A 235,183-nucleotide genomic window follows, 5' to 3' on the forward strand; every position below is an offset into this window, starting at 1 on the left:
TCAGAATGAGAAGACTCCCCAGAATATTTCTTTGGGTTTTAGTCTGACATAGCCTAAACCTGAGGCTTTTAACTTTTTTTTTTTGTACTGCAGCTCCCTTTGGTGGCCTGGTGAAGCCTCAGAATAATGTTTTGTATTAAAAAAAAAAAAAAAAAAAAAAAAAGGAAGGGATTGCAGAGGAAACCAATTACATTGACATTTCGTTATCAAAATATTAAAAAATGAAACAGTGATCATGATTTATGCTTCTTCATGAGCACATTAAGGATCTAATGGCAGGTTATTAACTTGTAATTTCTAAGTAGTGTTGAGTATAATCGATAGCTGGTAATATCTTCAACAACTGTGAAGTGATAAAAACTATCTGTGATTTCTATGATAAAGTCCCCAATTTTACTATTTCATAGAACTATGAATTTACAATATCTTATAAAACAGTTCAGACATTTTAGAAGAGGTTTGGGAAAAGAAAGATGTAACTTTTCCCCCACAGACCCCCTAAGGGGTCCTGAGGACCTCAGGCAAGGACCCTTGGCCTAAATCTTACTCAAATCAAATGGTTAAAGTGATGCACACAAATTGGAGATTAACCTCAGGCTTGGATACTTAAGGAGCCGCCCAGGTAAGGGGGGCATCCATCTCTCTCCTTTCCCAGAGGCACATGGCCATGACCCTGACCCAGCACTGTTGGCCATGGCACTTGGAACCTCTGTGTGGCACGTACCACAGGAAGCTTCATCATCCTGGCACGGTGAGGCTCTTAACTGAATCTTTTCTTTTTACCCTTTTCCCTTCAAAGATTTGCTGTAGGGGGAGGTGTGTATCCTCCTCTTAGCTTTCTGGAACCCCTCCCGGGGAGAAGCCCCACATTCCACAGTACACCATGAACCTCTATGACTCCCCAACCAAGAGGGAAGGCCCTAGAGAAACTCTGCTCATCCCCTATGAGGAGGAGGGGAGCTCCCCTGAGCACAAGGACCCCTTTGGTTGTTAGGCAACTAGACATAAGGAAGCAGGGCTTGAAGACCTCCAGAGTAAGAGATACCCAGCCAGTCACATGGGTGCCCTCTCTACCTACCCTCTGGCTAGGAAGGGTTGAAATGCCCTAGGGTTGCTAGGCAACAGGACAGAATCCACTGATGATGGTCTCAAGAAGATTGTTACACCCTTGGTAGTGTGTGGCATGTGGTGTGTGAGAGTGTGTGTGTGTGTGTGTGTGCACGCGCGTGTGTGTGTATGTGGGTAAAGTGATACATTACTTCCCCTAGAGGTCTAGAAGGGGGGCAGAAAAAGTCAGATTTCTAAAATGGCCTAAGGAAGGAAATTAAAAAAAAAAAAATACAGCCTAAAGGAACTTTTGGGGGTTCTTGCCAGGGCAGACTTAGAGATCAGGGCTCACTGCAGAGTATGTTTGAGAAACCCCCTCCGCTGGGGGTACTTCTCCCCTTACCAGCACCAGTCAAAATCTGCTCCCTATTCAGAGCCAATGTGCTAAAGGGGGCTGATAACAAAACTATCCTAAGAACCCACCTGGGAAGACTTTGCAGCTGTTCCTGGCAGTGTGGAGTGTGAGCCCGGACTAACCACTGGGCTGTCTGCATCCACTTTGGGTCAGCCTCTCAGCAGCTGTGTGACAGCTCTCTTGGAGTCTCAGTCTCCATTTCTGTAAAATGGAAGAGTAAAATCGGTCAGAGAGCCACGAGGAGGGTCAAACATGCAGGTCACCCTGAATCTGACCATGAGGAAACCACCAGAAAATCCAGATGGAGAGACATTATACAAACAACTGGTTTGAATGTTTCAAAATGTCAATGGCATGGAAGACCAAAGGGGGGGAAAAGGAGGCTAAGGACTAAGGAGTCACGACAACCAAAGACAGCGCATGATCCTTGATTGGATTTAAAACAGTAAAAGTCTGGGTGCCTGGGTGGCTCAGTCATTAAGCGTCTGCCTTTGGCTCAGGTCATGATCCCAGGGGCCTGGGATGGAGACCTGCATTCGGCTCCCTGCTCAGCAGGAAGCCGTTTTTCCCTTTCCCACCCAACCTGCTTGTGTTCTCTCGCTGTGTCTCTCTCCGTCAAATAAACAAGTAAATAAATAAAAATTAAAATTAAAAGTCATAAGATATCATCTGAATGACTAGAAAATTTGGAGGTGAACCATATCCTACTGTTGTATTAATGTAAAACATCTTTGGTTTGATTATATATGGGGTTATATAGCAGAATGTCGTTTTCTTTGGAAGACACATGATGAAATATTTTGGGGGCAAAGCGTTGAGATGTCGGCAATCTATTCTGGAAGGGAATGGTTTAGTAAAACATACATATACAGAGACATAAAACAAAGGTGGCAAGATGCTAACCGATGAATCTACATTTTTGGGTGTTTAATATGCTATATTCACAACTTTTATGGAGGTTAGAACATTCTCAAAATAAAAAATAGGAGAAAAGGTATATAAACATCTGTCTTTTTTTTTTTAAGATTTTATTTATTTATTTGACAGAGAGAGAGAGTGATCACAAGGAGGCAGAGAGGCAGGCAAGAGAGGAGGGGTGGAGCAGGCTCCCTGCCGAGCAGAGAGCCTGATGAGGGACTCAATCCCAGGACCCTGAGATCATGACCTGAGCCGAAGGCAGCGGCTTAACCCACTGAGCCACCCAGGTGCCCTAAACATCTCTTCATATATGGTTATATGGTCTGGCCCAAAGAGCAGTTCATGAACGATAGTTTCTTATGATTTTTGGACTTTTTAGGGATGGCGCCCTAAAACCGAAAAGTGGCTAGAGAACTCCTGCACAAGATGGTGGCAGGACTCAGGGTGCGGAATCTTGCGGGAGCCTCCCCTACTCTGTCTGGCCCCTCAAGGGCTGATAACCGTGTTCCCGATGCAGAGAGGGAGCTCCTTCTCTCTCACCCTAGGGGAAGAAGGAAGTCTGGACCCATCCAGCCCGGGTCCTCAGCCATGTTCGGTGCCTGGCATGCAGATTTCTCCTCTGTGGAAGATAAGACATTAGAGTTGGAAATGACACTTTTAATCCCAGGCTTGTTGTAGACGGCCTTCCAGGGGCAGGCCTTGAGGAGCACATAGTATTTTTGTGAGAAGGAGAAGGAAGTGCTCATTCCTCAGACCCCGCCTACATCCGGGCCCTGGCTGCCCAATCGTGCACGGAGGCCTGACAAATCCCTTCTATGTTATAGTATTGGCTTCCATTTATTGAGTGCTAGGTGTGTTCTGTGACTAATTCTGAACCCTCACTACAGCTCCTTGGGTGAGATGCTATTTTGGTCATTTCGCTCGTAGAGGAACAGGCTCAGAAAGGCATAGAGACTTGTTCGATGGACCCTGTTAGTTAGGCGTCTCAGCAAGAGAGCAAGTTTCTGAACCTTCTGACTCCTAAGCTCTCACCCCGCTGCTGTTGTCCAGCCCTCTGTATGTGCAGTTTTATGCCATGGAAAGCTCCTTTCCTCGTGATCTGCAAGTCCTCATGGGATGGTGAAGGTGACAGGTGTTGAAACTGAGACTCAGAGAAGGGACTGAGCGAGATCATCAGAGGCTTGTGGCAGAGCCTGGACTGGAATGGAGGAATAGGGTTCTTCATTGTCCTTACCACCCCCAGGGGACTTCCTTCCCAATAACCACCGGTGGCTGAGACCCACTTCCTCTAGGCAGCTCAGATGGGCCAGAAACACATGGGCAGGAACACAGCCTCCTTCTACCTCCATGTTAGCCAAGGCGTTTGATTGTTGGAAGCCTTCCTTTTACGGAATTCCCATGGCCACTTCTTGCCTCCTCACTTCTCCCTTGGTTCCACTTTTCAGGATCTCTCTCTTACCTGGCTACGTTACCACCAGTCCAGGTGACACCCCTTCTCTCCTGCTCTGCCTGGGCCACTTCCTCCACTTCCCAAACCTCTGCTATTCCTTCCTTGGTGGAAGATCTCCTCTTCCTTCCAGTCTTCTCCTTCTGAGAAGCAATATGCTAGCTGCCAGATGCCCATTGTGATTCCTGATTCCTTTTCCTGCAAAAGTTCCATTTCCTTTATTCTCCTTGCTGCCATTTACCCATCTACCACCCATGTACTCACTCATCCACCAATCTACCCATCCGTACGTCAGCCCATTCATCCATCCATCTATCCAACTATGTACCTCCATATATACTCCCATTCACACACCTACACATGCATACTCATGCACACCTATCCCTCCATCCATCCATCGACTACTTCTGTATCTAGCCATCCATCCTTCCATTCACACAGGTGCACACAAAAACACACACTCATTCACACATACACCCATCCATCCATCCATCCAGGTAATCATCCATCCAATCATCAGACTTTTCACTTATTCGACCCTTATTGACCACCTATTATGTACCAAATACAAAGCAAAACAAGGCCTGGCCTTTGCCTTTGGGAAACCCCCAGTCTACAGGGCAGGGACAGACAACACCATGGTTTGAAAACTTTCCTAGAAGTGTACACTGGGGACTTCAGAGGAGGGAGGGGCTAACTGGCCAGTAGCTGAGAAAAGCCTTCAGGAGCGCCAGGTGTCTATGATTCCCCTTCCTTGTGTTCCTCCTCTGTGCCCATCCCTTCCCCAGTCCCCCCTCTATTCATATTTGTTCTCCATGGGCGCTTGGGCTGAGGGTAGTCACAGGGACAAAAATCAAAGACTCCTCCCTAAAAGTTGCCCAGGGGATGGCTCTTCCCTCCTGGCTCTCCTACTTTAGTTAGACCAGCTCTATCTTTCATCTGTCAGAACACTGCTCTTTTTATTACTGGACACTGGTACCCAGGCAGCAGGAGACCCCTCTCACAGGGGACTGGCCTGCCACTGCATCTAGCAGCTTCTGTGGAAGACGCTCATTACAGCTTCTCACTGTGGGGTGGGGAGGCATGCCAGAATTGCCAGGGGTCAGCTGACCCCCATTTGACTTAGCTACTCAACCAGAAAGCCTTACCCCATCTCCCCCACCCCTGCCCAGCCAAATCCACCGTTCTTGAGCCTATGTCAAGTCCTTCCTCCAGGCAGTCTGGGGCCCTTTGTAGACATTTGTTTCAGGGTCCAGCCTGATCTCTAGCTCCCATGGACTCCTCTACCCTGATGGCCCTTTTGGCCACAGCGTTGGGACTCTTGGAACTCTGTTATCCCTGGGGTCAGGATGGAAGCTGTGATTCTCTTTGTCTCCGTGTGGTCGGGTCCAGAACCGGGCAGTAACAAGCCTAAGAGCTCAGGATGAGAATGTTATGGAAGATGTGGTATTGCTGGGCATGTGGGTCCCCAGAAGCTCCCTCGAGGGCAACCTCACCTCCCTCTCAGGCTGCCCCTTGCGTTTAAAGCCAGTTGCATGATCACACTGGGAGGAAGCCTAGACTACATCTGCTGGGAGGCACAGGCACCAGCATCCAGACGCTCCCTGTGGGCAAGTCTGTTCTCAGCCGAAAGGATGTGAGCCTATGCAAGATGGAACCTAGGTGAAGGTGAATGTCAGTATCCACCCCATGAATGACAACCACACAAGGACCAACAACAGTGAGAACCCGCAGCAAGCTGGGTAAACTACAGAGAAAACCACCTGAAAATGAGGGCATGGGCATTTGGGCATGCTGGTGGTACATGTCTTCCAAAGCACCCATGAAAGGCAGGGGGACAGTGGTCCTGCAACAAAGCGGGAAAAGGGCCATGGGCCAGAGTTTCAGCTCAGGATCCCCCAGCCACTGACTAAATTGACTGACAGGCTCTTGCTCAGCTAGCTTCAATTTTCTGGTTCTTGCCAAGGTCATCACAGAATGCAAGGGGGGCAATCCCCACGGGTCAGGGCAGCCATGTTGGGGGGAGTGTGGCAGCCATGGAGGTGGCCTGCTCACATCTCCCTTGGAGAACCTGCTGTGAGAAGTGCAAAGCCGCCAGCTGCCGCACCTTCCCCTTCCACACCTTCCAGGAGTCCCCACTGGCCTTGCTGGGCCTTTCTTAGAGCCTCATGGTAATCTGAGACTCTTCCCACCCAATCTTCCTTCCCTCTCTCCGTTCACAGGTGCCAGGCTCTTCCTCCCTACTCCTGCTCCTCCCACTTTATCCTGCACAGCTGTTTGCTCCTATGCATCTCCTGCATGTCTAATTCTGTCTTGACACCTGCTGCTCACGGGACCTGAGCTCGAAAGCTGATTCTCAGGGTGAGCAAATTCGGAGAATTTTATAATAGCCGGAGGGTCCTGTGGACCGAATCACACGTGGAGTGTCAGGAAAGAAGGCTGGGGGAAGGGTGCAAACATTTGAGAAAACAAACACGATGCTTATCAGCAGATGCAGTGAGCTGGAGAACTTAGGACAGATGCCAGTTGGCCCACTTTGGGAGGGGCAAGCACTACCTGGAGCTGGTTTGTATCCCAACACCGCTATCTCTTAGCGGGAGTTTCTTTATCTATAAAATGGGAATAATTCAACTTACCTTGCTGGGTTGTAAGAATGAAGAAGGTGACAAGGCAAAGGACTTGGCAGTGCCCTGGGAACATGCTCTCGATTCAGAGTAGCTTTGTTAATTACTTGGATTTTCCTTCCGGAAGAGAGAGAAGAACTCCCCCTGTTGCCTGAAAGCAGGCAGGGACTGGTTCAAGGAATAAAAACAAACACTGGCTCCACCCTGGGAAAGGGTCTGCAGGTCTGACCATCCTGGGACTCATGGAAAAGGTGAGGGTTCTGTGCTCACCTGGGGACAGGGGCATGGGGTGGGGAGGGGGCAGGGGTGTGGGGTGGGGAGGGTGGTGGTTAGCTGTTCCGTGGGAACCTTGTTGCTTGCCGTAGTGGGTCTGCCGTTGTGAGACGCTCCTGGAGGGAGGGGCCAGGGGTGACAAAGGAGGGAAGGGAGGGGAGTGGAAGGGAGAGGAGAGAAAAGGACCTCAGAAATTAAGGTGAGGTGGTTTCTGGGCAGCAGCATCAGACAGGATGAAAAATGGACCAGAACTGGAGCCTGGGAGTGGAGTCAGGGCCCAGAGCCCAATGGCCAGCCCGTTTGGGCTCCTCTCCTTTCCTTTGCTCATGGCCCTCAGCCAGGGAGAGAAGTTAAACTGCCAGCCCCCTCCACCATACCCTGGGGAACTAGGCTATACAGGTTGGAGCCAGTTTGAAAGGGGACCCTTGTCCTCAGAGGCGCCAGCCGATGGCTGTAGCTCTGTGTGGGGACGAGGGCCAACCTAACGCAAAGGGGGAATTCCAAGAAGACACAGTCCAGGTGTCCAGTTCTGTGCATACCTTGGCCTTAGCCCTGGTGGCTCCGAGTTGGCCACATACCTCTAGGTCTGACCTGGGGGCCCAGTACAAGGCAGGCCCTACTGGGGCCACACACAGCACTCTGACACCTCCTTTTTTTTTTTTTTTTTTTTTCCAATTTATTTATTTTCAGAAAAACAGTATTCATTATTTTTTCACCACACCCAGTGCTCCATGCAAGCTGTGCCCTCTATAATACCCACCACCTGGTACCCCAACCTCCCACCCCCCCGCCACTTCAAACCCCTCAGATTGTTTTTCAGAGTCCATAGTCTCTCATGGTTCATCTCCCCTTCCAATTTACCCAAAAGCACATACCCTCCCCAATGTCCATAACCCTACCCCCCTTCTCCCAACCCCCCTCCCCCCAGCAACCCACAGTTTGTTTCGTGAGATTAAGAGTCACTTATGGTTTGTCTCCCTCCCTATCCCATCTTGTTTCATGGATTCTTCTCCTACCCACTTAAGCCCCCATGTTGCATCACCACTCCCTCATATCAGGGAGATCATATGATAGTTGTCTTTCTCCGCTTGACTTATTTCGCTAAGCATGATACGCTCTAGTTCCATCCATGTTGTCGCAAATGGCAAGATTTCGTTTCTTTTGATGGCTGCATAGTATTCCATTGTGTATATATACCACATCTTCTTGATCCATTCATCTGTTGATGGACATCTAGGTTCTTTCCATAGTTTGGCTATTGTGGACATTGCTGCTATAAACATTCGGGTGCACGTGCCCCTTTGGATCACTACGTTTGTATCTTTAGGGTAAATTCCCAGTAGTGCAATTGCTGGGTCATAGGGCAGTTCTATTTTCAACATTTTGAGGAACCTCCATGCTGTTTTCCAGAGTGGTTGCACCAGCTTGCATTCCCACCAACAGTGTAGGAGGGTTCCCCTATCTCCGCATCCTCGCCAGCATCTGTCATTTCCTGACTTGTTGATTTTAGCCATTCTGACTGGTGTGAGGTGATATCTCATTGTGGTTTTGATTTGTATTTCCCTGATGCCGAGTGATATGGAGCACTTTTTCATGTGTCTGTTGGCCATCTGGATGTCTTCTTTGCAGAAATGTCTGTTCATGTCCTCTGCCCATTTCTTGATTGGATTATTTGTTCTTTGGGTGTTGAGTTTGTTAAGTTCTTTATAGATTTTGGACACTAGTCCTTTATCTGATATGTCGTTTGCAAATATCTTCTCCCATTCTGTCAGTTGTCTGACACCTCCTTTTAAGAGGCCCTTTTTCCTGAAAAGAAGCGTAGATGACAAATTAAGTCCCCCAGGGCTGACTCTAGGGAAAAAATGGTGGTAGGTGACAATTTGTCTCAGCACAGTCTTTCCCTCTCACCTTCAGCTCTCCTGCCCGAACCATAGGTGTCTGGTTCTGGCTGTCAGAGTGCTCTGTGGCCTGGCTCTCTTTTCTGCCCGGGAGGAGAGGAACCAATAAGCTAACCACATCAAGGACTTCATTGGACCCCTACTTTTCCTGGGGCAGGGACTGGTAAGTGTCAGCGGGATTGAACTGGAATCTCCGTAAACGAAGGAATGAAAGAACTGAGGAGAGGGGTGCCTGGGTGGCTCCGTGGGTTAAAGCTTCTGCCTTCGGCTCAGGTCATGATCCAAGGGTCCTGGGATCGAGCCCCGCAGCAGGGAGCCTGCTTCCCTTCCTCTCTCTCTGCCTGCCTCTCTGCCTACTTGTGATCTCTGTGTCAAATAAATTAAAAAAAAAAAAAAATCTGAAAGGACCGAGGAGAGAGAACGTGTGTCAGTGCCCGCCAATACCACCTGCTCCACCCTTCATCTTCCTTCCCCTTCCTATTCCCTTTTCTTACCACCCCACCACCCCCGATCTCCACCTCCTGGAATCTGGGAGGCACACAGCCCTGGGTTGGACTTTGGGCAAGATACTTACTCTCTGTGCCAGTTTCTGTGTCCGTATAACAACAGGATGCTCTTGGTCTGTGGAGAGATTTAAATGAGGCATGCAGGGCAGGGGGCGGGCATTTTCTGGGTCCCCACTCTGCAGGCCCTAGTGGGGGTGAGTGACTGAGTGGCTGCTGTAGGTCTGGAGCAGCTGTTCCAAGCCCAGGGGGGAAGCAGCTGCGGGGGAGGATAAAAGGGGGGGCTCCTGAGGGCCGTGGAAGCTCAGGGAGGGACTGACCAGGCCTGACCGGTTGGCAGGGGAAATGAACCCACAGGTTGAAGGAGCTCTGCCCAGAGGCAGCTCCAGTCTCCAGCGCTGGAGGGACACAGTGTCCTGGCTTCTAGCCTGTCCCCACAGGCCTCTGAGGGATCAGGTATTCAACTAGCATTCAGCCAGGTGCTAGGAGAGGTCCTTTTACTCATTCGGTCTTCATTCATCCTCCCAGGACTCTGCTATGATTCTGGTGATCCAGTGGAGGTCGGGGAGGCTCAGAAAGGTGGTCAGGCAACTGGGGGAGAGATCCGTTTGGATGACTCCAAGGACAGTGTTCTGTCCTGCAGCAAGAAGTAGACCTTCGTTCTGCCCGGCCATCTGCATGCCTACTGCATGCCAGCCCCCTGGGCTAGGACCTGGGAATGTCAAAGGAACGAGACAGACATGGTCTCAAATTCACACAATTGCATTCTCAGTGGGGGAGATGGAGAAGTCACAGGGCAGTGACAACGGAGCAGCTAAACGTTATCTGAGGTAAGCCCCTGGGATGCCTGGGTGGCTCAGTCTGTTAACCATCTGCCTTCAGCTCATGTCATGATCCCAGGGTCCTGGGATGGAGGCCAGCATCGGGCTCTTTGCTCAGCGGGGAGCCTGCTTCTCCCTCTGGCTGGCAGTCCCCCTGCTTGTGCGCGCGCTCTCTCTCTCTCCCTCTGACAAATAAATAAATAAAATCTTAAAAAAAAAAAGAAAAGAACCAAGGGGGCCCCCCCGAGCCAAGGGGGCCCCAAAGAGGGGCCTCTGAGCCACACAGAGAATCAAGTAAAGGTCTCCTGAGGAGTTGTGGTGGAGAACCATGAGTGCCCACAGAATTGCTCTCCCCTGATTTCTCCTCTAAAGTCAGGCCAATAGCAAGGTATCTGCAAAGAGGCACTTCTCACTTTCCTCCCTCACTCCCTCTGGCGCTTCTCACCACTACCTCAGGTCCCTAAGTACAGCAGTTCCCACTGGAAGTACAGGACATAGGGCTAACAAGGGTTGACTAGCTCTGGCCTTGCTTCTCTCCCACGGGCAGGGCAGGCTCAGCTGCCTTTTCTCCATCCCCTGGTGGTTCTGGGAACTCTGGACAGCATTGGGGGAATAGGCACATGGAGGCCTATTCTCTAATGCTTAGACTGTATTCCTCCCACATCGCCCACAACTTCCTCTGAGCCTAAGTCGGCAAGACCCTGCTCCTTCCTCAACCTCCTTGCCTTCTTTGTAATTCTCGATGCCAGGTTAGGAATAACCTGCAGTGGCTCACAGCACAATCCCCTTTTGCGGGTGTGGCCTTCTCAGTCAAAAAGTATTCCTGCCTAGCAGGAAGAGAAGCCATTGTCTCATACCTACCCTCTTCTTCAGGGAATAATCCCTGTAGGTGTGCTCCAGACATGGGGTCATTTCTAATGGGGCTTGTCCTTGGGTGGCATCCCAGAAGTTGCATTTGTGATTGGGTATGGCCTATGGGAAGCCCCCAGAGGCTCCCTGATATGGAAATGGCCCCCTGGACTGCCCCAAGCAACTTAAACTTGGTCTCACTTTCTCTACCCTCAAGCTCCCTCTCCTGACCTGGGGAGACAGGCATCATGGAGAGACTGCACACACAGGAGCTCCAAAGGACAATTACAGATGCTGGCTTTGTATACAAAACCACGTTTATTACAAATTCAGCAATGTGGAAAACAAAGCCTTCACAAGCATTCTATCAAAAAGTACAAATTTTAAATAAATGTGTCAGAAAAGAGACAGCCAGATACACCAGCCACAGTCACAACCCTGGGGGAAGGGAGAGGGTGCCTAGAGCCCCCTGCCAAGAAAGGCTGGGCACAGGGGATCTTTGGATGTGTGCAGGGCCAGGTCCTGGAGCTACCAGGCAAGGGCCCTGACTCAGTTCTCCTCTCCTTGGAGAAACGGAAAGAATCTGGAAAATGCAGGAAATTCTGAGTCTGAAGCAGAAAGGCACCGAAGTCATTTATAAGGCACGAATGCTGCCTGCAGCCCCGAGGCACAGGGGGTGGATGAATGGCGATCAGAGCCCAGTACCACCACCAACCCCCATCCCCGCCCTGACTGGTGTCACCTTTAGGTTTGGCCACAGGTTAAGGTAGACGAAGTGGACGGCACAGTCCCTGCAGCCAGGAGCCTGGAGCCAATCTTCAGAACAGATGCACTGCTTTGCTGGCAAACTGGTGTCTAGCCTGGGCCAGGGCAGGAAAGGTCACTCGGCCCCTAAGAAATCCCCCCAGCGGGGAACCCCAGGCCTCCTGTCCAACTGACCCTGCGCTCTGAGCCGCTGTGGGTACCCACCCTGGACAAGGAACTTCCAAGGGCAGTCACAGCCACCCAGGCATCTGGAGAAGCCCCAGGTCCCCAGAGCCAGGGTTTCTCTAAATGGCAGGCAGCTGGCATTGTCAACACCCCTCGCTGACAGCTGCTGGCCCCTACCCACGGTCACTGGTGACAGGCCTCCCTGGTGACGTTAGGCAGTGGGTAGGCAAAGAGGGAGAAGTCTAGGATATACTTGGGTAGCACATCCTGCAAGAGGGCCCGCGGGGCGCTGCACAAGTGGTAGTGCAGGCCCTCGGGGCTGGCCGGCCGGTACCAGGCCTGGCGGGCTGGGAACCGGACATGGGGCGGTGCCCGCACCCACTCCAGTACCTGGTTGGCATCAGCCTCCAGCCTCTCATAGGAGCCTATGAAGTCATAGCGCACAGCGCACGGCTGGCACAGGTGGTACACAGGCATCCAGTGCTCATTCATACGCTCAGGGTCCTCATCTACCAGGTATCTCAGGAATTCGGGGAAGGTGACATCGTCCCCTGCAGGGCTGGGTCCGGCGCCAGCCCTGTACCGCCTCACGATCTCCGCCCCATAGCGCTGCTGGTACTCTCGGATTTCGCCAAACTTGTTGCGGTAGGCAGACAGGAGGCGTTCCAGCGGGTCCCGCACAAACAGGAACTTGAAGTAGTGCTGTAAGCGGTAGCGGATCTCCTCGGGCCGCAGGTCGGCCAGGAATACTAGGTCATTGCGGTGGTCCATCTTGAGGCGGACGTCCACGTTGTCCAGGACGCCCGCCAGCACCTTCAGCACCCGCTTCCAGTTGGAGCAGGCCACCTTGGGGACGTAGCAGTACAGAAAGCGGTAGCGGTCACTCACGAGGATGTGGCGTAGTAGGGTGCGCCGCTGTCCCACGGGCAAGTCCCAAGGGTCCCGGGGCATGCCTGGTTGTCCGCACACTGCCCGCAGGGTCCGGTTCCGGACGTCCTGCCTCACCTGCAAGTCCGGGTCCCCGGCCTCCAGGGACAGGCCCCCAGGCCTGGGGAGGGCCTGGCGCCAGGGCGCGCCCTCGCGGTTGGGAGGGTGCAGGGGAAGGGGTTTCATCTCGGCCAGGATGCCCCGCTCGATCATGAGGAGCAGCCCGCTGGAGGCCACGATCACCGCGAACATCAGCATGGACGGCAGCAGCAGGGGCGGCCCCCCAACCCCGGCCCGGGCCCTGCCCAGCGGGGCCCGCCTCAGCGCCCGGCCCAGGGGCTCGGCGCCATTTGGGGCCGCCAGGGGGGTCAGCGGGCGGGGGAACATGGTGCTCCAGAGGTGGGGGCCTGCGCCGGCCCGGCAGGTCGGCGGGCCGCCGGGGAGGCGGGCCCGGGCTGGGGGCGGGAGCCGGGGACTTGGGCCAGCCGCTGGCGGGAGGGCTCGGGGAGGGGTGCGGCGGCGGGAGAACCCGGCGCGCGTGGGGGTGGCCGGCTCCGGGGCTGCGGCGCCGGAGCGGGCGGCGGGCGGCTGGCGGGCGCGGCGAGGGACCGTGGCCGGATGTCCCGCCCGGCAGCTCCCCGCCCCCGGCCCCGCCGTGACACAGGCGCGGGGGCGGGTCCAGGCCGGGGGCGGGGAGAGAGGCGGGCGCCCCCGGCACCGAGCTGGCGAGGAGGGAGCGTGCAGACCCCCACCCGGGAGAGGGCGCCGGAGCCAGGGCAACCCCGGAGCTCCGGGCTTCGCAGACAAAAGCTGACGAGGCCCGAAAGGCAGAAAGAAACCCAGGCCACGGCTCTCTCTCGTGCAGCGCGTGCCCTCGGGGAGCTGGACGAAGAGGACCTGCACCGCACGCCTTGCCGCACACTCTGGCCTGGCTGAGACCATCCTCCCAACAGCGTGTCTGGAGGCAGAGGGCACCCGCAGCGCTGTGCGCTGAGTCCAAACTTTCGGGAAATCCTTCTTTCTCGCTGGAAGCGGAGTCCCCGGTGTGCTCCCCCCCTCACCCTGCCCTAGCCACTCCAGTAAGGAGTAGCGGGACTGCCAAGCGTTGACCAGTGGCTCATCTCCATGGTGACCGTTAGATTTAACAGTACCTGGTGGATGGCCATCCTGGTGGATTCATCCACTGGGTAACGATGAAATAAATGTCTGGAGATGGAGTCTTCTTCACTCCCGTCTTTCCTCCCCGAGGCCTGAAGGGGTGGGATAACTGGGACACTCTGGTGAGGGGCCAATGACAGTTCGGTGCCTGGTGATCACTAGTGTGATCAGCACACATCTGGAAGGGTGAGGAGCTAGGGGGCACAGAGCGGCAGCCTCCCTGCCTGTAAGGAAACATGCTGTGGCACCAGGCTGACCATGTGGGCTACAGGCAGCTACAGGAATGCCTAGGATAGCAGGGGCCAGCCTTTCCCCACCTGAACTGGGCACCTAGCTAAGGGTCCAGACTTCATCCTGTTAGGTACGTGTGGGAAGGCGGTGATGCTCTGATGGGAGGTGGTAGTGTGGTCAGAGTCCACATTTACCAAGGCAGGTGCCTGCTGGGTGTTTGGTGCTCTCTTCCAGTTGTCAGAGTCGCCCTGGGAGACAGGTACTACAGGCCTTCCCACTGCAGGGCTGAGGAAATCGAGAGGCTCAGGGAAGCTGAGAGTCTATATGAGTCAGTCTGATTTTAAAACCTACGTTCCTAATCTCGATCCTTCAGAGATTAATGGACCACAAGCATGGAATTGTTGGGAGGAAGCAGCTAATCCCAGGTTATAGTACTAAAAGGGCTGAATGGAATAGGAGTAGAAAGAAGATGCCAGAAGCATTGAGTTTGGTAGGAGAATGGAGGTACCACTGATCAGATGAATTCAGAAGCCTGAGGAGTCCTAGGGGGTGAGATGAAGCTAGAGGGCTCACAGACAGCCCCTGATCCCTAGTGACATGAGAGCATGCAGGGTGAGTGCAGGGAATGAATAGGAAGCCTGGTGGCTTTCCAGCTTCGCAGTGGGCACCCCACATCTCACTGCCTGATTGCTGGGGTGAATCTCAGGAAGCACCATCTGCTGATTAAGTTTGCCTCAGGGTCAGCCTTCCCTGAACTGTTCCTCACTTCTAGTATCATTGAATGGAGATTTCTGGTGTTGGGATTACTTTCCACCAGAAATCGGTTAAAACAATGTTGTTTATGCTGGAAGAGGGGGAAAAAGAAAAAACCTTTTAAAAATGTTTTGATGATTTGGCCAATATGTGCTTACTCCTCCGAAGAATCTTCTGTGTTAACAGGAGCAACAAAGTTAGGAGTATAGACACAGCTGCTTTGTTTGGGGAAGTCCCTGGGCAAGGCACTTGTCTCCACACCATTCTTGTCTGTAAAACAACAGGACGCCATCCACCTTGTGGGACTCTTGTGGGCAGCACACTGATGGCAGTGCTGTGGTATGTCTGTGGCAGAGTCTGTGCCCCTAATACCCTCTATTAAAATACACCTGCCCAATGTCCTTACCAGCTTGAAGGGGGGCGGGGTAGCTATGCTCTGTCCCCGAGGACCTACCATGACCACAAAGCTTGCTCCACACTGAGTATGATCAACACTGAGGCTGGGCTGAACCAAGGGCCAGGCAGTCATAGAGCCTGGGCCTGTGATGTGACCTTTATTCCTCAATGACATGACCCCTGGTGATGAGGTGCTATTTTCACCCTATACCCACCTGGGGACCTGTTTCGGGGTCACTGGCCAGGGGAAGTCTGGCAACCCAAGCATTTCACACTGTCCAGGCAGGTAGCTCTGGCCACTGTAATCCCAAGAGGTCAACCCCAAGTTTTCATTCCCTCAGTCTCCTCGCCCCCCTACTTTCCTGTCCTTTTTTGTTTATTGGCCTTAGCCCCTGCACGGCAAGGGCTAAGAGGGGCCCCCAAAATAAAGTGACCCCCTCTGCACACACACCCCCACACCCCCACCAAAGATGACAGGACACAGAGGAAAACGATCCTTTTCTAAATCAATACAATTTTTCAAATTTATTTTTTTCTTAAAGAAGTACTTCTAATCTCTGTCAAAAGGGAGGTGAGGAAAGGTCCCCCCTCCCTTGTAAACACTGAAATACAGATCTGAGAAACCAGGGTCGACACACACAAAAAGTGCATTTTACAAAATATCAACTAAAATATATTTTACATGAATTATGCTTCCATTGAAATTCTACCAGCTGCATTTTCAGGTTCGAAAAAATATTTCCACATCTAAGAGATTTCAAAAGCATTTTAAGTTCTGGGCAGTAGACCCTGCCTCCAGGGGAGGAGGGGCCTTGATCTCCTCTCCTGCTGAGTGAGGCTGAGCTCCTTGGCAGCAAGGGCCCAGCACCCTGGGAATGAGCAGGTTCCCAGGCTGGCTCTCCAGAGCCCCCACAGCCACTCTCTGCCAACCTCTTTCACTGCCCCACGCCTTCCTCTGAACAGCTTATTCAATACAAGGGCACCCTAGTCCCTTCCCCAGGGTCTGGGATTGGGTTTTCCATTTGTAAATTCACCTCAGAAGCCTCTAGGCCTCCCCTAAGCCCAGTGACCAATCAGGAGGAGCCTGTCTTCTCAGGGATAGCACAGGGCCTAGGGTTGCTGGGAGGGCCCTCAGGATTTGCTTCCACCTCCCTCTCCAGACCCAGCCTGACTGTCCTCACCCAGTGTCACCTGCTTAGCTGGAGCTGGGTCTGTGCCTGCCCCTTCCTAGGGAAAGAGAAGGAACAGCTGCCCCCCTTGGCTCCTGCCCCCAGGGGTATTCCCTGGGGAAGTGCTAACAGCAGGGCCCAGACCACTCCGTGCTGCTCTCCTCCTCCCCACCATGCTCTTCTTTGGTACAAATAGGATAGAACCAGACTGCTCCAGCCCCCTCACAGAGAGCCCCCCAGGGGAGGTAGGAGGGGCCAGGGCCTAATCCTGGCAAGGACAACAGGGAGTCCAGCCTCCTAACCTACCCTGGGGAACAGCTTGAGGTGAGAACAGGGCCCTTGGGCAACAGGAACAAACTAAAAATGCAGGTCCTTAGCTCCTAGAGTGAGTGGCTGCAGCTCAGCAGGTCTGTGGACTGATACAGTGTTGATTCTCGCAGGGATGTAAATTAGTGCAATCTACAAAAGACTAGGGTAAGGGGTGGCAGGGCAGGGGAGCCACAGCACTCCTTTGGTTTGATTCCAGGTGGGTGTGGCTTAAAGAGTCATGTATGAAGTTCTGCAAGAGGTTTCCTAGAACCTCCAAGTGTAAGGCAAGAGGAAAAGTCTTCAATAAATCAGGTAGCAATTTTCCTTGCCCCCTGCCCCCAACCCCCTCTCAGCTCCCTTCTGCCCTCCCAGACACGACAAACCCCATGTTGACCAGTTAGCTTCTGGGAAGCCAGACCTGCTGGATGACCCTCACCAGGAGGCAGACAGGAAGCTGACACCCACAAGTGTGCCACACCCATGACTGTGCAGCACTGGGTCACTTGTCCCAGCACTGTGGGGTACTCCAGGGGCAAAGGAGGAAGCCAGGGACAGGCCCCGAGTCTACAAAGGGGAAGTCTACGCTCTGGAAGCCAGACTCTGGCTCTCTATGCCTCAAAAGAAGGAGCTTGGAGCTGTGCTAGAATCTGGGAGAGCCTGGTCCCAGGCCAATGGGGAAGCAGCGGGTCACAGTGGGTGAGGTAAAGCTGGCTCCCACCCCCCTCCAAAGGCCCAGGGGAGGCTAAAGCAGAGCCTTATTGGGCCTTATTCCTGAAGGACTCTCCCTTCCCCCTGGGGGAGGCCCCCCTCAGGCCTGGCCCGGCCTCAGGGAAGACTACTTCTTCAAGTCTCCTCCACCCAGGCAACCAGAGAGAGGCACCCAGGGTCAAGCTGACGGCTGTGATGCTTTCCTTCTACCCTGGCCTCCTCTTCCCTCCCAAGGGGCCCAGTACCCACAGGGGTCCCTGCCCTCCCCCCCACCCAAGAGAACCACAGGCCAGCAACCTCCAGCCCCCATGGCCCCTTAACCAAGTGCTGTGCTTCAAGCAGTGCCCCCTTCCCCGAGCCCCCCTGCCCGTGGGCAGCCCCAGTGTGGGCCCAAGCTACTGAGGGTTCTTGAGGATGCGACCGTGGCGGAAGTCATAGACGTGGCGGCAAAGAAAGACCAGCTCGGGGTCCGTGTCCTCGGGCACTGTGCGGTGTGGTGGGGTTGAGTAGTCTGCAGAGGGAGGCACCAGTGCTGTCTTTCGGCTGGGGAGGCCCTCGCCTCGGCGCTTGGCCATGGCACAGAATCTGCAGCGACACACACCATTTGCTGGGTTTAGTGTGGACACCTCTGAAAGAAGATCAACCCCTTCCCCACCCTGCCCAGGGAGCTGCGGCTTCGCCTCCATCCCTGTCCCCAGGCGCTCCGGCCTCTCTGCTGACCATTGCCGGTCCATCTTCTTGGGCACTGGGGGGAGCACATCTGCTGGGACCTCCCTCCCAACACCTGTCAATTCTCGACGCTTCTCTGCAGACAGTTCCGTAACCACCCCCAAATGCTGCCCCAAGCGCTCTGCCTCAGAGAAGGAACAATCTTTCTCTCTTCTATAAACATCAGACGGTAGAAGGCTGTGAGGTAGAACATTCTGGGAGGTCAGGCCCTGTGAAGGAGATCCTCCTGGGACTCTCAGGCAGGCCCCTGAACAGCCCCGAGGAGTCTAAGGGAAAGGCTAGCCCAAGGGCCAGGGCAGCACCCACCTGCAGTACTCGGCAAAGGTCAGCACGTAGCATTTCTCCTCAATGCAGGCCACGCTGTTCTGGTCCTGATGTCTTGATGCAAAGACTTCATTCTGCAAAGGCTCAAGGAGAGAGAGGGGGACGTTGGTACCAGGCTTGGAAGCACATTAACGCCAGAAGCAAGGCCAACATTAACTCTTCTGTTGGGCCTCCTGACCTGAAATAACTCCAGCTGGTGCCCAGAAGGCCAGGGAGCAGCCCCCGGATTTCAGCCTCCCTGCTCCTCACCTAGCGTCTACCAGGTCCCATCAGACTCAGGAACAGCCTGCTCCAGCAAAACCCATCCCCCTACCCCCATGTCATCAGCCTCCTGACCCCCACCCCGGCTCAGGGGAGGAGAAGGTAAGTGGTACTCATCTCCCCCATGAAATGACAAGTCCAGCAAGGGCAATGAAGCACAAAGGAGCCTCAGCTGGGGGCCGAGTGACCATACCCGCCGGCACTGCCTCTCCTCACACGCTGCCCAGTAGAGTGCCCAGGGAGTTCTAAGCCTTTTCTCTCCTCCCTCTCACGCCCCGGACAGCAGCAAAAGGGGCTAGATGTACAGCTCCACCTCCCCTTTCCTGGTGCCACAAGGACACAGCCTCTTGCTCCCATTCTGGCATGCCCTTGGGGGATCTCCCTCCCTGCTGCTCCTCTCAAGGGAAAAGCTACCATTCCTTTGAAAGGTAAAATGGGGCAGTGCTGGGAAAACAGGCTAAAACTCAGGCATGTCTGTGGTGTCCAAGGCGACAATGACTTGACTGTCCTTGACGGCCTCCCCACACCATGTTCTTTGGTGCCACAACTTCTCCCTCTGCCACCTATGCCCTCCCTGCCATACTCGCCAGGCAACTCACCTCGTGCATGCTGGGACTGCGGCCTCCCTGTAAGTGCTCTGGTCTGTAATACCACAAGAGGCTCATCATCAGTTCTCCTAGGGGGACAGAAGAAGTAGTCAGGGCTTGAGCTGATGACCTGAGAATCATTCAGACAAGCAGGCAGGCTGGCAACCTGCCCACGATGATCACCCAGGTTCGACGTCTGGGCCAATCCTACAGGCTCCAGCCACCCAGATCCCCCACCTTGGGCCAAGCCTGGTGGATCAGGGCCCTGGAATGCTGTCAGCCATGGTGGCAGAAAGGGCTCTGGGAGGCACGGACAGGTGAGGTGGGGGGACAGGTGCCCAGGTCCTGGTGGCTGGAAAGGTTAAAGAGCTGATCTGACCCAAGCCACAAGGCCACCTGCAGCCCTCCAAACAGACAGATGCCAGTTGAGTGGAAGGCAGCCTCCGTGCCAAGAACACGAGGAGATGAGTGCCAGGTGAGACTCCAGGCAGGGGGTACCTGATTCAGGGTTCTCCCAGAGGGCAGAGATCTTGGCCACATAAGGTGTGGATGTCTTCCGTGGGCCTGACTTAAGGAGGACAGTGTCCCGGACTCGGATCGTCTCTCCATGCCGCTCCACCGCCTGGTAGCTCTTTCGGATGGCTGGTTCTGGTTCATCCTGAGCAACAACCAAGGACACAAATGGGCTCATGAGGAGTGGAGGAAGGAGAGGGTGAGAGGAAGACATTCTCTGTGTGCTTTCCTCCAAGCAAACCACTGAGGACGGGAAGCGACAAAAGCAGTTTGCATAATGGCCTCTTCTCTCTAAGCCTGGCTTTCAGGGGCAGGATGGGGTGGGAGCTCCCCATGGCTGGAGAAAGGATAAAAAATAGGAACAGGGGTGGGAAAGTGGCCTAAAGCTTCTGGGGCTGCGCTGTGACCACCATACCCCAGCAGCCAATTCTCTCGCTCCAAGCCCCAGCACCGAGAAGGTCCTCAAACTTCCTATTGGGGCAGTTTGGTTTTGACCCTTAAACCACCACTGTGAAGTGGTGTGGCCCTGGGTAAGTGACTTAATCCACCACTACACCTGTTTCCTCGTCTACAAAGTGAGGACACAAACACAGGATACGCACCTCACAGGGTGGCGGTGAGGATGAGAGCGCCTTAGCTCCATCCAGTTTCATCAATACTCTTTCCATCAACCCCCATGCTCCTGGATCACTCCTTTTTCTCTATCTCAACTTTCCCTCTACATACACTTATCCAAAAAGCCCCTGGGAGGGTCCTCCATTTTATAATCCAGGACAGAAGAGGCCACACGCATGATCAAGGATGAGAGGTGAAGACACTTGAGATGGCTTCCCGGAGAGTCAGTGACAGAGACGGAGACCAGCAGCCGATCCTGACTGCACCCCCTCAACTCCCCAAGGCACGTGATCCCAGATCAGCCGGGGCTGGGGGAGCAGGCTGGGCCGGCATGATCAGCGCCCACAGCATAAGTCAGCTAGAGTCCCTTGTCACTTCTCCGGAGAGACCAAAGCCAAGGGTTCCTGAGATCCTCTCCTAGTAGGTCCTATGTCCCCCTGCCACCCTCCTTCTCACTTGGCACTCACCAAGACATAGACAGCCTTCTCACATGCAGCCCCAACAGGCACCCAGCCATTTGTGCGGCGGCGGCGGCGGCGGCGTGGGCGTGGGCGCTGGACCCGTGGCTGCTTGGGGTGGCTGGGCCTGCAGGCGGCCTTGCTTCTCGCCGTGTGCCTACAGCTGGAGCCTGTGCGCAGACCGGACTTGGAACCACTGGGAGGCTTGGCGCTCTGAGGGCATGCGCGGGCTACTGTCTGGGGCTCTGAGGTGGGTGTCTGAAGGTGGGGGACGGGCTCTGCTGCAGGTGGCACGCTGGGCACAGGGCATCCCAGGAGGGGGTGGGCAGGTGAGGCAGGGTGCCCAGCTTCCGGGAGGGGAAATTCCAACTGGCCTAGGGACCTGCAACCTTCTGGGAAAAAAGGAGAGGGAGGTGAAGACAGGGAGGGATGAGTAGTAACCCCACTGGTGCCCCCACTTTCAGAGCCTGCTCCAATCTTCATTCTAGGGGTCGCTGGGGTGGCAAGTGGAGTCAGGGGCCTTGAGGTGGAACATCAGAGTGATTGGCCAAGGGTGTTTCTTGCCCCTGGAGGCTGGCCCATGGCCATCTCCATCTTCCCCACTGGCCTGAAAGAAGGGGGGCAATGGCAACAGTGTCTCTAGCTCTGACTTATTCTTCTTTAAGGCTCCCACAGTGCTTAGAAGCAGGGGAGCTGGGGTCAGCCCAGGATATGAACCCCAGACCTGCCACTCACTGGCTGTGTGACCTCAGGTAAGTCACATTACCTCTCCATGCCCTGCAACAGAAGGAGGGGTGGTAGCTATCATACAGGGATCCTGGGTGTTTCTTTTATCAATGTATTAACTCACTTCATCCTCACATCAATGCTATGAGCTAAGTACCATGACCCATTCTATAAATTAAGGAAACTGAGACACAGAGCAGTTCCTGGCTTGTCCCACAATCACGTGTCTAAGGAAGTAGGGGAGAACATTTCACTCCAGGCAGTCTGGCTCCAGGATCTGTACTCAATTACTTGCCATGTGGTCTCCCATATGTAAAGCGCTCGGAACAATACCCAGCACATGGTGCTTCCTGGGGTTCCAGGGCAAGGGGACAGGATCCTGGGTCCCACGGATTAGGTGTCTAGATGTGGGAGTGTGGTACAAAAAAAGGAAGGCAAAGCACAAGCAGCAGCCTGATCTCATTTCTTAGAGCTCTAACTCACGCCAAAACCTGAAACAACCAGTCTGGCCAGAGTCAACTGGTCTATAAAGTTGTTTTATAGACCCCTACAAGAAGGGGTGTGGGGTGGTGGCAGGGAGAGCCCTGGTAAGACCCAGCCTCTCACTTCATCAGCAGCAGGGAAGACCTGCCAGACAGGATGACTTTGATCACCTCATTTCCACCCAGAAGCCAGGGACAGAGGCTGGAGAGGCATGTGAGGACACCCCTGCCAGTCTGGGGGAAGAGAGCCCCGTGGCGGGTGTCTCAGTGGCTGCACTGCAAGCTCTCAGGTGTCTAGGCCTCACTAGGAAGGTAGACATGAAAGCCAAGGGCCCTGTTAGCATCCTGCCTGGGCCAGGGGACTCCGCCTGTCTGTTCCTGGAGGGTGCCCGCTCTTGTTAGCCCCCGACAAGGTGAGGCTATGTCTGAGTCCCACCTCTCCTTCAAGGCCTGTCTGGCTAGGGCAAAGGAGTCCAACTGCAGCTGGCACGGGATCTGGCACCCACCAACCTTCCCATGAACACTGAGCTAGGCCAGCAGGCAGATGGAATGAGCTCCTGCAAAGCAGAATTCTAGCCCTCCTTGAAGGAGGCAGAAGGATCCAGGAATGACTTGGCAAAAGCCCTGTTTTCAACATCCAACTTGATACTCAAGAGTAGAAGAATGGGTGTCCCAACGGGGAGGGATGGGTGGCTCTCCCTACCCCTTCCCCTGCCATGATGCTACTATCTAAGCGCCACGCTAAAAAAATCTTACAGAACAGAGCTAAGAGCTAAGGGACATGGGCCCCTTTTCTGGGACTACCCCACAGTCTGGGGTGTGAAACTGGGGGAGTCATCCCTTCCCAAAGTCCCCTACTTCCCACGCAGTAGCTAGACCTCAAGGAGCCCCACCCCACTCCGTGGCCCACCCTGTTGGGACTCCACATCTAAGTTCTTGGGACATCCCATAGCCAGGAAGGCTTACCTGCCGGAAAAGGCATTTTGTAGGGGCAGCCACCGCAGGTAGTGCCAATATGGGTAAGAGATGGCGGCAACACTTCACAGATGCTGTAGCCACTCACTCCAGTGTCCTCACTAGAGCAATAGCGAGAGCCCCAGGGAGGGTGCTGGAAAGGGGTGCCGGCGGGCACTGAGCTCGGTGCCAAGAGGAGCCCCTCGTTAGGCGCAGCCACTGGGGACAACTTGCCCTCAGGAAGCATGGGACAGGGGGAGTAGCCTCCACACTGCAGCCCGTCTTGGCTGCAGTACAGGTAGAAGCTGCCTCCTGCGCTGAGCTCGGGCCGGCCGCACAGGCCGCTGTAGTGGGCAGGGTTGCCGGGCAGTGGCAGGGGGGACAGCTGAGGTGCAGGGAAGGAAGGCTGGTGCAGTTCCTGCTTGGGGGCAGGCGACTCCTCGCCTGGGCGCCCAGGCTCCGGCTTCAAGGCTGCCTGCCCACCCATCAGCAGGGGCATGTGGGGGCGTAGCCCCAAGGGGCTCTCTAGAGCCTGGCTCAGGGGCCGGTAAGGTGGCTGGCTGGCTGGCCCACGAGGGGTGGCAGATGGCCACGGCTCCTCAGGGTGCCTCTGCCAGCCGAGTAGGCCTACAGCCTCCCCAGAGCCAGGGCCCTGCCGGGTCTTGGGATAGTTCTTGCTGTTGACTTTATTAGCCCACTTTGGCCTGGGAGCCCTCAACGCTGGTGGCTCTGCGGCACGCCCATCTACTTCTGGATGGGCACGAGGTGGCCTCAAGGGCAGCTCCCGCTCCTGGCTCAGCTTCAGGAAGGCAGCCGCATTCAGGCTGGCCAGTCTCTTGGGCGCTGGGTCACCATCTCGACGGGCACCCTCATCTGGCGCTGGCTCTGGGGACAGGTCCCGACTTCCTCCTTCAAGGTCCCCGAGCCGGGGCCGCTTCTTGGAGGAGGCCCAGCCCCCAGCGGCCCGGTCCCGGTCCCGGCTGCGGTGAGGGTCACCCCCTCGGCTGCGACGGGTACCTGCCAGGCTGCTGGCATCCTCCCGTTCCAGCAGCAGGTTGTTGAGGGCCTCTGCATTGAGGGAGGCCAGGCGCCTCTTGCGGGGCTGGGTGAGGCCGGTGTCCTCACTAGATGGAGCTGGGCTCGGGGGCTTGGGCAGGTCCGGGGGCAGCTCATCGGCCTCATCTGCGCTCCGTGGACCAGCTACATTCTCCAGGCGGGTCAGCAGCACTTTGCAGGCCTTGGGCTTCTCAGCTACCAGCGGGCGCTTGCGCAGTGGGTAGTTCTTGCGGCGCCCCGTGAGGTGCCCTGGGCTCTCAGGCACGCCTGTCTCCACACTCTCTGCCCCCTGCTCCGTGCTGCTGCCTTCCATCTGTAGGGGCTCCCGGCGGCCAGCGGGGCCCGAACTCAGCATGGGAAGGGACTTCCTCCGTGTGTGTGTCATGGAGTACTCCCAATCTGCAGGGCAGAAGGCGGGCAATGAGACAAGCCCATCCTGAGCTGCCTGGCCTGCTTTCTCCTCTACAGCAGCCTGTCCAGTGTCACCCTCCCACCGCCCGCTTTGGTAACTCCAGCCTACCCTCACCCCATCCATCTACAGCCTGGATTTTCCCAAGACCTCTCTTCCAGAGTGCAAAGGTCCAGTGGGGTCAGGCTACCAACAGCTGTGCATGGGCTAGCTGCCCCATTCTTCTTTTAGCCTAGGGTCCTTCTTTGAACTAAGCCCATCAAGGGCCTATGGAAGGATGCAGACCCCGGGGTCAGAAGACAGAAGGCTCTGGGGGCAAAGTGCTTAGTTCTCACTACCTGTCCTTCTCCCGCTAGATACTTATCACAGGTCAGGAAGAGGCTCTGAAGACATCAGGCCAGGATGTGGCTGGGGTGGTGGGAGCCCATCTGTTCCTTTGACAATATTACCAACCCTTCCCCCATCTTGGGGCTTCTGAGATTGGCCACAGGAAGATAACGACAAGGACAGTGAGGAACTAAGGTGAAGAACCTGCCTGATTGGCTGCAGAGGAAAGCAAAGTCCAGCCTGTGGGGACACCCTGCCTGGCACGTACAGCAGGGCAGCCATAAGCTGGGCCTTGCTGGAAAAACCCCTGAAGGGAAAGGCCTGGCTTTGAGGAGTGGACAGGGGAGGTCTCAGCCAGCCCCAGGGGCCAGCCCCACCTTGGTTCAGACGCTGGAGAACGGCAGCCCAAACAGTGCCTGGGCCTAGAGAAGGGACGCCTATAAGGCGAGGGCCAGCATTCCTGGGTAGGAACACATACAAGACCGCCACCAGCCTCTAATAGTTAGGGAAATAAAGCATCAAAGAGAAGAACTAACTGGAGACAAACCGATAAACCAGCCCAGGGCTGCCGCCTTGCTGTCCTGTCCTACTTCTCAGGTCTCCCTCCTGGTAGGCAAGATGCCAGGCAGAGAAGAGGACTATGGTGAGGGCGGGGGGAGGCTGTGGGGGTGCATGGCAGGAAGCCCAAAACCCTGGGCAGAAAATGCCCATGACCAGGCAGCATCCCCTAACTTTGCTCAGCAAATACCCCGCAACATACCTGGGGCAGCCTGGGCCCCGTCCTGAATGAGAGGCCAGAGCTGAGCTGTATCCTGGAAGCTGGCATGGCCAAGGCAATGTAGAACTGGCGGGGGTGTGGGGGGGTGTGGGTGGGTGAAGGGTTGGGGTGAGGGGGGTGGAGGTGTCAGTGTTAGTGGTCACAGCTGAGGGAGTTGTTCATTCCCTACCTACTCCCCAATCCAAAGCAAGGTGCTGCCAAATAAGGTGCCAGACAAGGCTCAGCCCTCCCAGGCACCCAGCAACCCCCTTCCTACCCGGCAGGCCCAGGCTTTCCAGTTCGATTTCCCCACTGCTATTGTTATTCATACTCCCTCTCCCCAAGAGGCTGGGAGCAGTCCCTGCTGGGCCAGGATTTAACCCTGAAAGCCCCAAGCCTGAGGGCTCCCAGGGATTCCTGAGCCCTTCCCGGCTAGCTCCTGTGGCCTTGGGCCAATGGCTGGGGTCACTGGGTACCTTCTCTCCCCACACACACTGTACTAGTTGAGAAAGAGTGCTTGGAAAACCAGGCTAAGAGCATCGTGGGTGTCAGGCTCAGAAATGAGTCGGAAAACTGGAAAAGGGAGGCACTGTGCCAGGCACTGCTCTGGCCACGTGCGGGGCCCTGCCACTGCCCAGAGACCAGGCTGGGGCAAGACAGAGGCAGAGGGGGCAAACCCATTCCTCCCCTGAAGCAGAGACAGAGAGCTCCTAAAAAATCCCAGGTGTCTGCTAGGCTCCCTAAGGGCCCCTCAACTTCCATGCAGGGTGGCCCCCCATCCCTGTTTGCTCAGCAGGCTTATTAGCAATGCCTCCTTTCACTCTGAAAAGCATCCTAGCCGTTTATAATCAACAGGCCCTTTTCGAAAACATGGGGCACCCCTGTGCTGGAGGAGGAGCCCCAACAAGAAGCACATCTGTATTTCCTAGGAAAGCCTAGGCCCAGCCCTTCCCCACCCCCAAAGGGCCTGGGGACAAGAGGATTCAGGAACAGACCGCACAGCTGAGCAAGAGCTGAGCAAGAGCTGCACAGCTGAGCAAGAGCTGAAGCCCCTCAACAGGCCCCAAGTTACCAGAGGAGTCAGACTGGGAATGGCTGGGGGCCAAGGCTGAGGTCACCTGGGCTTGTGGCCTTTAAGGACACCAACACCAAGTACAGAGCAAGGAGGAGCCAGATGGGAAAGACAGTGAGCTCGGGGAGGTGCCTGCAAGCCTGGGAAGCAACAGAGCTCTTAGAGAGGGGACTGGCCTGCCCCACTCCCCCCCACCTCCCCAGTTTGCTAGTGGACCAGCTGCAAGGGAGGACTCTGGATACTGGCCCCACCCCCCCAGCCTCTCCCTCTCAACATGCAAAAGGTCTCAGCAGGGAGAGACTGGGAGAGGAGCCTGTCCCCAGAACTTGGGGATGTGTTCTCCTCAGTGTCTTACTCTCTCACCTCCCATTCAGCTCCCCAGTTCCTCTGGGACATCCACTGTCCCAGGATCCCAGGAAGCCTCTAAACCACAGGGCGCATGTCACCTTTCCAAATCAAGCCTGAAAGCCTGAGAGCCTCCTGCTGGCTTCCCCTGAACCCACCGAATCCCTTGTTACCAGCAAAAGTACTCCTGGCTATCACGTGGTGCCTAAGGCAGCAGCTTCACTCACCGTCCTGAGGAGAGGCTGGGCACTCAGCTGCCAGCATCCCGCACCCCAATCTGAGGAAAGCGAGTGTGAGTCATGCTCTGAAGCCGAGCTTGTGAGAACTTCAGCTGCAGTTTTTCCCTGGGGTGGGGCTGGGCAGAGGGGCTCCCCTCTAACCTGCAGGGGTGGCCCAGCCCCACAAGGGAAGAAAACCCTGGAAAAGCAAGAGGCGTGGTTCCCATTCCAGCTCTGCCAATCCTCCTGCTGCCCTGTCGCCACGGGAGCCCAACCAGGAACTTCCCACCACTGCCAAGAGAGAAGGGGGCGTGGACTCCTCTGGGGAAGCCCTGTCCTCCCAGGCATGGGGAGTCTGAGTCCCCCAGAGAGAAGGTTCCAAAGATGGACTCCCCGGGGCCTATGACTACTCAATTAGACTGTGTCAAGCTAGCCCGCACTGAAGAAAACCAGTCAGACTGTCCCCAGCTCCGATGAGCACAGAGCTAGCTGCCATGAAGAACAGTGACCGGCCAGTGTCCTCAGTGCCGAAGACCCAGCAAACAACAGGCTGAATCCCAAATCACAAGTGTATCCTAAAGATGGCAAACAGGCCATCACAGGCCCAGGCACTGTGGGTCATGCAACTGAGGGGGAGAGCAAGCCTAACATGCCCAGCTGAAGTGTCACTATCCTGCATCCCATGTCTGTCCAGGGTGCCTGATGCTGTTGCAGGGTGCCAGGTGCCTGATGCTGTTGCAGGCTGAGGCTCCTTAGCAGGAGTCCTCCCCATAGGAGCAGAAAGGGAGGGAGGACTTGCCTTTTGCCCTCAGCCTGCAACAGCATCAGGCACCACACCCAAGGGGCTGTGGGCAAGGGAGGGTCAAAGGCCTGCAGGCACCGTTGAAGGGAATACCAGTGGGTCAAGCCGAGATACTCCTGTAAGCAGGGGCTGCCCAGCGGCAGGAAGAGGTTCGCTACTGCTCTCTCTCTACCCCGTATTTACTCAGCTCTAGACTATACCCACCTGCGTTCTTAGTGGTTCAGGACCCAGGGCTCTGCTCCACTACCCTTCCTGAAACCTTGATTACCCACTGCACTTCAAATTCTGCTTTTCCAGCTTTTTGGTTTATTTTTCATAGGAGGAAAGTATGGGGAGGGAGGGAGTCCTAGGCAAAGGCAGACCAGGTGGTCATCTGGGTGAGGGTCAGGAAGGGCCCTGACCCAAGCCACCTCCCTCCAATGATACCCAAAGTCACACAACTGATACTGAGTTAAGCACTGCCTTCCTTTGCACGCTCTCTTGGCATAACTTCCCCCAAAAGGATGAGATTTTCATGAGCACTGGGTTTCTTCAATCACCTATCAGAAGAAACACAGCAAGAGCACAAAGGCAGGCTCCTGTTCATTTAAATGTAGCTAGTGCTACTACATGGAGAAACAGGTGAAGCTGATGAAACGTCTTATGCTAAAGGCAGGTTCAGTCACAGCTGGCCTCTCTTGAATCCCCCATCGCTGATAAACTGGAAAGCAGCAAACCTTTGAGGGAGGCAGCCCCGGGTTCGCATGCCAGCTCTGCCCCTGCTAAACAACTTACTTAGCTTCCCTGAACTTCAGATTCCTCATCTCAAATGGATACATCAGAAGAACCTTCTGGTGGTGAGGATGACACGAGTCTCTGGGTGGTGGGCCAGCATACGCCTCCACCTGGCCTTCCAGACCCACAGACAGAGGAGGGCAATCTACCCTTGGCTTGGCCCCAGGGGTTCCCCACATCAGGGCCCGGAGCTTTGTGGGCTGTGACAAACCCAAAAACCCAGCCTGTACCTGAACTCTGCTCAACTTCTAGTCTACCACACAAGTGTCAACACTGGGGACAGATGGAGACACTGGGGAGACTCGTGGGGGGCTCTGTTTACAACACAAGTGGACAGGGGCAGAAACTGTACCCGACCAACTGCTCCATGCCTCTGGGAAACACTCAACTGGATAGTGAAAGGCCCAGGGGATGGGCTCAGGAGGCGTGAGTTCGCCAGCTCCCGCCATCAGACTGCTGTTTCAGCATGAGCACCCACAGAGAGCAGAAGCACCCGAGCCCCCGGGGGCCTGCCCTCAAAGAGAAAGCAGTGGCCTTGGTCACTGGCCTCGCCTCCCCAGCTGTGGGCACCCAATTCACTCCGCAGTCAGGCTGGGGTCCTACAACACTTGCGCAGGGAGCACCCACCCACCAGAAGGAACTGGCCCAACCCGTCTGGAAACAGCTTGTTTTATAGACTGCCTTCAGGTCATCTGAGGAGTTGGGCCCGCCCTTAGCAGCACCCAGCCTATCCACAGCCCATCAGACCACCTACTCCTCACACTTCACACCAGAGGCTCCCAGGAGCCCAGAAAGGTGGCAGCAGCCCAGCAGCAAAGGTCACCCTCCTCCCCTGCATCTGGTACCTCCGCCAACCCAGCCCAGCCGCCCGCCCCCATCTTGGCTGCTCCTATGTGCTGTGACCATCCCAGCAGAAGGGATCCCCACAGATCCCCCCACAACTGTACCCAAGTACCCAGGACCCCCGCTTGCTTCTGGCTTCAGACACAAAGCCAGACAGCCTGCCTCTTGTTACTGTAAAGGAACACAAATCTCAGTGGGGAGGAAGGGGAGTTCAGAGTCGAACTACAGGGACCCTCCAATTTTATAGAGGATTGCAATTAAGTACAGGAATATAGTTAACAGTAGAGCTGAAGGAATCTCCTCACTAGAAATTGCCAGCGCCCTGGTTGCAGGGTGAGCCCTTCCTTCAGGTAGGGGCTGACAGTGAAAGAGGCAGTGTACCACTAGGACCTGGAAGTCAACAGACACAGGTGGACCACCTAACAGGGACGCTGGGCAGAGAGCACCGTATTTCAGTCACACCTCCGTGCTCTGCTTTAAGAAACCCTGACCTGGCAAATCAGAAGGTCATCACACGCGATGCAAAAGTGTGGTTTTTCTAGAGGGTTTCCTTAAAGGCACAGGTACCCACTCAAGGCGATGTGCCTGCCCCAGCCTCTTCCCGGGCCATGCCCCCCACGCACACAAGGTGGTCCCGAATCTGCAGGTGCCAGTCCAGCTAAGCCAGAGCCCCTACTGCTCGTTCCCTGCCACAGGCATCTCTTGGGACCTTCCTTCCTCACTTAGCCAATGCCGGCCAGCCTCTCACTGGGGCTCCAAAGAACTTATGTGAGACCCGCTGCGGCCAGAAGCCACTCCACTCCGTGCTGCTGCTAACCCTGAGTGGGGCTAGTTAACAGCCTGAGCTTCCCTGAGCCCTGGTATCCTTGTCTACACAACAAAGCCATCAAGAGGATCAAGTTAAATGAGAAGTGTGCCCAGCAGGATGCCTGGGATACACCAGGTGCTCCTACCAGCTTATTCCTTTCCGCTGTATCAAGTATTCGGCTAAATGCAGAAGAAAAACACCAAAGAGATGAAGAAATTGGGGCTTAGACTGGTAGGAAAAAAGAGGACAAGACAATGTAACTGTAACAGGGTGCGTGGGGCTTGGAGTGGGAGCTCCGGCTCACAGCGACTTCACGGAGGGCAAATTGGAGCTGGGCCTGCTTCCTGCTGGGCATAGTGAGGGAACAGGAGCCTGGGAACTTTGCTTCAGAAATGTCCGGATGTAGGAAGCAGCAAAAGACCAAAGCTGAAGTCTCGAGGCAGAAGACAAATGCAACTGTTCCCAGACTCACCTTAAGGAGCTCCCTGTAGGATTCCTCCAGTCTGGGGAAAAGAGAATCCCAGGCTAAGGCTCCCTCACATGTTCCTACGCAGACCCCACAGTGGCCAGGCTCGGCTAGGAGCACAGCTGCTCCTAGAGCAGGACCCCTTTGCTCCGGGCCGTGAACAGTGGGGGAGAAATCAAATAGGAATGGAGACAGGGCCCCCAGAGCTCACCAACAGGAAACGTCATGCTACTCTTCAAAAAATACGCAACTAGAGCTCACCAGCCTGCTCTGGGTACCTGCCCAGGAGGGCAAAGGATATGTGTTGATTCAACCATCAGGACACTCCAGGAACCAACAACTTAGATTGCTAAGATGGTCCGCCAAGCCTGGAAGTGCTGTCTCTTGTCCTGAACAGAAGAAACAGGCTGGCCAGGCAAAGCTGGGGGCTCTGCCCTCAGACTCTCCACTGGGGTGCTCAGCCCCAAAGAACAAGACCCAAAACAGGGCCTTCCTAACACTCCACCAGCACGGTGAGAACCATGACGCCAACCCTACTAGACCCAACACAAATACCTCACAGGTAACTAATTAACTAAGTGATTAGTGACACCCTCATTAGGATGCAAGCTCCATGGGGACAGGTGGGCTCTGCCTGCCTTAGCACTAAATCTCACCCCCAGAGCTTAATAAGAGCTCGACGAATGTACTGAGATCTGGCTGCCCACCTGCTCCACCCCATTCAACACTTCTATTCTAGACTGATGGCATCACTTGGGAACTCTTACCCCCCCCAAAAAAAAAAAAAAAACTCTCCCTCATTCCCTGGAGTCCAGAGCACTGTGCCTCTTCAGTGTGATCAACAGTTCAATAGGGCTACTTCAGGGAAACCTCTATTTACAGAGCACAACCCTCTTCCACTACCATCCTCTTCCTTCTCTCCCCAAGCTTGCCCAGCTCTGTATCAGGAAGATATTCCTCTCGTTCCACTTCTTACTCCAAAGCATTAAGCAGGTGAGGGCAGTACTAGAGGCACACTTGTATCAAGACAAAGAGCGTCACAGACATGCAGGTGAACTCAGCAGCAGAGAACCAGCATTATCAGGCCTCAAATCTCCTAAGTGTGCAGAGTAGGGAATTGATTCACTGCCGAAGCTTCTAGTCTAACAGGATGGCTAATGTTTGTCAAGCGCTCACTACTTGCCCAGCACCACCCTAAACGTGTAACGTTCACTCTCATTTATCCTCACAATTGCCTCACGAGGGGGTTGTTACCATCTCATCCAAACGAGGAGAAAACAGGTACAGAGGAGTAAAAGAACTTGCCCACACTCCCCGGGTGTGCACGGTGGGGGCGGGGCATCTGGTGTCTGTCCCAGAGCCGACACCCCTGCTGCAACCCAGGACAGCTTGCTGGCTCACAGACCAACATTCGAGATAAACCTGCACAGTCAATTTCACATTTTCTGTGTTGTTTTAATTGCTGGTATTAACACCTTAGTCATTTTCCCTGACTTTTCACCACAAAGGAACCAAAGATGTACTCCAATGAAATGGCAGAGGCCGGCCGGCCAGGGAACATCCACATACTTTTACAGATTTGTTTCTACAGCAAAGTCTGCTCAAAGTCCACAGTCATCTCTGGGAAGAAATCCATTTCATATCCTAGGAAGGGGAAAAGGGCTTCGAAAAGATGTAGCCCTCATTTTACAATAAATCCAAAAGAGAGGGCTCCAGACATCCCCCACACATCTCACCACATCTCCTGAACCAGATGCAATCTCCCTCCAGCCCGAACTGCAATGCGGACTGAAGTCTGGTCATCGCACGCGGACCGAACAGCCATCTTAATAGTCAAAGATGTATTAACTGTCCCATGGCTAGCTCTCTTTGGGCTGATAAATCTAAGTCCTTCCAATTTTTTCTGAAGATCATGTCTTATAGTCATTTAATCCACTTTATAATTCCTCTCTGTTCTGTGGAATCTGCGTGAACCCCCCTCCAGGCACGTGGCAGGAGGGCCTGCCAACTCTGATTCTAATAGGAATGGGACTCCATCTTCCCTTCTGGCATCCCTGTCAGGGTATCCTGGCATCAAACAGCACCCTAACACCTTTCCCATGATTTCTACAAAGATCCTCTCAACGCTAATAATTCACCTCTAAACCACCTGGCCAGATGAGAATGTGATTAACAAACTGAATCGCCCTCCCTCCCCCGCCCCATTTTAGACAGGGGGGCTCAAGGTGGGGGGGGGCAAGGGTGGGCCACCCCTCTCCTCTGCAGGCAGGAAACTGAAAGAGCCACATTGAGGGTGGGGGTGGGGGGAGCGTCAAACCAGGGCCAGAGATGGAAAGGAAGGAGCAGCAGCCAACACCACTCCCGGTGAGGTCCTCGGGTCCCAAAAGGCAGAAGCATACCCTATAGTCCTACCTCCTCAACCAAGGGCGGGAGGATCAAAGCACCACCCCAACCCCCACCCCACCCCCCCACCCCCCGCCCCAGAAAAGAAACGGATGTGAGAAAAAAAGATGGAGACACCAAATTCCTGCCTGGCACTGATCCCGTTAACTAAGAGAAGTCACTTACCATTTTCTCCCATTCAGGTAAATTGGTCACCGGGCCTTGGAAAAAAATTCCCATTTCAAATCTCAGGAAGGCTCAGAGACAAACCCATTCATTTATTCCTGGTGGATCAGGCCTTTGGAGGCTCTCAAGGACACTGTTTTTTGTTTTTTTGTAGGACGCTGAGTCAGGTGAATACCCAACCATCCTCTGCAGGTGTCTCCCACCAGGAAAAACGGAATCTGGATGAAAAATCTTTCTTGGGACACAATACAAAGTCCTGGACATGACTTTGCCCTGAGGCGAGCTCAGCAAACCCTTAGTCCTCTGGTCCCGAGCGGCTCCAGCACATCACCTTGGGCAGGGTACCAATTCCACCACTGGAAGCCCAGGGCTGGATGCCACTGGTCAGCTGGGCAAAGCCATGGAGGAGACTGGAGCTCAGTGGAGCTGAGGGGGCCTGTCCGGCCAGCCGTCTGGCCCAGAGCAGGCCTCTGAGGCTGCCGCCGCCAGGGCTCTTCCTCCTCCTCCCTGTTAGCAGGTTTACTGCTCATTAGTGGTAGTACCAGGAGGTGGGCAGGGGAAACATAAAGGAGCTGAAATTCAAGCCGGCCCATTTTATTCCGGTGAGGTGCCTCCCATAAAACCAGGCAGGATTTCATCCACCAAGATCTCCCTGGCCCCCTGACCTGGGGAGGTTGAAGCAGCCCAGAGTGGGAGGCGCTGCAGAATCTCAGGGCCTAGGCCATCAGGAGCCTCAGGTTCTCATCTTCACGGACTCTTGAATACTCTCTGTATTTTCTGTCTTTTCAAAGTTAACAGGCATTCTAGCCATGAGCTGGCCCATCGAATCAAGGCCATGGACCCACAGAGCAGGAGCGCTGGGGCAGCACTCGGTGTGTCGAACCGAGCACTCTCCTTGTCCCTCCGAAGTCCCCCACACAATGGCAAGTTCACAAAGGAAGGGAGTCTTGCCAGACTGAGCTAGCAAATTCCCATAAATACTTGGGCCAGGATAGTACTGCTTATGTAAAATGCTTTCCCATTGAGAGATGCTGCTTTATTTACATTCTTCGCAACCCATTCATAAAAAGGAGGCCCTTTAATGTTGGGGCTGTTCATATAATGCTCCATAAACCCAGCAGCTTCGGCTGGCAGCCTCAGTTCAACACAGGCTACTTCTCAACTCCAGAGACTTTTTCCCTTAAGATTTTTTTTTCCTTTCATGACTCACCTTGCGACAGGGCACTGAGGCCAGATGTTGCCAAAGCAAGGCCAAAAGGAGTAAGGACAGATAAAATGAAAACACAAAAGTCCTCCCGAATGCTGGGATAGAGAGGTGGGAAGAGACGAAAATCAATAAAATGAAATTCCCCATACGACTTCAATATGAAGTATGTATGTTGGGAGGTTGAATTTCTTCCAGGTTTACTGAAACTTCCTTTATGGATGTCAAAACCATCCCCAACTTCTACCTCTACCCAGCAGAGAGAAGGTATGGAAGGAATTTTTTTTAACCCCAAAAGAAAAGAAAGCTGCGGGCTCACTGTGGTCTTTAATTCGCATTTTCTCTGCTTCCTCACAGACGTGTTCCAGGGACTGCTAGATCTAAGAAGGGCATGACTGGCTCAGGGTAATGAAACTCGGGCAGACCCCAGAAAGAGAAGAAGGACTGCGTTCTAGGACGCACAGCCAAACAGCCTGAGCAACTGAGGAGAGAGCCCAGGAGATGCATTCTGAGGTAGTCTGTCTCCTGCCACAGGAGAAGCAAGGAGGAGAGAAGTAGTAGGGATTTTTTTTTAATTGACGGGAGCGGTCTGCATTGCCATGGCAACTGTGAGGGGTGGCCTTCCCGCTTGGAAGGGAAATGCTGGCCCATTAATCATCAAACTGGGGCACAAAAGGGAGGTTTGGGGGAAAGGGGATGGATGCAGAATTTATTTTTTCACTGTCTAGACTCAAACCAGTCACCAGTTCTTGTTCCCATTTCCCCACGGTCCAAGGTTTGATGGTAAACAAGAACGGAAGTTCCAAGAAACCTGGGATCATAGCTTTCCCTTCAATGGGATGGGTCTGATATGAGGCTGATCATGCCTCCGATGTCAGTGATAAACACCTTCTCCCATGCCAGTCCCAAAAGTCCTGTCCAGTGGCTGGACCCAGGAATCTTATTCTTTTCTGTTCTCAAAACTGTATTCTCCCTCATTTACACCCAGGATTGCGAAGAGATAAAACATATGGATTCATTTAGCATGGACAACAAGGAAAATTGCATAAGAGCAGCAAAGCCGGGTGGAGAGAATGGCCTGGTGGGATAGGAGGAAAACAGGATTACAGCTCTTTTCCAATTCATGTCTATATGGTGTCATGTGAGCAATCCACAGGACAGAACTCTCCACCAGCCGGAGTATCAGAAACAACAGCTAAGTTTCAATTGTTCCCCAAGCGAAAGCATCCCAAACATGTCCTATTTATGTGCCTTTGACAGAAAAGGTTGGAAACCACCAAGGACTCCATACTGAGCATTTCTTTGGAAGAACGGAAGGTTTCCCCTGTTCCCAATCAACTAAGTAGCCAACTGCATTATTTCATTCAACATAACAGCATGCAAAGCAGTATATCAGAAATCCCATAATATTCTCTCTCTCTCACACACACACACACCGCTTTAACACTTATACTACCCCTTCTTTAAGAAACTATCAACCTACAAAACCACTCGAAAAGATATCATGTTATAAAACCCAGGGTCACAATCTCAGAGGCAAGCAATGCTGGCCTGGAGGGGCCTGAGTGACAGCAAAACAAAGATGAGTAGGGTTCAGAAGGAGAGAAAGGCAAGAGGCTCCTCACTGGGGACAACTAGAGAAAGCAGCAGAAGCAATGATGCGGGGAGATCACTGTGCCCGGCCAGGAGAGAGCTGAGGGGATCCGTCTAGGGTCAGGCTGCAGGAAAAGAAGAACCACTGGAAGTGTGTAGACAGGGGAATGACATGGGAGAAGGAGTGCTCTGGGAAGAATCGTCTAGCAGCTGTGTACAGACTGATCAGAAGGGCCAGAGGAAGCAGGAGGGAAAAGGTGGCCGGCCAGGTCAGGACAACACAGGCCTGCTGCATGGGGACAGCAGAGCAACAGAAAGGAAGGGAAGGAAAGAGATACAAAAACAGAGAAACTCTTCACTGGAGCAAACTCTCCAGAGCAAACCGTCCTGAACACCTGACCGGACTGACAGGTAAGAGCCTGTCAAACAGGGAAACACTGTTCGGCAATTTCCCTTTATATTCTAGTGGCCAGACCGGGTCACCCCCTTCTGACTACCACCAAAAGAAATCATATACTGTGTAGCCCTAAAGGAGACAAGGCCTTGAAATTCTTCATCGTTCTCCGATGTCTCTTAGACATACAATTAAATCTTCCCAGAACAAACGTGAATCTCCAGCATGAGATAATACCTCCCTTTCCCACAAGCCTCAACTCCACCCAGGCTGGGTTCTAGACCCTTCTGAGGAGGGGTTCAGAGGGTGGCTGTGAATTCATTCCATGTCCACACTAAGCAGGAGTGACATGCAACTCTCCCCAGATGGGATTACAGCTAACCTCAGCTGGGAGAAGCTCCTAACCCAACAGCTACCTGAGGTGGGACCTGAACCCAGAATCTCAGCAAAAGTGGACAATCAGAACAGCTTCAATCTCCCTGTCTTTGTGATCCCAACTCTTCACAGAGGTATATGATCCCATGAGGAGCCCTGAGCTCTGGGTGGGTTTTCACAAGTGGAAAACAGCATCCAGCTTAGAAATGATCACTGGTGGGGATACAGGCACTCAAGAGCTTAAGCCACTGGTTCCCAAGTGTCCTCTAGCCAGCCAAGGACAGTGGTATCCCTCCAGGACAGGATATGTGCTGGGCCCTTTTCTCCTTTTTTCAGAAGACATGGGAGTGGAAAGGGCCCTTTTCTCCTTTTTTTCAGAAGACACAGGAGTGGAGAGGCTGGTGGGATAGTCTCTCAGGTGGCACAAAAGAAAAAGACTGGAAACCTTTTCATTTAATCATTAAATTCCAGCTTCTCATTACCCTTTGCGAGTACCTTCTTGGCTAAAGAAAAGTGCCGAAAACAGTTGTGGATGGGTTGCTGTAGCACATTTGTGGGGTATCTCCTAGTCTCCAATCCAACTGGTCTGTCCTCTTAAGACTGTCGACAATGGGCGACTAGATGTCCCAGATGGGACTAAACCTCTCTCATGGGCAGACTCTGCTTGCTGAAACCCCTTATTCCTAGCAGGCTCTAGAGTGGCTCACCAAACTGTCGCCACCGGCCAGGCCCACTATGTGCACAACCCCACCTCTGGCTCTCGGCTCCAGCCGTGTCGACCCCACTCTTCCCAGAACCGGGAGGTGATCTGCGGCTGGAGCGGTGAGCCACTGTCGCAGCTTCTCCCAGCGGGCACCCTGGCCCCCCGCAATTCCTGGGGCAGAGTCCGGCCCTGCCGCCCGTCCCTCGGGGTGGGTGGCTCGGACCTACTCCCCTCCCCGACGCCACCACCTGCGCCCGCTCAGGCGCCGCCTTTGTCCGGCGCTGCACCGCGGAGCGGGCCCCTCGGGCCCGACCTGACCTAGCCCCCGGCCCCGGAGGAGAGGCGGAGAGGCGGGCTGGGCCAGACCAGGCCGGGCCGCGAGCATGGGGTCCCGCTGTCACTTGGAGGCGGTCTGACAACTTCGATTCCCCCCGCCCCACCTCGGACTCGGCCGCCGCTCCGCACTGTCTCCGCCGGGCCTCCCGCGGCCCACACTCGCTTCTCGAACCGGTTCCCTTCCGTCTTCGGCGCCTCCCTTCCTTCCAGCCCGATAGGGTCGGGTCTACACTAACCCCGGCTCCGGTGTGGCCCCCAGCCCCAGCCCCCCACCCAGCAATAACCGGTCAGCTCCCAGCGCAGGAGGGCGCCCCCCACCCTGAGCGGGCGATCCCGCGGCGCCGCCCCCGGCCGCGGCCCCCTGCCTCCGGGACCGCGATGGGGGGGGAGGGGGCGCGGCGGGGGGGGCGGGGGCCTTGCAGCCCGCGCACTCGGAGGCGAGCCCGCTCCACCGCGGTGAGGAGACGACCGGCGTCCTCCCGCCCTCCGCGGCCCGGGACGCCCGCGCCGCCGCCGCCCGGCCAAGCTGCCACCCTGCGGCCGCCACCCACCCCGCCCCCAGCCTGAGAGGCGGGCGGCCCCCGGGGGCTGTCACCTCGAGGCGCGCTGCGCTCCCCGATGGCGGGACCGCGGCGCCGGACCCGGAGGGAGGGAGGCGGCGCGAGCAAGCGAGCGGCCGCACCTGCTTCGCGTCGTCCGTCCGTCCGTCCCTTCCCGGGCTGGCGGGGGCGGCGGCGCGGCGCGCTCGGTGGGGCGCGCTGACGGGCGGCCGGTTCTCTCCCCTCCACTCGTCTACCTCGCTTGCTCGCTCCCTCTCGCCTGTTCGTGTCTTTACCCCCACCTCCTCGACCCTGGCCCCTAGCTCACCCGGACAGCGGCGCGGACGGCGCGGCTCTGGGCGCCCGCAGGCCCCGGCCGGGCTGGAATCCGGCGGCTGGAACCCCCCGGGGGCGCTCAATTCCCGGGCTCCACGCTGCTGCGTCAGCGCCTCCTCCTGGGGGCCGGGGCCGGGCGGGCGGAGCGGGGGCCGCGGCCGGGCGGGGCCGTCGGGGGGGCGGGAGCGCCTGGCCGGGGCGGGCGGACCGCGGGGGCCGGACGGGCGGGGCAGGCAGCCGGACGGGCGGGCGGCGGGGGCCGGGCTCCGGGATCCGCTACGCCGCTCGCGGTTCCCCCACAAACTCCCCGAGAGCGGAGCCTCCGCCGCCCTCCTTCCTGCTTCCTCGTCCCCAGCCAATCAGCAGCGCGCCCCTCGGCCAGCTCCGCCAATCAGCCGCCCCGCCCTGCGCTGGCCCCGCCAGCCAATCCGGCCCTCGGCTCCCCCTCCCGGTCTCCGACCAATCAGAACCGTGGGTCGGTCGTCCCAACGCAGGGGGCAGCACGAGGCGGCCGGGGGAGGCGGTGCGGGGAGTGGTGGGGCCTGGGGGGAGGGGTACGGTGCCAAGGGTGGTGGCGGGGGGTGGTTTTCTTTGCCGGCTTCTTGGATTTTCTCTTCGGCTGCAGAGCCGGAGCCGGTATCCCATGGTGACCCGACCCTGGAGCCCCAATCCCCCAGCTGCTACCCCACCCCCCGAGAAATCTCTCGCCCCCGCCCTGGCCATCACCCCTCTACATCCCCTTTCCCCCCTTCTCCTCCTTAGCACCCACTGTAGAAAACTGCGGGCCGAGAAACACCCCACCCTCGCCAACGGCTGCTGCCCCCAGGGCAAAGCCTCGGGAAGACCAGCCGAAAAATCAAGCCAGAACAACCCCCCTTTCCTGCAGAAAGGGCCCCAGACTCCAGCGAAAGGGCCCCGACTGCTGAAAAGCCCCTCCCGCCCTTGCCTCATCTTTCCGACTTCCCTGCCTGCCACGTCTCCTTTCCTTTCAAGCAAGGTCGGTCCTAGCTCGGTAACCCCTCACCCGCATCTCTTTTTCCTCTTTCTCCCCTTCACCTACCGCCCCCCACTCCAGCTCCTAATTCACCTTTCTCAGAAGCAGTGTGTGGAACCCTCATCCATTCCCAGCTGACAGCAGAGCCTGGTCTGTGAGTCCTTGACACCCACACACCCTCTTCCACCACCGCGGGCAACATCTGAGCTCTCCAGGGGAGGGGGGAGGGGGCGGGCAGCCTGACAGCCCCGGCTGGACTCCCTCCCCGGCGTCCCCAAGCCAGGATGGGACCAAGCTTACCTGGCTTCCCCCTAGACCCCGAACGCTGTGCTCCGTCTCACACCCACAGACGTGCCTTTCCAAGCCCAAGCACGCTCGCGGGGTCAGCGGGGTGGGTGGGCACAGCAGGCTGAGGTCACACGGAGGTGTGGGAGGTCCCTGGGAGGTGCGGGAAGGGGCTGTGTCTTGGGCAGCTGGTGTCGCCTGAGTCCGCACAGGGCTTCACTTCAGTGAGCGCTGCCTGGGCACATAGTAGGTTCTTGAGAAATGCTGAGTCCACCCCAGAACAAAGCCTCATTCCCAATTCAGGCGGGGGAGGGGACGTTTGAGAGGTAAAAGGAGCAGCAGCAAAGACGGTAGTGTCAAGTCACCAGAGCGCTGGGAGCAGCCCAGGGAGGGGCTGGGCCGAGGACCGCTTCTGGCAGAGAGAAGCACCCCGAGTGCTGGGGCGCCTGGGCTTGCGGAGAAAGCCAGCCTCAGAGTGTGGCTGAGGGGCTCCTCCTGCACCACACATGCTGCCTAGCCTTTCCTAGACCTTGAGACTCCGGCACTCAGAAAGGCAGCCTTTAAGACAATCAGGGCTGTTAGCCTCTATGGTGGGGAAAGAGAACTCTAGAAGATGGTTTCCCCATCTGCCTCCAGAGCTGTCAAGGGGGCCCAGCCAGTCTAAGCTTTGTTGGGAAACACGTTTAAAGGACATGGTCACCCAGCAGGGGAAGTGTGTGAATGAGAGCTGAAAGCTAAGACCATGGCACAGAAACTTCTCAAAGGGCCAGCTTCTCCTAGGACAAGTCTCTCTACTTCTCCTACCTCCCACCCTAAGGGAAAGCTGATTCCCCAAACCTATTCCAAAAAAAAAAAAAAAAAGTAGGGCACTAAAGGATTTCTCCCCTCCCTGAGCCTCCCAGGACAAAGATTCCTAGCAGTTCCCCCCAACCACCACTAGGCCAGCCCTACCCCCCCCCACCTCCCCAAATGCCCCTTCTCCCTGTCCCAGTTCCCCTCTGGGGCTGATGCCCCCCACCCTCCACCAGAGAGGGTAACAGCAGCAGTGGCCGCTGGAGCTGAGCCATGCCATTCTGGCAGCCTAGAGCCAGAGCAGAAGAAGGGACAGGGCTTCTGTCAGCAGCCCAGCCTGTGCTGACCTTGGCTTCGTGCCCACTCATGGGCAGGGATGGAGGCCAAAAGGGTCAGAAGAGAAACATACCTAGTCAGAGGGAAGGAGACCCAAGTGGCAGGAAGCCCATGCTCGGCCTAGGCAGTAGTTGCAGGATGAGGTTGGAGGACTGGACTTTCCCCCCAATATCCAGGAGTGAAGATCCATTGGCTCTGGGAAGGGGTGTGTGTGTCGGGGGTCGGGGAGAGTTGTCTTTATTTGGGGTCCTGGTGGAAGGGAGAGAAGGGAACATTGACTCGGTAGGGGGCTAAGTGGTCATGAGAGCCCATGTGCTCCTGCCCAGCCTGCCCAGCAGCTGGAGGAATTCTACTCAGAGCGTCCCCCTTGTGGGTGGCTGTCTCCTTTGCCCCAGGAGGCTCTGACTGAGTGGGCTACAATCACAGGCTGGCTAAAGGCACTTGGTGTTCCTCCTGTGCCCGCCCACTGATCTACCCCAGTTCCCTGCCTCCTTTGTTAAATCTGGTCAGCAAACCCCTGCAAAGAAGAGGCCAAGGGCTGCACACCCCTGCCTGTCCCCCAAGGGACCTTTTGTCCTCTCCTCTCTCCACCCCACTTTGCCAGGACCTCTTCACTTGGGCCTCCTTCCTTCCCAGTCCAGAGCCCTTCTACACCTGGAAAGGCCTCCACCTCTTCCTCTTCCAAGCTTCCTTCAGCTCCCCTAACCCTTCCTGAGTGAGTGCTGCTCCCACCCCACCCCACCAAGGCGGTGGTGCCAACACCTGGGCCCCATCACCTCTCCTCACTCCGGCACACGCCCAGTAGCCCAGCCATCCTCCATTGCAAAGGACTTGCCGCTTGGTCTGGGGACCGGAATGGATCCATCAGATCTCCTGGACCACCTCTCCGTACTTCCAGACAAGGGGCTCTCCCTCCCTAGATGCCTTCAGACCTATCCCGAAGGGTTAACTGCCTCTGAGCGGGAGAGCAGAGAGGGAGATGCAGAGAGGAAAACAACTAGGGCTGAGAGAAAACACGCTGCACACCCCTCCCCCACCGTGCACGACCAGACTGACAGCCGGGACAGACTGGCTGCTCCGTCATCTCCAGTCCAGCCGCCGGGCACCTCCCCCACCGCTCGCCGCAGTCCCTGCAGACTGCCTGCCCTCGGTTCCAGCTACCTGGCACCGGGCAGGGCACCTCAGCAGGGCAGTTGAGTCCTTGCAGTGATGGTAGTACCCACTCTCCCCTTCCTCCATTCCATGCCCGGGTCCCCTCTCCCCTGGGAGTGGGGCGGCTGCTCCCCTGGCCCCCTGAAGTGCCTGAACTTTAGGTCCCGGGAACAGTTACTGAGCCACCTGGCCCCTCAGCCCCAACAGACTAACTGGAGGGCACAGCTCCTCGGGGGAGGGACACCGGGGCACCAATTAGATGTGGCTGCATCACTTGCCCCCTCCCCCATAATAGGGACCCCCCCAAGGGTGGGGGAATAAAGAAAGCTGGACTTTTATAGTCCTTTTATCTGACCCACTCCCTCTTAAAGGGATCAGAACCCTCTCCTTAAAGGGATCTCCTGAAATTATTTGCCCCCAAGCAAATCCAAGTGCAAGCCTCTGTTTGGTCTTTACCTGCTGGGGCCCCTTTCCCTAGAGATGGAGGAGGCAGAAGTGTTCTCCCTGTGACTCTGAACTGGAGGGACAAGGCCCCCTTCTGCCACCAAGGAGCCAGCTGTTGAGTGCCCAGCAGAGAACAGGACCCCACTCTCTAAAGGCACTCACTGCCACAGCATAAGGCCAGGGTTAAAGTCAAGGTGAGGTGGGGTCCTGTGTGGGCCCAGTCTTTGCTAAGATGGGATAAGGGGGGCTATGTGCACTCAGACTTTGGGGAACACATGTCCATGGTGCTGTGTCCAAAACCCCCATCTGTCCAGTAGGAGCCTCCAGATTGCTGACAGGAGAAGTCTTAGCAGGCTGCCTTTCCCCGAAAAGCTGCATTCTCCTTTCCTCTCTCCCAACTCCTGACTCTTACTCTCTTTGGGGCCCCTGGCTTTCCCCTTGGGGTGCCCTCTCTGCCCCTTATACAAGTTGCCTCTACCGCAGCCCCAACAACTGTTTCAGGCTCTTTCCTGCCCTAGGGCTCATCCCTGGGGTATGCCTCACCCTCTGCGCCCTCCCCCCCTCCCCGCCACCAGCCAAGGGGGTGGGGGATGGGCACACCTCGGCTCTCGGGAGCCCAGCAGAGCTGCATCCTTTCCCTCTAGCTTACACGGCACCGGGTCTCACCCAGCCCTTGGGGTTCAGGGTTCCAGGGAGGGTAGGTGTGAATGGGGTGCAGAAGGGTCCGAGGGCACTCCAGACCGACAGAGGGACAGAGTCGGAAGCAGACACTCACTGAAGCCACCCCTTCTTCCCCTCCTCCCTTCGCCCGTGGAGGGTCGACGCTGCCAAGGGAGGGCTTCCCCAGGCGCTTGGGAACTCGCCAAGTCCCCCACGGCTGCCACTCCCTGAAGGAGAGGCTCCCCCCAAGGACTGGAGCTTGGAGGCCTTCCCCCCCCACCCCCCCTCCGGCAGCTGCTGCAGCCTCCGGCTGAGGTCAGGCTCCACCTCCTTTCTCCGGAGGGAAAGCGCGAGGGTTGTTTGTTGTTGGGGTGTGTGAGGGAGAAGGTTCGAGATCACCTGGCTGGGTGGGCACGGGCTCTGAGGGCGGGAGCGGGGCTGGGTGGGCTGGCTTCGGCAGGAGCCTCCTGCGGTGGGTGAAATGCTAACCTCACCCTACCCACCCCCCCGCGGGTTTTGAAAACCAAGCCCCGTCCTCTGCGCTAGTTCTTCCATCTAGCCGCTCACTGGGCCGTGCCCCCGCCCTGCCATCCGTCCCTGTCCCTTCCGGAGTGGCCAAATGCACCCTCCCCCCCAGCAGAAGGGCAAGCCCTGGGGTTACCGCGAGGAACAAGACTGTTCCTGCTCTCAAGAAGCTTCTAGTCTGGGGGCTGGAATGTGTTGGGGATAGAGGGACCAGTAGACATAAGACAGCGTGATAAACGTAACTTCATGACAGCAGCGGGTAATGGCTGCTGAGGAAGCAAAGGGAAGGGTGCCACGGGCTGCCCCTGCTGTGGGGCTGGGTGGGGTGAGGTGAGAGAACGTTCGATGAATGGCTAAGCTGTGCCAAGGCTTTCTGAAGGCGCAGGCATTCTTCCCGCCAGACCTACCCTTGGTAGGAGGGGAAGTTGAGGAAGCCTCAGGCGGGGTGCTCACGTTAGCGAAGGTAAAAGAGCTGTGAAATAGGGGGTGAGGCTAGATATGAGATTGGAGAGTGGTGGGGGCCACCCAGGCTTCATAAGCCTTGTCAGGGAGCCTCGTTCCAAAGGCACTGGAGGGTCCTGGAGGACTTTAAGGGAAGGAAGGTCCTGGTCAGATCTATGTCTGACAGGGATCTGGGGAGGTGGATTGGGGGGAGCAGAAGAATATGGCTCATGGGGGGAAAATGTTGCACCTCCCTTTCCACCCAGCAGACTGGCGGGCATCCCAAAAGGATGTGTCTCTACCCTCCCTCTCAGGTCCCGAATGGGCGGTAAAGGGTCCATCTTTGGGAAAGAATCCTCTCTCAGCACCGCTCTCACTGCCATGCAGGGTCTCTACCTTCTCTCTCTCCCCCTGGGAAGGGATAGGTGGCCCCAGTATCTGCATCTCTCTCCTTCTAGAGAGTTCTGCCCTTTCAGAGTCATTGCTATTTCCTAGAATAGCGACAGGAAAGAAGTCAGCAAACAGCGGGATCAACTTTTCCCTCCAGGTGCTCTTTCTGCACCTCACTTGGGACTAGAACCCTCAGGTAGTGGACATTAGTGATAAAAACCATATAAAGTCCCAAGCAAATGCCCCTCAATGGGGCCCTTGGGCTGGCATCAGACTGAGCGTTTGACTTCCGGGAGCTGGTGCTGCCCTCACCCCAGTCCCAGAAGGTTGGCATGATTACTGTCACCATTTCACAGATTTGAAAACCGAGGCTTAGAGCAGTTAATGTCTGTCCCAGCTCACACAGGCAGGCATACTTAAACCCCAGCCTGCCTGATTCAGGTCAGGGTCAGATTTCCTGGTCCCACTATACAGCATTGCCTTCTATGAGCCTGAAGAACCCTGCCCTGCTGGCTTACCTGTTTCCCTTTGACCATGACCACATTTGGGATTGCCAGGGGAGTAGGACGGGGTGTGGGTATGTCAGTGAAATCTCATACTTTATTTTTGTTTTTAAAGATTTTATTTATTGGGGTGCCTAGGCGGCTCAGGGGGTTAACCTTTAGCCTTCAGCTCAGGTCACGATCTCAGGGTCCTGGGTTTGAGCCCAACATCAGGCTCTCTGCTCAACGGGGAACCTGCTTCCCCCGCCCCTCCACCCCGCCCGCTTCTCTGCCTACTTGTGCTCTTTCATCACAGTATGAGACTATAGACCCCTGATGGACACCACTACGGTTTTGTCTTCCTCTTTACGGCTTCCTATGTGTCTAGCACCTCCCTGGACCCAAGGAAGGTTGGCATTCTAGATCCCTCAGAACCTAGTCTCAGGACACAAAACCCTCTGCCTCTCCCCTTCCACAGATCAACTCAGGAATCCCAAACTAGCAATCGTCAAACACAATTCAGCAGGCAGACAAGTTCTGTTTGACAAGTTCCTTCTTTTTTTTTAAATTATTCATTATTTTAACTAATCTCTATACCCAATGTGGGGCTCAAACTCATAACCCTGAGATCAAGAGTCTCACACTCCTCTGTCTAAAATAGCTGGGCACCCCGGTTTGACAAGGTCTTATCCACAGGGATTTCAAGAAGATTAAAATTAGGAATCATGCTGAAGTTTCTGGAGATTGAAAATAAAAATTCGGATTCCCAGTTTCTCTTGAAAAAATCAGAAAGTCTGGCTCCCTTTGGTCCACATCTCCACTTACAACAGTACACTGCTGCCAAGTAGCAAACATTGCCTTTACAGGACAGGCATGCTTCGGTTTGCAATGGTTCTGCCTGGCCCTGTTCAGGCACTTGTAAGACCTGCCTGATCCCTGAAGGTTTTCAGTCTTGTGATCCTTGTGCTGTGGCCACAGAAACACAGATGGATGTTACGGTACATGTCTTTGGAGTGTCTGCCTTCCTTGGACCTACTTGGAGTACCTTGTTCTAGTCTCACGGGCCATCTCTAATAGCATTTTTATTATTGCCCCATGTACAGAAGCCACAGACCCAGGCTGAAGATGAAAAGGGATGTTCAGGGTCTTTCGGCTTCTCTGAATGACTACTCCTAAGAGCATGGCTTAATGTCTTGCAAATAGTAGGTGCCTAATAATGTTTGATGAACTGAACAGTAAGTGATCAGTAAGTAGTAACTAAATGAGTACATTGATGGAGAAGGAAAGACCATTCCAAGGAGCACAATGTCTGAGATGTTCTGGGTGTGGGATGTTGCTTGGGACCTCGGCTTCCTCGGGGTTACTGCTCTCATGAGGCTTGTCTGATGATATCAAATGGGATTATTTTAAGGGCGATCCCTCCCTTGAGGAACCCCATGGGCTGTGGACTAGAAGTTTGTGGGGGTGCACCCACTGTTGTTCCTTCAACCCAGACCTGCAGATGCCTGGGATGAGGAGGAAACTCGTATCTGGAATGGCTGGGTCCCCAGAGCCTCCAAAGCCAGGGGTCTTAAACAGAACGCGGGGGCAGCGGCTCAACACCTGTTTCTTTAATCCTCAACAACACTATTAGGAAAATATTCTCAAATTTACAAATGAATGAGGAAACTGAGACCTGGAGCCTCTAAGTAACTTCTCAAGATCACACAGATTTGGAGTGACTCCAAACTTCTGCCTTTTTAAGTACAGCAGTTAGCATAAAGGTTAAACAGAGGTCTAACCCTTGGTAGGTTTAAAACCTTTACTCCTTCTACATTTCACCAAGCCTACTGTTTAAGAATAAAACTCTTTAGCCAGGCTTCCTGAGTAGAAGTCCTCTACAGCCTCCTAAAACATGCAAGGTCCTTGCAACAGCGCCCCAACCATGGCAACTGTCCCCAAAGCATTAGCAATTATGAACCTACTTCATCACGCTTCCGTCGGGCCATTCCTGCCACCTGCCCTGTTACTGTATTCGATTCTGGTCCTGCAACCCCGTTTGCCCCCTGTCTTCCAGACGGAGTCCCTACTACGCTGTGCCCATGCTGTATTCTGTCCACCCAGCTGCAGCATGTCCCATTCTGGCTTCAGCCAGGCTGAATGTCTTCCTTTGCTGGGTCTAAAGGAGGGACCAGCCTCTCTACCCAGGGCTTATCCACTATACCATCCTAATACCAGGACTGTCTCTGTGACCCCAGCCAGCCTCCTCTGCCTTTGGAAAGATCTCCCCTGGCATCCCTAATCCCATTCCCCAAGGTGTGGGTGACTCCATCTCCTCCAGGCTCCCAGCCATAGCCACTGACCTCTCTAGTCTTCTAAAACCAAGAGCAGAGGGAGAGCCAGCTGTGGCCAGGACAACTCCTCCCCGAGCCCCCAGCAGAGACATTCCCTGGAGAGGTCCCCAAACTACAGTCTGGGCCACAAGTACTGTGTACCAACCACAGAGAGCTCTACTCAAGCTCAGCACCATTCAGGCACCAGTGGGACCTAGAAGGTGATGCCAATCACATGGCTTCTGACTTTGGAAAGCTTCCACTCCACTGGGCAGAGGACCCTCTGAAACTGAAGAACCTGGCCAAGAGTCAAGGGTTAGATGATAAATGGCTGGGCAGGTGACACCAAGACTCAGGCACGAGATCTGACAAATATTGCTCCCGATTTGTGAATATTGCTGTATTTTTAAAAAATCTCATAAGGGGATTTATGAAATTCATAACTAGCTGTATGGGCAGCTCTACTCTATTCAGACGCATACAGGGAAGTCAGCAACTGCTCTTTTCATCGGTTTCTCTCTGTTGGAGTGTGTTCTGTGGCCATAGGTAACATTCCCAGAGAGACTTTGTGGGCCAGGTGCTGTGCTAAATTCTTTTTTTTTTTTAAAACACAGTTTTATTACTTTCAACTGGTCTTTTTTTTTTTTTTAAGATTTTATTTATTTATTTGACAGATCACAAGTAGGCAGAGAGGTGGGCAGAGAGAGGGGGAAGCAGGTTCCCCGCTGAGCAGAGAGCCTGATGCGGGGCTCCATCCCAGGACCCTGGGATCACGACTTGAGCCGAAGGCAGAGGTTTTAACCCACTGAGCCACCCAGGCGTCCCTGTGCTGAATTCTTTATATGCTCTCATTTAATCCTCAACCTGTCTTATGAAACAGGTTCTGTTATTGCTCCCATTTTACTGATGAGAAAATGGAGGCACAGAGAAGTTCAATAACTTGTCCAGAATCACACAGTTAATAAGTTGGGAGCCAGGCTTCAGATCCCAGCCTTGTCACTTCTAATTGTTCCTCTATCACTGGTTCCTAAACGAGCTTCCCCAAACAATTCTCTATTATGTTTTCCAAACGTCTGTTGGCAACTCATTTGGATTTTACACATGAAGTTGCTGTGAGTAACGTTCATCTCAGTATTAGATTGGGGGCAAAATGTTGCAGGCGTATTGTCATATTTCTTTATAAAAAGAATATTCCTTTTGCAAAGCTTCATCAAAAGTACCCTTTCCCTGCCCTCTGCACTCATTTTGACACCGAAATAACAATGTGGTCTTTCAGGAACATCAGATATGCTACAACCAACTTCCAGCTACACGCGAACTCAGTGCTCTCCCAGGGCTTTGATTTTGGGGTAAACGCACCACCTCCCCCCCAGTCTCCAAAGTCAGGAATATTCCAATCTTCCTTGGTGCCTCCCTTTCCCTTGCCAGCCACCACCCATAGCTAATCCATCACCACAACCTTTCATTTACCAGCACTTCAATCACCCCCTTCTTCCCCACCCCAGGAACCATAGCCCAGTCATGCACCCCACACCACCCCTCCATGTCTGTTTTCTACACAACAACCAGAGGAGTTTTCCAGAACAGATCTGCATCATATCATTCTACCGGAGCCCTTCTGAGGCTCCTGCTGGCTGTCGGGATAAAGACCCAAACCTGGAACCGGGGATGACCAGAGGATACCCCAGCGGGGAGGCTCCCTGATCCCAACCCCTCCTCCCCCAAATCACACTCCTGGACCAGAGATGCCCCCTCTCTCCCAAGCCTGGCTGAGCAAGTCAGTGGTTCCTTGGTGAGGCTTGTCTCCCTGGCTAGGCGAGGCGGAGGACCACATCTGCTTTGGGTCCCACTGGTTCCCCACAGCCTGGCGGGGTAAGTGCACATGTTGGATTCTCAGTAACAATTACTGAATGGTGAATGAATAAATAACAGGCAGAGGATCAAAGCTTCAACTGCTTTGCCAGGTGACTGCAGCACTGGACTTCTCTATCAACTTAGCAGACTACGTCCTGTAGGCACACTGTGTGCCTGCCTGCTGCCCCAAGACTCACTCCTCCCAGTCCAGTTTGCCTGGTTTCAGGACTAATTATGATGTCACCTTGGCCTGTCTCCACCTATGGGGGAGGTTTGTGATTTGTGTACATTCTTACTATAAAACTTACTGACTTGATTAATTCCGTGACTGGATTATACTAGTTACTGTTCTGATTGGGCAGACTCTGAAACACAGGCATAAAGTCACGGTTCTGGCTTTGGCAGTCCAGATGGCTTCTACAAGAAGTGAGGGTCTGTGGCCCCAGAACCCTGTTCTTTCCGTTGCTACTGAGAAGAATGGGAGAATTTAGTTCAAGGCAAAGCCTTGGGATTTCACCTGCCCCCTTTTCTCCCTCCCCCTGTAAGTCTGCCCTTTAGGTTTCAGTTAAATCTGATCTCATTTAGATAAGCTCAGTGGAGGGCGACAGGAAAAGAGGGGGTCCGCTCCTGCAGCTCCCAGGGCAGGCATTCATTGGATGGGCACCTCTACTTAGCCAGGTTTCATGCTGGGGATAGAGTGCAGAGCCGGGGACAGCGCCAGTGTTTGGGTGAGCAGTGCTCAGTGCTGGGGCTTAAAGAATAGAAAACATTAAAAGTGGCTGGAGTGATGGAAACAATTGGGTTTATGTCTACTTCCTCAACTGAATTGTAAGCTCCTTTGGCTCCACAATTCTTACACCCCTGGCACACAGTGGTCACTCAGTAAAGGCAGGTTATTCTTAACTGGGGATTGGCAGGTGAAGGGGCAGCTCACTCAAGTGGGCTGAGCCTGGGGTGTACTGGCTGGGGGGCAGGCAGGAGGTTGGAGGGCAGAAGGTCCATCTGTTGACTGAGGGCTGTGTGGTGGGCCCCAGGTAACCCACAGACTCTGAGGAGCAGAGAGATGAAGTTTCCAGGAGGCAGCATGGAAATGAATTGGGTGATTGTTCCTGGTGAGAGGAGCAGGCTGGGGGTAGGGTGGGGTAGGGTGAGTGGCAGGAAGGGGCTTATCAGGGGACCTTGTGGGGAAGCCTAAGATGCTTGAGTCCCCAGGAGTGGCCCCTTGGGGCTTCCAGCCTTGGAGCAGAGGGGACATAGAAGTTTGAGGAATATGGGACAGGAAGTGTACCCTTTAGTGAGAAGGGGCTCCAGAGCTAACACTGAGAAGCCAGTGTGTCCCTGTCTGACCCTTCCTCGGGGAGGGCTAACACCCTCACTTACAGATTGTCTTGTTGCCTTACTGACAATGGGCTCCACACTCCAGAGGCTCTTGCCCATCTACCCCCTCCCAGTCCCCCACACACACACCAGGGGTCACTCCAGGGCTCAGGAGTCCTGGACAAGAAGCTCCAGCCCCTTGGTGGTGTGGGTGATCAGGTGAAGACAGCAGAAAAACTGCAGCCCGAAGCTCTCCAACAGGCTCCTAGGGGTCAGGGAATGGGGCACAGGGGTATGTGTGTGGTAGGGTTCCAAGCACCCAGAGGCTCGCATAGAAGGAGAAGACTAAGGAAGGTCTTTCTAGGGAGACTTCACCTTCCTTCACTCTGGAGCCAGGCAGCCTCCCCGGGAGCTGAGATACCCTGAGTACCCCAGGAGATAGAGAATCCAAAGGGCAATCTACTTCCCATCTCCTCCTTCTCAGCTTTGCAGGACTGCATAGTATACTCTGCCCAGGTATACCTGGGAGGGGGGAGCAGGGAGACAGGTGGGGAGTGGGGAGAGGGGCTGGATCTGAGTAGCTGGGGGGGATTCTTTAGTCTGAACAGTCCCTCAGCTCTGGTGGCCTCAGCCTAGGGAGCAGTTCCCCGCTCCCCCAGGCAAATGCGGTTACAGAAAATTCACATACCTTCTGCCTTAATTGGCGATCTTGCAGTGGCCCCAACCTCCCCGGCCCTTCCACTCTGGGCCAACGGTGGGGAATCTGGACAGCAAGGAAGGACTTGGCAGGCTGAAGGAGAAGGACAGCAAGTCTCACCTCCATCCAGCCTGTTCTCCTTTCAGATACTTCCTTCCCCTATTTTATTTCATTTATTTATTTTTCTTTAAGATTTTAATTTTAAAGTAAGCTCTGCACCCAACGTGGGGCTTGAACACACAATCCCGAGATCAAGAGTCGCATGCTCTATGGACTGAGCCAGACAGGTGCCTCTGTTCTAAATCTTGATTCACCCCACAATAAATTTAATTAAACACTTTTACTTCCATGAGTAAAGGGACCTAACGCATAGCCAACCCTGCCCAGCCTGGCAGCATCAGATGGGGCTCAAGTAGGTCTTAAGACTCTGGTAGCCCATTCCCATAAACAGAGCAAGAACCTGGGGCCCCCAGGTGGCCCCCCAGGTGGTCCCGATAGCGGCACTCTATTTGCTGAACCTGCTGTCACGGAGCCCAGGCCCATGTGCCTCCATGTTCCTCTCTTCCAGAACACTCTCACTTGCCTGTCTGGCCCTCACTCTCCCATGTCTTTTGGGGCAAAGTTGTGTCAGATGGCTTGGCAGAGTAAGTGGAAACATAACTGTCTCTGAGGCTGATCTGTGCTAACTCAGTGATGTCTCCCAGGCCCTGGCAGGTGCTCGGCTCAGAGGTTGTCTTTAAAGGTTCATTGACCATGTGCTTTATGGGCCTGGGCAGGAAAGCAGGGATGGACACTTTTTCGCCAACTTCTTCCCCTTGTTGAAAATAAGCTCATACAGTTGGCTGGCCCTGGGGCTGGACATGCCACCTCTGTCCCAGGTCCTCTCTGGTGGCACCAATCTAAAAAATATAGGCACACAATGACTTTGGAAAACAGCTGGAATTACCTAGTCAAGTTGATCACATGCATACCTGACAAGAGAGAAACGCCATTCCTGGGAACACACGTAGAGGGATTCCTGCACACAGAAACCAGAAGTTGCATCCAGAATGCCCCAAACTGGAAACAGCCCAAACGTCCATCCACACTAGCACAGATAATTAACTTGTAGTATTTTCACACAATGGAATACTATACAAGAAAAAAAAAAACTGGACCAATTACAGCTCCACCCCTTAACATGAACGAATCTTTTAAAAACCACACAATAAGCCAAAGAAGCAAGATACAGAGTATATTTAGAATGAATCTAACTGCAGAAAAAAAAAAAAAAAAGAACAGAAAACAGAAAAAAAACAGGCAATCCAAACAATGTTGTTTAGGGATATACACAGAGGTAGGAAACTGTAAAAAAAGGAGGGATATTGGGGAGAAGATGGTCATTAAATCGAGGATGGTGGCTCCTCTGGGAAGAATGGGTCAAGGCCTCGCATGCAGGCTTCTAAGCTACTTGGATTACTGACCTGGGGACTGGGTACACAGGCGTTTATTATTGTTTACACTGCATTTATGCATGTTACATACTTTTCTGTATATATCATACATTTTACAGAAGAAAAAAAAAGGATGGTATGTGCTCAACTCTGCCCTTTTCTCCATCCAATCCCCATTCATGTCCTTTGCTGCCAGAGGCAGGGCCAGGGTCCTCCATCCACAGTTCTCCTCTGTTTTTGAGTGGGTCGGAGGAATATGGGGGTGAGGGCCTCCCCTCTGCAGCTGGGCCCTGGCTACTCCAGGGTGAGGAGGCCTAGGGAAAGCGGGGCCAGGCGAGGCCGGCTGGCTCTGCTCTTTCTGCCAGCTCTGGGGATTAGGCCAAGGCGCTGGCCCACCTGTTGTTTCACTCATTCAGTATGCACAGAGCCACGGAGGGGTTACTATGAGCACTGGGTGTATGGGGAGGGTTCCGATAAGTGAAAAATGGTCTTTAACCTCAAAGATCTTACAATCTACTCAGAGGGAACCATATACACAAATAATACAGTACCAGAAAAATGTGAGCTAAGTGTTACAGGACTACTTACCTACTCTTTCAATAAACATTTGTTGAGCACCTGTTACGTGCCAGGAACTGTGCTGGATGATGAGCATATAAGGGCCATCAAATCACAATCCCAGCCCTTAAGTTCTTAGCCTAATTTGGAGGACACACACATACAAGATAAATACAACAGGAGAGCAAGCCCACTGAGGCAGACAGGCTCAGGGAGAAGGAGAAGGCCACTCCCCTGATCCCTGCCCGCTTAGGATGGGTGAGATGGAGTGGGGAGGGCTGGAGTAGGGAGGTCTTCCTAAACATTCAGACCCTGAATTGCCTTTCGGGATGAGGAAAATAAGAGCTAGGCAAAGGGTCAGAAGGCCATCTTTTGCAGAGGGGCCAGCTGGGCAAAGGTCAGGGATAAGGAAGAGCACCTGAGGACTATTTGCTACCAAAACACAAGTACTCAGCAGGGATGGGGAGAGTAGCAGCTCGAGGGACAGCCGAGGAGGATCAGAGTCATATTTGCCTTGTAAAACCTTGGATTTTATGGGTACTGAGATCTACTGAAAGATTTAGGGGGAGCTGGAGAGTTCACTCCCACTCAGAATAGAGGAAGGGTTGAGGGACACGGATTGGAGGAAGGCAGACAAGTTGACAGGTTGTTGTGGATCCAAAAAATACTTAGATAGGCCAGTTTAGATAGGCTAGATGGGTGGTGGGTGTGGGAGACACCAGCTCCCTGCCCAGCCACCAGGTGGAGCAGGGCTCCAAGCCAGAATAGTGTGGCTCTCAGCTCTGGGTACCAAAGAGCACTAAGTGTGGGCAGGAGGAATGTGAACAGGATTCTGTACCATTTGGTCCCAGGGTTCCCAAAGGCTGGCTTGTGGGGACAGGACCAGGCTGAGGAAGCAAGGAAAATACGGCATGTCATGAGCTGTTTGTACGAGCAGTGTAGGCACAGTGAAGAACTCTCCTTGGAAGTGTTTGCAAGCCAATCAGTAAAGAAGCACGTCACTTAGAGGCATCAAGTACATTACCAGAAGAAATCGCTTAAACATTCAAGGGTGGTTTTGTCCTGGGGAGGAGGGATTGGGGATAGGGGTGACTTTTAAAAAAAAGTTAGCATGTTAAACTATCATATTTTAAAACTCACGACATAAAACATACGAAATTAAAAAGATTTTATTTATACATTTGACAGAGAGAGATCACAAGTAGGCAGAGAGGCAGGCAGAGAGAGGGAGGAAGGGAAGCAGGCTCCCCGCTGAGCAGAAAGCCCTACTCAGGGCTCCATTCCAGGACCCTGAGATCGTATATGTGCTGCCGAAGCGAGCACCCAGGACCCTGAGATCGTGACCTGAGCTGAAGGCAGAGGCTTTAACCCACTGAGCCACCCAGACGCCCCCAAAACATACGAAATTTAAAAAAAATAAAAAAGCACTGGCTTTGTTCCGAGTTTACATCACTTATGCTTTTTTTAATTGCTTAAAGTGACTTTTTTTCCTTTTGGTATTAAACGATACAAGATAGAAGATAGCCAGCGGCTCCCCCGCTCCCCTCACGTTCTCATTAGGCAAAACAAAACAAAACAAACAAGACCTTGAGCCCTGTGCATCCTGAAATCAGAGACTGGGAACCGCTTGTCCGGAGCACCGGGCTTAAAGCCGGAGAGCAGCGACTCTGCGCGTCTGCAACCCCGCGGGCGGCCGGCAGAGGTCAGGCGAGTTCCACACAGGCCCCGCGGAACCGCGCCCGAGTTCGGAGTCCCAGCAGCGCTCCGCGGGGCGCGCCCCCTCGGCGGTTGGGCGGGGTACAGGGAGGACACGCGGCCCGCCGTAACCCAGGGGTCGCGACTAATGGTCATCTGGGATCTGGGTCCCGGCTTTGCCGGGCGGACGTAGGCTAGGCACCAGCAGCGGAATTAAAGAGGATTCTCCCCCACCCAAAACCACGCCGCGCGGACACTAGCTCTGGCTCCACCTCGCGTCTGGGCGTGGCTGGGCGCCTGGTTCCCTGCCGAGTTCCATGGCCCTGGGCCGTTTACCTAATGCTTCTGGAAGGCTGCCCTGCACAATATTGTCTCCCACGGGGTTGTGAAGACCAGGGAGCTACTCTTACCAAATCCAGACTGGCCACATAGGCAAGGCTGTTTGTTTTTTTTTTTTACTAGAATTAGGATTCAAGCTTCTGGGGAGGTGTCCTCTAGGTCCCAGGTCAGTTATTCTAAAAGGCTGCCCTACCTCGGAACTGTTCTTGAAGATATGATTAGGTCTGGGGTTGATCAAGGAATCTGCATTTTACAGACAGCACCTGGAGAACCCGTCTCAGTTTCTGTTGCCATCCCCCAGCGAAAACAATGAATGGGACGCTAGTCAACCGCAGGTCTGGGCTGATAGTGTGACCTGCCTAAAATTGGAGTGGGTGGAATAAGAAGCAGCCCCAGCACGGATTAGCGCTGGGAGCTGGTGCTGTAGTTAACCAAACGCATGGAGACCAAAAACCCCAAAACCACCAAAACGAAGGGTCCCTTGCTCTTCCATTCATGACTCAGGCTACACTCTTTGTTTTCAGCTTTAAAATATTACTTTTCATATGTAGCATCAGGAAAACAGTCACATCCTCCCCAAGTTGGTGGCAGGGTTCCGTAACGTACACAGACTGGAGGTAACACTCCATTCTGTCACATTCTGAATGTCTTCAGGCTACATGTGAGCAAGACCACTGTTTTGGCCACATTCATCTCCAACATAGCAGGGGGGAGACTGGAGGAGAGTAAAGGGACAGTGCCGCAAGCCCTGGGTTTCCCCCTCAGGATAGAACTGGGGTAGGATTGGTAAGGAGCTAACTGCACCTGTCTCAGACATCAGGCTGGAACAGCGCTTGGCCACAGGCCAGGACCTAAAGTCAGAAAGGCACCCCTGGGCCGAGAGCCAAGCAGACCAGTTCTTCGGGAATTTAGATACAGTGGAACAACCCAAACCCATTCCACTGGACTGTGCAGTGGGGCTGCAGGCTAGCATTTTCAGTTCTGTTGATCTGCATCTGACCTTGTTCCAGTTCTGACCTTGGGAAAACCAAATTGTCTTAATCTTTAAAGATTTATTTTTTTTGAGAGTGTGCGTGTGAGAAGGTGGATGAGCAGAGGGGGAGGGAGGAGGTGGGGAAAGATTCCTGAGCATATTCGTGCTGAGCATGGAGCCTTATGTGGGGCTCGATCACATGACCCTAAGATCATGACCTGAGCCAAAACCAAGAATCAGAAGCTTAACCAACTGAACCACCCAGGCAGTGCCCCTGTCTTACTCTTCTAAAACCATGGGGATGGTGTCCAGAAATGTATAAGCTTCCTTCCACCTCTAAGACTCTTACCTTTCTGGACTCCCTTCTTCCTTTAAAAACCATTGGGAGATCTGGGGAAGGGAGGCTGAAACCTCTTCTGTCCTCAAGGCAGATAACATCTCTTTGTCACGCATCACCAAGGAGTAGGTGAGATGGCAGAGTAGGATCTGGACTAGTTATCCTCCAAGGCCACAGGCTAGCGCCGGACAGGAGGCAGTAGCAAGTACATTGCTCCCCACCCCCCTGCCAGAAACACCAGTTTAGAAGCAGATGGGTTTGCTTCCTAACGCTTAATACAAAATGGCAGCAGCCACGGAGCTGTTGTAACAAAACTAGCCATAGGGCATCCAGAGAAATGTACGCAGGCGTCCTTGGCTGGAGTTGTGCTGCCAGCCAGGCCTGCTGCCCGGTCAGCTGTAGGCTGTCATCCGGCCAGGACTGGATGGTGGCGGCGGCCAGGCAGGGCTGAAGGGCTCAGAGATGCTGCCATGGAGGCTGGCGCTGAGCTGATCCCTCACAAGCACACCAATCTCTGCCACGTAGTGTAGTCTGGATGGCCCAGGTGTTCTGAGCTGCCTCTTCCTGGAGCTCCACCCCAACACCACGGGGTTTCAGCCCTAACCAACAAAGCCCTGGGGGGGCCCGGAGGAACTGCTAGCAGTGGCTGAGAGGGTGCCTGCTCACCAGCTATCGGGAGCTGATGCCTCTAGAAATCAGCAGAAACAAAGGCTAGGTTTGGGTTTTTGTTTGTTTGTTTGTTTTCCCTAGAAAGACGAGGCTGCCATGTTCAAATACATGTAGAGGGGCAATGCCTCTAGGGTACTTGGCTCTCTGCAAGAGGCATAGCCCCCCTCCTCCTCCAAAAAAAAGGGTGGCTTCTTGCCTTCCCAGAAGCCCCAGAACAGCCAGTATGCTTCCTGCTGAGTCCATTTTAAGCCACGTTCCAGGAAGGCCCTCCACCCACAACCCTCATTCATGTCCTCCAGCTTCTTCAGACCAGAAGGTCTAATTAGAAATGCTGCTCCCCAACCCCCATGTCTGCCTTCAACTTGTGGCATCCTGGGGGCCGGGCTCTGAGGCCCACAGCACTTGTCAGCCATGGTAGAGACCTCACGCAGAGGCCAAGGGCTGATGTGAGTGCTGCCAAGCAGCAGGAGAGCTGCCATATCTCTCTGTCCAAAGAAAGGCCTCTCGGTGCTGAGAAAGGGGGTGAAGGGTCTTGGGCTTAGTGGAAGTCTGCATTGAAGGCTCTGCCGATGATCAACCGTCTCACCTCACTGGTCCCAGCCCCAATCTCATACAGCTTGGCATCTCGCAGAAAGCGGCCCATGGGAAAGTCGTTGATGTAGCCGTTGGCACCTGTGGCCAGGGTTCGGGCAGAGAGGAGAGGACAACAGGAGGTGAGGGGCAGTGAGGAAAGCAAACAGAGAGCCAAGTATATAGAAAGAGGCCAGAGGAGAGGCTGATTAAAGACAAGCAGCAAATGGAGCTGAGAGGGGAGGCTGTGGGAAACACCTAGCTGTGGGAGTGGGGACAAGGGACTGAAAGGCCACCCAGATTGCTGAGGACACCAGGCAAAGATGGCGACTGCCACTGGTAGACCTGGGAAGGCGGACAGAAAGGTACTGCACAGCGCTCACTGGGGGCCGGACCCAGGGAAGGGTAAGTCTTTTGCACGGGTCATAAAGCCAGCCGGTAGCAGGGTTAGGGTTCAAACCCAGGCCTTCTGGCCCAATTCTGGGCTCTTAAGGCCATCAGCCTCTGAGGCATCCCTCCCTCCCCATTTCCCAGTGTTCACGGACCAGGCAGGGAGTGAGAGAGAGGCATTACTGATGGGATGAGCCACTCGTGGCCTCTGGCAGTTTTCTCATTTGCTTTAACATGTCTTCCTAGTAACTGGGGTTAGAAGGAGCTTAAAGGTGGCAGCTCAGCAGCAGCCGAAGCACAGCGTGAGGAGTGAAGAGGAAACTTTCTGGGGTCAGGAGTGGGAAGTGGGGGCCACTCACCGAAGCACTGAATGCCGTCCAGGGCAACCTGGGTGGCGCACTCAGCTGAGTAAAGAATCACCCCCGCGCAGTCCTGTGGGAGGGGGCTTGGGGTCAGAAGGGCCCTGCCGGGGCCAGACAGGGAGGGAGTCCCGACAGCTCGCCCTTACCTTGGCAGTGCAGTGGCCCTGATCACAGGCCTTGGCGACATTGTAGACATACTGCCTACAGGCCATGAGGCGGGTGTACATGTCGGCCATTTTCCCCTGCATCAGCTGGGCACAAGGAGGGGGTCAACAGGTCAGCACGCCGGAGCCATGTTCCTCTCAGACATTCCCCCTAGTCACCCAAAGCAGGTCAGCAGTGACCATCTGAGAGCCAGGCCCAAGGACGCGAGGGCACAGCTAGGAGGCTGACTTGCCTTAGATGACAGAGTTGCCCAGGGAGCGGCCGCTACACCATGAACCCCGCATGCTGAGAGGTGACTTCACACCAGGACACATGACCAGAAACGCTGCTCTTTTCCCTGGGCCTGCCTACAGCCTGCACGCTTCCCCCATCAGCCCTACAAGGTCTAGTTCATTCATCTCAAGTAGGAAGTGAATGGACACGAGGGCCACTTCCTGACAAGGTCCCAACCCAGGCAGCATGCCAAAGGAGCCTGCGTTCCAAGCCTCCAGGCTCGTTTTGGTGGCAAAAGATATGGAATGCCCTGTTCGCTCATTTGATAAAGACAATCTGGACCCTGTCAAGAAAGTACATTTCAGTAGAAGAATTCCACTCACCTGGAAGTGCCCAATCTTCTGGCCAAAGGCTTCCCTTGTGTGTAGGTAGGGAATGGTGTGGTCGAGGACAGCCTGCATAAGCCTGCCAGGAAAGAGGAAGACACTGGGGAGGCACCTCGCTGTACCCCCACTGCCAGTGTGGGGAGCTTGCGGGGAGGTGGCTTGGCAAGATAAGTAACTGGAGTCCCAGGGAGGAGACAAGGAGCATGAGGGTTCTGATCACCCCCACTCAGTCACTGCACCAACTGCCCAGGACGTGTGCCCCTTTCCCGGACACCAGATGGAGGAGCAGGACCCCTGTGCAGAGAGGTCTTAGTGCCCGAGTGTGTTCTGTTTCATCCTGAATAATTAAGTAGAAGTGCAACTCAGGCCTTAGGTCTGTCATCTGATAATATCTCCCTCCATTGTGAAGAAAAGTACATGGGGGAGGAGGAGGTCTGTTCATTTTGTTTCCAAGAGAAAAAGTGCATCTTCCGGGAGGCAGGTCCCATTGGCCCCCACCAAGGTGAAGGCTGTGATGTCACGACTTGCCAAGGAAGCCGAGAGCCCAGCTCCCCTAAAGCCTCAAACTCACCCAAGGGGCCCACCAGCCAGCACCAGCCGCTCCAGGTCCAGCCCACTCATCAGCACGTAGACGCCCTTACTTAGATGGCCCAGGATGTTGGCAGCTGCCGGGAAAAAGTGCCAGTCAGAGGGAAGAGGGCTGTCCACAGCCTCCTCACTTGTATAAAAGCTGCTAGGTTTGATATTGTGGCTTTCACGCAGGCCCTAAAATGTCACCTGACCTCTGACCGCCAACTAGGGTTCCAAGTGAGAGACAAACATGGAGTTTACAACTTCCAGCTGGATGTAGGGCTTGCTACAGGGCGCCTGGGTGGCTCAGTGGGTTAAGCATCTCCCTTTGGCTTGGGTCATGAACCTGGGGTCCTGAAATTAAGTCCTGCATTCAGCTTCCTGCTTAGCGGGGAGTCTGACTTCTCCCTCTCCCTTTCCGCACCCCGCTCATGCTTTCTCTCTCAAATAAATAAATAAAATCTTTTTTTTTTTTTTTTTTTTTAAAGATTATATTTATTTATTTGACAGAAATCACAAGTAGGCAGAGAGGCAGGCAGAGAGAGAGGGGGAAGCAGGCTCCCTGCGGAGCAGAGAGCCTGATGTGGGGCTCGATCCCAGGACCCTGGGATCATGACCTGAGCTGAAGGCAGAGGCTTTAACCCACTGAGCCACCCAGGTGCCCCAAATAAATAAAATCTTCAAGAAAAAAAGAAAAAGTAGACCTTGCTAGAGGGACTCCCCAACCACCACACTGTGCCATACACACCACACATACCCCACTCATAAGACACAAAGGCCCCATCTTTAGACTTTCCCTTTCTCTTCTTTGACTGCTTTGAATGGCAAAGAAAAGCTAATTTGGTCTAGAAGCCATCCAACCCCTCCCTAGTTCTTTTTACCCATGCCCATAAAGGAAACTGAGAAGTACTCTGTCCCCCAGGTTGAGTCTGCTCCCTGCTCCAGTATCACCAGCCCCCACCCACGACAAAAGTAGTCTCTGGAGGAGTTTTTGTCTAAGAGATGGGTCATTCAGTGTCAGTTATGCAATCTGCTGACTACCTCCCTAGCCTGGAAGCCAGGGCACTGGAAGGCCTTGGGAGGTGTGGGTAGAACACTCAATACAGCGTAGACCACTGTCGTAATGATGGCCGTTGTTTCCTGCTGACCAAAAAGGATCCACACTGATCTGGCCTCCCTAGATGCTCGTTGTAACCAAAGCCTACTGTTCTGGGGTCCTGGGTCATGGGGGAGAGGGAATGGTCTATGGCTGAGGTGCAGAGCAAACTTGGCTGGTCCTCAAAGCAAAAATACTCCAGTTGAATTGTCTTGTCTTCACTGAGCCTGGCTTCCATCAGTTTTATCTGAATGGTGGTGTTTTTTTTCCCCCCACACCATTAATGAATCTCACGTGGGCTATTCAGGGACACTCACAAACAGGGCAGTCTGGAGGACAGGAGAGGGTGAGGCACCTCCTACCTGTCTATTCCGGGTACTGGCATACCACCCCAGGCCCAGTGTATTAGTAACATAAGAAAAAGCAGCCTTCGTGGTGCGCCTGGCAGCCCAAGGCGTACATGTATGGGCCCAAGGGCAAGCACAGTAGACAGAGGCACACCATCTAGACGCGTCGTCGGTAAGCTGATGATGGTGAGCTTCTCTTACCTGAGATGGACTTTCTCAACTTATGAAAGGGTCACACAGGCACTTGCCCATTCTCAGGGACTCACCAGGAACCTCGCAGTCTTCAAAGATTAGCTCACAGGTGTTGGATCCCCTCATGCCCAGCTTGTCCAGCTTCTTGGAGGTGCTGAAGCCAGGCATACCCTTTACAGGGGGAAAAAAAGGTGGCCCCAATTACAGACTAGTCCTCAAGCAGGGCGGCTAGTAAAAGGCAGACCCTTGAGAAATGCCCAACCTCCCATCTGGTCCCGAATTGGCACAACACACTGCCTCCTGCTCCCAGGGCGCCCACTCTGTAGGATTGCCCCACTCCTATAAGCTCCAGCTAATGCACCCTCCTCTGCCTCTAGGTGCATTCTCCTCACTTCTCATGGGAGCAGTACTTTCTCAAGGAAATACCCACACCCTGGGCAGCCCCTGACCTTCGCTGGCTTTGTTTCCTCTTCTCAGGGGATAGCACTTCCGGGACACTCTCTCCAGGTAACTCCATTCCTTTCCCTCTGTACCTCTGCCATCTGTATCTGAGTCTCCCCAAGGATCAAATTCAGCCATCTATGTACTTTGGCCTGAGGCTAACCAGATGAAGTCTGCACTGCCAAATGACTGGCAGAGTATGTGGCCGGGCAGGCTAATGCGGGTTGTACCACATGACCATGAGATTTCCAATCTCTGCCAGGCTCTTTGGGCTACCTTCTTTTCTTTCCTCTGGTCTTAGGTCCCTCTTTCTATAGAGGGTATTGCAAACCTTCAGGACACTTAATTCCCGGAATTCTCTCTCAGCCCCCTAACCTCCACGGTTCCCAGCCCTCACGCTGCACAGTCATGACCCAGGCGGCTTCTCCACCATCACCTGTAATCCAGCCCTACCTTTCCCACGGCTTACTGTTGGCTTTGGCTCACTTGCTCCCACACACCTCAATTTTTCCCTCTCCTATATTCCTTTCTACCAAATAATTTGCTCAGCTTTCTCCCATTCTTTTTTTTTTTTTTTTAAAGATTTTATTTATTTATTCAACAGAGATCACAAGTAGGCAGAGAAGCTGGCAGAGAGAGAGAGGGGAAGGCAGGCTCCCCGCTGAGCAGAGCCCAATGTGGGGCTCGAACCCAGGACCCTGGGATTATGACCTGAGCTGAAGGCAGAGGTTTTAACCCACTGAGCCACCCAGGTGTCCCAGTCTTCTCCCATTCTTGAAAACAAACTCAAATATCCGCCTTTTCATTCCAACTCCTGCTCCATCTCCCCCTTGCTTCGCTGCAGCCTTCATCCACCACCTGGCCACCCCCGAGGCCCCCCCCACCCCGGCCTTGCTGTTCACATGTTCAGAACTTGCTTCTTCTCCGCAGCCACTCTCCCCAAGGTCGTCAGATCGAGTTGCTTCCTTCTAGTCCTCATCTTCCTGGACCTTTCTGTGTGGCTCAACCATGCTCAGATCTGACTCATCTTTCTTGGGCTCCAATGTGGCCCTTCTCCTTGCAGTCAGCTCTTCTATCTCCACCCTCCCTGCCCTCTCCGAAGCCTTGGCCTAGCACACACTGATTGTGTCTATGACCAGCAGGAGAGAGCCTTCTGTGGTACTGACTTCAGGAGATAATAGCCTCCTGGCATGCACTGTCCTCCACTCACCTTTTCCACAATAAAGGCCGTGATGCCCCGAGAGGCTGGCACAGCAGCGGGATCTGTCTTGGCGTAGATAATAAGGATGTCAGCATCAGGGCCATTGGTGATCCAGAACTTGTTCCCATTCAGAATGTAGTGATCACCTAAGGATAAGAAGTTGGCTACTTGCTCAAGCTGTGTTGGCCCATCCCAACCAGTCACTTCATGGACCTACTGCTGGGCAGGAAGGTGCCTCCTTTGGGAAATAGTGCTGGAAAGCCAGCAGAGGCCACCCCCTCCCTCACCCTGAGAAGGGCTGTCCCTCTGTGCATTTCAGCTCCCTTTCCAGAAGCTCCCAAGTCAAGAGAGCCTCACCTTTCTTTTCTGCTTTTAGCTTCATGGAGACAACATCAGAGCCAGCATTGGGCTCACTCATGGCCAAGGCTCCGATGTATTCACCGCTGATCAGCTGCAAGGGAAACCACAAAGGCTGGTTATGACTTCAGATGTCCGTCCCCTACGGGAGCTCACGACACTGCTTCTCACCCGCTCATGTGATACCCCTTCAGACTTCTCTCAGACTTTACCAGACCTGGTAAAGTCCTGGAAGAGAAGTCCACTACCTATATGACTGAAAATCTCTCCCTTTTCCCATTCCCTCTGCAAGGGAAGCAAGTCCCAGTTTTACATTTCTTCAAATGCTCCACAAATGACATCCCGTGAGTGACTCAGGAGTTCTGGTCCTATTTTTAATTCTTCTGAGTGAATTATTTTAAAGCAAGTCCATGACCCTTTGGGGGGCTAGATGCTCCTGCTTGAGGGCAGCATGTTGTAGACAGCAAGTCTGACTGACCCTTGCCAACCCAGGAGGATGCCTCAGGGTTTCTCCCTCCTCATCTCCTCACCTTGGGGAGGTACTTTTCCTTCTGGGCCTCATTTCCGTTGCGCACAATTTGGTTGAGGCACAGGTTGGAGTGGGCCCCATAACTGAGCCCCACTGCTCCAGACGCTCGGGATATCTCCTCCATCACCAGCACTTGTTCCAGGTAGCCCAGGCCAGAGCCGCCATACTGAACTGGGAATTGGGACCGGGCAGTGGAATGGAAAAGGCAGCCCAGATTACATTGGGGCAGTCACAGGAATGTTTACCAGCAGCAAAGAAACACCCTTGTAGCTCCTACTACAAGTTACCCTCTAGCAAGGTCGGTAGGCTGACACCGTGGGCCCTGCTTTACCAGCTTATGGAACTGGCTTTGCCTGCTGCCTCTGGTCAGCTGAGGTGGTTCAGAAAACAGTCGTTGCAAATGCCTGGGTTATTCTGGAAAGACCTCTTACGTAAGACAAGAGAGCCTGAGCACCCACTGTTCAGAAAGCCACAGAAGTGCATGGGCAGATGAATAAATGAAGGGCGATCTGGATTAACCAAGAAACACAAAGAAGGAGGGTCAGAGCACTAAGAATGGACATTAAACAAAGGACGCCATGTGCGAAAGGCCTGAGTAAGGTGAGATTTGCATAGCATAGGTGTTTGGACTAGCATAGCATAGGTGATTTGACTATCAAATCAACATGTTATTTGATACAATAGTATATGTCAATTACATCTTTTAAAAAAAAAAGGCAAGATTAGTAATGAGGGACTGGAGTGCCACAAATGGTGAATTTCAGAACTCCTCGCCAATTTTTCCTTGGCAACAGATCCAAAATCAAAGTACCTGGCTCATCTGGTATTATGACCTCCCACCCCTAGGCTTGCTCTTTGGGCAAATCCTGGTAAGACTCTCCGCACACGGGGTCGTCTAGATGGTTCAGTCAGTAGAACATGCAACTCTTGATCTTGAGGTTAAGAGTTCAAGCCCCATGAAAGGTAAAGAGATCATTTTGAAAAATAATAACAAAGTCTTAAATCAAGGCTCTGAACACGTTTACTCTGACCAAAAAGTCAGGCTCATCTTAGACTCTAGGGAAAAGAGAGCCCAACCTCTGCAACTCTAGGAAGGTAAGCCCACAGGCGGGTGGCACCAGAAAGAGCCACCAGGACAACCCTGGTGGAAACTAGAACTTACCAGAACTTTCTTTCTTTTTTTTTTTTTTTAAAGATTTTTATTTATTTAACAGAGAGAAATCACAAGTAGACGGAGAGGCAGGCAGAGAGAGAGAGAGAGGGAAGCAGGCTCTCCGCTGAGCAGAGAGCCCGATGCGGGACTCGATCCCAGGACCCTGAGATCATGACCTGAGCCGAAGGCAGCGGCTTAACCCACTGAGCCACCAAGGCGCCCCCAAAACTTTCTTTCTTTGAGGGCTCATAAACCCCAAAACACAATCTGGTTTGGGAGTTCCCAGTGGCGTTCCCTCAACCACTTTACTTAAGGTGGTCTACATTTTTAAGTCTTTTCATTTTATGACTCTGGAATCAGCTCGAATCCCTGCAACTGTCTCCAAGTGGTGAGGGAAGATGTAAGAACACTGTGTTCCACCGCGGTTCTAACACTACAGGCTGAGACATTGTGGACTGTCCAGGCTTTGGCAGGTGAGGCCACAGGCTGGTTTCTTTACTGGGCACTGCAAGTCAGCTGTGGGGAGAGGAATAGGCGGTCCCCACAGGAACATACCTGTCCTGAGCAGTCCTGCCTAGAGGCTACTAGTAGGGCAGAGTTTAGGAATTAGGGAGATGGTTTAGACTGATGTGCAGGGCACCTGGGTGGCTCAGTGGGTTAAGCCTCTGCCTTCACCTTAAGTCATGATCCCAGAATTTATAGCAAACACAAACTTGAGCCCCACATCAGGCTCTCTACTCAGCAGGGAGACGGCTTCCCCCACTCTCTCTGCCTGCCTCTCTGCCTACTTGTGATCTCTGTCAAATAAGTAAATAAAATCTTAAAAAAAAAAAGACTGAAGTACAAGACAGTTGCATGATAATGGAACTAAACTCCTCAAATCACCTGGGGGAGCTGGGGGAACTTATTAAACATGCAGAGTTCAAGAGTCTAAGTGATTCTGAGTCAGTGAACCACATAGACCTCATCCCTTTGCCTTCTGGATGTTACTGCTTAAACTGTATACTCCTCCTTGGGCTGACAGTCAATGGATGCATTCTCAGGTCCAAGAGAAAGTGCTGGGTTCTTTGAGCACAAACTTTTCCCTCCTTTCCTGTTTCTTTTGGAAATGGTTTAAAGGGCATGCAAGAAAAGTTCTCATTAGGGAAGGAAGCTATACTCACCAGGGGCGGTAATACCCAAGACCCCCAGGTTTCCCAGCTGCTTCCAAAACTCCTGCCAACAGAAAAAAGTGAAGTGCAGTGAGCTCCGAGAAGAAAGCCAGTCACAGGTATCTGGCACATCTGGAACGAGACTCAGATGCTTCACATGAAGGGGCTGCACTGTTAGGGAGGTTTTATTTACCAGAAGACTGTGAGCTCTTCCAAGAAGCAGGACAATTCCCGACCCAGCCCAGCCCCTAAACTGCCCCCTTGCTGCTTGGCCCCACTCCCAGTCAACTCCCCCCAGCACAGGCATCATGACTCACTCGAAGGTTCTTGAACTCATTGATATGATCAATCTCCTGGGCCTGGGGGGCTAGATGCTCCTGAAGAAACTTAGCCATGGTCTGACGAAGCTAGAGGGAGAGAGGTGGACAGATGCCACTGAGACAGTCCCTTGCTGCCACTAAGAACAGCATCTCCACTACTGAGGACACACTGGGGAAAACAGACCACAAGTAACCCCACCAACCGGCATCAGATCGAAACTTAGAGACCGTAACAGGTTATACTTCCTCAGAGATGATCTTCATCTCTTTTAAGGTCCTCAGCCTAGACAGCTTGAGTATTTTTAAAATGTCACTCCTGTACATAAAATCATTTCATGGCTTTTCATTGTACCTAGAAGGCAAGCTCCTTACTCATGTTTCTAAGGCCCTGCATGAGCTGACCCCTACTGACTCTTCGAGCCTTCTTCAGTATCCTTCTCAGTCCATTCACTGTTCCAGCCATACCCTCTTCAGTTTTTGGCACTTGCCAGGCTTTCTGTTTCCCTAGACTTTGGTTACAAAGTATTACTGAAAGAGATTTGAAACTCTTGGCTGACAAGTTTGAGAGCAAGGGCTGAACCCTTTCTGTGGAAGGGGATTCAAACCTCTCTCTGCTGACTGCAAACGCAAATGGATTTTGTAATCCTGGAGCCTTGGACATTTGCTTAATAGCCAGGAGACAGGTTCCTGGGGAACTCTGCCAACATCTCAAAGGGAAGAGTCATCTTCCAGGAAGGCTCTGGTTCAGGCTCACCTGAAACGCAATTTCGTGTTTTGTTCAACTTTGTGCTTTGGACGCAACTGTGCTGAAGAACTTATAGCAGATTAGACAGTGCACGTCAAAGCCCCCGGAGGTGAGTATTCGAAAAAGATTCCCTGGTGATTCTTTTTTTTTTTGTAATTTTTTTTTTTAAATATTTTATTTATTTGACAGACAGAGATCACAAGTAGGCAGAGAGGCCGGCAGAGAGAGAGAGAGGAGGGAGCAGGCTCCCCGCAGAGCAGAGAGCCCGATGCGGGGCTCGATCCCAGGACGCTGGGATCATGACCTGAGCCGAAGGCAGAGGCTTTAACCCACTGAGCCACCCAGGTGCCCCATCCCTGGTGATTCTTATTAAGCAGGCTTGAGAACCATAGTCTTAAGACAGTGTTCAGGTGTAACTCGACCTCAGAAAGAGGGCTTTTTACTACATGCCAGTGTCCCAGCCAAAACACCATCAAACCTCCACCAGAATACCATCAGCCTTCCAGAAGCCTTCCGGTCTCCGACTCCTTATCTAACTCAGCAGCTAGGCTTTGCTGTTTCCACAGCGGGGAGGCTGCAACCCGCGCCGGTCCCCCGCCCCCCGCGCTCTGACTGCCGCGGCTGAGTGCGCGCCGGGCAGAGGAGCGTCTGGGCGACCTCCGAGCGGGGCGATGCGGCCTGGCCAGCTGGCCTTGGGGCCTGAAAGGGGATGAGGTTCCTTACCTGCTTCTGCTCCTCGCTTAGCCCGTTGATCGCATCGTCCACGGGCAAGAGGGAGTGGGCCCGCTGGGACACGAGGCTAGCGAGCTGCGCCCGCGGCGACCGCAGCCTCCAACTCACCGCACGCCGTCCCAGAAGCCAAGCCGAAGTCGCCATCTCGGCCTTGCACGCGATGGGAAGAGGAAACCAGAGCCCGAGCCGCAGCTGCAGCGCCAGCTCAAGCACCAGCAGCGGCGACCCGCCCCTTGGGCTCCACCAATCCCGGGCTTTGTTGCCCCACCCAATGGGCGAGGGGGTGGGTCTCCAGCAGCCTATCACCCACCGCGGCAGGCTGAAGGCCGCGCTGCCTTTGGTCACCACATCAGCCAATCAGCGGTGAAGAGTTGATCCCGGGTCCCCACCACGGGGCTGGGTTGGCGCTCTTGGAGACTTTGCGGGAGTCATCCCTAGGTGGAGACCTTACTAAGTAGAAGAGCGAGAAAGGTGTCTTGGGAGTCTAGGAGTTGTATCTCCCTTGCTTTGAGGTAGCAGTCCCTAACTACAGAGGTCTATGTCTGCGGGAAAGAAAATGTTAAAACAGCCTGGGAAAACTCTCCAGATGTCCAGTGCTTGGAAATAAATTGTTAAAGCCTATCTGGGATGTCTAAGTTTGGGTAGGGAGCGCTGGCTCTGTTGTGCACAGTTAGAAGCCATTAAAACTTGCTTTATTATGTAATAGGGTTGAGTGATTTTGGAGTTTTATGCGAACGAGTTACTATCTTGCAAATTATTCAACGTACAAGAAGAGTATCAGGGCTTTTTAAAAAACAGGGTTGGGGGAGGGGAATGAAGGTACAGAAAAGTAAGAGTAGCGTGTTACGAGTATTAAAAAGAAAAACACAGAGCCGCAGTGGAACCACTTAAGGCTCTGAATCAGTAAACTGAGACTTAACTACCTTACTGTAGTTTCACTCCCCTACCGCCCCCGCCCCAGGAATGTAACCTCTAACCACTCAACATGGGAGTTGCCGGTCAGCACTGGGAAATTTACTGATGGACACCCCCTCCTTGTGTACCTCTTAGGATGGATCTTGCCTGAAACAATCAATTTTTTCTCATAATTTCCTTTTTCGGTTCCTTTGCTACCTTTAAAAATCCTTCCTTTAGAAAGATTCCAGAGTGGCTCAGTCAGTTAAGCATCTGCTTTTAGCTCAGGTCATGATCCCAGAGTGCTGGGATCGAGTCCCCCCTTCCGGCTCCTTGTTTGGCAGGGAGCCTGCTTCTCTCCGCCTTTGCCTGCTTGTGCACACTCTCTCTCTCTCTGACAGACAAATAACATGTTTAAAAAAATAAAAACCTTTCCTTTTCTGAGCCTCCTTGGAGTTCCTTTCTATTTGCTAAATGGGATGCTGCCAGAGTCATGAGTTGTTTAATAAAGCCAATTAGATCTTTAAAATGGACTCAGTTGAATTTTTGTTACTTAACAGGGGAAGAGAGATGGAATTAAGCCTCTAACCCCCTTCGCTATTTTCCCCCTCTAATGTGGTGGGCTAATGCCCTGAACCGGTCTTTTCAGGTAGTTGAGTGCCCTGAGTCTTGGGATGAAAGGCTGAAATGAAATGAATACCACCCACACAGCAAGGCTGTTAGGAGTGCTAAAAAGGAAGCCTTAGGCCCAAGGTGGAGTCACTTGCCCACAGAGCAGCAAATCAAAACCTATTTGCAGTTTCAATTTCTCCCAGAATAGAATTTTAAACCAGTCAGTTTGGAGTTCTCAGGGTGCCTGGGTGGCTCAGCCAGTTAAGCGACTGTCTTCAGATCAGGTCTCTCCTTAGTTTTACTTTTTAGTAGAGCTGGTGCGGGGGTGGAGGTGGGGGCGCAGATGGGAAGGGAGAGGGATGAGCAGATTGCGCTGAGCACGGAGCAGAAGGAAGGACTTAATTCTACAGCCCTGAGATCATGCCCAGAATTGGCAGCTTAACCTACTGAGCCACCCAGGCGCCCCTCCTTACTTTTAGAGATTCTAAAGAGTTTATTCATTTTGTGTTGACAATTCCATTAGGAAATAATTGTAGTTATTTAGAAATGAACTAAGAACACTTTTTCAAGTACCTACACTAAGTTGTTGGATCTGACTATTCAAAATGGAATCACTGATACTTCTTTGGGTATCATAAATATTAGTAAGACACTACCTAGGAGCATCATGAACTGAGAGAGTTTGGAAACCTCTGGACAAATGATAAAAATGCCAGGCAAAAGCCTGGGATTCAAGGATCTTCAAGACTTCTACTAACACCAAGTACTTCCCACCCCCAATATTCCCTGGTTCAAATCTTTCTCCATTATTTTCTTGGTGTTTGACCCTGGGTAAATTAACCTAACATCTGTGAGTCTCTTTCCCCAGCTGCATAAAGAGGTAATAGTGCTTACCTTGTGATGGTAATGAGGATTACCTGAGAAATACAGCAAGGAATCATGGGTATAGGCCCCATGGATGGCAGAGTACAAATGGTCAGTTAAGTGACAGACATCTCCACTTACCTTGAACCTCTGCATAAGCCCAGTTGCCTAACTCACTTCCCCAAGACTCATCTGGATATCCCTTCAGCTCTTTATTCTTTCCTTCAGCATTTCATGCTTTGATTTTCTCCCTGAAGGTTCCAATGACAGCCCCCTGCTTGGGTTTATAATCGGCTGGCACAGTTTACAGACTCAGAGAAACATTTTATTTACTGCACAGGCTGTAACTCAGGAATAGCCAGGTGGAAGATACGCAGAGGGTGAGGTGAGGGGAAAGGAAGCAGAGCTGCCTGTGACCTGACCTTGCTTCTCTCCCTCAACCTCCACAGGTTCACTGATCTGGAATGTCCTCCACTTTCTAGCTAGCCTCTCCAGATGTTACTCTTCCTTCAGTCTCCGGTCTGCCTCCTCCTCAAGCCCTCCCCAACCAAACTAGCCCATAGTGAACTACTAGAGTACACACCTATGCCACACAACCCAGTTAGTAAAGTGTTGCTGTTTGTTATTTCACTTACATATAACCTGCACATACAAGTTCTCCCAAATAGATGGTAAGCATCTTTGAGGTTAAGAATGCCATTCTCTATTAAAGTTTCCTAGAGCACCCAGCAGATTGGAGAGTATGAGTTACTGTCTGCTGAGTTTCTCCTAACATGAGTCCATCCAGCCTACGGAACAGATGAATCACCCCGAACACCTCCACGAGTACGAGAGGCAGATGGAGCAACAAAGGTAGGAGGAAGCGACAGAAAAGGCAAAGGAGCACAGAGGAGAGCTGGTGAGGCAAAGGCCCTTGGCCGGTCACCCGCGAACAGGGTTTCGGTGGTGGGTTAGAGGAGTCATAGGCATTGAGGAAGTTACATTCCTAGGTGTTAACGGGCGGCCTGACAAGGAGGTGAGGATCCCACAGCTGAGTTCTCCCGCTCTCTTTCCAAGAAGGAAGTTGAATTTGGGGGAGGGAGGTGGGCAGAAATGCCAATTACACATTTATTTGGGTAAATAATCTTTTAAACTATAAACATGCTGAAAATGGATAGAAGAAAATATTCAGCCCTTTTGACTGGTGAGTTATGTAACTACGTACGTCTGATTTTGGGGACATAACCAATTGTGTGAATGTGTGTGTGAAGGCAAAGGAATTTAGCCCTAAAGTCAGGGTGGGGGTGTTCCTTGGCCTGGTTGGGTGGTAGTCTCAATGCTCAAGAGTGGAGGGGGGTGGGGTTAGTGTAGAAATTGGGAGATGCAGAAAAACACGGAAGATAGCCGAAGTCTGCCTAGATCAACTAAGAAATGAAATAGAGCTCTGCCTTTGGTAAACCAGGGGGAAGCCTACCATGGACTTTAGCTAACTAGGGATCCATGGGGCCAGGCCCTGGATTGGCTGTGCAAAGAGCAGAAGAGAACCAGGCTCAGGAATATAGAGAGGGCACAGGCAGCTAGTGACACACAGCTGGAGGATGGAGTCAGGCATCCACTGCCACAAACAGCGGACACCCTCAGAAGACCAGCTCTGCTCCTGGAAGACAGCAGGGCTAGCCACAGAGCACTGAAGTAGAAGAAAAATATTGTGGGTTACACTGGAGTCTTGAACTTGTTCCCTGGATTAGGCCAAGAGTATTCGGTGGACATGGGTCAGTTAAATGGCTTATTTTCATTTCTCAGTGTTGCAGTCTGGATAGTCACAGAAATGTTTATTTTAAAAGTAGCACTTAATAAAAAATAAAAGCAGAAGTGATTTAGATTAAAAGCTCCAAGTTGTATTATTTCAGGTAGGTGTTACTGCTATCTAAACCTTCACCCTCATTTATTAAGCCATTTCCAGTAACTTCATGTTCATTCATTTAACAATGAGGTCTAGAGCCCAACCAGGATTAGACAAAGTGTGTTCCAAGTTAGAAGGGGACAGCACCGCTTCTCAGTGATGTCTCCCATGGAGTCTCTGTATTCCACCGTACAATTAAGGTTTTCTTCCTATGCATCTGAATGTGACCTTTGGGATCGTCTGGCTGTGTCTAGTTTAGTCTCCTGATTCTAATGGCCTGCCGTTCGCTTGTTGGCTAGAGGGTCAATCCAAGCTTCTGGGGACAGAGGGGCTCTCTTGTTGGCCTCGATTCTGTATGTGCAAGGTTCAGGAGGGCCCATCAGTCTGAGGGGGGCGCACGCTTGCCTAAAGGAGGAACCGCCACTCCAGCATAGACTGTCCTTAATCCTACTGCAGAAACTGCTTCCATTCTGGGGATAGTGAGTCTTAGAAGGTCATGGCCGAGAAGCAGATGTCCTAAGTGGCTTCCTCTGTGGGAGCCATCTGGTCACTTGCTTTTTATCACATTTCTAATAGCTGTTCCATTTCCTCAAGGGCTGCTGTAAAGTCATTTACTTGACTGTTACATAACGTCTGCTGTTCTAGGAACCGGGCTCTCTCTTCTTCTTTCATCTTCAACTTTACTTTTAAGGCCTGCATGTAAAGACATTCAGAAAGGAAGGAAGAAACAAACGAACACCCACAGGACTTTGAGTCACACGAAAGGCAATACCATTTAAGGACACTATGCTTCTCTTCCCTTGAGAAGATGATGCGAATATTGACATGAGATTTTTCAGTCTTAGATCTGTATATCTCGGCTGGTTTTAGGAATGGTCCCTCTTTACTACAGACTCCTATATCTAAACTGGAGCCATGAAATCCTCTAGGATTCAGTGTACTGGCCCATGATTCTTCCAAGCAGTCCAAAGCAGTCTAGACTCAATCCGGGTTTCCTATTACAGATTTCCTTGAGATACCAAGTTTCCAAAGCAGAGCTGTCACACAGGTCCACCTCATACACTGAGCAACCTAGTGTTTTGTACGTTGCCTCAAGCCCTGTAGATGTGAACATTTCTGAGTGTTTGGAAGAGAAAATCAGTTGTTGAAAAAAATGGTGAAATCAAGTGAAGTCTTGGAATTTAGTGAATAGTAATGCATCAATGTTGGCTTTTAAATTATGACAAATATACTATGATAATGTATGATGTTAATATTAAGGGCATTGAATTCTCTGTATTTATCTTTGCAACTTTCCTATAAATCTATGATTACAAAGCAGTTTATTAAAAAGAAAGAAATGTATGAATAAGGAAGAATCCTCCAGAGCCCCACCCACCATGGCGGGAAATGGTAATCCTGCCTCAAGGTGATGTCTGCCTCTCACCTGTAACTCCTCCATCTGCTTTTTGGCTGTTTCGTTGAAAAACTTCAGCTCATCTTGCAAAGTTTCTAGCAGCAACTAAGAGAAAAGTACAATGTAGTAACAAATCGTTACGGATACGTGAAAACTTTCTTCATATAAACTAATCTCTTCATATGAAATGAGAGTTGATTAGATGTTTGCTAACAATCCTTCCATTCTTTCAGGCATTTACTGAGCGTCCCCCATGTGCCGGGCTCTTTCTTGGGGCACCCCTGGAGGAACTCAGTCCAAGCGATAGACAGATCACCCTACTTCCCCGTGCTCTATGTTACACAAAACAGAGTAGCCATTGAAGAGATGACTACTGCCCTAGGGGGTGGAGGAAGCCTTCTGTAGCTAGAATTCTATGATTCTAAGATGACAACTGATCTTCCTGGTGAAGAGGGCATAGAATCTCAAACACTTTAGCCCAAACAACCACCTTCCTACTTTGGGGAGGGAACTAAAGAGAAGCCAATTTTACTCCAGGCTGGACCTTTCCATCCTACAGTTCTCAATAAATGGCCCAGGGGAGAAGTTTGGTAAAGTGGAGAAAAAAGAAACCAGAAAGTTCTCTATACATGTCCATGTTAATATGTGAATTAAAGGGGTGCCTGGGTAGATCAGTGGGTTAAGCCTCTGCCTTCAGCTCAGGTCATGATCTCGGGGTCCTGGGATTGAGCCCAACATTGGGCTCTCTGCTCAGCAGGGAGCCGGCTTTCCCCTCTCTTTCTGCTGTCTCTCTGCCTACTTGTGATCTCTCGCTCTGTCAAATAAATAAATAAAATCTTTAAAAAAAAAAAGTGTCTTAAAGTAGCACATTTTCAACTCAGACTCGCTCACATCTGTAAGCACAAAGTTGCCTTCCAAGTGAAATATGCTATTTGGAGTACACATCCACTGCTGTCTTCCACTATCATGGAAAATAAATGCGGCTTCCTGGGGTTTGCTGAGCACGTGGCAGAGCCCTTCTAGGCCCAGCAGAGCCCCAGGGTCACTTGGCCCCCGCCCACTCACACCCATGCCCTCACCATAGAGTCCGTGTGATCGGTGGTGGATCCTTGCTGTGATGCCAGAGCCTCACTGCCTAAGACTGATGCAAACGACAAAGTCAGCCTTGCTTAGGGAACCGCACCTAAAACAAAAACTAAAAACCCCTCCATGGACAAGTACAAAAGTATTCATGAGGGAAACTTCTCGAAGAGTCAAGCAGTTTTCCCCTTGGCAGGGTCACCTACACCTACCATCAGAGCTTTATTTTATCTCCCTCCTCTCTAGCTTTGGATATGGTTAAAAGTTCATTCTGCTTTCCCTTCAGCTTAGCAGAAAATTTGTACAAAGGAAATGTGTCGGTTGAGTTTTTTTTTATATAATAGAAAAACCCATTTTTATTTAAAAATTTTTTCTAAGGGCGCCTGGGTGGCTCAGATGGTTCAGAGTCTGCCTTCGGCTCAGGTCATGATCTCGAGGTCCTGGGATTGAGCCCCACATCAGGCTCCCAGCTCAGCAGGGAGTCTGCTTCTTCCTCTCCCTCTCCCTCTGCTTGTGCTCTCTCTCTGTATATCTTTCAATAAATAAAATATTAAAAAAATTTTTTTTCTAAAGATTTATTTTATAGAGGAGAGAGAGTATACTTGAGTGTGGAGTGAGGTGAGGGGAGGAAGGAGAGAGAGAATCTCAAGCAGGCTCCCTGAGAGCCTGACAGAGGGCCAGATCCCACCGCCCTGAGATCATGACCTGAGCTGAAATCAAAGTCCCACACTTAACCAACTGAGCCACACATGCACCCCACAAAAAACTATTTTTTAAAGGTTTTGGGGCTTGGGGCGCCTGGGTGGCTCAGTTGTTAAATGTCTGCCTTCGGCTCAGGTCACAGTCCCAGGGTCCTGGGATTGAGCCCTGCATCGGGATCCCTCTTCAACGGGAAGCCTGCTTCTCCCTCTCCCACTCACTTGTGTTCCTTCTCTTGCTCTCTGTCAAATAAATAACTAAAATCTTAAAAAAAAAAAAAAAAAGCATTTGGGCTTAAGAATTATTATTTTTGGTAAAAGTAGTACATATGCATTATAAATTAAAATAATATAAAAATGTATGGTAACTATAAAGAATATATCCTAAAATGCACATGTTAATCAGCAGCATTCAAACTCAGTGTTCCTGAATTCAGAGAAGCCTGGGCCCCTTCACTGGGTATTCTCAGGCTCCTCAACTCAGTCTGAAGCTCTTGTACAGTCCTTGGGCAATTCCTGCTTCCACTCCCATTCTTGCTACAGACTCTACTCTCTAGGGACAGGGTCAGAACCGAAATCACATTTAATCATTGCGATTCTGCTGATGAGCCAGGTTTAGGAGCCCTTGATAAAGTATCACTTCTGTCTTTTCCCACCTGGGAAAGTTACTTTGCTATCTACCTTGAAAAAAAGAAAATACTTCTGGTCTATTTGCAAGGTCACACTTGTTGGCACCAAAGGAATGGCATGAATGAAGTGTTCAGATAGGAGATAGTCCTCTGTCCACAACCACAAGGGAACAAAGAAAAGCTCCTCAGGGCATCTGGCTGGCTCAGGCTACAGAGCCTGTAACTCTTGATCTCGGGCTTGTGACTTCAAACCCCACATTGGGTGTAGAGATTACTTAAAAATAAAGAAAATCTTAAAAAAAAAAAAAAAAAAAAAAAAAGATACTCCCAATCTTTCTTGCTTTGCTAAGCACCCTGCACTGAATGGCCCAGCTGATGCTAGGCTGGGACTCTTTTTTTTTTTAAAGATTTTATTTATTTATTTATTTAACAGGCAGAGATGACAAGTAGGTGGAGAGGCAGGCAGAGAGAGGGAGGGGGGAGGAAGCAGGCTCCCCGCTGAGCAGAGAGCCTGATGTGGGGCTCGATTCCAGGACCCTGGGACCAAGACCTAAGCGGAAGGCAGAGGCTTTAACCCACTGAGCCACCCCGGCGCCCCATAGGCTGGGACTCTTGACAGACAGTCCACAACCACTCCCCCACCCCCACCCCACCTCAGGAAGGGGCACATGCACTGACTCCTCCGAAGGCAACCGTTCACTGTCTCTTACCTGGGTTGAGGCCCTTGCTCTCCAAAATTGCCAAACAGTTGTCCTGAAACTTCTCCAGCAGCTCCACCTTTTGGGTCAGGTCCTTCAGTTCTCCCTATGGAGGTGCCATACAGACAGAACAGACCTGTTCCCCTTACAGGGTGGGTGGGGGTTTCTCTCCTGCCCCTGCTCTGATACCTGCACAGCAAAAGCCTGGCCTCTTTCTTCCTCCACTCGGGCCCCCGGGCAAGACAAGCTTCTCCTGTCCTGGGGCCATCCCACCAGAGGCCACTCATTGCCTAGTGTGGTGATGACAGAGGTCCAGTGGGGGTCTCTTACCTGAGTTTCAGTCAACTTCTGATGCAGCTGCTTGTTGACGGCCTCTAAGAGCTGGTTCTTATCCTTGAGCTCTTCCTCTGATTTCTGCTTACTCAGTGGTTTGTAGCTGTAATGATAATTTGTGCTTAGGTGAAGAAGTGGAGGTGTAAGAAAATGGGCTACAGAATCATCCAAACAGGGGTTCAACTCTTGGCTTCATTATATAGTAGCATATGACCCTCAGTAAGTTACATAGCCTCTCTTGAGACTTTGTTTCCTCATTTCTAGAATTAGGATAATACCCACAACTCATAATTCTATTACTGTGAAAAATAAGAGAGAGAATACATGTAGAATTCTTAGCACAGGTAACATAGTAAACAATAGTAAACAATAAATAATAGCTGACACATAGTAAACAATAAATAGCCATCATCATCATGAACTTTTCAGTGCCCTCAGAGTCCTTCTTGAGTAGTATTTTATCTCCAGAACTTAAAAAAAAAATTATTTTTTAAGTCATCTCTACACCCAAAGTGGGTCTTGAACTTACAACCCTGAGATTAAGAGCTGCATGCTTGGGGCATCTGAGTGGCTCAGTCATTTGAGTGCCTGACTCTTGATGTCGGCTCAGGGTCATTAGATCGAGCCCCATGTTAGGGCTCCACGCTCAGTGGGGAGTCAAACATGCTTGAGATTCTCACTCCCTCTCCCAGTGCCCCTAACTTGCTTGCACGTACTCTCTAAAATAAATCTTTAAAAAAATTAAAAAGAAAGAGTTACACGCTCTACCAACTGGGCCGGCCAGGGCCCCTATCTTCAGAACTTTCAAGACATGCACAAATAATAGATTTGGAATTAGAACCTACTTCTATCAATTTTCCAGCTTGTATTATTTCTATCTTCAGAAGCAAAATAGACAAGCTATCCTCAAACAGAGAGATGGATTCTCCCCCAGAATGTCTCCTACCACCATTTTTTTTTTTTAAGATTTTATGTATTTATTTGACAGTGAGAAATCACAAGTAGATGGAGAGACAGGCAGAGAGAGAGAGAGAGAGAGGGAAGCAGGCTCCCTGCTGAGCAGAGAGCCCGATGCGGGACTCGATCCCAGGACGCTGAGATCATGACCTGAGCTGAAGGCAGTGGCTTAACCCACTGAGCCACCCAGGCGCCCCTCTACTACCACCATTTTAAAGTCACTAACCACATGCAATGCCTCATATCCCGCAGGCTCACCCTCCTATCCACCTATCCACGGGCTACAGGTGGCTTTGAAGTCCAATCAGCAGTGAACCTGGCATGAAACCCAGAAAGCTCTTGTCTGGTTCTCAAGATGGGAGCCTCAAAGATCCTAGCCCTGCCAGTGGTTCTCAAACCGGGCTGTGCCTCCCCACTGAAAATTCCACTCAGATTTTTGGCGTGGCACCCAGGCTGTCACACACTAAACAAACTTATGAGTGATTTCTAAGGCACAACCAGGACTGAGAGCCTCCACCTTAAAATGGTGGCCAACTTTTGCTTACCCTGCTGCTCACCTCTTTCTGAGGTTCTTCCTCGTGGCAGGGTCTGCAGCTTTTACCTGCCTAGAGAAGCAAAAACAAAGAAATCATGATGTTCACTCCTCTTACTGTGGTGATCATTTTGCAATATATACAAATAGCTAACCATTATGTTGTGCACCCGAAGCTAATACAATGTTGTGCGTAAGTAGACTTGGGACAATTAAAAAAGTAATGAAGAGGGCATCTGGGTGGCTCAGTCGGTTAAGCCTCAGATCATGATCCCAGGGTCCTGGGATCGAGCCCTGCCTCCGGCTCCCTGCTCAGTGAGGAGTCTATTTCTCCCTCTCCCTCTGCCTGTTGCTCCCCCTGCTTGTGCTATCAAATAAATTTTTAAAAAAGTAATAAAGAAATCAGAGGATGGTAGCACTGCTGTTCTGTGTGTTGTGAACAAGGCAGAACAAAGAGCCTGGATTTCTGAGGAAAAAACCAGAGACCATATACAATGCCAACAGCTTGAGAAGCTCAGAGGGCCCATGTGTTGTCGTTTGAGCCTAGACTATTGGAAAAGGCTTATGGATAGGGAATGGGCTCCTCTCCTGGCCCACCTCAATGGCCCGACTGACCTGCTCCTGCTCAGAGTGGTATGACTACGCCCTGTCAAGCTGACTGACGTGGGAACTGAGTATAGGGAAACTAGCACGCTACCCGGGGCAGGACGACACTCAGACAAGCAACCTGAGTTAACAAGCAGCCCCACACACCCTGACCACCACTAAAGCCTGGTGTTTGGCCAGGTTCCGGCTATTTGCACACTCAGAACAAACCTCTTATCCTAATCCTTGCTGGGCCTCCTCGGAACTGTTCGACACAGACGGTTCTGACACACCGCTGTTCGGGGCCACGGACTCCGATTGCCTGGTGCTCTCAAAACCCCTCTTTTCTAAATCTTGATACCGAGCAACCTCTAGCAAGATGTTCTCATCGGGTACCAATGATTCAACTCTCACCCGTTCTCTCGTCTTGGTTTAGTGACTTTTATAACATCGTTTTCTGAACCTCCTGAATGAAGTCTGGAAACATCTGCTTCCTTGGACTTAACAGGTAGCAGGCTCTTAGAAGTGGCTCGAGTTTGTGTGTCTGCAAAGGAAGACAAGCTGCTGAGACCTCAACGGTCATGACTCAACCGAAGAAACGCTATGTCAGCTCCGTTCCAGGCTGTCAGCACCCTGTATTTTCTGGCCTGTCTCAATTTGCAAGGACTAATTCAGAAGAATACACTTCTAGACTAACTGGGGATGGAAACCAAAATCCTCAGAAGGTGATAGTGCAATGTACTTGAGGATAGCCAAAAGCCTGATGATCTGGCAAACTGAACTGCCAAGGGGACAGGCATGAAAGTGGACATTGATACAAGCGAAGAATGAAAAGAGGGGTCACATGGCTGTCAGCGGGGCTGATGCGCAGCTGGAACCTTCCTCCAGGACCAGTGGAACCGAAACACCTTGCAAAAATTCTCCGCCCTCTGCTCGCTCTTCTGAGGCTACACTCAAGCTGCTGCAAAGTTCTCCTTTAACTGTTGCGTAGTTGTTTTTAATCTTTTTATTCATTTTTTTAAAGTAGGCTCCATGCCCTATGTAGGGCTTGAACTCAAAACCCTGAGCTCAAGAGTCATATGTTTTATCAAGTGAGCCAGCCAGGCACCCCAGGTTTCTGTTTTCAAGTAAAAGGTAGCCTTGGGGGAACATATTTACCTCCTCTTCTGAGTATTAGTAAGTTATGCACAGTAACACATCCTCCCCCAGGTGAAAGGGTGTTAATAAATTGATCAAAATGACCACTCTTTGCTGACTGGAATCAATTCTAATAATCTGTACTTGCTAAAGCCTAAGGACTGCATTGTAGAAAAAAATTAGCAGGACTTAACAAAGACTATCTTCTTGAAATGAGAGATGTGGGGCACCTGGGTGGCTTAATGAGAGAGGTGGGGGACCTGGTGGCTCAGTTGGCTAAGTGCTTGCCTTTGGCTCAGGTCAAGATCCCAGGGTTACCGGACTGAGCCCCGAAGCAGGATCTCCAGCTCAGCAAGGAGTTTGCTTCTCCCTCCCCGCCCTCTCTCAAATAAAATCTTTTTTAAAAAATGAGAGACGCTAAGGAGGGGAATTGGATAGCTGGTCAAGGAAGAAAAAGAGACTTGTTCTTCACGGCATAATATCTTCTAACTTTGGACTCTTTTTTTACATGTGTATATTAGGTAGGCAAAAAACGTAGGAGATAGCCTTAAAATGTTAAACTGTTGAGGTTATATATGATCATAAAACTGGGACAGGGATAGAAAGCTGAGATTAAAAACTTCCAACTTGGCTGGGGAAAGGCAGTCTCCACTCAAGGAGAGGGCACTGCTCTCCAAGGCAAAGGCTGTTGCGGGGGCATGCTCCCCTCTACCTCCCAATAACTCCTAGGTCCTGCTGATGTCAGATTACCATTTAGGTGTTCGGAGGTCAGGTAAAACAAACAAACAAACAAACAAACCTTTAAGCCTTTTGAGGAAACCCTTTTTATTTATAGATCAATCCTCTACTGCTCATCTACCAGCAGCACAGAGTCCCCTGGGAGGAGTCCTAAATAGCTACTTCCAAATCTGCCCCCACAGGTTCTGATGTTTGAAGCTTATTTTGTGCCCTGCTCTTGAGATTAAGGAGCTCAAGAGCCTACATGACTTTCAACCACAAGCCCAGCAACACAAAGCAAGATGGCAAAGCAATCAAAAATTGTTTTTAATCCTATTTCTTTTCCCAAGGTTATGGAAAACTCTGGCTAGGGTTGGCCCCTCTCTCTTACTTCACCCAACAACTGATTGACAATTTACTGTGTAAGTGACACGGTGCAGAAACAAATGTGAACGAGACAAGGTGCGAACCCTGGTGCCTCCAAGAATCACACTTCTCAAAGGACTCTCTTCCCTTCTCCCTGACAACAAATCCAGTCCCTCCAGGTAGCCCAGATCTGGAAATCAAACTGGCAACTGTTTAAAAAGGGATTCCTGGGGCGCGGGGACGGCTCAGTCAGTTAAGCGTCCACCTTGAGCTCAGGTCATAATCCCAGGGTGCTGGGATTGAGCCTTGCATCTGGCTGCCTGCTCAGTGGAAAGCCTTCTTCTCCCTTTCCCCTGGCTTGTACGCGCTCGCTCTCTCTGTCAAATAAATAAATAAAATCTTAAAAAAAGGGGGGGATTCCTAGCTTGAGGAAATAATACTGTGAAACAAGCAGCAACTTAAATCTAATTAGTAAATGCAGCACGATTAGGTTCAGGAAGTGGAATGGGGGAGGGCACGTCTAAATCCTACCACAGGGCCCTTGCCCCAACTCCCATCATAAACCTAGACAGCCCAGTTCTAGCGGAGGAAGCAGGTTGTCAGAGCTGATAAACTGCCCTTTCCCAGCCCGCGCCCCTCTTTTCTGGCCACTGGTCTGTTCCCTCGTACTCCTCCGCCTGACCACCCCGCTAGGCCAGGGCTGTGTGGATACCCACCTGCCGGCAGGCCGCCGCTCTGCACAGCGGGGGGCTGCAGAGTGTATACCGTCTTAACCACGCTGGTCATCGTAACGAGGCGGCGCAGCTGAGGTCTGAAAGGTGCAAGGTGAACGTTACCCTAGGTTGGGTTTGGGGGCCGGAGTAGGTGGAGGGCCCCCGGAGAGCGCGACCTGGTCTATCTCGGCCAGGGGAAGAAGTCGGGAGAAAGAAAATTCTCCATTCCCAGACCACTCCGCCCGCCCCACATCTAGCTCCATCCCTCGCCCCGGGAGAGTCGAACCCAGGCTCCTGCAGCTCCTGCCCGCAGCCCTCGTTGCCCTGGTTCAAAGGATGCTCCTCGGTAACTGCCGCACCAGCGACCGGGTCTGCCGCCGGGCTTTCAAATGGAAACTTCCGGTGATTGGGCGGGAGGGTGCGCGGTTCGCGCTCTGTAGGCGGCCATGTTGTACGGCTAGCCGGGCTGGGGACCACGCCTTTGGAAGCTGCCATGCTGTACGGCAGGTCAGAACTGAGGGAACAGCAGGAGCTTGTAGGTTTTGGGTGTCAAAGGCCCCAGGTCTGGGCTGGGGAGGGGAGTGGTGCACTTTGCCTGCCTGGAAGGAGCTATGAGCCGCCAGCGTCATATTCCGGGCTTGAGACACAAACGCCATCACTGTTAGAGTCTATGTCACAATCCTCTTTATTTGTTGGCAAGAGCAGAGGAGTGTTTGGTTGCGCAGGGTGGAGAGTAGCCAGTGAGGTTTAAAAAGGGTCTGTGGGCGGAAATCGCCACCTCACCTACCCTCAGTCCTAAACTTTAAAGATTATTTATTTGATAGAGAAAGCATGTGATCGGGGAAGAGGGACAGGGAATCTCCAGTGGACTCCTCGCTGGTGGGGAGCCCCAGGCGGTACTTGATGCCACAACCCTGAGATCATGACCTGGGCCAAAACCCAGAGTGGGGGGCTTACGTGACTGAGCCACCCAGGCACCCCAGTCCTAACTTTAATAACACTTACCCAGATTATTATTATTTTTTTTAATGTATGCTCTATGACCAACAAGGAGCTGGGACTCACAACCCGGAGATGAAGAGTCCCAGGCTCTACCGACTGAACCAGCCTCATGTCCCAAAACTTATCCAGATTTTAAGCAGAGATTCAGAGCTACTCCTAGAGAACAGGTCAGGGTTTTCAAGCATTTAAGGCACTCATTCATTTCACTCAGTAAATATTTAATGAGCACCGGCTGTGTGCCAGACCATTCTTCTAAGAGGACAGATGGAGGAGAGGTAACAAATATCCAGACTGACTTTAGCTTTGCCCTCCTTGAGTTTACAATCTAAAAAATGGAAACAAAAAAACACACAAACTGGGGCACCTGGATGGCTCAGTGGGTTAAAGCTTCTGCCTTCAGCTCAGGTCATGATCCCAGGGTTCTGGGATTGAGCCTTGCATCAGGCTCTCTGCTCTGCAGGGAGCCTGCTTCCTCCTCTCTCTCTGCCTGCCTCTCTGCCTACTTGTGATCTCTGTCTGTCAAATAAATAAATAAAATCTTTTAAAACACACACACACACAAACTTATTAGTTACATCTAAGAAAAACCTCAAATAAATGTATATTTACCAACTGTAGTAAAACTATGAAGGAAAAGCACAATGTGCTATGAGAGAGAAAATTGGGGAAACAGTTGAAATTGGATAGTCAGGAAAGACATCTAAGGAGATATTTGATTAATGAAAGATTAATGAGAGTCCGGGGCACCTGAGTGGCTCTGTGGGTTAAGTGTCTGCCTTCGGTTAAGATCATGATCCCAGGGTCCTGGGATAAAGCCCTGCATGGGGCTCCCTGCTCAGTGGGGAGACTGCTTCCCTCTCCCTCTGCTCCTCACCCCTGGTTGTGCCCTCTCGCTCTCTCTCAAATAAATAAAATTCTTAAAACAAAGGGTGACTGGAGTTAATCAGATAAACAGTGGGGGAGGGAGGAAAAATGGGAAGTCACAAAGCAGGAATGACTAGTTGGGAATGAAAGATGGGAGGAAAGCAGTACAGATAAAGCTGGAGAAATAAGAAGCCAAATGGCAAGGTTTGCACACCAAAGGTGAAGAGATTAGATTTTACTTTTTTTTTTTTTTAAGATTTTATTTATTTATTTATTGGACAGAGACAGCGAGAGAGAGAGAGAACACACAAGAAGGGGGAGTGGGAAAGAGAGAAGCAGGCTTCCCGTTGAGCAGGGAGCCCAATGAGGGGCTCGTTCCCAGGACCCTGGGATCATGACCTGAGCTGAAAGCAGACACCCAACGATTGGGCCACCCAGATGCCCCAACATTAGATATTTATCTTAAGAGTAATGGAAAGTCATTGAAATACTAGAGCAGGAGAATGTTATTCAATTTATTTTTTACTTTTTTTTTTTTAAAGACTTTATTTATTTATTTGACAGAGAGAGAGATCACAAGTAGGCAGAGAGTCAGGCAAAGAGAGAGAGAAGCAGGCTCCCCGCTGAGCAAAGAGCTCGACGCAGGGCTCGATCCCAGGACACTGAGATCACGACCGGAGCTGAAGGCAGTGGCTTAATCCACTGAGCCACCCAGGCACCCCTCAATTTATTTTTTTAAAAGCTTACTGTGACTACTTCATGGAGAAAGGTCTGAAGGGTGTAAGAACAAAACCGTAGAGATAGTCGGGAGGCTGCTGCAATCATTCCCATGAGAGATGACGGTGGCTTGGCCATGAGGGTGCTGGTACTAGTGAGAGTGCAGAGGCCGCTTTGAGGCAAACAGGCTGGAGCGATGGGATGCAGGAAGAGCCCACAGCAACACCTGGCTGAATACAGACGGACCCATCAGGCAACCCACCTGAAAACCTCCATAGGTCCTAACTGACCAATGGGCTCCTACAACTAGGCACAGTTACCAAAAAAGGGAAGATTCCATAGTCTCAAACTGTCCTCACCTTCCTTCTTTAAAAACAGCTCCCACCCACTCTCTCCTGGCAGACAACCTCTCCTCTGCTGTCCTCCCCATGGCTCCCTTGTGGCATATTCAATAAATGTCTATCTCTTTTGTTTTGCCTCAGGCGAATCCTTTCACCGCCCATGCCACCGACTTCCACCTGATCATTGCCCTACATTCTGTAGGCCCCGTTCCGATTGGACAGACACCCCATTTAGACACCACAAGGGTGGAAGAGAAGCAGACACATTTAAGACAGCTTTTGGACATAGAATCTCAGGACTCGGTGTTGGACTGCATGTGGGAAGAAGGGAAAGGACTTTTTTCAAAAGATTATTTAAGGTTTATTTATTTATTTGCTTACTTGAAAGAGCATAAGCAAGCATGAGCAAGCACAAGTGAGCACAAGAAAGGCGAGGGGTAGAAGGAGAGGGGGAAGCAGGCTCCCTGCTGAATAGGAAGCCTGATGTGGCACTCTATCCCAGGACCCCAGGAGCTGAAGGCAGACACTTAATTGACCGAGTCACCCAGGTGCCCCTCAAAAATTATTTATTTTAGAGAAAGAGAGAGAGCACAAATGAGGGGAGGGGCAAAGGAAGATATTCTCTGAACAGACTCCCACCGAGCATGGAGCCCAAAGCCAAAGTGGGACTCGATCCCACAACTGGGATCCCTGAGATCATGACCCCAGCCAAAACCCAGAGTTGAACGCTGAGCCCCCCAGGTGCCCTGAGAAGGAAGTCTTAAGGAGAATTCTCAGGCTTGAATAACTGTGTGGAAAGAGTCACTATTTTATGTTGCTGGGAGATTGAGAGCTTAGTTTTGAACTTAACTTGAAATGCCTCTCAGACATTCAAGTGGAGCTGTCAAGTAGATAGTTTGAAATACAGGCTTCAAGCTCAAAGGGGAGTCTGAGTTAGAGATCTACTCTTGAGATCTGGGTGTATGTGGAAAAAAAAAAAAAGCTGTGATATTGGGTGAGATCACCGGGGAAGAAGTGTACAGAGTCTACAGGGAGCCAAGGATAGGGATAGTAACATTTAGGAGTTGCAGTGAAAAGCTGCCAGCCAAAAAAAACTGATAAAGAGGTAAGAAGACAACAAAAAAGGGTGGTGTTTTAGAAGCCAAGGAGCAGGAAGTGGTAAACTGCCAAAGGAGGGAGTGGTAAACTATAGAGAATAACTGGTAAAGAAGTCATTGGCAAATACAGCAAAAAGAATTCTGGTGGAGAGGTGGGTCTGAGTGGAAGCCACATTGGAGTAGGTTAAAGAGTACATGAGAGATGAGGAAGTTGGGATGGCAGATGCAGACATTAGAAACTTTGTGAATGGAGTAGAGCAAGTGAGCAGTCACTGTGGTGCTGGGTTGTGGGGGTCAAGGAAGGGTTTTCCCCAAGATGCAGCTACTGGTGGTTACATGTACTAAGGGGAATGAGCTAGCTGAGAGGAGGAAAAGGATGCTTCAGGGGGAGAGGCGATGATCACAGGAGCAAAGTCATATGCAAATGGAGAAGGAAGATGGAATCTGGAGTAGCATTTTCAAGATCATCTCTTTTTTTGTTCACATACCTTCACATATAATTAAACAAAAACAATATGCCCTCTCACCCATTTTTAGTTGATGCCTGCATTTTTCCCAATTTTAAATATTTAAAAAAAGCCAACTTTCTACCTATTATGTATTATGTACTTCTTTATTCATTTCTAAAATTTTTTCTTTTGGTGTTTTATTTTAGACAATTTCTAGTTTCATGACTTCAAGTTCACTAATCTTTTTTTCTGCAGTGTCTAAACTGTTGTTAATTCCATCATCTCATTGGCTTTTCATCAAGCAATCATCTCATGGCTTTTCATCTCATTCATTTGTTTCCATCTCTGGAAGTTCAACTTGTGTATTTTTGAAAATATCTTCCAAGTCTCTACTTAGCTATATGAACATATGGAATACAGCTATAATAATCTCTTTGCTAATTCTCACATCAGTGTCATTTCTCGTTTGGTGTCAATTGGTTTTCCTCCTCACTATGGTTCACATTTTTCTGCTTATTTGTACAACTACTAATGTTTTATTAGACCTCAGGCACTGTAAATTTTGTGTTTTCGCATGCTGGTTGTTTTTGTATTTTTGTAAACGTTTTTTAAAAGATTTTATTTATTTATTTAACAGATAGAGATCACAAGTAGGCAAAGAGGCAGGCAGAGAGAGAGGAAGGGAAGCAGGCTCCCTGCTGAGCAGAGAGCCCGATGCAGGGCTCAATCCCAGGACCCTGGGATCACGACCAGAGCCTAAGGCAGAGGCTTTAACCCACTGAACCACCCAGGCACCCCTTCTGTAAACATTCTTGAGGTTTGTTCTGAGATGCAGTTACATTACCTAGAAATAGTTTGATCCCTTCAGGTGTTGCTTTTAAAATTTATTAAATGGGATGAACAACTATGGTTAATAAAAAGAAATAAATAAACTGGGGCTAATGTGTCCCCACTGCTAAGGCAAGACCCTTCTAAAAACTCCAACCAATGCTTCATAAAATTATGAGGTTTTCCAATCTGATTGATGGGAACAGTCACTGTTCCAGTCCTTTCTGAATATTGGCTACTGTTCCCTCTAATTATTTCGGATGATTCTTTCCTTAGTCTCAAGTAATTTCCTAACATTTCTATGATAAGTAGTGCTCTGCTGAATACTCGGGGGGGGGGGCCCTTTCCAGAATTCTCTCTCTGTGCACCTTTTTTCTCACCAGCACTCTGTTGTGAGCACAGAGTTTGGATTGCCACAAACTCTGAGCTATGTCCTCAGTTCAGGGAGCCTGCATGGCCCTGTCTGTGTTCTCCCTCCCTGCAATTCATCCTGGAAACTCTTTAAAGCAATAAGCTAAGGCAATCATAGGGCTCATGTCATCTGTTTCTTGTCTTTCAGGGATCACTGTCTTTGTTGTCTGGTGTCCACCATCTTGAAAACTGTTGTTTCATAGTTTTTATGCTTAGTTGATTGTTTCTGGAAGGAGGGCAAATCTGGTCTCTGCTACTCCATCTTGTCTGAAATGGGAAGTTGTAATATGTACTCTAAATGTATTTTTGTTCAAACCATGGAGCTGCAGATTTAAATCATTCAATTTTTGGAAAATGCCCACTGTATATCCTATGTGCAAAGCCAAACCTCTGTGCGCATCAGCCAAATCAGATTGACTATCTTTTTTTTTTTAAAGACTTTATTTATTTGACAGAGAGAGTGAGAGAGAGAGATCACAAGTAGGCAGAGAGGCAGGCGGAGAGAAAGGGGGAAGCAAGCTCCCCACTGAGCAGAGAGCCCGATGTGGGGCTCGATCCCAGGACCCTGAGATCATGACCTGAGATCATTGGAGGCTTAATCCACTGAGCCACCCAGGTGCCCCTTGGCTATATTTTTTTAAAAAGATTTATTTATGGGGCGCCTGGGTGGCTCAGTGGGTTAAAGCCTCTGCCTTTGGCTCAGGTCATGATCCCAGGGTTCTGAGATCAAGCCCCACATTGGGCTCTCTGCTCCTCGGGGAGCCTGCTTCCTCCTCTCTCTGCCTACCTCTCTGCCTACTTGTGATCTCTCTCTGTCAAGTAAATAAATAAAATCTTAAAAAAAAAAAAGATTTATTTTAGAGGGAGATCGGGGGGAGAAGAGGCAGAGGGAGAGGGAGAGAGAATATTTTTTTAAAAAATATTTTATTTTTTATTATTTTTTAAAGATTTTATTTATGTATTTGACAGAGAGAGAGAGAGAGAGAGAGATATCACAAGTAGGCAGAGCAGCAGACAGAGAGAAAGAGCAGAGAGCCTGATGCAGGACTCGATCCCAGGATCCAGGACCCTGAGATCATGACCTGAGCTGAAGGCAGAGGCCTAACCCACTGAGCCACCCAGGTGCCCCAAAGATTTTATTTTTTAATGAAATAACTAAATAAAATAACTTAATAAAATAAGCAGGCTCCCTGCTGAGCATAAAGCCCTATGTGGGGCTTGGTCTCAGCACCCTGAGACCATGACCCAAGCTGAAGGCAGAGGCTTAACCCACTGAGCCACCCAGGTGCCCCTGGGAATCTTTTTTTAAGGATTTTATTTATTTGACAGAGAGAGCAGAAACAAGGAGAGCAACAGAGGCAGAGGGAGAAGCAGTCTTCCTGCTGAGTAGGGAGCCCAAAGTGGGATTTGATTCCAGGGCCCTGGGATTATGACCTGAGCAGAAGGCAGATGTTTAACTGACTAAGCCACCCAGGTGCCTCAAGAGAGATAGAATCTTAAGCAGACTCCCCACAGGCCATGGAGCCCTATGCAGGCTGACCCCGTGACCCCGAGATCACGAGAGTTGGACCCTCAACCAACTGAACCACCCGGATGCACCCAGACTGACTTTCTATCATAAAAGTCTGCTACTGTTTTTCAGTTCAAACAAATGCACTCTGTATCAACCTTTCACTCTTGAATTTGAATTCTTAAATGAAGAAGGCACAGAACTGAATAATCACACAGAAGCCTGATAATGATTACAACTTTATCAAGGTCCTTCCAGGGCTTTTCAGCAGAGTGGCTTTGGACAACCAATCATTTACATAGCACAGAGTGGCTTTCCTTTGTTTTTCATCTTCCCATCGAACTGAGTTACACTCTCTTCTCTTATGCAGAAACACCTCCGGACCTTGAGTTATAGTTGTCCCTGGGATTAAGGGTGTGTGTGGAAAGGGTGAGGAATGCCTGTTTTTTCTATCCCCAAGCAAATGGAGTCCTGATAGATGGGATGGGGTGTCAGAGAGCTGTCACTGCCCATATGTATTATCAAAGGCCACCATGGAAGAAAAGATCAGAAACTCTCCAGATAAATGTGTGAAGGTTGTAAACCAATGCATCTTCTTTCCTGATACCTCTCACCCGCTTCTCTATCCTGTCATGCAATGGGAGAAGAATGGAATGAGTTAGATGGGGCTGAGGAAGTTTGGCTTATAAATCTCTTGCAAGATGTCTCTTTTAGAATCGGGCTTAGGTTGGGATATTGCCTTAGTATCATGGTATCACTTATGCCATGTGCCAATCTAAGAGTCTGCTAGTCAAACCAATCTCCATCATTGTCAACAAAGCACCACAGCCATGGAAGGATGGGTTTTCCCATAGTGACAAAGTAAACCAAGTTACATTTTAAAAACATACAGCACACGTACTCATACTCTGAGTGGAAGTTCAAGGATCTGTGGCACAAATAGGAGAAAGGACCTTAAGTCCCAAATGGGTGTCAACGTAGTTCTATTTTAAAGTGTCTCGGTGTTAAGAAACCATTTCTCGAATTTCACAGAGCAAACATGAATGCTTTAGCTGGCTTTCCCCTGCCTCAGCATGCTTCTGAGCCATATACTCCTTGTAACCACTGATAATGTAATGAAGCAAATAGGTCTGCTGAAACTTACAGGAAATGGACAATACTTTAAATCCTGCTTTTCAGAGTTGGGGCTGGAGAGGCAGGCTAGATTATCCATTAATGTGGGTTGCCTGCCGTTGGTATGGGCCACTCTGGGAGTGAGGTGGTGTTTTAGATTACCGCTGGGGTCTTCCAGTCTTTGGGGCCCAGCAGTATAAAGACCAAATCCAGTCTGTACCTCAGCTATTCTGGTTGATCAGCCTGCCTGCTGGGTTTTGTGGCTGTGGTCTGCAAGAATGGGACCCAGAAATCTCTGCATAGGATCCTCAGCTGTGCCCACATCCCTGATGCCCACCCTACCCACCCCTCTGTATTCTCTCTGACATTTCAGTGGTTGTGTTCTGGCAAAATTTCAAAGCTCCAGTCCCAGATACCATGTCTCCCTTTGCAAGACAAAAAGGATGTGGAAGAGCAGGTCCATTTGGTCCAGGTCCCTGCTGCCCACCCCCACAATACAAGGCAGAAGAGCCTTGGTGAGGTGCTTGGAAAAAACAATTAAGACGCTGGTCTCTTTTTTGAGTCAAGGCCAGACTTCTGCTCATGCTCAGAAGGAAGGGCTCACCTTGTCCTCCCTCTGGCTGATTGTCCCAGATGAGACCAGGGTTCTCAAGGCGTGGGTGTGTGATACAGAAGGACACGGTCCACAATGCAGAGAAACCAAGACCCTGATGAGCAGCCCCAGGCCAGAGACAGGGAATTCCACTTGGACATGAGGACAGAGTGGTCCCACAGACCTCCCAGAGAATAGGTGCAAGTTAGGTCCTCATCCTTGCCTCCTCTTCCTGGTGGTCAGGGGTCAAATGGGTTTGATTTTCTCAGCTTGCAGAAGAGCTGACGTAGGAATGACGTAGCCTGTCATTCCCACCCATGGTCTTCTCGCGCTTCCAGAACGCCTATGTGTCATTTGGATTTCTGCTCCACTTCTCATGGGCTTCTTATGGTGGGAGGTAAGTCTCAAGAATATAGGAAAAAAAACAAAGCAAAACATAACAGAAACACCTCTTGAGTTGCCTCTAGCTGGGTCACAGAGTGTCTGGCCCTAGAAGAATCCCTTCCTCTCTCTGTGTTACTCATCTGTAAAACGACCTGGATTGGTGGTTTTCACACCACATTCTGTTAGAGCTACTGGGAGCTTGTGGGGCTCCCCAGGGCCCCCAAGAAGCCCAGGAGAAAGGGAGGCTGAGCTGACTCTGTACACACCCACCCAGCACCCCCACCCCCAGAAGTCCCTGCTTCTTATCTCTTTTGTAACTGTGTTTCCACACAAGGATTCTTTGAAGAAAGGATCCTGAGGCTACAAAGCTTGAAAACTGCTGGAATAAATGATCATTAAGGTCCCTTCCAGTCTGAGACACTTGGACTTCCAAAGTCCAGCTCAAGTTGTCTCCCTTCAGGGAAGCAATCCTGGTTACTGGTCCTGGGTACCTGACCTCCAGCAATATGAATGGTGACAGGCATGGCCCTCAGCCCACACTGCATGGTGCCACCAGTGACCCATCCATGCCTGAGGGAAGAGCTAGCATGTGAGTCCCTCAAGGGCAGGTGTTCAATTTCCCTTCCAGGCCTCTGTCTCCTCGTGGTTCCACATGAGAGTAGGTGTTTGAGTAAATTTGATTCAAGGGCCAGGAGCTCTCACATGGCATAAAACTTTGCAGAGTGACTCTTTGCTTTGGGGAACGGGGAGTCACCTTTTGGTCTCCTGAGTGCCCCCAGACAGACTTGCCTATAGGAAGCTGGGGTTTCCCTGACCTGGGGTAGAGTTTCAGACTCGCACACTCCCCAAAGGGACCGTCCTGATTCTTGCCTTTGCTGAATTCTGTTCAACCTCTACTACCTCTGCCTCTGCACACACTGCGGCCATGGAAGAAGCATGCCCTGGAACCGGGGAATCAGCTCCGCCAGGATGCCCCAGAGCCTGGAGGTTCTCAGTGGATCTGGAGGGAAGCACGGGGCAGATGTAGAACAAAGCGGGGCTTGCTCAGAGTACAGCGCTGTCTGGAGACAGAGGTCTGAAGAGGGGCGGGATGGGGTATCCTCAGAAACACCTGCAAGGTGAACCATCAAGTTAACTACAGGCCAATGCCCTGGGGCGGGTAATGAGGACAGTGGGGATTCTAGCAGTGGATCAAGGCAGGAAGCCTGCTCCCACACTTATGAGCTCTAAGACTGTGAATCAATCACTTAACCTTACTTATTCTCAGTGACTTTACCTATAAACCGGGGGTGTTGGGGGGGAAGGATCTGGCTAATTGCAGGCTACCCCGTAGTGAAATGGTGAGATTCCAAGGAGACGTGGGTATGCAAGTTAAGCATTGTGTAAAGGAAAAGATACAGGATATAAAGCGTCCTTGTTTGTTTCCAGGGGAGCACACGCTTTCTGCTCCCTACAAGGGACTGTTTCTGCAACTGAACGACACTCTGAGGCTGGCTGGCCTTCCTCCCCCTGCTTCGTTGCCAGCAGCCATCTCCACCCGGCCTTGACAAATTCCTGATCAGCCTAGGGAGTGTGAGGGGGTAAGGCCATTCAGGAAAGAGGTCTCAGCCTAATTCTGGCCCAGAGAAGCTCCCTGAAGAGAAGGGAGTGTCCTGATAAAGAGCCCCTGAAAGATGTGAGGTCCCGGAGGCTGTTGGGATTCCCCAGGGCTCTTCTGGTTGGTGAGGTGCCCTGCAGGGTCCCAGGAACTGGGTCCCTCACACCCGCTTGGCTTGGGGGTCAGGTCGGCCTCCCCCTGATACCTGGATCACGAATCTGGCCTTCCCCCTTCTAGAGGTCCTGGTTGGCATTACGTTGTTGGGGGGGGGGCAGACAAGAGATCAGTAAGTCACAAGACACGAGCCTATGACCTTTCTTTCCCAAGATCCACCCCACTGAATCTTCCAGATGTGGGGAGTAAGCAGCAGTCTGGACCGAGGCTGACCCACATGGGGCAGGGTTTAAACTCCACAGTTGGATGGTGAAACCTCTTCGTGCTGAGGTAGGGAGACACCATTGAGCTTCAGTCCGGGGCCACCTTGTCGCCTCCAACAGTCTCTGCACCCTAGTCTGGGCCTCCCTCAGCTACTGTAGCCTGAAGTGTGGGTGCTGGGCCTGCGGAGCCAAACGTCTGGCAGATCTGGCTGGCTGTTGGGCAGCACCACAGGGCTGCCATCCCCCGGGGCCCCACGGCCCTTCCAGGATGAGCTGCTCTGGTGGGAGGCAGGCACCGAAGGATCGTACACGGCCTCCCTCAGCGCCAGCCACAGGGTGTCCCGCTTTTCGTTCAGCTGGCCTCGCTCGGGTACAGTTGGCTCTGTTTCATCCAGGTCGTCTGGGGAGGCACCAACAGAATCTGGAACTCGGGCACTGGGCTCCGAGGTGCTCAGACAGGTCTCATCAGAGACACTGAGGCCCTCTAGGGTGCTGGCTGAAGAGCAGAGGCAATCAGGAGGCTCCACAGCCTTGGCCTTGGGAGAGTGGGCAGGGACTTTTGGTGAGGCCCTCGCAGGCTCAGCCTTCTGGCCTGGGGAGTCCCGCCTGCCTTGGGTCTTGGGGCTGGGGCCCGCCTGCTTATAGGGGGAGGATGTCTGCAGGGCTGGGCACTGGCTGAAGACAGACTGGTGGTCCAGGAACAGCTCCCTTGGGGAGGCAGGGGCCGGTGGGGGGCGGGAGCAGCAGGGACCATCATGCAGCTGGAGATCCTCAGAGAGCACAGAGGGCCGGTGGGACAGTTTGCTGGTGGCTGTGCTCGTGTCAAAGCTGGGGCTCCGGCGCCGTGCCAGGGGCTGGAGCTCGTACTGTTCCGAGCATGATCCGGGCGCCCCTCCTGTTGGCCCTGCCCGTGGGCGGCCTGCCTTATCACCACTCGACTCTCCGGTTCCAGCGTCCCAAGGCAGGTGGGCACAAGGCCAGAGGATCTGCCCACAGTTCTTCTCTGGCCCAAAGAAGCAGCACAGAGATTGGAAGAAGAAGCTGGCGAAGCCACAGCTGACGCACTTGACCATCATCAGGACAATGCCCAGCTTGCGATAGAGCAGCACGGTTGCGGGTAGCATGAGCACCCCGGCCGCAAACAGGGCCGCGGCCCCCACTGCCGTGGCACAGCTGGTCTGACGCAGGGAGAAGGCCACGCGGCTCAGGCGGTCAGGGTGCGGGCACAGGTGATAGGAGATGCAGTAGTTGACTGTGAAGTCCACCGAGAGGCCCACAGAGGCGGAGAGAAAGAGGGCTTCGGCAGTGTTGAGCTGCCATTCGAGAAGAACCAGTAGCCCCACAGTGAGCAGCACGGTGCCCGCCACAGCTGCCACGGAGAACAGGCTCAGTGGAACGTTCCAGGTGCCCAGAAGCAGCGTGGCAAAGGCCAGTGCCAGCGCGAGGCCCAGCACCACAGCTGGTTCAGTGTTCAGGCTGTGCTGCAGGCTGTAGAGCTCCAGATGGCTGGTAAACCATCCCCTGTGGAGGCCGGGGGGTGCGCTGCCCAGCTCGGCCGCCAGCCAGTGGCTAACCTCAGTGTAGAAGCGGTGGGCCTGGCCGTAGTCTGGACTATACTGGACGTTAGTCTGGAACTGCAGGACCAGGGCAGCCAGGCTGCCATGGGCATTGAAGCGGGGCCCCAGGTCCCGGGTGCCGTTGGGGCCTTGCTCCAGAGCCATCATCTTGAGGCAGTGAAGGAAAAGCTGGGGTGCCCAAGGGAAGGCAGAGTGGCCACAGCAGAGGCCCGGCCCCAAGCGAGCACAAGCGGGGCTCTCCACCCAGCGCTGGAGGGCCTCCACGAAGCAGAGCGTGGGCCAGCCCTCTGGCTGGGCGCCAAAGAAGCTCTGATTCCGAGCTCCGTGGCAGAGGTCCAGCAGCCAGCGCTGGGCTTCGGGGCCGCTGGCCGAGAAGGTGGGGTCACTCACCAGTGAGCTGTTGCTGCGAGGGTCCAGCGGGTCGCCGGTGTCCACGGGCAGGACGCCCCACACCAGCACCACCGGCAAATGGCCGCCCTCGCCCTGAGGAAGACGCTCGAACAGGAACTGCTGGCGGTACTCTGCGTCGAAGCGCTCGAAGGGGTGGCTGGGCCGGAAGACCTGGCCGCGGGGTGGCGGCAGCGTGGGCAGCCGCAGGCGGGGACTGACGCCGGCGATGTAGGCGCCCCCTGCCGCCAGCGCGGCGAACCAGCAGATCCAGATGTAGCGGAACTTGATGACCCCACAGGGCAGGAGGCGCTGGAAGAGCAGGCGCGAGGTGCCGGCCGCCGCCCTCCGGAGACCGCGCAGCCTTCTGTGCAGCGCCAGCGCCAGTCGCCGGGGCGCGCTGCCGGCCCTCGGGCCCTGCACCCGGGACGCACAGGCGCGCGCCAGGTAGCGCTCGTGGAGCACGGCGGAGGCGGGCAGCCAGGCCAGCGTGAGCGCCAGGTGCGCCAGCACAGCCGTGCCCAGGTAGAGGGCAAAGCAGCGCACGGCCGGCAGGCGGCTCAGGTAGCTGGCGTAGAAGGCCGCGGCTGTGGTCAGGCCCGAGACCAGCAGCAGGTAGCCGAAGTGGTGCATTGTGCGGCCCACGCGCTGCGCCAGCCCCCCCGAGGGCAGCTGGCTCTTGCTGAGGCGCCACAGGTCGAAGAAGATGAGTGTGTGGTTGGCGCAGACGCTGCTGAGAAGGACGAAGGCTGCCAGATTGACGAAGGGGAAGTAGGCCATGCGGAAGGCCACCCGGTAGAGAAAGAAGGCGACTAGGAGGGAGCCCAGCACCCCCAGCAGTACCAGGAGCGTGAGGAAGAGGGAACGCAGGTAGAGGGCGATGCTGAGGAAGATGGCAACCAGGGCCAGCAAGGGGTACACCGTGTCCTGGGCCAGGTAGTGTCTCAACAGCTCCTGCTTGAGGCCCAGGTCCATGCCAGTGATGGACGTGTAGTTGTCAGAGAGCCCCCAGGGCACTGCGAGCCGGTCCAGGTAGATTCCCATCATGGAGGCACCCTTGGGAGTGGGCAGGAAGAGCAGGCTGTACTTAAGGGAGGGTACCTGGTAGTCGGCAGTCTGGGGACTCAGAAAGTCTCTGTCCAGCAGGAAATGGAGGAGTTGGTAGACAGCACTGCTCCGGGAGCACTTGGTGGGCACCTGGGTGCAGTGTGCTGGCTTGTCCTGTCCAGGGCCCAAACAAGAGGGCACCAGGGTGCCACGGTGGTAGTAGATGGCACAGGCCCGCAGAAGGGCCAGTGTTCGGGCTGCATCAGCTTGAGTAGTGTCCAGGCAGGAGGAGCGGTTGGAGAGCACAGCCACATAGTTGCCCAGGGACCAGCTGGGGCAGCACTTGTTGGCTTCCGTACGCTGGCACAGAGCCCCAAAGTGGCTATGGGAGCGGATCTGTACAGCACACAGGGCAGGACAGAGCTCAGGGTCAAGGCAGGGGCCCAGGTTCCCCCGCCCCTGTCCAGGGACACCTCACCTAGAGGGCCGAGGCAGAGAGGTATCCTGACAGCCCAGCAGACAAGGCTCATCTTAGAGCTGTGTTCAGTTCCTGGCTACATCTTGACTACCAAAGGGGAGCCTCAGGAATGCTGTCCGAGGCCTCCTTCCGAGAGGTCCTGCCCTAAGGGCCTCTGCAGGTTGCACACCCCAATTCTGCTCTGCCTAAACCAGGAGTGGAAGTGACAGTGTCAGCCACAGATGGGTCAAGGGTCCAGGGATTTGAAAGCAAACAGGGGGAAAAGTAGGAACCAGAACATTCCAGGGTCAGGGTCAGTGCCAAACGTAGCCTCCTACCTCTGTCCACTGGGCTCTTAAACCGTCTTAGTGACAGAGCTATTTCTTTTTCAGACCTCATGCCTCCTTTTCTCTCCCACCTGGTATTAACACGACACATCATGACAGCTGGTATAGCTCTGGAAGGCACTGGCCTGGGGATCCGAGTCCCTGTTTTGCTACCAGCTGGCTATATGGCCTTGGGCCTGAGATCATGGTGACAATAGCAACATTTACTGAGAGATTTCTTTCTTTTTTTTTTTTTTTAAAGAAACTTTAAATTTTATTTATTTACTTGATAGACACAGAGAGATCACAAGTAGGCAGAGAGGCAGGCAGAGAGAGAGGGGGAAGCAGACTCCCTGCTGAGCAGAGAGCCCGATGTGGGGCTTGATCCCAGGACCCTGAGATCATGACCTGAGCCGAAGGCAGAGGCTTAAACCACTGAGCCACACAGGCACCCCTACTGAGAGATTTCTATTGCCAGTCATTATTCTACAATTTGCCAGGCAAATCTGTCTTGTTCAGTTGTCACAACATCCTTATGAGAAAAGTACCATTATTTGTCCCATTTTCTACATCCAAAGTCCGAGGCACTGAGAGGTTTAGAAATGTGCCTGCAATCACACAGCTAGGGGGGTATTAGAATTGGCCTTGGGGCACCTGAGCGGCTCATTTGGCTGAGTGTCCAACTCTTGATTTCACCTCAGGTTGTGATCTTGGGGTCCTGGGATGCAGTTCTATGTGGGGTTTTATGCTCAGGTTTTATGCTCAGCCTGCTTGTCCCTCTCCATCTGCTCCTCCCCCAGCTCTCTCTCTCTCTCAGATAAAAAATAAATAAATTCTTATTTAAAAAAAAAAAAAGAGAGAGAGAGAGAGAGAGAGAGAGAGAACTGGCTTTGAATTCAGGAATCTGACTCCAGGGCACGTGTTCCTAACCAGTGTCTTTTGGTATGTCAGATACACTTGTGTGGATGCCTTGGGCTATTCAATGGTGTTTACACTGTTTGGCAACAAACCTTTCTTCAGATGTTACGGTGGTATCTGGCCCTGGATTAGGGGAACTGGATTGGCACTTCTTGGATTGATCAGGAGGAGGCCTTGGGCTGGAGCCTCCACAACAGCCCCTGAGGCTCCTTTTCAGGACATTTTTTTTTTTTTTAAGATTTTACTTATTTATTGGACAGAGAGAGATCACAAGTAGGCAGAGAGGCAGGCACAGAAAGAGGAGGAAGCAGGCTCCCTGCTGAGCAGAGAGCCCCATGTGGGGCTCAATCCCAGGATCCTGGGATCATGACCTGAGCTGAAGGCAGAGTCTTTAACCCACTAAGCCACCCAGGCGCCCCTTTTCAGGGCCTTTTGAAAATCCCCAGGCTCTGCTAGTCTCTGTGTCTTGGTTTCTCTAAGAACAGCTAACTCTTCTTTCCCCACATGAACCTGGAGCCTTTCAACAGGGACAGGAAGACTTTTCTGAGCAGGGAATACTCTTCCCTAGTCCACCCTAGCAGTCCTGGCTCAGCTGTATTTCCTTGGGATTAGGCCAAGAAGAGTCCCTTCTCTCCCTCTGCCTCACCTCCCACCCACGGCACCTCCCCATCGAGCTCACCTGGTCCTGTTCCATGCGGCACATGGAATGGATGGCATGCAGGTTCCATAGGCTGCCTGCCGAGGTGGACATGAACACCAGCTGTGCATAGCTCTTCTCTGCAACACACCCCCCAATACACCCCAGAGTTCAGCTCTTCGGCATCAGGTCCTGGGCCCGCTGGAGGGAAGACACTTACCCAGGGCCATATGAGGCTCAGATTCTCAGGAGTCTGAAACCTGAGCCTGGCTGCCCAATTCTGTGCCCTGCCACCCCCACCCAGCCTGATTTCATGTGGCTGGAGCAGCTGAGGCCTAGCTCAGCCTCCCGACTGTAAACCAACTTCCATGACTTGAACATGGCCAGCTGGCCTCCTTCCTTTTCTGACTGCCCAGATTTGTTCTCATGGGCCCTCCGGTTCTACTCGGTACAATGGGGGCCAACATTAAAGGCAGGAACTGGCTAGGTTGCTGCTTACCAGGCGGGCCACAGAAGAAGTTCTCCTGCCCTCTGTCCTCTAGGGGCTCCACCATCCTTCGAGGCCGGACTAAGCCCTCCTGGGTACTGCTCCAGGGTGTGGGGCTCAGAGTGGTGTGGGCGTTGGAACTAAGGCAGAGAGAAAAACCTATGCCAGGCACCATCAAGGGGTAGGGACTCAGAGGAGGCCAGACACCCCTTCCCAGTGGACCCCAGCAAGTCTCTCTGACTTGGATTTTGGGAAGTCCTCTCTCATTCCCCCTTTCCCTTTAACAGTGGAAAGATGGAAACCCAGTACCTGTTCTGCTCAAGGTCTGGGGAAAGAGAAAGCAGCTTCCTGGGGCCCGTGAGTGTTTGCAGTGCTCTCCACACTACCAGCTTGCGGCCAATGTCTGTGTCTCGAGGCTCAAAGCCCTGCAGGGAGAGGGACAGAGAAGATCAGGTGGGCAAAAGAAGCAATGCCCCATCTGGCCCTTCTTGGCTCTACCCCTTTGGGTCCCTGGAGCAGGAAGGCCAGCCTGCTTTTCTGGATTATTGGATGAGAGTATCCCCTCTTTACCATCTCCCCCAACTCACTCTGTGGGTCAAGAGTCCAGTGCCATCCCACCCCCAGCTGGGTTGCTCCAACTTTCTGCCCCAGACTGAGCTGAGGTGGCTAGGCCTGGGAGTCCCTGTCCCTCCCTTTAGCCTCTTACCAGCAAGGGCTTGGAGAAGTCGGGTAGCTGGTCCCCCAGCAGTCCAGCCAGGGTGCAGACGAGGATGACAGCCAGACACAGCAGCAGCACAGCCACTGGCCACTCAGCAATCAGCTGGGAATAGCTGGGAAAGAGGAAGAGAAGCCACTGGAACTGGTGTTGGGTGTGTGAGCTTAGGCGTCACCAGGAAGGGGTGGCAGGGCCAGACTCGGTGCCCACCTAGACACCCCGAGGGGGCCAGAGGCCCAGGGGCCTACCTCTTTGGCATCCGGAAGGTCCGTTCCTGCCTGTGGAAGAGAAGAAAAGACACTTGCTTGTCAGAGCCCCCCTGCAGGGTGGGAGGTATGGTGTGGGGACAGAGCAAGATGGTATTAATCCTTTCAGGCTGTTCTACTCTCAAGCTCCAACCCTTCCTTCCTCCTCCATCCAGGCTGCCTCCTCCCTCAGGAACATCCTGGGCTGCCTCTTAATGAAGGAGTCCAGAGCCCAGGGGGCTCAACCTACTTTTAAGCCCTGCCCCATCTTCCAGTGGAAGCTTGCAGGCTACTGGATCCCTCCTTACCTGACGCTGACCACATGGTGTTGCACAGATGGCGGCTTCCAGGCCCCATCTCGCTGTGAGGGGGCTGGTGAAGGGCTGAGGCTGGAGCCGTGGGAGCATAGAGCTGCTCGGTCCCCAAGCCCTGGCAGGGAATTGTCTCCCCGGTATTCCTGCGGTGCCCGGGGGTAGGTGAAGTGTGCAGGGGCTAAGGGACTGGACGGGCCCACAGGCTGGAGGGTGGAAGTTGTTGGTGGGGGTCCTGAAGAACTGGAAGGATCCTCCGGCGGGCCACTGTGGAGGGAGCAGCTCTTCTCTGGGCTTGTCTCCGGGGCCACAGCCTTGCTCTGGGACCTGGGGAGAGAGGAGACAAGGGTGATGAGGGTGGGGGGTGCTGTTGGGCCACCCCATGCCCTGAGACAAGGAGACAGGGCTTGGGGTTGCTCTTATTAGTCCTAGGAGAGAGGGGAGGGGAGCACAGCCTCCATCCATATACCCCCAACCTATCTCTTGAGTCCATTGTCTCATTCACTTACCTGTCCATGCACTCAAAAAACATTATTGGCAGCCTGCTACATGCCAGACACTGTGTTTTTACATGTATGATCTTGTGTACTCACAAAACCCTACAGGGGGGATACTTTCCTTGTTCTATATTTGAAAATAGGTTCAGTGAGACAAGAGCTAGGCCTTAAACCCATTCTGTCTTGCAGTCCTGCTCCAGTCCTTCCTTCCTACCTTCCTTCCTTCCTTTCCTCCCTCTCTTCTTTTTTTCTTTTTTAAGATTTTATTTATTTGACAGATAGATCACAAGCAGGCAGAGAGGCAGGCAGAGAGAGCAGGGGAAGCAGGATCCCTGCTGAGCAGAGAGCCCGATTTGGGGCTTGATCCCAGGACCTCAGGATCATGACCTGAGCCCAAGACAGGTGCTTAACTGACCGAGTTGCCCAGGCACCCCAGTCCTGTACTCTTTCTGCTGCAGCCACCTGTTCATTCTCTTGGCAGGCATTTATTGAGCACCTACTGCAATCTTGTTCTCACCTTAGAGCCTTTGAACTTCCTCCTTCCTCAGCTTGGGGTCTCCTCCACGAGATAACTGGATAGTTCGGAGCCTCCCTTTAGTCTCAGTCCAACCATCACCTTCCTAGAGAAGCCTTCCCCAACCAATTAACCACCTGCCAGCTCTCAATCCCCCCACCTGCTTTATATTTCTTCGCAGCATTTGCCACAACCGGACATTATCCAGTGTCCTGTTTTGAGCCTGCCTCTCGGATGGAATGGGAGCTCTGGGAGAGCAGGGTCTCATGCCTTTGTTCATCTCTTACACTCGGAAGGGGCCCGGGGAATGTTTGTTGAGTGAATACTGAGCCCTAGACGGGCTGCTAATGGTGATGCTGGGATGAATAAAGGCCATCCTTGTCTACCAGGCACTCATAGTGGGTGGGAGATGTTGACCAGAGTCCAAGTCACAGAGCACTGAAAAGGAAGGCCCAACTTAGATGGGGGGGTAGTCACAGAAGATATGGCAGCTGTGAGTGCTGCCCTTCCTCCACCCTTGGGCACAGGACAGAAGGTTTGCTTTGCAAGAGTGTATATGGCTGGGAGAGGGAGTCGGGACCCCCAAAGAACGTGCCAAGGAGGAGTCAGCAATAGATTCTTCTTTCAGAATTACTCACAAGGACAGTATTCAGGGCATGGACGCAGCCCCACTCCCTGGGTGCACGGGGAGGTGAAGTGCCCCCCAGTGGCAGGACTGCCAGACCTGGGACAGGAGTAGATGGCTGCAGAACAGAGTCCCTGAGGGCTATGGGGTGCTCCCAGAGAGGTTCTGGACTAGGAAGCCCTGGCAGAGCCCTGTCTCCTCCCCACATTCACTGGACTCACCAGGTCTGCCAGAAATTGTGTAGCTGTGTGGTTTACGCTGACCCACCTGTGGCTTTCAGACCTGCCTGCTGCACTCCCAAAGGGGCTGGAGGCCAGAGTCCCTGTCCTGGCGGCAAGCAGACATTGCCCAGGGAGGCTGGGTTCTGCCTGGAAACTTAAGTAGAGGAACTGGGAAGAAGAGGCAAGCTCTTCCTGCTCCTCCTGGAAGCATGGCTGGCTGGCATAGCAGTCTGGGAAAGCACAACCTTCATGCCAAGGGAAAATGCAGGAGCACTGGAGGTGGGCTGCTGGCTCTACCATCCTTTAGCTCTGAGGCCTTGGGAAAGACACACAATTCTTGGGGTGCTGGCATCCTTGTCTTGAGCGAGAGTATGATGGTAACACTCCCTCTTGGGGTTGGTACAGGAATTAAGGTATAACATACATGAGCTCCCTGTCGGAGCCTGGCATAGGGAAGACACATTTGTCCCCCCACCCTCATTTGCACTTAGGGCTCTGGGGAGCATGCAGCTTAAGAAGTATATTTATATTCACAATTTGTCCTCTTTAGGCACCTCAGGTAATATAGCTCCGTTTTAGAACTCTTCAGACCTTGAGACACTCACTACATATATAATTACACATACTTGCCTTTTTGTTACTCGAAAGATGCATCAGCATTTGATCTCATGGTTTAAATCACTGATACCTTTTTTTTTTTTTTAACTAACTCATTGTTTAGAAAAAGAGGAGTTTGACAAAGCTGTTCTAAAGCAAGCCCTCAAATGACCCATAAAGTAGATATAGCAACGAAGGTCCTGGCAGATAAAAGACCTTATTGGCTCATCTCTGTGGGCCAAAGGGAAGGTACATAAGTGTGGACATTTTCTTCTTTAAGGTTTTTATTCTGCAGGCCTTTTTTTTTTTTAAGATTTTTTTTTTAAAATTTGACAGACAGAGATCACAAGTGGGCAGAGAGGCAGGCAGAGAGAGAGGAGGAAGCAGGCTCCCTGCTGAGCAGAGAGCCCAATGTGGGGCTCGATCCCAGGACTCCAAGATCATGACCTGAGCCGAAGGCAGAGGCTTTAACCCACTGAGCCACCCAGGTGCCCTGAAATAAATAAAATCTTAAAAAAAAAAAAAAAGACTTGGGCTGAGATCAAGAGTCACACCCTTAAACAACGGAGGCACCCAAGCACCCCAAGGTTTTATTTTTTTAAAGTAAACTTTACTGGGGCACCTGGGTAGCTCAGTTGGTTAAGTGACTGCCTTCAGCTCGGGTTATGATCCCAGGGTCCTGGGATCGAGCCCCACATCAGGCTCCCTGCTGAGCTTGCTTCTCCCTCTCCCTCTGCCTGCCCTTCTGCCTACTGATGCTCTCTTTCTATCCCTCTGTCAAACAAATAAAATCTTAAAAAAAAAAAAAAAGTAATCTTTACACCCAATGTGGGGCTCAAACTCAAAACCCTGAGATCAAGAGTCACATGCTCCACTGACTGAGCCATCCAGGCCCCCCTTGGTCTCCCTCCTTAGAGCAAACCTGCATTCCAAGGGTCAGGAGGGTGGGGCAGCCAGGGTGTCTATTTGAGCTGCCCATGGTCTTAGAGCACTCACTGAGTACATAGAGCCAGGCTTCCCCTGCCCCAGTTGGAGTGTGGGGATTTTTTTTTTATTAAGGTTAGCTAGCACTATGGGGGTGCTGGAGAAGAGAGGGAGCACTCCCTCCTAGCCTGTCTACCAAAGTTCATAAGCCTGCACCCTTCTTTAGCTGCCTTCTGCTCAAGGGGGATTCCAGCTTCTACCATTGGTTTGCTTCTACTGGGGTCTCCCTGACCCCAGCCCCTTCTTCTCAACCCCTCTCACCCCTCTCCAGGGACCTAAGGTCAGCTTCTCCCAAATCCCATCCTTCTTGACAGTGCTCATCATTGTCAATGTGGCAGAATTTAAAACCCTTCACATTCCCCTAGGAACTGTGCCTTTGTCTCAACCCTCCCAAGGAGAAGAGCCAAACTCTTCTGAGAATAAAAGCTTTCTTCTGCCAGCTTCTGCTGCCCTCAGTTTTCAGGAGGTCTAGTAATAACACAAGTTAAACACCCCAGGCCTTGCCTCCCCAGGTGGCTTTCATTATTACCCCCTCAGTTCCATGGCTCTGACAAGAGTGAGCCACCTCCTAGGCAGGACTGTATCCCAAGTGACTAGGGCAGGCAGGCAGGGGGATGGAAAGTGTTGATGCAGGCTTCCTCAAGGCCAAAGTGAAATCAGGCAGTGCCTGGCTGATAGAGCTGCCCCCCACCCAGAGCCACCCACTTGGGAGACTCATAAGAGGTAAATACATGCACATTAAGGACACCCCCAGGCCCACAGACACAGAGCCATATGGACTTCCATGTGATCCCGCAGAGTGGCCAAGATGGATAAGGGAGCAGTCATGCCACTGGGAAAATAAAAAGGTAATTTCAAAAACACAGAGAATGAACTATTTAAAATTGCTCTGTAGTCAATGAATTAGTAAAGAACCATGGGTGTGCTTAAACACACATGCTGTTTTATTCACTCTGTATCTAACTCCAGAGCACTTCTTAGCTCGCAATGAACATATTTTGTTTCTAGAATTGAACTATGTCCCTCTGCCTGATTAGTGACCAGGGTCTCTGGGGAAATTCAGAGAGAGGCCAGAGGTCCCCAGGAGTTGCTGAAGAAGAGCCAGTGGTTCTTGTGCCCAGGAATGACCCCCACATGCAAAGGAAGTGATCAGACCAGACAAGGCTTATCCGTAATGAAATATCCAAGGCAGCAAATGACTCTCTGGCCCCTTCTAGGGAGACTTCTGGCCCCGGGCCCCCGTCCTGCCCTGTCCATCCTTGGCTTTTTGGTCAGGCAATAGTCCCAGGCAGCCCCCTGGTCCAGGGAACACATCCATCCTGTGTCTCACTCCCTTGAAGAAAGCTCTGTGCCTTTCAGAGTGACAGGTGGTTAAATCTATCCAGGCTGAGTGTTGACAATAAAGGGAAGAAAACATTTTTTTCTACTTGTGGGGCCTCCTCTTTGCTCTGAGGTCCAGAACATACATTTTAACTAAGGCAGTATATGTCCATCTCTGCTTTTTGGCCCCAAAGAATGCCTCTTATTTCAGTCCAGGCAGGAGAGAGAGAGGGAGACAGTGTCATATCAGGGGAGGGATTCTGAGGGTGGCAGACCGGGCAGGGCACAGAAATTGCGCCATATTGTTACCTGGCTGGGCTGTTCCCTCACACATACGGTGGGGGAAGGTGGAGGAGAGGCACTGATATCTGGGCCCTCAGTGAGAAGATGCTCCTCCTGTCCTGCCAGCCTGGGACTCCCTCAGGGATGGTACTAACCGCGGCCTGAGCCTGAGCCTGCCCACCCTTGCGCCTCCAGCGAGTGAGTGCTGGTAGCCGCCACACGCGGGGACTCAAGCCGACACGTGTGCAGCCGGCCATGGAGGCAGACTGGGGACTGACGGTGATGGACAAAGACAGTTCCTGGCGTGGCGGCGAGGGTCTGCTCTCCCCAGGACACACACCTGGGGGATCCTCCCGTCTATGTCACACACGCACCTTCGAGCACACTGCCATGCTGGAACCCAGACTAAGGTTTCCCCGGGCTTGGGGCTTACTGAGAAGATGCGGGGGCAGGGCCTGGAGGGAGGGGTTCTTGAGGCTGGAGGGTCGGAGGAGACCCCGGCACTAGAGGTAAGGTAGGAACAGTGGGTGGGGCAGGTATGGGACTGTGAGAGCTTTGGGGACTCGCAGTAGGTGGTATCAGGGAGAGAGAAAATTGACCCGGCTGAATGAGGGCGTGGCCAGGGGGCCGGCTGCTCTGAGGCGCTGGAAGGGGCTCTGGGAGGGGCTGGGGAATGAATGAGGGAGACATATGGCGGCTACGGGGATACCTGGGGCGGGGGTGTTGGGAAGGTCTGCGAGCTGGGTTTGCGGAGCGGTCCGCCCTACCTGTCCGGGGAGCTGCCGTCTGGGGCCAAGGGCTCCCCCTTGGGCCGCTGTTCCCCTTCCGGACCTGGGCCGGGAGCCGGACCGCGGCTGCTGCCGCCGCTACCAGCGTCCATGCCCGTGGGCGGCACCGCTGTCCGGGCGCTGGTGCTGAAGTGGTGGCGGCGGCGGCGGCTGCTGGCTCCCGCGCATGCGTCTGCGCCAGTCGGACAGATCGCTGGGCGGGGCCGACAAGGAGCCCAGCCAATGGGCGCGGCACCGGAGGGGCGGGGACAGAGGCTTGTGGCGGCCCTGCTGCCCAGCGCTGGAGGCTTGATGTCTTCAAGACCTGGGACCTACCCAGGCCAGGTCTGAGAGCTTTTAGGAGTCCGGCCGGCTGGCTGTAGTTCGCACATTGGCCTTTTCCAGGGGGACATCGATCCTCCCCTAAGGGACCAGGAAGCGCGACTCCAGGCACCGTGCGGAGAGCCTGTTTGAAACGCACTCTTCCAGCCAGAAAGAGGAAGAAACTTCCACACCAGCACTTCATAGTGCAGGAAACTGAAAGGTTGAGAGGTTGGGCGACTTAAGTCCCACATTTCTCTCGGCTTTGCCCAGCAACACCCTCCTCCTCAGTGGGACTAAGGCACTGTTGAGGTTGGGTTTGTCTTCACGTTTGTCTGGACCTGGACTTGGGTTTGCAACCCTCGGACCTGGAGCCTGGCTTCTGTTATTCAAGTGCGGAGTATGGGAGTATGGGGTGTGGGAAGAGGGAGAAAAGAGAATTCACAGCTCTTTTTCTTATAATCACCCCACTTCAGACGAGGAGGTACCCAACAGCCACTCACTGTAAGACACTTGCTGCTCCACCATCAGGGAACGCCTATGAGGGAGGGGAGGGAGTAAAGGGCCTGGGATAGGCCTGGGTAGAGTTCTAGAATAGATATGGGTGATGTGAAAAGCCTGGGAGTTGGGGGGCAGAGAGGGTTCCCGATGTGGGATTTGGATGGAAAGGGTTTCACAGCAAGCACGCTGGCTGAATGTGCAGGGAGGTGCCATGGCTGAGGAGTGGAGCTGGGGAGGGAGTCAGAATCTATGAGCATTTAGAATATAGGTATCCCTAAACTGTGCGTAAGTGTCACTCTATGCAAGGCATAGGTCACTAGGTGGGAGAATCTAGAGGCAGGTGTAGGAGTGGTGGGCCTGTCCTGAATAGCTTACAGTTTGGCTGGAGATATAAAAGGCCAGCCCATAAACTAGTGCCGACTGGGTAGGGTGTGGTCAGGCCCTGTGATTGTTGATACGAACTACAGAGAAGGGTGCAGCGTACAAATGGGACCTCTCTCTTCCTCATGGGCTTTAGGGAAGGCTTCATATTGGTGGTGGAGTCTCAATATGGGAAGGAAGCTGGCTGGGAGGGAAGGTATTCTTGACCTGGAGGTGGGGAAGGGGCGGGGGTGGGGGCAAAATAGGCAAAGCTAAGGAGGCTGGAAAGGTCAGTGTCTTTTTTTTTTTTTTTAAAGATTTTTTATTTATTTGTCAGAGAGAGAGAGGGAGAGCGAGCGAGCGAGCACAGGCAGACAGAATGGCAGGCAGAGGCAGAAGCAGGCTCCCCGCCGAGCAAGGAGCCCGATGTGGGACTCGATCCCAGGACGCTGGGATCATGACCTGGGCCGAAGGCAGCTGCTTAACCAACTGAGCCACCCAGGTCAGTGTCTTTTTAGGGAATGGTGAGAAATACAGCTGGACAGTCGGGATTCACTGAAGTCTTTTGATCTGTAGAGCGAGGCATCTAGATGGAACCTCAGGAGGCCCACCAAGTCTGGCTGTATATGATGGGGTTAAAGTGGTGAGGACACAGTTGAGGCTGTTTGATGGAAGAGGGCAGAAGTGAAAAGGAAAGGAGCGGTGACCATACACAACCATGTGCCATGGGCACCACTGAGTCAAGCTTCTGAGAATGCCTGGCTGGGTACTCATTTTTATAATTAGGGAACCTGGAGACCATCAGGGCCCCTGGGTGCGCAGTTGGATAAGAAGGAAGATAGGCTCTTTAAGAATAAAATATGGCCTCTGGGAGGCTGTTTATTGGGAAGAGAAGATTCTGCTTCAGGCTCCATGCCAGGTCAGCAGGGCAACGCGACTCGGGCTCCCCATTGTGTCCTCTTTCTTCTGCTTCCTTAGTGAGGTGGACCAGGTGGGGATCCACAGGGACCTGGGGGGTGGTTCCCCCCAGGACCGTGTCCTGGGCCATGGCCAGGGGGGTGCCCACAGGGCCCTGGGGGGTGGTTCCCCCCAGGACCATGTCCTGGGTCATGGCCAGGGGGGTGCCCACAGGGCCCTGGGGGGTGGTTTCCCCCAGGACAGTGCCCTGGGCCATTGCCACCACCATGGCAGTGCCCCTGTGGAAAGCCAAATGAACAATGTTAGAGTCAGGGGTCAGTGGCAGTCTTGCCTGAGATCAACTTCCCTCTTCCTCCCCCCTCCCCTCCACCTGTCATGGAGGATTCTGGATTCCTGGACACTAGCAGGGGATGGTGGTAGAGGGCTGAGAGACAGGGCCAGCAAGTGATGAAGCCAGAGCACTAAGCAGACAAAAGGGGAAGAACCTAGATTCATTGGTTTCCATTCCTTGAGCCAAGAAATGACTCCTACTCCCTGGACCTTGGTTTATTTCTATAGCTAAGGAGCAGAATGATCTCATCTCCCTTTTCTCACCCAGGAACCCTTACAGAGTCATTGGAGATTTTGCCCAACTGGAAACTGCAGGCTGACTACTCACAAGTGAGGGTGTGCTGGGGGTGGCTCTAAGGGAGCTCCCTGAGGGCCAGGAGCAAGGAGGAGACAAGAGGCAGGGTTAACAGTGATGCAGGAGCCCTGGGGGGGGTGGTGAGGGGGAGGGTAGCTGGAGGGTGGGAGGAGAACAAAAGCAGGAGGTGTTAGGTGAGGATATGCACGTTCTCTATACAGTGTTTTTGTGTGTCTCTCTCTGTGTGTGTAGGTGCAAGGGGATGTGCTCTATTTACATGCAAAGAGTTATGTCTGTGTACCTGTGCACAGGTGGGCTCCACCCCACCCCATGCACAGGTACACAGATTGAGGCACACATACCTGCTGTGCCCCCAGATACACGCATGTAGGCGCATGTGTGTGCATGTGTATATGTGACAGTGGGAGCGTGCGTGAGCCCCTGCCTGTCCCTGAGCAGGTGCTAGACTCAAGAAACCAGGAAGAATAAAAATAGTAAAATCAAGGCTGTATTGCCTCAGCCAGCAGAGGCCGGAAAGAGTGTGGCTTAACCTTCTGTCTTTGCTGGAACAATTCCTGAGGCCCCAATGCCAGAGGAGTTTCTTTGCCTCTTGCCACAGGCCCAGGGAAGAGAACGGAGACACCAGGTACCTTGCTCCCGGTGCTGGGGCACTGGGGGCCTGGAGCCCTGAGGGAGCAGGGGTGGGGCTATGGCCCTAGCCCTGTTGGCTTCTGCCCCCTAACCCCCGTGAGGGCTTGGTGTGGGAAAAGTAGAGGTAGGCTCCAGGGCTGAGGGGTGGGGGGGTGCTTCCCTTGACCATGTCAGAGCAGCCCCTTCCTCATCTAGCCTCAGTGATGCCTGCAAACAACCACTTCCCACCCCGCCCCCCTTTCCTTCTATGAATCTCCTTGGGGTGGGGCCAGTTCCAGGCCTAGGAGCCCCATCTGCTGGTGGGAACCCATGGGGGGAGGTGGGTAGGCAGCCTCCTTTCTCCAGCAGAGGCAGGTCACTGGAGCCCTGCAGTGTGGTTGGGGTTTGGGAGCAAGCCAGCCATCCAGGGAGGCTGTGGGGGTAGCCAGGAAAGCAGAGAAGCATGAAACAGGCGGGGAAGCAGCAGGAAAGAAGCTGAGACAGGGAGGGGATGTGAGGAAGCGGGAGAGACAGATGGGAAAACAGGAGAGGAGCTGAGGAGAAGGCTGCAGCGGGCCGGGGGTGGAGGAGCACTGTGGTGCCCCTGCCTGCCTGCCCATGGGGCTGATGGCCAAGCCTGCTCCCCACTCTTCATTTCAGGAAGGTCATGGCTACTCCCTGAAGGTCAAGGGAGGGGGCTGGAGGTCTGGAGGACATGGCAGTGGGGAGGAGCAAGGGAGATGGCTGGAGAGCTTTCTTACCTTTGGACCTGTGGGAGAGGAAAGGAGAAAAAGAAGTAGCTTTGGTCATTTGGTTCTGCAGTGAGATACTGTGCTGTCCCTGGGGCCAGATTTTGTGGCCACCAAACTCTGCCCCACCCTCATCACCAAGCCCCGCAAAGGCTCCTCAGAACTGGTCATTTGCCTGACCATGATTCCTTCTCTCAACAACAGATACAGATAATTGGAAGTCGGTACGAAGCTCTGTTGTGTATCCCTGTTTGCTGGAAAGCTGATGGAGTCCTCCAGGGTGGGGTGAAGTCAGGGGACATGGGTTCTCATCCCCAGCCTGCCGGCTGTCTGTCCTCTCAACCTTGGCCAAATTCCGTGACATGAAGGGAGGTACTCCACAGTGGCAAATCCTGACTCTTCTGCTTCCACCTCCAGACAGTCCCCACTCTGCCTCCCCAGTCCACCTCCTCCCACAAATCTGACTTTTTCTGACCCAGTCTATGCTTAGACCCTCAGGTCTTCATGTGTTCCTGCTTCTGATCTTCTGGCCCTAGCTCTTAGCCTTTGCTTGTGGCTCCTGCCCCTTGGATAGCTTTTTCGCTCTGTTCTGTGTGCCTTTCTGCAGAAAGTATGCTTCTACTGCGCCATCCTGCTGCTCTGCTTGCCCACGGTGGGTGTGGGGGGGCTCGATCTGCAACAACCAATCTGAGTGGTCCTGAGCCTTCTGAAGTGCTCCATTGGTGGGAATCATCTGCTCGGGGAGACTGCAATTTCTTGAGGACCAGGATAGTCCTTTGTTCCTTTTGAGGGGAGCAAGGGCACAGCTGCCAAGAGCTGAGTTCTGGGCTCCAGACCTTCCATATCCCCACAATCTCATCCTGAGCATGGCCCCTAATTTCCCAAGTGTACAATGGGAGAAGCACCTGTCTGCTTTACTCCTGAGGGCTAGTGAGATGAAGGCTGTATAAGCATGTCTCCTAAACTCTGAAGGGTTCTACAAGATGTAAGAGATTGTTTTCCTCTTAGAACCCTCCACCACCTTCACACACACATACGTTCTCGGCATGCATAGATACGGCTGACTGATGGCCTCTGCTCTTACCTGTCTCCTTCCTTCTTCACCCCACAGCCTCCCAGCCACAGCACTTACCTGGATCCATCTTTATCCGCCAAGTACAGGGAGTGACAAAAGGAACACCTGTGGTTCAACAGGTCAAGTTTAGTTGGCTGTAATCTAAATCTCAGTCTCTCCTCCTTCCCCCACCCCACCCCCGCAAGGATGTATACACACAGCTCCTTCAAGGGATAAAAATGCTCCCTCTGGCTTAGCTTGGTACCCAGTATGGAGCTGGGCACAGAGTAGGCGCCAGGCATGGGTGGTGAATGCACACAGTGGGTTCACCCACATGGAGGGTAGACAGAGACATAAAAGTACCATATACTGTCCCCTGAACAGCACACCCTCACACTTGACCCCAGAGCCACCCCCAGACTCCCAGTCATGTATTAACTCAGTTCCACTTGGTCAATGTCAGTCATGTTCATCATTCACATGTGCCTACCATGTGCTGGGCCATGGTACCCAGTCCCTATAGATTCTTGCCCCCATGTAGACAACTGACATAAAGGTGGGAGAGGGAGGCTTGAAGACAGAGCAGGGAAGAGCAGGCTGGGGTTGTCAGGGCTTCTGCAGGACTCAGCACAAAGGAATGGAAAGCCTTCCAGCGCCCTAGCTGCTTGTTCCTACCTCCTCCCACCAGGACGTTGAACGCTGGTGGGAGGCTTGGGGTCTGAGCCAGTTTGTCGTTCTCCAATGAGTGTACTCTCATTGGAGGGAACTACTGATATGCTCTGGTACCAAGGCTGGCTTTGTCTCGCTTAGAGCTGGAACATCGGTCAAAATGCACAACCCCAGAATGGACCTATGCACACACAATACATTCATTTTTTTCTGACCCCAAGTCAGACTCTAGCATATGATGAAAGGACCAAACACCTGACATCAGGGCACTCTGGTACCCATATGGTTGCTAAACACGCAAGCACACACACAGACAGACACACACACACACACGCACATCCTCACACACGCATATCCCTAAGAGCCCCAACCCCTTGCACCTCTCGAGTCACCCTTTTTTGTTGCCTTCTACTTGTACCACAAATGTTCAGTTGTGTTTAGCCTCTGAGCTATGCTCATGGTCCTTCCTGACCCTTGAACCTTTCCCTAGTGAGTAATGAGTCTGGAAGAGATCCGTGAGGCTGGGTGAGGTAAAGGGGTGATCAAGAGAAGCTTAGGACTAAATTAGGTTGGAAGGAGAAAAAATACAAGCCTGTTAAAAAATGGGAGGCAGATCTGAATAGACATTTTTCCAAAGAAGATGTGCAGATGGCCAATGGGTACATGAAAAGATACTCAATACCAAATCAAATGCAAATCAAAACTACAATGAGCTATCACCTCACACCTGTCAGAATGGCTAGTATCAAAAAGATAAGAAATAACAAGTGTTGGTGAGGATGTGGAGAGAAGGAAACTGTCATGTGTTTTTGGTACAAATGTGACCTGGTGCAGCCACTATGGAAAACAGCATGGAGGTTCCTCTAAAAATTAAAAATAGAACTACCATGGGATCTAGACATGCCAGTTCTGGGTATTTATTCAAAGAAAATGATGATATGGATTGGAAAAGATGTGTGTACCCCGAGGTTCATTGCAGCATTACTTAGAGTAGCCAGACATGGAGGCAACTAAGTGTCCTTCAGTGGATGAACAGAGAAAACATGGTACATGTATACAGTGTTCTATTACTCAGCCATCAAAAAGAAGGAAATTTTGGGGCGCCTGGGTGGCTCAGTGGTTAAGCTGCTGCCTTTGGCTTGGGTCATGATCTCAGGGTCCTGGGATCAAGCCCCGCATCGGGCTCTTTCCTCAGCAGGGAGCCTGCTTCCTCCTCTCTCTCTGCCTGCCTCTCTGCCTGCTTGTGATCTCTCTCTGTCAAATAAATAAAATCTTAAAAAAAAAAAAAAAAAAAAAAGAAGGAAATTTTGCCACTTGCAACAACTTGGGTGGACCTTGAGAGCATTATGCTAAGTGAAATAAGTCAGAGACAAATACCATATGCTCTCACTTATATGTGGAATCTAAAAAAAAAAAACCCAAATCTCCTCAAAAGCGCCCTAGCTAATAGACACAGAAAACTGACTGGTGTTTGGTGGTCAGTGGGTGGAGGTGCAAAATGGGTGTCAAAAGGTAAAAACTGGGATGCCTGGGTGGTTCAGTCAGTTAAGCGTCTGCCTTTGTCTCAGGTCATGATCTCAAGGTCACATGACTGACCTAATCAACCTACGTCATGCTCCCTGCTCAGCGGGGAACCTGCTTCTCTCCTCCCCGCCCCCCCCAATTGTGCTCTCTCTGTCAGATAAATACAATCTTTTTTAAAAAAAGTATAAACTGCTGTGCACCTGAAACAAATATTTTTGTCAATTAAACCTCAATTAGAAAAAACAAGATGAGACTTGGACTTTTCTCTCCCCAGCTCAGGCCAAGGAGCTTGAACGACAGGAGTTGGCAGGCAGGTTCCTCTGAAAAGGATCCGCGCACACTTGACTTCCCTGCAGCCCCCTCAGAGAGACCACTCTGCCTGGCACCGCAGCAGAGGTACCCGGGCTAGTCCTAGGGTGGCCGCCTATGCAGATACACAGACACATCGCCCACAGACCCACACTGTGCTCCTGAGCGACACAGGCCTTCACTCACAGATGTACAAGGCCCACACAAGCAGAAACAGAGGCACGGATACCAATTCAATACACAGCGCACATACTCAGAGAAAGCACGACCAGACAGACCCACAACACACTTGCAAAGAGAGCCCCTCCTGTCCACCGTCCACAGCAAGCAGAGCCTTACCTGAGAGCACAGAGCCAGGAGCTGCAGGAAGTCTGAGGCTCTGTCTGTCCTCAGGTGTATTTGTATACGGTGGGGAGGGGCCCGATGACTCAGGTACACCAGGAGGGTCATGGGCAGAGGGTGTGGAGGAATGAGGGAGGATGGGCTAATTTTTATCGGGCAAAGAGCAGCCAGAAGCTTGATGGGTGAAGGTGTGGGTAGGGAGCAGGTGGGGAGGGGGAGCAGGTTAAGGGGTTGGGGAACAACCCTTTACCCCATCAGTCTGGTAAGGAGGCGCCATAGAAGCCATAGAACCAATCAGGGTCTCAAACCTCAGCAACCCTTGGGCTCCCAGTGCTGGGTGAAACTGAAGCCCGCTAACCCTCTGAATCTTCAGTTAGACAAAAGGGCTCAGTTGGCCCCTTTCAATCCAGGAGAACAAGAACCCCGAGAATTCAGAAGCATGCAAGATAAAGCAGAGAAGTTAAAACCGCCACTGTTGCCAGGCCTCCTGGTAAAGAGCCTGGATGGATTGGCTGCACCTGAGCTGCATTTAATTAGTTTTTAAAAAAGTAACATACCCGATTTAAAAGGAAAAAAAAAAAAGTAACGTACTGGAGAGAAATGAAAACCGGTCCTCAGGAAGAATTCTACTTGAATGTATAGCTGAAATTGGAAACTGAAAATTTCTCAGATGTCTATCAATAGGCCAAGTGGATAAACTTGTGGGGCATGTTTATGGAATGGACCAACACTCGACAATAAGAAGGGATGAGCTGCGGACGTGCGCCAAAACATGCCTGCATATCAAAATCACTGTGCAGAGTGAAGGAAGCAAGAAATGTATAGTTATGTCTAGAAAAGTCTAAAATTTTATAAAATTCTATAATGTGAACTAACGCCAGCAGATCAGTGGTTGCCTATGGACAGTGGGGGTAGGAATTGGGAGGAGGTAGAGGAAGCCCTTAGAGGGGCCTGGGTGGCTCACTCAGTTAAGCGACTTGGTGAGATCTCAAGATCATAAGATGGAGCCCCCCATGGGGGTCTGCCGGTAGCACAGAGTCTGGTTGGGACTTTCTCTCTCTCTGACCCTCCCCACTGAGCAAGCGCTTGCGCATGCGTGCTCTCTCAAATAAATAAATAAATCTTAAAAAAAAAAAAAAGAAGAAGCCATTAGAAGGGACATGAGGACACTCTGGGGTTTGATGGATATGTTCATTATCTTGATTGTGGTGATGGTTTCATGGAATATACACATGGCACGTAACAAATTGCACAATTTGTGCAGTTTATAGTATGTCAATTTGGTCTCTGTTAAGAGCTGTGAAAACAGAAGTAACATAGCCACATCAGAAAATGATTCGTGGGGCGCCTGGGTGGCTCAGTTGGTTACTCCTGATCTCGGCTCAGGTCATTATCTCACAGTCTCGAGAACAAGCCCCAGGGCAGGCTCTGCCCTCAACAAGGAGTCTGAGGATCTCTCCCTCTGCCCCCCCACCACGCATGCGCACTCTTTCTCATCAATACGTAAATCTTAAAAAATTAAAAAAAGAAAATGGTTTGAAAAATAGAGAGAAGGAAAAAAGTGATTCTCATTTATTTCCATAGTGGACAGGAAATTATTCCTGTATCATGTGCTTTTGCACTATCAATGATCTCATACAGGTTCTCGGAGAAAGGTGTTATTATTTCTCCCTTCTTTATAGATAAAAGAAGCCAGGACTCAGAGAAGTTAAGAAATTTGCCTGAGGTCACCCAGCCATTGTGTAGTTAGTCCCAGTCAGGAACCCCGGACCTGGAGCCTCAGCCTCTTTTCCTTAACCTTGCCTTTCCTTTCAGGAATGCTCTTCAGGAAAATTCCAGCCTGCTCTGGTAACTTTGTGGGCAAAGGGCTTTGGGTCATGAGGGCATCAGGGCATCAGGACACAGAGGCAGCCCAAGTCCCAGGAAGCTGACAGAGGTGTGGTGCCTGCAGCTTCCCACCCTCCAGCCCACACCGCGGGAATGGCACCACCGGCATCCACCCATGTCCCTAGCCTCTGCAGCCCTGTAAGCCCCCCTCTTCCGGGAAACCTCCTTTCCCCCCTCGGGGCCCTGGTGGCAAGATTCCCCACCCTCACCCCCAGCCTTTGGCAGGAGGCTGAAGGGAGAAGGTCTGCATCCTCAGGGACCCCCAAAGGGGGCAGTGGGGCTGTGGGGACTGAGGAGTGCCATGGGGTCCCAATGCCCTGGGCTCCAGGTTCCTGTCTCACCATCTCCGGAGTCAGGGTCTGAACTTGGTTCTGGGTCCTACAGCAGGTTGTGGGAGACAAGGAGGCTTTGGGCAGAGCAGGTGGACCTGTGTTGATGGGGTGGACAGAGAAGCTAGGACAGATGTGGTGGCTGTGGCCAGGGAGGGGTGGGATGGGGGCGGTTCCTGCAGCAGGTGATGATGCCCATAGCAGTGGTGCACACTGCAGGGCGAATTTACTAGAGAGTATGATGTGTGTGGATTCTCCCCTGCCCAAACTTAAGATGTGGGTGAGCAGAGCCTCAACCATGGGTGTGCCCCCTCTTTCCTTGGGGACAATGCCTTAGAGATGGTGAAAGCTCACCTGGTGCTTGGACTTACTGTCTGGCTGAGAGAGGTGGTCTTCCCTGCCAGAAGGTCATGAGTGGAGAAGATCAGGGGTCAATCTCTGTGACCCCCAATCCCTGCCAGCAGAGCCCGTTAGCAAGGCGCCGCCCTGCTCCTGGGCTGCACTATGAGTCAGGGAGGGAGGCCGGAGAGCCAGGCATCTTTACACAGTACTGGGTGGATGGGTTTCTCATGGCAACAGGGCAAAGGTGGCTGGTCCTGGGCGTGGGCTGGAGAGAGTCGGCAGGGCTGGACATCAGCCTACGTGAGGCAGCATAGGTGTTATGGGGACCCCCCACCTCACCACAGAGCCTACTGGGCGAGACACTCACACTGACCTCCAAAAAGAAGCTAGCAACACCTGCCCTAGTTAATACACACATTTCAAAGATGGATGAGACCAAATGATATCACAGGTATAAGGCCATTGGCAGGGTTGTATGTAAGTGAATGGTGTTCTTTTTTTTTTTTTTTTAAAGAGAGAGAAAGCACGTTCTCCCCTATCCCCCATCCCCAACATGCATGTATCATGGCTGGGGAGAGGCAGAAGGAGGGGGGAGAGAGAATCTTAAGCAGGCTCCACGCCCAGCTCAGAGCCCAACACGGGGCTCATTCTCATGACCCTGAGATTGTGACCTGAGCTGAAATCAAGAGTTGGACGCTTGGGGCGCCTGGGTGGCTCAGTGGGTTAAGCTGCTGCCTTCGGCTCAGGTCATGATCTCAAGGTCCTGGGATCAAGTCCCGCATTGGGCTCTCTGCTCGACAGGGAGCCTGCTTCCTCCTCTCTCTCTGCCTGCCTCTCTGCCTACTTGTAATTTCTCTCTGTCAAATAAATAAATAAAATCTTTAAAAAAAAAAAAAAAAAGAGTTGGACGCTTAACCGACTGAGCCACCCAGGTGCACCGACACGGTGTTATTATTGTCAGTATTAGCACCGACAACCTACTGACTTCCTGGCCTCATCATTCCTGCCCTGTCTCACACTGGGATCTTCCTGCCAGAAATGTCACCATTTTTGGTTTCTTGGCATCACTGAATATTTTACTAAGAGGCTCTGGAGACATTCCTTCTCTGGTCCAGCCTCTTGTTACACCCACCTTCCCCCTAAGGTGACCAAACATCCGGGTTTGCCTAGGGCTGAGGGTGTTCTGGACATAGGACTTTCAGTGCTCCGATGGGATCAGTTCCAGGCAAGCCAGGACAATTGGTCACCCTACTTCTCTCCCCGCCCTGAGGCTGCTTCCTCTTCCCTGTGGTGACCACGGTGTCCCAGGCACATTCTCTCTTTTCACATGGGTTGTTCTTTCCTGTCTTGAAGCCGCCAGGCTTGGTGATGCCACCTGCAGAGAGGGTATGCTCCCCTCTCGGGAGTGGGGCCCCCCTCAGCCATTCCAAAGGCCCCTCCATCTTCTCAGTGGGATAGGACAGCTCTCTACAATCCCTCTGCCTTCTGTTGGGCTTCTGTCCTTCTTTCTAACACTCAAAACCCTGCCAGGCTTTTCCTCTATGCCTGGAGGGTATGACTCCACCCACCCCTCACCTCCCTGTGGTGAGCAGCTCATGGGGTATAGAGCATGCCTGTCCCATGCCAGCCTTCCAGCCTCTCAGTCTGCTCCAAGGAAAGAGCCCTCTTGCTGCATGCAGGCAAACCGGGGCTACTCCCCACATCCATGAGGACCCCTAGGCCTGAGTCCTCGATGCCTTGGTTCTTCCCCTCTCCACCTTGCCCACCCCCATGAGGCCTCGTGAGGGCCCCCTGCTCACTCTTCTCTGGATCCCCACTGCTCTGCCTGACCCAGAACCCTCCCTCCAGGATCTGAACACACCCTTCCGTGTATGCTATTGCCACTTCCCATGAGGCTTTATGGAACGACCTCTCTCGACCATCTCCTTGCTGAGTCCTGCTCAACCCCTTGAAGCTCAGCTGGGAAATTCCTTGGTTGGGTTGGTTTGAGCCCTGTGGGGCCCTGGCCTCAGGCTAATGCAGACTGGCATTGGCAAGTGCCTCGAAGGTGGAGTCTGGGTCCCTGCCTCTTGGTTCCCTCATCTCCGCCAGGGAAAGCACACAGTAGGTGCCACATTAATGTTGCAGGCAAGCGCTTGACAAGGCAGCCCTCAGCTTCTGGTTGCAGGCAACTCCAGGCCGGGGGTGGGGGCAGGAGTGGGTCCTGGGAAAACACTGGAGTCACCTTTACACTCCCCATGGAGAAGAGGGCCCCAAACAAGGGAGACCCCAGGGGTTCATTTCCATACTAGAGTTCATCTCTAACTGACAGGCAGGAGCTCCAAAGCTCGTGATGTCCCAGCCTTGGGTGTGCCCTGGAAAGCAGACCAGAGGAGTGGGTCCCCAGAGCAGCCTTCCTTCTACCTTCCTGATGCCTCAAAAGGCTTCAGTCCCGCCCTGTTCTGGCATGTGTGGAGAGGCGAGGCCCAGACTGTTCCCGGTGACTGGAGCCTGGCCAGGCCTTATCCCTCCAGCCATACCTCATGTACTTTTTTTTTTTTTTAAAGATTTTTTATTTATTTGTCAGAGAGGGAGAGAGCACAGGCAGACAGAGGCAGAGGGAGAAGCAGGCTCCCTGCTGAGCAAGGAGCCCGATGTGGGACTCGATCCCAGGACGCTGGGATCATGACCTGAGCCGAAGGCAGCTGCCTAACCAACTGAGCCACCCAGGCGTCCCCCTCATGTACTTTTGAGTCCTCATGTACTTTTGAGTCCTCCCCACCCAGGCGTAGGCCTGGCCTGCCCTGAGAGGCTGCACAGACTTCAGGTCAGGAGAAGTCAGGACAGCAATTTCTTGAGCCCAGAAATGACCCTGAGGGGGATTGGGTTTGCAGGAAAGGAAACCTTTAAGCCACCCTCTGGACCTTTTCCATTTGGCGGGTTGCCTGCCTATTTTCTGGGTGCTCACGTGATCCAGCCTGGCCCGTCCTCCTCCTCAACACTCATCCACACACCCAGAGCTGAAGGTGATACCGGTGACCTCTAAGTGCTCGGCCCAGCCAGGAAAATCATTCCTGGGTGCTGGGAGGCGAACCCGGAACTGGGCTCTCCTGTTCTCCTGCTGGAACAGAGGCAGGTGAAGCACAGGAGGTGCTCCAGAAGCACCAGCATTAGCTGGCCAGAGATGGCCGCCGGAGCCTGGGACTTCAGAGGGGACAGGCATGGAGGAGGAGGGCAGTCGGGGTGGGGCAGGAACCTGGCTGTGCAGGCTTTGCGGCCAGGGATCAGCATGAAGGGAGGCTCAGAGAGGCTGACGGGGTGCCTCAGGATCTCCCCACCAGGTTACAAGAGGACCTCATACCTCAGAGGGCTTAGATGTGTGCAGATCCCAGCAGGCTTGCAGGAGGCAGTCTTTGGGGCCCCTCAAAGCATGCTGCAGTGGTAGCATCCAGAAGGTGGCTCTCATGGTTACCTGAGGCAAGAAGAAAACTAGGTTGAACTCCACTCTGGGTTGCATGTTATTCTGGAGATGGATATTACTGTTACTTCATTTCATCTGCCAATGACTTGGAGGAATAGGTACACCTCATTTTCCGGATGAGGACCAGAGAGATAAGGGACCTACACAGCCAGTGAGGGTGAAGTTAACCTGAACTCCCCTAGCCCCCTCTGCCTCATCTTATGAGGAGCTTGAGGGAGGGCAAGGGCCAGAGTGCTTAAATGTTATTACTCAGGCACGGGCAGGGGCAGCCATTCTGGAAGCAGTGAACAAGGCCCATGAGTGGGGCTCTGTCAGGTGTGTGCTCCCAGTCTCTGTGTGTGGTCCCGACAGTCCCTTCCTCCCCTGCAGACCTCTCTCCCCTTTCCTCCTCAGTGAAGATTCCCGGACTTGCTGCCATCTTCCCCTCAGGATGAGCTCTGGGTCTGTATACCACAGACCGCAAATGGCACCCTGATATGGTCCACTCCAAGTGTCGGGGCTGTGGGTGCAGCTGGCAGGCCACCTGAGGGGGTGGGAGACCAGTCAGGGAAAAGATGGGACCCAGACCCATGGCTGAGGCGCTAGGACCATGCCTCGCCTCAGGGCAGAGAGGATGAGGGCGAGGGCGTGGTGAGGGTGTGGAGAGATGTTGCAGTGGAAACAGCAATTTTGGGGGAAGCCTGGGGGTGGGCAGGGGGAGGAGAGTGCTTGGCAGGCCGGCAGGAGCCTTGGATTCTAGTCTCCTGTGTGACCCAAAAGGCTTGTGTGCCCTGGGCAGGTGGTGCTGCCTCTCTGGGTCTCCTTATCAATAATGAGGCTTCTCTAGTGTGGCAGAGCTGGGAGTTCTCTCCTCTGTGGATTGTAGAGACTCAGAGAGGAGCCCAGGAGCAGGAGGGAAGGGGAGGAGCGCCCCCACCGCCCAAGGCTCTGTGACTCTGCTGTCCTCTAGTGGTGGCAGGAGTAACAGACACATGGTCTCTCCCTACCTCCCCCAGACAAGGGTCCTCTACACTTTGTAAGGCCCTTTACAGCCTATGGCCTCTCTCAGGGCTGCGTGCATTCTGGTTAGAGAAAGACATACCCATAGGATACCCACGGGTCTGTACAGGACAGAATGCCTTATTCACGCATATATTTGCTCTACAAGAGCTGAGGGAGGGTATGTGGTTTATTTTCTTTTTATTGATTTATTTAATATTTTATTATCTTTAAATAGCTTATTTATTTGACACAGAGAGAGATGATGAAAGAGGGAACACAATCAGGGGGAGTGGGAGAGGGAGAAGCAGGCTTTTCGCTGAGCAAGGAGCCCAATACAGAGCTCGAACCCTGGACCCTGGGATTATGACTTTAGCCAAAGGCAGACACTTAACCACTGAGCCACCCAAGTGCCCCTATTTTTTTTTTTTTTAAGGATCGTATTTATTTATTTGAGGTAGAGAGAGCACTCAAGCAGGGGTGGGGGCAGAGAGGGGGAGAAGCAGACTCTCCACTGAGCGAAGAGCCCCATGTGGCACTCGTTCTCAGAACCCTGGGATCATGACCTGAGCAGAAGGCAGACGGCTAACCAACTGAGCCACCCAGGCACACCAGAGTCTGGGGTTTAGAAGGGCACTGTGCCACTTGGTATACCATTTTTGCCCTCAGAGGGCTTCTGTCCAGTGGAGGATCAGATAAACACACCCCGGACTCTGGAGAATACAGGACAATGTCAGGGCTGCTCTGAGGTCTGACATACTGTGTGACACTTGGGAAGGGTGGGGCCAGTGACTGCGGGGTCCTGTCTGGTCAATGGTTTGTCCTGGGCACATGGGCCTGCAGCCTGAGGGGCCCAGAGGCCTTCGTCACTAGGTTGGGTGAGTCTCTCCCTTCAGGCCCTCCCAGAAGAGCTGGGTCACCCTCCCTATGGGACGGCTGGATTGCTACCCAGTCCTCCTGTTCCCCTGCTGCTGTCCTACCCCAACTCTGGCTGGGAACAGGAGTGAGAGGCACAGTTGACCTGGCCTCCCCACCCACCTGCCCCTCGTAGCCTCCTCTAGCTATACCCCACTGCCCCAGACCTGGTTTGGGAGCCTGGGTTCCAGAGATGATGAAGAACATTAGGTCTCAGCAGGTGGATCTCCCCATCCCAGGCTGGTGCTGGGCAGGCCTCCCAGTTCCAATACCACAGTGCGGGGGAGGTGACGGGAAGCTGGGCTGCCACCAGCAACACTTGGGAAGGGTGGGGCCAGCGACTGTGAGGCCCAGGAGGGCCCTGCCTCTGGCCTTCTGGGGCTAGGCAGGAACTCAGCAGCCTGTTTGAGGCAATGCCCAGAAGGGATGGGAGAAGGACAGAGAGGCAGAGAGAGACAGCGAGAGAGAACGAGAGAGAGAGAGAGAGAGAGAGAGAGACTGAGATAGGTTTGGGGAGAGGAGCCTGGGTGTGTCACCATTGCTGGGAGTTTGACTCAGTGAGAACATCCGGCAGGAAAGGAAGAGAGAGTGTGGTGGCATTTCCAAGCAGGATAGGAACTCTGGGGCTGTGGAGACTGGCTGTGGGGTCAGGGGTACTATGTGGAGGCCTGGCCAGGAAAGAGGCTAACCGTGGTGGGAATGGGAGGAGGGCAGGAAGACAGGGTTCAAGGGGAATAGAGATTGAAATGCTGGCTGACTGGGCTGGTCTGGGAAGGAGAGAGAGGGCAGTGGGGCTGGAATTAGGGAAACTGAGGCTTGGTCAGGTGGGATGTGGGGGATGCAGAGAATCTCTGACCCTCCCTTTAGGGCTTAGAGGTTGGGGCCCTGTAGCTATTGAAGGAGACCACAGGTACCCCTGATCCAGAGACACCCCTCCCATTACCCCAAGCCCCAGCTCCTGGAGGCTCCACAAGTGGGACTGCCAGGCCAGCTGCTCCCCTGGGCACTGGGGCCAGCCACAGCTGTACTGGGCAGATTTGGGGAGAGATTTTCTTGAGAAAGGCTGCTTCTTTTCTCGGGGTGGGAGAGGCTTAAAAGTCAGCCGTGGGGACCAAGGCCAGGAAGGGCCCAGAGTGAGGAACCTGGGTGGGGAAGGCTGTAGGCAGACCACAAGCTGCAGTGGTATGGGCCCTGCAGGAAGGGCCAGTTCCCCACACACTGAGGGGAGACTCGAACAGCTGAGCCTCTCAGAAGTGGCTGTGATTTAAAACACAGGGAAGCCAGTGTCTACGTCAAAGAATGACTAATGGTGTCATTTTAGGTATGTAGTTGTATTTGGTGGCCTAGGGGAGTTAAGCTTCTTGATCCCTCCAAATGAGTTAAACCAGAGCTGATGAGGACAGTAAAGGGGGGCTCATTTGAGGTGTGGGCCCTCAGACTAGGACAGCTGGTGGGCTCAGCTCCATCCCCCAGGCCTTTCTTTACTGTTGGGAGAGATGGAGGCTTATGTTGGCTGCCTGTGCATTGGCAGGTAGGTCCAGGCTGGGGCTCCGCTGGAGGAACGGCCTCAGAGAAGGCAGGGCCTGGGGCAGCCAGGCCCACTGTGTGGGGTCAACCCGACAGAGAGCTGTTCCTGCCTGTGTCTCTGGGGACGCTGGGCCAGGGCTGGGAGAGGAGCTGGGCAGGGCCGGCGCCCTGGTCCTTGCCCTCGGAGAGTGGATGGGTGGGGGTGGCGGCGCGCATTCCTGGCTGGGAGCCCAGAGGAGTCTTTTGTAATCACAACATGATCTCGTGTGCTGAGCAGTGAAGCCGGCAGGGAGAGGCCGGCAAAGGCCCCGGCTCCTGCTCCCGCGGCTCTGCAGCTCCGGCTTCCCTCCTGCTCTGGCTCCCCTGGGGCTGTTCTGGAATTCTCTCGGTGCCCTCTGTTACCATGCACTCAGCTGTGAGTGGCACCTCACCTTCGGCGGGGGGCTTCTTGGGGCCGGGAGGAGGCTGGGACACCAGGCGGTCACATTCTGGGGACAGCTGGGGACGGCTGGGCCTGGGAGGAAGAGGGCTGTGCCTAGGCCGTTGGTCTGGGCAGGGGCCTTTGGCTGCAATGGAGACCCTGCGACTAGACAGGGAGAGACCTGGGATCTAAGGGGAGAGGCCTGGCTTGCTTGGGTGGCTCCCTGGCCGGGCCTGCCCACAGAACTGGCTCTCTTCTGTCCTGACTACCAGCAGTTCCAGGCCGGGAGAGATTGGGCCCATGAGAGCGGCTCTTTCCCACAGGCAGGGCACAAGCCTAGGGAGTGGAGCCCAGGGCCTGGGAGCCCAGCAGAGAGCAGGGGCCTCTCTTTTTACTGTGGTTCTGGGCCTGGGAGCCAAACAGCGCCCCCCGCCCCCCACCGACCTCCTGGATCCCCTGGCAACTTCCCAGTCCCCGCAGGTTCCGCTGCCAGAGCCATTTATAACTCTCATTCCAGGCTCTGCTCAGCGGTGGAGCTCCCTGGAGAGCCCGGGGGAGGGGCGGCCCACTGCTGGGAGCTGTGGGTGTGGGGGTGGGGGGTGGGGGGTGGGGGGTGGTGGTGGTGGTGGTGGTGGTGGTGGTGGTGGTGGTGGTGGCGAGGGTAGTAAGGCCCTGACCTGAGCCTCTGAGGAGGCAGAGACAGGTGGACAAGCCTAGCAGAGCGTGGACTTGGGGCCTTCCTTGTGCCATCTCCCCCTGGAAGCTTAGCTCTGGAGCTGGGATCCATTTGTAGTAAGAAAGTGCTTCTCAGGTAAATGTGAAAGTTAGGGGCCTGATAAGGGATGGGCACAACAGTCAGGAGCTTGCCACCCCTGCTTTACGCAGGGGCCTCACAGAGCCGAGTCACCCATGAGCAGGCAGGAAGAGAAGGATGCCGAGCTGGACCGGAGGATAGTTGCCCTTCGAAAGAAGAACCAGGCCTTACTACGTAGGTACCAGGTGAGTGGGCTGTGATGGGAGCTGGAAGGACTGACTGGGTTGGCCCTGCCTGTCTGACCCCCTAACCTCCCCCGTGCCCTTGCACTGTGGTCTTTCCCTGCAGGTGCTAAGCCTGGGGTCTGAGTTACAGTGGTGTGGTCCCTCTCAGAAACTCTGTGAGGGTCCCGGGGATGCTGTGATGTGGTGCCTCTGCTCCCTGGTGTCCCACTGGTGTCTCTCTGTGTAGGCCTTTCTGTGTGCATCTGGGGGGCCGTGGCCTGTGCTGACCCAGGGCCCTCCCGCAGGAGATCCAGGAAGACCGGCGGCAGGCAGAGCAGGGGGGCATGGCCGTGACCACAGCAGAATTCCTCCAGCCTGATGGCCTCACTGTCACTATCAGCCAGGTTCCTGGTGTAAGCCCCCCTCCCCCACCCCAGGAAGAGAGGGTGGGGTGGTAAGGAGGTGGAGGCCCAGCCCATGTCCAAGTCCAAAAAGGAAACTGCTCTTGCTCCTCTGTTTCCTCTGCTTCCACTTCTGGGGTTCACCCTTCAGCTCCCAGACTGAGGCAGCCTAGCCCATTGTGGTTCCCCTGACCCCAAAGGACCACAGCTAAAAGGCCACCAAATCAAGTCCTCCTCAAGCCCTTTTCCAGGTGAATGTGAAAGTTAGGGAGGGCCCCCACCCACAGCCCTGCGCCTGTGTTCTAAATCCCAGGCCACTCCTGAGCCCCCAACCCTGGAGGGACAGAGAAGGGGGGCTGAATGCCAGGAACAGAGCGCAAGGGACAAAGCCCCATTGTCTGAGCACTCTGGATTTCCCAGCTCAGAGATGACAGGCTGTTGTGGCATCTTGGGCCCTGGGGTGGCCCCGGTCCCTGGATAACCTCATGGCACTGGCATGTGAATGCCCCAGGGCGTCCGCTCCTCTGTGGGCATCCCAGGAAGGGCCAGGGCTGGAACCCAGCCTGGGGAAGCTTCCAAAGGACTCCGTCCCCAGCTCCTGCTCGGCCCTGGCCATGTGGTCTGAGGGCATGGCATCTCATTCTGCAGGGGAAACGGGTGGTCAGCCGGAACTGGGCAAGACCCCTCAGACCTGGAGCAGCTCACGAATTGCTTGAAGATGAGGGAGGGGATGACCACACTGGTACTTTCTGTCTGGGGGAGCGGGTGGAGCTGGCTGTGACCATGGAAAACAAAGCCGAGGTGAGCAGGTTGGGCAGGGGAAGCCAGGGCATCAGGCCAGCACCCTCTTCTTACCAGACTGTGCCATGCTGCCCGTCCCCGCCTCCCCCCTCTCCCCACCCAGGCCAAGCGGATCGTGAGTGAGAAGCCCAGCAGAGCAAGGAACCAGGTCGCAGAAGAGTCACGTGGAAGGGGCTTGGGCCGGACCCCCTCCATGCAGATGCCCGTCAGCTCGGATTCTGCACAGAAAGTATATCTTTAAGAGGGGATGGGGACATGAAAGTGGTAGTCATCATTTGGGGGAGGCAGAGAAGCTGAGTCACTTGTGTCCCCTATCTCTGGGGACATGGCCCAGGCAGCCCCAGCAAGAATTCCCACCCTTTCCTTCTTTCTCTGGCCAGTTTCCACATTGAGTGGGCCTTACCCTGACAGGGTACGTCAGAGGTCAGCCCCTTATCCTAACTGGATTTCTGATGCAAGCTTGTGGGGGCCTTGGGGGTGGGCTGTGTGCCAGGTGTGACCTCTAGGTGGCAGCAGCCCCTAGTCCTGGCTCTTGCTCACTGCTGCTTTGAGCTTCTCCACTTGGGGCCTGTCCACACACACACACATCTGCAACAACCCAGGAGATAGGTGCTATTATTAGCCCCATTCTATAGATAAGGAAATGATACACAGAGAGGTTAAGTAACTTGCCCAAAAGACACAGCTAACATGTGACTGGAAACAGTGCCTATGGCAAACGAACATGTCAGAGGCGGAATGGATTTTGTTTTTAGATGGGGACGTCAAAACCTTGAGGGGAAGGGGCTGATAATATCCAGATTTCCACTCCAGGTCCAAGGCTTCCTGCTTCTTCCCCATGGTTCTGTCTTCTTCTTCAGAGTACTCGGGAGTCCCAGAGTCCAGGACTGGTCCCAGGCTCAGCTCCTCACCAGCCCATGGGGGGACCCTTGGAGGTGGGCTGGGACTATGCCCAGTGGAAGCAGGAGCGGGAGCAGATCGACTTGGCTCGTGTGGCCAGGCATAGAGACGCACAGGGTGACTGGCGTCGGCCGTGGGACCTGGACAAGACCAAGCCCACGTGGGTGGCAGGGCTAGGGAGCTCGTTGTATTGACATTCTTATGGGACTTGGGGTAGGACTAACTGTGGGTGCTCCTTGGAGGGCTGGTGGGACCCTCTCCAGGGTGGTTAAGGTCTGTCTGGGCTCTCTGGTGGGACCTTGGGCTGAGAGGGTGGGCGCCGGGTCCCCATTTTTAGGGGCTCACCATTATCTTGTTGGTTCTGGGGTTGGAGCTGGGGGAGGCAGGGGTTGTGTGGGTCTCCCTATAGCTTGTGTCCGCCCCACAGAAGCCTGACTTTCTGGCTCCACAGGCTACAGGACTCCAGCAAGCTTCGGGAAGAGGGCCTGGCCAGGGTGGGCGGCACCAGGGGTGAGTCAATGCCCACCCCACCTCAGTCCCTTCTCCTCAAGAAGAGACTTTCATCACAGCACCCCCACCTGTCCCCTCACGCTTCCTCTCCTTTCTCTGTCTCTTGGCATAGCACTTATTTTTGGAGCTGGAAGGAGGCATGGAAGAACATCTTACTTCCTCTCCCTCATTATCAGAGCAGGGCACCTTCCCACCCCCTAAATCCACAGCTCCTACCCTGGGTTCTGACCTCAGAAGGTCTAGGGGAGGAGGCTCACAAGGAAATCTGCCCCGGGATCCTTTCAAGATTGGTCCCTTATGGGCAAAAGCTCCAGTTTCCCTGACCCTGGCCTGTTGTAAGAGCAGAGATTTTAGAATTGCTAGTTCCCTAATTTTACATGTTGTGGAAGCTGGGGCTGGAGAGACTCAGCCAGTTACCTAGCCAGGAACATCAACGGGGGCACAGAGACCCAGCTCTCTTGATCCCCAGACCCAGGATCTTTTTGGGAGTCAGAAAACCCACACCTGGACCAAGAGAAAGACAGACATCTTCCTGGTCCTGGAAGACTTCTGTTACTGCTTTTGATCCTTTATCACCCCACTCTTTCTCCATTTCCTTTGCCTCACTTAGGTCCCAGGAGCCACCGGAAATCACAACCCCCACCACTGTCCCTTGATGGTAAAGGTGAGTTGAGAGAAAAGCAGGTTTGTATGAGCTGGGGATGGAGCTGGGCTGCCATGACCCTCTTCCCTTCTTGATTTGTGGACCATCTCTTGCAGGTGGTACTACTCGGGGTGGGCAACCCAGCAGACCCTCAGTGGTGTCGGCCACACGAAGCAAAGCCCGGGGAACAGAGAGGCTGACCGGCAGGGCCCGCAGGTAACAGATGGCAGGGGGCAGAATTGGGGGAAGCATCTGGGCTCCCTGATTTCTTGGATCTCCCTTGGCCCTGGGAGGTCAGGCTCAGCACTGGTCCAGGTGGCTGCTCCAGCCCTTGGGGCTGCTGCCTTCTGCCTGACGGCTGCCTGGAGGCAGGTTAATGAGGTTCGGGGAGAGGCCAGCCACAAAGGCGGGAGCCATGAGAGCCTGGTGCCCAGGGAGGCCGGCAGTAATTACAGCAGTTGCCTTCCCCCGGGAAGTCGGGCGTGCCTTTCCCAGACGGTGCAGGCAGAGACACGTCCAGAGCCCCCACGGAACTCGAAGTGCTTTGGGCTCGGCCATAAACAGCAGCTGGGGACCTGGGATGGCGCTCAAGTGGGTGGCGTTTGGAGGAAATGGCTGGATGGGGAACAAGGTCAGGCTGAAAGGGGAGCATCCTGGAGCCTTGTTCTGGCTCTCAGGCTCCTCTGAGACCCTTGGCTCTGGCTGCTTCCTGGGAACATGGGCCACTGGCTACAGAGCGACAGAGGGACGTGAGGTGAGGTGGGGAGGAGTAGGGCTTGCCGTGTGCTGTGTTTCTACAGGTGGGAAACAAAGGAAGTCAAGGAGGAGCTGCAGAACCAGGAGGTGGGTGCTTGGAAATAGGATGGGGTGGGCCAGGGGCATGAGCTCTGAATCCGCCAGCCAGCAGGACCAATCTCTTGTTTCAGGGAAGCCGAAGTACCAGAAAGACCTGGAGCGAGGAGGAACATTCACAGAAGCAGAGCCCAACGGAGCTGGGCCGGCCCACAAGTGCCCCAGCAACTAGCCCAGACCCAGGGGGCCCAAAAAGGGAATCAGGAGCCTCCATTGCCAGTCCAAACCCTAGCTCTCCACAAAACACTGACTTAGTTCCCCTTGACCTTTCTCTTGGAGGGGCCAGTAGCCCTGGGTCCGGGGAGAGTACGTGTGCACTCACTCTAAGGCCTGGGGCCCAGGAGAACCCTGTGTCCTTGCCACCACCAGATGGTTCTGAGCAGATCCTGGGGTGGAATGACACCCAGGCTGAGCCAGAAGTACAGCCTAGTTCTGAGCCACAGGGAGAAGCAAGGCCCCTAGAGCCCAGAGAAGACAGGTCTGGCAAGGCTGGGGCCCAGCAGGCCTTGGCACCACGAAGCAGGCCGCCCAGAGGAATGGGCCAAAGGGCAAGGGGCACAAGAGGTATGAGAAGCAGGACAGGAGGGCCTGGCCCTGCAGGAAGATGCTGAGCAAAACTCCTGGGAGCACAGGGGCCGGGCTGGGGAGAGGAAGAGGGAAGAACACAGGCGGGAGTCTGGCATGGGATGGGTGTGTGGATGCAGGTGGCTTGTGGCCGTCTGGCTGCACAGCTGGGCAAACTCTCCAGTGGGGGGACACTGGGAGGGCAAGGAGCTGTCCTTCCTTGCGCCTCATGGGCACATCACTGGGCATGTCCCGTGTATAGGTGTGTTTTTACCTGCAGGTAAAGGTCTTGGTATAGTCCTATGCCACTCCTGGTCTCCGAGACTGGTGAGCCCCGTCCTGGGTCTATTGCCACCCAGGCCACAAACTTCTTCCCTGCCATGGCAAGGTGAGGCTCAGAAGCACTCAGCACCTGGCATTCCAGGCCTTTCTCACCCCGAGGCCTGGCTTCTCTTTCCACCTGTGGCTTTGGTTCCTTGGGTGTAGGCAGCCTCAGGAGCCAGCAGGCCCAGTCCAGGAGGCCTGGGCTCCTTCCCCTGCCTCTGCCTTGCGCCCAGGTGACTCACAGTCCCCACACTCCCAGGATGGTGAAACCAGGGGGATCTCAGCCATCAGCTGTCAGCCTCTGGCCTTTCTGCAAGAGAAGACCCAGGCTCGAAGAAAGGGAGGCCACAGCAGGTAGGGACTGAGCTGGGGACAGAAGAGCAGAGCCTCTGCCAAAGAGAGAGTCCCTGGGAAGGCCTCCTCTCTAAAACAGCCTGGGGTTGGGTGGGGAGAGGACAGCCTCTTCTCCCCACAGAAGGATGGGAGGGTTCATGATCAGGGATACCCTCCCCCATACCCAGGCCAGATATCAAGTGTACCATCAAGACAGCATTGAGGCGGTGCAGAGGGCAGTCCAGGGCATTTCCTGCCGTCTCCTACTTCCTCTTCCCCGCCACTACCGGCACGGCACACCAAAGCAAGGACTCAGACAAGGGACAGAGAAAGGGGCTCAATCTAGCTCAGTACAACTTCGGAACTTGTCTTTCCTACTTGGTCTCCATTCCCGCCCCTCCCCTGAGGCCCACGGCTGGTGAATTATTCAGACTCCACACAAGCTGTGGCTTCCTCTCTATTCAACAAACATTTCCTGAGCACCCACCAGCAGCAGTGCAGCCGGTGGGCGATGGTGACTCTGCCAGCAAGAGGGAGGGAGAAACCCAGGCATCCAGCAGATCTAGGCGGCACAGCAAACAACGTTCTTGGCTCTAAGAGCCTGCTAGGAGCTGGGGATGGTGGTAGGAGCCCAGAGAATCATCTCACCTCTGCTCGAAAAGGCAGGTGCTCCTTCCCCTCTCACCACACGTGGATCTCCCCATGTGGCCCCCCTACTCCCCTCCCCTTTGGCCCTGCCGTGGTTTGTCCTCCCTGCTGGGGGTCCCGGGCCTCCCCAGCCTCTCTGGCTTCTCTAGGGAGTGTCTAGATCATCCCCAAGTGTTCTATCCTGTCAAAGTGAGCGCTGAACTGTGGGGTCACAGCTTCCTATCGGGCTCCTGCTCTGCCCTCCACCCCTTCTACTCAGGAAGCAAGAGTAGGGGGTGTCTTTTCAGCAGATCAGTGTGCTCCCTGCACGTTAAGGTGCAGAGTAATGCAGATTCTAATTCTGTAAGGTCTGTGGTGGGCCTAGAAATGTGCACTTCTAATAGGCTCCTGGAGATACCTATGCTGCTGGTTCTTGGACCACAGGTTGAGTAGGAAGGGTTTGGGCTAGAATATATGGAGGGCCAGGGGCAGACAGACTCTAGACTCTGAGGACTTATTGCTGGCTATATCGGGGACCTGGTGAGGGCTGCTCCTGCCAGGTGGGGGCTTCCTGGCTTCAGAGTTGGGTGGGAAGCTGAGGCACCTGGGAAAAAGACGCTCTAAGAGGCCAGTGAGTGGGTGATGCCAACTTCCTGTAGTGGGGAGTGAGGAAGTTGCTTGGGAATGGGATGAGGTGAAGGGGGTGGAAGAGGTTGGTATGGGGTTGGAGGAATTTTTTTTTTAAAGATTTTATTTATTTATTTGGCAGAGAGAGAGATCACAGGTAGGCAGGGAGGCAGGCAGAGAGATGGGGGGAAGCAGGCTCCCTGCTGAGCAGAGAGCCCCGCGGGGCTGGATCCCAGGACCCTAAGATCATGACCTGAGCCAAAGGCAGAGGCTTAACCCACTGAGTCACGCAGGTGCCTCAGATTGGAGGAATTTTAAAAAGGCTTGGGAATATTCTTATGCACGTGGGAAGAAGACTCCCGTGAGACAGGAATAGGTAAAGGTGAATGACTCCAAGCTCAAGTTTGCTTCTGGCCCACCAGTCATCCATGCCCACCACGAGCATGACCCTGGACTTGACCCATGACTCCCAAAGGATGGAGCTGGGGAAAAGCAGATTCAGGCATTGAATTCAGAGATCTCCAAAAATAATCATGATCAAGAATTTGAATTCTGCTCCCCAACCCCCCAGCGCTACCAAGAGTATAGGCCAATGTATGTTTGACTATGGGATGGGGACATAGATTTGGGGCAGAGCTCTGGTTCAGCCCTCACAACAGGACCTAAGCAGGAGAGAAACCTGGGTTATGAAGGGCTATCGAGAAAAAGAGCTTCTCTCGCGGGATGTCCTGGGAGTCACTAAGGGTTGGAGAGTGCGGAGACTGGCCCAGGACATATTCCCTATAGGAAGACTGTAGTGCCAGGCAAGTATCACTGAACTTTTCTCAAAAAAGGGGGAGCACTTCTTCAGGATAAGAGAACCAGCAGCCCTGGTGGCCACCCTCCTTCCCTTGGATGGAACCAGCTATTGAGCAGGAGAAAAGCATGGACCACTCTCCACAGACCTCAGGATCATGGAAGCCTGCCTGTAGCAACTCCTGGCTCCTTTGTTGAAAGGCCTGGCTGGGAGATTTCCTCTTAGAACCTCCTCTCCAACCAACAAGCCTCTGCTCAAAGGTGGGAAGTTCTTCATGAGACACAGCTCTCAGGAACCCAGGCACAGAGCTGGAGGAAGAGAGAAGGAAGCTGCCCGAAGAGGAGAACGGAGATGATAGCTTTACTTAAAGCCGTATAACCAGGAGGGCGGAAAGGGCAGAAGATAGCGCTGTCCTGAGCCCCTAGCACCTGGGCAGAAGGGAGCAACAGACCAGATTGCAAGGGAGGTATGTTTTTGGAGGACTGGCAGCAAGGTAGAGTGGAACCAACATAGGCCTTGGAGTCCAACAGACTGAATCTTATCCTACATCTGTCAGTGGCTAGCTGGGTGACTTTGATCAAGTTTAACCTCCCCAAGCCTCAGTTTTCTTAGCTGCAAAATGGGGCCAGTAACAACCCTGAAGGGTTATAAAAACAAATTAAAGATAAGAGTATACAAAACATGCCCAGCTCACTAGGTAGGCAATGTAGAAACAGGAGCCTGGCACTCAATCAAATGTGTTGAATAAATGAAGTAGCTGTTTGGTTTGATCTCTGTTTACTTTGTTTTCAATTTTCTCCTTTACCTCCTCTTTTGGCCTCACCTTCACTGAGGTCAGTACACTTCAGGGAAATATGGGATGGTCTGTAAAGTTTACTCAGCCTTCCAGGGAAGTGAACTTCTTAAAGGAAGGTCACCTGGGGGAGTTGACTGGATTTAAAGAGACTCACACAGGGACCCTGCTCTTACTGGGGTTTCTTTGCCCTCAGCATTTCCTTTAACTCCATGCACCAACTTTCATAACTCAAGAGTTTCCTCTTTTCTTCCGTTAATGTCAGTGGTAATTTCATGGACTCCCACCACAGTCTTTGCTTATTATTTTCCCCAGAATTAAAACTCCCTTGTAGGGTTTGCTCTATGCCTCCCAAATTTGTTTGTTTTTTCCCCAAAGGAGCAGCATGACTGTATTTTCTTATGGTCAAGGGACAGTAACTGGGGAGTCCCTAGCTATCTCACAAGGCACACATTTGGAGGGTTTGACCATCAGTCAACTCCAGCCCTGATCCTGGCCTCAGGGACAGGAATAACAGGAAAAGATGGTACTAGCCACTGCCACCCCCTAAAAAAAAAAAAAAGGAAAGAAAAACCCACAAAGGAAATAGCTATAATCCCCATGTGGCTATCTATGTCTTCTTATTTTGGGGACGAGGTTGGGAAGGGGGGGTCAAGGGAATAGGAGAAACTAAAGATACAACTTCACTCTGCCTCTCCAGTCACTTATCAGCACCCACAGACCCCAGCAAGCAGCTCTTCTGAGCGAGGGCTGCCCCCAGGGTGACCACAACTTCACTGAGGGGAGACCCAGAGACTGGGAAGGCAGGGAGTGGAGCAGAGCTGCAGAAAGCACAGACTGAGGCTGCTTTCTCTCAAGTGTGCCGGCCTGCGTCACAGCCTCTCATTAAGCAACCACTTGACGCCGGCAAAGTGAAACAGCACAGACCTGGCACCAGAAAGAATGAATGTGGCACCCACTGCTCCTTTTAAGGACTGACACGAGGAGCGCAGGCCCTGGGGCAGGAGGTGAGGCAGACACAATAGTACCTTTGTGGGAGGGGAGAGCAGATACTTGCAGGCGTGCATCCTTCTTAACCAGCTCCAGGACAAGTTCTCCAGGCACCTTCAAAAATAACCAGTAACACAGGCTTTTTCCCTTTTTCTTAAAAACTCTGGGGATACGGTGTTGTGTTTCCTTTCTCTCCAGCAGGGCAGCTGGCTTCAACCAAGAAAAAAGGTCAAAAGTCACCTTGTAGCCATCTGTCAAAACAAAAATACCTAAACCCGAAGTTCCACAGTCAGAGGGAGAGTCTGAGCTGGTGGTTCTCAGGTTTTAGTGTCAGAATCACCTGGAAGGCTAGTTAAAGGCAAAGTTGGGCCCCACCTTCTGAACCTCTCATTCCGTTGGTCTGGGAGGGGGCCGAGACATGGCATTTCTAACACGTTCCCAGGTGATGCTGACGCCAATGGTCTGGGCACAGGGTATAACATTTCTCTCCAGGTATCATTTTGCCCAAAGGGACGGGCACTTGCTTCAAACTATGTTACCTCCTATGTATACGTCATAATTTTAGTCCCCAGATCTCCAGGCCATCTCACATCGATTCCCTCCAGTGGCTCTCACAAGCTCCCATTGGGTTAGGAGGAAAAAGTGGGGCCAGGGCCTAACCAGTGTCATTATTGAGTCTGCAAGTTTCCTATTTTTCAGTTCAGGGTCCCTTCTGAGAGCACATGGCCTCTCCCTCCCCCCACCACCCCCCAGGTCCTTGTGATGTCCTGAGCTGGCCACGCACACAGACGCTGACTGCCATGTGATGCAATCCTGCCCAGACTACCCACAGGGAGTGGAGATGGCCTCCAGATCACAAGCAGGGCAGAGACTTTAGCTCATGACTCTGAACATGGAGGGAGCAGAGAGAGGTGGATTAAAAAAGGAGTGCCCTCGGGGTGCCTGGGTGACTCAGTGGGTTAAAGCCTCTGCCTTCAGCTCAGGTCCTGATCCCAGGATTCTGGGATCGAGCCCCGCATCGGACTCTCTGCTCAGTGGAAGCCTGCTTCAGTCTTTCTCTCTCTGTCAAATAAATAAATAAAATCTTAAAAAAAAAAAAAAAAAAAAAAAAAAGGAGTGCCTTGGTCATCAATGGAATTGCTTTTCTGGACAAGTCCATTTGGGGGCTTTTGGGCCCACCTGACACACTGTAGGCAGTGAATAAATAGTTCTCAGATTAATAGTAGTGGCTCGTGGAAAATATTCTAAGGGAAGTTAGAATCCTATTGCGTTTAACTGGTAAGCTACTGTAAAACCAGATTCTGGAAGTTAAGAAAACAGGGCAGTAACAAAGGTAGATTCTTGTTGGCATGACTGTATATGGCTTGAGGGAGAGAACAGCGTGGGAATTTTCTGGTCCCTTATAGTCGCTTAACAAATGTTTATAGAATGCATGGAAATTGGTCTGGCCCAGGTGCTCCTTCCTGACCAGGTGGCTTACATACACAGTGCAGGACTTGGAGCCATGGCTTTTTCTGCACTGAGGATGGACAGCCTGATGGAGTCTGGGTGTGTGGTTAAGGGGGAAAAATTGTTTTTGCGTTTTTTAAATTAGCTACTGGAGGGAAAAAAGAGTTTAACACAGGTTTTGTGGCAGCAGAAACCCACAAACTTTGTCAGCAAGTAAAACAGGTGTGACAAAAACCATAGAGAAAGCAGGTATTGGGCCATGGGGCCAGGGCAGAGGGGACAATGGATGAGACACATAATTTATGTTGCCCCTGCTAAGCACCGCAGGGGATAGATCTGGGGACATCCAGTGCCTGGAAAGACCAGGCAGATGGGCCCCAAGTCCTTCACCTTGTGAAGGACTGTGGTCTGCACATGGGTTCTCTTCAGTCATCAACTCCCCTGAACCAGACTGCGGGCTGTGGATGTGGGAACGCAAATGGATTACACCAGCAACACCACACTGATACTGGGGCTACTTCTATCTAACACGACAATCAACCAGACGACCAGCAACCTCTGAGCACCTATGGCTATGTGCCAGGCACCAAGCTCAGTGCTGGTCCCACGAAACGAGCAAAGCTATCGGGGTCTATCCCTCCACTGAGGGAGACTAAAAAAAAAAAAAAAAAAAAGTATACAGCTGTGGCCCTTTTGTTATTGCACTGCAATTCCAGAAATACCTCCATTCTCTGCAGACAGGAAGGGGAGGACAATTATTACCTCTTTTAATAGCTGCGGTAGCCCTAAAGCTCAGAACCTGACCTTTTGGTTCCCCTAAAAGAAACATGTAGAAACAAGTAGATGCTCTCCACTCAGCATTTCAAAACAGGATATAAATACTCAACTGAAGAACACAGTATCTGAGAATTCCCTAGTGAAAACTGAAAAACAAGGTAGACAGAAAAGCTTCCCAAGCTGTGGTCTTATACTGTGCAGAAATCCAGAGCTGTTAGGAAGAAAAGTATTTCTTATGCTTAAAACTTCACAGAAACCCTTCTCTACACCTCAGCATCATGGGGGAAAGAAAGGATTCCAACAAACTCAGTCTAAACAGCTTACCGAACTCCTGATCCTTCACCCTTCGAAACTTTACTTCCAAGAGAGGATGATCTCCTCCTTCAAACGCAGGCCATCAGGGGGTAAATGCACAGAGGAACTTCTCATGGAAGTAAACACCTAGAAATGATCCTGGTCATCCAGGGGAAAAGCAGGTAAAGGAAAGTAACCCCCTCCCTGACTTTGCACAGACCTCTCCTTCCTGATGGACAATTTTGCAGCTCATTTCTAACCCGCGAGAATAAAGCTGTTCCCACTACGGCTCCCCACCAACCCGACCCTGTTCTGGCCAATGGTGCCCTTTTTGGCGGTCAGTGGGCTCTTGCTGTACACACTGCCTGCCTTATGTGTCCAGTGTGTGAAGCCGTGTGCCACTGCAAAAGCCACAGGTCACCATCTACACAAAGGCCAGGGGGAACCAGAAGAACCCTGGAAACTCTTTCACTCCCCTTCAGCTCTGCCTTACCAAGCCCTCTCACAGAAAGCCATTGTGTAGGCTGCAGAGGGAAATAAAAGAAGGGCGGACTTTTTCCAGGCTCCCCTGCAGACTACAAGGTGATGTAAAAAGCACAGAAGCTACCCCCCTACAGCTTTGGAGAAGTGCAGGCCTCAGGGGGCCCCACCGACACTGGCTTCTCACTCTTCTTTGTACTGGGCAGCATTGTCTAATAATGAGCTCAGCTCAACTGTGTGCCCTGTATTTTGCAGCATAACTAATCCCTCATATTTTGCTTTTCACCCACATGTCTTTTATTGTTTGCTCTAGAGGGAGAAAAAGCCTCCCCTCTGAAGCAACCTACACCTTCTCTCAGCCATTTGGCTCTCTCACCTGCTCCCCTGTCAAAGCTCTGACCAACCACGGTGGGGGCAGTAGCACGTTTCTCCTGGTGTTTGCGCTTCAACTATCCACGGGCTGGTGGTTCACTGGTGAGAACAGCGATGCTAGCAGGTGGCTCATCCCCACGCCAGCTCTCAGCCAGCTCAGTGTTCATAAGAATTCTTTTTTTTTTTCCCTCCTGGTAATAATTCTTAGTATCTATACTCACTGGTCCCTTAGCTTTCCCAGCTAGGCATCTGCTGCTCAGAGTCTTTTAAAAGCAGAACCTTTTAGGGGCTCCTGGGTGGCTGAGTCAGTAAAGCATCTGCCTTCAGCTAGGGTCATGATCCCAGGGTCCTAGGATCAGGCTCCCTGCTCAGCAGGGAATCTGCTTCTCCCTCTCCCTGCTTGTGCTCTCTCTCTCTCTAATTAAAAAAAAATTTAAAAATCTTAAAAAAAGCAGAACCTTTTCAAGATTTTTGAAGGCTCGTAAAAGGTGGCTGAGCTAGCTATCATGGTTCATCTGACCCTATGATCGCTTCCCGACTAAGATGCATTCCTGTCACCCTTCACTGATCAATTCCGTCAGGCCATCAGGCACAGAGAACATCAGAGCAATTACTTTTTCCTCCTATACCTATTCATCAACATCCATCCACCACCTTGCAGACTATCTCTTCTTCCAACCTCTACTCCTTCCCCAAGGAGTACGAAAAAGAAATGGTCAACTTACACAGGCTTATGTAGAGTTCTTAGAATGTATTTTTGTTCACCTGAAAAATAAAACTTTTAAAAAATATACAGGACTTTTTGAGGACAGGTATATCTTAAATGGCTGAATTATAAATAATGTCTCTGGTCATGTTCACAGCTAGAGCTGGAGCTAATGTCCCAATTCCAGTGAAGGCTTTAGAGTCAGGAGGCCAGCAGCTGGACCTACGAGTGGTCTCTCTAGACTCTTTGATCCATCTCAAAGTGGATTCAATAGTCCAGAATGCAGGGATGGGGACAGGGGACTAGATTCCCAGATGTCCTCCTGCAAGTTCAAAGGATTCTTAGAATAAGAGATCAATTTACAAATTATTAAAATAGAAGACTAAAAATTCACACAATAAATATAAATTACAGGCTATTATTGGAGTTATAAAGTGGCATTTTATGTTTCTTCCCCACCCCCAGACTCCCACCAAAAATTTAAAAAGGCCTCAAAGGCTTCCTAATGACCAAAGTCACATCAGCTGCTCAGAAATCTCCTTCAGCCAAGACACCCTGCGGGTGCTACCAGCCTGCTCCTAGGCTATATCAGCTCAGCTGCTGTTACCTTGCCCGCAACATGGCTTAAAGCAAGACTTGTGGTTCTGTAAACTTGGATCAGAGCTAACTAGAGTGTAGGCCAGAAAACTGGAGAAAAACTGTTTTAGGACTCAGGTGGATAAGTTTTTGTCTTTTTTTTTTTTAAAGTGCCTAATTTCCCAAAAAGGAAACACTAAGGGGTTTGATATCTTGTCACTACCCACACTCATTGCCTAAAAGCAAGTGGCAGAAGGAAATGAAATCCAAATTGAGGATGTATAATTCTTGCTATCCCAGAACTATACAGATGTCACTTTCCTTGGTGTTTCTCATCTCCGTCAAAGTATAGGCTGCGTGTAAGTAGGGTTTATCAGGAGAGGTAAAGACAAACCAAAGTAATTTTCCCGTGGCTGGTCTATTAACTGGCTATCACAGCACAATCCTGAGCTTGAAGCCCACCTTTAAGCCTTTCTGGTTCTGTGAATACAACGCAGAACCAGAAAATGTGCTCAGAGCTCTGGTTTCACACAGATTTCAGCCTAATTGAAGGGCTATACTGTAACGGGCTCAGGGAAGAAGGCAGGCAAGGGTGATTACTGGAACAAGACAAGATCTTGAGCAGTGGACAATAAAATAAAAACACTTGTGAGCCACTCTACTTACAAAAGCTTGCTCTTCCTAAAAGAACTCTGTGAGAAGGCCAAGGACTGAAGCACAGAGGCATTGCTCTTCCCCCTTCCTTCTTCCCTGGCCCATATCCAGATAGTCAGGGCCGCAACAGGAAGCCTCTTCCGTGGGGGCACTAGGGTGGGAAGAGGAGGGGATTAGTTCATTCTCCACCCTCCCGAAACGGCTTCTAAGGTTTTCCACTGTCCTTTCAAGTCTAAGGATGATTATACTCTTTTGGGTCATAAACCTATCTTTCTGAAGTAAGGGGAATAGAAAGGGTGATGAAAAAAAAACAACAGTGTTTGTGCCCTTCTGGCTAGCTGCACTTTGGGGGCCAGCAAATAGCCCTTGCATGACCCCATCAGTGGGTAGCTACCCAGGGTTGTGGGAGGATACATACAGTTCTGTGTAATTATAGCTTCTAGTGCATATGTCAACAACTATATACAGGGATCGATAAATTAAATGCATCTGTGGCCACTGCAACTAGGTTGACGTACCTGAGCTCCACTACTTTTGGTGCCCTCCTTGAGAGAGCTTCAGCTTATTAAAGAGCCCCTATAGCTCCCTCCTTCCCCTGAGTCTTGGGGGAAAGCCCGAGTCACTCGTGCACATAGGATACACAAGAGCTAGCGGCGAAAAAGGGTTCCGAGCAGGGATCTCCCCACCCCTCCCCCCATTCCCTTTATGGCTCAGGGCCCTGGCGCAGCACGGTCCTGGGAAGACCAAACCCCGAGCCCCCGGTGAATCGTGGTCCCTTGGCTGAAGATCGGGCTGCAGGCCACCCGCTCCCGGGGCGAGCTGGCGATCGTTGCGGGGAAGGGAGGGCGTTCACTCCCGTGGGGGTCACTCCCGCGGGCTCCCCGCCCCGTCCTGCTGCAAAGTCCTGCCTCCGGGCTTGGGGAGGAGAGACTGGTTCCCGGCCGCCCCTGGCGCACAGGGGTTCAACGACTCCCCGGCGCCGCCGCCGCTTCCTCCTCGTCCTCTTCCAGCCCCCGAGGCCGCTCCAGCGGCCCGGCCAGGGGACTGTCGGCAGAGGGCTCCGGAGGCATGGGCCGCGCCGCCTGCAGCGGGGGCGCGTCGCGCGGTGCCTCGCGGCGGGACGACCCCGTGGCATTGGGCCCCGCCGCCGCCCCCGAAGTCCCGGACGGGCCGGTGGCGTTGGAGCCGCCGGGGGGCGGGCCGGCGGCTCCCCCCGAGGTCCCGGCGCCCACCGGCTGCCAGATGAGGCTGTAGTAGACGGCGAGCACGATGGCGGCCAGCGACACGGAGAGCACGTAGGCGAACACGGTGGCGAGCCGGACCCACTTCTTGTTGGTCTTGGCCGCCATCTTCGCCTTCTTGTCCCCGGTGTAGGTGGCCGGCTTGCCCCGCTCGGCCGGGGCCGCGTCGCGCTCCTTCATGGGGGGCCCCCGGCCTTTGCCCCGGTGCTCCACGGCCCCGGCTGGAGGGGGCCTGGCGGCCTGCGAGGACTGGACAAGGGGCGGCCCGGCGCCCTCCGCTCCCGGCAGCTCCGCGCTCCGCCGCCGCTCCTCACGCCGCCCGCCCGCAGCCCTCCACCGCGTCGCTGCAGCCGCCGCCGGGGCCTGGACCAGTCACTGCCGCCAGCGCCGCCGCCGCCGCCGGCCCGTCAGCTGCTTCCCCGCCGCCGCCACAGCCACAGCCGCCACAGCCGCCCGGCTCCGCGTCCCCATCCGCTGCTGCTGCCGCCGCCTGCCCGGCCGCCGGCCGCCCGGTCTCCAGTGGCCGCGCTGACGGCGCGCTCCGCTCCAGCACGGCTCCCCCACCTCGCGCGCCGGCAACAGGGGGCGGGGGGAGCGCTGCTGGGGGCTGCCTCTTAAAAGGGCGACACCGGGGTCCGGAAGTGCCGCGCGGGAGGCGGGCTTCTGTCGGGCGCCGCGAGCCCCGCCGGGACACCCCGTTAGGAGAGAGTTAAAGGAGGCTGGTTCTTAAAAGGGCAATGGCGCCGCAGCCCAGTGCGGGCTGGCGCGACGGGGATGAGAGCCCGGGGCGCTTCTTTAAAAGGGGAACGGCGCAGTTTGGGGCGGAGTGCGGAACTGGAAAGGGAGTGGGGAGGGGCGGTCTGAGCAAGGAGCTGTCAACTCTGGCGCCTCTACCCACCGCTCCAGACTGTCCGAAGTGACAGATGGAACGGCAGCAAGGGCTGCGTTCCTCAAGCCTGCGCCCCACAAAGTGGGGGCGATAACACGCTTATGCTCTCGGCTCATGCCCCGCTCCACGTACCTTAGGAGCGGGTCTCCTGGACCCTTCACTCCTAGTGGGCCTGGCCCACATCCCGCCCAGGCAGCTAAGGAGCCTGGAATACTCACTTCGGTCACAACTGATCGCGCCCTCTCCTCTCCTCCCCCACCGTCTATGGCCGCGGCTGGGGTTTGGGGCTTTTGTGAAATCTTCCCGATTTCCTCCCTCGTTCTCTTAGAGCCCGGGTCACGGTGCGCAGACCTTTTTAAAGTTTCTGGGACAGAACCACGTGCTAAGGTGGGCTCTCCAGACTCGCCTCCCATCTTAATCCCGAAGTTCGCAACAGGTCCCAGATCCCGCTTTTTGGGGACTTCCGACTCCCAGCTTTGGACTCAAGGAGGTGCACTGAAACGGTGGCTCTCAGAAAATTTCCGCTGATTCCCTCTGGGCCTGGGGGTCTGGGCTGTTGTTGACATCCCCTCACCAAGGTGCTGACATCCCCTCACCTAGCTCGGAGTCTCAGTAGCTGCTTTCCCCGTGCCTCCCTGGTCCTTCTGCCCTCCTCTCTCCAGCCTTCTGTTCTCCCCACTCCCTCTGTAGAAGGCTTTCCAGAATTCATGGTTCCCTCCTCCCTGAATTCTACTTCCTGTGTTCCTGGAGCTGGGTGTGCAGGCTGCCTGGGTGTCTTAGTGGGTATGTGAGACTGTGCCTGTGGATGGTGTGTCGGGGAGAGGGCTGTGGTGGTGATGGGATCCTGTGTGTGACACAGGCCCCCTTCATGTGTGAGACTGACTCCTGGCTCCTGACTCTGTGGGACAGGACCCTCTCTGCCCTTCCCATTTTCCTTCCTCCTCCACAAGAATCTTTGCCTTCCAGACACCTGTGCCTTTATAAGGAAGCTCCTCCCCAGCATTCCTGCCCACGACCTCAGCCAAACAGAGGCCAAGGGCTACCAGAGGGGAGGTTCTTGATCAGCCGCTTAAACCATGGGCCTGTAACTCAGCCCCTCTCTCTCATTCCTGAGACCCAGGTGTGAGTCTGCCACTAGCAGTCGTCAATTGCATGCTATTTCCAGGAATAGCCTAACTTGCCTTTGTACTCTCTGAGAAATTTTAAGGACATCGGAAATTTGGAGTGTTAATTTCTTTTTGTGGGCTGTTGGGGGAAAAGACCACCACTCCTTCTCTGTCCTGCTCCTAGGTTGTTCCCAGCTCACCCAGCAGAGTGGCCTGTTAAGTTAAAATCTCTGAATTGTCTCTCGATGTTGTCCTCTCTTCTCTTCCCTGCTTTCTGGTCTTCCTGGCAGAACTGATCAGGTCAACTATACCAAGGTGAATTATTTTGGAAGATTCCAGGTAAGGCCAACCCAAAGCCTCCTTCCATTCTCTTTCTTGAGTGTACTCCATGTTTCTTCTGTTGCAAAGTAAACTTTCCTCTTGCTTGGTTCCCAGTGGGGTAGGAAAACAGCATGTCACTTTTTTCTATGCTAAGGAATAAATATACTCAAAGCCCTTATTCAATTCTTCTCACCCTATTTTTCTCCAAACGAAACAGTGCCAGATTCTTTAACCTGTCATCAATAAGCCCTATTTATTATCTGGATTTACAGAGTGTCTTTTACCCTAGGAACTCAAAATGCTTTCAGATATAATTGAGCCTGATCTCCCTGGTGCCTGAGCCATTAAGAAACCATTAGTGTATTCCTGTTGCAGTCAACTCAATGGCCCCCTAGTGGCCTGAAAGTGAATATGCTTCTCTAAGTGCCTCTCCCCAACCAAGGGTAAACAGTCAGAGAAATCAGAAAATCAAGGCAGCTTGGGGACAGAATGGGTCCCAAAGGTCATCTTTTGTTATACCCCCAAGGGCCCTAGAACCTCCTCCACAACATCTCTATAGCGCCCTCTCCAGAAGCAGCTAAGACAGTATCCCTGATGGTGTACCTTATTGTCTGCTCTATAAGGCAGCCTTTTCAGCTTTACAAAGTTCTGACTGACCCATTGTAACAGTAGCAATATCCTTGCCCTTATTATGTGCTGGCTCCAGATTTAGCCCTTCCTTTCCTCATCTCATTTGTCTCACAACAGTCTAGAAAGCAATTACTCTTTATCTCCATTTTTGAGATGCAGAAACAGCCTCAAAGAAGTTAAGTAAGTTGCTCAAGGTCACATAGCTAGATAGAATTCAAACGTGAGTCCTTCCGACCCTAGGGGGTTCTGATCCCTGCTCTACTCTGCCAGGGATGTTCAGAGGCCTGCTAGGGAAGGAAGAGGGCGATATGGGCAAGCTACAAAAGCAGCTACAAAAGTGGCCAACATGGAGTGGTAGGAGCCAGGAGAGGGTGTGTAGGCTGGATCCGTGGGGAGCTGAACTGGAATATTAAGTTTAAAAAAAAAAAAAGAGTTTATTGATATGGGAGCACTCTCAGGTGAAATAGGATTTCGTACCCTGACAAGGATCCTGGGAGACAGAGAAAGGCAATGGTCAGCCAAGGGAAAAGGAAATGCCAGAACTGCCACAGCAGAGGATGGAAGAAGGCTTCGGAAAGCTCAGAGAAGTGAGCCTGCTATGGTCGGTACTCTGTGTAAGGCCAGAAACCCATGCCAGTCCTGCAGAAAGGCCCATAGGATACTCTGGTTATCAAAGCAAAGAGGAACACACTGGGAGAAGCTGTTTGGCTGTCCTCTGAATGTCAGGTCTGGCAGCAAGAGGCCATTACAGAACTGGCTCTTTGATAGTGATGGGGGGGGGTGATAGGACCATGAACTAATAGCAGCCAGAGGTTGGTACACTACAGTGATGAGCAGCAAGTTGGACGCAGTGGAAGGTCCTGACAGAAGAGCTAGGCAGACAGGGAATAGAACAGAGCATCCCTAGGGCAAACTAGATGGGCAGCCAGGAATGGTTTTGCTCAAACCATGCCAGTGATTCTCAAACCTTTTGATCGCAAGATCGATTTCACTCTTGAAACTGACATCTCCAAAGAGATTTTGTTTATATGGATTATGTCTATTGATACTATCTCATTAGAAATAAGACTGAGAAATTTATAAAATACTTACCAATTGATTAAAAAATAATTGGCCCATTATGTTAACACCAATAGTATATTTTTATGAAAAGTAACTTCAGGGCCACCTGGGTGGCTCAGTCATTAAGCATTTGTCTTCAGCTCAGGTCATGACTCCAGGGTTCTAGGATCGAGCCCCGCATTAGGCTCCCTGCTCAGTGTGAAGCCTGCTTCTCCTTCTCCCACCCTCTGCTTGTGTTCCCCCTCTCACTGAGTCTCCATCAAATAAATAAACAAAATCTTAAAAAAAAAAGAAAGAAAGAAAGAAAGAAATATTACTATATTTATGGAAGGAAAAAAGTTAGTGAAAGAGTGGCTTTTTTCATGTTTTTGCAAATCTCTTAAAAGTGGTTTTATAGAAGACATCTGGATTCTCATATCTGCTTCTATTGGCAATATGTTGTTTTGGTTAAAATATATGAAGAAAATCTGGCCTGACCCAGATATGTGGTTGGGAGAGACAGCAGCATTTTAATAGCCTTTTCACATAATTTGAGACTACACCAAAACTCAACAAGTAGTATTTTCTTAAGTGGTAGTTGTAATGTAGAATATGAAACTATATCAATGAATTCAATCACATTAAAGTGTATTAATCTACCTGCACTATGAATGGCTCTTCTACCCATGCATAGTTTTAAAACCTCCTTCTTTGGTCATTTGGAAAACACTGGCTCATTGGATTATATTGATCTCTCAAATACTGATATAACCCATTATATAATATTAAAAGTTGTATTTGTTAATGTCAGAAAAGTTTATTGGATTCTGTCAAACTCAGGGTAGTGCATATAAGTTTTCTAAAATCCTAATTTTCACTGAAAAGTTCAAATTTTAAAATGAGTCACAAGTACTCTCCGTTGTTTTCCTCAAAGGAACAGGCTTAGTTGGTTTGAATTAGAAAAAAAGTCTGCCAAATAACCAAGTCTTAACAACCACAGTTTATCTGTCAAGTTATTATTTCAAGCGAAAATGGTCTTCCATGAAAAAAATTGTACAGCTCGTAACTCAGTGGTGCATAAGAGTACAGTATGCAGTGCATGCAGTACAGTACTTCCCATTTAATAACAGAGAATATATTTTTTTCAATAATATTTTTGTTTGTTTGTAAGTAGGTTCCATGCCCAGCGTGGAGCCTAAGGTGAGGCTTGAACTCACGACCCTGAGATCAAGAAATGAGCTGAGGTCGGGCACCTGGGTGGCTCAGTGGGTTAAGCTGCTGCCTTCGGCTCAGGTCATGATCTCAGGGTCCTGGGATCGAGTCCCACATCGGGCTCTCTGCTCAGCAGGGAGCCTGCTTCCTCCTCTCTCTCTCTCTCTGCCTGCCTCTTTGCCTACTTGTGATCTCTCTGCCAAATAAATAAATAAATAAAATATTTAAAAAAAAAAAAAAAGAAATGAGCTGAGGTCAAGGGCTGGACACTTAACTGACTGAGCCACCCAGGCACCCCTAACAGATTTTTTTTTTTTAAATTTTAAGTAATCTCTACATCTAATGCGGGGCTCAAACTCACAACCCTGAGATCAAGAGCTGCACACTCTATGGAGACCGGTGGACACCCAGAGAATATTTAAAAGACATGTATTTAAGGGTCATGATTTAATAAATTTTAGCAATTTTCATTGCTTCATTAAGGACAGTTTTAAGTGAAACTGACTCTTCTTTCTTTTTTCCTTCCCTTTCTCCATGCCCCTCCCCCATTCCCTCTTTGTTTCCTTTCTTTCTTCTGTCTGTCTTCACAATGAACAACCAAAACAGCTTGGTGTCACAGCCTTGCTTTGTTAAGGTGCCAGAAGATCTATCCACCATTGCTTTTGCACTGTGAGTGCAAATGTCTAGGCAGAGAAAGAGGCAAATGACATCCTAGTATAATTTTAACCTTGGGAAATGGCCTCCAGTTATCTGCAGGACCTCCAAGAATCTGCAGATCACACACAAAATTGCTGAGCTGTACAATGAAGAGAAATCAAGGATGAAAGGCCAGGAGACTGATGGACGTTGTTCCGGTATAAAGTCAAAACACCTTTCCAGTTTCCAGACCTGATTCAATTTTCAGATCTAGAACCTTTTTTTTTTTTTTTTCTTTCAAAGAGGGAAGCAGGCTCCCTGCTAAGCAGAGAGCCTGACGTGGGGCTTGATCCCAGGACCCCGAGATCATGACCTGAGCTGAAGGCAGAGGCTTTAACCCACTGAGCCACCCAGACGCCCCCAGATCTAGAGCTTATTGCCTGAAGGAGAGGGTAGGGCCCTATGAGGATGGCTTTTTAAAGATTATTTATTTATTTATTTGATAGGCAGAGATCACAAGTAGGCAGAGAGGCAGGCAGAGAGAGAGAAGGGGAAGCAGGCTCCCTGCTGAGCAGAGAGCCCAACACGGGGCTCAATCCCAGGACCTTGAGATCATGACCCGAGCCAAAGGCAGAGGCTTTAACTCACTGAGCCCCCCAGGCACCCCAAAGAAGGCTTTTTAATACCATAGCCATACAGCAATGATTTCACTAGTCCTTCCCCAAAGGGACCCATGGCCATTTACTTGGGTAACTGTACACTAGGGAAAGTGAAATGCCATTTTTTAGATCAAAGATTTTTATTTATTTGAGAGAGAGAGAGCGCATGAGAGGGGGAAGGGTTAGATGGAGAAGCTGACTCCCCACCTAGCAGGGAGCCCAGTATGGGACTCCATCCTGGGACTCCAGGATCATGACCTGAGCCAGAGGCAGATGCTTAACAAACTGAGCCACCCAGACGCCCATAGCCAAACATTTTAAGGTCATGCGGTGTTTGAATTATATTGATATCTGGGGATCTGAATCATCATCAGGGCTCCCTGAAAGAGTGGCCCTGGGTAAACATACGTATAGGCTCATAAGCTATACAAATGTTGGTTAGAGGCTTAGAAAAAGCAATATTGGGGAAATGGGAACACGAAGGTCTCAGAGAAAGGCATGTGGATGTATGAGTGAGCACAAAGCGTGAAGATCTATATATTGCATGTTAATAATAAATGTCCGTCTGAGAGCCTCCGCCAGAGGAGACATTAAATAACCAAGTAAAGGGCGCCTGGGTGGCTCAGTGGGTTAAGCCGCTGCCTTCGGCTCAGGTCATGATCTCAGGGTCCTGGGATCGAGGCCCGCATCGGGCTCTCTGCTCAGCAGGGAGCCTGCTTCCCTCTCTCTCTCTCTGCCTGTCTCTCTGTCTACTTGTGATCTCTCTCTGTCAAATAAATAAATAAAATCTTTAAAAAAAAAAAATAACCAAGTAAATAGAAGGACTTGGCTAGCTGATGTTTGCCAGCCTCTGTCATCAACCATTCATGTTGGCACAATGGGCACATGAATAAAGCGGCCTTGTTGGCACAGAGGAGGCCACACATAGGCATCCTGTCTATGGTGGTAAGGGTGGGTCCAACAGAATGGGCTCCCACTCACCAAGGCTGATCTGCCAATTGTGGCTGCCAGATGTTCAATCTGCCAGCAACTGATGGTCAACCAGCTACTTGGTAACAAGTTGACTACATTGGACCTGCTCGTCTCTGGAAGGCTGGTGATTAATCTTGACTTGAATCAGCACATGTTCCGGATATGGATTTCTCTTTCTTGCCAAAGACCTCAATCAGTACCACTCCCAGAGGGCTTAAAGAGAATTCCATTTACTGACATGGAATCTCACATAACATAGTAACAGAGCAAGAGTGGGCAAAAGATCGTGGAATCTTCTGGGACCCTCATGGACTTTGCCGCCCACTTGAGCTGGCAGAGTAAAAGAACAGCCTTTCAAGGGTGCAGCTGAAGGACCATTTTAGAGATGATGGGACACCCTGTTCCAGGATGAAGTGTGTACCCTATTCAATAACTGTAATATTGCCCAGTGAGTATGATTGAGAGGTCTACGAGACCAGGGGTGGAAGGAGGAATAACCCCACTTAACATCACTCCCAGTGACTCTTTTGGGGAAATTTGTGGTTCCTATTCCTATAGTTCCAGGCTCTCTAGGTTTAGAGAATCTGGTTCCCAGATGTAGAACACTTCCACCAAGGGACAGAACAAGAATCCCATAAACTTTTAGTGTGGCTGCTTTCTGTCCTTCAAACTCCTTGTGCCAAAAGACCAGTAGTTTAAAAAAAAAAAAAAAAAAGAGTCACATTCTCATAGAGGTACTTGACTCTGATCCTTTGGAAGTGATAAATTTGCTGCTACAATGGGGTCAGGAAAAATAGGTTCGGCACCCTGATCATCTGCTAGGATATCTCTTGGTACCCACTTGCCCAATTTTGACAGTAGTAGGGAAATGCAGCAGCCTCGTTTGAGGAGGACATGGTGATTAGAGGCTCATATCCCTTGAATGAGGATCTGAGTCATTTTACCAGGTAAGACAACTAGACCCATAGACACACAAGTTGACAGCAAAGAGAATCTAGAATGGGTAATGGTTGGGGAGTGGGGGAGCGCTGAATATGTTATGTCACCAAGATAAGCTGCAGTAGTGGGGGCCATAGTTCATTCCACTCACCTTCTTGTAAGTCTCCCAGGGAAAGCAATCACCAGAATCCCGGAGGAGTGATTCCAGGTAGAGGGAGCTTAGCACAGAAGCAAGTAGGTCTGAATTGCTCACAGTAGGTCCTGCCATGATCTCTGTGGTTACTACCCAAATCCCACCTTTGGGACAAAGAAGCTTATCCCCATGTTGCCAGAAGTGCTGGCCTGAAGGCTGAGAGATGAGTCTCTCTCTGGGGAATTCCTTAAGCTGCCAAAGGGAGATCTGCCTGACTTCAGGAGCCCTTCCTAGGGATAATCTGGCCAGTGTAGGGGTTCAAAGGACCAGTCCTCTTGCTTCAGTTAGGGCCATCTCAACTTGCCTCTGAATGGTCATCTCAACCCTAAAGCTCCTCGTGGAGGTGTGCTTTGTGGTGACTGTGTCCTTGATTGATTCCTATCCCCCCCCAATCCTGATTCCTTCCCTCCCTCAAGGGTGTTGTGTTGCTTCCAAGAACACCTCCCAATAAACTTCCCACAAGCAAATCTCTGTCTCATAATGTTTCATGAGAAGCCTGACCTAAGACTGTCACCTAAGATTCTAACCTTTAGGACCCCAGAGGACAAGTCTAAGCATCTGAAGGTGGGTCTCGTGGACCACCGCTGTCTTCCATGCTATGGTTTTCTCTAAGTCCTCACAGCATGTGTGGGCTTCCTACATCCTCACTGCCCTTCACCAAATGTTCTCCAGCTTGTGTGTTTCCTCAGGATAAAGCATCCTAAACCGAGGTCCCCCGCGTATCTCGGTTGTGGTCTGACACGCATGCCAAGACTAAGAAGGGGCTGAGTCTTTCTCGGTTCTCGAGCCCTAGCGGCTCGCCGGAGCCAAGGATCAAGCACTTTAGAAATCCGAACTCCTCGCCTTGCTTCCCTCTCCCCAGCCACCCATTCCAGGTCTTGGTTCAGAGGGTCTGGATACGGCCAGTTTCACACTATTCCCAGAGCTTCTCAGGCCATTCTGTTAGATACCAAGATGGAGAATCACTGGGCTCAGTTCTTTAATTCAGCAGCCCGAGAGGCTGTCCGCTTAGCTAGCAGCCTTTTCATTTGACTCATATGGAGCTGGCTGTCGGCGAAAACCCTCAGTTTTATTCACACATGCCTCTGCTAAGCTGCCACTTTCCCACCCTGTCCTTGTACAGTTGGTGCCTTGGAGCCCAGCCCAGATCTCTCCGTTGAGCCCTGTTCCTTCTACCTTGTGAGGTTCAGGCTGCTCTCCATCCAGCGGGTTAGGAAGTTTTGGGATCCCGAGCGTATCTCCCAACACATTTCCCATCCTCACTGGCTTCCTGCTATCCAAAAAGGTGAGGGGCTTGTTCACTGTGCCTTGACCCAGGCCCTGATAGAAAAGGTGGGCCAGCCCAGGAGGAAGGACAAAGTCAGCTGACAAGGTCGGCTCTGAGGGCATCGCTTTTGCGTCACACGCCCGGCCCACCGGGAGAAGGACAGCATCTAACTTCCTCCCATTGCGCTCATAAAGACTGATCCATCTCACAGAGAGATAAACAGAGGCAGAGAATATGAAAACCGCGTCCAAGAGCATCCTACTGGGGTAGGAGTCAAACTTTCCTGCCATCTTTAGCTCTCGTCTCTAGGTTTATCACCTGTCAGAGGAAAGGCAGGGGTAAAGAGTGACGAGGTTGGCCCTTTGATTAGAAAGAGAACGATTTTTAGAGTTGGAAGGAATCTGAGAACGAATCGAAAGCTTAATAGATCAGGGAGCTCAGGTAACTTGCCAGGATCTCAGGGCAAACTTTTGCTCTGGCTGAGATGAAACTCTGGGTTTGGAGGGTGGGCCCAGCGCTCACTCCTTCAGGTAAGTTTGACAGCACTTAAAAGGGAAACACATAGCGGGGCACCTGGGTGGCTCAGTCAGTTAAGCGGTGGACCCTTGATTTTGGCTCAGGTCATGATTTCATGGGTTGTGGGATTGAGCCCCATGACCAGCTCAGGGCAGGGTTGGCTTGGGATTCTTCCCCTCTTCCTTTGCCTCCCCGCCTTGCCCTCCTTCCACCCCCACATATGCTCTCTCTCAAATAAATTTAAAAATTTATAAAATTCTTATAAATCTATAAGAAAAAAAAAGATGCTCTTCCTCTCCTTCTGCCCCTCTCCCTCTCTAAAAAAACAAAAAAGACGACAAAACAAAACAAAACAAAAACAAAAACAAAACAAAGGGAAACACACATGGGAGTTATTTAAGTCCCAGATGGTTCCTTCTATGATTCTAGAAGGGCTTGGCATAGGAGGACAGGCAATGTCTTCCCCCTGGGCTTTTGCAGAAAACTCTTTACAGTCTTTCTTATCCTCCCCAAGGGACCAGAACCCCAGCACCTGCCTCTCAGCTGCCTCCTCCATACCCAGCCCTCAAAGTGCAGAGGGTGGCTAGATCTGGAGCCACTGCTGGACAAACAGCTGGACAGGTGGACGGCTCCTGGTCCTCACTCTCCCACCTGCCTCATCCACTGTGGGATTGTGGTGGTTAAAGGTGGCAGGAGGTTGGCCCTTGTCCGTGATTTGAGTCCTCATGCTCATGACTTCATGAGTTCAGTCTGCCTGCTTCAACAGGGGACAGCCTGCTTCAAGTCCACAACCAGGAGCACCCCTAACTCTGCCTGCCCTGGGAAGATCCATCAGTCCCCAATCCACACAAACTGCTGAGAAAAAGAAAGAAAAAATCACTCCAAAATGCACGTCAGTGAAGACACTTGTGGAAAGAACCGCATATATACTGAGGACAAAGTAATGAGAACTGTATTTCCCTTGCCAGTGTCCGCTAATAAATAATGGTGATAAATAACAATAATGATACTACTAAGCTCAGGGGCAGGCACCATGTTAAGTACTTTCCATACATTATATTGTTGAAAGCTTACAACAGCCATTTGAGGTATTATGATCCCCACTTTATAGGTGAGAAAGAGGCAGCACAGGAAGGTTAAGTATCACAAGATAAAATAGCTGGTCAGTGGCTGGGTTCATGAAGCAGTGAGCCTGACTCCCTGTGACAGTATGGGAAGCGAACCCCTGAGGATTCAACAACCAAGGCATCTTCATTCTGTAAGTAGCTAGCCATCGGCCTGAGAGGTGCCCTCAGCCTCCAGGCTCCCAAAGCCCAGTGCTTTATCAGGTAAGTTATGGTATCAGGAAAGAAACCAGGCCAATCTGACTCTCCTGTTTGGCTATCAGGTGAAGATCAGAGTTCAGTTTCCACTACTGATCTCTGATGAACAGGTTGGGAAACCACAGCATGGGGTCCCCACACAAAACCGCCAAGTGAGCCTGAGAATTCCAGACCTGCTTCTTGGGTTCTAGTCCCCAGGATCTCCTTGGGAGGCATTACACTGAATACAATTTCTTGGCCGCCAAAGCTCACACGTGCCAAACTCTCCAGCAAACTTGCCTCTGTGGATCACACAGGATATAGACCCACCAGTGACTTACCTCCCTGAGAGTCCTCCTTGCCTGGAGGTACGTGCTTTCCAGTGTGCCCACCAGGGGGCACCCTCGTCCTTCTACCTTCTGCCCTGTTGGGGGTGGTGGGGGGCCGTTTGAGATGGGCACTGTGGGGTGCCTGCTACTCAGCTCAGCCCAGGAGCCCCATTTCCCAAAATGGCTATTCCTGTGACCTCCCTGATTTTTCTCCATAGCCACTCCAACATAATTTATGCAACATTTTTGTCATTTCACATTTTAAGAAACCGAAGTGTATTTTTAAAAGAAAAAACAAAGTCCTCTTTGATGAAGGTTTTCCTGGCTTCCCTTGCTGCATGGATTTCTTGCATTCTGAGGGCTGCTAGGTAGGATGTGGGCAGGAGAATACAGGCCCTACTGAAGCTACAATGGGGGGGTTGTCTCAAGAATGGGGTCCAGGCGTGGCCATCACTGGCCAAAGATGGGTGAGGCTCTCTTCTGTGGATTAGAGCCTCAGCCTTCAGAGCCCAAGATCGACAGAATCAGAGTAAGGAGTACTGAAATCTCTGCCTTCCTTGCGGCATCCCCAATCCCATGACAGGAGAGGAGCCTGTCTCTTGTCTTTCCCCAGGCTGAGGGAGAGGAAGGGGATTATCTTTCAAGGCAGACAAGAGGGAGAAGGACTTGGGTGCAGGAGCAGGGACGGCTGCAGGTGACAGGTGTAGGGTCTTTGGGAAAGAGCCAGGATTTCCCTTGCAAAATCCATTCAAACAGACCAAGAGGGAACCTGATCCCTGGGAGGGAACAGGGAACTGCTGGGGCACCAGAGGGGCCTCCAGAGGGGCACAAAGCTGGAGGGAGGCAGGGAGGAGAGATGGGAGCCTGCAGTCTTGGAGGGAGGGGAGAGAGGATGAGTTCTGAGGGCAGAGGGCAGAGGGCAGGAGAGCAGAGAGCAGCTCCAGAGCTTCTGCCATAGCCTGTGAGGTCTTATTACCAGATCCAACCCACTGGTCTCAGAATCTTGGAATCCCTTTCCTGGGTGAGGGTCCCACAGTTGTTCAGGGGTGGCACAAAGGCCCACGGTGGCCCCTAGGGCAGAAAGGCAGGCCCTAAGAGGGGAAGGAAGTCCCAGGCAGAGCTCGCTGCTACCCCAGCTAAGTTAAAAAGGGTGATAAAGAGGAGCAAGTTAGGCAAGAGGAAGTGAGCTGGCTGAGCAAGGCTGGGACTGAGCTCCCTGGGCCAGGTCAGTGTGAGGTTCATGTACCCTGACAAGGAACCCAGAGCCGAGGTCTCTCTAAGCAGCCTCCTAAGCAGCCTCCTGGTCCCAGCATTCTCACCCCAGGCCCTAGGCACAGAACAGAGAAGAGAGCCTGGCAAGAGAGCGCTGTGGAGGCTGGTGGCCAGGTGTTGCTGTGTGTCGGGTCATGTCTGGTCTATGGAGGGTCCAGGCCCTGCCAGGCCCAGGGGGCCAAGAGGACTTAGTTACGCGCGTGGCGGTGGCTGAGAGGTGTGATTGCCTCACTCGTACCTCATTTTCATGGGAGGAAGCATTGAGAAAGAGGAGCTGGGTGTTCAGCAAAGTTTGCTTATTCAAAACATTCAATCCCAGCTGGGCCCTGCCCCACTTTTAGCTCCCACTTCCAGGGGCGTCCCAGCCTCCTCAGCCCCTGGAAGAGACTCCTGTGCTTTAGAGGCCATCTCTGCAGAGGTCCCTTCCCCTGGGAGCTCCTGACACCCTCCCCTCGGGCTAAGCCTGAGCACCAGTACCCCACGTGGTCCCCTTATTGTTCCTTCTCCAGCCCCTCAGCTTCATCTGATCAGAGACTACTCCTGGGACTGAGAACCCCCGCCCACCACCACCAACACCCCACCAACCTGGGCTCCTAGGAGACCAGGCCTCAGGAACCCGCCCCTCAGTCCTGAAGAGCACAGAGAAGGAAGCCCTGAGCAGGAAGTGCTGAGACACAGGCGGAGCGCGGAGGGCGGGGGCTTTGGGGAGGGGAGCCTAACCTCCCTGGGCAGGAGCAGTGACCACAGCTCCCCCACAACGCCCCTACTGAAGGCAGGTGGGAGGAGGCCGATTTAAAAGGCGGACGGGTCTCTGGCCAAAGCATTCAGCTCTGCCACCAGCCGCCAGCCGCTGCTACCCCGGGGGCTCTAAGAGTACCCAGACTTCCGGACCCTCTCAGGACGGATGCCATGTGAGCCCAGCTTGGCGCACCTCCAGCCGGCCTTCCTTCCTTCCCTCCTCCTGCCCGTGTGTGCCTGTCCAGCCTCTCCAGAGAGGGACCCTTAGCACCATGTCTCTCCTCAACCCCGTCCTGCTGCCCCCCAAGGTGAAGGCTTATCTGAGCCAAGGGGAGCGCTTCATCAAATGGGATGATGTGAGTGGGGCACTGGGGTGGTGGCGCCCTGCCGTTAGGGGCTTGGCGGGTGGTGGTGGTGCTGGTTTATGTCTGCCCCGTGTGGCGCCAATGTGGCCTGGCAAGGGTACGTGCCCCTGAACACTCACCCCGGGACAGCGGGGGCTGGGGCTCTGTGTCGGGATGGGATGGGAGGATGTGCCCACTGGGGTGCTCTCACGGGAGGGACTCTCTTTGCATTGGGGTCTGTCGTCCCCCAAACGCCCAAGACAAGCAGGGGGCATCCTGATCTCAGCACGAGTGGGAGCAAAGACCCCAAAGCTGTGGCAGGGCCAGGCCCCTACTCCTAGCACAGATGCCCTGCTCTTGCTCTTCTCCATCTGGCCCTGCCCTGGCCCAGGGAGGCCCCATTCTCCCCCGAGCTGCTGCGGGGCAGCCATAAAGCCTGAGGGGCACCCTAAGGGAGAACCAGAGGCTTCTGCTCCCAGGGGCCTAGGAAGGAACTGATCGACTTCTGCTTCTGCAGGCTGCATTCAGCTGAGCTCCTGCCACCCGCCACCCGCCTGTTGGCAAGGAAAGGGGGAAGCCGCTGCTTTGCCCTGTCCCTCTGTCTCTGCTGTCTTTTCTTTCTCAGACTGGGGCCTGCTTCCCAGACTCTGGGCCTTCTGGCTTCTGAAAATGTTGGGACAGGCCAGGGATTCCCTTGGGCAGGCGAAGAGAACATCGTGGGGTCCTTCATGAGGCTGCTGGGCAGACCCATGAACTAATCACAGTGGGCTGGTCCTGGGAAGGAAGCTGGAAGGCTCTTGGGGGGAGAGGAGGCCCTTAGGACTGGCTCATTCTCCTCACAGGTGTGATGAGGGGATTCTGAGTCTGTGAGTTAAGGCAGCCTGGGGCTCTTGGCCATTCAGGGCTGCACTAGGCTGAGTAATCTGGTTGCCATGACTATGGGTAGGAGGCCCCTGGTGAGACGCTTTCTGCTTCCCTACGAGTGGTGTGGGCGACGTGGCATGGTGGTGACAGGTCCCAGGAGACTCTGGAATGAGGGAAGTGGCTCAGAATGAAAAATGAAGTGGCCTCTCTCAGTTCCTCTGGGAAGTGTGTGTAACCTGACTGGGCAGAGGGTCATTAGGGGTGGGGACACGCTCTATGGCCTTCTCTGCAGGCCAGTACCTGTGTAGCTGGCTGCCCTACTCCCCTCCCTGACGCAGGGCATGGCATGGCCCAAGAATCCTGACTCCAGGAGCAGGAATCTCCTAAGCCTAGTCACAGGGCATGTGTGCCTGTGAGACAGGGCTCTGCTCAAAATGCCTTAGCCCAGTTGGCCAATGACTTGAGTACGTCCTGCCATGTTGAATAAGCCTGAGGCAAAAGATGTAACCAACTCCCAGCTCAGTTTTGCCTGCCGTGGTCCCTTCACAGTGTATCTGGTGGGAGAAGCTCTTCTCCTGCTCGTGGAAGGACACTCAGCCACAAGACACTCAGTCTTGACACTCAGTCACAAGACATTCCATTTGCTTCTGGGTAATAGACAATCCTAGGATCACTTTTCCTCATAAAATGCAGTCTTATTTCAGAAATGAGTTATAATTCTGAACTCAAGTCTTGGATGATGTGTTCTGCCCTCCTCCTTCTAGGAGTGGTTTATGTGGGCTGTAGGTGTTCTAAGATTGGTGGCAGGGGTCGCTGATCTTCCTCCAAGCCCTCCTCACCATGGGGTGCAGGCAGGGAGGTGGAGGGGGTTGCAAAGTTCTTAACTGAACAGGCGCTATCATCAACGGGTTCCTGCTTTCTGAGCCTCGCACATGTTGGGCTTAGTCCTTCTCTGGTGGACACTTTTTGAGGCTTTTCCTCAAAGTGAGGAGACCCTTGCCCACCGAGCTGGTGGTCCCCTACATAAGGATCCTTCTGCCATCCCTGTTTTGGGAGGTCATTCAAAATTACTTCTTCAGGTCCTTGGAATCCAGTTACCACCTTCAGTTTCCTGTAGCTTTGGACTCTGCCCCTCTTTCCCACAGGACCACGCTGAACCCAGCACATACACTCTGTTCACTGCACCAACACACCCTGGGGTTTGGGCTCATTGAGCACAACCAGGGTATCAGTGCCTCTGATACTCCGTTTCCTGGGCAGGAGTCAGATCCCAGTCTACTTTGCCCCACAGCTGCAGGGGGGACCAAAGCTTTTTAAGTATAGTTGAAATCCCTCACTACACTTCAAGTGAGGGGTCAGGGGGCACTTGGATGGCTCAGTCGGTTAAGCCTCTGACCCTTGATTTAGGCTCAGGTCATGATCTCAGGGTGGTGAGATCAAGCCCTGCACTGCGCTCTGTGCTCAGTGGGGAGTCTGCTTCTTGCTCTCTCCGCCTGTCCCTCCCCCTGCTTGTGCACATGCCCACACACTCATGCTCTCTCTGTCTCTCTCTCGAATAAATACATAAATCTTAAAAAAAAAAATAAAGTGAGGGGTCAGTCACTGCCAACCCTCCTGTGGGGAGGGCAGAGAGTGGAGCTCACAACATAGTTCTCTCCAAAATTAGCCTCCTCACAAAGTGTTTTTTTACCCCAGACTCTAACCATCCTTGACCTGAGAACTTTTTTTTTTTTTTCACCATTTCCTTTGTAAATTCTGCACGTGGTCTTGTTTGGTGGGCAGCAACGACCATGCCTTGTTGGAAACTTCAACTTCATTATCTTGTTTTATATGCATACGAAGACCATCAAAATGAAGGCGAGCCTGTGCACTCTGTGAGTGCAATGGGAGTTTAGAAGCTAGTGCGGTGATCATTCCTGGGCTTCTTCAGCAAACAGGGAGCCCTGAGCTCATGGGTCTAGCACAAAGACTTACAGTTTAGCTTAGCTACTGCACAGGCTGGTTTCCCTGGAGTCCACAAGCCCTCGGGGCTTTTTATGGATAGGCTTCTAGATGTGCAAACCACATACACACCATCCTAGGGTGTTTCATGGAAGGCTTTTCAGAAGAGGGGAGACTTGGGGGGCTCTCTGAAGGTATTTCATGCAGGGGAGGGCTGGGTTCTTAGGCTTGGAGGTGGGAATGCGCTTGGGGTCTGTGGGAGACCATAGACATGGACTGGCTGGATTGGCTGGGGATGGGTTCTTTGAGGAGTGGTTTGTGGACACAGGGATGGGGCCTGTGGGAAGCCAGGTAGCAGGTGGAGGGCCTGGAGTGCAAGTGCAGGAGCTGGGCTCTTAGCTCTCACTGTGTTGAGTTCTCCTGAGGGACAGCACTGAGTCTTGCAAAGAGACATTCTACCCCTTTGGCTGAGCTGTGGCCTTTGAAAACAGGGGGAGGTGGGGGCCGAGACATGTTTGGGGTCTATATGGCGTTTAGAGGGGAAACTTCTCTTTCAGAAATGCTACCTCTAATTTTCTCCCCCTCCACACCCCTGATTCAGAGGTTTTAAGGCTTGTGCCTAGCCCAGAGCTCTGGAAAGCAAAGAATATGCCTGCAGAGTCCCTGGTCAGCCACCTCCCAGGGAGATGGTGAGCTCTGAAACCCTGGTCCGGGCCAGGGAAGCTTGGCCTGAGGTCTCAGAGCTGAGAGCTGACCCTTTCTTTTTTCCCTTTTTTTTTTTTTTTTCGTTTCTTTTCCTTTTGACCACTTCTGTCTATAGGAAACCACAATAGCCTCCCCAGTTATCCTCCGTGTGGATCCCAAGGGTTACTACTTATATTGGACATATCAGAGTAAGGTGAGGCAGCCCCCTCCCTGAGCTCCTGCTGATGCACTCAGTCCAAGCGGCCTCTTGATAGTGCAGGGGTGGAGGTGTGAATGCCCAGGGAGTACCCGGTGACCTGGGAGGGTGGCTCTAGGGCAGCCTCTGTTCCTGTGGGCCGGGGCTATTTGCCCTGGGAGAGGGAAAGGAAAAAGCCTGTTTCGCTACCTGTGGTTCTGGGAAACTTGAGGGCTCAGACAGATCCAGAAGGGTTGTAGGGATGTAGGGGAGGGAGGGGGAGCTTGGGGTGAGTCCAGGAGAGTGTGGGCAAAATCGCAGGCCACAGCTCTGAGTCACTTGAGTGGCCAGGGAAGGAAAGGACAGAAGAAGGGAGGAGGCTCACCATGAACGGGGAGAACTTGATTGGTGGGAAGGGAAGGTTGGGGTCCACCAACCTTCCAGAGGCCACCCCGGAAAGTCTTGGCTTCTACAGAAGGCAGTCTGCCAAGATGTGAAGGGGCGTTGGAAGTTCCCTCCTCTCTGTTCTTCATTCTTCACTGACCTTTTTGTCTACATCCCTTCTTTGCTCCTGCTGGGGCACGCTCCAGGAGATGGAGTTTCTGGATATCACCAACATCAGGGATACCCGCTTTGGGAAGTTTGCCAAGATACCCAAGGTAGGCCGGCCCAGTGGCAGCCCAGGCTCAGCATGGCCACAAGCTCTGTGCGGAGAGAGCAGGAATCCCTGTGGAGGTAGCAAGCCTGATCTCTACAGCAAGGGGAAGAGTTCCCAGGTTGGGCAGGAGGGCCTCCTCCCTGAGTTGAGGAAGGGGTGTGGCTGCCCCTGAGCTTGCCAGAGCTTTGGTACCAGGGAACTAGGAAGAGATGTCATGTGGCCAGGTCCTGCCCCCAGAGCAACTCGGACTACCTGGGAGTGTGGCTTATGCCCACCGCCCTCCCCGTCTCGCTTGCCTGTATTTGTCTAAAGCTGGCAGGAAAATTGGAGGAAGGGGCTGGCGGAAAGCAGGCTTCTATGAGACTGGGAGCTAAGAATCCATCTCCAAATGGAAAATGGCAAACACGATACTCAGCACACCCAGGCTGGGCTGCCGGCTTCATCTCTTCATGTGGGCTCTTCGCCCACACTCCAGCACCTGGAGTCAGGGAGGCCAAGATGCTGAGGCCCACCCATGGGGGATGGGATTCCACCCTAGACGGCCACCGTTCTAGCAAGGTGGGGAGGGAGTGGGAGAACTGCAGTGGAGAGGGGACAGGGGCACGCTTCTGATCCTCACTGTGTCTCTGCTTCCTGCAGAGCCAGAAGCTCCGGGACGTCTTCAACATGGACTTCCCCGACAACAACTTCCTCCTCAAGACACTCACTGTGGTGTCTGGCCCTGACATGGTAGACCTCACCTTCCACAACTTCGTCTCCTATAAGGAGAATGTGGGCAAGGTGCGCCGGAGGGTGTGTGGGGAGGTGTGCGGCACAGGCCTGGGGCTGGGTACCTGGGGTAGCTCGGGGTTCCTGCAGGACAGGCCTGGGCTGCAGGGGGTGGGGGCATCCATGTGTGGCCAGGGGGGTCTCACTGCTGTGCTCTGGGGTCCTGCAGAGCTGGGCCGAAGATGTGCTGGCCCTCGTCAAGCACCCACTGACGGCCAATGCCTCCCGTAGCACCTTCTTGGACAAAATGTAAGTGCCTGTGTGCCCGGCCTCTGTGTGCCTGACATCCGCGTGTGGGCTCCATGTGCCAGCCCCAGGGCCTTGATAAGCCACTTTCCGCCCCACTAGCCTGGTGAAGCTCAAGATGCAGCTCAACCCCGAAGGGAAGATTCCTGTGAAAAAGTGAGTCTCCCCAGCTCTCCCTCTCCCCACACTTCCGCCCAGCTCCTCGAAGCCTTCCCTCTCCAGGTCTGACCCTGCTCTTTGGCTCCTGCCTTTCTCTGCTCCTTTAGTTTTTTCCAGATGTTTCCTGCTGACCGCAAGCGGGTGGAAGCTGCCCTCAGCGCTTGCCACCTCCCAAAAGGCAAGGTGAGTGGTTTTCCTGGCCCAGCCCAGGCCCTCCCCTGAGCTGGCCAGGCCCAGTTGGGGGTGGCAGGGCCCAGCCAATAGCCTGAAAAGCCAGTTAACCCGAGAGCACTGGTTTCTGATACAAGGCACAGAGACAGATCCCAGGGAGTGGGGATGGGGTGCCTGGGTCCAGAGCAGCTTGGTCTTTACTGCCTACGCCTGGGTGGCTACAGAGGGCAGTGGTTGGTGGACTGCGTTTAGGGCAAGCACCCAGGGTGGGGAAGGGGTTAGTTCTGCAGAGTGTGGGGGGAGGGGAACAGACCAAGGGTTGAAGCTGCCAAGACCTAGCCTTTAGCTCAACCCAGGAAAACATTATTTTTTTTTTCCCTTCTGATTAAATGATTTTTAATTACAAGATGTAGGCTGGGTCACCCCATGAGGGACCTTCTGTGGATTACAAAAAGGAGCCCTCTGGGCAGATACAGCCCTGAGCCCAGGGTTTGCGCCTGGCTAGGGAAGTGGATCTCAAGACCCCGGGGCCCCCTTGGCCAGAGCCTTTGTATGGGGTACCACCTGCACCCCATGGGGTTTTGCCTCATGATAAGAATTTTTAATTTATAAATAAAACTAAGACCTCATCTGTCACCTGTCCACAAGGGGCCCAGGAAGACTCCTCCCTCTCAAGTCACAGCTCAAGCATTCTGGTGCCCCCTTGATGTTGAAGGTCACAGGGACGCAAGCATGAGGGTGGAGAGAGGGTGGGAACGGGCTCCTGAAGACGGCCCTGCTGCTAGGACCTCTACTACACTTTCACCCTCCTTCTCTCCTGCCTCCTGAGCTCCCGCCTTGGCCATCCTCCTTACGTGTCAGCTCTCCTTGTGTCCCAGTAGAAGTCACTAACCCCTCTTCGCTTGTAGCCAGTGGGTCCAAGATCCAGTCTTAGGGAGATACAGTCTGGCTCTCTTGTTCAGACCCTCTGCTCTAGCTCCAAATTAAGCCGGATGTTACCCTTCCAGATCCTGGACTATGTTTAAGGGGCTTTTCTGGGTTGGAATGCAAAGGCACAGACGCCCCACAGACCACTAATCTCCTTGTAGTTTCTTTCTGTAAAGTTGCCTAAGCTGGACATTATAGACTACGTGACCTTTGACGTCAGGCTTCAATCCTTTAGTATAAGGGTTTCCGGGTTCTTCCACGCTGTAGTCCAGATCGGCATGTCGTGCCTTTTCACCGCTGAGTGATATCACGGGATTTGGAGTTATCACCTTTTGCTTCTGTGTTCATCAGCTGATGATCTTTGGGTTGTGCCACATCTTAATCATTTCGAATAAGGCTGCTATGAACCTTCGAGTGCATGACTTTGTCGGGAAGTGTGTTTTCACTCTGTATACCTAGAGGTAGAGTATTTGGGTCACATGGAGACTCTGTATTTAACATTGTGAGGAACTGCCAAACCATTTTCCAAAGTGACTGACCACTGTACCATCATACCGACAATGTCCGAAGGTTCCCATCTCCTCAACGACACTTGTTATTGCCTGTCTTTTTAGAATTGGACTTGTCCTGTGGGAGTGAAGTGGTATCTTCTTGTGTTTTTGGTTTGCGGTTCCCAAGTGACTAACGAGATGGAGGATCTTTTCATGTGTTCACTGGTCATTTGCATATCTTCTTTGAAGAAATGTCTGTTCAAATCTTCTGCTCGTCTTTCCACTGGGTTTTTTTGGTTTCTTTACTGTTGAGGTGTCCCTTCCTGGATATTTGATTTGCAAATATTTCCCCCTCTTCTGTGGACTGTCTTTTCACTATCCTTCGAAGCACAGAAGTTTTTAATTTGAAAAAAAAAAAAAAACAAAACTTTTTAATTTGGATGAAGTCCAGTTTGTCTTTTCTGTGGCCACTCCTTGTGCTTCCTGGTGCCTCCAGTCACTACTGTTGAATTGTCTATTTGCCCTTCATTGCTGTCAGGCTTTGCTCATGCATTGGGGGGCTCTGCTGTTAGGTGTGTTGTTTCTATTCGAGATGCCTCTTTTGGAACATCTGCCCTCTACTTAAAAAAAAAAGAAAGAAAGAAAGAAAGAAGACTACCCACAGCTCTGGCAGACCTCCTTACTTCTAACCCCTTCTTCTTCCTTCTGTGGTTGTTCCTAGTTCTGATCCTGCCCCAGCCAAGGGACTAGCCAGTGTCCAAGTTCAGGGGCAAGACAGACCAGCTCAGCATGCTCTCTGCTCAACAACCAGCTCCTTGAAAAGTGGGTGCTCAGGAGCCTGCTCCGTGCTGCTCTGCCTGCCCTGAGCCCTCCCTCTGACGGGCTCCCTTGTACAGGTCTGGGCCTCATTTGTGGTTTTTAGAATGGAAAAGGTGGGTGCAGCAATGATCAGGTCACTCTTCCCCCAGAACGATGCCATCAATCCTGAGGACTTCCCAGAATCCGTCTACAAGAGTTTCCTCATGAGCCTCTGTCCTCGGCCAGAAATAGACGAGATCTTCACTTCCTAGTGAGCTTCCGTGGTTGGGCTGGGCCTGGGGAAGGGGCTGGTGGCTAAAATCCCACTTGCCTTGCTGGGAATTAGGTGGCTTTTCTGGAGAAGGCGGTAGTCCGTGCTCTCTAGCCCCGGGGTGGGGGGGCCACAGACCTGTGCCCTCTCTGGCTTGCAGCCACGCCAAGGCCAAACCCTACATGACCAAAGAACACCTGACCAAGTTCATCAACCAGAAACAGAGGGACCCCCGTCTCAACTCTCTGCTGTTTCCACCGGCGCGGCCTGACCAGGTGCGGGGCCTCATCGACAAGTATGAGCCCAGTGGCATCAACGTGCAGAGGGGTGAGGACTCAGGGAGCCCCTCCCCTCTGTGGCCTGACCCGCCCTGCCCAGGGGCTGCAGCCCTGACTGCTCTCCCCTCCCCTGCACCCCCAGGCCAGCTCTCCCCCGAGGGCATGGTGTGGTTTCTCTGCGGGCCTGAGAACAGCGTACTGGCCCAGGACAAGCTGCTTCTCCACCAGGACATGACGCAGCCCCTCAACCATTACTTCATCAACTCCTCACACAACACTTACCTGACAGGTGACCAGGGTGACCTCGGCGTGCTCTTTCCTCTTGGGGTGTGGGTGCAGCTCCTGTTCCCCTGAATCCATCCCTCTGTGGGGCGAGCCAGCGGGCTGCAAAAGGACAGACAGCGTGGGAGTGGGCGGGGGCGAGCTGGACCGGCCTCTCCCCTCTGCTCTGGCTCAGCCGGCCAGTTCTCTGGCCTGTCGTCGGCCGAGATGTACCGCCAGGTGCTGCTGGCCGGCTGTCGCTGTGTGGAGCTGGACTGCTGGAAGGGCAAGCCCCCTGATGAGGAGCCCATTATCACCCATGGCTTCACCATGACCACAGACATCTACTTCAAGGTCAGACTCGGGGCGGGCATGGAAGCTGGTGGCAGTGGCACTAGGGAAGGACCCCAGTGTAGGGATTAGGGGAGCGGGTGAAAACAGAAAAGGATGGCTGAGAGGCCTCAGATCAGTGAGGGGACTAGAGGGGACCCGAGGAGACAGGGCCAACGGGGGCCCTCCAGTTCTCTGCATATTGAAACTGGGGAGTGGAGAAGAGTGCCGCTGGGGGCAGGGGTGGGGTGGGGTGGGTGAGGAGGGACCTGGGCCACTGACCTCCTCCCCTCCCGGCCCTCTTCACCTCCAGGAAGCAATTGAAGCCATTGCAGAAAGTGCCTTTAAGACCTCCCCCTATCCTGTCATCCTGTCATTTGAAAACCACGTGGACTCGTGCGTATCAGACCAGACCTGTTTGGCCTCCTTCTCTCTCCCCTATCCCCATCTCCTGCCTGCAGCTGCTTTCCCGCAGTCCTCCCCCACCTCTAGTCATGCCCTGCAGCTCTCCCACCGCCCAGGGTGTCCATACAAGCTCCTCAGGACCTCAGGCTCTGCTGCCTATGTCCCTACATCCCTGCATCCTCAATGAGATGACCTGGGTCAGGGGTCCAGAAGGATGGACAAGAGGGGGTGGAGCTGCTGAACCCTACGTCAGTTCTGCTCCCTGCAGACCCCGCCAACAGGCCAAGATGGCTGAATACTGCCGGATGACGTTCGGGGAGATGCTGCTCACAGAGCCCTTGGAAAAGTTCCCAGTGAGTAGACTTCACTATGGGACATCTGGGCCTGGGGGCAGGGGGCCTGGGGCAGTGTGGTGGCCAGGTTAAGGAGGCCGATGTCCCCAGAGGATGCTGGGATTTATCTGGGAGGATTGTGGGGCCAGGATCCTATCACTTACCATGTGTCAGGCACTGTGCTGGGCTTTAAGGGGCCTGTTAGTGACAAAGACACAGTCCTAGCTCTCAGGTCACTCACCTTTAGTGGGGCCATAAACAAGGAACCAAGCCATCGCAACCAGTGGCTGCTATGGGAGTACCTGGGCATCAGGGAAGGCTTCCTGGAGGAAAGGATGGCAAGCTGGAATCCAAGGGGTAACTGGATTTATCTTGATGAGAGTGAGGAAATGGTATTCTAGGCAAGTGAGGGAGAAGAGTGTTGTCTGAGGAACTGGGTAAGTTAGGATGGCAGGAGCACCACACAAGATGGGGGAAATTGTGGGAGGCGAAGCAGGGCAGGAGAACAGGCAGGGCAGATGGAACACAGCTTGGGAAGAAGGAGCTTAGGCTGCACCCTGAAGGCATGGAGATGGTGCCGACCATCTCCTCTCTCCCACAGTTGAAACCAGGCATCCCCCTGCCCAGCCCTGAGGATCTTCGAGGCAAGATCCTCATCAAGAACAAAAAGAACCAGTTTTCTGTCCCAGCAACCCCCAGCAAGGAGTCGGTTGGGGGTGCTGAGAACAGCTGCCCACCCAGTGCCTCTGTGGGAGAGGACCCAGGTGAGTCAGCCCGGGTGGCGAGGGGTCGGGTGTGGAAGCGCCTAGAGGGGGAGAGAGGGGCTGGGCCTGGAGGCCACGGGTAGGGACCGTGGTCCCAGTGCTGACAGATGTGCCTGTGGCAGTGTGGGCTGGTGAGGACGGGGCAGAGCCGGAGGAGGAAGAGGTGGAAGAGGAGGAGGAGGAGTCGGGAAACTTGGATGAGGAGGAGCTCAAGAAGATGCAGTCGGATGAGGTGTGTAGGGGGCAGCCCCGAACCCCTCTTGCTGTCCCCAGGGCAGAGTCCTCCAGGAGCTGGCATGGGGCCACCTCCCTGGGTTGCCCTCCCTTTCTCCATCCTCCCCTCTCCTCCCTAGGGCACAGCAGGCCTAGAGGTGACAGCTTATGAGGAGATGTCCAGCCTAGTGAATTATATCCAGCCCACCAAGTTCATCTCCTTTGAGTTCTCTGCCCGTAAGTGAGCATGTGGTGGGAGGAAAATGCTACGCGGGAAGCTAGGCTGGACTCAGGAGAAGGCCCTTGAGAAGTATGTCCTGACAGTAGAGCAGCTGGATGGGTGGGGGGAAGGGGAAAAGGGATCTCCCCTTCCTTGGACATGGGGGCTCTATTTATAGAAAGAGGCAGCAGAGGAGGCAGGCAAAGGGTTTTTTTAAGTGGCAGTGGCTCCTAGCTTCCCTGTGCCGTACTAAGGAACTTGGCACCAACCAGAATGCTCTGGAGTGTGTCGGTGACAGGCAGGCCTCTTAGGACAGGCCATCTGAACCCTACTGGCCTGGGGCTCCTGCAGCCTCCTGCAGGCTCTGTGGCTCCTGGGGAGCCAAATGGTGCCTGGGGCTGGCCCACACCCAGGAGCACTGACCCCGCAGGGTGTCAGAGCTCCAGAGAACAGCCACAGTCAGAGAAACCGGCCAGGGTACATCTGCCCTTCCCTCGCACCCCTCCCTCTCTGTGTGCACACACACTACTTAGCTTCACTGCTCTTCTCAGCGGGGCGTGCCCCTGAAGTGGACACCTCTTTCTACACACACTTGTGCAGTGTAGGCCTCTACTGCACTGACTCCTAGGGTCTGGAACCCGCAGTCCGCAGCCCCCACCTAGGCCCACCCCGGGCATGCCTGCCCCCCCCCCAGTGTACACCTCCCACCCATGGCCCCAGCCCTCACGTTTCAGCCAAAGCTTGAGTGCTCACTCTCTGCACATCCTCCCGTCTTCCTGACCCCCTGGGCTCCCCTTCTCTGTGCCATCCCAGGCTTGCGCCCCTCACCCTCCAGAACTGTGGCTCACACCCCCTCCACGTGCATATCTCCCGCCCATATCCTTCACCCCCAGCCCGCCGTTACCCACCCAGACTGCATAGCAGTTTGGCCTCTTCAACACTTGAGCCTGGGGGGATTGCTAGGTTGAAGGGATATCTGTGCTGGAGGGAGCTACCCCAGAAGGGAGGGCAGGGAGGAAGGCCGGGGTGGGGGGAACCCACTTGACAGCCCCCCCTCCACCTTTCTCTCCCACACAGAGAAAAACAGAAGTTACGTCATCTCGTCCTTCACAGAGCTCAAGGCCTATGACCTGCTCTCCAAGGCTTCAGTGCAGTTCGTGGAGTATCCTTGAGGCCTCCCTAGCCAGGGTCCCCAGGTGGGGCGGTGGGGTGGGGAAGGCCTGGGGACAGGGTGCAGAGAGGGAGCTGCTGGGTCCTCCGGGTGTGGACGGCCTCGGGCTAGCTCCTCAACTCCCAGGTAGCTACAACAAGCGCCAGATGAGCCGCATTTACCCAAAGGGCACACGCATGGACTCCTCCAACTACATGCCCCAGATGTTCTGGAACGCCGGTTGCCAGATGGTGGCCCTCAACTTCCAGACAATGGGTGAGGGTACTCCGAGGCCCCTAAGAACCTGCACCCGCTCTCTGCCTCTCCTACTTTCACCCCATTCCTGGGGGGTTGTCTTTAGAACAGACCTGGCGTCCAGAGGTTGGCTGAGGCTGTGGTAGCACATGTGGGCATGTGAGCGGTTAGGGATATAAATGCCTTGGCTTGCGCCTATATGATGGCACGTGTATGAGTGAGTACACATGTGATGAGGCCAGAGTGCTGGCTCAAGTTCTGGCTGCTGTGCCTGAATGAGCCCACAGAAACTCTGGCTTCACTGGCCTCAGCCTCCACTGTGAGTAACGGCCCGACCGTGGCCTTGCTTCCGCTAACTTCCACCTGTGGAGCCTTCCTGAGTGATGAGACACCCTAGAGGAACAGGCTGGGTCATGAGAAGCCCTCATCATTCTAGTCCACCCAAGCTTCCCGTTCCACAAGACAGGAGAGGCTGAGGGACGTAGGAGACTAGGTGCAGATGTGGGGCAGGGCCTCGCTCACAGAGTGCCCTTGTCTCACGCCCCCCTCCCCAGACCTGCCCATGCAGCAGAACATGGCATTGTTTGAGTTCAACGGGCAGAGTGGCTACCTCCTCAAGCATGAGTTCATGCGGCGGCCAGACAAGCAGTTCAACCCCTTCTCAGTGGACCGCATCGACGTGGTGGTGGCCACCACCCTTTCCATCACGGCAAGCCCCTGAGGCAGACATGTGGCTGGGGGGGCTGGGACACAGGAGCTCTACTCCTCCACTCCCAACCCCCTCCCCTGATATCCTGAAAACTTCAGCCCAAGCCAGTTCTTGCAGTAGAGAGTTGCCTTGGAAACTGCCTCCTCCTCAGCACTGGAGGCTGCCTCTTGGTCCCCATGGAAACCAAGGGGAAGGGCTGAGGCTGGGGTGGGGGAGGGGAGAAGAGTGGGCAGAGTGGGGCTGCAGGAGCCCCAGGACCTTGGGGAGGGAGGGTGCTGTTTTCCTTCTTTGCCTGGGGAGGAAGGTGGGGAGGCCCATGCCTCTTCCCTGAATGCTGGAAGCACCTAGTGGCCCAGAGCTTAGCCAAAGTCCTTGAGCCACATGGCCCCAGCTGGATGGGGTTCTTCACAGTAGCCAAGAACAGGTGCTTCAGCTCCAGGACCTAGAGGCTCTAGGTTAGAGGCAAGAGCTCTGGGTCGGGGGTGGTAGAGAGCTGAGGCTGGCCTCCCGTGGGTCCCCAGGTCATCTCTGGACAGTTCCTGTCGGATCGCAGTGTGCGCACATATGTGGAAGTGGAACTCTTTGGCCTTCCAGGGGACCCCAAGAGGCGCTATCGCACGAAGCTGTCACCCAGCGCCAACTCCATCAATCCTGTCTGGAAGGAGGAGCCTTTTGTCTTTGAGAAGGTGGGGAGCTAGGGCGTGGCAGGGGCTGGGATCTGTCCCCACTTCTTGGCCTCTACTCATAGAAAAGAGGAACTAAATAAAGGTCCTTGATTGTTCTGCTCTCCCTACCCCTCTCCCTGTGCCCTCCTGATTTTTAAGAGTCCAAAATTCACATTTACTGAAATTTACTTACTGAACAATTTTATGTGTGAATCTGTGTGTGTATGTGCACACGCAGGTGCACGTGTGTTCACACACATGTGTGTTCATGTTAGGATGAGAGGCAGAAATGTGAACTCCCAGTCCAGGGTACAGAGTCCCAGTCCAGCAGGGGTCTTTTGTCCTGATTCGATACTCATTGGTAAGGCTGTTCAGGACTGTCTGCACCAGGACCCCCAAGCCCTGGGCTGCCTAGCCAACCCTTCTCCCCTGTGTGGACCAGCCATTGCATGAGCTAAGAGGATGCCTATGTGTGTGGCCTAAGAGTGTGCCCTCTGTCCTCGCCAAATCTGGTAACACCTGCCATGTTCTCACACTGACACTAAGACTTCTGAAGCCAGGGACGTGGGCAGCTTGGCCATCCTCTCCCCTCCCCAGCTTGTCCTGTCCTGAACTTTCCCTAGATCTTGATGCCTGAGCTGGCATCCCTCAGGGTGGCTGTATTGGAGGAAGGCAACAAATTTCTTGGACACCGCATCATCCCCATTAATGCCCTGAATTCTGGTAAGGATGGAGTCCTTCTTTGCTGTTGCTAGTCAGTCTGAGACCAAGGCCAGCATTAGGAGCCTGTCCCGGGGCTGCAGCGGCTTCTGGGGGTGTCCCTGAGACCTTACCTAATCCTCTCACGTAGAAGGACTGGGGCAAGAAGAGGAAACTGACAGCAGTGGGGCCTCTGCCACAGAATGCCTATAATTTTCTGGAACTACTGGGGCAATTTACCAAGGACCTGATACTTATGGGGAACCTAAGATGAGTTATGGGTTTATAACACTTTCTCACTTAATCCTAACCATAACCACATGAGGGAGATCCCATTCACCCCATTTCACAGCTAAGGAAAATCTCAAGAGCTTTAAAGGAAACTGCCCAACGTCACATAAGGAGGAAGGTACAAAACCAGACTCAGACTCTGGTCTCCCTTCCTCTAAACCAGAGGCCTTGAGTACTGGGCTGCTCCTGCAGTGCTGGGTGGCCTTGGGCATGGCTTACCGCCCATCCCGTCCTGCCCAACAGGCTACCACCATCTGTGCCTGCATAGCGAGAGCAACTTGCCCCTTACCATGCCCGCCCTTTTTGTCTTCCTGGAGTTGAAGGACTATGTACCTGACACCTGGGCAGGTAGGTGGTCCACTCCACCTCCTCCTCCTCAAGCCAACCTCCAGAGTTGGGCATGACAGGATAGTCTGGGGGTAGGTGGGATGGGGGTGCCTTCCAGGGACAACTCCACACCAGTCCCATGATGCCCCTATGCACCCAGATCTCACCGTGGCTCTGGCCAATCCCATCAAGTTCTTCAGTGCCCATGACAAGAAGTCTGTGAAGCTCAAGGAAGCCATGGAAGGTCTGCCTGAGGTCTGTGCTGCCTGGTCCAGGAGCTTTGCCCTCGGAGGGAGGATGAGGGAGGGGCCAGGGTCCTAGGCTGAGAGGCAGAGAGAGCTGTTGGAGCCTTGTTCTTAATCTATTCTCCCTACACAGAAACCCTTCCCACTCGGGAGTCCAGTTGTCCGCCCGGTCAACGGGGCGTTGGCCCCAACGAGCAATGGGTCTGCAGGTATGCACCGTAGTATCCTCCCGCAGACTGGAAGGGCCTTGACCTCTCCAGCGGTACCCACAGGAATATCCCCCCAAAACACACTTTCACTTGGGATGCGAACAACTGTTGGGAAAGTGCGCTGCAGGGGGTCCATACTGCCACCCCCCCCACCAGGGGTCGGGGAGAAGCCGGCCAGAACCAACCCCCCACCCCTACCCCGGGACCCCTGTCAGCCCACCCTGTGGCTCTTGCAGCAGCTGGGGCCAGGGCCAAGGAGGAGGCTATGAAAGAAGCTACAGGTAAGGCCTGCTGAGTCCGAGTGATCTTGAGAACGAGCCCGGGGGATGGTCCAGGACCCCGTGGGGGTGGGAATGGGGGGCTCCCGGGCGGCGCGCACCTCACCCCGGCCCCCGCAGAGCCCCAGACCGCCAGCCCGGAGGAGCTGCGGGAGCTGAAGGGCATCCTGAAGCTGCAGCGGCGGCACGAGAAGGAGCTGCGGGACCTGGAGCGGCGCGGCGCGCGGCGCTGGGAGGAGCTGCTGCAGAGGGGCGCGGCGGAGCTGGCCGGGCTGGGGCCGCCCAGCGCGGGGGGCTGCGGGGGCCGCCGGCTCGGCCCCGGCAAGGGCTCTCGAAAGAAGAGGTAAGGGCGGCGGCGGCAGCAGCGGCGGGCTCAGCCCTCCGGCGCCGGCGGGCGGGGGGCGGCCGAGGGCTCAAGGCCGGTCCCCACGTGGCGTCCGCAGGACCCTGCAGTGCGAGGAGGCCGCCGGGCCCGCGCCGGGCGAGGGCCGCGAGGGCCCCGAGGGCGCGGACGCGCGTGCGCGCGAGCTGCAGGACCGGCTAGAGCTGGAGCTGCTGCAGCAGGGTGAGGAGCAGTACGAGTGCATCCTGAAGCGCAAAGAGCAGCACGTGGCTGAGGTGCCTGCGCGGGGGGGAGGGGCGGGAGCCACCACCCACCCAACCTGCCCCTGCTCCAGCCTCCGCACAGCAAAGGGCTTCTCTAACTAAGCCGGTCCCTGCACTGCCCCGCAGCAAATCGCCAAGATGATGGAGCTGGCCAGAGAGAAGCAGGCGGCAGAGCTGAAGACCCTCAAGGAGACCCTGGAGATGTATGATTGCCTCCCACCCATGCCTGGCCCTCACCTCCCACCGGGAGGGCTCAGGTTCCATAGAACATCTCCCTGATGTTTGTCTCTCTGTAGTGACACCAAAGAGATGAAGAAAAAGCTGGAGGCCAAGAGGCTGGAACGGATTCAGGCCATGGTCAAAGTCACTCCTGACAAGATGGCTCAGGAAAGGTGCGCCCTTGACTCGAACTCCAGAGCCAGTGTGAGCAGAGACCACACTAGGTGGGAAGGGGGCCTCTCTGCAAGTGGATCCTGACTCACTTCCCAGAGATGTGCCTGTCCCCTGGCTCTGGGAGGTCACCCCATTTCTGTCGCCTCTGATCAGAGCGTTCTCCATGGGCCACAGAAGCCATCACCCTGAGTAAAGAGAATTTCAGGGAAAACTAATCATAGGAACAGGGTGGTGAAACCAAGTCCTCTCCTCAGACAGCCGCTGGAGCTCCCAAAGGCCCCTTAACCTCCTCCTTAGCTTCCTATGATTACCACCACTGTCCCGCCCCCCCCCCACCCTCAGGCGGTATCTGCTCCTATGGTAGAGTTCTCATTTGGTCTACACCCTGAAGAGACTTGGTCATACCCAGCTCTTCCAAGGGGCCTCTTGCCCTCTCTGAAACTCTGATCATCCCAACAGACTGAAGAGAGAGATTAACAACTCTCACATCCAGGAGGTGGTGCAAGTCATTAAGCAGGTGTGTAAGAGCTGTGTCTTTCACACACACACACACACACACACAGACACTCACACTCTACATAGAAGGGATGGGGTGGTCCCAGGCTTTTAAGTTGTCTTCAGGAAGCACACAGTCCTGAGTGGCCCATGCAGTTGGGGATGGGAGGAGGCAGTGAAGGGAAGATGGAGCTCCTGGGCCACCCCAGGGTTCTGGCCTTTATGTGGAGATTAGGGTACCAGCCTAAAGAGATCTGTCTCTGGCCAGCTGCCCTGGATGGAAATGACAAGGGCTAGCTGGCCAGGGGAGGATGGCATTGGGATGGGTGGGGAGGGAGTGAGGGGGACTTCCTGAGGCTCCAAGGAGTCAGAAGAGGAAGTAAAGCCCTGCTGAAAATGGACTTAAAGGTCTCCTGGGACTATTAACAACAGTAACAGAGCTGGCTGAGCTGGGTTGCTTGGGAGGGGGGCTCTATGGGGTCTGTTTACTGAATCCAGACCTTGTGTGGTATGCTTTAAGCCAGGAACTGTCTCATACAGTCCTGCACAACCCAGCAAGACAATTATCTTCATTTTATACATTTAAAAAGAACTGTTCAAAGGTTAACAAATTCATCCCAAGTCTTATTGCTGGATAAGGGACTAGCTGGATTCCAAGTCAGGTTGCCTGTCTGGGCTGTCCTGATTCCCTGCCTCTCACTCCCACCCAGATGACAGAGAACCTGGAGAAGCACCAGGAGAAGCTGGAGGAGAAGCAGGCAGCCTGCCTGGAACAGATCCGGGAGATGGAAAAGCAGGTGTGACAAGGACTACCACCCTGCCCGCCAGGAGAGTTGGCCTGCACTGGGGAGCTGCCAGTCAGGAGATGGGTGGGGGCAGGAAGGGGTTTCACCCCTCGCTGGTGGCTGCAGGTCCTCATTCCTGTGGGGTCCTGGGGCCCTTTAAGATGAGGCAGCTCTGCAGCACTTTACTTGGTTGGGATCCCCTTCTCTGGCAGGCTCCCTGATGGTCTCCACTACCCCTCACCACCCCAGTCTCCTGGAAGACCTGAACAGACTGGGCATCTCCATGTTTGACTATCCAGGGGAGGGAGAGTGGGCAGGTGGGCCCCTCCTGAGCCAGGCGGTGGTCTTTGCTGTCCCTACAGTTCCAGCAGGAGGTGCTGGCAGAGTACGAAGTCCGGATGAAGGGCCTGGAGGCTGAGGTGAAGGAGTCAGTGAAGGCCTGCCTCAGGAACTGCTTACCCTCTGAGGCCAAGGACAAGCCTGAGAGGCCCTATGAGGCCTTCAGGGAGCTGTGTGACCAGGACCCACTCACAGCAAAGGCAGGCGCCGAGGAGAGCCGCCTCTGATGCCCTCATCCCACTGGGACATTCTGTAAGGACACTCACTCTTCTCTCAGATGGGGTTCCATTCCCCCAGGAGGAAAGGCCCATTCTAAGGCTGTGGGAAGCTGGGGCTCTTTTGGACTCTGGAGTCCCTTCCTCAACAACCAGGCTAGAGGAGGAGGCAGGAAACAGGTACCATCAGGGCAGGGGCCCATCTGAGGTTTCAAGGTCCTTTCCAATCTGACTTCCTACTCCTCATCCTTCTTCTCTGCCTCTGAGTGTCTCACATTTGTTGAGGGCAAAAGGATATGGACTGAGAGGCAGAAAATGGGGTCCTGGCCCCACTCTCCTTTCCCTAGTGTGTCACCAGTGACGCCCCACTCTGGACTCTGTGTCCTCTCCTGGAGGGTTAGGCCTAGCTGTCTGGAGCCTCCACTATAGCCTCTCTAGGTCAAACAGGACCAAACTCCAAACGCTTCTGCTGTAAGCCCCTTCTCAGACCTGTCTTGAGTCGGCCACCTTGTCAGTTCCCTGATACAGAGCCTGTCCGAGCTCTCTGGGAACAGCTGCTTCCGGGATCCTGGGCTGAGGTCCCTTCCCTGGCCTTCTGCCTGTGGGGGATGGGAAGCTGACATGGAAAAGCTGCCTCAGCTGTCTGCTGAGATGACTGGGCCTCTGGCTAGTAGGGAGGGCTAAAAAAGGCCTTTGGGGGACTCTCCTAGGCCTGGTGGGGGGTGGGTACATCCTCAGTATGTACCCCTGCTCAGGCTGCCGAATAAGGTTAGCATCATTTTTCTCACCTATGAGATTTATTTATTTTTCTCCTCCTCACTCCTACTAAAGAGAATCCTCCTCCCAATATTTCCTGCCTACCCTGGCCTTTGTTCTACAGCTGCGAAATGGGGGGTAGGATGGGAGAATGCTCCTGAAATGAAATGGCCTGGGAGAATCCCAGGGTGAGGTCCCTTCCAGAGCCCAGTGAAATCGCCTTGCTTCTGGGCCTGAAGGGGATTCACTTCCCTTTCTGTCAGCTCTGATGCCACAACCACTGGAAAGTGAGGTCTCCCCTCTTCTCCACCCCCCACCTAGACGTGGCCCTTCCTTGTCTCTACCCTCAGGGCTATAGCAGAAGAGCCTAGGGCAATTGTGCCCCCTTCCTCTTGGGGAGTTGTGAACTTCCAGGCCACCTGGACCCCTTTAGGCAGGTGTAACAACGGTCAGATTCTACACCAGGTGGTTGTGGTTGAATCCAACACTTGCTTGAAACGGGTTTGTAGGCAGCCGTTCACTGCACCTGTGGCGTGATCCCAGCTCCCAAATGGGAACAGGCACTGGCTTGGGAGAAGGCAGGTGGGGATTGATTCTGGGAAGAGGTTGTTTTCTCATCAGAGAGTTATTACAAATGCCATTAGCTCTGAGCCCTGTGCCTTCGGAAAATAAACGGAACCACCACCACTACCCTCCATCCCTCTGGGGCCCTGACCTCTGGGATCCTAGTGTTCCCTGGTTACAGGTTGGGACTAGGGGCCCTGCCCATTCACAGTAGTAAGGCCTGTCATTGACACATCTGGTTTGCACACACACTGGCTATGGCCAAGAGTGGGATACTTGTACCCCAGAGCAGTGCCCTGTCTTCAGCTCTCCTGCTGGGCACTCAATTGCCCCATCTCTCTGCCAGCCCAGGGGTATAGCCTTACAGAAATGATGATCCAAGCTAGAGGAATTCACTGACCCAAGCACGTGGGCATAAGCCAGAGCCAACACCAAAGAGAGCCACTGGAGAGTCCCTAGCTTCTGCCAATGACTGCTGAGGGCAAGGAGACCAGACCAGGCAGAGTCCTTGGGCCCCCAGGATGGAGCTGGGAAGCTCAGGAATGGACTAGGAGAGCACAAGAGGCTGGGAGCTTCCCAGGAGGCCCAGATACCCACCTCTCTGCCCTGTACTCTGGAAAAAGGGTGGGAAAATGCTGGAGTCTTTGGGCCCTGGAGATGACTTCATCTCTGGCTGCAGGGGAAGTGCTGGGGAGGAGTTAATGCCCTCCCTCAGGGACCAGGGTAGGTGAATCCCTGTTGTGTACCCGTGGGACGGGGCAAGGTTCCCTGTCCACTCATTGTGCCTCAGTTCCACTTTTTACGTTAAGGGAAGGGCTCCTACCCCCTTCTCAGTCCCATTGCTGACTCAGATACCAGAGTCCCCTGCTGACTCACCCCATCCCCTGCACCCCCCACTCCTCCCCAGCTCTCTGGATCTCCCAGCCATGTGCCACCAGGCCCAGCCCTGCTGAGCTGGTGCAACGTGACAGGCTGAGGGGGCTGGTGATACTTGAGGAGGAAAGAAGGGGGTCTGGGAGGGGGTGGCCAGCGGCAGACAGAGTGACAGACTATAGACAGGAGCCTAGGAGCCTAGCGTAGCACTGCCTCTGGGAAGAAGCCCTTTTGCCAGCCTGGGGCCTGCAAAGGGTGAGGCTCAGCAGGTGGGGGGGAAGTGAGTGGGGAGTGCCGATTGTGCGCCTGCCTGCTCCCTGCCGCAGCTCCTTCTCCTGTCAGCCTTCGGCTCCCTAAGCGACAGCTTCTAATTCCGGCTGTCGGGGCCTCACTGCTCTGCAGCACACGCGCAACGAATTTTTTTTTTTCCCTTTCAGTTTTGCTATTTCTTTTCTGTTCAGAACATACTGAGCCTAAGGAAAAGTCAGAGCAAAGGCTCTGGGGCCTGAGACCTGCCACCATCCCATCCCACCACAGGCCTGGTCGGGCTGGGGGTACCAGTTGGAGCAAATGCACTGGCTGCTCCTTCCGGACAGTGGCCAGCAGGGCACTCTGGGCCAGTCTAGGGCGAGGCCCCAACAGGGCCCTGCTTCCGGTCCTCAGCTTCCCTGCAACTGTCTCCACCCCAGCAGGAGGGATACAAATGAGGCAGAGTTGTCTCAGATAAGCTCACAGAGGAGGAGCCCTGGTTCTTTAGGACCAAGCAGGCACCCATGCCATCTTCCCACTGCTTTTCTCCTCTCCCTGCACTGGGTGACCTCCCGCTTGTCAGGCTGGCCTGCCACACACAGATTCCAGGGTTACCTCCTTCTCCGACTCTGGAAACAGAAGGAAAGGAAGAAAGCAATTTCCCTCATGCTGCAGAAAAGGGCAATCGATTCATGAAGGGAAGAAAGCCTTTCCTCTGCTATCTGAGTAGAAGGAGAGCTTTCCCGCAACCCGCCTGGGGTTGGATAGTCTGTGTCCCGCCCAGGGTGACACTCCAGGTGAGGCCCCCACTTCTGGGGGTGAGACGTGGCTTTCTACACTCTGAATAACCTAACCTTACAGCTCTTTCCCTGACACTCCCTAGCTTGATCTTGCCTAAAACAGGCAGAGATAGTACTGTGGGCTTCGTTTTGCTGAGAAGGCTTTCAAGCTGGGACTTAATTCTGAGGTCAAAGGCCGTGCCCTTTCCGTGGCACCATGAGAGAAAATAGGCAGAGCAGGGGGGATTAGAGAACGCAAAAATGATAAAGGGGGTAGGGGCTTGACAGTATATACAGGCATACATCACATGCACTGCCCCCCCACCCCAGAATAGAGGGAAGTGGGAGACCCTCCTCCATGGCTGTGCCCAGGATGCTAGGTGGGCATCCCTGAAGCCTAGGAGCTAGAGAAAGGCAAGAAGCCTGCAGCGCAGGGCCCTGTGTGCTCTTCACCACTCACCTATCTGGGCCCACTGTCTCCTTCCCAAAGGCGAATCCTCTCCTTGCCCAGAACCTTTTCCCAGACAGCATCTTATCATGGCTCCGCCCAGCCTCACAACAGCTTTATCATTCCCCTCATTGCCTATCTTCCATAGGAAGGTACTTGGTAAAACAGCTCTCAGTACTGTCCCCTAGAGGTGTTTTCCCTGCTTCCACGTCTTTGCTTCAGGAACCCTGTCTGGAATGTCTTCCTTATTTCCTGGGAGCCAGATCCCCCCCACCCCCATCCTTGAAGACCACCTCCAGATTGCCCCGGAGCACCTCACACCCAGCTCTACATTTTCCTCTAGACAGCGGCTTGGTTTTGTTTGGATTTAACAGGTGTAGCCAGCCCTCTGCTGATAGCCTCTACACTTTTATGCTGGTCTTGTCTTCCTGCTTGAGAGGGATGGTCTCTTCTCTCCAGAACTGAGCTTCTGCTTCTGTATTTCCTACAGCTGGGGAACACAATGCCCAGCTCGGGGGAAAAGTCTCAGTAAATTCTGTTATGAGTTGATAACTGATTCACTTCTTTAGACTTCACAAATAATTAATTCTACCCCTATACACCTCCACCACCCCCCGCCAGCCCCCTCTGAGGAGCCCTGACTCCCCTCAACACAGGCCTGAGCACCACTGCCCCCCACCTCAGGAGGGACAGGGGATGCGGTTTTTCCACCCCCCAGTGACGCTGGCTCTCTCCTTCCCTTCCAAAGGGGTCAGCTAGTAGCCAAAATCAGAGCCCGGTGGACTGGGGGTGGTTTTGTGCTTGGGAGGGAGACGAGGACCGTAGGGGAGCCTTGCGTAGGTCTCTCACATTTTTCCGGGGTGGCGGCCGGGCCCCGAAGCGGCGGGGAGGCGGCGCGGGGGAGTCGTGAACGCGGCAGCAGCACTCCCGAATCCCCAGGCGCCCGCCCTGGCCGCCGCGTCTCGGCTCCGCCCGCCTGTCAGCCGCCGGGAACCGGCGCTCGGGCGCGTGGTCGGGGTTGGAGACGTCGGAGATTGGAGGGCGCAGTCTCCCCGCCACCCCCGCTCCGAGCGAGCGTGTGCGGGAGGAACAATTGTGTGCGAGTGCGTGATTCGCTACACTTCGAGTGGCAGTTCTCAGCCAGAATAAGCGCCCCTCACCCCGCGCGCAGCGCAGGTACCCCCACACCCCCGCCAATTACTCGCGGTTCGGCTTTTGCCGCCCAGCCCATTTTGCCACCCAGCTCCATTATGGTCAGTTCTGCCCTAATGGGGTCCCATTTCCTTCCTCCTGGATCTCTGGGAGGCAGTCCTCTGCCTTCCTCGACGGGCGCGAGGTCCTAAGTTTGTAAGGCTCCGAGGGCACCGACTCGGATAGGGGCCGAGAGCGGGGAGACGAGAAGAGACGACTGTGACTTTGGGATTGGCCTGGCCTGGTGCATGTGGCCCCCCAGCTAGCAGCCGCCGCCCGCGCCCCGCAACCGCCGCGGCAGCCCCAGGGGAGCGCGGAGGAGGAGCCGCTCCCCGACTTCGTGGCCCACGGAAGGGTGGGGGTCAGGGGCGGTCTCTCCCGCCGGGTGCGCTCCTGCCCTGACGGCTCAGCCCGCTTCCAGGGCAGCCATTGCCATGGAGACCCCCGAGGCTATAAAGCCAGATAAGCAGGCAGGCGGCGACTTCCGCGCCGCTGAGCCCCCCAAGTAAGGAGCAAGCGCCCCGGTGTGGCCCGGCCCCCGCGAGCTGGGAGGAGGCGGAGGAGCGGCGCCAGCAGCTTGAGGAGCGGCGCGCCCCGCCAGGGCTGGATGCAGGCGCGCACGGCGGGCGCCACCGTCTCATCGGGGGAGCGGGGGCTGTCCCGGGTGAGGGTGAGTGGCGCGGCTCCAAGCCACAAGGGGCGGAGGGGCACCGGGCAAGCGGAAAACAGCGGGACAGACAGAAGGGGGCCGAGCGTTGGCTCTCGTAGTCTCGTGGCGGGCCAGGCGCGGAGCCCAGAGTAGCAAGCAACCTACACCTCCAGGCGGGAAGCCCTGGGAAGGAGCTGCGAGACACCAGGCGTGCGGCCCAGGAGCGGCGGGGAAAAGGGATCCGCTGGGGCACAAGAGTGGAAACGTCGGGACCCTCGGCTGCAGCCGCCCACGCGCTGAGGGAGCCACACCAGAGCACCAGTGGGGCCCAGAGCCCAGCGGGGCGCGGGAACAGGGGCGCCCCCGTGCGGAACTGCCGGCCGCCAAGGAGCGGCGGCCGGGGCCATGCTCAAGCCCAAGGACCTGTGCCCCCGAGCGGGTACGCGCACCTTCCTGGAGGCCATGCAAGCGGGCAAAGTGCACCTGGCCCGCTTTGTACTGGATGCGCTGGACCGCAGCATCATTGACTGCCGCGCGGAGCAGGGCCGCACGCCGCTCATGGTGGCGGTGGGGCTGCCGGACCCCGCGCTGCGTTCGCGCTTCGTGCGGCTACTGCTGGAGCAGGGTGCGGCCGTGAACCTGCGGGACGAGCGCGGCCGCACAGCGCTCAGCCTGGCGTGCGAGCGCGGCCACCTGGACGCGGTGCAGCTGTTGGTGCAGTTCAGCGGCGACCCCGAAGCGACCGACTCGGCGGGCAATAGCCCAGTGATGTGGGCGGCGGCGTGCGGCCACGGGGCGGTGCTCGAGTTCCTGGTGCGCTCTTTCCGCCGCCTAGGCCTGCGCCTCGACCGCACCAACCGAGCGGGTCTCACGGCGCTCCAGCTGGCAGCCGCTCGCGGCCACGGGACCTGCGTGCAAGCCCTCACCGGGCCCTGGGGCCGCGCAGCTGCCGCCGCCGCGGCCCGGGGCTCCAACTCCGACAGCCCCCCCGGCCGTCCGGCTCCCGCGCCCAGCCCGGAGCGCCGACGACCCAGCCCCCGCCGCTTACCTCGGCCTCTCCTGGCGCGCTTTGCGCGAGCTGCCGGCGGCCACGGTCATGGCGGCGAGGCTGGGTCAGGGGGCAAGGGCTCCGGCCGGCACCGCGCACAGGGCAGCGAGAGGCCCGAGCTGGGCCGGAGCATGAGCCTGGCGCTGGGTGCTGTAACCGAGGAGGAAGCGGCTCGGCTGCGGGCGGGAGCACTGATGGCCCGACCACACTCGCCCCAGTCTTCAGGGACCGGGCGGTGGCGTTCGCAGGAGGTGCTGGAGGGAGCGCCTCCGACCTTAGTGCAAGCCCCCATTGGCCTGAGCCCCCACCCGGAGGGCGGCCCCGGCTCTGGCCGTTTGGGTTTGCGCCGACGTTCCACAGCTCCAGACATCCCCAGCCTGGTCGGGGAGGCCTCAGGGCCCGAGAGCGGCGCGGAGTTAGAGGCCAACGCTCTGCCCCACTCGGTGCCTGGGCCTCAGCCTTGGCAGGGGGACACGGAGGCCGTGGTGCTGCACACTCAGCGGTAAACAGCGTTGAGGTTGAGCCCTGCTCACCCTCCTCTTATGTCTCTCCTCTGCTGGGATTTCTTTTTTCCAAGTCCCTCACTTTCCTAGCAGTTTCCCTGGCCTGTGATCCCATAATCTGTCCCCACTGCCCAGACAAGACCCCTAATACTCTCTCTGAAAAGAAGCCCTATTTTATTTATTTATTTATTTATTTGTGCTTGTCGGTATTCCCTGCCTTAGTCTCTCACCTTCCCTACAGCATACCTTTCCTGTCCTAGAGGGGAGGAATAGAAGATGGATTCTGGAGACTAGACAGCCTTTCAGCCAGGAAGATGGACCCCCTACCCTGAGCCCTAAGGCTCGGTTCTGAGCCTTGCCAACTCCTGCTGGGTCACCTCCTCCTTACCCCTTTCCCACACTGGCAGACAGGCAGCAGAAGAGCTTGACTTGTAGAACAAAGACCTAGTCTCCCCCCTTTGCCTAGTGATGTGCCCCGTAATGCCGCAGGCTGCTGAAGTCTCCCTTCCTAGGTGTTGGAGACAGAAAGCAAGGAGACCAGCCTTTGAGCCCTTCTGGACAGGAGGGCTGATTATGAAGGAATCTGGAGGTTAAGGTTTTCTGGGGGAAAAGCTCCTGCCTCCAGAAGATGAGATCATATTTAGGGGTGGGAGAGGCCCTGGTATTGAAGGCTAATTGTCCCCTGAAATAGCTTCTGGGTAATTTCAGCTCCCACCAGCAGACCCAGTTTTCAACTTCATGATGTGGGGTCATTGGACTACAGCAACGCCTGTGGAGCCCAGCTTCCAGCACCTGAGCTCAGCTTCAGCTGGGCAGCATTTGAGTTTTACCTTTGAGGTCTCACCCCTCAGGGTCCAGCCTTATTTCCTCTCACTCTTAGAGCCTGAAATGGAAAGGACTTGGCCCTTCCCCGCTCCCACCACTTCCCAGCTCCCCTGGCAGTGCACGTGGGTTCCCCCCTAGGGTGGAATGGTTGGGAAGGCTTGGTTTAATTGTATTTCTTCCAATCCTCAAAGAACTCGTGTTTTGAGTCTTTGTATATGAAGCTGAAAGCAGTGGGTCTGATCCGAGGCTTAAGAACCTGACAATATCTCTTTAAATAGAAGCTCTGCGAGGGGGATAATTGACTGAAGTGTTTGCCACGTTAACCGGCGGCGCGCGGGAGTCGGGAAGCCCACAGGAGCCGCAGGTCCGGGTTTAAATTACATCAAACTCCTGAGAGAGCTGGAAGAGGGCTGTTAAAGGGCTCCTGCTTCTCGCTGGGCCGTTAATGGAGGGCAGGGCGGATGATGGATGCTGGAGGTCGAGACCAAGGACCCCTGCCTCTGCCGAGGAGGCGCGTGGGACGCTGGCCCGGCCCAGCTTCATTACTGGGCAGATTAGTGAGTCAGAGGCAACCGTGGAGAGGTGGTTAAATGCCCTTTCCCGGCAGGTTCCTTCCTCTTCCCTTCCCTCCCTGCCTTCCCCTTTGTGCAGGCCTGAGAGGCTGGCGGGGGTGGGGAGAGTTTTAGCGGGTCTGGAGAACGCGTGCCCCAAGATCTTGCGGAAGCGCTAGCACAGGTATCTGTGCGTCCAGCCCGCAGGATCGTTGGCGCTTGGGGGCTCTCTTTGTGAACCCTGAAGGTTGAACGTGCAGCGCCTCACCCGTCTGAAGTGGGGTCCTTTCAAGACGTCGATGTATACGCCTTTGCAGAACGGAAGGTTTCTCACGTGAACTCTAAGGAAACTGTCCGGAGCGAGAGTGATCTGTGCTGAGAAACTGGTCCCGGAGGTGAGCGGGCCTGGTGTAGGTGTCAGACTCCTCCCTAATCTTTCCACTTCCCTAAGGTCTGCAAGGCAGCGCCCTCTCCCCGCGCCCTGCGCTGGACGTGATCTCTGGTGCCCCCTGGTGGCAGCGCTCTGCTTTCCTCGCGGCGCCTGGGCTAGGAGTTTGGACTTCTGGTTTTACTAGGGATCGTCGCAATGTACTTCTCCCTCTGTGTGCATTGACCCATGGAACCCTCTTCCTCTAGTAGTATGTTAAATCCGGATACTTGAAGTCATTTCCCAGCAGTGAAGTGAGGGGCAGTAAACACAAAAACTCGGATTTGGAATAGCAGGAGCCCAGACCTGTCTTCACTAAGGACCCCAAGATCTTCCAAGTTAAGGCTCCCAAGTTCAGAGAGCTTCTGCTCTGTTCTGAACAATAGGAGTCTCCAACCCCTTGTTTATAATTTCTGAAGCTTGGGACCTGCACTGTTTTCTTCTGGTGAGATTTGCTTTTATTTTGGGGTGTTTTGCCCTCCCCCTACTCGTTTCTTCCCACACACCTGCCTCTCCTCAGTACCACTGTCTGGGTGGTGGAACAATACAGATGCACTTGAAAAGCCAGAAGGAGAGGATCTGGGGTGGGACGGGGGATAATTGGACATCCCAAGTACAAACTCGGTTTTTTTGTTTGTTTTTTTCCTGATCCTGGCTTGCTCACTTATTCCCTGTCTGTGTTTAATTTTCACAGAGTTTTTTTTTTTTTTTTTTAAGATTTTATTTATCTATTTGACAGACAGAGACCACAAGTAGGCAGAGAGGCAGGCAGAGACAGAGAGACGGGAAAGCAGGCTCCCCGCTGAGCAGACAGCCCAATGCGGGGCTCCATCCCAGGACTCTGGGACCATGACCCAAGCCCAAGGCAGATGCTTTAACCCACTGAGCCACACAGGTGCCACCCTCATGTGCCACCCTCATGGAGTTTTTTAATGGTGTAGGGATATAAGTATTTGGCTTCTTCAGAACACAATAAGGTCTTGGTTGAACATTAGGTAGGAGGTGCTGTCATCTTTCAAATGTCGCTGACCTGTGACTCTGGTTCATTGTCATCCTGGAGCCCTCCTTCCTTATTGAATAAACAACCATGAGGGCTCCTCTCCACTGAATTGCCAAGGGCTTGGTGGTTGAAAGGAATGTTCTTAAAAAAAAAAAAAAACACAGCAGATCTTTCCTGTCTGCACTGAATTGTGTTTGACTGACTTGCTGTTCTTGCAGATTCTTACTGGGCCCAGCTCTGTGCAGAAGTTCCCTGTGTCCCTGCATTTTGCTCTCCTGCTCTTCCTACTCATTGTCAGCCCCAGAGCTTTGACGCTGGGCTGGGGTCCTTTCGAGCTCACTCCACTTTAGAAGAGACTTTTCTAAACCGTTTTCTTTTCCCAACTCTTGTTGCTTTCATCATTGTGCAGAATTGCCCAGGCCACTGGATCTCGGTACCCTAACATCAAGCTCAGAACTAGTCTGTGTGGGAGGCTAAGTGACGTACACATATGCTTTTGGAATGACACTGTGGTGGAAGGACAATTAGAACTCAGAAGAATAGTTAATAAATCTAGTATTATTCAGTTGCAAGAACTGGCCTCTTTTTGCCTTGCCAATGGTTCCTGATTGGGCGCTCCCTTTGGGGTGGCAGAAGGGTGTGCTTGCTTCCTTACAAGCTTCCATCTTCCATCAGCCTCCATCCCTGCCTGTCCCACTAGGCACTGCGGCTGCATCCTGGAGGCAGGACTGAGTTGGTGGACTAGGACCCTCCGACCAGGGCAGCTGTCTGGATGGGACTGCTGTGGAGAGCAGGAAAAGGTTGGCGTGACTCCTAGATGCTGCCTGAGAGGTTTCCCGGAACCCTGGGCTGGGGTGGGAGGAGCGCAGTGGAGGCGGCTGGGGGACGCAGGATGAGCTCTCAGGAAGGCAGTGCTGGAACCAGAGTCAGAGCTAGAAGTTGAAAGAGAATTCCAGTCACCTCCCCTACCTGCAGGACTAGCACCAAGGTCTCTTGATTTTCAGCCACCAAACTGCTCTTTGATAACCCCTCAGTTCTGAGAACCAAAACAGAGACTGCTTTCTCTCTGGAAGCAGCTCCAGGCCACTTCCTAGGGAAAGCCTGGGGAGAGCAGCCTCTGGCTTGCCTTAGAGTGAGAAGCGAAAGGAAGAAGGGAGGCACTGAGGCAGAAAGTGGTTATAGCCCTGGTGGCTATAACCGGAGCCCCTCTGGTACCAGCAAGCACAGCCCATGGCCCTGGGCCTTCCTGGCTGGGTTCTGGTCCCTTGGAAGGAGAGCTCTCTTTCTCAGCTCTTTCAGCCCCGAGGGCCTTTCACTTCCTGTTTCCCTCCTTATCTGCCTTCACGGGCCCACAGGCCACCAGGGAGTTGGGTTTTCTGTGGACTTGGAGTGGCTGCTGGGGAGCTTACATGGTGGGGAAGGGGGCAACCAGACCCCCACTGCAGGTGTCCAGCTTGAAGACAGCCCCTCCATTCTCAGAGACAACAGCCCAGAGGTTTTTGAACACTCAGTTTAATTTAAAACAGGCACAAGTGCAAACAATTCACAAAAGTTTCTAGGGAAGATGCTTTTGTTTTTAAAACTCTGACCTTAAAAAAGTCCTTGCAATTTTTTTTTTTCCGGCCCCAAAGCAGGCCATTGGGGAGCAGAGGAATCTAAAAATATTATCTAGATAGGGTCCTGACACCTGAAGTTCTTCCCTGGATTCCCTGACTCACAATATCCCTGAAGGTGGGGAGGGAAGTGGGAGGAGGGAAGGAGCAAGGGCATATGGTTTGCACAAAGGGGGTACCCATTTTCCTGACAGGATGGGGCCCCAGGAGGTGGTTCACCTCCCCCCAGACCAAGATTTTTGAAAAGAACAGGTCCTTGATGACCTGGTTATTGAGAGGAAGCTCATAGCCGAAACAAAGTGTGTTCCCTCACCATTCCTGTCTCGGCTCTTAGACTCCAGTGTAGAGGAGAAACTTGGAAATTTGCCAAGCCCCTAGGATGTATTAGACTCCACGCAGACCTCTCTGCTGGTCAGGTAGAAGCAAAGGACTTGGGAGGTGGGAAGCCAGGCCAGGAAAGCAGGTCCCTTTGGAGTAGAACTTAGTGGCAGAAAGATTGGAAAAACTTTACGGAAGCTGGCTGTGGGTGACCTGAAGGGAGCCAAGCTGTCAGAGTGACCATCTGTCACTTACACACACACACACACACACACACACACACGTGCACGTGATGTTCTCTCTATACTGTAACATGAGACCACGTTTACCACCAACTCCATTCTTTCTCTTTTACCCAGAGCAACGCTCTACCTCCTTCCCTGGCCTGTGAGCAGGCTGGTCACACTTTGGGGCAGGCTGTGCAGGGAGAGTGGATGTCAGGGCAGGTGAGTTGGGAAGCAGGTGCAGGTTGGACTGTACCTTCAGGAAGTCAGACACGAGGGAGGAAGACAGCTTCAGGCAGTAGAAACCTTCCCCGTGGCCCTCTCAAGACCCCAGGGTTTAGAGTTGGAGCGGAGAACAGCAGCTATCCTGGGGAAGACCAGCAGTCTGCCCTCTTGGGTAGCCTGGGATGCTTGTGTACAACTATCTTTAAAAAACTGCAGCAGCCTTTTCGGCTGGGTTGGCCATAGTGGCCAGGAGTGCTGGTCTCCAAGTTTCTTAGAAATATCCCTGTGCAAATGACAAAGGGTCATCCTGTAGAAGGGGTCTCCGTCATCCCAAAGGCAACTGGGGACTCTCTTGGGAGAGAGAGAGACCGAGGGGCAGGTCCGGCCTGGCCCAGTGGGCGGAAGGGCAGGAGGGTGTGGGTGGGGTTTCACATTCAATCTTTGGAGAGAATACTGAGAGAATGAGGCAGGCGGGCCCTGCCGGTGGGCTGACAACCCAGTGTCCCCTGCCTGGGGGTATTGGTGGCAGGTGCGCTCTGCAGGTGGGCTCAGCAGGTGGAGGTCTGCTTGCGGTAGAGCTGGATCAGGGGGACCAGGCACTCAGGCAGCCCCGTCTGCAGCAGGAAAGGGTGGTCCAGGAGCTCCTGAGCCGTGGCTCTCTCCTGGGGGTCCCGCACCAGCATCCGTTCCAGGAAGTCTCGAAGCACTGGGGAGACCTGTGGAGAGAGGGCAGCACTGAGAGCAAGCTGCCGTATGCAGTCACTTTGGGGTGACTCGTCTGCCCATCCCCACCATCACTGGAAGGTCTTAAATTCTCTTGTTTCTTACTTCCTGGCCGCTCCCAGGCTCAGCAGTTTTCAGATCATCAATTAGGTAAAGAAAGCCAGAAAGATGGCTCCTTCACCTCTGGGGGGTACTGCTGAGCAGAGGAAGGAAAATGCCCTGCTCCTGGGGAGCCTGGCTGCAAATACACAGCCCATTCCCCACCCTGCTGCTGGAGGCTCTCAACCTTCAGGCTCTGTGGCTTTGTGGAAGGGGCATGGCATTGGTATTAGTAATCCAGTCCTGGGTCTATCCCTGATCTTTGACAAGTTGTGATTTTCTCTAGACGTCAGTTCTCTTTATCTGTCTAATGGGCTAATGATAAAATGTGCTTGCCCTGTCTTTAGTGAAGATCAAAAAAGAGGCTAGGGATGAAGTGTCTTGAAAAATAGAAAGAGCAAAGTGAGACCTGACAAGGAAGATTTCTTTAATGCTCTAAGCCTTGGAGTCTAAGTCAAGGGCTTATCTTGGTTCATTTTGAGCTAGTATCTCGGGATGAGGCTAAGTCTTGGGCTGTTGCCCAAGGCTACGTCCTCTGGGCAATTAGCCAACTGGAAATCTCCTGTATGTGTTGGTCCTGGGGCTGGCAGTGCAGGCTCCAAGGACCAGTGGTCTGGGAAGGTGTTTCCTGACTGTCCTCCCATCCAGCTGTGCCGGGGCCACAGGAGTATTTTATCATTTAGGGACATTTCTCACTCTGGCCACCAGATGGCAGTGCCATTTTGCCGCCCTGTACTGACCTGGCCACCAGCAGGGGGGGTCCACAGGTAAGGCCTGTGGGGTTTGGGTGGATTTGGCAGAAAAGGGTTAAATGCACATGTTCACTGGTTTTAAGGGAAAACCTGTGGCTCAGATGTGGCCGGATGTGCACTGGTGGAGGAGGACAAACTGATCTGCTGAACGAGACTAGGAACACTGTGCCATGGGATGGCTCCCCTGACAGAGGCAGTGGAGGGGCTCCTGCTCAGTTAGCTTCTCTAGAATTCCTCCCCAGGATATCAGGGATTCCTGGCAGCCTTGCTATCCCTTCTCTCAGGCTCCTGTCAATTGCCTGCAGGTGGAAACTTGTTCGAGAGGCCACAGGAGTTTGCCACAGGTTTTGTGTGGAGAAGGCAGAGCCTTTTCTGGGAGCCTCTGGCTTCCGTGGAAGGGAGAGGGTGGGCCTAGGAACCCAGGCTCTGGTCCCCTCAGCCTCAAGAAGAATGGGGTCAGCAGGGTCCATTCTGAGCACTGACTGACCTTGTGAGAGTTTTTCAGCCTGGGTGGGGGGCTGTCCCGGAGCCTCTTCATGGCCTGCACTGGGGAGTCACTGAAGTACGGTGGCTCGCCGTCCACCATTTCAATCACCATAATGCCCAGGGACCAGATGTCTACCTGTAGGAAGAGAATGTCCCGGATGGTGCCGGCCAGAGTAGGGCCCCTGGGTAGCAGTGTGTTGCACAGGGACGGGAGCAGCTGGCCTCCTTCCTGGCCACCTGCCCTGTGACTGGTTACTTCCTGCACGAGTGCCCGCTGACTGGAGGGACAGAGCTGTCAGCCATTCTTGGAGACTGGCCATCAGACACGAGGAAGCCTGGTCATACCCCACCTTGCCTATGAGCTGCAGGAGGGAACAGTTTGTGGCAGCAAAGTCACAAGTGAGGGCAGACCCATTCATGAGCTGGTAGGGGGCATTGGGAAGTGGGGTAGGGTATGGACTAAGTGGGAATCCAAAAACCAGGGCTATTTGGGGGAGGGATGTCTCTGCAGGGGCCACAGGAGCTGTTTGTTCCCAACTGGAACTTCTGGGAGGATGGGGGCATGGAGGGACTGCTTACCTCAGTCGCATACAGAGACCTGGAGATCACCTCAGGAGCCATCCAGTAGGGGGTTCCTACCAGGGACTTCCTCTTCGGCACATCTTTGCTGATCTGAGCACAGAAGCCGAAGTCCGAGAGTTTCACCTGTATTTGAGATGGGGCAGGGCGCGGAGGACAGGGAGTGGTGAACTAGGAGCAGGAGCTGAGTAAGCTCCAAGCTCAGACACAGAGGGCGGGGCACGGGCACGCCAGGTTGGGGAGGGCCCTACCCTGCCATCGAGGGTCAGAAGGATGGAGTCACTTTTGATGTCCCGGTGGATCACACCCTGGGCATGCAGGTAAGCCAGAGCCTGCAGCACGGCCTCACACACAGTGGCGATCTGCTCCTCGTTCAGCCTGGACAGGGAAGGCCAGGCCACAGACAGAAGAAGACATGAGCTTTGGCAGAGCTGCAGGGCTGGGCAGATCGGGTGCCCCTGGGCCCAGGCCCCATAGCTCCCGGGCAATACACGCGCAATACACGCGGGGGTCCAGTCAGGCCAGAGCCTTGGTGGAAATGGGTCTGGACCGAGGCTGGAGACCCCCACCCCACTCCCCTGAACCCTCCTGGGTCTGTAAACCCGAACGGACAGAGGGGTGCTCACAGTGATGTGACAGGCACCCTGAATTTTCCTGGCCTGAGGCTGCTCAATTCCCCTGCTGGGACAATGATGGAAGCAGCCAGTGCTCAGAGCCCAGCCCCTGCCCCAGCTGCTCACCTGACTTGGGAGACGATGTCCGTGAGGGCCCCGCCCTGCAGGAACTCCATAAGCACCCACAGCTCCTCACCCACCAGGTAGCTCTTGTACATCTCCACCACGTTGAGGTGCTGGTAGTCTCGCATGATCACCACCTGGGGAGCAGAATGGGGAGGGAGGGTACCTGAGTGTTGGGCCCGGTGCCCATGGCCCCGCTCCCAGACAGTCATCCTCAGCGCCGGACCCTGTCCCGCCATCTCCTCCCACCTCATTAAAGAGCAGCTCCCTGCGCTGCTGCTTCCTGAGGTCCATCATCTTGACAGCCACCTGGCGGCCCGAGTGCTTCTCCCGGGCCAGGCAGACAATGCCCGTGGAGCCCTCGCCGATCTTCACGTAGCTGTCCAGCAGCATCCGGGGGTCACCCTGGTCCACCACCATCCTGAGTGCAGCCTTGAACTGCTCGTGTGTCACAACACCTGTGTCCTCACCAGCCAGGGCGCCCTTGGCCACTGCAGGGTCCTGGGGCAGGTACAGGTTGCTGGTGCTGATCTGGGCTTGCCTGGTGCGTGGGGAGCCCGCGGGGGAAGACCGGCCTGGGGTGGGGCCGGCGGCAGCGGGGGCTGTGCGGAGGGACTTCTGGGGGCTGCTGGTGTCCGAGGTGGTCAGAGGGCTGAAGGTCCCCATGGGTGGGTCCGAGGGCAAGGACTGGGCCTTGGCCACCAGGCTCGGTGGGGGTTCTTTCTGCAGTGGTGGTGGTGGTCGGAAGGAGGAGTTAGGCTGCAGGGAAGGAAAGAGGAACAGAGAAGGGTTTGGCTGTGGGAGCATTTGGAGTGACCTTCCCAGAAGCAGGGGTGACCTCTGGACAGGGGCGTGTCTGGCAGGGCATTGGACCGAATAAGGGAGGTGCCATGGGCAAGGATTTTCAAAGGGAGCCGAAGCCGAAGTTCATGCTCAGGAGCTCAGCCCCCAGCACTCCCAGGTGAGCAGTCCAAACAGTGGCTCTTTATATCTGCTCTGCCTCTCCTGGGAAGCCGAAGAAAGCAGAGTCTCTGGGGTGTCCTCTGCTGGGTATTTCTTCCTGGGTAATTGACAGCCAGACCCCAGGGAGGCCACCAAGAGGCCGTCTTCCCTCTGTACTGCTGGGCTGTGTGGGGAATCTGGGTCAGAAGCATTCTGCATTCCTGGGGCGCTCCCACCCAGGGGCCCATGTGGGCGGAAGAGGCCCTGGGCAGTGGCGGGGTGGCGGGGGGGGGGTCAGTGGGCAGCACTGCAGCTGAGACTGCTCCCCAGCCCAGGGCAGGAAAGCCACAGCAAGGGGTCTGCTAGCCCTACTCGTGCCTGACAGCAGGAGCCTGCGTGTCGTCTGTCCTGAGAGTATGTCCCCAACAGAGGACCAGAGAGCTGTGTTACCCTCTGGGGGGTTCATAGTTATGTCTCCCGGGGTTGGGAACTGGTGCCAGAGAGATCTGGAATTAGGAGGCCAGGGGTAGGGAGATTTCCTAGAGGCCCCCCAGAGCAGCCTCTGTCCCAAACATGACTCCTGGCTGATGACTGTCCCGCCCCCAAGGAAGGGAAGGGGGCACGCCCCCCCCAATCCTTATGGCCTCCGGCAGGGAGGGAGGGAACGAGTGGCAGACTGGGCCTCAGTGAGCCCAAGGCCCAGCCCTGAAGCCTCTGAGGCTCCTCACCTTTCAGGGCCCAAGCCCTCCAGCCAGCCTGGCAGGAAAGGGTTCCCTCCTTGGGTTCTCTCCAAGGAGCTGGCAAGGTGCAACGTGATTCTTCCCAGGGATTATATGATTTCAGAAGGGGCACCTGGAAAGGGCCCTAAGTAACCTAACAAGGGACACTTGAGGGGCTGCAGAGAACTTTCCAGAACATCTCAGAACCCATCATATGGCAGTGGTCTAGTTGCCCACTGGGTCCTGGTCCAGATCCCCAGAACTGCAGCAACATCCAAGAAATCTCTGTAAGTGCTTAGCTTGGGCCGAGGGACCCCAAGTCTGGGCCTTGGATCCCACCAGGCTTAGTAGAGCCTTGTCAACCTCTTCTGACCTTCTCCCCAGGCTTCAGGGTGCCCCCCCTTACCCAGTGCCTGATCTTGCCTAGAGGGGAGCATGTACACAAGTGCCCTTGCCAGCAGCGAGCGAGCTGTGGCAGTCTGCCACCCCCGCCCCACCTGCACACTCCAAAATGTGCACCAGCCTCTGGCAGGCTATGTCTGGCTCGGGCTCGGGCTCAGCCTTCACAGCCAAGGAGCCAGGAGAGCCTCCCAGCACTGCTGCACAACTCCATCCTGCCTGGTGAGCACCTCTGGGGGGTAAAGAGACCCTCCCATGTTTTTGCCAGCACCCGACCCTCACCCACGTTTCCCCACTCCGTGTAGTGGAGCAGTGGGACCTCTGGACTTGGGGTCATGACCTAGACTCCAGTACGGCTCCTGCTCTGACCAGCTGTGACTCTCAGGCAACTCACCTTCTCTGAGCCCACCTTGTCTGTCAGGGCACGGTGATCTGGGGAGCTGGAGAGAATGCAGAATCCTGCTCCAGTAAGTCCTTAGAGCAGTGACTCTGCATTTTAACAAGGCCCCAGGGCTCTGATGCCAGAGGATTGTGGACCACCACAGGAGCAGCTTTGGACAAATGGGCTCTGTGATTCCTCGGCCTCATGGAGGCTGTGGGAGGGCTGGGACTGGGGGTGCGGGGAGCATGGTCACGTCTGAGGCTGGGAGGCCATGTCCTGGGAGCAGAGGTTTCACAGGACAGCACCCTACACAGCTCACTTGGTCACACAGTCACCGAGGCAGCCCCCAAGGCCCAGTAAAAAGGTTGCCTGCTGGCCTGCAAGGTGCGGCTCACAGAAAACATGGTCTCTGAGCATCTGGGTTGGACTGGATAGAATGTGGGATCCCAGAAGCATCTAGAGCTTCTCTTGAGGTTGCTTTCATCACCCTTGATCTGTCTCTACCTGGATGTCGAAGGCAGGCTCTAAAATAATTCCCTTTACCTGCTGGCCTCTTGGCCCCCTAAACAGGCCAGCTCTGTTCTCTGGTTGAGTTGGCTTGGGCCAAGGAGGGGCCAAGGAGGGGATTTGCTCCCCCTCCGCTGTCAAGGCCCCTATGGAGACACTGTTGCAGGCACCTGCTGAACTCAGAGGCCAAGGATGCAGCAGGTGGGTGGCTGGCTGGCTGGAAGCGGCAAAGAGCAGGGATCCAGCCGAGGGCCCATCCCCAATGTGGCCTGGGACATGGGATTCAGGATAGTTGGGCTGGGCTCCGGTCTTCACTTCCCCAAGCTCTGGACCCAAGCATCCCTTTGTTACCCTCTACAAGAAGGGAGCCTTGACTTAATGTCACCACAAGAGAAGTCCAGAGGAAACCTCTTAAGCCATACCAAGAAAGGGAAAGGGGGACAAAAGATGGAGTTAGTTGTTACCAGCTCTGGAGTTCATTTTGTGACTGAGACATCTTCTTGGGTGGGAAGCCAGCAGAAGGGGCGTGCATGCGGTTACAATGATGCCGTCTTTCCTGCCTAGACCATGGCAACAGGGACAGGCTCTCCAGCCATGGGCTTGGGGGGCTATAATCTAAGTGCCTTGGAGGCAAAGGCCATGTCCTTAATATTTTAAAAATAATAAAGCCACTAATTGAGGGTGTCCCACTTCGACAAGGCCCTTAAATGCATTATCTCATTTAATTCTCATAACCTCTGGGTTGTTTTATCTTTGCAAGGGTGCTATTATTACCTGTATCTGCCGATAAGGAAATGGGCTCAGAGAGGTTAAGTAACTTGCCCAGAGGCACTAAATGGTAAGAGCAAGGTTGACTTCAGTCCTGGTTAGCCTGACCCTTCAACCTTCAGTTGTGGTCCTAATGGATGTCCTTGACGTTAACAGAGTACAGGGTACACAGCGGGTGTTTAACCAAGATGTGCTGATTTTGTTGGGGTCTTTTGACTTAGCCTTTTTGCCTAAGAGGAACCACTTCTAAATCTCCCCAGTTCCTGTCTTAATGCTTTGGTCTCCCTGCCCCCAGTCAGGCCTTGAGGTCTTTTGCTTTTAGTCAAAGTGAGTAACTGTGGCCACGCTTCCTGGGGCCGAGTACAAAAGCACTAAAGCCACACACCCTTCTGTAGCCTCTCCTGGCCCGAGGTGGCAATTGGTGGCTTGACCTCCAGGGCACCAGTGTCCAACCAGGTGCTGAGGGTCCTGAAGCAAGCCCTGGGGTGTACAGAGGGGCAGAAGGCTGGCTGCTGGTTTGGTCTGGTGATTCCTGGGGCTGTGGGGGTAGGGTAGGAAGCTGGACGCAGTGGTTCTCAACTGGGGATGATTTTATTCCCTACCAAGGGACATCTGGCAATGTCTGGGGGGGATTTCTGGGTGTCCCAGCTGGGAAGTGCTATCTGCTACTAGTGGGTAGAAGCCAGAGATGCTATTTCATATCCCACAATGCACAGGAAAGCCCCTAGGACAAAGGATTATTTGACCCAAATGTCACTGGGGGCAAGGGGTGAGAAGCGCTGGCCCAGATCAGTGGAGAGGAAGTCTCTCTCCTGGCTTTTAGAGGCCTGGCTTGAAAGTATTTCTCTAGAAATGTATGCCCCAGGTGCCGGGAAGGAAGCCATCGCCCTGGGTTGGGGATGGTGGTGTCTCCAAGCCCTAGATGACGATCCCCTGTTTCCACTGTACACCCTGCTGCAGTGGCCTACGGTAGATCCTTGGTAAAATGCAGGATGGACAGGCCTAGTGAGGCTGGCTGGACAGCCTGTTCCCTGCTGTGGGGTACTGGCAGGAGCTCAGAAACATGCGGGTCACACCCAGCCCAGTGTTGACACCCCCTTTTTCCAGATCCCCAAAGCCCCGCCACAGGATTCCCAAGAGGCCAGCGAGTGATCAAGTTCCAGTTCTCACCTCCTGGGTACTTGTTCGGCCCTCCACCCCCTACTCCACAGGGGAGCCCAGCCCGCGTCCTTCATCCCAGTGATGGCACAAAGCCCAGAACCTTCCCTGGGTGCCTTGGGCTGGCAGTGACTTAGAAAGGTTGAGGGTCCAGGCCACTCCCCAAACTCTCCACCCAAGTCCTGGCTGGAGCACACTCAGATATCACCACCGCTGGGGAGTCGCCAGGCTTGTTCTGAAAGCCCTTGGGGGACAGGAGCTCTGTCATTCGTGTCACTGTCACCTGTTGTTTCTTCAGTCTGACTTCCCAACCTCGTGCTGCAGCATAAGGTCATTTCTGCCTGCCCCTCATGAAGGAGGTGCAGATGCCAAGATCAGAAAGCCTTGGGGAGCAAGAGCCCGGAGGGCCCTCTCAGTGCTGCCTTCCCTGACTCTCTCTCCACCCCTGGGACTTCCCCAACCCTCTCTGAGCCCACCTTCTCATCAGCCAAATGGGAAAGGATGGTGCTGTCACCACAGACAGGACATCACAGGGCGTGGAAGAAACAAGTGCAGTCTCCTCTGCCCGCCAAGAAATGTCCCTTCACTGTTTCCTATTTCACAAGAAAAATCTGTGCATTCCAGGCTGTGGCACGTGCCAAAAGTTGGCTTTCCTGCTGCTCCCGGGCCTAGGCAAACTCAGCCCCCCAGCTTTTCACAGAGCACATGAACCCCAAAACAAATCATTACGGAAACAGTAAATGAAACAACCTCTCCAGAAAAGGGGAGGGGGATGCCTGGGTGGCTCAGCCGGTTAAGCGTCGGACTCTTAGTTTTCCATTCAGGTCCTCATCTCAGCATTGTGGGACTGAGCCCCACATCAGGCTCTGAGCTCGGCAAGGAGTCTGCTCAAATTTCTCTCTCCCTCCACCCCTCCCTGCATTTGTACTCTCTCTCTCAAATAAATAAATAAGTAAATCTTAAAAAAAAAAAAAAAAAGGTGGGGGCAGGGGAGGAAGGGAAGAATCCTCTTCACCAGAGAAGGGCTTCACATGAATATCTGTGACTCCTGAGGGAGAAGCAGTTCAGGGAACCTCTGGTCACCCTCAGGAGGGCACTGGGGCAAGCAAGGGGTGGAGACAGAAAGAAGCTCTGAGGAGACTCTGCCCCCAACCAGTGTTGGAGCAGCCGTCTCTGCCATGGCCTGGCTGGGGGTGTTTGGGCTTATCATTAAAGGTGATTGCCTCCCACTGCGATCCACCCAGACACACAGTAGGGGGCAGGAATGAAAGTCCCTCGGAGGCCCCCCAGAAAGTGAGCGGGCCTGCAACCTCACTTGGACTCACCAGGGCTAAACGTCTGGAAGACCAGAGCTCTCAGCTGGTTCAGGATAAACTCCTCAGCTGAGGCTCTTGATCATTCTGTTCTCTTTCGCTCTCCCTAGCCTGACCCTGTAAATGGGGAAGGCCAGGCTCCCGGGCCTGCTGAGGGCGGCCCACCCCCACATACCTTGTTCTGGGAGGGAGGGCCCGGCTTGCTGCTGCTCGCAGTGGCCATGGCCGTGGCAGGAGTAGACAGGAACATGCTTCTGAACAGCCTGCGCTTCAGGCTGCTCTCCTGGGTCTTAGGGCTGGGGCTGCCCTCCCCGCCTGGCCTGCCTGTGGCCGAGCCCACCAGGCAGGACTGTGGCCGGGCCTCCTCGGAACCATGCCTGGCAGCCTTGGTCCTGCGCCTGCTGGTGGCTGCGGGGGGCGAAGTGCCAGGGGGCGAGCTCTGTAGGCAGGCCCCCAGCTGCAGACAGCGCTGCGTGGCGCCCTGGAACTCTGCAGGGCCTAACGACTGGGCCTTGGTGGCCAGCCCATTGGGGAGGACCCTCGGGCTCTGTGGCTCTGGCCACGGCATCGGCCTGCGGCCTGCTGGTGTGTCCCCGTTGCAGCTGAGGTAGAGGCCATGGGGGTCAGTGCGCTCAGACTCGGGGCTCTGCAGGTACATGTCTGGGTCCGTGGCCCAGTGCTCGTCCCCCAGCAGCCCCAGGGACTGTGCCCGCCGCCGGCTGGTGGGGCTGCGGCCACGAAGGGTGTTGGAGCTGATGACCGACAGCTTCTGGATGTCGTTGAGCAGCCCTGAGATGTAGCCGTCTGTGGGCACCGAGCTGCCCCGAACCACAGTCTGTGGGGGAGGGAGAAGAGCATGAGCCAGCAGCCTGTTCATGGTAGGAAGCCTCCATGGGGTGGGGTGGGGGGGCTTCTTGGGGAAGGACCCCTAAGGACCTCCCTTCCTGTGCCATCCATCTGTTCCATAACTTTTCAGCTACTCATCAGGACCATGGCAGGTCAGACCCTTGAGGGGGTGGCGGGGCGAGGGGTGGGGCAGGAGAGGGGACAGACCCTTGTGGGGCGGTGGGGTGGGGGGGCCGGGAGGGAGTCAGAGAGCCAAGGAGAAAGCCTATTGTCATGGGGCTCGCAGTCCAACAGCACAGACAGGGGGTAAACCCCTGAAATGGAGTGGGCAGCTGAGCTTGGGGAGCTGAGGGGGTGGGGTGGGGGAGTCCCTCCTGCCTCGGGGGGCCTGCTGTCATTCTCTAGCTCTATCTGCGGCTTTATGGGAGATATACGAAGCTCCCAGAGGAGGCAGCAACCAGGGCAGGGCTCTCCTCGGCATACACTGACAAGCTCCTGACTCCAACTCCTCTTGCCCTTCTTGACCCACACACCCAAATCCCCCTGGTCTGGGAGTCCCAGCCCCAGCTGCGGGTCCAAATATTGCACAGGACACACTTAATGCTAAAAGATTATGTGGTGTTACCTGAAATTCAAATTTTGCGGGGCATCCTGTAATTTGACTTGCTAAATCTGGCAACACTCTCAGCCTACAGAGAGGGGCGCCCCAGGCTCCTTCTCCCTGGAAATGGAGTCCTTGCCCCAGGTGAAGCTCATGGGGGGCTGGGGATATGAAAACAGCCCATTGATTGATAGCTGGTGATGAGGTGGTCTCTCCAGGGCCTCTGTGGTCTGGCTAGGCATGGGCTTCTGCAGAGTGGAAAAGGCTAACCTCAGCAGCCCCGACCTCCCGCCCCTGCCCACCTTACCTTCATGGGCTGGAGCTGCACCCGCGTAATGCGAGAAGGGTCCACCACAGGCTTGGGCCGTCGCAGGGTGTCCAGGATGTTCTGCCATTGTGGCGGGAGGCCCACAAACTTGCCTTCTTTGGGGTCGAAGGAGGTGTGGACGCGGTGCTGGAAGTTCTGTGGGGCTGAGATCTCAGGGCGTTTCTTCTTTTTCTTTCGGAACATGGTGCCTGCATGGGGAGGATCGGGCTGAGCTCTAGAAGGGTTTCATGGCTGCCTGGCCCCGGGAGGCATAGGTGGCTGCAGTGGGTGCTGGGGTCCCCCTACCCCCACCCCACTCAGGGCTCCCTCCCGCCAGCCCAGGGCTTCCCCTCACCTCTGGTCCCTACTGCTTCACGGATATGGCTAGCTCCCAGCGAAGCAGTCCCAGAAACAACAAAAGTGCCAGAAATAAGCCAACACAGACTATAAACAAGGAAAAGAGGTGTCTGTCTTCCTGTCTGTGCCAAGTCTCCTGCCGAGCAGGCAGACTCTGGGGGTGTGTTTTTATAAGCTCCAAAGCCCATTACAAATATCATTCTACTGTCGAATAATTTAAAAAGGGGAAAGAGGGAAGCAAGCAGGCAAATTTCTTTTATGAAGCAAGTACGACTTTGATTCTTAAACCAGGTAAGAATAGGGCAAGAAAAAGAAAATTTGAACCAATCCCACGTATGAACAAAAGTGAAGGTCCGAAACAAAATGAATAAACTGAATCCAACAGCATGTTACAGGGTTTTTTTTGTTGTTGTTGTTTAACTCAGATTAGTCCTGTGATGGTCCAATGACAGAAAACCTATTTATGTGATAAACAACATTCATAAAAAGCCAACATGTTATCCAGCCTGGGGCCACGTATCATAGGACCAGGAGCCCCCAAAAGGGCCCTCTTGGTCACCAAGTGCTTGGCCCTGATTCCAGCTGGGTCCTGAGTCAAGGGCACATCTGGTGTGGGTGAGGACAGCTGTCAAGGGGTAAGTCTCCCCAGGGAAGAAAGCGCCTCTCCACTTTGGGCCCTTTTCCCTGGACTCTCAGATCTCCGGGCAAAATATCACTTGCAGCCAAACCTCTGTCCCTTGCTGATCTGGGCTTTGCCTAAGGCTCTCTGAGCAATGTCGACAGGGACGTGGGCATGCAGATGTGAGACGGAGAGACCACAAACCCAGCGTGAAGTGAGGACTCCGGCTTACCTTCCAGGAGTCCCGGGCCAAGACCACATGTGGATGGAAGACTCACTTGAATGCTTCTGTCTCCGAAGGAGCTCAAAGGAGCTCAGTGGGGTTTTTTGTTTTTAATTTTTTTTTTCCTTATCGTGGAAAATACACTCAGTGGGCTCTACTGTCCCTTGGAAAGGTCACTTCTAGGTTTTAAGAAGCAGACATGTTTGTTTCTTGAATTGCATGATTGCCTCATTTATCTGTCCCACAGCTTTGCCATGAGGAATTCAGCACCCGTGAGTCAAAGTGAATCCACATCCTGCGTCTTGGAGTGTCAGCCACCTTGGTGGCCTTGACATTGGGCATCTACCAAATGCTCCCTGTAGGCAAACCCACGTGTGCAGGAGCCCCACGGAGGGAACCCTTAGGAATGAAATACAGCTGCTGAGCTGCAGGTGATTGAGGGGAGTCTTCCACTAATTTGGTGAGGCTCTGAGCAAGCTCCTTAAATGATCTGTGTCTCAGGGCTCTTCACTTATAAAATGGGGTGAGTAAAGGCTGCCTCACAAGGCTTCAGGAGGCTTCAGTGGGCAGACCCCCAGTGAATGGGGCTCATTCTCTTTTTGTTGCCTCTCTGCGCACCTCAGGGCCCTGCAGTTACTGGACGGGAACAGATCCAAATCCAAGAGAGATGCCCAATGCCTTTCCTCACAGATTCGCTGGTCAAAGGACCATGCCTCATTTGGGGGACCCGGGAGCCTCACTGCCTCTTCATTGTGTAGACGCTTTGTGGTTTGGCCTCCTCCCTCTCAGCCTTTGGCTCCCAGAGTCCTCATTCTGCAGTCCTGTGCGGATGGCCTCACAGATAGACCCTCTGACCTAAATTAGCTTCACTGATGGCTTCACTGCCACCTCCCCATCCCCCCACGCCTCTCTGTGAACTCAAACTCTTTTGCAGGTGTGGGGACATACCCGCAAGCTAAAGAAGAGTGGTCTAATACTTTTAGCCCCAAACATCCTTCTTCCCAAATCTCCCAGCCCTACCTGAGTGCCCAGCTTTTTCTGCAGGAATGCATGGAGATAGTATCATTAGCAAATGGTAAATGGCTCTGGGATCCCCCTCCTGAGAACAAGTTTTTCCCAGAGGCAGTAGGACACTGCAGAGTCATAGGACCCAAGGTTGTGGTAGTGAGGGTGCGGAGCTGCTGGAAACAATGACCTGAGCTCAGGTTTTGGAGGAGGGGGGAATAGAGCAAGAAATCAGGGCCAGTTACTTTGCTAACAGAAATCCCCACCTCAAGAGAGGCTGCTAAGACACATCCAGAATGTGGCTAATACTAATACTGCCTGGGACAACACGACTGTGTACCCAGAAAATCGAAAAAGATCTATATACATACTGCTGGAATTAGATAAGTGAATTTAGATGGTCCCTGATTCAAGGTCAATATAAAGAAAAAAATCAGTTTTATTTCTTCATAACAACAGCAAACAAATAGAAAAAATATATATACATATATATTTTTTAAAGATTCTATGGTACAATGGGGAATAGATTCTTAGTCTCAGTTTCCTGTTCCTGGCATACAACTCCTAACATCCTTACAATCCCAGATGGAAAGAATGTTCCAACTTTTGGCCCTGTCCCACCTCTGGGGAAGGAGTGGGGCTGATGATTGGGTTAATTGTCAATGGCCAATGATTTAATCAATTGTGCCTCTGTAATGAAGCCTCCATAGAATAACCCCTCAATGACAGATTCTAGGAGCTTCTGGGTTGGTGCACACATCAAGGCGGTGGGAGGGTGAGGCAGCTGGGCAGGGTGTGGAAGCAGATCTGTGCCTCCTACCCCATCCCTTCCCATATGCATCTCTCCCGTTGGGTTGTGCTTGGCTTGTATCTTTTATGATGAGTGAGTTCTGTGAGCCATTCTAGCAAATTATAGAACCTGAGGAGGGGCTCGTGGGAACCCTCAACTCGTACCCAGCTGGTCAGAAGTACGGGAGTCCTGAGACTTACAACTGATATCTGAGGCGGAGGGTGGCTTGTGAGACTGAGACCTTGGGATCTGTGCTGACTCCAAGTACTGCCAGAATTGAATGGAATTGTTGAATAGCCAGTTGGTGTCCAAAAGTCGAAGAAATGGCCGCAAGAGAGAAAAAACCCTTCTCATTTGCTGTCAAAAGTGTTACTAGGGAGACAACCCCTCAGACACCATTTACCATTTTACATTAAAAATGTCAAATCCTAGGAATAAACCTATTCAAAGATGTACCAGGTCCCTACATTGAGAAGCAGAAAACATTATTAAAGAAACTAAAGAACATTCATAGATTGGAAGACTCAATGATATAAAGATATCAATTATTTCCAAATTAACCTACAGATTTGTTTCAGTCTCAATCAAAATCCCAGCATAGTTCTTTTGGTAGAAATTGACAAACGGGGAGCCTGGGTGGCTCAGTCGGCTAAGCATCTGCCTTTGGCTCAGGTCATGATCCCAGGGTTCTGGGACTGAGCCCCACATTGGGCTGCCTGCTTAGCGGGGAGCCTGCTTCTCCCTCTCCCTCTGTCTTTCTCCCTGCTTGTGTTTTTTCTCTTGCTCCCTCGCTCTCTCTCAAATAAAGAAAATCTTTAAAAAAAACTCTAAAAAAAAGAAGAAATTAACAAGCTGACTCTGCTCCAAAATGTACAGAGAAACATAAAGAATCAGGAATAGTAGACACCATCTTGAAGAACAAGGTTGAAGGATTACACTACTAAGTATCAAGATTTATGGTAACAGTACAATAATTGATATAGTGTGGAACTGGCACAAAGACTGACAAATCGCCCAATGGTACAGAAGAGAGAATCTAGAAATAGATCCAGCCATAGAAGGTTACTTGATTTATGACAAAGGTGACACTGCAATATGGTAGGGAATAGATGATCTTTTCAAAAAATGTAGCTGAAACAATTAGATATCCATATGGAAAAAAAAAAAAGAATCCTGAAAAATGAATTCATGTCATACCCCCAAATTAATCAGATCTAAATGTGAACGGTAAAATAATAAGCTGGAGGCAGTGATGGGGGGATGGGAGAGGAGGAAACCTAGTCTGGCCATCGCCTGCCTCAGGTCCAGTGTGGATGACTATGTGGGGGCCTAAGTTTGGTGGGCCATCCTGTAACCCCTCACATGCTGGGGCCAAAACCTCCACACCCACGGGTCCCAGGGATAAATTAAACTACCAAGGTTTTCTTTGTCCAAAATAAAATTCTTGATGGCAAATGTTAGGAGGAGGGGACTCTTCCTAGGATCTTTCTACCTTCCATTCTTCCTTTCTCCCTCCTTCCCTCCCTCCCTTCCTTCCACATTTTATTTATTTGTTTTGGGGGCAAGGGGCGGGAGAGGAGCAGAGGGAGAGGGACAAGCAGACTCTTTGCTAAGCGCTGAGCCCAATATGGGGCTCCATCTCAGGACCCTGAGATCATGACCTGAGCTGAAAGAGTTGGACGCTTAACCTTGACTGAGATACCCGGGCGCTCCTCTAGAATTTCTTTCTAAAGAAAACAGAACAGGGCGCCTGGGTGGCTCAGTGGGTTAAGCCGCTGCCTTCGGCTCAGGTCATGATCTCAGGGTCCTGGGATCGAGTCCCGCATCGGGCTCTCTGCTCAGCAGGGAGCCTGCTTCCCTCTCTCTCTCTCTGCCTGCCTCTCCGTCTACTTGTGATTTCTCTCTGTCAAATAAATAAATAAAATCTTAAAAAAAAAAAAAAAAAAAAAGAAAACAGAACATTTTAGAATAAAGAGTGATTGTGAGGTCTGGGTTTCTAGGGGACACACTCACCCACTCAGGGATCCAACGCTGCCAAGTCATTGAGTGTGAAACCCCTGAGACGCAGACATCCTACATCTCACCATCAACAGGCCCCGTGTACTTGGAGCACAGCACCCCCCCCAAGACAGAGGCATGGATTTTCTATTTCTAGGGCTCCATTTTCCAGCCCAGTTTCCCACCTACTGACCCAAGGCCGAGGGCCCAGGGGCTGAGGGAGGGTGGTTGTTGCTTCCGCCATGGGGCCGTAGTACTAAACCAGCCTGCGCCAGCCGTTCAAGTTGCAGTCCAGTATCTCCACCTCCTTGCATGCACATTCAATTCACCTAGTAGAGGAGCTTTCCTCAAAGAAGACACCCTGAGGAGGGAGGGAGGAGGAGGGAGGGAGGAAGGAAGATGATCCCGTAGAGAGCCAGCCCTGCCTTTTCTTCTGCCTAACCTGATAGAAATCACCTGGACCCGACACTCCAACACTCTGCAGACACTCCGCAGTAGAAACGGCCAGAAACAAGGCACTAGCTCAGGCTCAGGGTGCCCTCTGCTGCCCCAGACCCTCCTGCAGGATTCCTCATCCCAACGAAGGGGAGAGAGGTGCCCATGCTGGGAATCATCCTTGTGATTGGGGAATGCTTTGAACTTCCCTCTTCTGAATGACTACAGATGTCACCTGCTGGCTGGCCGGTTGGCCAGCTGGCCCCAAACTGGACCAGAGTGGGGATGCCCAGCACTCGGAGGGGAAGGAGCCCTGCCTAGACCAGTTTGGGAAGGAATCTCCCCAGGCACAGTTCCTACTGAGGCTGCTTCCTCCAGCCAGAGACTGGCAGATGGGGAGCCCGGCAGTTCCTGGCAGACACTTTCTGGAGGAAATCCTGCCACACCCAGCTCCCGAGGGTGGAACTGGGGAGAGAGTTCGGAAAGCCACAAGCTGGGCGTCCCTGAAGGGCACAGCTGTCATGTCAGAGAAGCAGGAGCCGCAGAGGAAATGTGCTTGGCTCTTTTCAAGGATCAATTCATTTCATTTTCTCGCCAACCCCGGAGGGTAGGAATTCCCATTATTACCCATGATTCTAGATGAGGCTCAGAGAGCCTAAATAACTTGCCCAAGGGGACAGAGTCTGGAAAGGACTGAGTTGGAGATCTGAACCTATATTTGGTTCCAAAGCCCCTGCTCTGTCCACCATGCTCGTTCTGAGGAAGTTGGGCTGTTGTTCCTCTCTTTCCTGGGGGTCTCCATGAACATCCGTGGGGCTGAGCTGCCTGCATAGAATCAGATAAGGGGGAGGGCAGCAGGACCAGCTCCTTCAATCAAGATTGCTAGGCCTTTTCCCTGGCTCCTCTGTGAGTCAGAGACCAGAGGAGATTGGAGCTGTCCTGACTTGTCGGCTGACCCTTACTTTGTTTGGCATCAGGTTTTGGTTTTACCCTGCAAGGGGTGGGTAGAATGTTCCAGAGAGCTCATGTGGATGGCTGTGACATGAGGGCCTGGCATATATGAGAAAGGCTGCAGAAGCAGGAGGGGTGTATTGTCTCCAGCACAGATCCACGGCCCCTAGGCGGGGGGGTGGGGGGGGTCCTCAGCTGAAAGCCAGGCAACCTGCAGGCTTGGCTCAAGGAGTGCAGGGCAGGGCTTTGTGGTTGATGCCACTGTTCCATGACTCCAAGAGGTCTGGGTGCTGTGGTGAGGCTGGTCTAGAGACCACATTGGGAATAAGCAAAAGAGCTTACTGTGGGTTGGCCACCCTCTCAAACTGCTCCTCTGGGGGAAGAGACAGCCACTGGCCCAGGCCTGGCATGCCAAAGCCATCAAGCTGTTTCCCCAGCAGTGCTGGTGGCCCACTGAGTCACCTACCTTACCTTCCACGCCCAGCTTGGAGTGGGGTTTGGCTATTGCCCCATATCAAATCCCTTTCAAAGGAAGACTTGTAGCCCACTGAAGGGATCCACAAGAAGGGGCTGCAGGCAGGGGAGTGGCTTCCAGAATGTGAGTCTAGAGGAGTTTGCAGTTTATCTGGGGGTGGCGGGGGGGGGCAGGATTTAGTTGGTTGTGTCAGTCCTGAGATCTTGGTAAATTCTGAGGAATGAGGTCGGTGGGATTCCCCTCCATACTGGGTGACTGGGAAGGAGGCATCATGGGCTCCATTCCAAGTGCTATGAAGCCAGAGTGGAAGGATACATGGGCTGCCTCTGAAGGAGGCTTGGTGGCTGCTTGTCACTACTGAATGCTGGCTTGGGGTGGCCCCAGAGTGTGGGGTTCCTGAGTTCCTGCTTGTAACCTCGGCTTACTCTCTTCCTTTCTAGGCTGTAGCATCTCCAGTGGTGGCCAGGTAATGGACCATTCCCCTCTGCCAGCTTCTCCAGGTAAATGAAGAGAGAAACAGTATCTGTTCTTGCTCAAGGGGCAATTTGAGGTATTTGTAGTAAATACCCACTCAGTCAGTCATCACTCAGGAAGTGCTTGGTGTAAGTACAAGGCCCTGGGCTGATCATATCAAAAACAGGCTCTGCTCCCCACCAGCCTATAAGGCAGGGCTGTTATTGTGCCCATTACACAGACGAGGAAACCCATGTTCACAGAGATCAAGGCATTGCCCAAGTAAAGCAGCAAAGAAGGGGAAGACCTGTGTCTGTCTGACTGATGTGAACGCTGCTGCAGGCAGCTGCCACCCTCCATCACCAGCCCCTGTCTCGTTCTCAGACCCATTCATGATGCTTTGGGAAGTCACTATTCTAGAAGCAAGATGCTGAGATAGAGGCCAGCCCCCTGCTTCCCTCCCTTCCATCCACCCATCCATCCATCCATCCTTCCTCCCTCCCTCCTTCCTTCCTTTTTTCTAAAAGTAGGCTCTATGCCCAGCATGGAGCCTGATGCGGGGCTTGAACTTACAACCCTGAGATCAAGACCTGAGGTGAGAACAGTAGTCAGACACCTAACTGACTGAGCCACCCAGGCAGGCACCACCCCTACCCCAAGCCCAAGTTCTAGAGTACTTAGAAAGGTACCTCCACTACTGCCACCATCCAGGCACAGAGTGGCCTAAAAAGGACCATGTCACCTCCAGAGCTGGGCCCTTCTTCTCAGAGATTTGTGGCTGGGTTGCCCGACCTCTTTGTGACCCACGTGGGAACTGTCATCCCACACCCACTTCTGTGAAGAATGATGGGCCTCACTGGACCCTGGCCGAGAATACCAGCCTTTCACTGAGGTGTTCTTATTGGCTGGGAATATTTTTCTCAAATGTTACTTTCTGGAGTTTGTTTAAATGTAAAAGTATGCTATTCATTTATTAATTCAATAAATTCATTTATTGTATATCAACTCTACTCCGGGTCCTAGGGAATGTGGTGGATACAACAAAATCCTGGGGCTCATGCAGTTTGGCTTGCTTTTCCAAATAGACGATGCTAGACCCCACCATCTGCCAGAAGATGCACGTGCACGTGCTTGGGGACCTGCTCATGGGGTCTAGCCTCTCCTCTGTCCCTGGTCAACTTTCAGTCACTCAGTGGCACTCCTAACAGGGACGTGCCTGTGGCCTGTTCCTGTGGCCTGCTAGAATGCGTTCAGTGATGGGGAGCTCCCCCCTTCTCCCTGAGGTCCCTGACCTCTGTCCCTCTGTCCCCTTGCTGCTCATCCTTTATATGGAGCTGATCTCTGTCCTCCCTCAGCCTCTAGCGGGGATCTGAGCCTGCCGGGTCTACCCCTCTTCACATGACATGAGTCAGGAGACTCCTTTCCTGGCTACTGAAGTCTCACCAGGGGGCAGGGCCTGAAGAGAATTTCATGTGCTTTTCTGCTCAATGGTCACCTGCAGGGTGGCTGGGTCCTAGACCCAGGCTGTGCCCCTCATTGTGACGGCTTGCGGGCCTCATAAGATCTGCGCAGAGCCTCTGTGCTGAAGTATGCGGGGTCCCCAGGATGCTCAGCAAGACCTTGAGGTTTCTTTGTCACCCTGGACTGGCCCAGAGAAAAGCTGAGTGTGCAGGGCACAGGACATTATGCTCATAAGCCAAAATGCCTCAGTTCCCTGCCTTTGTCACCATTCCCACACTACAGGTCTCAGCAAATCCCCAGGGGAGAGATAATGGGGCTGTTGTTGAAAAGAATATGATAATAAAGCTCATTCAATCTCTTGTGTCAACACTCCAGCTGAATGAGAGGCCAAAGAGCCAGGCTGGCCAGCCAGGAAGGTCAATATTGACTCAGGCCTGCCTCAGGCCCGCTCCAGCCTACCAGTGCTGTGCTGTGGTCCAGCAGTGGCCCAAGCCAGAGCAGCCCCTCTGATCCCTGTTCACTGCACTTAGAACCCACAGCAGTGGGCTCTCCCTCCCTGCACAGTACTATCTCCATGGCAAGAGTAAAGAATGGCCTTCCCAGGAGGGTTGTAGGCCAAGCACCTCTTCCCTTTCCCCAATTTTTAGCAGCCTCCACATGCAGAGGCCCGAGTTCTCATCACAGAGTCCTTAGAGCCTGGCCAGAAAGAGCCCCTCGAGTCCCCAGTTACAGGCTTAGGGCCCCTAACCACACTAAAAGATTACATTTCACAGCTCTTATTTTCGATATCTCCATTTTGTTCCCTCTTTCTGCTCACACTATTGTGAGACGGGTCAAACCTGCTTTACTGGAGCATCATAAAGATGACAGGTGGCCGGGGAGAGGACAGAGGAGACCAAAAAGGGAATATACACACACATACGGGTGTAAAGAGTGTGGCATATGTCAGATGCTGCGCTAAGGGCTTCTTAGAGTGCATTTAAGGGCCATAACCCTACAAGCTTGATATTATGAGCGCTGCTTTACAGGTGAAGAAACCAACGCTCGGAGAGAAAGGCTGTCTGAAATGGTAAGCGTGGAGCTTGTATTCAAACGCAGTGTATCTAAGCTTCTCTAATATGCTTGGTGCCCAGAGAAGTCAAACAACCTGCCCCAGGTCACACAGCCGCTGAGGGCAGGGCTAGGACTAGAAGCCTCAAGCCAGAGGCTCCCTGTGCCCAAAGCAGCCCTGTGGCAATGGTGTGTCTGGGCCTCCCACGGACGTGTGAGCACAGGTGACATGTACAGGTGTGTCCGGGTCTCCCACGGACATGTGAGCACAGGTGACACGTGCTGTCTCGGCCTCCACAGCTGGATCCTCTTCCAGAAATGGCCCCTTCTCCAGGCCACCTCACTACCTGCCCTCCACAGAACCCCTGACTTGACTTTATTCCCATGGCTTTGCTCTAACACCCCAGAGTCTCCCGCCACAGAGCCAGACCATTCTCAGAATTCTCCAGAATTCAGGGCTTGGGTAGTTCAACCTTTCCTAAGTAATAATTAGAGGCTGGAGAGGGGGCTCACAGCCAGGGCTGTCCAACATTTATTATTTAATCACTGGGACGTCTCACAACTATCCTCTGAGGCAGGCTTGATTGCCATGTTTTATAGGAGAGGACATTCAAGTTTGAAGAGACATAAAACCACTTGCTTGAGGAATAGAAGGCAAAGTCAGAATTTGAACCCAGCTCTTTCAATTCCAAATGTGTTCTCAGCTACTCTCCTATGTATTATGGTATATGCTGCAACCGTTCCAAAAGAGCCGAGCACAGACATAGGCTTGACCTCCCTCTCTTCCCCTGCCTAGAAAAAGAGACCAGGGGAGCCTAAAACACACCAGAAAAGGACATGACACAGAAAACACAGCCCACACCCCGAGAGCTCTTCAGGTCTTAGACCTTGGTGTTCCTAGCAGCATCTATATTCCAGATGGGGCCAGCTGCTCATCATCTGCAGGTGTGGGAAAAGCTGGATCCATTTTAGCAGGTTGGAGATGTGGGGAATGAGCTAGGAGGCAGGATGTGCAGAGCAGCACCTCTGCCTGGGGCTGCCTCCTGGCGGGCCCAGCACAGACACTGGGCCGGCTACTGCCCTTCCTGTTTGGGAGCGTCTTTCCCAAGCAAGAATTCAGGACAACAGGCTTGGTGACACCGTCTCGCCCCAGACAGGCATCACACCTGAGGCCAGCAGAGGCTGGGCCAGGGGCAGGCAGGGCATCTGCTGTGGGCTGGGCTGGGCTGGTGGAAGTTACAATGTCCATCCACTAAGGATGGAGAAACGGCACCTGGAAGGGACGACTGCCCCTTCCAGCCTTGTCCCTCAAGGAGGTCTGAGAAGGCTCCCCGACACCTTACCAGGCTGAAGCCTCCTCACTCACCTCCTGGCCGCCTTCCTCGCCTCCTCTTCCTCCCGACTCCTCACCCTTTCGTTGGCAGAGCTCTCAGGCACCGAGGAGAGGGAAGACTGAGGACCTTCCCTGGCCAGTCCTCCGAGGCCTGGGTGGAAACAGATGAGAAACGCATTGTGACAAATGTAGTAGGTGTCTCCCTGGATTTTGCGACTGGCCGGAATCCAGAGCATTCGGAACCGCCCCAGGCCTGCCTCCCGACAGAGCCACCATCTCAGGTACGAGGGGAGGTGGCGGGCTCCCCGCGCCGCGCACGGGGAGGAGGGGCCGTGGGCGCTGCAGGGCTTTGGGGCCCCTGTCTTCACCGCGCTCGTTCTTAGCGCGGCCACCAGCCCCACCTCGCAGGCTCCAGTGGGGCGCCCTCTGGGAAGCGAATCCCCCAGCCCCGCGCCCCGGCAGCCCAGCCAGCCCCGCCAGCCCCGCCAGCCCCGGTAGCCGGGCCGGAAGCGCCCGCGCACACGCGGAGGTCGGTCCCGGTCCCCGCGCTCAGGGCCCCTCCGCCCCGCGCCCTCCCCACGGCCGCTCCTGGGTGCACCGGGCGCCGGCCAGCCCTGAACTTTGGGGAATGAAAACCCAGGGAAAGGGGCCCGCGCGGGCGGGAGAGCTGTCGCCGCGTCCCGGGCCCCGTCCGGGGGGAGGGGGTCGCCGGTCTCCCGGGGTGGCGGGAGCACCCACCTACCCAGCGGGAAGTCCCTGGAGAGCTCGGGGAGGCGGCGGGAGCCGGGCCCGCCCTCCGCGGGAGGGACCTCGGCGGCGGCAACTGCGGAGAGAGGCCGTGCTGACTTGTTTGTGCAGCGCCGGCTTCACCTGGCCGCGAGTTTGATTTCAGGGTGTGGCCTCAGGTAGGACAGGGCGCACACAAAGCCCAGGAAAAGTCGCCGAGGGGTCCAGGGGCCGCGGCAAGGAGCCTCCTCGCCGGAGGGGCGCTCCCCACCCCCACCCTCTTGCTCGACCCTTTTCCTCTAATCCCTCGGCTCCAGCTCTGACCAGCCCTTTGCCTTGGGACCCTGATCCGGGTCGGGCCGTTGCGACCTGCTGGTGGCCCCTTGGCCCTTGAATGGCCGCGCAGGGGCCTGACCTGGATTATCCGCTGAGCTCCTCCCGCTGTAATTAACTCATTAATTTGCATTGCAGATGCACATCTGGAGGCCCGACTCCTCCTGGATTCCAGAGGTGCAGCGGGGCGAGGGCACCCACCTACATAGCTGGGGAGTCTCAGCCCAAGGCCTTAAACCTGACGTCTTGGTCTGTCTGTCCCATCTGGACCTGGCCCTGAGACAGTTTTGAGGAGTTCCCATGCGCGGGCAGGAAAGCCAGGATTTACAGAGGTTCAAACTGCCTTGTCAGACCTGGCTGCAATCTGCTAGCTTCTGCCCCAGAATTCCCACCCTCCCACCTCCCCACCAAGGGGATCTCTGGAAAAAAGAAAGCCTGCAGTCTCAGGGAATGGGCCTGGTGACAGAGCTGGCATCCCCTGTTTGTCCCCTGGAATGACCTGACCTGGGAGCACGAAGGTCATTCAGTGGGTCACTCCTGGCTGCATTTTACCCTGCTTCTTTTGAATTAGAGGGTAGAGATGCTGTGGGGGACAGGAAGGGCCACCTGTCTGTCCTTTTCCTAAACAAGTGAGCAGACCCTTGCTGTCCTAGACTTGGACCCCCGGGGAGGGCTGTATCCCACTTAGTACTGAGGGAATTCTGGCATGGAAATTCCAGTGTATCTAGCCCTTGAGTGGCTGCCCCCAGTGGCTGGTTGACTACCAATGTCACAGTGGGGACTGAGTCCAGTGCTGAGATTTTCGCCCTTGTTGGTGGCCTCAAACTTTCATTATTGAGTTCACCATTGCCAAGTCTTGTCTTTATTCACTGATTCTTTAGATCAATGCAATTTCTAGATAAAGCATTTGCATATGGGCACTATTGCTTATGAATGATCTGCTCTAGGCTCCTGCCAAACCTAGCTAAGGTGGCTAGGGGGAAGTCGCCAGCTCAGAACTCCTGTACCCTGTGTGGCTACACCACAGCCCCCCCACCCCGGGGAAAGTATGGTGGTGGAGATGCTGTCCCTGGTGAGCCCTAGGTTAGTGGTGTGGAAGCTGGGCAGCTCAGGGCAGGTCCTTTGCCTGCCTCCAGACACTCATACTTACATTTAGTCTCTGCTCCTTTCCTTGCCCTCTGCCTCCCTTTCTCCTATTTACATCTTTCCCAAGAGGGTTCCTTCACTTTCCTCTGACAGGACCTGATCCTGTGAGCCAACCCCTGACCTCCTGTGGCCCCTCAGGAAGCTGCCTGCTGACCCTAGGCTCAGGGGGCCATGTGGGGAGGGGGTAGCAGGTACAAGGTGACTTTCCCCACAGAGTAGGTACCTAGCTATGTAGGAATGCTGGCTCAGTGCTGGCTACCAGGAGCAGGTTGTGCTGGGTGTGAGGGCTTGGGAAACTGGTTGCTGAGGATTTTAGATGAACCAGGAACAAAGCTAGAATGAACAGCATGACGTTGTTGAGCCTAGATTGAACACCCTAAATTATTTTTTACTGACTCACAAATGCACACATGAATTATTTTCTTTTAATACAAATAACTTAAAAAAATACAAACAACTTATATACCAACACCGGCTCTCCAAGCAGTACTCTTGACCTGTTGAACTATGAAAAAGTGTGTCTGATCATTAGAATATTATCAGAATTGAACTGGTATTTAATTTGATTTGAATCTAGGCTTGGGTGTCCCAGAAAGACTACTAGACAAGTCTCATCCTCACCCTGTAGGAGTGACTCTAGGAAACCATGAGGTCCTTTGGGAGCAGAGGTGGGTTTGGGGCCTCAAGAGAGGCAGGGATTCTCAAATACAACTGGCCTGGGAGGTAATGAATCCCCTATCACTGGAGGTATTCAAGAACCCAGATAACTATCAGTCAGATACACTGGAGAAAAGGTTTTCATACTGGATACTAGGCAAGACTAGGGGACCTCTTGGGCTGATACCAACCCCAAGTCTCTGCATGTCTAATTCCATCTACAGGTGGGTCTGCTGCCCTGTGTTGGATGACCTTGTGCAAAATGGGACAACTGGCATGTGAAGATTGGGTTCTCAGTGATTAAGTGTGGCAGGTGAATTCCCTCCCCCACCCCCTGCACTCCATCCTCTTCTGACCTACGCACCAACTCAGCCTTGCCCAGGCAGTGGCAGGAACAGTCTGGGGGACAGTGTCTCCTCCAGCAGCCCTATGCCTCCCTCTGGCCCTGTTCCCAGGTGGCAGTGCTGAGCATGAGGACAGGGACCAGGTATAGCCTTATTTGAAGAGGCCTCCTACTTGTCCATGCACTGCCATTCTGCAGAGGGGACAGGAGCTCTGTGCAGGAACCCTGACAACTGACATTTCGCCGTGGGGGACACCGCTGGAGCCTCTCCAGCTCTGGGGCACTGGCCAGCAGTACCGTCTGAGAAGGCAGAGGAACAGGGCGGGTACGGTATGCCCAGCTAGCTCTCTCTCAGCCTTTGGCTGTTGGGGCCTGTTGGAACATCCGAGCACCTCTAGCCAGGGCTGAGAGCCCAGATTAGGGCCAAAGAGGAAAGATACACATCTGCTGTGGTTTAGAAACAAAAACACATTATCCTTTCCCTGTACCTTTCTGCTCCATGCCTTGAGAATCTTCCTGGGGATCAAGAACTGCTGACAGGCTCACTTACTCCTTCCAGGGCTCCTTCCTCCGGGTGACTCTGCCCTCCTCTAGTAACCGAACTAGTAATGCCTGCCAGTGAGTATTTACACTTGTCTCCCTCAAGTCTTCACAACAGCCCTGGCACAGAAGCCCTATACTATTATAGTCTCACTTTGCAGGTGAGGAAACAGGCTCTGAGTGGGTGAGGAACTAGTTCAAGGCCTTGTAGTCACTGAAAGGCAGAGCCAGAATCTCAGCCCTGCTGTATCTGCCCTCAGCTTGTGCTCTGATCCGGGCTCTTCAGAGGTCCCTGGTTCCAAGGACTGTCGGATATGACTTGACCATGTCGGATAGGACTTGACCATGTGGGGTCAGGTCAGGAAACAGCTGGCAAGGGTGGGGGAGAATGTTGGCCTCCTTGTGTCAACTCTGACCACCACCCAGGAAGGGTGGGTCACGTGACATAGAGTGTTCGTGGGGAATGTTGCTCCCTCATTTCTGACAAGGGCATGAGGGCCCCTGCATGACAAGTGGGTATGTGGGGCAGGGAGGCCTCCGTTTCTTCCACCCTGTCCCTGAGCTCCCTGCTAGGAGCCAGGCGCAAGATTTTGCCAGTCATGAAGTCCCTGCAGCAAGCCATCTGGCCTTCACAGACCTAGACCAGGCTGGGCGCTCTCAGACCCGCATGCACGCCGCTGGGCCAGTGGGCCCTGGCGCACCCACTTGCTACCTGGCTGGAGGAACTCCTGGAGTCTGGGTCCCAGGAGGGGTAGCCGCTCACTCAGCCTGTAGCCCTCAGCCCCAAGAGAGAGGCACACTTGGGAAAAGACCCCTTCCTCTTCCTCTCCTCCGGGGTGCCCGATACCTGTCCCTTCCTGCTCGTGGGGCAGCCTGGGCCAGTGCCTCTCACCTGATGGGATCACCTGTCTGTTTGCTGATGGGGCCGAGAGGCAGGTGCAGACTTCTGAGGGTCTGGGAGTATGAATGGAGGGAGCCGACACTGCCAAGCCCTTGGGGCCCTTAGGCGGGAGAAAGGTGGGCAGTGTGGCTGGAGAGACCCAGGGATATTGCAGGATTGGAGCCCTGTGCCTCTCTAGGCTTCCAGCATATCTCAGTCTCTTGATGTGCATAACAGGGCAGATGGTGTCCTTCTCTCTTGGGAAGGAGATAGAATGGCGAGGCTAGAGCCTTGGGGTACCAGAGTCCCGAGGACCTGTCCCAGGCAGCGTGAGAGATTCTTGACCTCCGGCCCTCACAGCTACTAAAGCGACCCAGGCAGAAACTCCCCTCCCCTAGGCTGTGTGCACACACAGCTGCTACAGGGAAGCAGTAAGAGCCCAGTGTGGGGGCTTCAGGGGCAGAAGCCCTGGGTTCTTCCAGGGGAAACTCACGGCTATGTCAACTCATGGTCTATCCACCACAGATCCCAGAGAGAGAACACTAGCCCCAGGTGGCAGCCCCACCTGGACCCAGTTAGGTGTTTGGGAAAAGCTTCTGGGACTCACCTGCCCAGCGGCTGGACAGATGTGTCCTTATGCCATGCTGAACCTCAGCGGAGGTGAGCCATACCCAGAGGCCTCCAGGCATCTCATCTGCCTTTTCCTCAAGTTCTGCATCTGTATTAGATTTCCTGTGCCCCTGGGACCACAGAGGCCTGTCCTCCCCGGGTGCAAACTGCCCCTGGGAGCTGAGCTGGCCTGATAGCCCTAAGCGGCCCAGGGATGTGGATGAGCTCTCAAATGTGGGGGCCACTGTCCACCCACCTCACAGGGCTGAAGCAGGGACAGAGCCAGAGGCTGTGACACACCCTTCCCGGCTTCATGGGGGTAGGGGCTACCCGGGGCGGGGTGCTGGAAACAGAAAGGGCCACCTACCTGCCAAGGGCACTCGTTTTAGAAACATGATGAATTCATTTAATATCTTCTCACTGTGATTGCTTTGTGCCCTTGCTCTTAATGGGCTCCAAAGCTCCATCCAGATGTCTGTTGCCGGTAGTTTCACTCTCTGGCTGGCATCTTTGCTGGCAGAACTAACAGCTGGAAGCTGCTTGGATGGAAACCCTTCATTGTCCTCCCTCTCTCTTCTGAGCCTCTCGCAGTTGTCCCTGGTCTAAGGTTGGGTCAGGCCCATGTCTGTCACCCAGGCCCTGGGTCCCAGGGCCTGAGGACAGGTGAGTTGGGGGAGAGCAGAAGGCTGTGTCTGACCAGGTGAGGGTAAGGCCAGAGCCCCAGGGAAGGGAAGAATCTGAGAACACATGCTATTGGTCTCCTAAGCCCCATCCGCAACCCTCTGGGGGTCAACACCTTAGCTCTGGATGTGCCAAGTTCACACATTCCGGGCTGTAGTGCTCCCAGAATTCTGCATTCTGCATCAGCCCTGGGTCAGTGTTAGAAGGCATGACCTGTCTAACTCATGGGTGGGCTCATGTTTAGAGGGGCCTGGAGGGCCCAGGAAGCTACTGCCATCCCTTTGTGGGGGCTTTCCTGCCTTGTTCTCTGGCTCATGCTTTGACTACCCCAGGGATGGTGCCTAAGGGAACTTGATATGAACATGGACATGAGAGGGGTCCTAGTGTGCACTGCCATCCTCATTAGTGGCTGGGATGATGGCCTTCATCAGGATGAGGGACTGTGTGAGGCCAGCTCCTCCTGTCTGACTCTCCTCTCCTCCACGGGAGCTCTGCATGCAGGCTAACTCCTGGCCTTGCCTTCTTGCCTCTGGGCCTGGCTTCATCCCTCCCCAGGGTATGGGACCCCATGGATCTGGATCCCAGACATACTGTCTTCCAGCAAGACCCACCATAACAGAAAATAAAAGTTTTCTAGTCCAGCTTGTGCCTGGTGACAGGGTGACCGATGACAGGCGACAGGCCTCCTGCTTCTGGGATTTAACCTCTGGTGATGGCCGTTGGCCATTTAATTTCCTGCCTGGGGTCACAGTATATACTGGTGAAAAGACCACCGGAAATAAAGGGTCTCCTATGGGCCGCATCTGAATTCTGCCCCAGAATCTCTTTCATTCCTAGATACCTTCATCATTGCTTTCTTCTTTGGCTTAAGACACCGCCAGCCTTACGGCTAAAAGGTAAAATGCTTTGTGGGACAAGGAGAACATAAATCAATCCATTTACGAATGAGCTGGGTCCATTTATCAGAGAGAATCTGGGAAGGAGGCTGGGGTGGGCTGGGGTGGGACAAAGCCTCTCCTTGGGGGCCACTGAGGAATGAACTTGGGCTGAGCTGGGGCTGCACGCTAACAAGGTGCAAGGGGGAGGGCGGCAGGGGGCAGGTGTGGCAGGGCTGGACCCCTATTGGGGCAGGAGGCACAGACAAGCATCAGGACCTGTCTGGCCTCTTAGTGTATTGGGCCGCGCTCTCTCCTCAAGCCATCAGGTTACACGGCAGCTTTTTTCCTGCCCCTGCTTTGGGGGGCACCTTGAATGCTGCTGCTGACAGAAGGGCAGCCTGGGTAGTAAGGGGGTATAGGACTGGGAGGTGGGGACCCCCAAGACCTGAAACCAAGGCTCTGCCTCCAGCTATCTGTGTGATCTCTGGACCCAATTTCCTTCTCTGGGCCTCTGCTTCCCTTTATAAAATTAAGGGGCTTGATTAAACATGCTTAGGGAATCCTTTTGACTTGAAGGTGCTATGACCCTACAAGGCAGTGAGCTACTTTCGAGGGCAGTCCTTTCCTCCTTTGCACCCCACCTCCCTGACCCCAGACTGGGCTCTGGCTGCCCGTGAGGCCATGGAATAAATGGTCCTCTGCTCCCGCTCCCTTCTGTGCCTTCCTGTGCAATTCCTCATTGGAAGCTAAAAGAAAGAAGATGGAGGCTGGAGGCTCCAGGCCAGGAAGCTGAAGCAGAGAACCAGTCCTCCCAGTTTTAACCCCGCAGCTGCTCCTACAGCCTTCAGGAGGGGGGCAGGCCGGCAGGCAGCAGGCAGCAGGCAGCACCTTAACTTACCTTGAGTAAAGGTGACTGGGTGGTTGCTATTTGCCCCCCGGGGGCGAGGGGTGGAGCGGGCTGGACTGGTCCTGGGTGCTGGGATGGAAGACCAGAACAACTCACTAGCTGACCTGAGGTTTCCGGACCTGCTTCCCTGAGCACCTGGAGGTCCCTCTCTCCACGTCCTAAACAGCCTGACTGTGCACGAGAACCCAGATCTGCCTCCACCTGCTCAGCCAGCAGCCCCCGGGGGCTGGAGTGCTCTGAGACTTGGGCAAATCAGAGCCAAGCAGAAAGACGCCAGCATTTGCTGACTGAGGCAGCCCTTCAAGGAGGGAAGGTTGCCACAGAAAACCCACAGGTGGGGACGCCTGGGTGGCTCAGTTGGTTAAGCGCCTGCCTTTCACTCAAGTCATGATCCCAGGGTCCTGGGATCGAGTCCCGCCTTGGGCTCCCCGCTCAGCGGGGAGTCTGCTTCTCCCTCTCACAGTGGGGAGTCTGCTCGCCCTCTCACTCTCCCTCTGCGGGCTCTCTCTCTTTCAAATAAATAAAATCTTAAAAAAAACCAACAAACAACCCACAGGTGTGCAAAAAATGTCATTGTCTTCCTTCTATGAAGACCTGGTTCTCTGCACTGGCTGATGTGTTACAATGAGGTTTTATAGAAAATGCCGGCCAGCATGGGTATCCCTTTGCTGGGACTGTTGTGGCCCCATGCAGTTACAGGGGAACCAGAACCCATTTTTTGCATGCTAATTGCTCCCCCTGCATACAAAAGTATGTCAGACTTTGTTCTTGTTCTTTCAGGTGAAGAGAATCTGGGATTACCTTTCCCAAATCCAAAGAACAGATAACTTTGGCAAAAAAAAGCATAAAGTCTCTTGAGTCTGAACCTTATGGTTCCTGGGCATTTCGAAGTCACCTGCCAGACTGATTGAGAAGCCCCCTGTGGTCTTCGGTCTGGCCCCCTGCATGCAGCCCCTCCAGGTTTGTGCTTCAGGTGGGGCTCATGAGTATATAGTTCCTCAATGAATCAGGGCCACCCTGTGATAAAATTCCAGACTCGAAGAGGGGATCAGCCTCTTGATTCCTTCCTTGTCTCTGGCCTGTTCTAAGTCCTTAAGACCTGAAACTAGACCCCCGCCGGAGAAGGCAACTCTCAACAGACTCAAGTCATTCCTTAGAGAAACTCAGCGGCAGGCGATTTGCTCTCCAGGAAAACCTGGAGCCGGTGCTGCTTTGCTTCCCCGCCTTCTCCCTCTTCTTGCATTTGTCTGTCTCCCTGAGCCCGCATCCTCTGCCCACTGCTGTTCACACCACTTCTTTCTTTGCCTTCCATTCCCAACGAATCTGTTTTTGTCCATCTTTTTTAAGTTCTGTGTTAAGATCCATCTCCCAGTGGTGGTCTAAATTTATGAATTCGCTAGACTGGATGGGTCACGGAGGACAGCTCCAGCCAGGAGTCTGGGGCTCAGGGTGGAGAGAAAGAACGCCACCACCCCGTGGCTGGCTGATCAACGCTTGGTAGCTCAGCTGGTTTCTGGTGGGCTCGGCTCCACGTTCAGCTTCCCTTTCCACTCCTCTGTTAAGAGCTGTTAGCTCCCCAGGGGAAGGGCTGGGTCCTTCATGTATCAGCACTTTCCCCCACCACCTGTCCCCACCACCTGGGCGTTGTACTTAGGAGTCAGGCAAGCCCTGTTCCCTCCCTGCAAGCCAGGGAGCCAGGACCAGGAGCCAACTGCCATCTCCACGTGCTGCCTTGACCCTACGTCTTGCCAAGAACAGACTAGTCAAGTTCCTCTTTATCTCACATCTCCTGCTGTCTCACCTTAGCCCTGAGGGGGCCCTCAAGCAGAGCTCAGAAGGGGACAGCTGCTTCCAGTCAGTGTGCTCTCCCCGGGCAACAGGGCCAACTTGGCTTCAGGAAGTGGAGTTCTTTCTGCCTCCAAAGCAGCTCCTCCTTCCAGGCTCCATTCTAACCTGTAGGCTATGCCTGTTTATAAGGTTTGCCAGCAACCTTCCTACTGCCTAAGGCAGTCCTGAATCCTGGGTCTTCCCTTTGGCGGTGTGGAGGGTCTCCTACAGGAAGGGCCCTGCTCAGGCCACCGGACAGTGCACCCAGGACGCTGTGTGTTAGAAGCATCTCTGGGGGCGCCTGGGTGGCTCAGTTGGTTAACCGTCTGCCTTCGGGACAACGTCTGCCTTCCGTTAATCGTCTGCCTCCTGCTCAGTGGGAGTCTGCTTCTGGTTCTCCCTCTCCCTCTGTCCTTCCCCCTCCTCGTGCTCTCTCTCTCTCTCACTCTCTCTCAAATAAATAAAATCTCAAAAAAAAAAAAAAATCCAGAAGCAGCATCTGGGGGACTGTTTGGGTAAGGGGCACAGTCTCTCAGTGTCTCTACCTCTTTCCTGCCCAGGCTGCCTCCCACAGAGGTGGGCAGGTGTAAGAAAGCCAGTCATCCAGAGCCCTCCCTGAGCCCTCTTAAAAACCCAGGCAACCTTTTCTCCTCCTGTCCGTCCTGCCCCTCCTGTCCCCAGTGCCCTGGCCTCTATCTTCTGCTTTCTCCTCGCCCAGGCAGCTGGTGTGCTCTGTGTCTGCCCTCCTTAGTCTCTGCCACTCTGCCCCTAGCTGGTGACCAGCAGCTGCTCAGCTCTGCATATGTGCCCAAGGCTTGGCATCACCTTTTGCAAGGAAGCAAATACTCTTACAGCTGGGTCGTTTTCCTCATACTGGAGCCAGGTGTAGGGATCAATTGCAAGGGATACATTTAGGATTCTATCTGGACCACAGTCCCATGTGCTCCTCCAGGACCGAGGGCATTCTTGGTCATCCTTGGGAATTGTGCTGAGTGAGCTTTGCTGTGTCTAGAGCCCTCAGACCTGCCTGCACCTTCCCTGTGCCTGGTACATCCCAGAGAGCTCAGCTCACAAGCAATCAGTCTGTCTTTGGGTGACTAGAAGGTCTGTGCAGTCCCCACACTCCCACCTTGTGCCCATTCTCGGGTGTGCAGTGCAAAGCATTTCACCCCAGTTGGGTGTTTCCAGAAGCCTTGCTCCTGGTGCCAAAACCCTCTGGGCTAGGCACGCCTGTCCATAGGGTTCCCAGGTTTGCCACTCCTAAGCTGCAGAGGAGACCCCTTGCTTGGCCCGAAGGCCTTATTCCTAACTCGATGAGCTTCTGTGGAGCTGAGTCCATCCTGGAGCCCTGTTTCTACCAGAACCAGCTTAGGGAAAGACCCTCAAGCAGGACCCTCCAACCTTGCTGTGGGACACCAGGGAAAGAACAAACTGTGTACACTGGATTTGTCTGGCTTCTCGGTGAGGCCCCAGCACTTTAAACCCCAAATTCAGTGGGTTTGACCCCGTGGAGCCAACCAGGTCATTAACCCTGCAGCCCAGCTGGGGAGCCTGAGGCCTGTGAGAAGGGCTGGTGCTCAGCCAGGCAGCCCCCCTTGAACCTGACCTGATGCCAAGTTTCAGAGTCGGAACCTCTGCCAGGTCAAACTCTGCATCAGGGCGTGACTGGGAGCTGGGTCCCAGCAATGCTCCATAAATATTTGTTGGATGACTAGTTGAGCGGAGTATCCCAGAGGTGGTGGGGTGAGAAGGGCCTCCCTGAGGGGCATCCCGGGGGCCCCACACCAGCTCTGCAGGGCAGGAGGGGGAGGTAAAGGCAGGAATAGCAGAAACAAGCCTTTTTTCCTCCACCCGGGAAGCCAGACGCCAGCTTAAAAGGGGCTGTTTCCAAATGAACCAGGAAAGGCGGCAGCAGGTCTGGTGGGGTGTGGGGGCTCCTTGTCCTAGAAACCCGCAACCTCTGGCCCTGTCCCGGGCGCTGAGCAGCCCGGACGCTTGGGTCCCCCCAGCCCTGCCTGTGGAGCCCGAACCCACCGCGGCCGCAGGAACCTTACCGTGGCCACTGCTGGGGGACTGCCGGGCCTCAAGCTCCTCACTGCGGGCTGGTGCTTGTCTCTAGCCCAGGAAGAGGCACTCCCTTTAGGCAGGAGAGGAGAAAAAGGAAAAGAAGGAAACCTCAGTGCTTTGCTCGCCGAGCCGCTTCTCCTGAAGGCTCCTGGTTGGTGTCGTCCTGCCTCTGCGGGCACACAGCCTTCCTCCCCCTGATGGCTTACTCACCGGTGTGCCCGTGAGGCTGCCAGCTCCACGGGGGCGGCCTGGGGGGGGGGGATGCGGCGGGAGGTGGCCCACGCCCCTCTGCCTGACACACTGGAGCATGCTCTGTGGGGACTGGGGGGCTCCAGGGGCCAAGCTGTGTCCCCAGCTGGGTCCTGAGTGTGGGGAAGCCATGTCCCGGCCCACCCCTGTGCAGGGAATGTGTCCCTGTGGGCTGGCCAGAGGACACACTTAGGTGCTGGCTGGCACTACACGGGCGAATGACGGAATTCCTTGGGTGGAGGCTGTCAGAAGAGGGGGTGGCCAAGGCTCAGTCTGGCCCCCTGGCAGGTTGGCTTCCATCCTTGGGCTGCCCCTCTGGACCATTCCCTACTTGGAAATCCTCCCAGGTCTCTGTCTTGGGGGCTCAGAGAGGGCCGGGCCTGTCTGAGCTGGAGCTTCATCCCGTTTAGGCTGGGTGCCTCGTCGTCCTTTTCCACAGCACCCACATCAGGGCCTGGGTGGGCCCAGCATCAGTTAGGACAAAGTGCTGCCAAGTCCCCCCCCCCCCCCCCCCGCGGTCCCCAGCCCTCTGTCCTCAGCTGAGGGTGTGGGGGGGCATGCACACTCCCACACACACTTGGGGCCACACCCATTACAGAGCCACCTACCTGCCCAGGCCAGCCTAAGCCAATCCAGCCTTGCTCTTCAAACGCCACTCTGACCCTACAAGCCACTCGTGTACAGCGGTGTCCTGTGGGAGGTGAGTTCAAAGCCAGCCCGGGAGGACTCCAGTTAGCACGGACCAGTCTCCCCTTCTCTCCTGACACCTCCAGAGGACACGGCAGCCCGATCACCATATCTGCTATTGCACTTGGCCAGCTGGCATCTCTCTCCTGGAACCTCGGCCCCCCACTGCATCTTCCATATCCTTACGGGGTGGCAGCGGATTGCTGATAGGTCCCATCTTCCTCAGAGCCCCAAGGAGAGAGAGGAGAACTAGAAGGGGCGGGACCCAGGTGCAGCTCCGAGTTTTCAGCTCCCAGAGCAATCAGACGCAAAAGGGAAGGAAGAAATCCCAGGCCAGCAGGTGACTCAGTGCCGGTGGGCCGGCTTAGTCACCTGGATGGCTGCTCCCAGCTTCTGGCACATAAAGGCCGGTGCCCTCCCCCAGCTGCTGTCAACAGCAGGGCTGTCAAAGGGAGTGTGGCCTTGGCCCGAGAGAGCCAGCTGGCCCCGGGCTGCCTGGCAGGCTGTACTGGGAGCGGGAGCGAGCTCCGGCCTCCTTTCCAGCCGCAGCGTGCCCCTCCTCCCCCACGCACCCAGGCTCACTTTGGGATTTCTCCATTAAATCCTCAGGCAACGACCTGCTCGTTTGGGGCGCCGAGCTGCTCCAACGTTGCTTGGCAATTTTGATATCGTCGGGGGTTGCTATGGGGAGGAGGGTGATGTCATTGACACAAAAAACCCACTGAATTTACAAATCAGCTGGGGCTGGAGCTATTTATAAAAACACGTTTTTCCCTGCCTTCCTTTACTGAGGGGGAGGGAAAGGAAGGGCTGCTTGCCAGGCTCGGTGGAAGCCTCCCCCAGCCTGAAGAAGCCAGACACCCCCCCCCACCCCTCTGCAACCCCCACGCTCTCCCCTACGCCACAGAACTGGCTGGCCCCGGCCACAGCTGGGCTGAATGCCCCTTTCAGGGTCTCAGCTGGTGTCGGCATGAAGGGCACCAGGAGGACGGCACACGGTGGGTGCTGGGCAGCAACACCAGCTTCCTGGGTGGGCAGGGGCCAGAAGCCAGCCACTCAGCCGGACTGTTTAGAGCCAGGGGGATGTGCAGGTCGGCAGCTTGAGCCCCTCTGAGTGCCTGCAGGCCAGCTCCCCTGAATACACCAGGGGGAACCTGGCCTTCCAAAACGCACTCCTGGTTTCTGAGCCTTGCTGTATCCTTCCCTAGCTCCTTTTCTCCTCCCAGTGTCCAACGGGGGGGCCCCCAAGTCCCCCAGTTTTGGCCACCTGCTCTTTTCTCACCACACTCGCTGAAACACCATCTTGTCCGTGGTGTTGACTGTCAACCTGGGCAGGCTCTCCCAAAACTCGTGGGCTGGTGGAGACTGCTGTTCTCCTTGCCCATCCTTCCCAGCCCTAGGCCCTTACATCCAAGGTGGCACTAGGTTGCTCACGTTATTTTTGAGAACACTTTCATAAATCTCCCAGAGTGAAGCAATGTGGTATCTGGTTAATATCTGGTATCTGGTAGCAGATTCTGAGTTTCCACAGTCCTGAGTTCAAATCCCAGCTGTTGATGATCAGCTGAGTGACCTTTGGCCTGTGATTTAACCAGCTGGACTCAATTTCCTCATCCACAAAATGGGGATGCTTTCACCTCCCTCCTAGGGCTGTGGGAATTAAATGAGCAAAGCTCCTGGCATAGGGACTGCTCATCCTGAAAGCTCAATAAACATTAATCTTTGTCTCTACTTTCATGACTGTGTTTTTTTGTCGCTTGTCCTTAGCCACCCACCAAAGGGTGGTGGGTTCACCTTCTAAAACCATGACCCCCCACCCCCCACCCCATCCCCTCATGAGCTAAGGTCACAAGCTGCACAGACACTTCGACTGAACTGCACAATACTGGACCTCATGGCATTAAGCACAAAAATTTCGTTAAGTCAGGTCCCCCAACTCCCAGCCACGGACCCACTCCAGCTCCATCCCGAGCAGGAAAGGAGTTTTTTGGTGACTGTCAGGGAATCGAGTCCTAGTCCTGATGAGAAGCCTGGAGAATCAAGGCCAGGGCAGAAGCCAGCGCTCCTGGCATCAGGATTGGTCACAGCTGGTGCCCTACCACATATATCACCGAGGGTACCCCAGCATCTACTCCGAGAGCAAGGGGAGTGGCTGGCAGGCTCAGGTCACGTGTATGTGTGTGTGGGGGTCCCCCTGGGCACAGTGCTCTTGTTCTCACCCATGAGGTGAAGAAGAAAACTAGGGTGCTGTTATTGAAGGAAAGGGGAGTGGGTGCCGGGGGCCAAAAACCAGCTGATGCTCCAAACAGCATCTTTGCTATTTTTTTTTTTTTAAGATTGTATTTATTTATTTGAGAGAGAGAGTGTACACGATCGTGCCCAAGAGCAGAGGGAACGGCAGAGGGAGAAGGAGAGGCAGACTCTCCGCTGAGCAGGGAACCTGATGCAGGGCTTGATCCCGGGACCCTGAGATCATGACCTGAGGTGAAGGCAGCGACTTAACCGACTGAGCCACCCAGGCACCTCTTTGCTATTTTTTTTTTTTTCTATTTATTTTCAGTTCCTGAACCTGATGATTGCTAATTGCTGATTCTTTTATTCTTCTTGTCTTCCTGAGCTTTTGGAAACGGATGGCCCCCATACGCAGAGACCTCCTCTGCTCTATCCTGTGGTGTGACTTCCTGATTGGGTGAGAATACCTGCCCACTGAGATCCATTTCTTTCACAGGTGGTGCAAGGGGCAGGGGGACCTGCCAGCCATTGGGAGACCCCCCTGCCAAGCTTGACCGCCCATTGTAGGGACGGGTGGGCAGATGCCCAGAAGTTCCTGGGCCAGTGGCTTTGCCCTGTGCCCTCCTTTATCCCAGCCGAGTCACATCTCTGCTAGTTCCAGCAGGCTCTGAGCTCCCCAGGGCAGGAAAGCCAGCATGGGGCTTGGCACATAGTAAACGCTCCTGGAAATGTGGTGGAATGAATGAACATCTGAAGAGGTTCTGTGCTCTGGCCAGCCTTACTTAGAATACGGTGAATCATGGAACTGAAAGGGATTCTAGAATCACTAACCTCCTCCCCCCTTCAACCCCTCCCCCCTCTACAAGTGTGAAAACTGCAGCTCTGAGAGATTAAGTGACTCAGCAAAGCCACAGAGGAAATGAGAGGCAGAGTCATGACTGGAACTCAGCTTTCCCTCCTCACAGGCCTGGATTGTTCCCTTGGCTGCCCACACAGACCCACTCTGGCTCCAGCCCTGAGTGTGTGATGTCTCTGTAATTCAGTCAGAAGCAGCGTGTGCTGTCACTGGGGGACCTTTCTGCCTTTGAGTCTTGGCTCCCTGGGAGTGGCAGCCTTGAGAATCTGCCAAGACAGTGGTCTTACAATTTAACAGAAGTTTGTCACTTGATTCTTTTGTTCTTGAAAATGGAGATAACAGCCTCACAGGTAATGTGCCTCATTTTGGGTCAGTCAAGTTCTGCTGGAAGGATTGCTTACATCAGGAGTGTCCCGCTGCACGGTTTAAAGAAATCACTGGAGATGTGCTCAGAAAGGCCGTGCAGCAGGGAAGTCCGAAAATTTTCATAAACAAATGCTTCCCAGGTTTTCCCAAAGGATAAAGCTTCCAGAAACAACATTGAGGGTCCCAGTCTGTGGTAAAAATTCCTCTCTCCAGACGAATTCTAGACTTTTAGGTTCTTCTCCAGGCTTTCCCTTGTGCTGAGTGTGTATAGGAAGCTTTCCGAAGACCTTCCTAATGGCTGTGTGGGCCTGTCTCCACCTGCCTACACTTGTCAACAGCTCTACTGCAGGGCCAGGAAGGGAGGGACAAATTCTTGCCACCTTCATCCCCTACCGGGAAAGGAAGGGCTTGGATTAATGACCATGTGTTGCCACTGGAGGCCTGTGTGTCCTATACTCCAGGCCAGCCTCACCTTAGAGGGGCCCCTAAGCCTCAGGCCTCCAGGAGAACCAGACCAGAGGCAGAGGCCCACCTTCAAGAGATTTTTCCAGATGGCTTTCTACATGGCAGGTAAGGTGTTTGGGAAGAAGAGGTTTCTGGGATACCTGCACACCCTCCAAGGTGTTGGTAGTGAAGGGTTAGGGTTAGATGGTCAATAAAGGTCCTCATTGGGAAGGAAGCTTAAGGGCCTTGTTCGATAGGTGTGCTGTGGGTCCTTTCTGTGCCCTCTCTCTGGCCCTGCTCCTCTGTCCATCTTGTGAAGGGGAGAAAGGGAGCCCAGGGTCATGAAGTGCCCTGGGGGCTGGGCAAGGTGTGTGGAAGACAGATGGCAGGGGAATTTTCTCCACCATGCTCCATGGAGTAGGGATGTCTGTGGGCTGCAGATTAGGCAATTTCTTCAGGAACCCTTTTCCTCAACAAAAGCAGATGGGAAAAGCCCAGGGGTAGTTACTGTTGCTGTGGGCTAACAGCCTTCCCGTCTGGCCACTGACCCTCTGGCCTTGATCAGAAGGCACAGTACTGCCTAAAAGTGAAGAGGGAATGCTGAGGTCTCCTGGTAGCCCCGTCTGGGCCACCGAAACTACCTGGATACCAGTGGGCATGGGAAGCTGGGAGGAGGCCAAGAGACCATAGTGTAGTTTTGGGAAGACTGGGATTATTCCCTGAGAAACTGGTTTAGCGTCCCCCATGCTTCCATCCCCATAGTGTGCCCCTGCTCTGGGTCAACTAGGGGGAACAGGAAGAGCGGATGATGGGGCATGGCCAGTGGGGAAAGAGACCCAGAGGAGAGCACAGTGGCAGCAGATGGCTGAGAGGGCAGAAGGTGGGCGCCATTTTGTATGGTCTTCCCTTCTTGCTATTATGCTCTATCACAATGCTATAGGGGACATGAGGGAGAGGAGGACATATTGGAATCTTAAAAGGATTAGGAATGACCCTGGCTGGGGACTCTGCGGTTGCCCTGCAGGAGATCCCCCAAGAGAAACAGGCTGAGCCTTTCCTGGGAGCATGGCCCCTTCTGTCAGACTGGCTGGGACCTCACTTGAGATGGGAGTGGGTTGGGGTGGGAAGCTTTCTGTCAGAGTGAAACAGGCACCCTCCCATTCTGGCCTTAGAAGTGAGTTGAGCTGGTCCCCTTGGTGGTGGTGCTGGTTTCAGGGGATCTGCCGTGAGGAGTTAACAACAATGTGAAGGCTGGCTCAGAAACCAGTCAGAGCTACAAACTAGAGTCCCAAGTATTGAACTCACAAGTGTTATCCTCTTTCCAGCTGAGGGGGTGACGGGCCTTCCCTGTCCCAGCCCCAGTCCACCAGGAGCAGAGCTTTCTTGACACATCTCAGCTTCTGCACGAGCAAGGCCTTTGTAATCAATGTGGCAGCCCAGGTGGGACAAAACAGCAAAAGGACACGTATAGGGGCAGGTTCCCACGGTCTCTATCATGTGGCTAAAATCTAATTTTCTTGGGCACAATGTATAGGCTATGCACTGGGCTAAACCCTTGCATATAATAACTCAATTAATCCTCACAACAATCTAATTTATCAATCTATTCAGTATCTACTGAGTAGCTGCTAGGGGCAAAGGTGCTAGGTGCTGAGCATAGCTTGGTGAACAAGATAAGTTGCTGTCCTCATAAAGTTTATAATGTAGGTAGGACCTATTATTCCATTCCAGAGATGAGAAAACTGAGGCCTCCTGAATTTAACTTACTTGCTCAGGTCACTAAGTGAGAGGGCAGGGCATTGAACTGTCTGCTTCAGAGTCCAGGATGCTATTTGTTACCAAATGCTTCCTTCTTTTCTTCCCAACACCACTCACATGGCAGACACGGTTTGTTGCCTCTTGGAATCCATCTCCCTTCTTACTTGCTGGAAGATTCCCAATTTATTTGGACTGGCACTTTCATACCTGTGTGCTTGGGGAAGGGCCCCTTCCCAGCCCCAGCCCCATGAGTGAATCTTGGCTAGTTTGAACCAACCTTCTTAATTCTCTTCCTTTTGCCAGGGATTAGTTAGGCCCCAGGGATCCCCATGTGGGTGACAAGAAGGGAAGGTTGCTGGGAGGGTTTCTGGGCAAAGTTTTCTTGTGCTGTTCCAAGTGGTGGATCTGGGAACTGGGGTGCCAGCTGGGTTCCATAAGGTGACCAGCCTGAAGATACTGAAGATGATGGAATGGAAACGGGCCCTCCACATCTGCTGAGCTCTGGGCTTGTTATGGGAGGTAACAGATATTCTTACCCTTATGAAATTTTGGATTATTTTCCTGATTTTTGTAGTTGAAAACTACCTAATACCAACGAGCTCCAGTCCCTGCCATGCCGTGGTACCCCAAACTCATCTGGCCCTCACTTCCTGAGTTTCTTAAAACACTTCAGTTCTGCTCCTTTGGCTTTTGGTTGCTTACCTTGGCAGGTCCTTTGACTTTCTTCTCGCTACATCTATTGGTTTTAACCTGTAATATCCTGTTTCTTTAAATCATAAACTCCCTGAAGAGAGTGAGCATTCTTATATTTCTTTTTGCCCTTCGTGGTGCCTGTCATTAATATGGAACTCCAATAGAGTTTAATAAATATTTCTTGCCTCATCTTCTTTGACACATTCCGAGAGATCATCTGCTGCCCTAGAGGGGTAAGTGAACAAATTTCAGCAAAGGATAGGTGTCAACAGGTTGTAGCTGGAGGCCTGAGTCAGTCACAATGTCAGGGTTCTCCATCTTGGCTTAGAGTCCACAGTGGATGACACCACCTCCAGCCACCTCCTGTGCACCCAGCTCTGGGGGCTTCTGGGGAGACAGAGGAATCTGCTGCTTGCCATGAGCCAAGGAACTTTCATACTGAGCAACCACATCTTATTTTCAATTCTCACAATGGCCCTTTGGGGTAGGAGCCATTGACACTCGTTTCTAGATGGAATACTGACCTGCCCAGCTCAAGTAGCTGGTAAGGAGCAGACCTAGGGTTTGAGCCCAAGTTTTCTAGTGTTTGAATTGAATTTATAGGGTTCCCTCTGTTCCTCTTTTTCTTTTTCCTACTAAGCAAGTGGTCATCTTTTACTCATTGGCTCGAGAGAGGGAGATAGCAGAGCATGAAATAGAAATCATTCCAAAAGCCCAAGCTCCAGCAGGAAGAGTATAGAAAGAGACTAAATGTCTTGGCCTTAAGTGGGGTAAGTAGGCCCTGCTCCCTAAGCCAGACAATCTTTCCCTTGGTGGGGGGGAAGCTGTATCTGTCAATGGCTAGAGGGAAGGAAATCTGCAACCTGCTGGCCACCACCGAGGGCAGCAAGACCCTACTTGATGTGTCAGAACAAACTGACCGGAGGCAGTCTTCTAAGGATTCCTGTGCTATGAACATGGCACAGAAGCAGCAGAGAGCTGTAAGGCAGAGGAGACCCTGCAGACTGAAAACGCTCTTGTGGACTCAAGACTGGGGACCTTCCTGATAGCTTGGTGATCTTGAGACTGTCTTAAGGCCAAAGATTTGGTTTCCTGAAGGTCACTTCCAACAGAAACAACTCCTTTCCCCTTATCTTTAGAATACAGAACACCATGCTTCTTTATCATATCACAGTCTGGCTATATGTTATACTATAAATTAACTCAAAAGACAGTAAAGGTAGGGATCAACTAGCTGGGATCCCAATGTACTTGAGAGGATTCCAGAGAACTTTAGACTGTTCAAGCAACATTAGAACTACATCAATACAGATATCTACATGTTATCCATACTAAGAACTTTAATTCACAATATTCTATAAGGCAGGCACTCATGCTATCCTCATTTCATAGAGGACACTAGCTCAGAAAGGGTAAGTAATTTGCTCAATGCCACACAGCCAGGACTTAAGTCCGGGTATTCTGGCTCTGGAGGCATTTCTAACCACCATGCTAGTATTTGATTTGACACCATAGGCAGGGAGCCACCTCAATATTGAGGACATTCTAGAAAGCTCTAGGCCTGTGCAGTTGACCCCCTATAATATGAGCACTCCATGAAAGTTATAACTAAGGTAGGAAAAACCCCACAGATCTTGCCCCAAAGAGGTCATCTGAGTGAGAAAGATAGGGTAAGTACATGGGACTACAGGGCAGCCGGGAAATGGTACAGGTAGGAGCTATGGGGCGCCCCCTAATGGCATATACCATGGACCCTCAACCATTGGGACTCCAATGAGGAGTCCAGTTGAGGTGGAAGGTATCTTCCAGCAACACTAGTTAACTTGCATCTACTCTGCCTAGGTTCTATTTCTGCCCACCTAACCCCTTGATTTGCTGGGACTCCTTGACTCACTGTACCACACACGCACTCATCCTTAGCGATCTCATTTCCTTGAATGAGCCAATCTCACTGAAGCTTCACGTGTCACCTTTTCAATGTTTTTATCACCAGATTCTAACATTACCAGATTTTTCAATCCTGTCTGAAAAAATGCAAAAAGCAAACAAATGTATATATCCATCATTTTGTTCAGAGATTTTAGTGGGCATTTGTTTTTATGCCATTCTCACTTTGCTAATTGCAGGACTGAAGCAGTTAACTAAAAATACATCACATGACCAGGCCAGTAAGATTGAAATCACAGCATAGGCCGATTCGCATAACTTTCAAATGAATGTGAGGCTGGATTAAATACATGTGGGAAATAAAGTACACATTCCAACGGTGTAAATATACCTGGGGAAATAACATTTAATTTTGATAGGAATGAACAGGACAATGAAATGTATCACAATGTGAGGTCAGCAATCAGTTCCAACAGAAGATTACAGAAACATAAAGAGACACACAAGAAAAGTGAGATTATGGTTCTGTGCACATCTAGATCCTAGGATAGATTCCCCCCCCTCGTCAAGGCTCCAGTTCAACTAGTTTTTGAACTCAGAGCAGCTCTTTTCCAACATTTTAATTCACGACTTCTTTTTGACAACTATGTGCTAGTTTCTGGGAATATATAAAATTAACAGATGCAGAATCCTTAGTTCACAAGGGGTTTGAAAACTAGCAGTTCGGGCAACCACTCCTTTCCCATGGAGACACCAATCTGAACTTATGGGACAATACTGCTCAGTAGCCGAAAATCTGCCACCGGGGCCTCTGTGGAGCAAGATTACTGGAAATGGCATGCTTTGTTAGAAAAAAGGTCTAAGTTTATAGAAGTTTAGCTTAAGTTCATCGTAGTCTATTTGTTCCTTTCTTAATCAATGTCAGTTTGTAGAAACTCAAGTTTTTTTTTTTTTTTTAAAGATTTTATTTATTCATTTGACAGAGAGAGATCACAAGTAGGCAGAGAGGCAGACAGAGAGAGAGGAGGAAGCAGGCTCCCCGCAGAGCAGAGAGCCCGACTCGGGGCTCGATCTCAGGACCCTGAGATCATGTCCTGAGGTGAAGACAGAGGCTTTAACCCATTGAGCCACCCAGGTGCCCCGAAACTCAAGTTTTTATATGAAAACCAAAGAATGCATTTTTGTTTTGAAAAAAGTCAAGTTTTGGGGCATCCGAGTGGCTCAGTTGATTAAACATCTGCCTTGGGCTCAGGTCATGATCTCCAGGTCCCAGGATCAAGCCCCGCATCTCCTCATGGAGCTCCCTGCTCAGCAGGGAGTCTGCTTTTCTCCCTCTTTCTCTGCCCCTTCTTCCTACTTGTTCTCTCTCTCTCTCAAATAAATAAAAATCTTTACCAAAAAGAAAGAAAAAAGTTTTATGTAATTTAATCCTTTGTTCACAGACATAGGAAATTAAAATATAAGGAAGATGGTAATTTTGGTATATGTGCTGCTGAAGCGAGCACAGAAGATGGTAATTTTGGAAAACATATCTCAAAAAGAAAAATTACAAAAGATTTGAATATATATGAGTTTTTAGCATATTAAAAATAGAAGTTTAGATATATTCTCTTCAATGATTTAAAATATTTTCACTCTCATTTTTTTAAAAGATTTTATTTATTGCAGTGAGAGAGAGAGAGAGAGAGAGCGCATAGACAGGGGGTAGATAGAGGCAGACTCCCCGCTGAGCAGGGAGCCCAATGCAGGCCAGTCCCAGAACCTGGAGATCATAACCTGAGCTGAAGGCAGACGCTTGACCGCTTAACCGACTGAGCCACCCAGGCACCCCTCAGTCTCATTTTAATTCCAAATTAATCTTGCTTTGATATTTGAATGATAAAGCTTCTCAAATTCCCTATTAAAACAAAAACTAAAACAAAACTAACAGTTGTTAGGCTTTTTATTTTTTTAATATAAAGAAAAGATCACAAAACCATGGCCCATCATTTCTAAGACCATAGATTAAGAAGAAAAAGAAAAAAAAGCAATAATCCATGGACATGGTCAGAAAATTCAAGAAGTCCAGAAATGCACAAAACGAAAAGTAAAAGCCTTCATTTTTTTCTCTCCCCACTCCTATGGCTCTCCCCAAAGGTAATCACATTTCCTCTTCAGCTTCTCTTTTGTCTTTAGCCAAAGCTGAAAATGGAGTTTCTCTCTCCAAGCCTAATGAACGTCTCTATGCACTCGGACCAAATGGGAAGACTTTCAGCACCCCTGCAGTTTACAAAAATGGTCCCATGTCACCTCTGCACAATCCAGAATTCCTGTTTTCCTGGGGTCTGTCATACTGATCATCTATTTAGGACTAATGAGCCTTGGAAGCAGGAAGACAATAATACAAATGGCGCTTTTCTTGGGAGTGTGGCAGCGTTTCTTTAAGATATGTTTTTAATGGCGCCTGGGTGGCTCAGTGGGTTAAGCCGATGCCTTCGGCTCAGGTCATGATCTCAGGGTCCTGGGATCAAGTCTCACAATGGGCTCTCTGCTCAGCAGGGAGTCTGCTTCTCTCTCTCTCTGCCTGCCTCCTCTCTGTCTACTTGTAATCTCTCTGTCAAATAAATAAATAAAATCTTAAAAAAAAAAAAAAAGATATGTTTTTAAAAAAATTTCTCAGCCAGAGGGAATATTTAAATTTAATAAATATTGCCAAATCACCTTCTGATAAGGTACAGTTTGCACTCCAGCTAGTAATTCAAATAATATACGAGCACCTGCTTCCTTTCACCATCACAAACACAATTTTCAACTATAGCCTATGTGAATGATAAAAATTTCAGGTTTATTTTGCATTCGATTTAATTAGGAATGAAGGGTGAACAGCTCAGGTAAGTTGGGGCCATTAAAATGTTTTTAATGGATTGTTCATATCCTTTGTCTATTTCTATTGGTTTTCAAAAAATTTTAAAGAGTTCTTTGTACTTTAGGGTCAGATAGTGCTTTGTCATATTTTATTCATTCAGATGCTGGGCTTAAAACAGGAAACAAAGTAAATCCCCACCCTTAAGGAAGTTAAATTCTAGTAGTGGGCTGAAGAAAAAAAAAAGAAAGTTACACACACAGGAGGTTGTGATAGGTGCTTTGTAAAAAACAAAGCAGATAAAGAGGGACAGAAAGCAGCAGTATGTGTGGGGGGAGGGGGAATGCTGCTTAAACAGAATGGCCAAGGAAGACCTCTGTCAAGGTGGAGATTTGAGAGGATACCTGAAGGGAGTAATCCACATGAAGATAAAGGCAGAAAAATGGCAGGCAAAAGGCCGTAAAGAGAGAAAATAGTTGACATGTTCAGGGAGGAGCAAGGAGGCGAACAGGTTCAAGAGGCATGAGGAGGAAAAGGAGAGTCAAGGAAGAGGTTAGGGGGTAGTGGGACAGACTGGTAGGGTCTCACAGGCTGTGATAAGTTTCTGTTATGACTGGAGATGGGTAGGGAAGCATAAAGATCAGTTATGAGAACTTGAGATAATGCAAGTGAAAGATGATGCAAATATATGTTGCAAGTTATTTTCAGTTTGTTTTTCTTTGGATGGGAGATAGGTAGCTATATTCGATTTTGGCTTTTATCTACTATAGTAGTAAATAGCAATCTTCTTGCCTATATCTTGGTTTTACATCACAGCGACAAAAGGTCACAAAGTCATCTAGTATTTTATATATATATATATATATATATATATGTATTTTTTTTTTTTAAGATTTATTTACTTATTTTAGAGATAGAGCACGAACAGGTGGGGCACAGGGAGAGGGAGAGACTCTCAAGCAGACTCTGCACTGAGCGTGTGTGTGTGTGTGTGTGCGCGCGCGTGCACATGCGTGCGCAGCCCAATGCAGGGCTTGATCTTAGGACCCTGAGATCACAACCTGAGCCAAAACCAAGAGTCGGGGTCTTAACCAACTGAGGCAGCCAGGCGCCCTAATATTTTACCTTTTCATTTTCTTACATTAACACTTTTGATCTATCTGAGATGGTTTTGCAGACAGGCAGTGACATAGGCAAGCCCACTGTATACGGCTGTGCAAACAAGGGCAGCAGGCTGACAGGCTATGTGGTGGCTGAAATCCAGCAAGGCTACGGTGCACCAGGAGGTACAGAATCCACTAGAGGAAGGGGCCTTTTTGTAATTTGCACAAAGGTATGAACCAGTGGTTGCACTGGCGAGAGTTCAAACTCTAACCCATTGTTTCTGCACCAGTTATTGAATGCCCCATCTTCTCACACACGGATTTGAAAATGAAACATTTGTCCTGTTAAGTATTCATAGCTTCTTCTGTCTTTGGTGGAACCAAGGACCTCGTTAAGGTCGAAGTTTCTATATTAAAAAAAGTTTTTAAAATACATCTTTCTCACTAGGGAAGTCTTAATTTTAGAGACTGGCAGCAAATTTTGGCATGTTAGGAAGAGAGGGTGCAGTTGGAAGAATTCCATTTTCCAATGCAACAGAAAAGAAGCCTTTCTTTGGTGTCTTTGCTTAAAGACTTTAGGAAACCCATCAAGGGTCTTTCCAGAGAGCCCTGCGCTGTCTGGAAGGCTTTCTTATCTACCTTGAGATAATAGCTCAACTAACAGTCTAAAGTCCTATGCTATAGAAAAACCTTTTTATTTCCAGATTCAGCTTTGGCATCAGTTAAAGCACTCTGAGTTGGGTGGAAGGTTTCTTATTCAAGCAGCACAGGAAGATGAAGGCTCTAACAGCAGTAAAAATTAGTGGATGCGGACTTCGTGAATGGGGAGGCTCTATGCATTCCATGGTCTCTTTTCAAAGAAAAGTAAAAATCCTGTCTTTTCAGCTGTTTCACACGCCAGGTCCATTGTTATGCTACTTCTGCCTTAGTGAGACAAGAAATAAGAACCATTTGAAGCTTCTGCCAAAAGCTTCCTTCTTCCAAGACAAACAAGCATAAAATACAAGGGAAATGGAAACACTTTGTGGTTTTATGCCCAGGCAAAGAGAAAACTAAGGCATCACAGGTCCTTACTGTTTTCTTCCACTACAAAGAACGGTCAGGGTTGGAGGGGATGGGGAATGGAGGGAGAGGTGGCAAAACATTGGCAAGTTCTCTGATAAAGGAACTTGCCCAGATTCTCTTCCCTCTCCTCAAAGCTGACTTTCAGAGACAGAGCTTTGGGTTTTCCATCTTGCTGCCAAGTTCTTGAAGAAGTCACTAATTAGTAGCTAAGCCTATGTTAAGAAAGAATCTAAATTTACTGTCCATCCTCAGATTAAGGATTTTATGTGTCAAAATGGTGGATTAAGAAATGAGAAGAGC

General features: G+C 53.3%; 10 protein-coding genes and 2 long non-coding RNA genes across 23 annotated transcripts; 3 read left to right on the forward strand and 9 right to left on the reverse strand.

Annotated features, from left to right (window-relative positions):
- Positions 1–11,094: 11,094 nt before the first annotated feature.
- Positions 11,095–13,101, reverse strand: CHST14 (carbohydrate sulfotransferase 14). The gene has a single exon (XM_044230961.1). It carries the CDS (start codon positions 13,037–13,039, stop codon positions 11,909–11,911), a length of 1,131 nt encoding a protein of 376 aa, XP_044086896.1. The 5' UTR covers positions 13,040–13,101; the 3' UTR covers positions 11,095–11,908.
- A 2,585-nt stretch (positions 13,102–15,686) lies between these two features.
- On the reverse strand, positions 15,687–40,268 carry BAHD1 (bromo adjacent homology domain containing 1). 4 transcript variants are annotated; one of them, XM_044230172.1, is made up of 7 exons: positions 40,245–40,268; positions 23,038–24,480; positions 20,873–21,255; positions 19,776–19,935; positions 19,290–19,366; positions 18,412–18,512; positions 15,687–17,961 (listed from the first exon to the last, which is right to left on the reverse strand). In XM_044230172.1, exons 2-7 carry the CDS (start codon positions 24,464–24,466, stop codon positions 17,772–17,774), a joined length of 2,340 nt encoding a protein of 779 aa, XP_044086107.1. In that variant the 5' UTR covers positions 24,467–24,480; positions 40,245–40,268; the 3' UTR covers positions 15,687–17,771. The 4 variants fall into 4 exon arrangements, with proteins under 4 accessions (XP_044086107.1, XP_044086106.1, XP_044086104.1 ...); XM_044230171.1 differs by lacking the exon at positions 40,245–40,268 and adding an exon at positions 38,943–39,111; XM_044230169.1 differs by lacking the exon at positions 40,245–40,268 and having other exon boundaries at positions 20,873–21,252.
- Positions 40,269–57,682: 17,414 nt separating this feature from the next.
- IVD (isovaleryl-CoA dehydrogenase) lies at positions 57,683–68,749 on the reverse strand. The gene is made up of 12 exons (XM_044230329.1): positions 68,547–68,749; positions 67,076–67,165; positions 66,771–66,822; positions 64,456–64,625; positions 63,926–64,019; positions 63,578–63,714; positions 62,001–62,097; positions 60,293–60,386; positions 59,719–59,800; positions 59,104–59,208; positions 58,955–59,027; positions 57,683–58,307 (listed from the first exon to the last, which is right to left on the reverse strand). Exons 1-12 carry the CDS (start codon positions 68,697–68,699, stop codon positions 58,174–58,176), a joined length of 1,281 nt encoding a protein of 426 aa, XP_044086264.1. The 5' UTR covers positions 68,700–68,749; the 3' UTR covers positions 57,683–58,173.
- A 4,031-nt stretch (positions 68,750–72,780) lies between these two features.
- On the reverse strand, positions 72,781–83,143 carry KNSTRN (kinetochore localized astrin (SPAG5) binding protein). Its single transcript, XM_044230908.1, has 9 exons — positions 82,935–83,143; positions 82,652–82,746; positions 80,130–80,259; positions 79,156–79,203; positions 77,639–77,744; positions 77,321–77,414; positions 75,283–75,344; positions 74,234–74,308; positions 72,781–73,500 (listed from the first exon to the last, which is right to left on the reverse strand). The coding sequence occupies exons 1-9, from the start codon at positions 83,141–83,143 to the stop codon at positions 73,369–73,371; spliced, it is 951 nt and encodes a 316-aa protein (XP_044086843.1). The 3' UTR covers positions 72,781–73,368.
- A 6,950-nt stretch (positions 83,144–90,093) lies between these two features.
- On the reverse strand, positions 90,094–106,957 carry DISP2 (dispatched RND transporter family member 2). Its single transcript, XM_044232370.1, has 8 exons — positions 106,845–106,957; positions 101,035–101,364; positions 100,730–100,759; positions 100,473–100,596; positions 100,076–100,191; positions 99,779–99,906; positions 99,322–99,419; positions 90,094–97,337 (listed from the first exon to the last, which is right to left on the reverse strand). Exons 1-8 carry the CDS (start codon positions 106,955–106,957, stop codon positions 94,077–94,079), a joined length of 4,200 nt encoding a protein of 1,399 aa, XP_044088305.1. The 3' UTR covers positions 90,094–94,076.
- A 1,915-nt stretch (positions 106,958–108,872) lies between these two features.
- Positions 108,873–114,899, reverse strand: LOC122893671. The gene is made up of 4 exons (XR_006381668.1): positions 114,844–114,899; positions 112,081–112,128; positions 110,961–110,968; positions 108,873–109,222 (listed from the first exon to the last, which is right to left on the reverse strand). It is a non-coding gene; the product is annotated as an uncharacterized LOC122893671 (long non-coding RNA).
- A 5,938-nt stretch (positions 114,900–120,837) lies between these two features.
- Positions 120,838–141,663, reverse strand: INAFM2 (InaF motif containing 2). 2 transcript variants are annotated; one of them, XM_044232279.1, is made up of 2 exons: positions 140,165–141,663; positions 120,838–120,855 (listed from the first exon to the last, which is right to left on the reverse strand). In XM_044232279.1, the coding sequence occupies exon 1, from the start codon at positions 141,571–141,573 to the stop codon at positions 141,115–141,117; it is 459 nt and encodes a 152-aa protein (XP_044088214.1). In that variant the 5' UTR covers positions 141,574–141,663; the 3' UTR covers positions 120,838–120,855; positions 140,165–141,114. The 2 variants fall into 2 exon arrangements, with proteins under 2 accessions (XP_044088214.1, XP_044088213.1); XM_044232278.1 differs by lacking the exon at positions 120,838–120,855 and adding an exon at positions 138,953–139,244.
- CCDC9B (coiled-coil domain containing 9B) lies at positions 124,218–132,439 on the forward strand. 3 transcript variants are annotated; one of them, XM_044232276.1, is made up of 11 exons: positions 124,218–124,288; positions 125,591–125,704; positions 125,989–126,096; positions 126,733–126,885; positions 126,989–127,114; positions 127,746–127,945; positions 128,237–128,295; positions 128,906–128,959; positions 129,055–129,154; positions 129,739–129,781; positions 129,865–132,439. In XM_044232276.1, exons 2-11 carry the CDS (start codon positions 125,615–125,617, stop codon positions 130,399–130,401), a joined length of 1,470 nt encoding a protein of 489 aa, XP_044088211.1. In that variant the 5' UTR covers positions 124,218–124,288; positions 125,591–125,614; the 3' UTR covers positions 130,402–132,439. The 3 variants fall into 3 exon arrangements, with proteins under 3 accessions (XP_044088211.1, XP_044088209.1, XP_044088212.1); XM_044232274.1 differs by lacking the exon at positions 124,218–124,288 and adding an exon at positions 124,594–124,699; XM_044232277.1 differs by lacking the exon at positions 124,218–124,288 and having other exon boundaries at positions 125,650–125,704; positions 125,931–126,096.
- Positions 141,664–155,589: 13,926 nt separating the features above from the next.
- On the forward strand, positions 155,590–175,243 carry PLCB2 (phospholipase C beta 2). 4 transcript variants are annotated; one of them, XM_044232273.1, is made up of 32 exons: positions 155,590–155,770; positions 159,384–159,461; positions 160,034–160,102; positions 160,741–160,881; positions 161,039–161,118; positions 161,218–161,271; positions 161,382–161,457; positions 163,832–163,932; positions 164,093–164,259; positions 164,353–164,499; positions 164,668–164,825; positions 165,115–165,197; positions 165,475–165,559; positions 166,140–166,302; positions 166,425–166,534; positions 166,656–166,752; positions 167,813–167,897; positions 168,037–168,161; positions 168,695–168,849; positions 169,371–169,535; positions 170,138–170,237; positions 170,748–170,852; positions 170,992–171,086; positions 171,210–171,285; positions 171,522–171,566; positions 171,684–171,906; positions 172,007–172,181; positions 172,296–172,372; positions 172,466–172,561; positions 173,022–173,079; positions 173,768–173,854; positions 174,205–175,243. In XM_044232273.1, the coding sequence occupies exons 1-32, from the start codon at positions 155,687–155,689 to the stop codon at positions 174,406–174,408; spliced, it is 3,564 nt and encodes a 1,187-aa protein (XP_044088208.1). In that variant the 5' UTR covers positions 155,590–155,686; the 3' UTR covers positions 174,409–175,243. The 4 variants fall into 4 exon arrangements, 3 of the variants coding, with proteins under 3 accessions (XP_044088208.1, XP_044088206.1, XP_044088207.1); XM_044232271.1 differs by lacking the exons at positions 168,695–168,849; positions 169,371–169,535; positions 170,138–170,237; ... (9 more) ...; positions 173,768–173,854; positions 174,205–175,243 and having other exon boundaries at positions 168,033–168,087; XR_006381793.1 differs by lacking the exons at positions 165,115–165,197; positions 165,475–165,559; positions 166,140–166,302; ... (16 more) ...; positions 173,768–173,854; positions 174,205–175,243 and having other exon boundaries at positions 164,093–164,207; positions 164,668–164,755.
- LOC122894446 lies at positions 161,754–178,370 on the reverse strand. The gene is made up of 3 exons (XR_006381794.1): positions 178,078–178,370; positions 164,493–164,594; positions 161,754–163,480 (listed from the first exon to the last, which is right to left on the reverse strand). It is a non-coding gene; the product is annotated as an uncharacterized LOC122894446 (long non-coding RNA).
- Positions 178,371–180,310: 1,940 nt separating this feature from the next.
- Positions 180,311–182,951, forward strand: ANKRD63 (ankyrin repeat domain 63). Its single transcript, XM_044230331.1, has one exon. It carries the CDS (start codon positions 180,311–180,313, stop codon positions 181,457–181,459), a length of 1,149 nt encoding a protein of 382 aa, XP_044086266.1. The 3' UTR covers positions 181,460–182,951.
- Positions 182,952–185,753: 2,802 nt separating this feature from the next.
- PAK6 (p21 (RAC1) activated kinase 6) lies at positions 185,754–222,283 on the reverse strand. 3 transcript variants are annotated; one of them, XM_044230197.1, is made up of 11 exons: positions 221,559–222,283; positions 220,689–220,771; positions 209,141–209,258; positions 197,958–198,166; positions 196,379–197,038; positions 190,265–190,774; positions 190,019–190,152; positions 189,530–189,656; positions 189,279–189,404; positions 188,701–188,835; positions 185,754–187,355 (listed from the first exon to the last, which is right to left on the reverse strand). In XM_044230197.1, exons 4-11 carry the CDS (start codon positions 198,159–198,161, stop codon positions 187,188–187,190), a joined length of 2,064 nt encoding a protein of 687 aa, XP_044086132.1. In that variant the 5' UTR covers positions 198,162–198,166; positions 209,141–209,258; positions 220,689–220,771; positions 221,559–222,283; the 3' UTR covers positions 185,754–187,187. The 3 variants fall into 3 exon arrangements, with proteins under 3 accessions (XP_044086132.1, XP_044086131.1, XP_044086133.1); XM_044230196.1 differs by lacking the exon at positions 221,559–222,283 and having other exon boundaries at positions 220,689–220,879; XM_044230198.1 differs by lacking the exons at positions 220,689–220,771; positions 221,559–222,283 and adding an exon at positions 209,850–210,002.
- Positions 222,284–235,183: the final 12,900 nt, after the last annotated feature.

Source organism: Neovison vison, chromosome 13 (assembly GCF_020171115.1).
Source record: "Neovison vison isolate M4711 chromosome 13, ASM_NN_V1, whole genome shotgun sequence".
NCBI classification, from domain to species: Eukaryota; Metazoa; Chordata; class Mammalia; order Carnivora; family Mustelidae; genus Neogale; species Neogale vison.

Bases quoted from the DNA above. Each gene is read 5' to 3' on its own strand.
- PLCB2 (XM_044232273.1), top strand. From the start codon at position 155,687: ATGTCTCTCCTCAACCCCGTCCTGCTGCCCCCCAAGGTGAAGGCTTAT. The intron at 161,272-161,381 runs GTGAGTCTCCCC...CTGCTCCTTTAG, and splicing joins GGGAAGATTCCTGTGAAAAA to TTTTTTCCAGATGTTTCCTG. The intron at 171,087-171,209 runs GTCTGTGCTGCC...CTCCCTACACAG, and splicing joins CCATGGAAGGTCTGCCTGAG to AAACCCTTCCCACTCGGGAG.
- ANKRD63 (XM_044230331.1), top strand. From the start codon at position 180,311: ATGCTCAAGCCCAAGGACCTGTGCCCCCGAGCGGGTACGCGCACCTTC.
- INAFM2 (XM_044232279.1), bottom strand. From the start codon at position 141,573: ATGAAGGAGCGCGACGCGGCCCCGGCCGAGCGGGGCAAGCCGGCCACC.
- DISP2 (XM_044232370.1), bottom strand. From the start codon at position 106,957: ATGGACGCTGGTAGCGGCGGCAGCAGCCGCGGTCCGGCTCCCGGCCCA. The intron at 99,907-100,075 runs GTACTGGGTTTC...TCTCTGCCTTAG, and splicing joins CCAGACCTTGAGCAGAACAG to TTCCAACGCCCACACCACTC. The intron at 97,338-99,321 runs GTGAGCTCGATG...TGTGCTGTACAG, and splicing joins GCCGCATGGAACAGGACCAG to ATCCGCTCCCATAGCCACTT.
- PAK6 (XM_044230197.1), bottom strand. From the start codon at position 198,161: ATGTTCCGAAAGAAAAAGAAGAAACGCCCTGAGATCTCAGCCCCACAG. The intron at 190,775-196,378 runs GTATGTGGGGGT...CCTTCCCTGCAG, and splicing joins GCCCTCCCTCCCAGAACAAG to CCTAACTCCTCCTTCCGACC. The intron at 190,153-190,264 runs GTGGGAGGAGAT...TCTGCTCCCCAG, and splicing joins GGGAGCTGCTCTTTAATGAG to GTGGTGATCATGCGAGACTA.
- KNSTRN (XM_044230908.1), bottom strand. From the start codon at position 83,143: ATGGCAGCTTCCAAAGGCGTGGTCCCCAGCCCGGCTAGCCGTACAACA. The intron at 80,260-82,651 runs GTGGGTATCCAC...CTTCCTTTGCAG, and splicing joins GAGCGGCGGCCTGCCGGCAG to ACACACAAACTCGAGCCACT. The intron at 73,501-74,233 runs GTGAGAGGCAGA...CTTTACATGCAG, and splicing joins AGCAGATGGAGGAGTTACAG to GCCTTAAAAGTAAAGTTGAA.
- CCDC9B (XM_044232274.1), top strand. The intron at 126,097-126,732 runs GTAAGCCCCCCT...CTCATTCTGCAG, and splicing joins CTATCAGCCAGGTTCCTGGT to GGGAAACGGGTGGTCAGCCG. The intron at 128,960-129,054 runs GTGAGTTGAGAG...CATCTCTTGCAG, and splicing joins ACTGTCCCTTGATGGTAAAG to GTGGTACTACTCGGGGTGGG.
- BAHD1 (XM_044230172.1), bottom strand. From the start codon at position 24,466: ATGACACACACACGGAGGAAGTCCCTTCCCATGCTGAGTTCGGGCCCC. The intron at 18,513-19,289 runs GTGAGTTGCCTG...TCTCTCCTTGAG, and splicing joins GCAGTCCCAGCATGCACGAG to CCTTTGCAGAATGAAGTCTT. The intron at 17,962-18,411 runs GTGGGTGCTGCC...GTGTCGCTGCAG, and splicing joins ACCTTTGCCGAGTACTGCAG to ATTCTGTGCCATGGCCAAGC.
- IVD (XM_044230329.1), bottom strand. From the start codon at position 68,699: ATGGCGACTTCGGCTTGGCTTCTGGGACGGCGTGCGGTGAGTTGGAGG. The intron at 64,020-64,455 runs GTGAGGAGATGA...TTTCCCTTGCAG, and splicing joins AGGAAAAGTACCTCCCCAAG to CTGATCAGCGGTGAATACAT. The intron at 59,801-60,292 runs GTGAGTTTGAGG...CTTTCCTGGCAG, and splicing joins CTGGCTGGTGGGCCCCTTGG to GCTTATGCAGGCTGTCCTCG.
- CHST14 (XM_044230961.1), bottom strand. From the start codon at position 13,039: ATGTTCCCCCGCCCGCTGACCCCCCTGGCGGCCCCAAATGGCGCCGAG.